Raw genomic sequence first — 216,752 nt, forward strand, 5'->3', positions numbered from 1 at the left:
TCAAAACGTGTCTTAAATAGTTTGCGAATTCAAGGGCCATACTTTACAGCTTTATTTTTATATTGTTATATTATTATACTTCTATGTAGAATTGATATTATTTTATTACTGTAGGCTAGTGGTTGTAGCTAGCTGTTGTAGTAGTATTTTACTAGATTTGTAAAATAATAATGGGTGCAAACAAAACAAAGTAAACGTTATAGCGAATTGGGTCCTGTGTATTTATAACCCTATTGGCATTCAAGTTTAGGTTTGTGAAAGTTAGTATGAAACGATGCAGTCCTACAGACATATGTTGTGTTGTTGTCATACAACAGAAAGATCCAAGTCTTGTTTGTTTGTTGCTTTAATTAAATGCGTTCCGTTTTAAGGGTTTGCACCAGGTATCAGTGTAACCCCCTGAGGAAAAACGAGAACCCTTTCAATTGGGTAGGCCTACAACTTGCTAAACATCATGGATCCCGATTTCTTCTCTATCTTTTTTTTTTTTTTTTTCAAAGTTTGCAGTAACAGTGGTTTCATTTTTTGATTGTGTACATTGATTCGTTTATTTTCATTTGCGTTTATCTAACCACTCTATTTTAGTCCCTTTCGTTAGGCTACAATTAACGTGAAAAAAACCTTTTCTGTTCCTTTAATCAATGAATACCAAACTCGGTGGATGGCACCAGTGCATCTTCCAAGCGACGTTCCAGCAGCCAGCAACTATCACGAGGAACATCTGAATAAACATTCTAATTTGCTCAGAAATGAGAGCTCTTTTTTTTTTTTACTCGATCTGTTTTACATTATTTGACGCCAGTTTTTTTTTTTTTAAATACATAATTACAGTAATTTACCAAATAACACGTGAAGTGGCGAAGCAGTCAAGTAGCTTCTGCCAAAGCATGAGAGAGGAGATAAAAACACAGTATTGCGCTTTCTTATTATTTTTTATTGTTATATAATTAATTTTGTATTACCTTTATTTATATATATATATATATATATATATATATATATATATATATATATATATATATATATATATTTGATAAAGATATCGTGCTTTTAGCGATTTTGTCAGACACAAATAATGCCCTTGAAAATATGTAATCTTCAATTTGGAAATAATGACAGATTTGTAAAAAATATTTATATACTTGTAGTGTTACAATGCGGGGCGCAACATGCAAGCCCTGCAAGGCATTTCAAACTAAATAGCTGGTAGCAAAAGATGGCGCGGATAATTAAAATGCGTGATGTCTTTAGCGCACGAAAACAACAACAAAAAAACATCTCTGTCTTTGATTTGTAGCTATTAATTCAGCCTCCTCAGAAGATTCTTCACCTCACAAAACCGAAACACTTATCCATAATAACAAAGGGGTTTAAATATGGCTCCACCGGTTTACTTGGCTGATGTACAGTAGCTTCTGATTACAAGGGTGGGACATAAGAATGCCCTTACAAGAAAGTACTGGAGTATGAATAATGTAGTATTTTGGACGCAGCAACTTTGCATGCACTGTGAAATTCACTAAATGCTGCTGTTGCATGCTACAGTAAATGCTCCTGTGTCAAAACAGGCTTCTGCAATTTATTGTACAAATATCTTTACATAGTACATTTTGCTTGTAAGACCTGTTAGACCCGGCAGAGTTCTCGTGTTATTTCTGTATTGCTGCAGTGGCTTTGTTGTTACATTTCTTACCATCAACATTGCTGAACGCTGTTTTAAATGTATTCTTAAAACTATATAATGCTTTAATTGCAATAATGTGTTAATTTGATTGCAATACAATGTACTAATTGCAAGCATGTTATAGTACTTTGCAGTAACATTCTGCGCCCAAAACACCGTATTTTTAAATGCAATAATCTGCGTATGGAGCCTATTTACTCAACATAATGGTTAATGAAATAGTCACGTATTCCTGCTACACTGTAATCGAATACCACGATGAGCTAATGTGTGTGTGTGAGCGCGCGCGCGCGCGCGGCTGTGTAGTATTTCATCAGCATCACATATTTTTCGTTGGTCAAATAAAAAACAAACAAAAAAAATCCTTTCGACTATATAAGCAACAAGTTTCACAAACACCCTCTGTGTAACTCTTCTCTGCACACTGAAAGTTGATCAGTTAATGGCCGCCGCCTTTCCGCTGGTTTAGAAGGTTGCAAAGCATTGGACTGAACAAAGCCATTTCCGACCAGTAGCGACTCACGCGTAACAACTTCCAGCTCAGATACCAAGAGTTCTGAGTTTTTAATTATTGTGCAAAAATAACGCGGATACGTAGTGATTTTTTATTGGGTGACATGTCTTACATAAAATGTAGCCTATTTAAAACACAGGCTATGGAGAACAAGTGTGAAATGTATAGAAATTCATATTTTATGTATGGTTGTTTATATTCAAGCTCCAGCGTTTGGCCTAGAGGGTTTTAATGCCTTTTGTACTGGACCAAATAATTAGACGGCTTTGGCACATAACAGCCGGTGTCTGAAGTAGAACTCAATTTCCTACCAACACCAGTCACAAGAAAAACCACAGCTAAGCCACTTCCATCTCATTAGCAGAACTATGTTGTCACTGTTGCGTGGTTAGCAAAGTCACTGCAACAACTACTAGAAAGCACTACCTAACTCTTGCAGAAAAAAACATTATATTCCAGTATGCTCACAATAACATTATTGTCCAACTGTGTGGTTGATACATATTGTGTCTCAGTATGAGTATATTATTTGCGGAGCGGAACTCACATCTCTTCTAACATCGCAGAGGATACAACCCGAGGTTCCAACCAGACCAGTGAGAGAAAAACACCCCATTCAGAAACTATTCAGCAGTCTTGCGTGTGGTTTATATAATTTGAAACAGTGATTTACCTAACGTGCACTCGTAAAACAATACAGTTCAGATAGACACTGTGATTAAAATAAAAGTTAATATATACATACATATATATAAACTACTTGCGAACGTTTCCTTGAAAATGTCACGAGACGGAAATATTTTTCTTTCTACATAATAAGCCAGTGGTGACGTACAAGGCGCAAGAACCACATAAACAAAACACATACATAAATAAATAAATAAATAACACCGTTAATACAAATGCGGTCCAGTAATATTAAAATAAAACACTAAGCAAGTAGCCTATTTTATGGCGCTTTGTTAAGGTTTAGATAGTTTTAATAGTAATGACAACTAAATATTACAATTATGTATGTTCTAGTTCATCATGTTTACCCTAGTTTACAAAAATGTTCCGCTTTACAACACACACACACACATTTAATTAGTACATGGTAACAAATAGACGGAATACATAAGGATTAGCCACAATTCTTACAAAGTATATTGCACTGGATGCTTACTGTCAATAAGTCACACCAAAAAAAAAAAAAAGTGAAGCTGGCTTCAGTGCTAGTTTGTATAGGAGGCACAATCGCGAAAAAAAATGCATTAATACAGTTGTTTTAAAATGACAATATTACCTGTTTTTTAAAAAAGGTTTTTTATAAACTTACAAACAACACGCCAGTTTAATTCCTTCACGCATGTATGCATCTCTTCTATTGAATTTGGTTCAAAAGAACAACTAATAAACGAAAGGTACCATACAGCTCGAAATACATTCGCTTACATTTAATAGAAGGCTAGATGCGAAGTGCCTAAGAGTTATATCTCTGTGTTAATTAGTTTAAAAGCTTTATCTGCAATACCCTTTAATAATTAAGCTTTATGCGCATATATGTCCCTACTGTCCAGACCATGTGTCTCCCTGTGCTTCACATTTCACATGTTTTCATTGTGCTCTGTGTATCGTTTACCTTAATAAATTCAAAATCGTTGACATCTTTTCCCCAAGCCTGTGTTTAAATATTAAACAGTCTCACTATTGCACTGTATATAATATTCAAATCTGTAAAAAATAATAATAATAATTTAAATAAATAAATAATAATATGATTGGAAATCTAACTGACCACGCGGCTTCTTATATATATAAGAAGCCGCGTGGTCAGTTATATATATATATAGCTTCTTATGTGTGTGTGTGTGTGTGTGTGTGTGTTATGTGACTTAAATTAGTATAACAATTGGCCTTTAGATGTTTAAATGAAGGCACACTGTAATTTAACTGTACATTGAGAAAGTGTGGTGGCACTTACTGTGTCTTCAAATGTATTTAGTTCATCATAGTGCATGTTTTGGTGAACAGTGTAACCAACCTTTTGAGTTAGCTATGTGATATATATATATATATATATATAAATGGCATTGTATTTTGTTTGCCAAAAAATACAGTGAACGACCCACACAATTATGTAACAGTTATGCACAACTAGATAAGAATAATAATGAATAAACAATAATAATAATAATCTTCACCATTATATGTGCGAATGGGCTATTGTAAAAGCTTTCCTTATATGTTGATTATCAATGCACCAATGTTTATTTCCTATATTCTCTTATAAATAGTGACACTTTCACTACAAAAAAAAAAAACAAAAAACACTATTCCAATACAGAAGAAATTATAATGTGCCAGTATAACAATAGAATGCACAAGTAGCCCCTGGTCTAGAATCTCCCTATCTCATTTGACATTTGGGTGCTTTTCAAAAAGGACGCCCTTCGTAAATAATATACAAAGCTAGAAACTGGATCCAGGAGAGCGCAATGTTTAATTCATCATTATGCGAGCTAATTGGAGAGTGATTATATGGTAATTGCTCATTAGCGGTGTATATTTATCGCTGTACCTTATGTCAAGGCCATGGGAATTGTGTAGGGTCTAGTCTCTCCTTTCAGAGATCAGTTTCAGAGGCAGTTGGTGAAACGGGCTTGATCCAGTTCTTGATGTCAGGTTCCGCGTGCAGGACCGGAGATCTGAGCTATAAATATTAGCCCCAGAGCTGCAGACGTTGGAGTTCAGGGCTGCATTGCATGGGGGCTGATGTCCGAGACTGCAGCGCAGTGTGTGATTCAGAGAGAGGAGTTAATGGAGAGGGCACGCTGTATGATCAAAGCAATGGCAAAAGGTAGTGAGCGCAGAGCACAGAAGGGAGAAGACAGTCAGTGGTCGGTTTGGTATCATGCGTATGTGTTCTGTAGTGTGCAGTACATGCAAGCGGGGCTTTTATTCTATAGTGAGGGTATACGTATATGTGATGTATCATTAACGGAGGGTATTTTATTAAACTCCTGGTTTAATATATGATTAATAAAACTAATAAACACAATTGTTAGATCGTTATTGAGCTGCCAGCTTTATTCTTTGCGAGAGCAGCGTTTGAAAAGTTCGGAAGTGTATTGCAAAGCGATATTAATATTGCGAGATGCTAGTCGTGCACCGGTTAAAAAGGGTTTATGTTGTCTTTTTTGGGAGGGGGGTCAAATTATCAAAAAGCCAAAAAAATAATGAGTGTGGGTGCGCAGCAGGTGATGGTCATTTAGGCTTGTGAAATATGTCTGTGTATACGGTAAGAGCATTGTGAAGAGAAAGGGGGATCGTGAATGGAAAGGAATGTCCTTATATGGAATCAAATATCTGAATACGAGCTGCTGCACAAAGTCTAATAATAATAATAATAATAATAATAATAATAATAATAATAATAATAATAATAATAATAATATAGTCTAGCACTTACATTTTTTAGTGCCATTTCTCGTAGTGAAAGCAACCTGTCAAAAAAATGGTCGTATTCAAATCTAATGATTACATAAGCACATTTTATAATATTGTAAATGGGTGGATCAAAAATAAAAATCACCCAGTATGAGGATGTCATTTTTAGAATGCGCTTGCTCTTGTTCGTAAATCGAGTGGCTGTCTTGTTTTAAACAACCCCCTCACAAATAGGTGTAGTTCAGAATGTGTACCTGCAACCTGAAGGCAGTCCTGCAAAACGCTAGCGTATCGATGTCAGTGTACTGCACTACACTACTTTTTTTTGTAATAGGTGGATTCTTATATTTGTATGAAGTGTTTGATTTGAAAGACATCAACACATGCAGAGGCCTTCTGATTAATAGGTTCCCAGTCTGTAAACTCGACACGGTTAAACCGTTTTAACTATAGGAGTGTCCCACCAGCACAGGCTATCTCAGAGAGCAGGGTTAGCGCGCGGGTCACTAGGTTCTCAAAACTCCCACTTCCATCTCGCAGCGGGATTGTTTTGAGAGGTAAATCAATTGATATATGAGGTATAAGTAGTTACTAAAAGACTGATAAAGTGATCAGAGGGTACATGAGAGGACAGGGCACTGCTGTTTTCTTCAAGTAAAACTCTTAAATCAGTTAAATTGATCTATAATGAGCTGTCATTCAACTTACCAAAAAAGACTTTCTTTTTCATTGTGTTAAAATAGTTATATGAATATAATAATTTAAACTCCCGAAACTGCAGCGGTTACTCAATGACACCATGTCACATGTATGTATGATGTTGTAAATGTATCTTAAATAAATGTTTATGTATTTCCCATAACTCTCATTATCTATCTATCTAGGTAGCATCTTTATTATATTGACCCGTACCCTAACAATCTGCTTTGATAACGTTCTCACAATTTGAGTGTTTACCCAAATCAAACATATTTACTGTCATTTTAACTTGATCTTTAATACCACATGCTGTAAAAGGGGAGGTGCATTAAAACTAACAGTCTGGTCGATTGAATTTGAATTTAACACAAACTGACGTATACTTTTCCACAAGTTTTTGTATTTAACCTGAAGCACATACAGTTTAATCCCTATTTTAAACACTTTACTATTTCCCCCCTTTTCAAGTTTATTATTATTATTATTATTATTATTATTATTATTATTATTATTATTATTATTATTATTATTATCAATTGCAAGGCTTGCATTTATTTCAACGCTGTGAGGAGGCACACTTTAACTGGTGGTGAACCCTGTGCAGTTGTGCGTGGTGTGGATGTCACATTTTCACTTCCACAACCTGTCTTGCAGCTGAACTCTCAAACCAAGCCGGGCAGAACTCTTAACTTTTCTCGAATGTATTGGCGCACAATCAAGGCAGGCCTTGATTATGAAATGTGTGTGTGTGTGTGTGTGTGTGTGTGTGTGTGTGTGTGTGTGTGTGCGCGCTTAGTTTTGGCTGTGGGAAGCTGAGTACGACTAGGCTAGGGTCTGAAAAAAAACACGCTTTACGCCAACAATGTAAATTCTTCAAAATTTCTAAAGGGTCCATCCATGCCCATTCTTTCATTTTTTTTTTCTTTAGATCGGACGATTTGTCTTTTAAAACATACTTTATTAGTAAGGCTAATTATCTACATTTAAGATGTAAAACTGGATACAGACGCCTTTAAATGAGGAAAAACGAATAAGGCGAAACGAGACACTAATGAGCGGGTTCTGTCCTGCCCATTGAGGCAGGGAGAGGGGAGAAAGTGCGCCAAATTTGTTTGCAGTGGATCAAGGCTCGCCGCCTTTCCTGCACTCTCTTTATCTTAATTCCAACTTGAAAAGATATAATTATCTAGTTTGAACAGAGCTGCTATCAAATCCTTCTTTAGGCAGGGAAGGGGAAGCTGGAGTGGATTGCAGCGCTCTGAGCTGCTTGGTGCAGCCTGAGATAGCGAGTAATGAAGTTGTGCAGTTCTGAGATACAAAGGGCATTAACCTCATTAGCATGAAACCTTTTCTTCTAACTATTGTGGGACCCTTTCAGCCTCCTAATCCCCTTATTTCAAAGCTGGGTTTGTAATAAAGCTTTTAGGGGTTTTTCAAAGCTAATGGTATTCTCTGAAGATTTTTATTGCTGTTATAGCGCACAGGACGCTTTGCGTTTCCCCCCTGGTTGTATATGCTTTAAAAAACTAAGCTTATTTAACAAGTTGTGAAACAATTAAGGAAAATTATTTTACTATTAAACACAAATCTGTTTAACTTTGGTTTGGAATTGTTGCCATTTTGAAAAGTGTTTTATTGTGGGGAAATGAAAGGCAACCCCCGCAGGAATTTATATTGAAGTTTAATATTGACAGAGGTCGATACAGAAGACTGCGACCCACCCAGTACAATGACCGGTTATAAGCAATAGCCTGCATGCAAATATCATCGCACACACGTCACAGATAACGGTGTATATTACTGTCTAAATCCTGTTAAAACATGTGTGTCAATCTCAGTATAAGACACGTTAAATTAGAATGTTAAAAAAATAGATATATGCTGGTTGAAAATAACAGTAGGGATAGGGGTAAACCCTTTTCTCAGAAATAGACAGGTTGTAGTAAAAATGCTGTCTAGCAAATATATCAAAGCGGCATAAATAGTGAAACAACAATTCTGACAAAAAAAGAGTTTTTATATGGAAAACCATGGAGCACGTGCATGTATATTCTAACCATGCCAGTCCGGGACACGATTTCAAACAAAGCTGCTATTTTCGCGGCAGATTGTAACCTTCCCTTATCACAGTGTAAGGGGTAGTCGGATTGTCCTAAATTATGTCCAACCAGCCCCCCTGGATATGTGGATTAAGAGATTAAAGCGAAGCACTGGGCGCTGCACCCCCTTTCCCCCCCTCATATTACTCGTATGATAATTGCCTAAACTGATTTGCACTTTCACAAAAGCTCGCAGGACTCTTTGTAGCGGGAACAGAGCAGACGCGGTTCCTCTGTCAATGGAAATAAAACTGATTAATGCAGTCTATCAGGATCAGAAGCAAATGAAGCATGAAAAAACAACCACTTGCCCCAAAAAACAGGCATTTATATACCTCAAAATTGGTAGCAACATTCTTTTAATGTTACAGTTTGTACGACTTGTTTAAAATGTCCTCTGCAATTGTATAGTACACGCTGTGTAGCTTTTTATACAGTAGGCCTATACATTAAAATACATTAAAATAAATACATGAACAACAAAATGATGCACACACATGCTTAAAAGTGTATGTCAATTTGCCTACCTGCAGCAGCAATATAGATTTTTTTGTTTGTTTTTTTTAATGATTCAGCTATGCGAACAGGTACAACAAGCACGCGTGACTGGACACATTTGAACTCGAAAGAGGAAGTGAAACGACGGCCACAGTAGTTTATCTCTAGAAGAAATGTTTTGCTGTACTGTCGCTTTGTCGTAAACCATACCGCCAGATTCATATATAATAATAAAATAAAAACAATAGGGCCTACTTCCGTTGTTCATTCATAAATATTCCATAAGGCTTGGGTTAATAATTCTGTATAAAAATTAAGTAGTGTTTGAAAATACATTATACTTCTTCACAATAATATATATATCAACAACAAATAAACATGAATAACTAAACCTTGCCGAAAAAGTCTCATGAGTTACTCTGAGCAGATAATTGATAAACCTTTATTGACAAAATATTGACAATGGCATACTTCTTGGAAGTATATTTTGTGTTAGAATTGTAGCAAACAACACAAATACAAACAATATTTACATTCTGATAAGAGGACGCTACAGAAACATCATTCACTTTGAGTACCTCTATAAACATGGAATAACCCTCAGTGCTTGAAAACTCATTGCCTTCATGGCCATCGACAATTATGATAGTCCTTTGCGGCAGCTCAGGGCAGGGGCGGATACTGCCAACTTGATATTCACACCAAGGATCACGGTAACTTTGTAAAGCTTCAGGTGACGAACATAAGGAATGTCCTAAATACTTTTTTTCCTTTAAAAGTATTTGATCTGTGGTATACATCTTTTCAGTTTTTTTTTTATTTTATTTTTTATATAACACTATAACGCAAGAACTGCTACTTCATATGGCATTCACAAACACTTTGACACCAGAAGTAAAAACAGCACGTTGTTGTAAAAAAAGAAGAAAAAAATAGAAGCACACAGAAACCTCTCCTAAAGCAAACAAAAAAAAAAAACCAACAACAACAACAACAACATCCAAAAAAAAAACCTAAGGTTTTTTTTTTGTGTAAATATCTGTTTGGGAAAACAGGTAACATGCCATTCAAATTTTCTAAAAAGAAAAAAAAAAGAATTTTGGTTTCGTGTATGGAACGTTAATTATTAAATTTGGGGTCTCTCTGAAGTGCAAATGTCCAATATGAATTGGAATTGTTTTTGTTTTGTTTTTTCTGTTTTGATTTTGAAGTGGACTGCATACAATGTAATACCTGTCAATCGTGGTCTCGGTGCTTGGAGTTTGATTAACAGATCCATGCCATGGTTCTGCCAGTAGCAGTGCCACATTTTGGACCCCTCACCCTCTCAGCGCTTTCCAAAGGTTTTGATGAAGTATTTTGTTTACCCTTTCATTCGGCAACACCTCGCTATTGGTTGTGTGATCCTGAAAGCTGCACGCTGCTCGAGTTTCTGATCACTCGTTCTTAATCGTCCGAAGTGACGTCTATTTCTTCCGGACTCGGCTGCTTGGTGGCGAGTCTCCATCGGTTGATGTGATGAGTGCCCTTTTTCTTCTGCTGTGAATCGGAGCCTTCCTCTTCCAATTTCTGTCGCTTAAATTTTGTCCTTCGGTTCTGAAACCACACTTTTACCTACAAACAAATTGGGTTTTGTTTTAATATCAGCATAAGCTTAAATTATATATGTTGTATACGTTTATGATGTCACAAAAGACTATTGAGTTCACAGCGATATTAATTCTGCACCATATATAACCAAGTGGTTGTCCAATTGCAGTTTTTAGATATTGTCTATCAACACACACACACACACACACACACACACACACACACACACACACACACACACACATATATATATATATATATATATATATATATATATATATATATATATATATATATATATATATATATATATATTAATGAAATTCACGGAAGCCATTTGTAATATCAAACACAACTTTCACAAACGTCAAATTTAAAATATACATCTAGGCCTACACATATAATAATACGTATACAAAATTACATTAAATTAAAAACGTAGTATTTTAAATTGGATATTGTAGCACTTATTTAAATCGCATAAATTACTACAAACACTGTATATACTTTAGTTGTATGTGTAGGGCCTACATGGTGTAGTTAATGATGAGCTATTTTCTGATTTACATTTTTATTTGAAAATAGAAATGTGTGCCTTTGTTACGTGTGTGTGTGTGTGTGTGTGTGTGTGTGTGTGTGTTTATTTTTTGCGACATGTAACATTGACTTTATAATTATTTAGTTAAGCGTGCTTTAAAAGCAAGTGATTGCGATTTGGTCATTATCGGTGTCTATATAATGGGGCGATCATAGAGAAAGATGAATATTTTTAATAGCAGGGATACAAAACTTCCCTCGATTTCACCGAGCTAATTTTTTAAAACATTATTCATAATATACAAAAGTCTCTGATCTGAGAGGCTGAGCTGGAATAAAGGTGCATTTCATTTCCTTTCAGACTGCTAATTGAGGGGGAGGCCGGTTCATTTCTCAAGACAGATCTCCAAAAGGAACTCGTTTGTCAAAGAGCTAGGGGTTGACACCGGGACAAAAGATCCCAACCAGCTCCGAATCCATCCAGCACAAAGACCACCTTAAATACCGCTTGCCGGGGGGGAAATTAATTCTGACCGCTCCCTTGTTAAAATAGCTAATAAAATGCTGACAACCCCTTGTTGTTTTGTTGGAGAGACGTTTTAAAAAACAATAGCATCAAAACCCCGTTTGCCCTTAAAAGGGTTACAACATAATCCGCATACAAATCAATAACGTTTGGAAGGAGCTTTGAACCCAGACAGTAGATATTCAGGGGTCACTCATATTTTACTAACACTGGCGAGTTTCACTTGTGTAAAATTCAGCACGATTTGAGACAGCTGACCCCAATCCTCCATTCTGTAACGCACAACAGCACGGGAAAGTGCAGTTTACATTCATTTAGAGAAACACAAACGTAAGACGAAAAATAGCCTTACAGCGCCAATTATTGAAGAGATTGTTTGTTGTTATAAAAAGCTATATGGATATAACTGTTGGGACTGCATATGTATTTAAGCATGTGTCGTACTGCATGGATACGCGTATTAATATCAGCATCCTGTTTATGCTGTATGAGTTCCACATAAAGAAAAATAAAGCTTTGGTTCTCACAGCGAAAACAGCGTTTTCTTCCCGGTGCCATGCACAAATGTTTTTCGATTCAGCTAATCTGTGAAATGATCCCAAAGACCAATAAAACATCATCTGGACGACTTTGTCAGAAGGAATGATTGTAAATTGTAATGACATTCATGGATAAGCATAGGTTTGTATGCAGCAAGGGACTAGGTACAGGCGCTAGGGTTCGTTAACATATTTACACGACCCCTTTCTCAATATTTTCTTTTTTGGTAGGCTGTAAGCACTGAGCAGGTGATCAGATGTAAATGAACAAATCCACCAACAGTATTATCCGATAACATCAATGCATTCATCCATGCCTAATTTTCACAGGTTATAATTTTCAATTGTTCACTTTCCATATAATAAATACAAAATATTATTTTAAAAATATATATGCGCAAAGACAGCAAGAAACCCGTATTTAATAATACATAATGCTAATTCGCAGTTGATCAGTTAATGGCACTCTCAATATGGCTCTTAACATATCCATTCTTTTAAAAAATAAAAATCTTACCTGTGTTTCAGTGAGACTTAGACTGTGTGCGAGTTGTTTTCTCTCGGCCCCGACCACGTAGTGGTTCTTTTCGAACGCGTGTTCCAGCCGCAGCAGCTGAGACGGGGAGAACGCTGTCCTGATTCTTTTGGGTTTTCTGGCCAGTGCATTGTGTAAAAGGAAGCTCTCCGGACTCGTTTCGTGCCCTACACAGTAAAGCACAACGACAGAGATTAGATTCCCCTTTCAGCTTCACGACAATCTCATTCAGTTTCGGAATGATCTATGTTATTAGACTAATGCTGGGTTTATCTCACCTTGTTTGCCTCGACAAGTCAACAAACACCAATAACTCTAAATGTATATGTGAGCAACAGACGTTTGGACATTTGCTTGAACTGGTTTTAAACACCACGCAAAAAGCACTAGCAACATTAATTACATGTCATTTTTCCAAATCCAAGAAAAAAATCTTTGTTTTTAAATATCTAACAGAATTGTAGCAATTTATATAACAAACATTACAATAAAACAACCGTATCTTCAACTTTGCAACATGATTTTTTTTTTTTTTTTTGCATGAACATAAAAAAACAGCATGGAATTCAACAGTACTAAGCCATTAACAACTTCAAAATGCATTTAGTAAGCATTTGTAATATTTGATTGAAAGCCCACATATCTGTGGAAAAATACCGCATTTACAAATATAATTTGAATGAACACCAAAATAGTATTCAAAACAACGGTACTCTGTTTACATTTCCGTCATACAACTGAAAGGCGCATAACGAAATTGGGAAAATATATTTTTGAATTTCAGTTTTTTTTTTTGTCAGATTTTTTTTGACAGTATTTTTGTATTTGAAATGTCCATACAGCTTTTTTTTAAAGTCAATGATTAAAAGCGCTCCCACAGACAATAATATAAACGAAGTTTTAAACATATTGTTGTTTCAAACTTTACACAAAATACATTTCTAACTATTTAACGTTATACACGAACAATTGGGAAATAGAGACTGAACATCAATTATATTTTTGTATTGCATTAATTTTCAGGAGCTATCTTTATGAACAGGTTAAAGAAACTACAATATTGCAAACCACCATGTAAAACAGGTTAGGTAGGCTTTGTTATTTTTCAAACGAAAAGGATTCTCTCAACAAACTTTCCTTATTGAATAACAACAAACGTGTAAAACAGCTGCTAACCTAATTATATTCAAATTAAATATTGCGCAAGTTTTCTAAATAATTATTTTCTTTTAAAAAAAATTAAAAATCCCAAAGACTAATAAAACAGATATAGTAAATGCAGGCTACAGGCTATTTCATGTAATGTGTTTCAATATTTAAAATGCGATGCCATGTTCTAGTTAATAAAATTAAATAAAAAGGGTATTGCTATTGTAAAATAACTTTTCTTTAAATGCATATTATTAAACCCTAATATAGTGTGTTTTAGGAATATTGCGTCTATAATTATATTACTAAACGGGAAGCACAGCCTCGACAGATAAGAACTGCTTGCGCAGACAGCAAAGGTCAGAATGTAAGGACAAATTCATTAGCACTTGCGAGCAGATGAATTCGGCTTCTCGTCTGGATACAAATGATGGTCAAATTCTTAAGGCCTCTCTAGAATAGACGCTATTTTTTGTAACGTCCAAATTAACATAGGATTTGCATCTTATTGTAAACGTTACATTTTGTTCTAATTTAAATTTTTATTACTTATAAAATGCATTCCTCAGATCTCGATTTAAATAAAATAAAATAAAAATACATTAAAACATTTGAGTCCTGGTATTCTTCAATTTGGTGCGCATAACTTTTTGTTTTTGTTTTTGTTAATAAACGATTCAAATGTTTATATGTAAACTAATACTAATAAAAGTTAAATAATAATAATAATAATAATAATAATAATAATAATAATAATAATAATAATAATAATAATAATAATTGCTTATCGTATGGAAACGCGTTTGAGTGAAAAAAAAGACCTAAAATGAATCGAAACGTTCTACATTTGAACATATATTTATATTCGTTCGGTAGTTTTAACTATTGGTTTGTTTTCTTTGTACATACCAATTGGCAATTTACAGTAACAAATGAAAACCCAGGCATGCTCTTTTGAAATGTAAAAAATCTTCAATCCTATATATACAGCCTTGTTAAAACGAACTGCTTGATTATTATTCTCGTCTTTTTAACGTTATAAAGACACTTTCGCATAGCAAAGGTTAGAGAATGAAGCGCAAAAGCGAAACCTACCTTGAAATCTGTGTCCCAGATACCTATATCTGTGTATTAGCCATGGGTAGAAAGTTGACGGGTCTCTTTGCTGGCTGGCAAAGAGGGGGTGAGGATTGTGAGACGAGGAAAGAGGATGGGCTGCCAGCGCGTGTGGAGGGGGGACTGGATGAACCGGGACGGCAGAGTTTGGAGGATGAGAAACCGCCTCTGCGAACATCAAGTCTGGGTTAGAATAGACGCCCCTGCCGCTAGAGTGAAAGCCGTTCAAGAAAGGGTTCATCTGGTTTGAGTTTGCATAGCTAAGGGCCGCTGGTCGGATGGGTTCCTCGCCTCTGGAAGCAGGCAGTGGACTATCCTTCGCTACCAAAGATTCAATAGTAAAACACCTCTTTGGTGCTGGCTGAAACATGATTTTTACCAGTCAAAGATCCCCAGCGCAAGCAAAGAAGCAGGCGAGCTCGTTAAAAGAAAATACTCCAGGAAATCGATGAAAGTTTGTCTGCAGGATTAAGTTGGAAAAGCAGCAGAAAGGTTTGTGGTAGGACTGAAAAAAGTCTTCTGTAAGGTGGTCACCTAGTTCTCAGACAATCCATGGATGTGATCAATTCTTCACCAGTTGTGCAAACGATTTGTTAGTTCATGAGCCTAATTAGGGTTGGAATCACACAAACATCTTCCTCTGAAGCCTGTAATGGCTTGATGATTGGTCGCTATTACTCCCCTTAAGGTTGAGGGAACACTCTTTAAGTGCGTCAAAAGGAACTCTGAACACGGAGAGGCGGATTCAACCAAAACGGAACGGATTCGCTCCCAATACCCACCTACAGCAATTTACATACACAGAGGGAGCCAGTAGAAAGCGAGGAGGTATTTGTCAAGTTTCGCTACATACATTCTTTAATAAGTGTATGCTGACGTTCTTTTTTATTGTCCTCTTAATATTATATATTACATAGTGAATGGCACAATTTTCATATGTTTTTAAACATATCGTACGAAATTGAACGTCGATTAAAGAAGCAAGACAGACGAGGTTGATCATTTATATATTTATTCATTTATTTATTTATTTGGCTGTATATGATTTTAAAATGCGCAATATCTGAAAAACGAAAGCGACCAATGAATGGCGTGCTAATGTTATAATGAGTGGATTTTTAAACGCAATGTTTTTCATTTTTCTAAAGGCATGATTCGATTGTTATTGTGGAAACGTAAATGGTTTTTTTGTTGTTGTTTGTTTTGAATGTGTTTATAACCATGTAGTAAGTCTGCAAAGCGCTGCTGATGCTCGTTTCTTTTTTGTTTTCTTTTTTGTATTCCAATTTCACTCCGCGTTTTGTATCCGACCACCCGTTTCGGGATGAATTTGGGGTTGAGGCGGCTCTGCTTCTATTGGCCTTGGAAGAGGGTGAGAGGGTGATTAGATCCTCGCAGAGCTGGCTGCTATTTATTGTTTATTGCTAGTTAAGATTCTATTATCCATTCATCAGTCATCCGTTTTTGCTCAATTACATTCCTCTTAAGTGAAGCCCTTGCAGGGATTTTTCGTGTTTATTCCCCCCCCCCCCCCCCCCCCCCCCCCAAAGTTTGGTTTATCAGCTACACATGAACTGTTTCTGAAATACAAGATACACAAACGCTTATACTGTACCTGCGCAAAGGCGCAATGCTATGTACATTCCATTGTTCATATTTACAGGAATTGTGCAGGCAATGCGCATATTGGTCGATAAATATACCTGACACAAATGACTGGGCCATGTTAATTCTACCAATCTCGTTCTGGAAAGGGGCGCCCGAATGATCCAATGCAGGAAAGGGGACTCTGGCTTGTATGTTTATGCGTGATTATTAAAATCACGCCGCACTTTAAATGTATCCACTAATGTTATATAATGCAAACCCATACTTTAGCCAATATGAATAAATATATTTTATAAGCTTAAAAAAGAAGGAATATTTTTCCATGATAGTTTTCACATAAAAAACATGCTACAGTAATGAGTAAAGCCCGAATTTACCATCACAAATCATACCGCCTATATGGGTTACTGATAACTAATAATGTATTTTTTATGTTTAACATTCACACCGCGTTTTGTTAATACACAAAATATGAATAGTTTTTACAAATTGCAAATGATGGCGTAGGAAGAAAAAAAAAACACTAGCGTTAAGCGCGGTTATTTATTAAGTGCACAAAGCGCTGCTTTGTAATGCTTACACCACTGCAGTCAGTTGATACAAACCGCCACTATGATAAAGAACTCAGCAATGAGAGATATATTTATTCTCCCGGACTACACACTGAACCAAGTTACAACAATATCGGGGGTCTTAATCTAAAACACGGCTTGATTTATAGCTTCATCCGTGGTGCTAATTGGTTTAGTCACAATGCTTCTAGGGTAACCTTTACATCAAACACGGTTGCCATTAAATGATATCACTGCAAATATTACTGCCTGTATAATATGTATTGAAGTATTATTTTAATTAAAACACACGCTATATATATATATATATATATATATATATATATATATATATATATATATATATATATAGTTCTAGATATTCTGCATTATCAATAACGGCATGTATTTTTGACAGATGTCTTTCATAGTCGTTTTATGTTAAATATTGAAAACTGTCGCACAAGTGGTTTCAATACAGTTTCGTGAAACTACAATCCTTTTACATCCTGAGAGATGTGTTTCGTGGATTTAGCATCATGTTATCGTTCGGCTACACATTGTGTAAAAGTTTACTGATGAGAGAGGGTGAACATAAAGGTCTGGTATATGAACGGTGTGGGATTTGTAACATTTAAATACATTACACATCTGCGCCAGTGCTCTCTTATTAACTATGACTGTATTTACAAAGTCGCACAAACAACTATACATTTTTTATGACAATTCTCTGTTTCTATAATTCACTGGACCTTTTCCTGATATAATACTAGAACAGTATTCTGATACAGAGTAAAATAATAAAACCAGCAAGGGCTTTCCAATGGACGCAAATTACTAGTTATTGAAGGACGATTAGTTCCTTAAATACACAATGTAATGCACTATATTAGCCTTAAATAATGATAAATAGTTTTAAGCGTGCCGGGGAAATCTTTAACGGGCAGTTGTAACTCGGTAATATATGGTAATGCATGCGACCAATCTCTAACCTCTGGAAAAGTGCAAAACCTGTCACACTTTACTGAGCTCGAGCGTGCCTGAATAATGGAAGCGAGTTAGCTATTAGGAAAGAAAATAATTTAAGTGAAAAAGTTTAATCTTAATAATAAGCATGTTCAGTATAGGGTCGCATTAGTATCGCCCCCAGAATAAGTCATCCAAAACAAATGAACGGTTTCTTTTTTGTCGTGCTAAGTTCTGATTTGTTGGTTAACTCTGCGATGCTTAAACAGTTTGTTGAAATTCTGTAATTACTGAAAGTGTTTAAATACAAAACGTTACCCTTAATATTTTTTTAAAAACAAAGTATATTCAGAAAGGAACATGCTTACTGTCTACTTTGTCTATGCATGTTTTTTTTAAGGAACTTCGAGGATCTTTGGAAACTGTAAAAACATTGACCCGCTGAGTTGATGTGCTTAAATCCGCTATGCAAACAAGTGCAGGAGCTCGTGATGCCTGCTGTATGATAACCCCCACCTGTTTGTTATTCTAATGACCGAAGCCAAGAATCTAGTAAATAAATAGACAGTGAAACACAGAGACAGATATGGGTCTACATCTAAGTAGATTCCTAATAAGCATATTCATTCATATTATTTTCTTAATTGTTAAAATAAAGGTTGATTGGAACTCTTTTTTTAAAAACACTTGAATATCATATTTTTTACACTGTAGACGATTAATTAAGCAGGAACTCTTATGTTATTTTATTTTACATATAGTTAAATATAAAAAAGGCCGTATTCAAAAGTTCCTCAAATCACAGAAAATTAAGTTAAGCTGAACTTCATGGATACAAATTTTATAGAAAAAAGGTTGAGAATATTCTTACCCCTCTATGAATTAACACTCGGTGAGTTCGTAATGACACGTTTTTGTGTGTTAAATCTCCGGCACAGTTCCTGTTACATGAACACAAATTGTACCACTGCCATACAACACCAACCGTGGTTATCATACTCATCTTATATCTTGTAAACGGGCCCTAATAATGTATAACGTATGTGCATATACACATAATAAAATATAGGCTATACTGCTTTCCATGTACCGAAATGTTATTCTTGATTCACGATTTGTGGCTTGGAATCTATAAAAGAGTGAACATAAATCGCACTTCTTGCTTAGAAAAAAATTACAAATATTTTAAATAACGTATGATGGAAAAAAAGGTTGCATTCATATTTTAAAGATAACACCACACAGCTATGGTAATCAAGTGTGACAAAAATATAAGTGTACTTCCAAACAGAATCTTCATGCATAGACAGACGAGCACAACGCGACCAGTTTAAACGGTACAATCTGAGAGATTCATCATATGTGTGTAAGTGTAATTTATATATATTCACATTAGTAGTAGTCGTAGTAGTAGTATGTATTATAATAATAATAATAATAATAATAATAATAATAATAATAATAATGTATACATTTTATTATAATTAGGGAATTCAACATTACAGCAAGATTTAGGCAGTTTGGTTAAAATTTGATTTGATTGATAGTGCCCTGATTTTGATAAATGTATTTCTTTTTATTTGAAACCAAACTCTGTAAGTCATGGAATGGGCTTCTTTTTAATACTTGTAGTTACTCACTGCAGGGGCAAGAAACCATCATAAATGTGTGTGTTGTGCCATCTAGTGGCTAGGATTCAAAACGCACTCAAAAATACCTAATTAATGAACAATAAACGCATACACAATACATTCAGCACTCACATATCCGATCAACACGTTTTCAGTGACGGTTAAGGGAGTGTGACGCATCTCTGATTATTTCATTTTTGCCCGTTCCAACTCTTGTCCTTTTTTCAGGGAACACAAAAAAGATACAATGTGAAAAATACATAGTTGAAATGTCTGTGTTTTAAAATAAGTCGGCTTCCATTTAGATGTAATGTAGTTGGTTTTGTTGGAACAGTACTATATGTTCAACAGAAGTATTTTAATTCAGAACGATATGATTCTGAAAATATCACTTGCCAGAAGAGACGTCTGGACACGTGGACTGTGTGTAAAATTCCTCACCAACGACCCAACAGCAAAATTAAATCAAAATGTTACCCATGCACAGAACTGCGTACAACGTAAAAGGCAATGCAATTTAGTAAAAAAAAAAAACAAAACAACGTATCCAGAATTAAAACAGTATCCAAAGTCAGTATTCAAAATTGTAGAATATAGTGCTCGATAAGGCCCAAATGTCACAGTTCACTTGCAAATGAAAATGCACAAAAGCAACTAAAGGTCACAGATTTACAAAAAAATACAAATGCAAATAAATACATCACAGTATCTAAAACTGTTTACGTGAAATGGAGGAAGCTCTGTGTAACTGCACAATGCGCATGCCAGAAAGAAGAAAAAAAAACGCGGGCTGTGACAGATAATCTAATAAATTGTAATGTTGAAGAGAGATGGGCTTTGTAAACTGGTGACGGAGAATTCATGGGAATTAATTTGTTTCTTAATACAAGTAAGGTAAAACACGACTGACTTGTATTTGAGTGGCGTATATCTGAGTGCTGACTGTATAAATAAGAAGCCTATATCAAGTAACAAATAAAACTCAAAACGGAAAATAAATAAAGCATACATGGGGCACCGTCAAAGTGAATGATTTATTGTTATATACTAAAATGTAACTAAAATGTTTTCAATGTTTTTTTTTATATATAATCCTGGAAATTGTGTGCAGCAACGTCCTCTTGTGGTAATAATTGGTATAAATTATAAGGGTTGTTGCAGTGACATTATCAGTATTATTCGGGTCCTATTCCCACTTGGGTTACGGGCTATTTACGCGCTGGAAGAAGGGTTTTCAAAGGGTGCATAAGCTGTTCTTCCAATGCCAGAGAGAGAGAGAGAGAGAGAGAGAGAGAGAGAGAGAGAGAGAGAGAGAGAGAGAGAGAGAGAGAGAGAGAGAGAGAGACAGTAAACAATTGAAAGTTTACATGTGGTTTAGTAATCTGTGTATTAAGTTCCTGATAGATGACTAATAAAAAAAAATAGTTTATTAAAATAAATGAAACCATATTTGTGTGACAGTGAAAAACATTGGGATATGAAGATAATATTCTTAAAAACATAATTCCTTTTTGTAGGAAGTGTACGGCATTAAAAGGCTTCCAAACACACACGTTTAACTTCATTCAATATACCATTTTGTGAATCGGGCTTGTCCCATAAACCAGGAGATCCCTTTTCTCTCTTTCTAATAAAAATCATTGGTAATCTATCGTTACACATCATTTTCAACAACTAATTAATAACCTTAGGCCTACAGTGCACTTGCAAATGTAATCTGTAACTAATAATACAAGCATGTTTATGGTAATGCAATAACCACATATTTACCCAGGAGGATATGCGCAATGATGCCCATTATAACATCGCGCCATTAGAGCAGCCAGAACCGTCCAGCTTCGCTTAAGAGACACCTTAGAAAATGCACCATTTAGAAATATGATGCCTTGAAGTTTTGATTTGTTTAATGTTCTGAAAATATGTGATTTATAACCTTACACTGCTGCAACTACTAGCAGGGTCATGTCTTTTACATTACTGGCAAGCAGGTTTAAACATACTGGTCAATAAAGTGATCTTTCTTGTGGAGGAATTCAATAAGTAGACACAGGGGGATTTTGTGTAAAACTGAAAATGATTGTTGGGCACAATTCTTATCGTGTTCTGCGTGCATTTTCATAAGGCTTGCAACACGAGGGCAGCTCCGTGTAACTGGAACCGATTTATAAAAGTGGATTTACAATAATTAGACCAGTGCGCTTTTTATAATAATAGCAAAATGCTGTAGCGTACAAGTATCTTCAGAGCGGCTGTGCTTTCAAGTGAAACAACCAGGGGAACAGACGAGGCACCACCAGCAGGCTTGTGACCCGCGAAGATTTAATACTGGGGAATTTAAGGCTCCGATGTAATTCACAATCTGTTACTGAAATTATTACATAGTGAACTTTTTATTTAAAAAGACTAATCTGTCAGTTCGTGAACCGTGAAAACTCCGAAGTTACAGTGATTTCCATTCTCCATGACGGTAATAAATTCCTGGTTAACCTGAGTTTGCTTTGAAAGAAATGAGTAATACACGAAAGGTCAATGAAAAGGTAACACATGCTTACCATAACACGTTGGCTATTAAAGCCATATGTTTTTTGAGGGTGTGTGTGTGCAAACATCCATATGTGTGTTAAAATATATTATTACATAGCCATGCTTTTTAATATCATCAGTGATATCGTCAGGTGGACAACAACATAGTAACAATAAGTAAAAAGGTTTGTGTGTGTGTGTGTATTTGTCTGTTTGTGTGTGTGTGTGTATGTCTGTATTTGTCGATTTGTGTGTGGGCAGGTATTACTGTCAATGTGCGGACACAATTTAAGAAAATGTCCCCACAAAGATAGTAACTCCTGAAAAAACGACGTTGTGGGGACGTCCCCAACTTTGTTAAACAGGTTTTTAAGAACTAAATATGCATTTAAAAAAAGGAAGTGACAAAATATTTTGTTTGTTGTCGACTTTCATCCTGTGTGGAGTTTTGTCTGAATGGAGTTAGTAATAGTAAATTAAAATATAGTGAGCGTCAATGAGAAGTCCTCACAAATATAGGAATGCAAACACGTGTGTGTGTGTGTGTGTGTGTGTGTGTGTGTGTGTGTGTGTGTGTGTGTGTGTGTGTTTGTCTGTGTGTGTAGTTCACATATATAATTAATTTAATGACCGCAGTCGTGCCACCAAAAACACTGAACTGTCTTTCTAAACAAAACCATCTCTACAACTCGTACCATGAGGCATATAGGAATTCGCTAAAACAAGAAAAGTGAAAGTAACAAAGTACTTTTCAACGGGTTTTATTTAATACTGCATTTGAACGGTATACACATAAATGTTTTTATTGAGCAGTCTTTATAAGCGAGGTAAAACAAGTTTAAACCTAACTCTTGGTAAACCTGCAACTTTCTGCTTTGTATGTGTTTCTTTTTCTGTTATTTGTTACTATATTTAATAATTGTAATTGCATTACTCACATGGCATTATTTCTACAAATACAAATACTATTACTACTACTACTACTACTACTGAGATGTCACACTTTTCAGGTGCTCCTCAGTCAGCATTTAAAAACTATTAAAAACAGTTGTTTAAACTTTTTATTTTTCAAATCTTTTTATATAGTTATTTTTCTAAAGTATTATGGCACCTTTTTTGTTAACAATTATTTGATTTAGGTGTTTTTTTATTTCTTTCTCTCCCTGCACGTGTGCTTGTTTGCAAGTGTAGTTTTATTTAAATCATTTTATTTATTTAATTGTGTTTTCTTTTTTAACACTTCTTTTATTTATTTATAATTGTACCTTACAGGTCGTTTTTTAGTTTTTATATATTATTTTATACACAAAACCTGTTTTTAGTTTTTATTTAAAATCTATTTGTTTTTCACCCTTTTGTCCCTTGTTTGTCTTGTGTTTTTGTGTGCAGTGATTGCAGTGCAGCTCCCTTCACTCGTTCCCTAAGGGACTGGGACAACCCTTAAGATGGCGAACATAGTACTTCTGCCCCTCAAGGGAAGGTAACGAGTGAGCAAGGGTGCGGTTTGGGACACAGCCTTTGACTGCAGAGCCATGTTCAGGGCCCTTTTCCACTTCGGGTTTCTTAGAGGACGCCAACACGGAGCACGGTGTTAAGTAGAATTTTGTCACCAGCTGTCTGTCACTGGACAGCTGATGAAGGACCCCGCACCTGCACTTAAATAGACTACGGTAAACTTGCAATTTGCAAGCCGGGTTGTTTTAGAGCACACTAGCACGCGACATAATGGCTTTGTCGACCAGTGGGCTCTAAGTGGCGTGCTCTGCGCGGTTACTTTTGGTTCATTTTTTATTTTATACATTGAATTTACAGTATTTAAACCCATTTTTTTTCGTTAAAATTAGTAGATGGCCAGGTTTTGTTCGCACCCTCTTTTGTTTAGGGGGTGCTAACTAGAATGTTTTTTTTTTGTTTGTTTTCTAGTTACAACATCGACTGTACCACCTTGAGTAAGCCTGATTTAGTCTGATCTCAGAAGCTAAGCAAGGGTGGGTTTGGTTAGTACTTGGATGGGAGACCACCTGTAAAACCAGGTGCTGTTTGACAGCTGATGTAGTCCCCCTACTGGTGACTAAATAGGGCTACTGCTAATAATAATAATAATTACCCCAAGTGAGCTTTTAACATTTTAAATGTGATGTGTTGTGACTTAAAATTGTGTTTTCTATTTTTGTTACAAAAAAAGTTAAAAATGTTGTTTTCCTTTTACTTTTTTCATTTTTTGAGTTATTTGTTAAGTATATGGAAAAGTACAAAGCGGTATGTAATTCAATATGTTAACGTAACATTGTTTAGCAGGTTTCATTCGACTTTATGAAGCAAACTGCAAAACTGTTGGCCACAGCCATATATGTGTCTGAGGGACATTTGACTGGATCCTATTAAAAGAAAAAAAAAGAGTGAGCTTATTAGTTTATTTTTCAAAGTACTGTTTAACCCAAGGGAATGTTTATAAAAACGGCCGATAAAATAGCTCTTGAAAAAAGTTTTGTAAATAGGGACCATTAAGTAAAAACTGTGCACTTATAAAGGCTATACACAATGTCGTAACAAACACGTTTGTAAACAATTCTAATTATGCAATGTCAATTTACTATAATTGTAATTTAAATAAATATTGTCTTGTGGTACCATGGTTTCATGCATGATCTACATCGACTGCATTATGATGTCATTTCACCATCCCAGTTGCGTTACAGGATACAATCACGACCTTGTTCAGAAAGCTGAGGGTCGCTTCGGAGCAGTAGAATTTAGCCACCTGGTACTTCTGCTTTAAATTAAATTAACCGGGGGGGGGGGGGGGGCGTTCTAAAAAAACTATAGCTATAGGACTATGAAATAATTAAATTAAACATTTTAAAATACAAATAATTAAAACTATAGCACACACATATTACACGAATTCATTTCAATGTCCAGGCAATCAAAACCACACAATTATCTACTCGAATCTTAATGCTACTTTGCATCCTATTAAAAAAAAAAATCAAATGGGTTCATGGAATATTTTCTTTGAAATTGTGCATTTTTAATTCAAATAAGAACAAAAAAGTAAGCATAATCATAATGTGGCAAATTTTGTATTAAACATGTATGTACACTGATTCATTTTATTATGAATTAAACAGAATAATACATTATCATTACGTGTTGTATATTATTAATTTGGAATAACGAGCTGAAAAAGAAACACAAACTTGTTGCTCGCATCATAACATAAAGTCCAAGATATAACTCGATTTTGTGGCTTTAATAATAATAATAATAATAATAATAATAATAATAATAATAATAATAATAATAACTTGTTTTCGTGCGTAAATTTGGATAACTTAAAATGACATCACTTTCAGACCCCCAGCACTTGAGTATGAATGCTGACAAAACAAAACAAACAGAACAGTTATTTTTGGTTTAAATGCTTTAGTCGACCACCGTTAATGAAAGTCCCACAAAATATTTAAGTTATTAAATGGACACGTTTTGAAAATAAAAATCTCCACTTGAAACTCGACCGACCCCAATTTTCGAATAATAATAATAATAATAATAATAATAATAATAATAATCATAATAATAATAATAATAATAATAATAATAATAATAACAACAACAACACTGCATATTACATGAATGACAATGGATATTTAGAAGAAATATCCCTGCCCCCCTCCACTTCTAGCAAAAGTTTCTAGCAAATCATTATTAACAAGCTTTTAATTTAGATTCTGAAATTTGACCAATTGCATAATTATGTTGCCAGAGCAACAAAAAATATATAGCCATGTACAAATACCGGCGATATGTACTAACACAGCGTGATAGGCTACTCAGAATGCCCCATTCATTCTATATGTTGTTGCTATATTTGAGTACATCTGAATTATTTTTTGCTGCTCTGTATAAAATGTAATCTATGTTTTTATAACGCGACGTCGTGTTTTATCACCAAATTATACCTACATTTCAAACATAATTATCATAGAGAATGTTCGCTGACACGATGTTAAAATGTATAAACCTAGCCTATTGTAAGACCAGTTTTGAATTGCGTCTGTATTAAAATATATGCCATATTCATATATATATATATATATATATATATATATATATATATATATATATAATAAATTCAATCTTTATCTGACTTAATTTGGGATTCAGGCCGAGCTGAGCCTGTTGAATCCAACACCTATTTGGTCACTGCCTGCCATGGTCCGTCAAGAGCCACGAGTTAGCCCAAGCTTCAAACAAGCAGACTCTGACGTGATGTGTTCATTCTGCATGCCCAGCTTTTAATCAAACGCAGATTAGCGAGTTGATAACACACACACACACACACACACACACACACACACACATCTATACGGCCCTCAAGCTACATTTGTCCAGATTTGAGTTTGGACTGTGTGAACAATGCGCTGGGAGCCCCTACCAGGGTAGTATTGGATCAGTCACGTGCTCTTAGGATACCTGCACATTAACGGAAAGATCTATAATAAACTGTTCCTATTGTATTATATAATTCTACAAAAACAAAGACAAACTGCTCTCAAAATCTTATAATCTGACCAGGTCAAAATGCTAATGAACGAGTCGAAGGCTTGTATTCATTAAGTGTTTTCTGCAAGAACGATTTTCTCATACACAGCATCTATAAAATAACGCTTGATGAATATAGGTCAATATCTCATATATCCATTTAGCTTATTTTGTACAGCAAAGTTTATCCAACACAAATGTTAACACAAACTAACCCATATATATATATATATATATATATATATATATATATATATATATATATATATATATATATATATATATATATATAGGTTATATCATGGATTTGAATATAAACAATAACAAGTAGTTGTCATGCCGTCAAACACCTATAAATACCTCCAAATTTTTTATTCAAACACAGGCTCCCTTGAGAAAGATATGTACAACATCGAAACGTTTGGCAGCTGGCTCTTTGAGCTAATATATATATATATATATATATATATATATATATATATATATATATATATATATATATATATACATAGGTTAGGTTAGTTTGTGTTAACATTCCTGTTTATCATTCCAGCTGATTCCAGCTGAAGAAAGAAGGACTTGATAATTGATTTTGTAATCAATTATTCACAGTGTTGTGTAGCTACATTAACTTTTTCTTTTTGATTTTGCATCTTAAGGTACACAGCAGTTTTACTTTTTAAAATTGTGGAGAGAGAGAGAGAGAGAGAGAGAGAGAGAGAGAGAGAGAGAGAGAGACATGCCGCTTATTAACAACCTCTCGGTTCCCAGCAAAAAGTTGTCATTAACCGAAAGTTGCCAATAAGCGAAAAGCCCCCGTTTTCAAGTGTATTTATATGGAACGATATATACTGTAGTTGTACAAATATAGCACTGAAATACATGTGTTTTAAACGTTACAGTATTAAATAATAATAATAATAATAATAATAATAATAATAATAATAATAATAATAATAATAATAATAATATGAGAAACACGAAATACCCAAACAGAACTGTTTACTTCACGCGTGTGTAAAACAAAAAAGGGAGTAGGCTTAAATAGTACTACACAACGGTGTACTACAATCGTCCTTACAATAAGTAAAGCAAACATAAACAATATGTGTTGTACTTACAATCAATTCCAAAGAACACAATATTAAAATAAGAAATTGTCCAACGTTGTCTGCTTTTTACAATGTACCACCTCCCGCTGTAAATCCATCTAAATTTTGCATGCAGCTTCGTAGCCAGTTTCAAAGCCACGATTCTGCCTCAGTCTGCCAGAAATACGGAGTTGCGAAATCAGTGTTATAAAATCTGCATGAAGTATGCGCCTACATCAAGTGTGCTCTGTAGCACTGACAACTAGTAATAAAGTTGTCAATAAGCGGCGTGCAGTTGCTAATATCAGAATTGCATTAACCTTAAAGTCTATGGGGCGGGATTGGTTCCTGGGAAAATGTTGTTAATAACCGAAAGTTGTCTTTATCAGGGTTGCTGATAACCGACATGTACTCTGCTTCCTAACCAGACTGACATTCTACAGAGGTCAAAGTTAAGTTTCAAGCTATAGCTATAGTATTTATATGACTATTTGGTATTTACTATTCAACCTCCGAATCTACGTTACATGGTAAACCAACAGAGAAAATGAAGGAGTCTTTTGTACTTTACCAGAATTTCTACATGAGCATCGGCATTGAAGCAAAAAAACAACCGAGGATACGACCAGGGTGTCCTCATAGCTAGTTACGGCCATCCAATATATACCGTTTTGCCACAGGCTTTATAGTTGGTAAGAGCTATTTATAGTTTAATTCCGTTCATATTGTACAATTGCCTATCTCCCTTAAAAGGAAACGAGTAGGCTTTTCATAGTTCCTATGTCTCCGTTCAGATATGGACTTCATATTTGAAATGTTGGGAGAATCTGAGGGTGTCCTTCACTTTGACCCGTGACCTAAAATGGCTGCCACATTGGGGTCATGTACCTGTTAAATGTGGTTCCCGGATGGTAAAAGCAGCTCTGAGATCAGTTGCATGCTGCATTGGACACACTACTGTTTTTATGATTTTCTAGCGCAAGTTCGATCATATAACTACCATTTTGTAGCATTAAAAACAAATGGTATTTTATTATTCTTTCAGTTACATTACTAGTTTCACTGTCTGATTGTTTAACCCTCTGGCAATATTAATGACAGCCCCCAAGTTATAGTAATGTTTCGCTATGGGACAATGACATCATTCTCTTACATCGCGTCCCCCGGGATGCTTTGTTTTTATTCGCCCATTATAGTTTGTTATACAATTAATAATCAATCGGATTTGTACTAAACACACGAAACCAGTCATATAGCACATTGACTTCGTATAGTAGCCTAATATAGTATTGTTTCGTCTAGTTAGATTTAGTTAAAGGTGGCGAAGGACAGGGGCAGGTTGTATAACCCATTTCACGGCGTGACGATTACCTTGCGTTATTGTTTTTATTGTTTTTCTTCTTAGCAGATTTCTCACGGGCAATACATATTTTTACAGTGATTGTGTTACAAAGCTGTGTGTGGCGATAGGTAATGAAGTTATATACAATTCTATAAAGCATTGTCAAATATAACGTTGGTAGCGTACATTACTCCATTAATTACATTTTCTTTTGTCTCTACCTGTAACTTTCACACACGCAACGAAACTCACCTGCCAGTTGCCATTTAATTCCCGAGGGTTACGGGTTCAGCTCAAGATCGTTTTTCTTCACATATGCCCTTAGTGTTTCAGACACAGCACTTTGTCAATTGCCATACGCCATACACATGATTCAAATTTATAAGCCTATAGAAATGCTGCAAAGTTTATAGTGTCTTTATCTCGTCCAAAATGGACCAGGGGCTACAAGCTAGTAAGACCTTAGCGGATAATTTCAAACAACTTGATGTCATTAGTTTAAAAATACAAGGTGGTCAAAAATGTGTGTAAATTGGTTGCGCAGCGACAGTGAACTAGTCTTACTGCTGCGCGCTAACTCCATGTGCTATTTATTTCTGTAGGAATAGGTGCACGATTGAATTTCCCCCATTCTCCTTACTTATTTGGGGTTAAATGATAATCAGAGGCCTAAGGGAAATATAGTTTATTTGAATATGTTGTCATTTTGTATTTCCAATCAATTAAGAAGTAGTTATACATTTCTGAAGTGCGCAAAATGAACGCGTTATTTAAAAATGAAATTGTGCATCGATTCACTCTGAGGTGCCCATGCCTACGTTTTGAAATCTCCTTATTTGTGTTTCATACACACACAGTCGTAAATCTAGCTGTTCCAATTTCATCTTCGTCACTTGCCTAACCCTCTGTACTTCTTTTCATGCAGTAATTATTAACATCTGGTTTGTGTTCCCTTTGCGCTGCGTATTTTGCGAGAGACCCGATCTGTAAGCCCTATGTAGCACAATGGGACCAGCTGTTTCATTTCGCCCCGGGCACGCACTTCCTGTTCAGGATATTTCATCTGCTCTCCTGGGTCCAATTTGGGGCTGTTTGGATCTTGCCATACGTTTGAGATAAAGTTTCCAACTAAACACTTCTTTAGATATTGCAGGCACATTTGCATGTTAATTATGACTAATCATTTATGCAATATTGTGATTTCCATAAATTACGTCTGTCTGCTCATTCCTGGGTCCTGGGAGTTAAATGTAGTAGAACCATATGTCTGTTTCTCGTTCTTTTCGCTGTACTTCTGTAACTCAGCAAGGTCCACTATTTCAGGTGAGATATTAGGGTTGTAAATAGAATCGATAGTATTTTTCAAAAACTCAGTATTTGGAAAACTTGGTTCTATGTACCGCTATTGATCCACATAAATTTCACAGGAACTGTGGTCCACCGGAACCCAGAGAAAGACTTGTATTAGGGTCTATTCTTGTACAATACAGTTTGATTTAATTCCCAAAATACCGGCTCCAGGACCTCGCTGGCATCCCAGTCCAGCAAAACGCGTTCCTATAATAATAATAATAATAATAATAATAATAATAATAATAATAATAATAATAATAATAATAATAATATATGTTTAATATGTGTAAAATTAAACAGACGTTTCAGTAAGTTCTTTTCAATGTAAGACATCAACGCGTTTGTCTACCAGACGAGAAGTTTATTTCTTTTACAAACATTGTATTGCCGAGTGAAGTACTGGATATGCTCTGAAATCAAAAGGAAAGACTCCCAGCGTGATCTATGCTGTGCTGTAGCCGATTTAATGTACATGCAAGTTAACACATGTGCTTAATACATACACGCTCGATAAAATACACAGAATGTGACAACGAGATAACCCAATATTCACAGGAAAAGAAATGTGAATCAGTTACGCGTTGTATATGAAGTACGACAAACCGAAACTGATTGCATGAAACAGTGTTTAAGTTCATACCTTTTATTGAAAATGTAAGTAGCTATAGCTTGATCATTTTCAATACTATACCATATGATTGTGTGTTAACCGTTCTGTTTACTGGTAAGTTAATCTAGCCATTTATATAGATCATAGGTTTGCCGTTTACTAGAATTATTTTCCTTAAAAACCTCATAACACATTTGATATGATGCTAGCTACACAAGTTTGTGTGTGTGTGCGTGTGTGTGTGTGTGTGTGTGTGTGTGTGTGTGTGCGTGCGTGAGTGCGTGCATCTTGGCTTTGGTCTAAAGCTTGTCACCTTAAGCCAACTCTTAAAACACCGTCATCGCCAGTAGCCTATCTCAGGCTACTGTGTTTCTTAATTGTTTACCCACAGTGACACTGCCTGTTTAGGAATAATCGTTTGTTATTGGCACTGGATTTCTCTCTTTATTTTTGTGTCAAAGTGTTATCTGACTAACTCTTTACTTTTGTATTCGACTCCTCGCTCGCTGACAATATCGTGGGAGGTACTGAACCTTGCGCGCTACTTGAAACGCTTTTTTAACATTGGACATGAGGGATAAACCCGCTTCTTTTCAGGACTGAGATCTCAATGATGTTGTCTAACCTTGTCAGCTACAAATTACACTTGTCATTATCCAACGACTTCACCTTCTTGGACATAAAACAACACAAAGGGTACTGGTTGTATTTCCAAGGCAGTCGAGGTATGCATTACTGTTTTGTTTACGATACTTTTATTATTATATTTGTGTTATTTATTTAATTCGTTGCTATTTATGGTATAACATATTCGTATTAAAAACAATGAGAAACATGATATGTTGTTATTGTTTTCATTAATATTTGACTAGCAATAACCAGGTGTCTTATAAACATGTCATTTTCTGTACCCTCATAAAGATTTCTATATTATAGGCATGTGTATCTTGGCCTGACTTCATTAATAAAACTCACAACCAATTGTAATAGGAATGTAGGAGATGTATACACACACACACACACACACACACACACACACACACACACACACACACACACACACACAGTCACAGACAAAAATATTTGGGCAGTTAAAAAATTTAGAAAAAAACACAAAGTGATTTCTATCATTTCTAATTGTTCGATTGAAAGATATAAGCTTTATTATTAAATATTTTGCATAAAATGAAAAATATCATGCAAAACTAATTTCAAACTTTGACAAAAGTATTTGGGCACATTAGTATTTTGTGTGTCCACCCTTTGCTTTCTTTACAGCTTGCAGTCTTTTTTGTATTTTGAAACAAGTTCCTGAGATATTTTTGACCATTCTTCAACACATACAGCTTCTGCAATCGACCTTGGTTTCCTTTTTGCAACAGCAGCCTTTAAGTCAGTCCACAACATCTCAATGGGACAAGTCTGGGGACTGAGATGGCCAATCCATAACTGTAATCTTGTTTTTTTTTTTTTTTTTAAGAAATTCCTGCTGGAATACAAACTTCCGTCCAATAAGCCTTCTAGCACTGGGTAACAAATGAGAGTGCAAAATTTCTAGATATTTTGCAACATTCATTGATCCTTCTACAATACAAAGGTCGCCAGTGCCTGAGGAAGAAAAACAAGCCCATACGATCACACAACCTCCACCATTTTTAACACTGGACATGATGAACTTTTCTTTAAATTCTTCTCCTCTCTTCCTCCAAACATATTGTTGCTTTCTTGTTGAAAAAAGTTATATTTTGGATTCGTCTGACCATAAAATTTGGTTGAATAAATCATCAGGCTTCTTCAAGTATTCAATGGAAAACTCCAATCACTTTCTTTTGTGTATTGTTTTTAACAAAGGTTTGCATCTTGGTCTTTGCCCATGGACATTCGTCTTGTTAAGGTATCGTTGAATTGTTCGCTTGTGAATTTCTTGACCTTTTTCTCTCAGTTCTTGTGTCAAATCTTTTGCGGTAATCTGAGGATTTTGATGGTCTGCTAGAACGATTCTTCTTGTAGATTTGCAGAAATCTTTCTTGGTCTTCCACACCTGGAGCTAGTTGCAGTAGTTCCTGTTCTCCTGTGTTTGTCAATAATAGCCCACACAGTGCTTTTCGGTAAACTGAGTCTTTCTACTATTTCTCTGGTAGTTTCTCCTTTTTCATTTAGTTGTATCACTGCCATTTTGAGATCGTTGCTGTACTCTTTAGTTTTAACCATTTTTGTTGCTTTTTAATCACACATTTCCAATTCATTTTTGAAGAGCAATTGAAGATGATGTATTTCTTTATTCTATAATTGTCAATCAATCAATCTTTATTTTATATAGAGCCTTTCATAGTGGAACACCACCACAAATCACTTTACAAGAAAGTGAGAAGAAATGCGTAATACATTAAGTACACTGAAATACAGGGCATAGTACATTAAATACAAACAATCAATAAAATAAATTCATTTTGTATAGACATCCCCAATAATTAGCAACGAATGGGTTTCATACGAAGTATGTTGATTACCCAAATACTTTTGTCAAAGTATGAAATTTGTTTTTGCATGTCATTTTTCATTTTATGCATGTAATCATTTGTTTTATTATAACACTGAATCTCTACTTTAATTAAATTTATATATTTCAATAGAACAATTAGAAATGATAAAAATCACTTTCTTTGTGGTTGTTCTCAGTTTTTTAACTGCCCAAATACTAATATATATATATATATATATATATATATATATATATATATATATATATATATATATATATTATATAAATATATTAGCTCAAAGAGCCAGCTGCCCAACATTTTTTTCTCAAGGGAGTGTTTCAATCCAAACATTGGAGGTATTTATAGGTTTTTGATGGCATGACAACAACTTGTTGTTTGTATTCAAATCCATGATTTATTCTTACATGATGCAATGGTGTTCTATATATTGTGACATCATTTGTACTTCTATCTTTAAATCTGTATTAATTCTAATTAACATTAGTTTATATAAACTTATATTTATATTATCATGCAATGCTGGCTCTGAGGATCAACCTTGATTTGGCCTCCCCAGCGCATCAGCATGTACAACCTTTGAATGAATTTTGTTTGTTTATTTATTTAAATGTTATATATTTATTGAAGTTAATTAGTTCATTCTTTTCTGTTGAGTCCCACTGGCATAATCATGTTCAGTCTATTTATCCATTTACTTTCTTTTATTCTTCTATATGTTGCATTGTCTAATTTTAGCTGCTCTAATACTACAAACTTTACATCATGTATGTCATGTCCTTGACTGGTGAAGTGCTGTATTATTGGTTCACTAATTTTCTTATTTCTAATTAATGAAAGGTGGTTCTGAATTCTTTTATATAAAGCTGTTCCAGTCTCTCCAACATATTTTATTTCATCACATTTTTGACAGGCTATTCCATAAACAACATTGCTATTTATACAGTGGGTATTAGTTTTTAGTGGATATGTGGTGTTCTTATGTTTAATTATATTTTTTACTTTTGTCCATGTATTTACACACTTTACATGTACTAGTGCAAGTATTTGTAGAACCTATTCTGTCAATTATTCTTTTATGTTTACTGTGAACTAAAATATCACCTAAATTAGCTTCTCTTTTGAATGCTACAACTGGGGCCTTAAGAAATACTTTTTTCAATTTTTCAGAATTATGTAGAATCCGCAAGTGTTTCCAAACTATCTTAGAAATATTTGGCAAAAGTTTAGAGTAAGTCATTACTAATGGGACTCTTGACCTTTTTATCTCTATTTTTATAATCTAGTCATCTCTTTTTAGTTTATCCACTTTTCTTAACTCCATCTCTATAATTCTTTCTTTGTATCCTCTTTTTTTAATACATTTCTTTGTTTTACATAGTCACTTTCTTTTGAGCATATTATTCGTATTCTTATTCCTAGACCTTTTGGAATTGCCCTTTTAGTGTGTATTGGATGTGCAGAGGACATGTGTAAATACTGGTGCATGTCAGTAGGTTTACAGAAGAGGTCAGTCTCAATTGAACCTTCTTCAAGTTTTACCATGGTATGTAAAAATTCTATTTCTTTTCTTGTCCATCGAAGGTCCACCTTAATATTACTGTGTATTTCATTTGCCATTTTATGAAACTGGAAAAGAGATTCTTCTCCATGTGTCCAAACCCCAAAAATATCATCTACAAACCGAATGTATTCTAAAGGTTCTCTTTCCGATTTTCTAAGTAATTGTTCTTCCCATTTCCCCATATATGTACTGGCAAAATGCATTCCTAATTTAGATCCTATTGATGTACCATCGTTTTGTTTGTAATTCTTATCAACAAATGTAAAATAACTGTTTTCTAAAACTACGTTGATCATGTTCAGCACCTCTGCTGTTTGTGTTGATTTATCGAGTCTATTTTCTAGTTCTTTTTGACAAGCTTCTAAAGTTTCTTTACGAGGGGCACTTGGGTACAAGGATTTTACATCCATGCAAAATAAAACTGTATTCTCTGGAAGGTTGTGCCAATTTAGTGATTCAAGTCTTTTTAAAAATGGTGTTGTATCCTTAACATAGCTTGGTGATTTCTCAACGTGTGACCTAAGTTGTTTTTCCATTATTTCAACTATTATGTGTGCTGGATTAGCAATCGTGCTGACTATCAATCGCATAGGATGATTTTCTTTGTGCATTTTAGGATTTCCACTTGCTAGGCCTGTTCTTGCATTATGTGGCTGCATGTATTTTTAAAATTATTTTCATATAATTCCTTTATTGTACAGTCTCTCCGCAATTTCCTTAACCTCTTTACCGATTTATTGATCTTATTGCTTTTAACTTCTTCATATGTATCCGTATTATTTAATTCACATTCTACAGATTTCACATAGTCATCTGTGTTCATTATCACTATTTCCGAACTTTTATCTGCTGGTCTTACACTTCATCATCATCATTTAACAACTCAGTCATAGCTTGTTCGTCAATATTGGTTAAATTAAGTTTACATTCTTTCTTTAGTCCTACTGTAATTTCTTGTTTAACTACTTCAATATACATATCTAACCATTTATCTCTTCCATCCGGAGGAGTCCAAGTGCTTGTATTAACCTTAATCACATGCTCATAATTACCCTCTGAATCTGAGATATTTTCATTGAAAAAATATTCTGCTAATCTCATGCGTCTCTCCCACTCCTTTAATTCGGTGGCCAGTTTATCTTTATCGATGTATTTCTTAGTTGGTATAAACTTGTCCTTTACTCAATACTACTTTTTGGAATGAGGTTAAAGTTTTACTTGCTAAATCAAATACTCTGTCTTCTGTCTTTTCTTTAGTGTACTTGGTGCCATTTCCATTTTTGGGTCTTCTATCTTTCTGTTTTGAATTCTCTGTCCTGGAGAACCACCCGTACCCGTACCGTACCGTACCGAGCCAGTGGAGAAGGGGTATTACACTGGCAATATACCCGACCCGAAACGACCCGTACCGTGAACCTCCGGCCCGATAACATATCTTAATCTGGCTCAGGGCCGAAGCAGGCCGTGGGCTGGGTTGTTGGTTATCTTGACTGTTGCATCTGTAACCTTATTGCTTTTGCCACTATTTTATATGTTTCGGTTTCTTTTTTCAGTGTATCCTGTTGTTGAAGTTGTCTTCTCACAGATTAACAACGCTAAAACTAAAGTATTGCGGATTTGTACTGTATTATTTTTTTTGTTGCTGTTGCGTTCAATAAATGTGAATCTCCATATATTACCAGTTTGTAATTATTTAAAGAGCGAGTCAATGTTTTGATTTAACTTGGGCCCTTCTGTTAGGTATTAAACAGAAATAATGAAACTCCTTTAACTTATATTATATAAGACATATGGCTTTAATGTTGCTTTATAAATCAGTTAATCGCAAATAAAATAAAACCGAAAACTAAGGACCATCTTTGTCTAGAGCTACAAGAATCAACATATTCAAGCATGACTTCATGGTTATTTTTTATTATCATTATTATTAATTTTAGGCTAGAAGGTTCATACTGCATGCAAATGTTTGAACGACAAAGCATGAGGAAAAATAACACATTACTTTTTTTGCCATACGCCTCCTCTCGGCACGTTCATTACACATGACGTCATTCGGTCAGCTCGGGTCTTCACTGTAAAACCAACTCTAGGTACCTGCCAGAGCAGGAGTGTATGGTTTTTGTATTGAAATTGCATATCAGTGATTTCTGTCAAAAGACAAAACCATAGAGAGTCTCTGAAATCCACAACTATTTGCATATTAGTCAATCATGTGCTTATGGCAACTCGCACTTTCTTTGGGGTGAGACACTTCATTTGCATATGGAGAGGCTCACTTTTTCAGATGCTGAGCTCCACAGAAATAATAAAGAAGTAAACCTGGTGCTGACCTGCACTTACCCCATTCTCCCAGCACCTGTGTGTGCATTAGCTGGGGTTTAAATTCAAACTTCGGCTTTTACTTCAGTGTACCACAATGGCTTGAATCTAACTAAGTACTGATTATTAAGTTGGCATGATATAAGCCAAAAGCAATTTTCACTGGTAAAAATGTAATGGGCTGTTCAAAATGTCATTTATATTAGATTTTAAAGTGCTCACTGAAATTATTTTTGGTTGTTAAGAAGGGATATATATATTTATATTAAAAACACATTGTAGCCTTTTAATTTGTAAGCAGGTGAGTTTCGTGTGGCTGATGCAGATCCACATTATAAACACATAAGCATAGATACTGATAGATACTTCACCATATTCAATTTGTATATACAGTAGCATAGCCTGATACATGATCACAAATAAAATGGATCAATATTATTGCCATACCTATGTGGTTCAGGAAGAGGAAATCATACTGGCATACATTAGATAGGCTACTGTAAGGTGACATGATTTCAGTATATTTTCATTTCGTACATTTAAATACTTACATTAACTTGCATTATCTCTATTTATTTACTGAAGATGAGGCTATTGAGAGGTGCAGGGGCTGATTCCTAGACAGACATTTTTAAAAGCTGCTGCAAAGCCTATTGGCCAATGTGTGTTGGATGCCAGTTAATATTTTCCTCTGACTTAGGTGTACATGATTTACCACTTCCCTCCTGCACACTGAAGTTCATTTAAATCTAATATTGGACCAAAACAACCGAACCACGCCATAAGATAACATTTTTCAAACCAAGCTTCTGCCTCTTTCAGTGCACAAAGCTTCCTAAATAATAGTTTTTGTCAACCAGCATTGAGGAAGCTCATGTTATTTAGTACACAAGTAACCAAAAGAACACGCTTGTAAATCTTAAGCATGCAACTCCTCAAGAGCAGGACGCTAGACGTCTTGAAAAAGAATGTTACTGATCTTCATTGTGTAGCGCACAGTTAATGAGATACAGAACACCCGGACCTTTGGTGCTGTACACAAATCATCATGAGATCATGTATTCACAACCTGGTGCAATAGGAGGCCCTTTGCAACAGAAACAAGTGCGGACAGAATCTCTTTTTTTGTCGTCTGAAAAGGTCAAAGAAAAGTTTGCCTACGACGACCTAAGATGTAAGAGATCAGACTTTACAAAGCTCAGCCTATTCAGATTGAGAGGACTAATCTACTTTAAGGTTCCTAACCTCCAGCGTGGGAATTGAATGAGTAGGACCTAACCCACCCTCCCTGAGGCTATTCAGAGACCCTTTAAGCAACTAACTAAGCGGATTTTCCCCTTAAAAAATGTTATCAGCGATAGCGTCGACATTCCAAAAGGCTCAATGGAATTAGAATTTAGGAAGCTGTTTTAAGGAAGAAAAAAAAAAACTATATTGTTAATTCAGAACAGATTTTGGTCATTTGCGTTTGCAGTATGCTCTAGTCCGTGTATAGTCTCACTACAGACCAGTTCATATGTTTGCTTTACTGGCTGTAGGAATGAGGCACACATACTGTACACAGCTTCAGTACTCAGAGACGAACAGTGATTACATTCTACCTCATCTCATATTCATACATTAATAGAGAATGCTGTTGTAAAATGTTTAGTTTGATACTGTTAAAACATTTTACAGCCACAATAAACCATTTTACCAATAGACTTTGCAAAGTATTGCAAACGGCTGGACTTCTATCAAGGCTGCCTAAAGGTTATTTATAGAAGGCAAATTCCTATATTATTTATCACCTTGGAAAGTTTGAACCCTTTTTGTATAATAAAAAGCAAACTGCTAATGTTACAGAACTTTGTTTTATTTTTATCAAAAAAATTGTGTGAACTTAGCAGGGTGGTAAATTATTTATGAATACCGCCCTGATCCTTAGAAGAAGCTTATAAAGAGTGAAGCACAAGGAAAGCAAAACATTCAAAAGCTAAACAGAGATTTTAAAGATGTCAAATACCAGTACAGGTATTGTTCACCAGTTTCTAATCGCTATAACACCCTTATTATGGAACACTATCTTGGTAATTGTCCCGAGACGGTCAAAGACCTGCAGTAATGCCATTGAATCAGCCTTCTATTGCTTAGTGTCAAGGTGACTGCAAATAAAAAAATAAAATCAACTGCCACTGAAAATAAAGTGAATAGGCCTACTCAATATAGATGTTGAGTACTACGCCACCAATGGAGGTTAATCTGAGTTACAACATTTTAAACTTCTTCAAAGTGATTCGTATCTTTGATTTCGTTTTACCTGATCATTTGTTTTTTCATTATGCAATTTAAATATTGAATTTTTTGTCGAATGAGATTAACTTCTTTTTCAACAATATATTACCTTTTAGTTTTCTATCCTTCCTGGTTGTGGCTCCCTGGATGGATGAACTGTTTCTTATATTAAATATCCCTAGAAAGACGTATCAAGTAAGTGTCATAGCTTAAGTTAACCAGTTTAATGACACTGTTTGTTTTAGTGTAGTTAAAAGCTTTCGAATGGGTTTTATTTTTTATTTGGAGATATTATATTACTGGAGAAGTTAAGTGAGCAGAATTGGGTGGTCATTTATTTTTTATTTTTGACTATTTTTAAGAACTGAGAAAAAACTTCCAGCAATTAAAACACAAATGCCATTCAGCCCATCTTGCTCGTTTGGTTGTTAGTAGCTTATTGATCCCAGAATCTCATCAAGCAGCTTCTTGAAGGATCCCAGGGTGTCAGCTTCAACAACATTACTGGGGAATTGGTTCCAGACCCTCACAATTCTTTGTCTAAAAAAGTGCCTCCTATTTTCTGTTCTGAATGCCCCTTTATCTAATCTCCATTTGTGACCCCTGGTCCTTGTTTCTTTTTTCAGGTCAAAGAAGTCCCCCGGGTTGACATTGTCTATACCTTTTAGGATTTTGAATGTTTGAATCAGATCACCGCGTAGTCTTCAATATCCTTTTTGTAACAAGGTGACCAGAACTGAACACAATATTCTAGGTGAGGTCTTACTAATGCACTGTAAAGTTTTAATATTACTTCCTTTGATTTAAATTCAACACTTTTCACAATATATCTGAGTATCTTGTTGGCCTTTTTATAGCTTCCCCACATTGTCTAGATGAAGACACTTCTGAGTCAACATAAACTCCTAGGTCTTTTTCATAGTTCCCTTCTTCAATTTCAGTATCTCCCATATGATATTTATAATGCACATTTTTATTGCCTGCATGCAATACTTTACACTTTTCTCTATTAAATTTAATTTGCCATGTGTCTGCCCAGTTCTGAATGCTGTCTAGATCATTTTGAATGACCTTTGCTGCTGCAACAGTGTTTGCCACTCCTCCTATTTTTGTGTCGTCTCCCATCCCACTCCCATCCAAACGGTTGTAAACATCCAACAGGAAGACTCAACACTTTATATAGGGCTGGTCTGGAAAGTCCAGGGCTCTATTTTGAAGCAAGTGCAATAATGGCAAATAATTTTCATACAGGAATAAAATAAATATGATACCATTTTAAAAACAAAATGCGCTATGGGTATTCTTGAAGTGTGCGCAGAACCTAGTAACACCTGATAAACGATAAACTGCCCACGTTTGAGAACCTGAACCCGAGCTGTATTCAAAGGAAAGTAGCATTTTAATCAGTTACACCGATGAAGGCACTGAAACATGTCTTATCATTTTCAATTTATAATTTGCAAAACATAATTTTAAACCCCTGCCTAGGCACTTTACGTAATTATAGCCTACCTATAAATCGTGGAATGGAACCGCACTCCACGCGGGACAATCAGATGATTAAGAATTAAACACAATATTAATACAATATTTACCAAAAAGGAAATACTTACTTTAAAATCTGTTCTGTAAATGTATATTTAATTCTTAAAAGCTTTGGTTTTACATCGAGCAGTTGTGTTTCAAAACCCGAACACAACCTGTATTCAAAATATGAGTAGAAACGATAGGTTGCGGATGCAACCCCGGTTCCCTGAAAGAGAAAATAACCATCAAGGTATGGGATATTGCCGTCAGGCAGTAGCGATTGGCTGACCTTTTATAGCAAAGCTGCCGATAGGCCTCTGCGCGAGCTGCCACGTAAGCCCGCCCCCTTGGGAGCTTACTATACGCAGCGCGCAGAGACTCACTTCCTCTTTTGCTCTTCAGGCCGTGAAGGCTTCTGAAGCGACCACGCGGCTTGATGGTTATTTTCTCTTTCAGGGAACCGGGGTTGCATCCGCAACCTATCGTTCCCTTTCAAGTCGAAAATAACCATCAAGGTATGGGAACAGTGTACCCAAGCCGTCGTGAGGGAGGATTCTCGGCAGTAGGACAGACTTACGTCATAACGCAACTGCGTAGGCATATGCGGAGCTGCGCCTCAGCGTCTATGCTCGTAATGACACCTGTCTTAAAGGTGGAACAGTCAACACCATGCTATCAACCACTCTATACGTCCGCATCCTGAGGCGTCATAGAGTGTAAAACAGATGCTCCAAACAGTGGAGCAGAGGAATCCAGTACATTTAACCTGTAAAACCTCATGAAAGTATGCGGCGTAGCCCAACTGGCTGCCGCGCAAATATCAGACACCGGCACCCCTCGAAAGAGGGCCCAGGATGTCGCCATACCCCTGGTAGAATGCGCCTTCAACTGCCCTGGTGGTGGAAGGCCTGCAGATTCATACGCTAATCTAATAGCATCCACTATCCAGTGGGAAAGGCGCTGTTTAGACAGCGGCTGACCCAAAGATCTAGAACCATGGCATATGAACAACTGTTCTGTCTGCCTCACAGTCCTTGTACGGTCAATATAACACCTCAATGCCCTCACGGGGCAGAGCATGTGCAACCACTCTTCCTCTGGGGAAGAAAAAGGAGGAGGATGGAACGCCATCAACTCGACTGACTGGTTCATGTGGAACGGGGATATAACCTTTGGTAAAAAGGCCGGATTAGGGCGCATGGAGACCTTAGAAACGTCTCCTGCAAAACGAGTACAAGAAGGATGCACTGAAAGTGCATGTAACTCGCTCACGCGTTTTGCTAATACCACAGCCAGCAAAAATGCAGTCTTAATAGATATGAGCTTCATATCCACGCTGTGGAGAGGCTCAAACGGTGCCTTGGTAAGGGCTTCTAGCACCACATCAAGGCTCCACGACGGTAAACTGGTCGTTCTTGGAGGCCGCAAGCATCTTGCGCCTTTCAGAAACTGAGATGCCAAAAAATGGCAACCAGGTGATAAACCGTCAATGCGTACATGACAAGCCGAAATGGCGGCTAAATACACTTTAAGTGTAGAAGGAGATTTCCCTTCATCCAGCAGTTTCTGCAGAAACTGCAATATTACTGCCATAGGACAGGAGACTGGGTCATGGCTCTCAGCCAGACACCAACTCTGAAACAACTGCCACTTATACGCATACTGCGACCTAGTAGAGGGCGCTCTCGCACTCTGGATGGTCGATATAACTGCAGTCGAAAGCCCTAAGGCTGACAGGCGCTCCCGCTCAGGGGCCAAGCCCACAACTGCATGAGTTTGGGGTTCGGATGCCAAAGCTCTCCTTGAGCTTGGGACAACAAGCCCGCTCGCAGAGGGAGTTCCCTCGGGCGACCGTGCAGTAATTGCACTAGACTCGGGAACCATATTCTCCGAGGCCACCGAGGAGCGATCAGAATCACTGTCGCTCGCTCTACCCTGACCTTCTCCAAGAAGGCGGGGAGCATCGGAATCGGTGGAAAGGCATACAGGAGCCCTGGCGGCCATTCGTGAGCCAGTGCATCCACCCCCAGGGGGCTGTCGAGGTCCTTCACCGAGAACCATAGGGGACAGTGCGTGGTCTCTCGCGAAGCGAAGAGATCGATCTGCGCTGTGCCGAACCATTCCCAGATGCGCTCTACCACTTGAGGGTGGAGACGCCATTCGCCCGCAAGAGGACCTCCTCTGGACAGGAGATCCGCTGCGTAATTGACTCTGCCCGGCAGATGAACTGCACGCAGAGAGGCTAAACGCGGTTGAACCCAGAGCAACAGCCGCGTTACCATCCGGTGAAGACCGGGGGACCGCAATCCGCCCTGGCGATTGATATACGCCACTACTGTGGTGTTGTCTGACCGCACTAACACGTGCTTGTCTAGAAGCACTGGCAAGAAGTGCCGGAGGGCGAGGTCCACCGCTCTGAGCTCCAGAGCGTTGATGTGGGCTGACCTCCAGGGTCCTGACCACACTCCACGGGTCCCTGTCCCGTTCCAGACTGCTCCCCAACCGTGGTTGGAAGCGTCGGTCGTGATGACCTGCCTTCTGAAAATGGGACCCAAGCGTACGCCTTGGCGGAGGTTTGACGGAACTTTCCACCAGCGTAGCGCTTCCCAGCAGGCTTGGGATACCCTTAGCCTGCGGTGTTTGTCTCTCCGCGGATGCAACGCGAAGGCATTGAACCAGGCCTGCAGAGGTCTCTGGTGTAGTAAGCCCAAAGGAAGGGCTTGTGAGGCGGCAGCCATCAACCCCAGCATGCGCTGACACAGCTCCATGCTGACTGTTTGTCTCAACCTGAATAGGGAAAGACACCGCTCTATTGAGGCAACTCTTTGTGTCGACAGGGTCGCTTCCATGGACACTGAGTCCAGATGCAGACCCAAGAATTCGGTCTGTTGGCTCGGCACTAGGCGGCTCTTTTCTGAATTGATCTTCAGACCTAGCCGCCGAAGATGGTCTGTAACCATCACTGTGTGCTGTGCCACCTGCTCCTTCGACTGCGCGCAGACGAGCCAGTCGTCCAGATAATTCAGCAGTCGGACACCTTGAGCCCGCAAGGGAGCTAGAATGGCATCCATACATTTCGAAAAGGTTCGAGGAGCTAGTGACAGACCGAATGGAAGGACACAAAACTCGTATACCCTGCTCTGGAATGCGAAACGCAGATACTTCCTGTGACCCGGGCAGATGGGAACGTGAAAGTACGCATCTGTCAGGTCCACGGTGGTGAACCAGTCGCCGTGTCGGACTGACTGGATGATGTGCCTGTGCGTAAGCATCCTGAACGATAACACCCGCAGGTATTTGTTCAGTACTCGCAGATCTAAAATAGGACGGAGCCCGCCGTCCTTCTTGGGCACCAGGAAGTATTTGGAATAGAACCCCTGGTCGATCAGAGCAGGGTCTACTTGTTGAATGGCACGCTTGCTGAGCAATGCCTGTATTTCCACATTCAGAGCTGAGGACTGAACCGAGTCCTTCACTGCAGTTATGACCACTCCCCGAAAGGGGGGAGGTTTTAACTGGAACTGAAGGGTGTACGCGGTGGATATAGTTTTGTGCACCCAGATGTCGTTGGTGCATTGTTGCCAGAACTGGAGCTGGGAGACAGTGTAGGGGAGGGTTAACAGCTGCCTGGTGTTCTCAGGGCTGTTTGGGCTGGGCTCGTTCGCGAGGGGCCTGGCCAGAGCCCCGAGGGCGTGGCTTGGCACCACCTCTAGGGCGCCACCCTCCGCGCTGCGGTCTTGAAAAAGGAGGTTGACTGCGCGCTGCTGTGCTTGAGGGAGAGGTCTTAGTACCCCCTGGCCGTGGCTGGTGCTGCGGTGGTGTCCTGCGCCACTGATGTTCCTGAGGCCGCTTCGGCTGGAACGACGGTTTTGGCCACATTTTCGCCATTTGCTGTGACGCCTCCCGCGCCTTGGCGGAGCGTTGCAGCATCTCCTCCACCGCTGGACCAAATGTGTGTCCCGGTGTAATTGGGGCATCCAGCAACGGGGCCTTATCAGGTTCCTGCACTCTCGCCTGTGAGAGCCAGAGCTGCCTTCTGGCCACCACCAGAGACGCGATGCTCCTGCCCTGAGCCCGCGCGTTGAGCTGGGCCAGCTTCACCAGCAGTTGACTGACGGTCCCCAACTCGCTTCTGAGGGCCGCCGAAGGGCACTCAGGCAGGTCTTTGATTAGTGCCGCTTGGTAGACCGTCAGCAAGCTGGCCACATTAGAGAGCTTGACCGCCTCTGTGGCCGCAGCGTACCCCTTCTTGAGGTGTACCTCAGTGGTCCTGCACTGCTTATTGGGGCATGCAGGATCTTTCGTCAGCCCCGATAATGTTGGCGTCTTCACCAATGCGGCGAACGCAGCGTCCACAGGTGGGAAGGACGCCAACCCAGCCTCACTTGCCCCCTGCATGTTAAAGGCCGAGGCCTTGCGAGAAGTCGCAGGGGCAGAGGCCGGAGCCCCCCAGGTGGACTGTACCTCCTTAATAAAGTCTGGGAATGCCGGAAGCATCCTGGACTGACTGGACTGGGCTGAAGGCGACTCAAACAAGGAGCGCCGAGGTGGTTCCGCCATTGGCCACTCGACGCCCAAGTGGCGGGTTGCTCTGCCCACCACAGACCACGTAGGGTCATTGGTGTCTAGCACGTGGAGCTCGTCCTCAGAGTGCTGGGAGGCTACCTCAGCCTCTGTACTGTCCCCCTCTAGGATGTCAGATGCGTCTCTAGACAGCGCATCGATATCCCACTCCCCTTGAGACTGCACTGGAAGAGCGACGACCGGTGCAGGTTGTGGAGGGGCCACTGGCTGACTAGCAATGGGCCCAGTCGGTTGTCCTGGGACTGGAGGCACCACATTTGCTAGGGACATGAGGATGGACTGCTGCCCCATCATAACCTCCATGAATTGAGACATTTTGGAGGTTAGCTCTGCCACCCCCGACCTGTCACTGTATCGCCTGTCCCGACGAGGGGAACGAGAGCGTGCTCTCCATCGAGGCGATCTGGAGTGCGACCTAGACTCCCGACGGGGGCGTACCCTACGAGGGGAGGGGCTGCGCTCCCGAGCGCGTCCGGTGGGGGACCTCTGACCAGCCGTTAGCTGGGAGGACGGGCTCCTGGAGAGCTGCAGCCGCCCTGGCGGCGTCGCCGCAGATGACGGCGGGGCAGAAATGGTGTGGGACGATCCAGAGGAAGGAGAGTGCCCACCCACTGCTTTCTTCGCCCTTTGGCGGAGGGTGCGTGTCTGGAAACCAGCACAAAGATGGCAAAAAGCCCTATCCGCCAACGCGGATGCGACGTGCTCTGGCCCCAGACACGCCACACAGTCCTCATGGGGATCGCTCGCTGGCAATTTAGCCTGGCAGGTGACGCAACGGTGGAACCCGGACATGGTTGCCGAAGCGTGGACGTGCACTGATCGTTAAGGCGTTGATGCGCCGAGCGTCGAGCGCCGAAGCGTCGAGCGTCGAGGTGCGTGCACCGAGCGTCAAGGCGTCGAAGCGCCGAGCGTCGAGGTGCGTGCACCGAGCGTTGCGCGTCGAGCGTCGAGGTCCGTGCACCGAGCGTCGACGCGTCGAAGCGCTGAGCGTCGAGGTGCGTGCACCGAGCGTCAAGGCGTCGATGCGCCGAGCGTCGAGCGCCGAAGCGTCGAGCGTCGAGGTGCGTGCACCGAGCTTCGAGGTGCGTGGACCGAGCGTCGACGCGTCGACGCGCCGAGCGTCGAGCGCCGAAGCGTCGAGCGTCGAGGTGCGTGCACCGAGCGTCGAGCGCCGAAGCGTCGAGCGTCGAGGTGCGTGCACCGAGCGTCGAGCGTCGAGGTGCGTGCACCGAGCGTCGAGCGTCGAGCGTCGAGGTCCGTGCACCGAGCGTCGACGCGTCGAAGCGCTGAGCGTCGAGGTGCGTGCACCGAGCGTCAAGGCGTCGATGCGCCGAGCGTCGAGCGCCGAAGCGTCGAGCGTCGAGGTGCGTGCACCGAGCTTCGAGGTGCGTGGACCGAGCGTCGACGCGTCGACGCGCCGAGCGTCGAGCGCCGAAGCGTCGAGCGTCGAGGTGCGTGCACCGAGCGTCGAGCGCCGAAGCGTCGAGCGTCGAGGTGCGTGCACCGAGTGTCGAGGCATCGACGCGCCGAGCGTCGAGCGCCGAAGCGTCGAGCGTCGAGGTGCATGCACCGAGCGTCGATGCGCCGAAGTCCCCAAGCGCAGACGCGCTAGCACCAAGCGCTGATGCGCTGCACAAAGCGCCGAAGCGCTGCACCAAGTGGCAAAGCGCCGACACCAAGCGCCTAAGCGCAGCACGCCGGAGCGTGAGTACCGAGCGTAGAACGCTAGCACAGACGCCTAAGCGTCAGCTGACCCGCAGAGCGGAGACGCTAAGTGCTGGTACAGTGTCCTGGGTGCTGTGCACTACTTACCTGTTGGTGCTGGGGATTGAGGCTTAGCGGTCGTCTTCCTCTTTGTAGTGAATGGGATTTTTTTTTTTTTTTTGCTGCAGCAGTACTGCTGGTGGTGATTATGTGACTGGGACACAATATATGTGGGCACAGTACAACTACCACGCGGTTTTTTTTTTTTTTTTTTTTTACACCGCAGGCAGTGCGTGGGAGACAGCAGAGCAGGCTCCACACACGCGGTCTAGCCAAGGCAAGACCGGGGCTGCAGACACGCGCGCGGCCAAGGCCAACGCAACGTGCGACACAAAATATACAAATACACACAGAAATATATATTTTTAATACAACCCAAAACACAACACTAATAATCAAAATTAATATTAAAGGAAAGACGGGAGACCATGAGACAACGCGATGCAAAGCAAAGCGTGAAGGAAATATATAAAAATATATAAAAATATACACAATTATATAAAATCCTTAAATAATAATAATAACGACTCCGAAGAGTGTAACTGAAATCAACTCCGAGAAGGGGCAATAACCAGCTTCTCAAGCTTTAAGCTTATTGAGTACAATCAGCTACGGGCTCTAATACCTACCGCTACCAATGCTGAAGACAAAAGAGGAAGTGAGTCTCTGCGCGCTGCGTATAGTAAGCTCCCAAGGGGGCGGGCTTACGTGGCAGCTCGCGCAGAGGCCTATCGGCAGCTTTGCTATAAAAGCTCAGCCAATCGCTACTGCCTGACGGCAATATCCCATACCTTGATGGTTATTTTCGACTTGAAAGGGAACTTTAATTGATTATGTTAACTTAGTAACCATGATGCTAAAACTCGGATTCATAAAATGAATGTACCGACTGCCTCGATCTGCTTTTCTGCAGACTATGTTAGATGTAATAATTGTCATAGTAATAATGGCATTAGCAAAACATTTGTCTGTATTACGTCAGTATATCAGTGGGCGCTATTCACAAAGCTTTAATGCTATTATAGGAACACAAGTGTTAGAAACAGTAGTTACTGTTCTCTAGCAACGTTTCATTAATGTCAGACTTTGTAAGGCTATTCACGTTTTTAAACTTTTGAATCATGGGTGAAGTGAGCAAAATAATTAATGATTTACATCAATTTCCTCTAAAATAATTATCGCATGTTTCCCACCTTTTTCCTTTTTGATATTTGGCGTTTCTTATGCATTCTGGCATTTGTTCTGGCAGATAAGGGCTTTTTTAATCATGAAAAAATGTGTTTTAAAAGAAGGAGTACATTTGGTACATTTCACCAGTACCAGTAGCCTACATTTTTGTTGATTTTCCTTAGAAACAAAAATATATGTCCAAGGAGTTTATGATGTATTACAAACTGGAATGTGCTGCCTATGCCCACACACCCTGCAGTGCAATGTTTACTCTAAATATTGAATCTTAACCACGGATATAGAGCATCAAATGTAGTGCATCGTTTACTATGTGATAATAACTAATCACAGGACAGTCTTTTAATGGGGTTCCAGCTGATGAACCATTTCTCTATACCTGACCTGTCCTGTACTTCAATTCCATATGTAGATCTCACATATCATCTTCTGAATGGTGTATTTTCATTTAACAAACGGATACAGTAGGTACTATAATAGACAGCTCTGCCTTACTTAAAGCTAGTCTGTTATTCATGTCCTTGAGGATGGGGGAGATTCTCCCCACCCCTTTAACGTCTTTTTCCAATCATTACCCAACCAGTTGCTCCCCCCAATTCAGTCACAAACTCATGCAATAAATTATTTATTAAAATATAGACAAAAATGCACATGGTTTATGCTACATTATTTGGCCTTTGGCCTTGCCTTTCGAGGTACCCCTGCCCATAAACTATCCTGCAGATCAGTGGCAGAATAGCGGCCCTCCCTCATAAGATGAAACCACAAAAAGCAAGTGGAGGCTGGGGAGGAGGAGGCGAACTCTGGCCCACCCAGGGACGTAGTGGATTGAGGTAAGATATACATTCTATCCATGCCGGTCATTGGACGTATTGTTTATCGGGGGACAAATAAAATACCAGTTACTCGATTGACGATTTAGTCTGGTATTGGAAGTTCCTAACACATGATTGATATTTCCGTGATTTGAACTAAGGTTAAAGTGAGTTCTCTGCCAGAACCATCGCTTTGCTTAATTTACTGACATGCTTTGACCCTGAAGACATTGCTGAGATCGAATGACCTAGGGAGTGCACATGTAACAGACTAAGTAAGGCATGCAAACTGAGAGCCCAGCCTTCTCAGCTGACTTATTTTATGCCATGTCCGCTGTGACATGTGCTCAGAGTAGATGTCACAAGTGTAAGTGTCTTCAAGCACCTCAGAACAGGGCTGTGTCAGTACAGCTCATGCCTTCATATGTGCTTCTCTGTATTAAACAATGCAGGACGGTTTCACAAAGAAGTACATTTTCTTTCAAACTGCCTCTGTCAAGCTTTGCTACTGTACCTGCCTGTTTAAATCATTTAATTGTAGTTAATGCCCAAAATCCCTAAATGTACTGGCAGACAAATCTAGTTTATGTTCACTGTACTAACGTTTGTAGACTTTCTGTCCAGAAGAACTTTAATAAAGAAAAATATATAGATTGTGGGTAAAAGATATATAGCTTACAATTCTTATGTTTGTTTTTCTAACCTGTCACTTCTAAATTACAGCAAGAATATAAAAAAGCCATTGTCAGCAAAATCTGTGTCCATTTTTATATTGTGGAGTACAGTGCCACCTGCTGGTTATTTGTTTAATTACACTTACTTAAAAACAATTTAAACAATTACAGTTTTTCACTGTCATACTTATGAAATAGATAACTAATGCTTGCACAAAAGGTCAATTAAATACATTATTTAGTGATTCCTCATTTGGATAACTTAAAGGTCAAATTAATTTGCCTAGTACATAGCAGAATCGGGGAAATGTTTTATTAGGTTATGTAGTCCATATTTGGTACAGCAACAATTGCGCTAATTACATTTACAAAGCAAAACTAACAGCAATACTGTACTGTGAAAATGAGTGGTGTTTACAAATGTCTACTTTAAAAAAAAAAAAAAGAGCAATGCCACTGTCTTTTATGAAAACATTTTTTTATTATTATTATTGAAATAAAACACTTAAAATCTACCTATCTATCAATCTAGCATGTGGCTACATTTCCATGAATTATTTGTATGTTATTTAATGAAAAGTTAGTGGCAAGATCTTCTTTTTTTTCCCATTGTAACATACTGCAACAAAAATACATTCTATTGCAAAGCACATTGTGTATCTTTTTACCCAACACTGTTTACAAACCCAAAGGCTTGTTTGTTATTGCAGCATCCACAAATGACATTCATTTCCTATGACAATTCCTCTATGTGTGTGAAAAATGTATTTGCTACTGGAATTTAAGAATTCAGGCAACTGACAGGCCAAGAAATTGGAGCGAAAATGTGAACATCCTCAAACCTTCAATGAATTGATGTGATCAGGTGAAGAACATCACTCGCAAACGGGTAATAACTGATACCAAGTAAGAACACGTATTTTTAAAGTCTTGGCTATTTAATAAAAGAGATGTTGTGAGGAGTAGCATTGGATAAATACATTCAGGGTGTATTTAAAACTGATTGTAAAAAAAATAAAAATAAATATAGAACACCAGGTATCACCAAGTACTAATACTGGGTAACAGTTGTTGGAACAAACAAACATGCCAAACAGCATATTCTATAAAACCATAATGTTGAATAAGTAGGAAGTAATGTTCTGGGCTCTACTCCAGCCTTGTCAAGGGCTCTGGGAGTCATACAGCTAATTCTGTCAAGAGCATTTGAAAGTCCAAAAATAACATTCCTATACATTTCACAACATCTCCCTCTGTACATTAGTATCACTAATTTTTAGAATTAAAAAGTCTGCTGTTTTTTTAAGAAACATATAACTTCTGAATCGGTTCATTTAGCTGTTGCTTATGTATTTGATAATTTGATTTCCTTTGCAACCACTGGAATAAAGATGTTATGTAAATATAAAATGATTGCCAAGAATAATCCGAGATACATTTTCTAAAATAAAAGGTGCAGTAGTTTTTTCATGAAACTCGCTCATGACATATTTCGGGCATTTTCTTTGAACCTTTGGCCAGATTTACTAAGCTTTAACTCCAGTGCAAAGTTGGCACTGTAGTTTGTATTTAAAACTAGAAACAAGCATCCATTTTTTTACATATGCACATTTTTGTCCTGATTACAAAATAATGACCACATGTGAGTCTCTATCTGTTCTTTCTAATGAATTACATAAGTAAATGCATTAACCCTGACTGTTCCCTCTTGGCCTCTCACCCCCAGTATTACCACTAAACACACAAGCATTACATTATATTAACTTGTTAATGAGCCAAAATAAAAATAATCATTTCATGAAGAAGGAGAAGACTGACAAAAACCGAACGCTTGTGCTTTTACAGGCTGGAGACAGTTGTCAAGAAATGTACATCTGCATCTTCTGGTTCTACTAGATTTTAAAGCTTATGGGGACATGTTATACTCATGAGATCTCAAAGCCTGGATTGAGATCCGGGGGGCTGAAGTCTCAGTCATGCTCCTCACTGGCACACAATTCTGGCATGGTTGATACTCCTGAAAGAGGCCATCATGGTATAAGTGTGGCATTGCTGTGTGGGCTTGAACTGCAGTGATGCTTTAGTAAACTACGCCATTTGTTTAGTATTCTGGAGTAATCAAGAGACCCAGGGTGTGCCAGGAGAACATGCCCAACATCAGAGAGGGTAGAGTGGCCAGGCAGTGTATATGACATGTCCTATTCCATATGTCCCTAATATAAGTTTCCCCGTATGATATATATGATTCATATGTTCACCAGTGGCCAGAATCAAATTCAATGTCTGACTTGATGTTTTAAATGGGAAGGCTGTGTGAGGTATGAGACATGCTGTCTGGCTTGTTTGACATACATTTCAGAGTGAACAAGCTATCAACTGTGTTGGAAATGAAATCAAGCCTATTGAGTCCAGGCGCTTTGGTTAATTGCACTTTCCATAAACAGATCATTTTTATTTGGATACATTTTCTGTTGGAAATATCTTGATTTTTTTATGACAGGGCTGACTCGGTTAGATTACTCATTGATGCTTGGCTGGATTTGTTGTTGATCAGATAATGCATTGGGCAGGTCTACAATACACAAAGAAGAACATACAGAGGGGCATTCAAGCCCTAAAACACTGGTATGTCCTGTCCTTCTAGGAAGGGGAAGTTAAAGGCAAGTGAGGTGGGGAAGATTATAATTGTTGCACTGAACAGGTCAAGCGCATTGAAGCCTGTGCAACACTGATATGCTTCCACCTTACTTCCCCACAATCAGCGTTGAGGAGTCTTTAGAAGCACATTTTTCTGGAATAGTTATTAAGCATTTTAGATAATGATCTAAACAGAAACAGCCTAACAGCATACTGAACCAGTTAGAAATGAAATATTAGGATAAAGTAGATGGTATGAAATCCCCCTTTATTATTTATATTGTACTGAAAGTTCAAGTTTAATGCTGATTATGAAGTTTTGATAATGTTTTCATTTAACAATCTGTTTCCTCACCTTGTTATGAACACAAGCAGTGTTATCATAGCAACCCCTGTTCTTGTTCTTGATCATTTGCTTGTTCACTTTAATGGATTGCTGATACTCACAGTGGATTACAAGTTGCTGTTTGCTTCTTGGTACTAAATCTCTTCCTTCAGATTTCTATCCTATGTACATTGTATTTGATTAATCCTTCACCTTTGCTTTATCTGTGATGTTTTCAGTTCTGTTGCTCTCATATTGAACTTCAATCACGTTGCTCTGTATCAGAACCCGTGTAGTGTCTGTGCTTGTAGAAAGCAGTTCTCCTTTTAGAATGTTCCACAGAAATTGCATGATGTGATGACCTTTCAACTCAGCTGCCCCTTTGAATTAATCCAGGAAGTCACACAACAGTATCTGTGCCGTTGCACAGTTTTATGTGAATTACCATGTGCCAGGCCAAAGGCATATCTCAATTATTATTTTGTTACATATAGTGCACCCTGTTTGTCTATTTGAAACTAAGATGTTTGTAGCATCTTAAATCTCTAGGCACAAAATATGCATTCCGGACACAAGGGCTTCTTTTAAGATAACCTAACGTCAAATTATTTCTTCTTAGCTGCATAGCCAAGAAGTTTAATTTAGTATTCCTCTTGTTAACTATATTATAATGCACTAGAATCTCTTTATTTTGACCACCAAAAAGGAACTAGATAGTGTGACCTGTCCTAACAGAGGGAGATCTCCAAATTAAAAGGGAATGACCAAAATAAACATCAATGGTGAGCTGGTGTGAATGTCAAACTGGTCAGATTGAGAGTGCTGTACAGCTAGTAAGTGATCATGCGCCATCTTGTGGTAATGTACAGGTATTGTAAGAGACATTTGTTCAAAGAACAAAGCAGTTCTTGTACTGCTGTAGTCATTCAATAATGTATGTTTCTAAGAGTCTTCGGTGGCTTCCTCTAATCATGTTGAGGGTGTATTTCTTGCATACTCTTTGTTATGTCGGGTCTGACATACAAAGAATGTAAAATAAATCCACTCTCAACGTGATTAGAGGTAGCCATGAACGCTTAGAGACATGTTAGAAATATAATAATACAAATAAAGAATATGTTGTGGTTTAAACATTCATAGTGTGACATCTACAAAAAGATACTACTAGCATGTTCTAATGGGGACATGACAATAGAGAATAGAGGTCTCTGAAGGGCAAGGCTTTCAAATGAAATTGCTTACTCGCACTAGCACCAGCAACATTATCGGCTTTAATTCTGTGGAAGACTTGTTTATTTTTTTTTGAATGACTTCAATTTGTAATATACAGAAAGCTTATAGACATTAATTCATAAGAATCTGGATGCAGACATGTGCGCTCTATTAATGTGAAGTACACAGATGCATGGCTTTATGAAAAGAGTTTCATTGCATTTGCTCCTGTCTTTTATTAACTTCTGTAATTCTGTCGCTTGGTGTGATTCATCAATGTCTGTTTTCAATGCAGTCTTGGGTGTACTTTCTTAGAAAGCTGACTAGCTTGTTTACATTCTTCTCCCCTCTGAAGAACCTGCTTTCTTCTACAGAACATCGCCCTACTTGCCTGAACAGACATGCTCCAGCTGCTACCTGAAGCAGGTTATTTCTCTTTTTGTTATATTGTGGTTTTGCTTCCTTTGTTACAGTAGCAAAATGCATAACCCTCGCTGCTGCAGGTAAGAGCAGGAGTATTCTGGTTTCGATCACATAGTAAAAATATACCAGACAAGACAGTATTGTTAATTTCCTGCTTTGCAGTCATTTTTTAATGTGACTGTATATTGCTATACTGCAGTTACCATTTAGTAATATTTACTACATGCACTAAGCACACAATTCTGTGATTGTGAGACTGGAAATCCATATAATAACAACATGCATTTAAGTTATTCATATAATTCTGTTTTAAGCACACAGTTTAAATAATGTAACTTAACTACCTGTATTTTAAAGTGTATCCAGACATTCAATTGTATTTACATACTAACATTAAGTATTACTTGGTAATGGAGTATAAAAAGATAATAATTTATATATGAAACAATTTGTAGTAATTCAGTTCAGGCTTATTCCATCTAGTGCTGCAACGGAATTAATCTAATTAATTGAGTAATCGCACTTTTACACTATTCAATTAATATTTTCATAATCGTGTAATCAACAACTAGTCTACAGCAGAAACATTTACAGAAACTGCATAAGCATTTTGGGAACACAGTTGAATTCAGTGCCCAGATAAGGAAATTAAGGCTTACAGAGTAAGTATCTTCAGATGGCTTTGAACTTGTTCTGAGCCTGTCTGGGAATCCTAAGTGCTGGCACTGAAAAGACTACATTTATTTAGACAGAGAGTAAGTGGGGCTGGTTGAAAGGTCACATTGTCACATGATTTGAATGGAATGAGGAGATCCCAGCTCTTAGGCTTCTCCAGACAAGCTCAAAGCATGTTCAAAGCCTAATAAAGGCAGATACAGAGGAACATGATTAGAACTCAACACTGGAGTAACAGAATCCAAAACCACTCTCAATGACAGCAAACATCATAAAACAGTAAATAACTAGTAACAGTACAGCTATGGTCAACGGTTTAGCATCACCCAATTTGCTTCATGAAGTCGAATGAAACCTACTGAATAATGTTACCTTAGCATATTGAAATTACATACCACTTTGTAGTTTTTCATATACTTAATAAAAAACGGAAACACATTAAAAAATGTTACATTTTGAAATCTAACATGAAATACTGTGCTACTGTTATGGCTTCCGGTAGACTTTTGTGATATCATTTTGTAGTTTTTTTTTTTTTCTTTCTTTTTTTTAATTATGTCTCAGTCTTAAATTCTAGGGTGATACAAAAATATTGGCCATAGCTGTACATTTTAATGAGAATAGATATATTTTAATGACAGCTTCATTTAAATGTGTCTGTGCTTTTGGTTTTGAGGTTTTAATTTATACTAAAGACACAAGATGTGCAGCATACACTGCTGGCCCATTGTTTTGATTTGCTTCTCAACTGCAGAGTTGTCTTTTAAAAAGTTTGACACCATGCGCTAGACCTACCTACATTCCTGCTAAAGTTTCAAATACTGCTTCATCATTGCTGGTATAAACATCCTGGGCCTGCTTTGAAAAACACATACCTAAAAACTGGGCAGCAGCAGCTGGCATTGTTTGTAGAGCAAGCTGCAGTGAGAGAGCCATTGAACGGGTGCCAGGGCATTGCAGCATAGCGCACATGGCTCACATGGCTCACTACTGTCTGCAGCTTTGGATGAAGCGTTTTGTTTTCACATCACCTATTTAAAAGTGCTGTACTGTCATTCAACACGACAGCTTTGAGGCCTGTTAAAAGAGTGCAAAACAAGGCTCATATTTGCTTAGAACCTCCTGCTAATGCTTCTCCTTCAGCCCACATTAACACATAGATACATGTCTTATTTATTCAATTCTTTGATCTCTGCATGCTGCTAATTATGTTTGAACCACAAATGTCTTTTTATTGTGTTGTTTGTGCTGTGCTTTCCAGGACCCCCTTGTAGACGAGGCCTCAGTCTCAATGAGTAAATCACCTAGTAAATAAATAAATAACCCAGAAAAAATGAATCCAATGGTTTTACCTCTTTTTAGCACTAGAAAAGTTTCCATTGACAAACCTTGAATTTTGTGTTTAGTTATAAAGTCTTTATATTAGTAAACTCCAGCACCATCTTGTGGACAGCAGTGTATGGCCAGCAAAACAAAAGGAAACTTGATCCAAAGTAGCTGATCACTAGATGGCGCTGGCCTTTACTTCTGTAAAGACTCCTTGGCTGATTTAGCCTGTGTTACATGGGTTAGAAGATATTAACTAGAACTGAAGAGCATCTCCTGAACTCAGGTTAAAGCACCTTAACACTGACTTATAAAAAATAAATAATAATAACAATATTTGAGTTATATTTGAGAATTAATGCAAACATCATAACAAGTAAAAGGGGGCAGTAGAAATAAACCACGACAACTTGTAATAGGAAATCCAACCAAAACCCCAGGTACTGAAATTGAGAGACCCTATAAATTATCTCAAGTATCTTTGAGGCAAGGTGCCAGGTGATTGTGCATATCTCCATCAAGTTTCAGTATCTGCCAGGTTGTATTTTCACAACCTAAATGGGGTATACTATGTTCTGTAGGAGTTTGGCATTGGGTGTGCTGATTATAATACTAAGATATGGATACAAAAGGGGCCCTGAGTGGCTCACCTGGTAAAGCACGGGTGTGTGGTGTGCAGGGTGAGTCATACAGTCAGGGGATCGCAGGTTAGTGTCCTGGCTGTGCGAAGTCATCAGTCTTCGCTGAGGATTCCGTAGGGAGCATTGCAATGGCTCTGGCATTTCTGCGGTTTCGGGAAGCCAAATCGGAAGGGAGTGTTTCTCCTAATCACGTTACAGCGAACCCTACCGGCCAGTCGCCTAGTGAGCTCGGGTGGACACCTGCAGGGCTGGCCTTTGTCCTCCAGAGGCCGGTAGCTCACTGACATCCAGTCTCGAGTTCCTGCGTGTAGAAGAGGAAACTGGCTTGGATTAGAGGACATCCAATGAACCTTCAGTTCTCCTGAGCTGTGGGGAATTGTTGCTTTGGGGAGGGGGATAATTGGACATTCTAAAATGGGGAGACATAGGTGCTATGGAAATGACACAGCAGGCAATGTTCAGGTCAGATTGAGATCTTCAGCACTGTGAGGGGAAACTCTATGACTGCAGCCAGTGCCATTGCCTATCAACTTTCATGAGCACTGAAGTCACCAATAAATTAATAAACCTCAAAATAGCACACAGCTTATTATAGTTAAGCACTACTAGACTGTGCAAGATCTAAACCGTCTTTATCATTTTGTAAACAGAGCTAGATATTGTTTCATAGTCCCCACCCCAAGCTTGTGATCTACATGGTGTTTTATTCCATAACTGTGATTTCATAATGATAGAATAATTGTCCTAAATATGTGCCTGGGAATTTACCCTGATGTTTGGAGTTAACCACCAGCTTGCAATGCAGAACCAAACGTTAAGAAGACAAACCCCAAGTACTTCACACAGAAACCCTTGCACTCTGTCTCTGAGGTTTCCATCTTCTTACCCTTTCTAATCAGCAGCATCTTTTTTATATCTTATTGTGCAGATGAACTTTTCATTTTTCTTGTGGCATGTACCCTTTTGGAATTATCAATAGTTTATTTTCCTTTATATCCAAATCCAGGCAGCTTGAATTGTCTTTCATACAAGAAATATTGAAACAGAACATTGAAGAAAGCTGCCTGCTTTGAGGGTCCAACACTCATTGATTTTGATGCCCCCACACCCACAAGAATTAACAGCCAACATTAAAATAATGTGACTGCTTTCTAATTCATTACAACCCAGAATCTATCAATATCAAAGGGAAGCGGAAAGCTGACGAGGATTGCAAAATTCATGTCTTATATCCAGCAAACCCATTGTCTAATGGTTTGTAGGGGGTGATGAGAGGGAAACAAAAATGACAATTTTTCTGGAAACTGGCCATGTGTCATGAGCTGTCATGGTTAATTTATCTTCCCTATATTATTGGTTTTAATCAGTGAAAATAAAATGGACAGAAAAACCTTTGCTGTTGATGGAAACTGTCTAGGCTATCAATCAAACAAGTCACTGAGAAATCCAGGCAAGCTGTATTAAGTAAAGAAATATTAAATACACATTTTTAAGTACAAAGGAATGGGAGAGGGATGGGGGGTCCAGAGATTTTTTACTACAATACAAGATGGAGTTGGACAGATTTGTGATCATTCCATGGTTACACGGGGGATACATTTGCAGCTAAATAAAATGTTTTTACTTTTTGAGTTGTTTTTTTTTGCAGTGCTCACTGTCAGTCTTTATGGCCGACTCAGTATAAGTGCCAGTAAAATAACACTTACTGACATTTTATAGATTAATAAAAATGCATCATTACTATATAACAGGTATTGGTGTCTGCTGTATTTTTTTCATGATCTCTGGCTCAGGGACCATGAGTAAAATGGTCTACTCACTTCCATACACCCTAACCATCCATCTGCTGCATATATTCGCCAGAATTATTCAATCACTGCTAAAATGTAGACACATGCTGTCGTTTGCAATTGCAGTTTGGGCCAATTAAGGTTTATAGATTTGTATGAGCTAATAACTTTAACAACTCCACTCCAACAAATCTCAGCAATCTGAAGCAATTAAGTTGTAAGTGAAACACAGTGACATCCCTCTAGTAAAGTGGTCTTAAGGGGATACGATTGTATATTACTAATTAATTTCCTACCTGTTCAATATCCTTTCATGGGTGTTCTGCATTATATTCTATATTACTGTTTCTATATTATTCCCCATGCTTACTAACTATTCCAGTGAAAATTGCTTCTGAAAAGACTCATTTTGTGGGGCACTGAGGTGGGGAAGCTTATTAATGTTGCACAGGCTCAAAATATTTCAACTTTAGTGTGCACAGTACACTGCTAAAATGCTTCCCCTCTTCTCTTCTCCACAATCTGCCTTGAGGAATCTTTTCAGACGCAGTTGTTGCTGGAATAGTTAGTAAGCAAGGCAAATTCCAATCCAAATGCAGTACAATAGAATATCATAAAAAACATATAGAAGGTAATTAAAGTGGTAAGAAATTTAATATCAGGAAAATGTAGATGATATAAAATGTCACTTCAACCTTCAAGCAATGCTCATCAATTACTTTAGAAGGTAACATCATGAGCACATAGTAACACAGAATTGTACAAGAAACTGGTTTTAACTTGACCCATGTTTATCCTTATATAAGTTTCCCAATGTAAAAGCATAACAAAGTGTAATCAAGCACAGAGAAGTATGGTAAAGCATATTACAATCCAAACAATGGTAAACTATTGTAAATGTATAATATAACCATGGGGAAAGCATTTAAAAAACTGCAGCATTTCTGTGCAAATTTAACATGGTTAAGGGTTCATCTGCATGCTTCTTGATTGACTGTAGAAATCACATTAAACTGTACATGCTAAAATATTTTGAAAATATTTCCCTCACAACAGATTAATAGAGGTTTTCAGTATTTCAGTTTTCAGTATTGACACACTGTGGTCCACATACTCAATCATAATTGGTACGAACTTAATTTACTTTTAATTATGTAATAAAGACAGCACATATTTGTTTTCACCGTTAGTCCAAAATAAGGAGTAACAGTATATTATTAAAGCCTTGATCACAAGTACCATGTATCTTTATTATAATTTGGGACAGCCTTTGGATTTATCATGGTTCATACATGGCTTGCAATAGCACACACATGCTTTTTGCACACGTGTGTGGGGAGGGTATTTTTTTGCCACTCTTCTCAACGAATCAGTTTATCTTCTTTTCAACAAGCTGATCAACTCAATGCAGCTATGGGCTATGGGCTATGGGCAGCAGTGTGGAGTAGTGGTTAGGGCTCTGGACTCTTGACCGGAGGGTCGTGGGTTTAATCCCAGCTGGGGGACACTGCTGCTGTACCCTTGAGCAAGGTACTTTACCTAGATTGCTCCAGTAAAAACCCAACTGTATAAATGGGTAATTGTATGTAAAAATAATGTGATATCTTGTAACAATTGTAAGTCGCCCTGGATAAGTGTATCTGCTAAGAAATAAATAATATATAAATAAACTGAAGCTCAAAATCAGCATTTATTTCATTGCATAACACTGAAATGAATAGTGTGTCAAAATGTATGGCTATGTAGATCTGTCTAGAAATGACAAAGTAACATAATATGAAATAATATAATTGATCAGTACAAACTATTGGTCAAATAATAATAATACTAAAGTGTGTTTGGGCAGAATAGGAGCATATAAAAGAGGATTGGTATAGACTGATTTGAAATATTTAGTTTTGTCAAAAAAAAGTGTATGCTCTTGTATAAAGTCTTGTACAATAATGATATTGGATCAAATCTCACCGCAGTATAAACGCAACTAGAAAACCCTTGTCTGTCTGTATCTTGTGGTAGCTCAAAGCTGTCACCATTAGCGCAAAAATAACTTGCATCTTCAACACTTGGTGATTTTAAGGTATCATATAAATGTGCAGGTAGTGTGGTTCTCAGTGCGTGCTAACATTTGACAGCACCAAATCGATCTAAATATGATTTTGGATGATATTGATACATAACCTGAAGCTCGAACTGCTGGGTTTGCGAGTTCAGGTCCCGGATTCACAGTTGTCTAGAATCTGTACAGCGCGAGTTCTGTATAAGAGTTTAAACACACTCTAACAAGCCTCGTCACCACGCACAGGCAACACTACAGAGGCTACGTAAGGTTTTAGCGTGACGCACGATGCGTACGTCCAATCAGCAGCGTCGCCTGCATTCCCAGGAAAGGCGCAGATGATATGGCAGCTTTGTGAGCGACCAGGTGGAACTTGCTTTTGTTAACACGGCAACTGGGAAAAAAACATGGCATCGTTTTAACGCAAAAACAGCGACGGGGAAGCGGTGTCTACGATGATCTATTTAATATTGATTTCGGCACTTACAGGGGCACTCATAACGCTTCTGTTACAGTTCCTTTTACTGTACAGGAGGAGCCCTGAGCCAGTGGCCAGGACAGTGCAATATGTCAAAGCAGAGCGGGAGCCAGCACTGAAGGATTATTTTAATAACAAACCTGCCGAATCAGGGCACCATCAACATGATAATACGGTAACCGCGAAACAGCAAGACAGCACCTCTTCCAGACAACAAGACGGTGCTTCTAGTACAATCAGCAGTAGCAGTAGTCCCAAACCGCAGCAGCAGCAGCCGTCACAGCCACAAACCGATTTTCTGCACTCCTCTTCCAAATCAGAGACCTGCAATTTCCTTAATGCAATCTTTTTGTTTTTGTTCCGAGAGCTGCGGGACACCCATTTGGTCAGACACTGGGTGACAAAAAAGATCAAGGTGGAATTTGAAGAGCTGCTGCAGACCAAGACAGCGGGGAGACTGCTGGAGGGGCTCAGTCTACGGGACTTCTCTTTAGGCAATTCTCTGCCCGTGTTCAAGACTGCAAAACTTATCCGACCCGTGTCGTGCGACGAGGATGGCATGCCCGAGGAGCTCAATTTTGAGGTGGACCTGGAGTATAACGGGGGGTTCCACCTGGCTATTGACGTGGAAATGGTGTTCGGTAAATCAGCGTATTTGTTCGTCAAGATGACCCGTGTAGTCGGGCGGCTGAGACTGCAGTTCACGCGCCTGCCCTTTTCTCACTGGTCCTTTTCCTTCCTGGAGGACCCCCTCATCGACTTCGAGGTGAGGTCGCAGTTCGAAGGCAGACCTCTGCCCCAACTTACCTCCATCATCGTAAACCAGCTGAAAAGAGTTATCAAGAGGAAACACACATTGCCAAATTACAAAATCAGGTAATATTAACGAATAACTTATTTATTTAACGTCCCTGGCTGCCCCTATTCTGGCCATGCATTAATCTAACCTGTCATAATTTTAAGGCGACCCTCACTGTTTTACATATAAAAAAACAGCCGACTACAAAATAGTATCATATAAATTCCACAAAGCCTGTTGTATAGAGCAGTATGTTATTCATACTCCTAAATAAGTGGTGGTAGGCATAGTTCTGCTAGGCCTCGGCAGTGCTAGCTGCAGTATCAGCTCAGTATATTTACAGCTTTAAGATTTTTCTACAGTAAGTGGTTACTTCATGTTGAAGCCAGGAGGTGAGTTAGTGCGGTTATACTGTAGTACCTGGCTACTTGTAGCAACTGTCACTGATTAGTGCCCCTGCATGTAAGAGCAGTTCTGTTTATTTTTGTTTTATGAATAATAATGTGCACAGTATATGTATGCTAGAAGATCGAGGAAAGCAATAAGATATCACGAATTTAACGCATTTAATGCAAAAAACAACCCGTCTTTCCCCCAGTGACGCGCACCATCGGGTGTTCCCGGTGCCCTCAAGTTTGGTGTTAACTGAAGGTCCCAATAATGACATACTGTATGAAGAGGTACAAACACGTGTTGTTGCTACAGCATCTTAATGCTTTTCACATTGATCTATGAATAGCTGCACACACGCTAAATACAGTGTTTAATAAAACACATGCACCTGTTCATCCCCTTGATAACTGCTCTTGGTAAGTGTATGTGCCTATTCAGCAGCTGCTGTATAAAATCATTTAGCAGTGCTACAAAAGTTTAAAACGTTATCCTTGAATTAGGGTCTCCTTGAAACGAGATGGCTTTATCTAAGGATGACTACTAAATATGATATAAATTACATTATTTTGAGCAATAACACAATTCTAATGTAATGCATATTGTGACCTGTGTGTTATTCTGACACCCATACAAATGTATTGAACTTGACATGGCTGTTCTAACAGGTGTGGATGTGGCTGCACCATCATTGGACAAAGCAATGTGTGAGACACCTTGGTTTACATGAGTCCTAACACTGAGCAATGGTCAGAATGGGTAATAAAGAAAAAAACAACAAAAAAAATGTAATTATTGTCCCAGCCGTAATACAATCCTTATTAGTGTTGAAGTAAACTTGTCGCTGGTCCTGTTTTCTTTGAGATGAACATCTTTTAGTTTTTGTTTGTTGGGTGTTATTTCAGGATGTACATATTCTACAGATCAATAAATTATACTGTTGTTTCCAAGCACATTTCCTGTGCTGTGGGTCACATTGCAGCGAGACCATTGGACAGGAATTGCCGATTGGGTTCCAGGAAGCAACATAAACATTTAATTCTGTAGAACTGTCTTTGTTGAATGCCTTATCATGCTGCAGTTACTGATGTCCTGGACTTTCACATTTAGTATGTGGTGGTGCTTCTGACATCAGCCACTTTCTCAGGGTCTTCAGTGTTCAAGACATTTAGAAAGACTTCTAGGTGAAATGTTTGTCATTGAATTTATTGTCATTGGGTTTCTTTTAGTATTTGTAAATGCTACAGAATTTGTTTTTTTTTTTTTTCTTCTTTGATCTGTGTGTCGATATAATGGGGCCCTCAAAAAGCATATCTATGTAGGACCCTTACACCAGTGAAAGGGCGTGAGTATATCTGCATAATCATCATTTAAGTGTGAAAAGCCAAGAACCAGAACAAAAGTGGATCAGTGATAATGTTGTTATTGCAAACAAGAGGTATCACAGATTTTAATACTTGCTTAGCACAGCGGCTTTGTAGTACAAAGAATTGTTTCGTGAATGAATGGTGCAGGTTGTCTGCATAAACTCCTAAACTGGTGACCAAAGTACACTCAATGTTCTGTATACATATCAGATTCTGCGTGGCCACGTGCTACATTTTTTGATGTTGAATCATAAAAAATGCAAAGCAATATTGAACTAATGATAAAAAAATGGCCATCGATCAGGAATTTAAGTTTACATTTCAAAATGTTCTACTAGTGCTGTTAAAATGTTAGAGTTTAAACTTTAAACTATAGTCAAGTGTTAAGCAAGAATTTTGCCTAAACGTTTCGATGTTGTCAGAAGTATGCATATCAGATATCTGCGATGGCCTTAGTGTTTCCATTGTAGTAAGTGTTCAGTGTAGGACAGTATTTCATTTTCAATATTTCTTCACGTTTCCATGTACAGTTGAAAGCTGTACACATGCAGTCTTGCACACAAATCTATGTTGCAGTAATTTATAAAGTGATGGTTTGTCTGACTGGTTACAAACATTCCTAGTATGTTCAAGTTTACAGGTTTAAATGTGTGTAATACTGCATTTTTAAACCTTTCAGGAAATAAACAGAAACTAACATCCCTAGTTTTGATGCTATCTATAAACTACAGTGAAACCTGTCGGATTGTTCTTATTTAATCCTGGGGTGTTCTTTCTTTATAGTTACTGTACAGTACATTGTGAATTTTCAAAACAGGCAAAATATAAAACATTTTACAAACCCTATGTTGATCACCTGAATATCTTTGTGTGTATTTTAAATGTGGTAACCAACAACATGAGTTGTTCTTGTGTTTTATACTTCAGAAGTTAACTCTTCTTTAGCCCATTTTGAAAACCACATCAAATCCTATTAGCTAGCTCTTCATTTTAAAAGTCAAATGTACCAAGTCAGCTAGTTAAGTATTTGTCAGCATTCCAAGACCTCTTATTCAATGTACTGGTGTCATCCTGTTCATTGAGCTCTGTTGCACAACTGCAAGAAGTAAAAAAAAAAAAAAAAAAACCCTTAGTTATAATAAAAAATTATAAGATTTGCTTAAGCAGTTCACTTTCTCAAAATACATGAGGTGACATCTCATATACAACTGGAGACACCCTTTACAAACCTATTTACATTCTATTAAAAACACCAGCACTTTAGCTGTTCTGAATTGAGGGCCAGAACACAAGCACTGGACTAGCATTGTAGGGTTACCATGGTATACTGTATTTGCACAAGACGTTTGCAGTTTCTCAAGCTTTTCCCCCTAGTATGGCTACAAGGTTCAATATGACCCTCTTCTGATACCATGTGTGTTAGAATTTAGGAGTTCCACTGATGGTCCACTGCAGTGTTACTGTTGTGATTTAGCCATTTGTGTCAGATGGAAATCCTGGCACTGAGATTTCAGGACATTAAGATTATCTATACAGTATGTATGTAGTCGTTGTAGTTGTAGTAGTCGTAGTAGTAGTCGTCATAGGCGTAGTAGTAGTAGTACAGGGTGCTGTACAATACAATCTGATGTCCACCCCTCAAGAGCCCAGTTCAAACATTTGTAGAAATTCAAAAATCCAGGCTGGTAAAAGTTAATTGATAACCTGCTTTTTGGAACATTGCTTTTGCTGACCTCTACAGTACTTGTAGTTCAAGCCTTCAATTAGAACAAAGCATCTGCAGCAATGTAATGTATTAATAATGTGTGATAGATTTCGATTAATAGAGTTACAGGGTGCCAGGATCCTGGATGCTGTGCAGTGTGGCTCGGTGCAGTTCTTCTTATCAGCACAGGCTGCAGAGGAACAAAGACCCTCTTGTCTTTCACAGCGGGCTACAGGCTACGCATTATCTGTAGATTGGAGGAAAATGTGAAGAATTTGTGCTGGTCATTAGTGTAGAGTTCGTTTCCAGCCTCTCTCCTTGATGTGTTCATGCCAGCAGGTGCCAATTATATACAGCAACAGATGCATGAGGCGTTAGCCCTGGTATTTTAATATATCATACTGCAGCATAAGATGCACACCATACTTTTTTCCCCATTCCTTTTACCGTATAGTCACGCAAATAGCTTATACTCAAGCAGTTGTGGTTTCCTGTTGATTTCCTATATTGGCCCATATACTTGTCAGAAGAGCGCCCCTGGCTGAAGATAAGCGCAAATGCAAGATGTAGGGGTTTGAGATGTTTATACAGCTCCACTGCTATACTAAGCTGTGATAGTAAAATTGCTAACAAACTGTATTAAATTGTTAAAGAATGCCCTGCAGTGTTTACAGGATACATATTACTGTGCCTTTGCTGCATCCCATATTGTTGTGTCACATATTTTTAAACCTAGTCCCAATTGTTTTGATATTTTTTATTCACACAGTCACCTGGAAAATGTATTTCTCGTCTGCTAGCGAGCACTAGGAGAAAAGGAATTTATTGAAATTGCAGGGTATCCAGATCAAACTCTGTGCTGCAGCAGTGCTAGTTTTCTTGTTTCCATCACAGAACCAGCATTTCAGCAGGACGGTTCAAGATCTGTCATTTTTCTAAGCGGAATTCTCTTTGTCCTGGTGAATGCTCCTGAGAAAAAGTTGAGAATTGTATTCCCCAGTTGATTTATGATGTCGTGTTAATAAAGAAAAGATATTAGGCAAAGATAAACTAATGTGTTTTTTGTAAAGCCTTGTAGGGGGATTTAGTTTAGTTCATGTAAGGAATAATGACTTTTAACTTTTAAGGGTTACCAAACATGCTGTTACAGAAATCAGCTGGCAAAGGAAAAGTGACAAACTTCTGCAGATATTTTTGCTGAACATTGGGTAACTGGAATTGCTGAGACATTGCACAGAATCCGACATTTGTAAAAGGAAGTAAGAACACTGGTTTTAAAAGCATTAGCACTTTTTTTTCACAATGCTTGGCTGCAGTGTTTGACTGCATTGCTGGTATACAGTCGTACAGCTCTGATCTTGCCATCGCTTCTCATTTGTAAAGGAGTTGGTGGTGGGAGGGCTAAGTACAGTTGACTTGTAGGCTGTATTTAACATGAGTAAACTCATTAGACCCTGTGATCCAGACCATGCAATCATGAGACCTTTTTCCCCCCCTGTTTAGCCCTAAAGGCTGCAAACCACATAATGAGTAAAATAAGCTTGTTAATATAAACATGACACTTAAGCTCATTTCACACTGGCACTCCTACCGGGGTCCCAACCCAGGTTCTGGCTACCCACCTCAGGATGTGGGTCGACACGCTTTGACCCGGGTTGAGTGAGTCAAAATTCATGATTGCTGTTCATAAACTGACGAAATAACAAGCAGCCATGCCTGCGTGAAGGTTTCACTTCTGCAAGGAACGTTTCTGTTTAGCCATATTTTTGTTGCCTGAGACACACCATGAGCCAGATTGCAACAGGGATGAAGAAACATTTGCTCTAATCAACATTTGGGCCGACGGTTCTGTACAGAGAAGCTTGGATGGAAGCGTCCATAACAAGCTGCTTGCGTGTATCAATGCCCCGTATTGTGTACTTGCGTCTGTCACGCAGGTCAACCCTGCTTTATCAAAAGCAGTGTGAAATCGCGTACCCGACCCGCAAGACACCGGGTCCGACCTGGGTAGGTTCTGACCCGAGTAGAGCATGCCAGTGTGAAAGGGGCTTTAGCTGTATAACCATGGTGCAGTATACAGTATATCACAAGACAAGCCTCTATTGTACCATACGATTCTTATCAAGATAAGCTTGCATGAACTTGGGTATACAGCTAGGAGCATGGTGCTCTTGTGATAATTACAGCTGTGGCAACCACAACACATAGTACCGTACTGTCAACAGTGAAGAGTTGGTTCCTGGAATGGAAACACTTGCAGATGACCACCTCAATAAAGCACATATATGGTTGCAAGCAGGTCATGATGGATTAAGACAGCAGAAATGTGAAACATATTGTGATAAGCCTCCAGCCTACTACAGTGGCTCAAATCTCAGTGCTTTCAGTTGCATTTAAATTTCTGCTGTGTCACGTGCTGTACATTTTACTGGGCCTATTTACTTTAACCACAAAGTAGAGAAGGTAACCACGATGAATTGTTGCAACGTGATGACTATTATTTCCACAACTACAACCGGTATAATGGCCAAAAGGCAGTTTTATTTACTGGTCTGAAAACCCATTGTGTCTGCAGTATGACAGGACACCTTCATCATATGCAAGAGTAAATAAGTATCTTCAAATTACATTTTGTTTACTGTTCTCTTACATGTTTATGATGTTAATGGTTCTTATTGCCATTGCTCAAATATTATGTTTTTTAAGGTGTTTTGACTATGAGTTCAGGAGCTGCTCTTCAGTTTTTGTTGTCATAGCTATTAGATTAGATCAGCCAAAGTGTCTTTATATTAGTGCTGCGAATATTTGAACAAATGCTGTCTAAAGCAGCAGCAAAGTGTTCATGGATTTACTAATATATATTAGTGCTCGGACAAATATATCCAAACGAATATTTTTTAACATGTATTCGGATACAAAAATCAGATGTTCGTATTTGCTACAAATGACAAAAAACCTTACATTTATTTAGTGTTTCACCAGAATTTGCGCGACAGTTTCAAAGTGATTTCTGGTTAACAAAATTATTATATTTAATGGCTTGCCAAGAGCATCTAGCCAGATTATGTGTTTACGCGTTCTAAAATAGGTTTTAATCCCTGGCTGGTTTTTGGCTTGCAAGTCTTTGCAGACAACGTAAATGAATACATACATAGTTATACAGATGTTGTTTTTGTAATACCCTTGACATAAATGTTTTATTCCTACATAACATTTATACATTGAAATAAGCTTTATCCGCAAGGACAAAAGTCTTGGGTGGTGAAAACGCTTTCATTGTATGTGTCTGGTATTGTGCCTGCTTTCTTCAAAGTGCATTGCCAGTGGAAATACTATTTTGGATTTGTGTAGATTTCTATCCTTGTTTAACAGTACGTTTTCTCAGCATTAATTAAAGCCTGTCTGACCTAATGGTTTTGAAAGTGATGTTAGTTTGTGTGCCTGTACAGTATCTGGAGTGTAATTATAAGGCACGTAATGTGAGTTGTAGGTCAAGCTATGAGTCGGTTGTACTTGATGTATTTTTAATGGAGCCTGGGTAATAAAGCAAATGAGGATTGCTGAGTGTGGCAGGCTGTGTTTTATGATTCTTCCCTGTTAAGTGGAAACTTGTAATTTTCTTGGGTGGCTCTTCTTTCTAAACATGTTGTGTAGGACCATACTATACACACGTACCCTGTTTACAGTCAGGAAACAACTACTTTAATGACAGGTCCTGGATTATAGAGCACTTCTGTGTAGTGTTAGTGCTGGGACGATTGTGGCTCTCGCATGTTTCAAATTATTTTTTTTAATTATTTTTATTTCTTTTATTAAAACAGATATTCGAATCTTCTTTAATTTACGATCAGGATTGGTCATTTTGTCACCTGATTGCATTTCAAGCAGTTTTTGTTTGAGTGTTTGTCCCAGCACTGTGTAGAGCAGCACATCTGTGCATTACACAATCTTTGGTCCTGATTTTGGTAAAATTGTATTCACTTTCATGAGTTCCAAAAAGCATAAACATGTGTTTCATGCTTTTTCATATTAGAGCTACAAGTCACTTATGATTGTTTTTTATCTGCTCTTTCAGCTGTTTTTAGTCCAATCAGTTTTCGGTAAAACCGTAATGTTTAACCACTTCAACACCATGACGTACGCACGTACTTCAAATGAAAACCCACTTACAGTACCGTACGTGCGTAAGTCAAGTTTCCCATTCTATTCTATGATCGGTTTCTCAGTCTAGCATTTCAGGTTCATTCTCTAAGGCAGTGCTAGTACTATGGAATGTGCAATGAAAGTCGGGGGAGGGTCAGGTGACATTTGTATCCAATTGCGTGTCGTGTAGAAATTCCAGTCTACCTGTAGGTGTTTAGAAGACTGAGATATTGAAGGAAGACATTTAGCTTTGACATGTATATATGTAGTGTTTTATATTATTGTTTTTTATTTTATTATTAGTTTTACTTATTTAGTTGTAGTTTTATATAATTTTTAGCGAAAGCTAAACATGGCAACATACGTGGAGAGCGACCAACAGGAGTGATGAAGATTTTGAAGATGGTTCGGAGTTATCACTCAGCGATGATGATGAAGAGGATGTGAAGCCAAGAACAGCAGGGGACTGGGTGTTTATTACTGATCACTACCATGATGCCAGTCCTCCATCATTTGATTTTGCACCTGTTTACACAGATGTGCACCTCGCCATGGAACTTGAGAGTTTACGTTCTCCACCTGAGTGCTTTTTGGCTTTTGTTCCCGAAAAGCTAATCACTTACCTTTGTGACTGTACAAACAAAAGAGCATGCAGCTACTTTACAGGTAAGCCAGCTGCAAATGGGAAGGTATTTGGTTTGACATGGCAGTGCTGTGACAAAATACTTTATTGCCTTGTACTGGGTACAAGGCAATAAAGCAGGCATCTGCGGCAGCCAGATCTATCACAATGCCTGCACAAAGTAGCCCTGTACACGCATTTCTGACTATCGCTCCAACACAAGGGAAGCAGAGACCGCAAAAAAGGTGCAGGGTCTGCTACGAAAATGAAAACAAAAGAAAGGACACAAGGAAAATATGCAGTGGTTGCGAAGGCAACCCCGGATTCTGTTGTATTGAACATTTCAATAAATGACACAGAGCAATTCGATAATTGCAGACGTTTTGATGTTGTTTGATTTTTATTTGATAATTACCATTTACTGATTGTTATTGTTATTAGCAGCATTTGTGTTTTCATTGATTAAACAAAAAATAAAAAATAAAAGAAAAAAAACTTGTTTTTATGGGTATGTAGTACACAGGAGCATAAAGGGTTAATGAAAAACAGTTTAGGTCATTTTATTTGTGTTTTATTCATCATATGTTAACATTTTATAGCAATTACAGGTTTGAAAACTATTATTATTATTATTTTCAAAATCTGGTACCTGGGAAGGGGTTTCATTTTTACATCTGGAGTTGAAGTGGTTAAAACCAAACTGCATTTGTGCAGCAGAGGGAACAGGACATACCATTATTTCACACATGTGATAAATAAGCTCAGTACAGTGTTATTGCATCACTCATATCAATGTATTATACAATTAGACACAATGTAGAAAGAGTACAAAACTGTGTTAAGAGACATTGAACTTTGTTAGGTATTGTTTTCCCGGTACCCCCATTATCGCTGCGATCGCTTGTGGCAAATGATGTCTGAGTAGAACGGCAGCTCATGGTTTTTGAAATTGCAATTATTACTCAACTTGTTTCCTCAAACTGCCTGAGCAGTTTGGCAGCATTTTAAAATAGTTTCTCATGAGAAAACACTTTTTAAAATGTCACCTTGATATCAGCTAAAAACTAAAACCAGAACTCTGGCTCTGTATCAGGGCTAGTTCTTATACTCTAGTAGTGGTGAATTTCTCTCTATAGCTTTACATGTATGTTAATAATAAAACCTGGTAATTCTACTCTCAGAGTACCAATAGATATTAAGAAAAGAGTAGGCCTTGTTTTCTTTCAGATCAAACTATAAAAATGAGTCTAACATTGATTTTGAAGGATTGAACAGAATTGTAGTTCCTAATACTCACATATGTAGTTCAATATAATGTATAAATATATATGTAGGAATGCTTGGCTAATAAAGCAGCATCTAGAAACCTGTCCTTTCTTCAACAGGATATTGTTTCTCAGGGCTGTGGTTCATGAAAACAGATTAGATTAGCCTACTATTGCAGGATAATCTGCAGAATAAGCGCTTTAACTGAGTCATAACTGACCACCCCACACACTGGCTTAACCCACCCACCAGGAGGGAGCTATCACAAGACATCTCCCTGTGCTGGACTGCAGACTCAATCGGCAGTGTGGGCTGACGGCAGTGGAGGCAGCATTTTAATTTCATTCTGGGGGCGGGAATTGCTGCAGTGTCACAGACTGCAGTGTTGTCTTTTTCCTGTTTCAATATTACTAGTTTGATAAACATTGAACAGGGTTAGAAACTTTCAATAGCGGTGTACGGTTTTTGATAATATATATATATATATATATGTGTGTGTATATATATATATATATATATATATATTTATATATATATATAATTTGTATATAGCTTGTCTTCTTGCAAATGTACTACAGTATATAGCCACCAGAGATGTCGTCATTGTCATAGTTCATGATGTTTTAAACTTGGTTGAGAAATAGGGTCCTCTTACGTTAGCAAACGTTTCCTTTCCAGCACATGAGAGAGAACAGAAGGCAATGAAGCATCAACAAACTCCGGTTATTTTTCTCAGTGTATGTTTAAAACTGTTCTCGGGCCTATTGAGTTCCTTTCTGGTGAGGTGTGTTTACCAGGAACGGTGTGTATTATGGACGATAACTTGAATGACAAACGGTAAAGAAAGAAAGCACCACTTACGATGAAATGAAAATACAGTTCATTGTGACATGGTGGAAATTGGTTTTATTTGTTACTGTATTCCCTCTTTCCCTTGGCTGCATAAATACAGTTCAGTTTTTCGGTTTGAAACAATAATTTCGGTCCGATTTGGACACCAAAAAACAGATGAAGGAGTTGATTTAAAAAAAAAAACCAAACCAATCAAAACCAACTTGCATCCCTAGGTATATTATTGAAGCCAGGAATGTGAGCAGTCAGACCCCTGCTAAATGTGCTCTGAACTGATCACACTAATCACAGAATGGATTAAGCCTCATTGGAGTTGTTAATGCTGCTGTAAGTTAGAAACCATTTATTTAACAAGGGTCTGATTGCTCCTGGTACCTGATTGTTAAAGTACTATAAACTGAGGTTCTGCACCCCAGGTCTGGGTGTTGGACTATTGTATGTTTCTGGCCCTGATTCAAACACAGTATACTCGCCTATTTAATCTATTTAGATCATGAAAACTGCAGCAGGGCATCTTGAGTGTAAAATGCTGTAGTAAAATCAGTTACAGTGGTCATAAAAGTTAGTGATTTCTGGTTAACAGTTGACATTTCCAACACCCTGTTGTAAAAGTAACCTAATACTGAACATTGCCTACGTATGTTATGACCGCTTGATTGTACTGTACAGTTTTAGTTTTCAGTTTGTCTGTTTGGGTCTGTTGATTTTGAAATGATCCCTATACAAGTTTCCCATAGTAAAAGCATAGGAAAGTGTAATAAACCACAGTGAAATCATGGTAAAGAACAGGTAAGTATTGTAAAGCACATAGGGGTATGTATGGTATAACCATGGATAAAGCATTATAAAACTGCAAAAATACTGTGGTAAACTTTTATAAGGGGACATTTTTAATTAGCTGTTGAGCAACAAGTCCCTGTGACTAAAGCACTTTCATTATTGTGCGTGCTTTTCCTTCCATGTTTTTAACTTCCTTGTTTTTGTCTACACACACACACACAAAGTGCTTTCATCCATTGTTTTATAGCTTGTTGTAATGTCTAGCAGTGGAAACTGGTGACTGATAAACTCCTCGAGTTTTTCTCCAAGTCATTGCAGTTTGTAAATGCTTTGATACGTTTTGTAGCATTAGGGTTATTCCTTCACAGCAGTAGACTAGTTCACACCAGATGGGAGCGGATGCGGTTCACATGAATGCTTTGTTCAGTGTACTGATCGTAATCTGTAACCTACTAAAAATGACTTTTCCACGTCTTGTTTCTGGGCATTTCTATTAAAGTAAAACTTGTGAATAGAAAATACCAGTTCAGTGACTGTTGTAAATGTTTTACATACTGATCACAGAAATATGGTCAGCTGCTTTTGACATGTATTTCATGATGATAGTGTGTTTCAGGTGAACGGTCAGTTTTGTTTGCCAGAGTTTGTATTAACCCACTGATATTGGCAGTGCATATGAAATAAACAAATCCAAGGTTTCCACTCTTTTGCACCAACGGGTGAGGGGTGAGCTGGGGTCTAGTTAAAGTTGAAGATGTGGATGGACATCAGAGTTTTTTTGTTGCATTCCATCACCCATCTTTTTCCCAATCGACCACTGTGGATTATGCTGGAAGGGAAGTGAAAATTATTCCAGTATTGAGCGCGGAACTATTGAGAAGCATGGTTAAAAGTTGTGCAAAAAAAACTAGTACATTGTGTACATATTTAGAAGCGAATGAGTGTTGCATTTTATTGTTGTCTTACAGTAAATTAGGTATATGAGCAAGCCATCTCATACTGTTGCAGCCCATTTAAGCATTCAATATTGTGTGTGGTTCATTTGTCTGTGGTTGTTTCCTCCATTTGTGATTGTTATTAAATAAGCAGCATGGGATGGAGAAAAGTTGTCACTGCATGAGAAAGTGTATGAAAGTGGTCAAAGAAAATCCTATAATTGATTACGTTTGACCTCATTTTTTTTTCCCATGTGCGGAATGATCTAGACACAAAATGTTAGCATGTCAGAGCAAGTTTGAAGGCAAAGAATAATTGAGACCTGTTGAGTAACCTTCTGGATCCACTTGAGCTGGATGTGTATCATGCTTTAATCAAACATGGCTTCATTTAACACCACTCTATCTGCATGCAGTTATATGAACAGTGAGGAAACACTAGCTGTTTCCTCAGCAGGGGTAACTGATAAGACTTTGAGAAACCACTGAGCTTTAACTGCACAGTGTAGGCTAAATGATGTGCACAAGCACATAAATACAATATGTACTACAAATAATTCCTAATAAACCACTCCATTTTTTACTGTATTTTAATTGCAAAGAAGGTCATAGTTGCAGACAAGCAACTCAGTAACATGGGTGTTGCTTTTCTGCTTTTATAAGCTTATCAGCTGTAAAAACTATATTTAATTCTGTGCCCTTTTAAACCAAGCCACACCTCACTGCCACCCGTTACCAAGCAAAACCTGTGCTGATAATGCCTGAGCTGTGCTTTTTTAAAGCAAAAAAGCAACATAAGTAACTTGATGTGCTGCGTTTTATAACACCAGTTCATGTTCCACGTTTTAAACAGGTTTCTAAAAATAACTGGAAACTGAATCTGTGAAAACCAGTGAAACACAAAATAGTATTGTGTCATTTGTTTAACAAATATCTAAATTCATTACTAAAAGTATATTAGCAGTAGGCTGTCTATGAAGCCACAGATTAACTGGCCTGTAAACTGTAAAACCACACAAATAAAATAAAAAATATTCATTGAAGGAGGTAGTGCGATTGTAACTGTTCAAGAAAGCCATTTCCACCACCAACTTGATTGAATTCTCTCTAGAGTAGGCCTCAAAAGCAACTTGCACATAACTCTGCTAACAGTAGCAGCAAGGAACAGAATATACACTTTCTTCTCCTAATGGGGTTTTCAGATTTGTTCAAGCTGAAGAATTAAACATGTTTAATTCTCAAGTTGAAATAAGTGCTTGCTTCAAACAGAAGTCTTTATGAAAGCAATAACACTAAACAGGGTGTACAAATGTGGTCCAAATTCTGCACGTTTTATGGGCGTTCTTTTGGAATGAGGCTAAGCCAGGTGCCATTAAACCGCCTAAGCCTGTGGATTTTGGACCATATTTGGAGTGTGTTACTGTGCTTATAAAATGTATTCTGATTATTTCTATTTTGAAATTATATAGACAACGATCCTGAAATGGTAGGTCTGTATCAGCTTTCACAGACCGGCTCTTTTGAAAGTAAAGGTTGTGTCAGTTTTTTTTTTCAGTGGAGGCTGGAGATTTAAAAAGTAAAGCATTTAAGACATTAGGTTCATCATGGGATATACTGACTAAGTATCCTTATGGATGTAAGTGGGACAATGGTGCTGTCAATTCCAATGTTTTCCGGTTCTAGAAAAAATGTCAAACCAGCGCTCATGTTCTGTAACTGCAGAATGGCAAACAGTGAATGTTTGGAAAATGATGGCAAGACTAACTGCAGTGAAAGGCTGACTTGACAGCAGTGTCACGCTACTGTTTGTAAAGGTTGTAGAAATGGGAAGAACAGCTGCTTCTGAGCCAGCAGGAGGGATAAATCCTGAGGAGCAGCCAGGAAGGATGCTGTGCAGCTCTGCTGTCATCCTGGGAGAGGTATGTTTAGAAACTACGATAATCTACTTTCACAGGATTTAAAGGCCAGGTCTGGGTCTGTCTGCCACATTCAAACACAGAGGAGAAGACACTGAAAGCCTGACACATTCACTATTGTATCTCACTATTGTATTGTATTGTATTGTATCTCACTATTGTATTTCATTAACCTTTGGACCCACAGTCACACTGTGCAAACTGGACTGCCTCCAACTGACCTCGTAACCTCTATGAATACTGACTGCTTATTAAAGGTATATTTTATATCATCTCCATTTTTCGAGTATTTCATTTTTTACTGTACCTATTTATTATCCCTTTACTGTGTGTGTGTTCTGTATAATTCTCTATTTTGTGTTTCTGCTTAGATCATTATTTGCCATGCTTCCTAACTATTCCAGTAAAAAATGCTTCTGGGCTCATTGTGGTGAGCAAGTGAGGTGGGGAAGCATATTATATTGTGTTGTATATGGAAGCCCAGAGGAAGCATTGTGCACCAAAGTGTGTGCAACACTGATATGCTTCCCCACCTTGTCCCCACAATTGTAATTGAGGAATCTTTTCAGAAATGTGTGCGTCTAGAGAGAGAGATTGATAGAATGAATATAGAGATATATATGTTACCCTGTACACAGACTTGGTTTGGAAGGTAAATACTGTAGCAGATTGATTAAAAACTGGTTCTGTTTTGTCTTGAATACTGGACAGGAAACTACACCTAGCTGTTGCACTATACCGTAGGTTAAAGGGTATACCGTATTACTTTGACTTACCCCCGCCCTTGAATAAGCGCCGCACTTAGATATGAGATTTGTAAAAGACACCGCCCTAGAGTAATGAAACATGCACATGTTGTTGTTTTGTTTTTCCCTACCCTTTGGACCCTCAATCTGGGAAACACTGTGCAAACTGGACTGCCTCCAACTGACCTCATAAACCTCTGTGAATACTGACTGCATCCTTATTAAAGGGATATTTTATATCATCCCCAGTATTTCAATAAATGCAGCACTTAAATACAGAAACACATACAAACCACAGTATGGCAAAACATTACAAATAGAAACAAAATGAATTGAATAAACTTGAATAAAAAACAATACAATAACACACTGGAGCATACCGGTATTTTACTGTACAGTTTGTTGACCCCAAACTAAGAATACTGTAGGCAGCGCTATGTGCTGATACTGGTGCAGGATTAAATACAGCAGCGGTAAAATAAATATATATATTCAGGAATTCGCAAGAAAAGTAATAAAAGTAATTTGTTGTAATGCAGGAGCTGTATGATTATTATTTAAGTTCTATTTCTGTTTTGGTTAAGGCTTTATTTATTTATTTTTTTAAATAATTACATTTGACCTCAATTTAAATAAATTGTACCTGCATAGGTGCGGAAACAGAAACACTCTCAATACATAGCATACACTTTTGTGTAAACAGGGAGGCCATCTCCCTGTTGTGAATCTGTTTCAGTCACGAAGGGCAAGACAGTAGGCTTTGAGAGAGGGCAGACAGTTTGCAGGGGCTGAAAGAATGGTCAAGCATCCCTCTAGCAGTCTGTAGCAGAGGGACGCCACCTTCACATCCACCTGATAATCTTTCCAGGGCTTCAAGTGGATGTGACTTGAGTTTTTATTACCAGTAAAGTCCCCATGGGCACTGCTATTGTCTGCATCTTTGTATCCTGTCTGTGTTTACAGTGACATCAGCACAATGTGATTGGCTGGAGCTGGGTGTACTGAAAGATGCTGGAGGTTGAAAGGAATTCTCAATGCACATTGTGTGCTCTGATTTGCATGCAATATTGCCCTCTGTCTATTACAGGGGTGGCCAAATGTCCTGACCCTATGGCAGAGAGCCACAAGACACATACTGTGAGCAAGACATTTTAAATACTGGCATTGTTATACTTTTTTTTTTTTTATTCTCTTGAGCATTACAACTGAATCTTGCACTTTATTATTTGTTAATTTGTAGACGCCTTTATCTTGCTTGAGTCGTTAAATCAGCTTCTTTACTGAATGGCGAAACTGCTGACTGCTGAGGCGTACTTTTAAAAAGACTAGCTTGTTTCTCCTCACGTCTGATCCAGGAGGCTATTCAGATGAAAATGTGTTGATTTGTTTCATAGTGACTTTGAGTTTGCTTGCCTTGTACCCACTACAGTGTGTAAGCGATTTGTTGTAGATGAGACACAGAGGTTTACCAGTGTTTTCAGTGAAAGCAAACTTCCTCCCATTCTGGCTTAAAGCTTCATACTTTTGTTTATTACTTGTAGAGGGTTTGCTCAATGCCATTGTCTCCACGAAACAAACTAGCATGCGGTGTCAAAGGTCATCAAGGGATGAAATGTCCTTGCAGTGAACCACATGTGGCCCGCGAGCCGTGGTTTGGTCACCTCTGGTCTATTTCAGTAACTTGCACGCTTATTCCATCTAATAAAGGCTCTCCATGGGGGCACGGCACCCTTTTTTTGACAGTGTCAGGTGTACCATCTAAAATTGCAAATTTATTTTTGTAAATTAACATTTTATTTCATTTAAATATACTGCATTAATTTGTATTCAATGCAAAATGGCTTTCTCAACATAGATTTCAAGAGAGAAAAAGATGATGATGATCATACTAATAAAATAATTACACCTGTTTTTAGGTCGCAAAAACAAAGTCTGTTGCTTTAATACATAATTAAAAATCAAACCAATGTTTTGTTTGTGTTTAAGTTGATCACTGTACAAAAAGGCATTATTCATTTTACTGCCCTCTTCTGCTTTCCAGATACAAGCCGTTTTTTCCATTTCAAGTTCAGCCGACGTCGTTGGAGGCAGTGGATGTGGACCTGTCCATACAAGACACAGGGCTTGTGGAGGGACGGCTGAAAGTCAGTGTGGTTGAATGTAGCAGGTACGTCTCCTAACAGGCAGCTGTCATTAAACACATACTGCCTCCTCAGCTGCTGCTGGAATAGGCACTTTTTAATACTTGGCATGATTCCTCTGACTAATGACTTGGCATATTCTGAATCTGACAACTGTTCTTTCTGACATTATTAAATTGTTTTCCTTATTTGTAGTTTAAGTAACAAGTAATAGCTGAAGCTAGGATAATGCTCTTTTTATTCACTGGGGAAAGTAGTCATATTAATATTAAAGTTAATTATGCCAGATAATACAACTGTACACCATTATTAGGGCTATGTTTTTTTTCACAGTAAATGACTTCAAGATATTTCACAATTTTAAACATAATATTTTAAAGCAGAAAAAATAGCAGTGTCACGTTAAAAACTGACAATTTTCTCAAGTTATTTTACAGCAAATGTTACTAAATATTTTAATGCTTACTTGAAAAACAGTAAATGCTAAATTGTAGCGTATTTCATTTTTTATGTCCACCTTTTAAAGATACTGTATTTTGTGGAGTAAAAGTCGACCTTGTGTAGAAGTCGAACCCCCCCATTGTGAGGCGAGATTTGGGTAGAATTTATTTTTCCTAAATATATGTATTCGATATCCTGACTGCGTCTGAACGGCAGATTTGCAAAAATAACAATTTTATAAGCACTTCTACCTATAACCTCCAGACAAGCCCCCACTTCCTTCCTAGCCCACACGGAAGTGGGGTGGGGAGGTCTGTCTGTAATTCAATGAAACTGCGTCTGTGTTTTACATGACAGCTCCTGGAAGTAAAAAAAAAAAAAGAAAAAAAAAAAGATTTATTTTTTTTTAATAGACAATGTCACTGAATCGTTTTTACCAAATCTTGAGAGATGTGCGTTTTGATTTGAGAGAAATTAAAAGCATATGCTCTGGCAACGAGGGAAACAAGGATTTGCCCACAACAATGGATGTTATGCTGCAGGATTACACAATAGAAAAGGTATTATTATTATTATTATTATTATGCGTTCATACTGCTACTGATCATCGCAATCAGTAAATATAGGCTTTTACTATAAATTACAGATCGGTTCCTCCCCCCCCACCCCCCCCAACTTGTGATTTGGGTTTAAATTTCTCAACTTATACTTGAGCAAATACGGTATTCTTTTTTCACCATCAGTGAATTATCAAACAAAATAAAAACATAAATCAATGTAAAAATAACAACAGATATCAAATGTCCCCTTCTTGTACTGGACAGAGTGATCTTTAGCAGAAATATTTCCGGTCTTTTAATGCAGCTGGTGTCTTTTTGGTTGAAGACATTTTAAAGAAATGATGCAGCTCTATGCAATCATTTACCAGAAGAAAACTGAACTAGCTACCAGGTTCCTAAATGCAGTGCAATAGATAGTACGTCAATAAGGCAAATGTTTGCTTTATTTATTTAAGTGATAAAAGTATGTGTATTTACACTATTCCTTCAGAAATGGGAAGTACATATTACAGGGCAATGTGTATGTTTCACGAAAATCTTTGTCCGTTCATCAACGTTTTCCTCGCACTGATAGCTCTAATTTTGAATTTACAGCCGTGGCTGGGGATGCATGGTTCTGATAGACGTGTTTTTCATATTGTTTTACTTCTGGCTTGTGTCTCCCCTTTGGCCATGGTTCACTTCTTTACCCAGCCCAACAGCCCTACAAAAAGAATCCTAGTTGCACTAATTAACAGCATTGTCATTTCATCTTTAAGACGTGAAAAGTACTGGGCAAAACCATTTGCTAGGTGCTGTTTAGAATAAAAGGGAGAGAAGCCACAATGACACAGGCCGTAATAGAAAGTTAACTACTGTAGCACAGCCCGTAATTGAATTATGAGCAATCTCCCTATGTTCTGCTCCAGTGCTACAAGAACCATAGGCTGCAATTTAGCCAGTTAATGCTATCAAAACAAGTAACCTAATCTAATTTAGTACAGTGTAGACTGCATCACAAAAGGGGACGTTGAAAAGAGGCATTGTGTCCTTTGAAGAAACGGGGTATCCTTTTACACCCCGTATCGTTTTTTTTTTTTTTTTTTTATCTCAACCAAAAAATGATTAAATTTTAAAAACCTCGCCTCTTTGGTGACTTAGAAAGACCTGCTGGTTTTAATTGGCAGGGCCATAGAAAAGAAAGTGCTATGCTTTAAAAAATTTAGTATTGGCCATTTATTAGTAATGCAGTTTAGCTGGCTAATTATTACATAGTACAGTGGTGTGCAAGTAGATACTCTGTTTCATTAGTGCTATGAAAGAGAGAAAGGATTGATTGCCTGAAAGATACAGTATTTTATGTGGCTGGGTGGAGCAGCGGGCAAATGCCTCTTCAGCCTTTCAGTGACTGCAGTGGACAAAATAAACAGGGTGCACAGAATTTAAGCCTTTTCTCACCTACGCAACATTCTTGTATTTTGGTTTCCAAAAGATCATTATTTGCCATGCTTCCTAACTATTCCAGTAAAATGCTTTTGGGCTCATTGCAGTGAGAAAGTGAGGTGAGGAAGCATATTATATTGTATTGTGCATGGAAGCCCAGAGGTGAAGCATTCTGTTTTCATTTACATTTTTTATCATATTTTTAAAAATATTTGAGCTCAGCATGGTTCATAGCAATATTTTCTATATTGAAATCCATTACACGATGCTTAAACCAGTATATAAAGTAGACCCTATGAACAAAGTGACCAAAAGACACATTTTGATACAGTAATTGCATTACTAAGTTACCAATACATACCTCTCTGCAATAAACAATGGCTGTCCAGCAAAGCATAGCGCTCTGACAAACCGGGATAATATTGAATAATAGACATAAATCAGTAAAAACCGACGTCCAGTTAAAAAAAATAAATAAATCCTGTAATCTTTCAGTAAAATTCAGAATAAATTGCAAATGTGGAATAGTATGTATACAGTACTTTTATATAGTTATACCGAATGTACTTTAAATAGCCAATAGAGACATGCGTCTATACATTTTACTATCGGTATAAAATAGGCTTTTTAAATTGTTCATGTAACAGAAAAGTGTAAAAGGCTAACTTTGAGTTAAAGTGAGGTAACCGACTTGAAGCCTGTTTTTGAAATGGGTGAAAGCCAAAAGGGAAATGGTACATTTTTCAGTTTAATCAAATATTTTGCTTTGTAAACCTTTTCTTTTGAATACAGTGTTTTTTTGTATCAATGCAACTTCTAGTATCATTATACGTGTCTGTGGCAGGATGACGTCACTGGCAAGCTTTTCTAACCAGGAAGAGACTCATACACGAGAGCTGCAGGTTTAATCGCACTGTTGCGCTTTTTAATAATAAATAAATAAATAAACAAAACAAACCGGCACAAGGACCAAACAAACAGTTTAAGCGGTTTTAGACCGAGCCTCCGGTTTCACACACTCAATACACAGCTTCACAAAAACTCCCCTAGACTAAGATGACCATATGGCTCCGTGTTCAGTGGGACAGTTTGGGATAGTTCAGGCTTTTCAACTCACAACCCAATGCATTCTGGTAAGCCTAGTCCTGCTTCTCTAAAGGTAAGAATGTTACCGGAGACAGGTAAAATGTACCAGAATGTATTGGGTTGCGAGTTGAAAAGCCTGAACTATCCCAAACTGTCCCGCTGAACACAGAGCCATATGGTCACCCTAAACCCCAACAATATTTCTTGTATATATTTAAACCCCACAGCACACAAAACCCTCACCTTCACCAACATTAATTCTCACCATCATTTAATGGTCTAATAATACACAAAATGCACCAAAACATAACAATAACACCAACAATACAAATAAACACAGGGGCGGGGTGTACCCTGTCACAGTGTCACAGACTGTTCAACCTGCGAAGAATGCAAGCAAAAACAAGTGTCCAAAGTCACTGTTTGTGACTTCCTGTTTGCAGACGATAGTGCACTAGCTGTTGGCTCACATGCTGACCTGCAGCTTAGCATGGACCACTTCATCAGCCTGTGACAACTTTGGCCTTACTATCAGCACAAAAAAGACTGAAGTTATGTACCAACCTGCTCCTGGAAAGCCGTATGTGAAACCAACCATCCTTGTGAAGGATCAGAAGCTGTCTGTGGTGAACAATTTCACCTATCTTGGCAGCACCCTGTCTAGTGCTGTTCACATTGATAATGAAATCAACAACAGGATTGCCAAGGCAAGTGCAACCTTTGGCCGTCTATGTGATACAGTGTGGGATAGGAGAAGCATCAAATTGGAAACCAAACTCAAGGTTTACCAGGCAATCATTCTACCAACCCTCACCCATGGCTGTGAAACCTGGACCACTACCACCTGAACTGTCTGAGAAAGCTTCTGAGGATCCTGTAGCAGGACAAAATCCCTAACACAGTAGTCCTTAAATGTGCTGATATGCTGAGCATTCACTCATTACTTATGAAAGCACAACTCAGATGGGCTGGCCATGTGACCAGGAAGCTTGACTTTCGCCTCCCAAAGCAAATCTTCTTCGGTGAACTGAAGGATGGGAAGCGATCGCAAGGTGGGCAAAAGAAACGCTTCAAGGACACCCTGAAGACGTCCCTCAAGAGGTTCAAGATAGAGCTGAAGTCTTGGGAAAGTCTTGCTGTAGAGCGTCTCACCTGGTGTAACCTCATAAGGGATGGTGTAACCATCTCAGAAGCCAAAAGGGTCAGCAATGCCATGTTGAAGAGACAGCAGTGCAAGGCAAAAACCAACAACACTTCCTCTGGGAGCCCTCCTACCAACATATCCTGTCCAGTGTACCACAGAGTGTTTCGGGCTCAGATAGGCCTCATCAGCCATCTGCGCACTCACCGTACTCCTGAGACATCTTAATGTAAATGGTCTTCATCGACTTATGATGGACGAACAAGTGTCACAGACCTACCTTTTATCATTAAGAGTTCTGTGTCTTTGCATCCTTCAGAGGCCTTAAATAGAAAACAGCTCTGCGACGAGGATCTGTGACACATTATCACTGCAGCACCACTCAATGCAATATTTAGACTTGCTTTCTGCCATTTCGACATCCACAGGGTTTTTAGCAGTCCTTTAGCAAGTAAAATGAAATCTGATAATAACTGGAGATAGGGAACCCAAACTGTTTTCATAACTAGCCTATCCATCACTAGTACTGACATCTGAAAGGAAATAGAAAATCTGTAATGAGTTAGAATTTGAGCTTATATAAGGATAAGGGGTTATCACTGAGAATTTAGTATTTTTATTCTACTGTATCTATAGTGGAAAGAGCTTTCTGGACCAGTGCTGTATGTAGTGAGAGATACCACTAAACAACCACTAGAGGGTACACCAGCACAAGCTCTGAAAAGGCTGTGGTTAAGCAATGCTTACTTAACAGATGCTACACAGAAGACACGCCTCTGCCTTGACATTCACTGCCGTGGTATATCGGGGCTGCCCTGGATTTAAGTGCTGAGGTTACAGTGGTGATAAGTATTGATGCGTTCTGTTAATGTCAATGTTATTCCTGTGAGTAGCAATGCAATAAATAGGTATTTTGATTAAATGTGAAAACGTCACGATCCAGTTCTGAATCCAATTGCATAATGATAGATCAAAATGACAGTTAATTTTTATTGGGCTTATGGTAGAAAATATGTATTGTCATGGAAAGTATTAAATGTACATTGTGATTGATTTAAGTATCAAAAAACACTGTCAGTTCTAGGGTATGTGTTAGACCCACACAGCAGTCCCACACCCAGTCGTGGCTCTCAGTATATTATTGAGAAATTCGCAAGTGCAGAAATTTGAGCAATCTGCTCTGAACGGATCACAGCATGAGTAAGTCTTCCCTGAGTCTGTTGGTTTACTATTGGTGTTGTTCATGCAGCTTTAGGGGAGGAAGACATTATTTTACTCTGACCACAAATAAACAAACAAACAAAAAAAAGTGTTCTAATCAAAAATACATTCAATGCCAGAAATCTAAACTTGAATATACTTTTATAAAGATAACTATGTGAACCACACTGTTCCAAATGACACTCCATTGCTAAGCAGATGTGGAGCTTGAACTAAGGAAAGTAATTCTCTGATTTCAGCTGTTGAATTTAGCTTTAAGGACATTTTATTTTCCATACGTGGTACATGTAATACAGTATAAACAGAAGCTTTCCTGATTGTCATGGAGTGCTTATGATGTTCGTACCTGAGTATCCTCTACACCAGGGGTGCCCAATCTTGGTCCTGGAGGGCTGGTGTCCCTCCTGGTTTTTGTTCCAACTGTACACTAAATTGCTTAATTGGACCAATTAAGCTTCTAATAAGTGCTTGATTGGTCCAATTAGGTAATTTAGGGGGCAGTTGGAACAAAAGCCAGGAGGACACCGGCCCTCCAGGACCAGGATTGGGCACCCCTGCTCTACACATTAACCACTCAAGGTGACAAGGATAAATAGTGAGGTCTGTCGTTCCCCCCCCCCCCCATTCTATAATAGGGATGGAAATAAGACTCCTGTTCTATAGCAGTTTGATCCATTCCTGATTTTACTATGAGTGTTTAATAAGACACACCTGAGCTTGTTACCTATACACTGGCTAGTCAAGCCCATAGTAAAACCTGGAATGAGCGAAACTGCTCTGCAATAGGAGTCATGGTGATTTATTATACTGATACAGTAGTCAATCCTGAACACTGAAGACCAACACCAGAGGCCTAGAAATAATAATAGTTTTCCTGAATACCTTGTTGTTGCTTTTCTCCACAAGAGGGCATGGGTTGAGCATGTGATTTACTCAACAGTACAAGTCGAGGTGACAGAACAATAGAAATAAGAACTGAACTATCCTAAAACATTGGTTGACCCTGTCTCTTATGGCAGGGTCTTGCCCCATCCATCTATGTTTGGTTTTATTTCTATGCTTTTCCGAAAGGCCATACATCTGAAAGGTCAACTGCTACCATCTTTTTTTCTTGATTTCCTCCATGTCTCTTCCTCCAATTTCACAGCCACAAAATAAAATGTTTTGCTTCGATTTCTTTTTTTAAGTTATGCAATCTTTTATTAAAGGTTCTTTGTAATGATATTTGATAGGTTTACAGTTTTCCTTGTGTGTATCAAAGTGCCATCCACACTCCTCTGAGAAAAGTGTTGTAATCTGTAAGATTTTAAGTTGCTCTGTGGGGAACATAACTCCGTGGTTTGCCCTGTAATTCCTTCATTGAAGTGCGCTCTCCAGGAGGGCACACATCCTCCCTGACACGGACACATTAGTAATTTATATTGGATGCAGTTGGCATCTAGCACCCACCTACTGAACACCAACTGTCAGCCCTTCAGGGTTTGACAATAATTACATTTGTAATTATCAGTTTATTGGATAAAAATTATATAATTGGTTATCTTAAATCCTGCTTCAATTCCCATTAATTGTGACTTTCTCACATTTTTTTTTTCTTATTTGTCCGCATTTTGCTTCTGGGCTTCTACTTTCCATTGTTGTTTTGTCTCACAATGATTGAAAGGAATTTTCAGATTCCCAGTTTTTGTGGAACTTCACGTGTAACAGGGAGATGCAACTTTTATATATCCCAGAATACATTTCAGGGATGCTATTTGCATAACAAATGAAGCAGTCTTGTACTACCGATGGCAGACGTTTCTGTTTTTGTTTGTGAACTCTATTGTTAAGATACAAGTTTATGATGTATGTATCCATAGAACTACAGTTACATTGCCTAATGATAATTTAGATTTTTCCCTCCCAAAGGTTGTTTATCCTGGGATCCTACGATCGGGAGACCTATGTGCATTGCACCGTGGAGCTGAGCAGCAGCGTGTGGAAAGAAAAACCCAGAAGTTCAATCAAGACGGTGAGTCACATTTTCTACTAAAGCATTCCATTATTCAGCTGCTATTCACAAAGACTCAATGTACCAACATTGTACTCGTGCTAGACGTGTGAAGATAGTCTTTAAATGTATTTTTGTATATGATTTCATGTATATAAAATAACTTCCACTACATCATGTGTCACAGGGAACATTGTATTTTTTTTTTTTTAATGCTGATTTAGGATGTTCTCTGTTAAATTGTCCAGCCTCTCCCTGTTCACGGTCTGCACAACAAATCAGAATTTTATTATTATTATTATTTGTTTATTTAGCAGACGCCTTTATCCAAGGCGACTTAGAGACTAGGGTGTGTGAACTATGCATCAGCTGCAAAGTCACTTACAATTACGTCTCACCTGAAAGACGAAGCACAATGAGGTTAATTGACTTGCTCAGGGTCACACAATGAGTCAGTGGCTGAGGTGGGATTTGAACCGGGGACCTCTTGGTTACAAGCCCTTTTCTTTAACCATTGGAGCACACAGCCTCCTGAATTTGTTCCTCTTTGCTTAAAGGAATTTCACACTGGAAATAGAGAGACAATCGATATAAACTTTAACCAAAGGACCACACAGCCTCCTGAATTTGTTCCTCTTTGCCATAAACAATTATGCCTATGGTGTCTGACTTATGGGGCACCCTGTATATTATCAATATTCTACATTTTAGCATTTGCTTTGTTCCTGAAATAATGACTGAGCCATTACATGTAGCTGTTGAAATGTCAGCTGTAATGACTGTCTGCATACCAACAAGTTACAGCATTACAGGAGCTATTTGTTTGTTTGTCCATGTACGTAAATGTCACTCAACTGGTTTAAACATGTTTAAGATGTAATTATATCTTAATTGCTGTAACTCTAATTCAATATCCTGAAGGCCACATGCCACAAGAACACCCCAGCCCCACCTATTATAGAAGACATGCTATACCAGTTCACCCCACCAGGTGGCAGCTCACTTACACAAATTCTGCTAATGTTGCTTTACATGTTTTATACAATATATGAGAGAGACAACCTCTAAATAAAAGGTTGTAACTATACAGTGCCACAGGATGCTATATTGAACTTTATAGTCAGTACACATCAATACTGTACACATAATGCTTTATTTCCACAACTGATATTAATTGGGGTGGGAATCAGTTGTATGGTTGGTTAAATGTGATATTACCTGGAGAGTTAGCTTGTCTGCATTTGACTTCCATTATATTCTGGCCAGAACATTTCAATGTGGTGATTAAAAAGCATTGACCTTGAAAGCCGTAGTTTTCAGAGGGTTTGGCTGTGCTGTGGATGTCAGGTCATTGTAATCTATGTTTTTTTGATACTGATATTTTTGTATTTACAGTACAGCTATGACAGGGGATGTACGTCAATGTCCCTATCATCGCATGCTTTAGACTCGCAGTTTTATTGTGCTGTGAAGCACACTGGCTGCTTATTTCCATAATCGTCCTTTGGCCATTGGTGTTGAACTGTCTCTCTCTAAAGCTTGAACCTCACACCCTCTACATTTCCACTGAAAGTGTAGTACAGTTGCTGTTCACATTGTTATACTTGGCAGTGCAAGATCTACCAGTCATCCTACAGCTCTGGCCAAAAGTTTTGCATCACCCTATAGAATTAACAAATTTTGCTTTATACAGTCAAATGAAACCTGCTGAATAATTTTACGTCAACAACATATTGAATTACATATCTATGTAGTTTTCCATATTCCTAACAAAAAACTGACTAATTGAAAATTGTGACCTTTTGAAATCTAACATGATATACTGTATTACTATTATGACTTCTGGTAGACTTTTGCAAAATCATTTTGTAGTTTATTTGATTACGTGAAGTTAAATAATCTAAATTCTGTTCATATATATATATATATATATATATATATATACAGTACTGTGCAAAAGTTTTAGGCAGGTGTGAAAAAATGTAAAGTAAGAATGCTTTCAGAAATAGACATTTTAATAGATTATATTTATCAATTAACTAAATGCAAAGTGAGTGAACAGAAGAAAAATCTAAATCAAATCCATATTTTGTGTGACCACCCTTTGCCTTCAAAACAGCATCAATTCTTCTAGGTACACTTGCACAAAGTCAAGGATTTTGTAGGCATATAGTCAGGTGTATGTTTAAACAATTATTCCAAACAGATGCTAATGATCATCAATTCAATATGTAGGTTGAAACACAATCATTAACTGAAACAGAAACAGCTGTGTAGGAGGAATAAAACTGGGTGAGGAACAACCAAACTCAGCTAACAAGGTGAGGTTGCTGAAGACAGTTTACTGTCAAAAGTCATACACCATGGCAAGACTGAGCACAGCAACAAGACACAAGGTAGTTATACTGCATCAGCAAGGTCTCTCCCAGGCAGAAATTTCAAGGCAGACAGGGGTTTCCAGATGTGCTGTCCAAGCTCTTTTGAAGAAGCACAAAGAAACGGGCAACGTTGAGGACCGTAGACGCAGTGGTCGGCCAAGGAAACTTACTGCAGCAGATGAAAGACACATCATGCTTACTTCCCTTCGCAATCGGAAGATGTCCAGCAGTGCCATCAGCTCAGAATTGGCAGAAAACAGTGGGACCCTGGTACACCCATCTACTGTCCGGAGAAGTCTGGTCAGAAGTGGCCTTCATGGAAGACTTGCAGCCAAAAAGCCATACCTCCGATGTGGAAACAAGGCCAAGCGACTCAACTATGCACGAAAACACAGGAACTGGGGTGCAGAAAAATGGCAGCAGGTGCTCTGGACTGATGAGTCAAAATTTGAAATATTTGGCTGTAGCAGAAGGCAGTTTGTTCGCCGAAGGGCTGGAGAGCGGTACACGAATGAGTCTGCAGGCAACAGTGAAGCATGGTGGAGGTTCCTTGCAAGTCTGGGGCTGCATTTCTGCAAATGGAGTTGGGGATTTGGTCAGAATTAATGGTCTCCTCAATGCTGAGAAGTACAGGCAGATACTTATCCATCATGCAATACCATCAGGGAGGCATCTGATTGGCCCCAAATTTATTCTGCAGCATGACAACGACCCCAAACATACAGTGAAAGTCATTAAGAACTATCTTCAGCGTAAAGAAGAACAAGGAGTCCTGGAAGTGATGGTATGGCCCCCACAGAGCCCTGATCTCAACATCATCAAGTCTGTCTGGGATTACATGAAGAGAGAGAAGCAACTGTGTGCAAGTGTACCTAGAAGAATTGATGCTGTTTTGAAGGCAAAGGATGGTCACACCAAATATTGATTTGATGTAGATTTTTCTTCTGTTCACTCACTTTGCATTTTGTTAATTGATAAATATAAACTATTAACATGTCTATTTTTGAAAGCATTCTTACTTTACAGCATTTTTTCACACCTGCCTAAAACTTTTGCACAGTACTGTGTATGTGTATATATATGTGTGTATATATATATATATATATATGTGTGTGTGTATATATATATATATGTGTGTGTGTGTGTGTATATATATATATATATATATATATATATATATATATATATATTATATAAATAATATCTCTAATGCAAAACTTTTGGCAATAGCTGTACACATGTGTATGCCCTTGATCATTATTCAGGGTTTATTTCCACACACAATACAGTGAGCAGATAGGCTTTGTGTTTCAAGCAGTCTTGTATAAAGAGCCTGCAGCTCTGTAGTGCTGGATCCACTGGGGCAGCGGGAACAGGGGAGTTTAGTCCCCTGATTGACAGGCGGATAATTGCCTGTTGCCTTTCTGATTTATCTGCCTTTTCCTGCCTCCTGGCATCTGCGAGTAGCTAGTCCCAGAGATTGCGCACTCTCCCATATTAAATGGGATCTGAAATCATAATGCAATGATAAGAACAGCCATAAAAGGGATGCTCTCGAAAACTGCTTATCTACTTTGTAGACTGCCCTTTTACTGACAATAATGGTCTTATTTCATTAAAATGCAGTCTTGTGTGCTGTGGTAATATGTTAGTTGTCTCTTAAAACACACTGGTATTGTTATCTTGCTTTTAAATAGCATTACAAAAAACAAGCCTGGTCTAGTCTTTTAAGAAAGATTGGATAAATCACTTCTTTGTTCTTATAGCAATGATATTCTAAAGGAGTATATTGAAGAATCCTCTTCTTACTGTCTAGACCCAATATGGTTTATATATGTGATGCACACAAATGAAATATTTACTATGGAAGTTTTTTAATGGAACTGCCATAGGGTACAGTCTGTTTGCTGAAATTCATTTCTCTAATACCAGTGTAACTGATATTTCCCTATAAAACCCTATTCTTAAGTCTATGATTGCAGGTTACTACTGACGACAGTACTGTACTATCCTCTAATCCCTATTATGACGACAGGTCACGCTGATAATTCTGATTACAGGCACGATCTGATGTAAATGGAATTAATTTTTTTGAAACTTTTTTTTAAATGATCTGACTATTTCAAAGTGCTTTGAAAGTTCAAGTAGACAGTTTTCAAATAGAAAGCTTATTTGTTAGAAAAAAAATGTCCTCTCGATTTACCGTTGTGTCAGAGGCTGAAAGGCAGAACTTTGTAGCACAGCAGCAAAATACCAACACTATAAGGAAAACCATCCCGCCATCCTCAGATCATACTTGGCAGAAAATACTTGATCATACACATGAAACTCTAAGTTACAGCCTCCAGAGCATTTTTGGGCATAACTACATTTTTAACAAAATTCAGCATGAAATTTCCACGCCACTTGTATTTTCACGCCGTCACTTGTAAGCAAAATTCCTTTATAGTATAGACCCTTGTGCCAGTGCTACAGTACATTAAACAGACAACTAATTCATTATACATACATTTATCTACCAAATGTATTTGTTTATTTTGGTATAGTATTTTATTTTTTTATTGACAATTTTCTGGTAAAAAGCTGTAAAAATCAACTTTTTGTTAAGCCTGGCAATTTGTCCATAAAATCTGTGTGCTCCACTTGTAATACACACAATAATGTAACATGTTTGTGAACTATATTTAATTATTTACAAAAAAAAGATCTGCGCATAAATCCGAGACATTCTATTTGCATGACTGAAGTGAAGCTTCACTTTTGTGTGTTACAGTCTCTGCAGGTCAAAAGTCCACCTTCCCCTCTAAAGCCGGCGTTACAAGCTGAAATCCCATCTGAAATAATGACAGATTAAAGCCCCTGTGATGCCAAGGATATTAGTATTCAACTATTGCATTTTGCAAAATGCATCTCAGCTGGTATTTGGTATCTGTTTTACTTTTTAAAGAGCTAATCCTAGCAGGATGGAAAGATGAGGATTTTCAAAAGGTCACTCTCCCGTTTTAATCCTCGCATCTCTGAAAAGCGACCAAGACGCAGATTGACGATGACATTCAAAAGTCTTTATTAATAACTTGCTTAAAGCAATTAATGGCAATTATTTGTACATTTTACGTGGCTGCTCTTAATTAGTATTTAGACAAGTTGCCAGCATCACAAGAGTTTTCTCTCGCTGCTCAGCCAACACGAGAGAGCTCTTCTCAATCCTGCGATTGTAGCCAGCACAATAATTCTGTAAATCTTAAGCTGCACTTTCAGTCGCTGTATAGGTCGCAAATATGCATGTTTTAAAGATGTATGTGTTCTGGTAAGTCTGTATTATTATTTTTAAACATATTTGGTACTACGCTAGGTTAAAGAAATCTCTGTTTGCAGTCCAAGCTTTCAGGTAGTGTTGCACTTCCTTGGTCATTTTCCCCACCCCTTAAACAGCTTCTTTCATATCATTAACCAATCAGCTGCTTCTCCTATTGACTGAAATGTTTTCATCCAATAACACGCCTTGACCCTGTAGACACTGCTGAGGTTAAATTACCCAGGAAGTGTAAGGGTAACATATTTCCAGAGAGAAAGGCACGGAAACCGAGAACTCTTTCTTTCACATATGTTGCTTTCAGAACTGTACATTCAAGACCTGTGTAGCTAATTTGAAGTGGAGAACAAGAAGGGAATTATTTTGTTAGCTGCAATCACTCAAACACCCACTGCCATTCAGTCCTGGGCCTTGCAAGTAACGAATTGTGACCAACAGTGTGGAGATTTGTTTATTTTGTGTCCTTCGTGGAGTTCTGACAAGTCTGGTTAACAGTGACTCATTTAAATGTGATGAATATTTCCACAGACAAGAACTAACATTTGTGCCACAGTACTGACACCTGCTTTGTTTTTTAAAAAGACGTATCGGGTAAAAGCTGGGTTTACCTTGTTGTTCTTTTGATTTGTTGAGCACCTTTCCGCTAATTTAAAAAAAAAAAATTAAAAAACAAGAATAAAATGAATATTTTTCGAGAAACGAATGTTCTTTTTTTTTTTTTAATTATTATTTTTTTTACTTGTGATGCTTGCTTTTAGTTCCACTGGATATCGTCAGTGAATTGAAACGGTTCCAGCGACTGCAAAGTGAGCAGGCTGTGTAGTCTGAACTGCTAGTTGTTGATATAGTAATAACACATGTATATTTTTTGGTGCATTTGAAGGCTTTTGGTGAAGTCTACATATTTGCTTAGTCTTGCTTTTTTAATATTTTCTTAATGCATGTATTATATCGCTATGTATCCTAATATGCACTTACATTTTTATTAGATTCTTGCTTCTGAATAATGAATTCTCCTCTATGCATCGTTACTGCAGATTTGTATATTTGATTATGAAATTGCTTGCTGATTGCACCTCTAATCTCTTGTGAAGTAAACCCAGCTGTCACATGACCGGGTCCGCTCTCGGCTATGAGATGCCCTTCTGTGTGTGTCAAACACTGTTAGCACTCGCTGCTCACTTTCTGGGTTAAACACAAAGGAATAATTGTAACCTTTTGCACAGATTATTTATCCTCCAAAGTTCATTTCTGTATTAGTTGGGTTTCAGAGACAGGCACGCAGTGTGCGTCATTCACAGTGCTGTTTGAAGCAGAAAACACAGTGAAATGCTGTGTTTTCACCAGGTAGGACCTACAGTATTGAGAACAGGTTCTCGTTTGGAGACCTGAGGCACAGTGCAGTGGTGCGCAAAGTGGGGAGTGCGGTGAGTCAGTAAGGGGGTGTGCAACTAAAGGGGCAGTTCTATTAAAAAAGGATAGAATATTTTAAAAAATTACATAAAGCACAGCTAAATTAGTCCAAGTTCTTACCTTTCAAATGAGCTGTTGATGATCACTCTAGGACTTGTACAACCGAAATGATTATTATTATTATTATTTTTTGGGTTTTTTTTGTGAAAACCCAGATTTATTTTTTCAGATAATAGATTTAATTGCTGAACGATAATGTTTTTCTGTTTAGGTAAATGTTGAATCACTAAAAAAAAAAAAAGATTCAGAGATGTATTTGTTATAAATGTTAGCTAAATGTTGACTTGCCAAGTGTTAAATATACTATATATATATATATATATATATATATATATATATATATATATATATATAGACTGATTTTAAATGTTTAATTTGTTATACCCTTATGTATTTAGCTAAATCTGGACTTTTTGGGGTTTAAATCTAGGAAACAATATGCGACTTACAAAAAATTGGGGAATAAAACACCTGTTAAAATATAAAGGTAAGTTCTAACATTTTAACATGTGTGTCAGCAGGGTGGGTGGCGCGCGTTATATGTTAAAGGGGACCGGCATAAAAAAATGTGCACCACTACTCCACTGCAGTGGTTCTCAAACTTTTTGGACTGCGCCCCACTTCCTCTTGCGCACACACATACACCTGCAACACACATACACACACACACACCCACACACACCCCCGCAACACACACACATATATGTACATATACTGGTAAAAAAAAAAATCTAACATACCTGCGGCTTCTCTGTATGTCAATGCTGTTTTTTTTTTTTTTTATGCAGAAACCAGCCATTGTAAACCTGTAAATTACAGATTACCGATTGTGACCAACTCTCACTACATAGTAAACTGATCAACAACATACATTACCAGATGGCAGCAGACTTCCAAAAATATGCAAGCTAAAAGGCACCAGTCAGATGTACAACACCATCTACAAACGTTGACATGCCTAGAGGTGTCAGCATAAAGATTTGTTTTAAGTTAATATATACCGTATAACAGGAAATTTTGGCTGGTATTAAATTCGACGGATTTATATGTTCTACAGATTTTTTTCACAGCACGTTAACAAAAAAAGTCAGTTTTGCATTTATACTTTTAATTCCAAAAACATTTAAATAAATGTTTACTTAATTAAATATGTCTGCTAAAACCAGTATCATTTACAGTAACTCGTTATAGTATCTACAATGTAACTGCAGCAACTTGGAGAACAACAAAGAAGGCCTTCAGTTACAGTATTTATCGTTCTTATATGGCCCTTAATTCTAAGAACCAGTCAACTTTTATGATAAGCATTTGCTGTCTGTCAGTTTTCAAATGTAAGCTATGGTTCACAACACAACACAGTGGAACGATCACAGTACTACCATGCAGTAATTGTATGGCAGTATTGCCACGTGTGAAACTTTTAACAATAAAGCTGAAGCGAAAATGCTTTTATTTACTTCAAAATCATTTCAAACTGGTTAATAGAGTAGCAAAATCAACTCCGGTTTATACAGTGCAAAGCGTTTTAACGTTTTGTGTTGTTTCTGGACTTTGCCATACCTGCACGATGCCTGCATTAATAGTCGTATCTACAATGTATCGACAATACAGACTTTCAACTGTTTTGGCTGTTACTTAAACCTTTCTGAAAAAAGAACACAAAAATGCTTAACATAAAAAAGAACAGTCCTACTACAGTAGCAGACAGTTTACACTGCCTCTGGGTTTCTGATCGCATCATCAATTCCACATTTTTTAAATCTATTGATGGAAATGTCCGGTCTACTTTTAATGTTTTCAAGCAAATTGGGTTCATCACTGCCATTCTCATATCCACTTTGATATCTGACAAATTATTTCTCTTTATTCTGTTCTGTATACCAGTCTGAGGGCGGGACGCTACGAGTACTGTATGCAACCCTCCGATTGGTGGAAGTATTATTGGTGATCCAATCAAAATAGCCAATAAAGCCCAAAAAAAGTATCCGCCCGTTATACGGTATTGGCTGGGTTAAGATGTGCACTGCTCTAGTGGATCAGTATGATTCTACCACATAGAAAATACATGTATATCTTGTGTCCAGTAGGGGCAGAGTGTTGCAGGAGTGTCTTGTGTACCAGATGCATTGCCGGGATAGACACAAGTCTGAGAGCTCTGTTGAGGACACAGGGGGTGATGGTGACTGAAACAGAAAATTATACAAAGTGAATCAGAAGAATAGATGAGTTCAAATCATTCTTCATGCTTCACAGCCATACCAGGTTGCACTTTGACACCCCTGCTCTCCCTTGTAGGTGTGTTCATTGGGGTCTTTTACTGTGCAGACAGAGCCAGTTGGTTTGATGAGAAGATGATTGTGGTACAGCACAGTCTTATTATCTTACAGGGGTTGTGCAATAGCAAAACCTCTAAATAAGGCTGTACATTCCTGGAGTTTAAACAGAAGTAAGTGTTTGCTGATAACAGTCATAATAACAATAACCATCTGTATGTCAAGGGTTTCAGTAAATAACATTGGAATCAGAATTTAATTTGGTGCAAAGCGAACTGAACTGAGAAATGTATGTTGTTATTTTTGTTAACCCTCCAAGTACAAAGCATTGTGTGTTCACTAAATGAAGATGTAAGAGCTAAGTGTAAAAGCTCTGCTTGGGTCAAAATGAAAAGAAGTACTGTACTGAAAATAAATGCTGTAAATGTAAAACAAAGTCAAAATCTTAAGACAAATGTTACGACAAAAAAGGCTTGGCTGTGATCAAATAGCTTGAAATGAAATTCACCTTCAGCATAATGTGTGCACTTCTCATATAGGAACATGTAAGACCTGCTGTAGGCAATTATAGCAATACATATTAGGTAAGATTTACTGGAATCCATTTGTTAGCTCTGTGTGCTTTTAATGTCTTACCACACTTCCAGAGCCAGTGCATTCTGTAAAGCGCTTTGGTTTATATTTTCAAAGCATTTCCTCCATTTTATGTCCTATTTTTGAAAGGAGCAAAAGCCATGTTAATATTACAAAATTAGTTATTTGGTTTTAGTTCTAGTTTTGTAAAATGAACAGGTGATTTACCTCTTTAAAAAAATTGGTGTTAAGACTGGAGTAAACGCTTTGAAAATATGGCCCTCTGTTATATTGTGGTGGGGGAAAAATCAACTAAAGTTCAACTACTGTACAGCTTTACTGATCACTGCCCACTGTATAATAGCTTACGAATTAGCTTGATATCCTGTTAAGATTGTTTCCTGTGTCAATTTCTTTCTTCCTTCAATAAAAAGGCCAATCCTGTCATTTTATACTTTTTGTGTATTGGTGACAGTGTCATTCTAAATATACTTGCAGCTGTGATCTATTCATTTTTCTCAGTGGAAATACCGGTGTGGACAGTAGCCTCAATGACTTAATTTCCATACCTCGTGTTTGTGCTTGCAGCCCTTTGTGATGTTCTCTTTGTAATTCTCTTGTTCTTGTTGCAAATATAAATATGAAGGCAGGGACTGGGGCTGAGTGCCTTTAATGAAAATCTGATCTCGTCGTTTTCAAAGGGATTGGTTGATCGTGGTTTTTACTGTGTAAACAGAAAGACATATATATGAGATAACACTGTTTCATTAGCTTGTGCTGAAACGCCTTCCTGCCAAAAACTCAACACTTGCTTTTCTTTTTTGTTTTGTTCTTTTTTTTTTAAGCATAATTCTTTATTTTTTTAAATTGGGAGTTATACTACAGTAGTTACTCTGGCCAACTTGGAATAAACCATGACAGGACTGAACTTTGAGAAAGCTAGGGTATTAATTACCACAGATACCGTATCCCTGGTGTTTCAGTGTCATTTAGTTATTTTTTGGACAGTTGTAACACCACATACAAAAGGGTATTTTAATATCTGTGGATATATTAGGAGAGATAGGCAGTCAAAAACATCCTGGTGTCTTCTTGTTCCCTTTTGTTAAACGGGCAAACATATACTATACAGTACACTGTTCCGTCGCCATGCCTCCAACCATGGGCAGGTACCAAACTGTTCAGTAATCAACATGGAAGAAGACATGTCCAAGATGAATGTGTTTAAATTGGTTATGAATATCCTTATGGTGATAAAGTTACGGAGGATGCAATGCATTTCCTTGGTCTGCAGCATTGGCGGATACCAGACAGTGAGCGTGGCTGTATAACAGCGGAAGCTAGCATTGGTTAATATTGGTGCACATGGGTTGAGGAGGATGCTGTACGGTGGAATGCAAGGGTGGCATTATAACAGTGGGGGGTGGATGGTACTGCAGTCAATCTCCATGAAACTGGGCAGACTTGTAGGGATTGGAATGAACAAGGGAATGCGGTTTGTTTTAACATGTCTGAATGATTATTTTGCAAAAATGTTGAGTTAAGAAAGCTTTTTAAAATACTGTTTTCGACCAAAATATTTGGCAAGTCACACTCATTAAACCTATTTTGCGCCTGAAATGTTGGCGACCTGTTGCAATATATGAAGTATGTATTGTTAGTGTAATGTGATTCGTGGCAAAAATTGTTTTTTTTTTGGTTTTTTTGCGAAAAATACATAATAGAAGGCTCACAAATATTTATGGATTTACAGTATTTGTTGTACGTTTTGGTTTCCTTCTGCTTTGGTTTCCTTCTGCGATTTCTCCTGTGGGTTTATTCTTGTAATACAGAACTTAGACACATCAATTTAATTAGTGTTATAATGCCAGGTTATCTAAATGACTGTCCAGTCTGCATTGTATTTTTTGGTTTACATACAGGAGCAGAAACTGACAGATTCTGACAGTGACTCAGTGAAGGGACTGGTTGTCATGGAAATGGTATTACTTGACTGAGGGAGTGTAAGACAATGAGAAGTTCCAGCAAATTAAATAACGAGCTGGGCTTTTCAATACATTTCAAAACACTAGGTCTTAAGACTTGTCTTTTATTTAATTTAAAATGTAATTTAATAGTTGCCTGTTTTGTTAAATTATGCATTAATGGTAAAAAATAGGCGTCATCCTATCCTCATGAAATAGGAATACTGAACTGTACCGTCAGTGCTGGTGAATGAGATACTGGATTACTGTACAGTTTTAATAGCTCAATGTTCTCATTTAGGACAATCAAATAATATAGCTGTATAATTATGTAGTCTGGTTAGGAGCAGCTGCAGAAATTACAGCTTGTTGTGCAACGCACATTGACCATGGCACAGCATCATTTTAATAACATTGATATTAGCTTGCCAATGCAAATGACCCGAAACATCCTGACATTCCCAACAGCCACAACAGCATGGGTTAACACTTCCATTTTAAAGCTGTATTGCCCATACATTTAAATATTGTTAGAGCTGTATGAGCCAAATGACCCATAGAGTCATGCCTTTTAGAGAGTGAAGCATTAGAAATGTGTTTGGATGCACTTAGCACCTACAGTAGCACCCACTACGCAACGCCAACTACCAACCCTCTATCAAAGTGTGTCAAGGCTGCTTGCCCATCATGACTGAAACTGACTCAACAGGGAGATGCAGTTTTTATGTGTCACAGAATACATGTTAATGTGCTACTTTAATCAGTCTGGTGAGGGACAGCCCGTTGACAAAAAGGTGTGTACAGTACTACAGATGGCAGATGTTTGTTTTGTATGTGAATGATGGTGTTAAAATGGTAGTTTATGATATGTTCATCCTAAAATAACAGAAGCAGCTATTTCTTGAGTTGTTTTTAATTAGAATGTCAACAGCATTGACCACTCATCTGGGTGTCATCCGCTGCTTGTTGTACAGAAAATAATCTCTGCTTATCCAGTTGAGATGGGACTTGGTAAGGACATTCTTTAGCACACCTAGGGGTCTATTCATAAAGGGTTAACGCCTGTCGAAATGAGAAAACAGGAGTACATGAGTGGATTTCGTCCATAGCCGCCTATTTAACGGCAGTTGCTATTCATAAGAGATAACTGAAATGCGTCATTAAGCCCCAACGATTTTTGTCTAATGAAGGCCTGTTTTAAACAAATTGAGGTAAATCTCAATTCAAGTATATCAATCACATATCATACAGGCACACTGTTAATGACACGATGGGTGCTGCTGTCGGTAGATTCCATTTGTTTATGTTCCCAACAGCTAACGACGGAACTGAGCGAATGTTTATAGAGCTGATGATGTCATCAAAAGGGGACGGATTTCGGTCGTGAGCGAATATATACCCATTCATAAATTGCGTAGCGACAGTCGTCGGTCTGCACAGATCATTTTATGAATATCTATATGGATGACTTTAGTTAGTTTTAAATGAAATTCAAGTACCTGGGACAGTCGGCAAGTACTTTTATGAATAGACCCTGTAGTCTGTTATTATTACTATTATTTATTTAGCAGACGCCTTTATCAAAAGGCGACTTACAGAGGCTAGGGTGTGTGAACTACGCATCAGCTGCAGAGTCACTTACAACAATGTCTCACCCGAAAGACGGAGCACAAGGAAGTTAAGTGCTTGCTTAGGGTCACACAATGAGTCAGTGGCTGGGGTAGGATTTGAACCGGGGACCTCCTGGTTACAAGCCCTTTTCTTTAACCACTGGACCACACAGCCTCCTGTTCTACGTAGATATGCTATATTTTGACATACTGTACAGAACTGTTTACAGTATATACTCTACTTTCTTGGTTGGGATGCGTATGGTTTTATACTGTCTTGAATTTATTGTAGAAGACTAAAACAGTCTGTTTTTATGACCTTTTAAAGTCTAATGATGTTAGACATAAAGAACTGTTCTGCAGGAGGCTTAACCTAATTCAAATGAAGGCTGGCAGTAATCTCTTTCTCCCTTACTCTAATGGCAGGAATCGCCTTAATAGGGAATATAAAAAAAAAAAAACACAGCAATTCACCAAGAAGCGATTTACAATGGCCTTTTTTTAACTATTATTAGCTAATTAAGGAAATCGGGAACAATGTAAATTTATGAGGCATTCAGGTTGCGAGTTCTGTTTGATGTTGTGAATGGGTTTGGCCAGGTGTTTGTGTATCTGTCCCTGCTTAATTAAATCTGCATTGTGTAGTGGGCTGGCACAGAAAGGTCACTGTTATGAATATTGCTCACCCACTCTTCCTGTCTGCCTGCTCCTTTCACCCTAGTTCCTCGTTCATTGTTCTCTTAGCACTGACCCTATTAAGTCAGCGGTGTCTCTTTTTTTAGTTTGATATTGAGACGAGATTGAGGATATATGTCTGGAACAAGTAGTTGGTCATGAACAGTAATTCACTGGTTGAACTAGTTAGGTACATTTTTGTATACACTACATTTTTGAAAACCTGCTTCCCTTATGAAAGTTTACCAGTTTTTCCATGGATTAGCACTGCTATGCATTTACCAGTTTACTATAGTTTGCTGTTTTTTTTTATATGCCTTACCCTATCTCTCTGGGCTTTTAAATGCTTGCTTATGCTATGCTTTATTATAGTTTTCTGGATTTTTACCGCAGGTGTGAAAGGTAGAACATCCCAATTGGCTATTGAATGGTCACATGACCAGTAATAGTTCCAAAAAACATGCTCCTGTAGTCGAGCTTTAAATGGTGCCTCCTGCCCCCAAAATAGATTAAATGGCGGACCAGCCAAGCAGCGCAGATTTCTCTTTATGAATATTCTATAATAAGAGTTTAATGAAAGATCTTGACTGCAATTTTTACCTTGTGGCAGGAAGTCTGCAGTTCCAAGCATTATTGCAACAGTTTTCCACTATACTGCACTGTGCTGTAAGCCTCAAGTCCAGCCAATTGCACAGTATACAGTATTAAAACTTTGCAAGCAACATATATTCAACTCATAAGTTACTAACAGGTGCAAATGCTTTTATTGTAGATTTTTAACGCACATTTTTGGTGTATGTAAAATGGGATCCAAATAAAAGCTTGCGCCACGCACAATCCAGGCTCGTGATTTCTGAGCCCTGCTGCACACACTCATTGTCTTATCAGTTTTAGAAACAGCGCAGTCAAATTCCAATCATTTACAGATAAGTGCATAACAAATTATATTGCAGTTTCCTTGTGTTTTTTTGTATATTGAACTCACTCCATTCAACTTGATTTGCTGTGACATCTCACAAGATTGCAACTTAGAAGATTTTAGTTGCTAGGCATGTCGGAGCACTACTGCAGTTAAAATACATAGAGCTAACAAAATAATTCCAGAAAATCGTACCTATCTTGCCATCTCTTCATAAATCTCATTATAAAAGAGGCACACATTCTAGTAAGCGTGTAGATTTTGGAATGGTATTTTTTTAAAAGCTAGTGTTAAAGAACAAAGCTTACTGCTCTCTCCTTGCAGACAACTCATTGCTACTTTAAAGAAGTCACAGGAAGAATGCATGGGCATTGAAAACATATCATTGGAAAAACAGAGATTACAGCGAACTTGCTTCAAAGAGATTTAAAAACTCCTAGAAGCCTCACAATCTACTTCTCAGTACTGTAGCCCATCGCTGCTTTTTCAGTGGCCCACATGTTTTCTCTGCATTCCTTATGCAACCTCTTGAAGTGCGATGTAAGATGATCCCAATACTGTGCCGACCCATAAACAATAACAGCGAGGCTAGAAAAACTTAAAGAAAATCGTGCTGCAGCTGGTCATACAAAACTTTCAAAGGTAGAAAAAAGTTGAAATTACCACAGACTCGTGGACCCTATTCCTCAATCTTCCCATAGGTGGAAGGCTTTTTTCACTTGAAATTGTTCTGTAAGCTTTTGGACCGAACAGCCATTTATGCTTAGTACAGTTTTTTTTTGTATGTTGGAACTACTGCACTAAAGTAAAGGACCCCTGAGACACACTTCAAAAAGGTAGGCCAGGTATCTCTTTTTAGAATTTAATGTAAAGTTGTGTGGATACATGAATTTGAATACTTTACATTATTTAGTAATACCTGGTTTATGTAAACATTTAAACGCTGACTTTGAAAAGAATTTAAACGTTCATAAAAATTTACCAAAAGTACATCCCTAGTTTGTTGTATCTTAATATAAAATAAACTTGATTTATACTGCGTTTGTATTTTTAGCAGTATTAACAATAAAAAGTATGTCTCTCCGAGCCTATCTGAAATGTCATCAAACAATATTGATATCTTATCAAAATATCGATATTGGTGCCCACCCATAGTTTATTTTTTGGATGATGATGATGATGATGATGATGATGATGATGATGATGATATAAGCATGAGTAGTAAAACAAACTTCAATGAGATGGATACAGTAATTGTATCAATTAAGTATGAGATGTAAAACCAAGATCAACCGAGATTAGCCTAATTGAATTAATTAATTTTATATATATATATATGTGTGTGTGTGTAATGTGCAGTATATATTGGGCTCCTACTGTAAACAAAAGCAATGTAATATCGTAGCATTAATTTAGATGTATTTTGTTAGTGTGTGTGTGTGTGACTGAGGGTGTGTGAATTTATTTATATAGTTTTGGTTTGAGGTTTAGCGGTTCACAGTGTTTTTCTAGCAACATAACAGAAAAATAAATTCTACTTGTCCAACGGGTAGAGTATAATGGTGAAACCTGTCCCTCAGACAGATGATGATGTCCCGGGCGTGGGCTGTATGAATTCCACACCCCTGCTTCACATGTGTGCTTTAAGGACGTAAAAGCATGCAAATACAAATATTAATAGTAACATTATTTGGTTTATTTCAAAATACTAACATAAATCTAGTGAACTCAGTGAAGAGGATTGGTGTGTCTTTAATGTAATATGCAGTGGGGCAGGTGAGTCTCAAGACTGTCGAGAAGACTATAGACAAGTTCACTTTCCACGGCAGAACTGAATTGAGCTGAAAGTCAGTTATAGCAGCTTCATCGGGGGGAAACAATTAGGAGGAACAGAACTTATTTTAAACATCATTAAAAAAAGGTTTGAAATTACATTTGAAGTGATTTTGATTATTTTCTAAACTATTTACAACATTCAGAAATATGTACCTTAAAGTTTTTGGCTGTGTTCTGATGGCCAGTGCATTTATATATATTTTTCCTTTAACAAATTCCTTACAAGTGATTCCTTTTAGTTTTAAGACATTAAGCTGCTGCAGTTTTTGCTTCTAGATAATGGGTAATTTAGATACAATTTCTTGTTGGCGTGAAATGGACAGTTAAAGAATGAACACCACCACTTCAGATTGACATCTTGGTATAATCTCTCTAATCTGGAATCAATACTTGTGAACAGAAATGTACGGATGTCTCATTGATCAACATCACTGTACATGACTTTACCTATCACAGCTATATTACAGACTTCCTTCCATTTATTTTGCCGAGACGACCTGTAAACAGAACCACTCGATTTGTCATTCAAACAGCTTTTTCAGGTATCATTTCTCCACTCCTGCTAAGAATGGTAATGCTACACTGAGTGGACTAAATATTACAGGGACGAAATAACAAGTAATGAGGAAATGTGCCTTTTCCAGCCTGCAGTAAAGGGCATGTCAAGCGTTTTAGCAAGCGTCATCATCCACAGCAGAGCTGTATCAAAGACCAGTGAGCGTCTCTTTAGGCCTCCGTCTCTGGGGGCTGGAACAGATGATGCTGGTGTAGCTTGGACACCCTGTTCAAGTGAGGTTGAGTGTGGTGCATCATATACAGGGGTTTGTTTGTGCCGGATGCCAGATCTGGGTACCTGTTTGTCTGATAGGCAAGAATTATACAGTTTGCTAATGATGAACCAAATAAAAAAATAAAATAACATGCACAATAAAAAAAAAAAAAAAAAAACAGTTTCCTGTTCTAGAATTGAATGACAACAGTGTTCTGTAACGATATATATGTTACACTGCGACTATCTAGGGTAAAATAATTGGGCACGAAAAATAAATCAAAATTAACAACAATAACTAAAAAAAAATATGAAACTGATGTTAGTAAGAAATTGTTCAGAAACTAAAAATATAAAATCTAACATTTCTTAGGTAGCCACATAAAAAAAAAATCAACGAATCAACACTTGAGGAAAATGTTTCCTGTGATACAGTAATGGAGGAGGTGGTGGCAGCAACTTGAAGAGTGATTTGTTTTTGTATTGTAGCCTTTCTAAATGAACATCCTGTGCTATTCAACTGCAACTATTGTAGCACACAGACAGCTGGTTCATCACTTCGTGTTATAAAACACCCTGAAGTGTTTAGAAGAAACACATCACGATATCTGTGCTGTGTTCCTTGCTGTCCATACGAGGCAGCTGTAACGCTTTAAATATTCAACTTAAAAATGTCATTGTGATGCCACATATACAGCAAAGTACAGAAGCAAAGAAGTATTTTCTGTGATGTATAAAACCAGCAAGAAACATCTTAATTTTGAAGTAGGTTTTATAATTTTAAGATTTAAAAAAGGGGATTGACTTTATTCCAAAGGGTATTTATTTTACAGGTGCATTCCACTTATAACAAACTCCAAAGAAAGATGCAAATCTGTAATCTCTAAACAAAAACAGCACAAACATTTGATTATATTGTTCTGATTATTATTCTTTTATAGCAGGGGTGGCCAACCCTGGTCTGCAAGAGCCGCAGGGTCATCTGGTTTTCGTACCAATTTTATTCTTTGTTGGTCAACACCAGAGAGTGTGAGCGGAGCGGGGAATGGAGCAAGCCAATTTTATATGGAGCAGGGGAGCAGAGTCGGGTAGTTGCTGGAGCGGAGCACAGAGCGGACATTTCTGGCCCGCTCTTTCACAGCACTGAGAAAAACCAAGTGCGGTTTTATTTTTCTTAAATACATGTTCAGCCATGGAGTTTGCACAGAAGTTTTTTTTTTAGTTTTTTTTTTTAGTTTTTTTTTTAAAGAAGGTGACAAATACAGATGCAGTCACCATTTTCCAGATTCAAACCAAAATTAGGCACTTTTTATGTTTTGAGAATTGCATTTTCAAAAATGTTATATTTGGTGTGATTGACATTGCACTTTATAATTCATTATGGAGAGAAACATATATATTCTCCCAATTCTGGAGCTGCATTTGTGCCATACAAAATTGTGAGAAACGTCATCTGTTTGCAGTTATTACATAGCTTGTATTTTTCTTATACAGTTCTACAGCCCCGTTGTTAGACTTGCTCATATTTGTTCATGGGTTGCTTTGAGTGCCTTATGAGATATTAACATACAAGCAAGCCCCATGTAAAGCTAATTTGATATGAATCATATGTAAAGTTCGAAATAGGTGAGTACACCGTACACAACATTGTAGAACCTTTTAAAAATTTAAAGATTTAAAGATATACAGAAAACGTGCAGGATTTTTGCCTCTGAATACATTTCAAGCGGTGCTTGTTCAAATATTTGACCCAGTAGAACACGTGCATCTTTGAAGAGAGATTTACAGGATTTGTTAGCTCTTTGTATTCTTTTACATTCTGCTGTGTTTTATATTGTATCCCAGAGCAGATAGTTGATGTGGTGTGCTTTTAAGGTCAGGTGTAATTACTGTACTTTCCCTCCACAACGTACGCACCCACACCAAAGCCTACGGACCATTTGCCGCTTCATTAGCGCTGAATTCTCGTTCTCTATTTTCCCTGTCCTTTACATCTCGCTTGAATGGAGCCACCTAAATTAGAAATCACTTAATCCCATCAGCTGTGGTAATCATTATTTGGGCAGCATTGACAAAACTGATAACCCTTTTTACTCACTTATACAGTTCTTAAAGATGAAAAACAAGTCCCTGAAAAAAATCCAAGGAATTGTTTTGTTAGGCTGAGTTACCAAGACTAAACTCAAGGTTTCTGTGGCAATGGGTCCAATCCAATAACAGCGTTTGAAAGTAACACACACTGTGCTTGCCTGGATATTATTGTTCTGTTCAGACAGAATTGGCACAGTCGGAAGTGTAAAGGAAGATCCAGTTAGAAACCGCTCTATAAATGTTCCACAATCTACCAGACTTAACAACAAAACAGAATATGCAAAAACTGTATGTTGGGGAAATAATGATTAAGGTCAAGAGTAAGGATGATAATGCCCACCCCACCCCCTCACCCCTGGTGTTGAATATTTAGAATTGTTCCTAATTGTTTAACCACTGTCAGATATAGATGCCAGAGCTAGTGTTTATACAGTGGGATAATAATCAAAGCCCTAATTAATACAGGGCCTATAGAAAGTCAACACCCACCTTGAACTTTTTTCACATTTTGTTGTGTCAGTGAGTTTCATTTAAATGAGGATTTTTTCCATTTATCTACACACCATACTCCACACTGTTATATATTAAAAATAACAAAACTGAAAGATCATAATTGGATAAGTCTCCACCCCCCTGAGTTAATACTTGGTGGAGGCACCTTTGGCAGCAATTATAGCTGTGAGTCTATTGAGATAGGTCTCTATCAACTTTGCACACCTAGATTTAGCAATATTTGACCATTCTTCTTTACAAAACTGTTTAAGTTCCTTAGGGAGCGTTGATGGACAGCAATCTTCAAGTCATGCCACAAATTTTCAATTGGATTTATGGTGGGGCTCTGACTGGGCCACTCAAGGACATTTACCTTTTTGTTCCTTAGCCACTCCAGTGTAGCTTTGGCTGTGTGCTTTGGGTCGTTGTCATGCTGAAAGGTGAACTTCCATCCCAGTTTCAGCTTTCTTGCAGAGGGCAGCAGGTTTTCCTCAAGGACTTCTCTGTACTTTGCTCCATTCATTTTCCCTTCTATCCTGACAAGTGCCCCAGTCCCTGCCGATGAGAAACATCCCCATAACATGATGTTGCCACCACCATGCTTCACAGTAGGGATGGTGTTCTTTGGGTGATGCGCTGTGTTGGGTTTGTGCCTAACATAACGCTTTGTATTTAGGCCAAAAAGTTCAATTTTAATTTCGTCAGACCACAAAACTTTTTGCCACATGGCTACAGAATCTCCCGATTTCATACTTTTTGCATACCTCAAACGAGATTCATGGTGGGCTTTCTTGAGTAATGGCTTCCTTCTTGCCACCTTACCATACAGGCCAGATTTGTGGAGTGCTTTGGATATTGTTGTCACATGAACACTTTGACCAGTCTTGGCCATAAAAGCCTGTTGCCATTGGCCTCTTGGTAGCCTCTCTGATCAGTCTCCTTCTTGCTTGGTGATCCAGTTTGGAGTGACGGACTGATCTGGGCAGGGTCTTGGTGGTGCCATACACCTTCCACTTTTTAATAATCGTCTTGACCGTGCTCCAAGGGATATTCAAGGCCTTTGATATTTTTTTATACCCATCCCCTAATCTGTGCCTTTCAACAACTTTGTCCCGGAGTTCTTTTGAAAGCACCTTGGTCTCATGGTCTTTGCTTTGAAATGCACTACCCAGCAGAGGGAACCTACAGGAACTGCTGAATTTATTCTGAAATCATATGAATCACTACAATTTAACACAGGTGGAGGCCACTTAACTTCCTTGGTGTGTGATTTTGAAGGCGATTGGTTACACCTGAGCTCATTTTTAGGATTGCTATTACAAGGGGGGTGGACACTTATCCAACCAAGCTATTTCAGTTTTTATTTTTAATTAATTTTCTACAAATTTCTAAAATATTTTTTTCACTTGGAAGTTGTGGGGTAGGATGTGTAGATAAATGAAAAAAAAAGAATGTTAATGCATTTTAGTTCCAGGCTATAAGGCAACAAAAGGTGAACACTTTGAAAGGGGCTGTAGACTTTCCATAGGCACTGTATGTATTTTCACTATATCATGACAGGGGGTGTGTCATTGTGGGATATCGCCACTACTCAGGTGCATTGTAAGGCACGAGGCGAAGCAATGCTAGAGGCCGTCATTCCTAAGCAACTGTCCAACTCGGTCATAATGCTGGACCATTTTAATGCTTAACATTACGATAACCAAAGAAATATAACACAGAGAAGAAAAGGCTTTTGAACAGTCAATCCTACTAATGGGTTTTAAATACCAACATGATAAGAAAAAGATTGAAGTTGTTTTGCATCCCAAAGTATTCAAAATATACGCTTCTAATACGAGTAAAAATATACATTGGAATCATCTCTACTTTCTTCCTGACATTTGAAGCCTGTGCAAAGCCGTCTTTAAATATAAAGCAAGATTAATTCTTAAAGCAGAGTGCCAATAAAAAAAGCATTCAGTGTTACTGATGTGGTACAAAGAATCCCAAATAATGTGTGTATAGAATTAGAAAGCACAAGAGAGCCCCTCTTCATCCCAGTGTCTCCATAACAACCCCCTCAGCATTCTACCTTCCCTTATCATAAGCAGTTGCTCACATACAATTCAAATTACTGTAGCAGGATGCTGAAAGCCCAAATGTGGACTTCAATAGGTTTTTAAAACCAAAACAAAGATGAAAAACAAGCAGATTGTAATTCCAATGGTAATCAGGTCATTTCACTTCACTTTCACTTCAAAAAACAACTCTATAATGTACCTACATAAAAGCACATGATTATAGTTTTTAGTATCACCAACTACTCCACCCAGCTCCCTTCCCTAAAACTTCTCGCGTAGCTTAGAATGTCTTCAGTCTCTCTCCACAGTCATTATTTATGTGATGTAGCACGCACATTCCACACCTGAAAGGAAGTGCACATTTCAAAGGCGTACAATTGATCATTGCATGGAAACATGTCTGGAAGTCGTACATCATGCTTATGAGACTTGAAAATCCCGTTTGTGACGTAACCTCACGCAACGTTCTACTATAACTGAAGGCCGTGCCAAGCAATCCTATTGGCAAGCTTCTTTGAAAAAAAATAAGCATACAGTACGAGGGGTTTGAGACCTTGATTGTGTTTTGTTTTTTTTTCTTTTTTATGGTACACCATTTATTCAACACTTCAAATGATTGCCATTTGACTCATGAAAAGTGCTTTATACAGTAGTTAAGTTGTTTTATAAGCAAGGTTATAAAAAATACTGAAGCTACTACAAATTAAAAAACATACACTTTGCAATAAATAAATAACTAACCAATATTATTATTATTAGTGTGGAGTAGTGGTTAGGGCTCTGGACTCTTGACTGGAGGGTTGTGGGTTCAGTCCCCAGGGGACACTGCTGTTGTACCCTTGAGCAAGGTACTTTACCTAGATTGCTCCAGTAAAAACCCAACTGTATAAATGGGTAATTGTATGTAAAAATAATGTGATATCTGTATAATGTGAAATAATGTATACTGTGATATCTTGTAACAATTGTAAGTCGCCCTGGATAAGGGCGTCTGCTAAGAAATAAATAATAATAATATTATTATTATTATTATTATTATTATTATTATTATTATTATTATAAGACTGTCTATGTAGTGGGGCATGTGGACGAGTAGGGTAGCCTATTGTAGATGTACTACCAATATTTTAAAAATGTACTGTACTAAACATTTTGACTGTATAATTTTTATACCATTAACCTAAGTGCTAGATTTTAGCTCCATTCAATGAGAATAGCTGAATTTTTGCTTTTGTTTTGTTTCCTGTAGTTTTTTTATTAAGTTGTTTTGATGGCCAAATGAGACAGGCTGCACTTGCGGTGCTTCAGCACAAACTTACAACTTCATGAAACCCGGTTTAAGAAAGCTGTAGTCACTCAAGGCCAAATTGGAACTTGGACATAAACATTTAAATATACCCTCCTGTATTTTAATATTAATTAGGTTATTTGCATTTGGAACAATAATTTCTCTGGCTAAAAGACTACATGGAAACACACACACAACCCGGAAGTACTACTAAAATAGAGTGAGAAAAAGGTGAGACTTATTTTTTCCATTGAAAGTGCCCCAGTGCCTCATGATATAAATGAAATGAAAAAAGCTGTCAAGTTCCAGCACATAGGATTCTTCAGACAAGCTCAAAGCCATTTGAAGAAAAAAGACAGAATCCAGAACCACTGAGAGAATATTGCAAACATCCTAAAATATTTTGGGAAAAGCAAGTAATATTTAGTAGTCCAGCAGTTCCCGTTAGAGGGAGTTTGACGCTGTTCTTTCAATGGAGGCATTTGGTGCAAGTACTTTTTATAAGTCCCACTTTTTGAAACCAAGAAAAATGTGTTTGCGGTTAATGATGGATTATTATTATTTGTTTATTTAGCAGACGCCTTTATCCAAGGCGACTTACAGAGACTAGGGTGTGTGAACTATGCATCAGCTGCAGAGTCACTTACAATTACGTCTCACCTGAAAGACGGAGCACAAGGAGGTTAAGTGACTTGCTCAGGGTCACAAAATGAGTCAGTGGTTGAGGTGGGATTTGAACCAGGGACCTCCTGGTTACAAGCCCTTTTCTTTAACCACTGGACCACACAGCCTCACGGATTGTGATTGTAATAGGTTATTTTCTAGGTACCATACACACTGCTGGGAAGAATAATATGCCTACTATTAAAACCACTTAAGTACAACACATAATAATTTAACATGCATGCACTGAATTTTTTGTAGTGTTTGTAACTCTCTGCTTTGTAAAACTAAGGAAGTCTGTGCTGTTAGAAATCTGCATGCCTTTCTGTGAGCTGTTTACTGTACTTTAGAGTTATCATTATAACAGTTCTGCGATAAGACCACCAGTCACACTGCTTCTCGTATTGCTGTGAAACCGGCAATATGTGTATTTTACTTAGGATTTCAGATAAGGATGGAGACCAACAGAACTTCCCTTTTACACTGTGTTCTTTCAATAATTAAAGGTATTTCACTTTCTTTTAAAAAGACCACTCTAAGGTCTCTAATAGCAGCTAAAACCCAGTCGACCAACAGGCTTGCTGTCAACACATGATAGTTACCTACTTTTATACTAAATGCTTTGGCTGTTATGTGTTGAATAGTTTTATTCAGTTTTGAAATTAGGTGTACAATCTCATTAACACTGATGACAACTTGTGTAAATGTTTCAGTAGCCTAGAGTTTGAGCATATATATTGTTCCTTCCTTTATACTGTTTCTACATCAATAACACTTAATAGTCAACCTACAGACACAGGTGAGACTAATATAAGTGTGATCAGTTCAGAACAGATTTAGCAGGGGCCTGATTGTTCAAACTATTAGCACCTGTTGATTTCAATAACCTAAACAAGAGAAGTTCTGAAACCCAGGACTGGGTGCAAGACTAGTGGATGTTTTTCATGATACGGATAGCTCGAATTTTGTGAATGCACAGTATGTTACAGCATACTTGTTAAGATGGTAATAATAACTCCTTACATCTTGAGGTTTTCTATGAAGTGAATGTTTACTCCTTAATCCTTAAGGATTGTTCTGTGACTCTTTAATTTGCTTTCAATACCTCTAGTTCATACAGTGTTTATTTGGCATAACCCTGATCACTGAATGTAGCAAGTTAACCAGGGTTGGCAGGAAGTCAGCAAAATGCTCCACTTTGACCATCCAGATTGCTGGCACATACTGTAGTATGGCAGGCAAGTGCCGAACAATCAGGATACATGAAAAGCACTGAATATCTTTAAAAAGACAAGGAAACTTCTAGAACTGTTATAGTATCACACAATTGTCAAGTGACGTACAAAAGTTGTTTCTATTTTGTTTAAATCTGAATTTGTCTGTAATATAATAGCCCGTGGGGTCTCAGTTTAAAAAAAAAAAAAAAAAAAAAAAAAAAAAGTGTTTCTTTACTATAAATGTAAGTTTAAAAAGAAGAAACAAATGAAGGTTATGTTAAGAATATTGAACTAAACTTCTCAAATCTCTCCCAGTCCTAGACCTATTATACCAGAACACCTGTTGCTTTTGTTTAGACAAACAATCTCATCATCTTTTCTAACATGGCGATCCACTTGTCATATCTTATTTTGGGCTAGTTTTTAGATTTTGATTTGATCTAAATTAAATGAAATGACATTCAGGGCTTGTGATTTTCTTTTTTTAAACACATTTGCATTATTAAGGGATAGAAGGTGTCTGATATTTCCAGAGAAGGATATCTTAGTACTTGTTAACGTGTACGTTAAATGCAATCGCAATCTGTCATGTTTCCAAGGGTGTACAATATTACAAGGAGGCCTATGTACATGCGCTCAGTGGGGAGTTCATTTGCACACATCTGAGCGGCATACATTTCTCACACTTGGTTGCGGTCAGTGTAGACACTACAATGTGAAAGCAATCCTGTAAAATATCATTTTTGACAGGACATTCCCCCCCTTCTGTCAGCACTCAAAAATATATATATTTTTTAACAAGGGATAGTTTGATTGAATCAGTATTTTAACCACTGTATATTGGCAGGGAATAGTAAGTTGAAATCCGGTATACTGCTAGGGTTGCCATCTGGCTGGTTTATTTCCTGTTTTTCCGGTTCCCGGTGAAAAGATTTAATGTGCCGGTTTTATAAGCATAGTGATCGTACTGGGATGAATAGGCCTACACATTTTTTTTGTAATTCTTGCCTGTGTATCTTATGAAGGTTTTAAGCTTTTAAAGCAGTAATCAACTGTCATGAATGCTATTGCATTCCCTATGTAGTGTAGTCATGTATATCAATAGCTGAAGGAGTTCATGGAAGGAGACGAATCGTTCCAGAACCACATTTTAATTAACACAATATAATGGCATTAAAAAAAGGGAAAAAAGCAGATAAAGTGACACGTACTTGAGAAGAATATTTTAGGGGTGACACACAGTTAATAATTAATCGGTTCTCATTCAAGTGTGTGTAACTTTCTCCGCTGTTTTTAAATGCAATATAATTAATTATAATGCCATTCCGGCTTTCACCCAAGGCTTGAAAGTCTTTTTCATGCGCATCATCATCAAAGGCACATTGCAGCTACAAAGTAAAAACAATTTAGCTTGACTACAGTTAATCACTTTCCCAAGTTTAATAAAAAAAAAAAAGGTAGCCCAATGAACTGTAGTGTCCTTTGGTGTCTCTGTTACCATAGAGACCTACAGCGATTACCAAAAGTTTTGCATCACCTAGAATGTTAGGGTTGAAACACAATTTAAGAAAAAAAAACTAATTTTGATCTTTTATTTAACGTCCTGTAATCAAAGAAACTACAAAAGGATACTGCAAAAGTCTACCAGAAGCCATAATAGTAGTACAGTATTTCATGTTAGATTTCGAAATGTCACGTTTTTCGATTTTTGTATATGGAAAACTATAAAACGATATGCAATTGAATATTTTAACATAACATTATTCAGCAGGTTTCATTTGACTTTATAAAGCAACATTAGTTAATTCTGTAATTAGCCCTGAGCTGCATGGGGAATTGCTGCAGTGTGCGAATGTAATTGGACATTCGAAGTTGGGGGGGGGGGGGGGGGGGGGTAAAATAATTGGGCACCTGCGAAAATGTGTTAACCAGACCTGCAGAATTGTATGTTATATATTAAAGGTAAAGGTTCTCCTTCATTATTAAGTGAATTTAGAGTGTTATGGCTTGACAAATTGTCTTCACCTCAGTGTCAATCAATCAATCAATCTTTATTTGATATAGCGCCCTTCACAATGAATTGTCGCAAGGCGCTTCACAGGTACAACATAACATTAATTATTGATACTATACAAGCAATAGCAAACATTTAATACAAAAATCTATCAATGCAGTACAATACAAGGTAAAAACATTACTTAATATTAAGATGTGAACGATACATTATAGAAGTGTGTCTTCAGTCGTGTTTTAAAAACTGCAACAGTTGGTGCCTCCCTTTTGGAAATAGGCAGCTGATTCCATAATTTGGGGGCCCTAAAGCCAAATGCTCTACCACCTGTGTTCCTTTTTGATACCTTAGGGACAGTAAGCAATTCTGCGTCCTGGGATCACCGTGGTCATCTAGGTATATGTGGGATTAAAATATCATTTAAATATGAAGGGGCCAAACACCATTTATTAATTTCAAACTATTGCCATTTGCAGGTAACTCCTAAAATGGTTTATAATTTAGTTGTTTTAAATACTGACGCTAAAGAAGATGCAGCCCTTTGCAACAACAAAAAAACAAACAGAAAAAACAACGAAAACATACTTTTTATCCTTTACATGTTTGATGATCAGATAGCGGATTGCTTTAAACTTACACTTTTGAGTCCCATAACAGTAAGATAAGATGCCATTTATGTTAAACTAGTCTTAAGTAGCATCTGTCATGGGTACCTACCAAGAACAAACAAAGTCACATTTGTACCCAAAATATATTAAATTAGCACAGCTGGGAATTGGTTCCTGTGGTCTCCTAATGTATATTGCTGCTGGCTACCCACCTCAGCACCAGGCTTGAGCGACTGTATAGAGTCGAAATAAAATCTCTTCACCCTAATTCATAGTGCAAGATTTGTTTCACAAGCAAGAAAACATGAAAAAGAAAAAAAAAAAAACTGAGGTTTCCAAAAATGTGTTCAAAAAGACAAATACAAGACTTAGTATCAACTTGCTGCAAAACATATATAACGAAAGTTACAAAAAATGCCTGTGTGGATTAGCATCTACTGAGAGATTTGCTGAACTCGTATAGGCTACCAGTATACTGGATCCCCAATAACAAAAAATATAAAATTTTACTGGCGAAAGCCTTGCACTGCCCCTGTGGAATTCGGATTATTATTATGTAGTGGGAAATGTGGGTGAGTAGGGTAGCCTATTCTCGATTTAATACTAGTATTTGGACAATGTACTCTACTAAACATTTTGACTGGATAATATCATTAACCTAAAGTCTTGGATTTTAGCTCCATTCGTAGACTACCATAAGGATCAGAATTGCTGATGCTACCCTTCTGCGGCATGTAAACCAAGCCATGGAATCTTCTGTACCATTGAGCTGTTAGGGCTGACTGATAAAAGCATTCCCTTTTTGTAAACCAGCTGTACAGACACTTCTCATTACTCAGCGACCCCTTCTAAATTGTACCAATTACTGTAAAGGTCTCAAATTTCAATCAGACTCCTCTTTCAAGTGACTTTATCAACCTGGACAGTAACAATATGAACCCTTTGCCTTGAGCAGGTCATCTCCATGCTGCTGGTAATTGGAAGTGGCAGCACACTCCTGTTTGGTTGCCTTCTAGCGACTTGTACCCTATAACCATACACAAATTGATCTGACATGTGGTATTAGATGGAATTACCAAGCAACCAGTGAGGAGAAAATTCTTCATTGTTAAAGGAACCTTTGTTTGAAATTAAATAAGACTTTCCCTCTCAAGCTGGGAGCACTTTACCAATATACTGAGTACTGTGGCACCAACAATGTTACACAGTAAAACCAGCTTACAGAACTAGATGACACAATAAAGAACCTTTCTTAACTGGTCGCCCTAGTCCCGATGATTTCTCTGTTAGTTTTTTATGTGATCCGTTGCCTAAATAAAACAGTGTAATGATGCTTTTAGCAAACTTTTTATTCTTAAAGAAAATACACATTTAACCGGAAGCTGGTAAAGCTGTAAATGATCCTGACAGTTAACATAGCATACCTTAACCCAGTGTTAAAGGGCATGTTGGGGGAATTACATTAATTGGTGTCAGTTAAATTACAGTATCTGTCTCAATGTTTAAGGCAATTTTCAGGTTTGTCAGCAGTTTTACAATAAACCTAAAGCTAATCCTTTAGATAATTGAGGACATTATAAAATCAATAGAATTTTACACCCACTTGAATCAGGTTCTGATTGATTGATTAAAAAGCCACAATTAAACTACTTTTTTTGCAAAAATGATTTGTGGTTAAGATAAAAATCATTCTTGTTTAATATCTAAAATAAACAATGGGAGGGTTGCAAGCAGATCCCACCAAGGTCAGAGTGGAGTAGGTATTGGCTGTATATTTAAAGTCTGCTTCATTCATGTTTCTTTAACCCTTCCCCAGTGCAATTACCCCTATTTCATTGGGTTACTTGGTCTCCATGGTTAACCTAGTAGATAACACATGGTTGTCAGTATCATGGTGTTGCTATGTTGTGCCCTCAGGGGAGCAGACCGGACCTTTGACCAGTAAGATGCTCTTTTGGTGGAATACATGGGAATCACAGTGGAGACTGGGGTGGGAGGATACCGACTGCACAGAGGATGTAACGCAACCCCAATTAAAGTTCACAAGAGCTAAGAACGTCATCATGTAGGTGTTCGTTATCCTTCAGCAGCAACACTCTTTTTTTCTCAACAATCCTGAGTACACAGTAGTAGCTCAAACATTTAAAGGATCACATTGAGGGAACAATTTTGAGGACTGCTTCAGACGAACACTGGTGTATAAGGTTGCAGAGATACATCAGTTGTAAGAAGAAAAACCATACAAAAAGCTATATCGTGATATCATACAAGTATTTTAAATAACCAGAGGGAAAACAGCAGTTGTCCAATTATAAGCCCTTTTATAAATGTTTACCACAGTATATTTGCACTGCATTTTAGCAGTTTTCCCATGTTTATACTATGCATATTCTATAGCTTACCATGGTTTGCCGTAGTTTTTAATATGCTTGACCATACCTCTTTGGGCTTTACAGTGCTTACCTATACCATTATAGATTTGTCAACATTACAGTGTATATGTAATGGTAGCATATTAGGGTCATTCCAGCTCAAGTGGACCATCAGTTTTATTATTATTTTTTTTTTTTTTTTTGAAGTCGCTTGAAACATACTTTAGCGCAAATGGATGGAGATACATATGGATCACATTAGTTTACTGTAAAGCTACGTCTTAGTTGGTGCTTATCTTGGCGAGAGCCGAGTTCAAATCAGCATGAAGTTTTAACATCTACCCTCGTGTAATGGAAATCATAAAGTGATAAGAACATTCTTTGTCTGTAAGCAGTACCAGTCAACTCGTCCCAAAATCAGGTCGGCCCAAGCATTGTCAGACCTAAGTCAACCCGGATGTAAATTGACTCTGAAGACATATATTGATTGAAATAGTATTTTAAATATAGGAACTGTATCCATCACGTTTCAAATCATGGTATAACAGGTGAATTGTAGGCTACTACATACTATTACTACTGACAAGTGATTTCTTGCATAGCCTTTTATCATTCCTCTGTGGTAACACTAGGAATGAAATCAAGGGCGTAGGTTTGGTTTGAACATTGGTGGGGACACAATTTTGTAGGGGGGCGGAGTCACGGTCGCTAGTGGGGTTCGGGGGCATGCCCCCCCGGGAAGAAATTTTTTAGGAGACAGCTGTTAAATGGTAACTTCTGGTGGCTTGAAATGAATGCTGGACATGAATCGAGGACAATTTGATTGACATGAAGTTGGCTGGTATACACTTAAAACACTATGATAAAGTGTCTCTCCTGGAAGCTGGTTTGACATCCCTGCTGTAGAATTACTAATAACCTGAATTATAACCTATCCCAGCCTTACTGTAAGCTACCAATACCCCTGGCGCTACAAGCATGAGCACATGCATGCTCACGTGCTCTGCCTGCCTCTCCTGTGTCTGTGCTGCTGCTCTTACCTGGGTGCATTGCTTCTTTCAGCTGCTAAAATAATAAATTGATGCATGCCATATAGAGAGAAAATATATGGCTATGCTAACTTTATTTGCTGAGTATTACTATACAGCATTAGCCTACTATTATATCACAATGTGCCTCAAACAATAATATATCTCAAAACTGAGTCTAACACTTTCACTGTTATAATCACTAAGCCATTACAGACCTCACCTGCGACCCTGTTGCTTCACCTGCCTCTGTACTGCTTTTACCAGGTTGCACTGCTTCACTCACCTGATAAAATGATAAATTGATGCATGCTGTTTAGAGAGAAAGTATGACTCTGCTAACTTCATTAGTAAATTATTTTTACATTTGCTATGAGAATCATTATCAACTGTGTTTATTACTTTAATAACATCTTTCTACTTACACTTTGACTTTTTGTAAAAAAAAAACTTTCTTATGTCCATCTTTCTTTTTTTGGTTGCTATTATGCTTTAGTCACCTAAAGCCAAATTGAAGTGATTAGCTAACGTTAGTTGGATGACGATATCAAAACATGCTCACACACACTCTCTCTCTCTCACACACACACATAATGATTTAGCTGTGAAACAAGCTAGCTAGCCACCAAGGACGTTGGGTTAGCAGCTAGTAATGGGTCGCTAACGTAATAGGTAGGTAGGTCGGTAGGTTTATTCTCTCAAAGTATGTTGCTGACGAGCTGACAATACCTTCAGCCCCGGCACCTGGCTTTCATTCAGTCAGTGGGTCACACTCATATCAGACTGACCGGCAAGCGGCAACTTCAGATGAGCGTCTTTCCAGAGTCCAGCCTAAGCCAGCGGGCCTCAACCTTTTTTTACTCACGCCACACTGAAATTTATTTGTATATCTGTCGTCGTCGTCCCCCGCCCCCTTTAATTTGACTTTTTAATATATATATTTTATTACTGCCTATATAATATAGAGCGTTTATTTAGCCGCCTGGATAGTCACACTGTCCATTCAATCAAATACATATGTTCGTGTTCGCTTTTTACACACATGATACAAAAATATCAAGCAAGTAGTAAGTTAGTTACAAAGGGAGGAAGGAGGAGGATTGAAATAATATGACAACGCATTAACCAACAAACACAAACATCGAATTAAACTGATTATATTTATTCTTATTTTTTAAAATAAATGTGAAAATTGTGCCACAATATACACCGTTTAAGAATGACTAGAATTTTGAGAGAGTTAACCCTTTGTGGAGCAGATAAAATTACTTGACAAAAGACGTTTCAGATTTATCAAAATTATTGGTAGGGACAATTCAACGGTCCCTTCACATTGGTAGGGACATGTCCCTACCGTCCCTAGCTAAATCTACGCCGGTGAATGAAATTGCAATTCACTGCGTTTTACAGTATTTTGACATTCAAAAGCCTATGGGTTTATTTTATACAAAACACAACATATATTATTGTTACTGTTATTGTTATTATTATCAGCAGCAGCAGTAGTAGTGTGCAGTAGCCTATAATCCACCTGTTATACAAGTATTTGAAACGCGATGGATACAGCTCCTATATTTAAAAAAGTATCCAAGCGTACCGAAATCGAGATATGTCCTTTAAAATTTTTTAAAAAGACTCATTATGGATGCATATTAATAATGTCCTGGTTTTGGGACGACTTGACTGTGAACCTTATCTAAGTCATCCCACCATGTGGAAGAAAATGTTCAGACACTGACTCATCATGTGGGGGCAGGAGTTACATAGCTCTTCTGTATACACACCTACCTTGGTTCCATTATAGATCTGGAGCATAGCAGTAGGAGGATATTACAAGAGGCAGTTCACATGGGGAAAGCAGGTACCAATGTATGATATCTACAGTAATATGAGGAGATTACAAGGGTAATCCAGGGGTAAATGCAGTATATTATTGCTGTATTATTTTCATTTATATATGTACAGTCCTGTAAAAAAAAAAAAAAAAAAAAAAAAAAAAGCGTTTTGGTGATGATAATGACCTGGGTGACACTATTGAAGCTTCCTGTCTCTCATTGTGAAACAGACCTGCAGGGGCGAGTTTCAGTACAATAACCTATTTCCACTTCTGAAATATGCCATTGTTAATGCCCACGGTATGCTAATTGCCCAGAATACAATCGAATAGCCACATGTTACTTTAGCAACAGGTATATAATATTAGCTGCCATGCTATGCACACAAGAGGCCTGGAGACGCTGTGAACACAGCAGCTCCAGAGCAGTGGATTCACAGCTCAATCAGTTACAACCTTTCATGTCACTTGGCTTGTTTACTTATTCTTTCAGCATCTGCAGTATGAGCAATTTATTTCCCACAGAACTGGCCTTGTCAGCCAGCAGTCTGTTTAGTTACACAACACAATTTGATGTCTTTGTGGATCCAGTTCAAAGGCAATGTTAGCTTAGGAACAGAACATACAGCCACTTTGGAAAAAGAGAGTCATAGTAACACAGTGGTTGGATATTAAAGCAGGACTCGCAGCAGTTTTCTGATGAAACACACACGCCTGCTGCACGCGATATCCGAACCAGATCACTAATCATGTCAGACTTACAGTAGCAGAGAAGTATGGCCTTGTGATTTTTTTTTTGTTGTTTTTTTTTTTACCAAATGTGAAATAATGATCCCATAAAGGTGCAATAACAGTATATTCCCTACATCGCATTAACATAACCTGTACCTAATATCAGGTTAGGCTACTGTTTTCTCCTGACGCGATGTGGCATAGCCTCTACAAGGTGCTAAAAGGTGTCTCAATGACTGAATTAATCCATTCAGTCATTAATATTTGACACTGTTGGTGCCGAGAGGTAGGCAGAGGGCTGTGATGAATACGTTCAAGTTCATCCCAAGCATGCTCAGTGGGATTGAGATCTGGAGAATCGTAATCAAAGCCATTATATGTAACACTTAACGTAGAAAAACATGCCAGTTAATTAAGAACACCTTGTTAAGGCCTTGCATTAACCCACCGAATTATCTACAAAACAAAGGATACAGCCGTTTTTCCATAAAACATAAAGCAGGTGCCTTTTTTTATTTTTATATTCTTTATATTGATTTGTCATTTTTAAAACTAATTGAACAAGCAAGTCAACTAATATGAGTTTGAAAAAAAAAAAAAGATTTTAAAGCTTAGATTATTAGTCCGTTACCATTTCTGGTTAACATTGTCCCACTGAATTAAGCTTCAATATACTGTATGTTCACAATGGGGTTTAGGCGGATCTAAATACTGCCGTCCTTTACTCCTATATTAATCCAGCTTGGGTTTTCCTTGTGTAATAATGTTAATATATACAGTGCAATGAGGTCTGCAAACAATCAGGTTTACACATTTAAGATCTGCTACCATTACGAACATTAAAATAAACCCCACTATGTCCCGTTCCTTCTTGTATGTGTGGCCGACCGCCTGGTATCTAACTTAGTATTTATATGGATTGTACTTTACAGGCTTAACCTCCATCGCTGTCGAAAGCAGTAAATGGCAGGAAGGAAGATGTTGGAAAAACACATTGAAAAGGAAAATAATCCAATCAATATGTTGAATATTCAAGGCAGAGCCGCAGTGGAGTGTCACAGTGGGGTCTAATGGAGAGTGAAAGGCTGTTTGTGTTCGAGATGTATTGAAGGAACATAACATCAATGCTTTGGGTAAATTGTTGTCCTGGGAAGAGTCACACGTAACTGCAAAGATCTGCTGTTTACCTGCTCCTGACATTATTGGTGCAGATAAATGCAAGCTGCCTGCTGCCCTGAACGCCTCCGCTGCCGCCCTGTGATTGCTGTTTAGTCACTAGGTCTCAGCAATCCCTGATAATTGCAGCACAATTTGGCTTTTTGCACATGTCACAGATAAATCATCTTCCATCACATTTCCAAGACAAAAGGCTACACGTGTCGCGTCATTAAAGTTTTCTGGCAAATTGAGATTACTGTAGCAATTTTCTTTTACTTCGCATTGCTTGTAAATGAGGCTGGCAGCGAAGACGGTGTCTGTGTACTCGCCAGATTGGTCCTGTTTGTTTTTTTCTGAGTAAAAGGGACAGGAGTAGAAAGCTCATAAGAAACAAGGCTAGCGTTGGTAATGGTTTGGGACAAGAAATGGGGTGCATTATTTAACGCGTGAATGGCTACACCTGACATCATGCAGTCATTGGTTTTGAATACTGTATATTTCAGTAATAGAAAATAATCAAATAGTTTTAAATGGTTCCCTAGACCTAACCCAGACAAACTGACTTACAGGATAAAACGTTTCTGAACAGCTTTGAACAATATACTGTAATACCACATGCAACAGCATTTTAATATCTTCTATAGGAAGACAAACTAACATTAAGCAGCATACAGTTCTGTATCACTTGTCCATGATATATTTGGGTTTATGTTGCAATCGCAACTGACTCGAAGATAATCCGGTTTAATATTAAACAACATAGCTATTTTTCTCATTAAGACTGGCTGTAGATGTATTGTATCTAGATACTTGAAACTAGAGTCAACAATGCACTTGCCCGGACTTCCTGCCAGGTGAATACTCAGAGGCAGACGTGATGCAGCCAGTGTCACCATTTTAAAATAATTATTTTTTCATTTCCTATTTGGAAAAGGATACCATATAGAAAAAGATATGTGAAGTTCAATTAAGAGTTGTTGTTTCAAATAATGATATATAACCAACCTCCAAGACGATCGTTCATTGCAAATCTAAAGTAGTTTTATTGCCAAAATAATTGTATTTGTATTCTTAGTTTGCTTGTGTAAGTTAGCGGCAGAGGCCAAAGCAGCAGCCGAAGCCAGGCAACTTGACACAACCAGGATTCAAACCAGAGAGCTCCTGATCGTATGATTAACCCTGCACTCCAGCATTGTACTGTTACATTTTTAAGTAACTGTAGCTAATGAAATAGCAATTTTTAAATTTCATTAGCTGCAAGTGTCTTATGCATCAAAGCTTAAAAGCATGTCAGTCAATGAGGAAAGCAGCTGGTTGGTTTTTCACAGGAAAGATTGTACTTGTACTGTGTTGTACTTCACAGTTTAATGTCAGTACAGTATAAACCCAAAAGCGAGACTACCTAACTGGTCTGTTTTAAAATCTTTTGTTTGTTTATGTTTGCTGATTGGACAGCCTGATTTGGCTTCAGTGTTTTGAATTGCAGTCCTCATATTGTCTGCCAGTGTTTCTGTTTGTACACATGCTATGATGAACTGTGATTAGTATAATACAGGTTGTTTTCTTCCTATACTGATTTCAGGTGAACAGTGAAGATTGCACTGTACAGTAGATGCAATATCCACAATAAATCGAGGCATATACTGCACGATGGGATTGGATGAAAGAAGTAATAACATGCTACCTACATCTCCAATCCCAATAACACAATCAACACAATAATACGCTTGGCTTGCCTTGAACCTGTAGGTATTCTACTCGTGCGTTGCCTAAAAATGACTTATTCGTGGTATCAGCATTGTGCAGTGAAGGAAATGGAGGTTTCTGCTGGGAAAGAAATATCAGAATTCCCACCCAGGCCTGCTGTGTGATCAAGAGCCCACTCGAGGAGCTATATCCAGAAGTGCTTGTTAGAGCCTCATTCTGAGATGAAAGCTATGATTAGATTATGGTGTGTCTGCTTGTCAGCCTTGCAAAAGGTTATTGCTTCCCATAATTGTGGCCGTTTTCATGCCACCCTGTGTTCACCAACTCAGCTAATAATTGCAGTTTAATTGCCTTGTTATGTCCCCATATGCTTCGACTGCTCCTCGGCTGACACTGTTGTCCCCTGTGTTTGATAAGGCCAGGGAGCTGAGCTTATGTCTGTATGGAGATTGGTAGCTCTGCGGCATAAACAGATTATCATATTTGTCAAATAGTGTTATCAGTTACTGCATCAATTTAAATCATCCAAAAAAAAAGACCAATGTGGACATACAAAATAAGGGCCATAATCTGAATGCAGAATAGGCTTCTTGTAAAACATTATCACACACCCTGTGAACGTTTTTTAATACTTCAGCATCAGTATTCACAGTAGATTTGATAACTTTTAAAGATAACTGGCTTTGCTCATATGCTGTTTATTTTTGTTTGTTGCTTCTTGACATTTAACCCTCTGTCATGCTGAGATGAGTAAAATACACCTGGTACAGTCACTTCTGTACAGTAGAATCTGTTGCCTAATTCATACGTCACTGATTCACTTCCTTTATCTTGTGTCTTTTTGTCACATTCAATTCTATTCTAATAGTCATCTCAGTGCCGGTATACTGCATATACATCAGATTCTATTGTGCAAGGCTGTAGATCTGTGTTTAAATGATTAAATATTTAAATAATGCCCGTTGTCTTACTTGAATAGCCTTGATGGCAGGTACGACACCAGTGGACAATTTAGCCACATTAAGTTTCGACCAGCAGATAGCTAGTGTTTTGTGGAGTTTGACTATTTTCTGACATACAGGATGTTTACACTGGGGATGGCACAAGTTCAGAGTTTAAACATTTTAAATTTTATCAAAAACATGCAGGCCAAATATACTGTAGGTGTTAGCCTTAGAGTTTACATACAGTAGTATTAAGTGTACAGTTTAGGCCAATTTAGTTTATATTCAATATTTGTGCACGTTACTTTCCATATTAAAATAAATGCTGTACTGTCTTATACACAAATACGTGTTGTAGTAATTTTTATTTTTTAAAAGTGATACAAGTGCTTTTTTTTTATTTGGTATAAACATTCACAATATGTTCAATTGTAAATGTTTAAGTACCGTATTCCTTTGAATTTAAGATGCCCTTGAATGTAAGATGCAGTCAACATTTCCCACCCTCAATTTGAGGAAAAAATAAAACCTCAAATCAATCTGCATTTACAAAGATACAACCTCAATTACACCTATGGAGACAGTTTGCGGCCGTCTGCAATCACACAGAGCGTTACTGCGCTGCTTCTCATTTCCAGTCGTGATTACTCACACCTGTTTTTCTCCAGGTTTGTGAAAGGTGGTATTGCATGGCATGTCAAAGTACTGGGGTCTGATCAGCATTTTCAATCTGTCCAAGCTGGTACTGTTTGTTAGAACGGAGCCTAATAACGAAATGCTGAAATTGTAAAAGCTCTTCGAATTCCTCAGGAAGCTAATGATGCTTTTTTGAAAATGGCTGCCTGTATGTTTTTGGATGATTCGAGATCGGGCAGTAACATTTTTGGTCATTTTTTCTCGGCAGTAAGTCACATTGCTGTTTGCGTACTGGGGCAGTGACGTCTTTGTTCGTCTTTTCTCGGCAGCCAGTCACGTTGCTGTTTGTGTAAAAAATGGTTTAAAAAGTGTGTCTTAAATTTAAAGGAATACTGTATATTTCATTTTAGTATACTAGAGAGGGTTACTAAAATAAATTGAAAAACAATCTTGCGTGTCGCACTTTATAGCACATTGACAAGCTTTAGTAGTGTTGCGCAACTCAGAGCAGCTAACGAAGCGAGATTCTGTGCAATTCAGCAGCCTGTTCTCACTGTCTGAAAATCCAATTTATTTAAGAAGATAACATTGTGCTCATACACTGTGCCTGTCAGCTCACTGCAATCCAGAACTCTGCTTGAGACCCATACTGTACCTGGCTGGCAAGAGACATATTGATACAAATAAAGGATGTACTACTGTGTCATCAACTAAGAATGAGCTGTCATTTTCTGATGCATATTGCTGAAAACTCATTCTGTGATTGCAGTTCCCCTTGTACATCTGTATTTATATTAGAACTTCCCAACAAGATCAAAACAGAACACACTTTTTTGGGGAGGTTAACACTTGGCAATGTATTCATGGCACCGCAGGAGTCAGCAAATGGACTGGACAAGCACTGAAAAGGTTAAACAAGAATGAATACAAGCAATTTGTCTTGTTGCTCGCTAGGGGGCCTGGTGTTCATTTAAAGTAGCAGGGAACAGAGAACAAGGTTAAGCAGAGCAAGACGAATCAAGCCCAACTGCTTGCCACTTTGTATAGTGTTGCTAGTTTTTCATCTGCTGATTTAATAGACGTCCAGCTCTAAAAGAGTTTTAGATACAAATGAAATGAGTTGCTTTATTACAGTTATTCGTCTTTTTGGTGCTTTTGCGTTCTCCCCTTTACCCCAGGCTACTTCTGTACTGTACCCAGCTCACTGGCACCGCTGGCTTTGTGCTTGTCCACTTCAGCAGTTGAAGTGGAGTAACATGCTTGTTTTGAAGAACACTAAAGAAAAAAAATGGAAGAGATCACAGTTTGAACACAAGGCTGGTATTCAGGGCACAATGAGTGTTCATCTTGTTAGATTGCACACAATGCAAATGGATTTCACAGGCTGTGGAGCAGAAATGAAATAAGAGCAGGGGGCCAAATAATCTTCTCAATGCACCTGTGTATGACTCAGGAGTGACAATGTATTGCCAGGGTAGTCTTGTTTAGATTCACTTTGTATATTGTTTTCTCCTGGTGACTTTTTAAAGCATCGCTGTGGACTCAACAGACTTCCAAGTACAACTGGTACACCAGAGTTCAACAATTAATTTTCCCCGTGCAACATGTGTTCTGTGTGTGTGTGTTTCTACAACGTAATTATGTAATTATAATGCTGATCACTAATTCTATGTAATGCTATACCTATAATTAGGGCTGTGGTCGAATCTTGATTTATCTAGTGCATATTACTTAAACAAAAGTTGTGTTAATATCCACTACCAAATCGTTATACTTAGCAGCTCAATGTGGTTCAGCTGCCGTGTATGGAGCAGTGTATAGTATGCCAAAGCACTGGTGGGGTACCTATAACGGTTGTAGTGCTTCAGTAAAATATGTACTGAATACCTAATGTACAAGACAGTGTAAAAGAAGTGCTATGGTAGAATATGTTTGAAACATACAAAATATACGCTAACACTAATCATTTTAATTTCGAAAACTGAGCACCGTCCGCCCCTCCCCCTCCAGCTCGTGTTATCCAGAGGCAAACCTTAAATTTCTTCATTTGCCATCTCGACAGCAAAGTGTTGTATAGCATAAGCTGTATTGAAAGAAATGTGTCGAAACTAGGGCTGTCAGTTAAGCCTCGAAATAACAATCGATTTAATTGGACACACAATTGAATCGTTTGAATAAATATCGATGATTGTACCGCCCACATACATTTTCACTCCACCCCAATTGTCTGGCAGGAAATACTGTAAATAGCAAGGCAGGGCGTTCGGTGCATTTTCATTGATAAACTTAAATAATGTTATTAATTATACACATTACAAAAATGTAATCATTGAATAGATTATCCAGTATTTATATTGATGTATATAATGAGGAATGGAATCGATCGAAAAATCGATTTTTGATTTAATCGTGGGAGCCCTACTCGAAATCCCTCTGGTGTTTGGGATTTTTTTGTTAAATGCCTAGACAGCCAAAAAAAAAGTTGAATGCAAACTGTGCAAGCGACTGTTGATGTATCATGGAGGCACAACCAATCTCCGGGGTTACTAGACAAGCGTAAGTTCGTCGTAGTAGTAGTAGTAGTAGTAGTAGTAGTAGTAGTAGTAGTAGTAGTAGTAGTAAAATGTGACTGACTGATAACCTGCTTGGAACGGTGACTGTTAAATAAAGTTTTGTTTTGCCTCAGTCCACTGGTGTTGGTGCTGCTGCAATGCAAGCTTACTGTATCTCAAGCGGCATCAATTAAGTGTACATAAACAACATGTATTTTTATTTAAATTTATAAAAACATGATTACTGCTCTATATAACATTTTTAAACTACATGAACCTTTGAAGGTCAAAATGTACCCTTGGTTGCAGCCCTCATTCTGACAGGTCAGTTACCCATGCACCTAGTAATACACACTCTATCAAAACTGGGGCTGTGTTTTATATTACTGCTCTATAAAAACAGTCTAGTGTTTACTGTAGTTGATGCAGCAAACCTGTTTTTCTCTAGGCTGATTTTTCTACTCCAAGCAAACATTTGTTTTCCATTGTAGTGCTTGTGACTGTAGTGCCTGTTTCTAGAAGCAAGCAACAGTCAGTCACAGTGTTGGTAGAAGCAGGCTACAGTCAGACACGGTGTTGGTAGAAGCAGGCTACAGTCAGTCACGGTGTTGGTAGAAGCAGGCTACAGTCAGACACGGTGTTGGTAGAAGCAGGCTACAGTCAGACACGGTGTTGGTAGAAGTAGGCTACAGTCAGACACGTGTTGGTAGAAGCAGGCTACAGTCAGACACAGTGTTGGTAGAAGCAGGCTACAGTTAGACACGGTGTTGTTAGAAGCAGGCTATAGTCAGACACGGTGTTGGTAGAAGCCATCAGAGGTTCCTTTTACAGATCTTTGTGCAAGTGCCAGTTTAATTAAATAATTTAGAACAATATAATAGTGATCGATAGTTCCAACCCTGCCTTCCTGCTGTTGGATGGCACACTGTTAAGGAGGATAATTACAGTAATGCAGTTGACGTAAGGCAGGGGGTTTAAGTCCATGTGTGTGTGGTATCTGTACATGTAAGAAAGATAATCTGAGATTAATGCTTTAAAAAACAGTGTTCCAACACTGACTGTGACCAATACCGGCGAGTGATGCTGTAATTTATGGGCAAATTGTTGTTGCCATGAAAACGATCTGTTGACTGACAGGTTTGAAAGTTGTACTTACATGATCCCTTTGGCTGTGTTAAAGGGTTATGATGGTATTATACCGGCATATGTTGCGCAATTTTGTGCTGTGTGAGTGGGTATTTTAAATAATTTTTTTAACATCTCTGAGACGGCTCAGTAGCAGCATTTGTGTGTGAAAGGGGCTCAAGACAGCTGGCTTTATTGTGACAGCCACTAGGGTATAATTAGCTCGAATTGCAGAAATCCCCTCAATTTGCAGTTTACATGGGCTGCTTTGTCATCAAAGATTGGATAAGGTGCTCATTTCTTTTCTGAAGAGTTCTCCAAACCACCTTCCTGCCTTATTTACAGCCAGGATCCCAGTGATGTACTGTAATGTACACAATACGTGTGCATATAAACCATGTTATTTCTGATGGTGACGTCCAAAATATATTATTTGAGATGTGGGGATGTCCAATATATTATCTGAGACGTTCAGTTCAGAGCAGATTTAACAGAGGCTAGACCGCTCAAATCCCTGTCACTTGGTCATTTCAGTAATATACCTAAAGGGGACTGGGTGCAGGACTAGAGATTCTAGCCCTGGTCTCAGAGTAGAGACAGAGCTTGTATAGCTGTTTATAAACAGAAACATCACTGTTGCCAGTAACCTTGAGTGTAAAGATGTACCTTGTAAAGACCTAAAAGCTGTTTTTTGAAGGCTTCTAAAGTTATTACTTTACTTTTAATAGTAAATGGTACTGTTGTAGGTAAACAACAACTGTTAAATAACCCAAAACTATAAATATACTGTTGTAGGAATGATTCTGTATTTGTCAGTTGTCACGATTGTTTTCTGTAGAAATGAAGCTTTTAGATCCTGAAGAGGACAACCTAAAGCAGGGTAAGTGGCATCAAGATGAACCAGACTAAATGCATCATGAAAAAATGCAATAACATCAGCCTTCTCGTGATCAAAGTAGGAGAAAAACAAAGGGCATTACTATTAAGAAATGATGCACATGTATATAAAGACATGGCAAACTGCTGTACCCTCATCTGAGCAATGCAGACTGTGCACAGGATGATAATGATGCTTTTCTCAAATGAGTAACACAGTGCTGTTCTTTGGGAGTGGAGAAGAATTACAGACAGGTTTTAAATCCAAACTTTATTTTGCTAAATACATAAATAAATCAAAACAAATGTAATCATTACAGAATAACTTGTCAATAGAATCAATCCAATCAATATTTCTTACTCAGACTAGACCCAGTCCTGGGTTTAGACCCAACTTCAATTAAGTATTGTATTTAAATATACTGGAATTTGAGCAATCTGGGCTGTTACATAAATTGTCCCTTGCATAAAGCTGATTGAACAACTGGTAATGGTAAACATACATACAAAGGTAGTACTGCACAAACCAATTATTTGATTATTTCAAATTGAGCTCTCCACAGAAATCAGCTGCTGACTATAAGGTGAGGATCATTGGTGTTGATCGGGCTAATTGTAACTTTCCAGGTGAAACAAGTGGAGAAACAGCTGCTTGGATGTGTGATGATTGCTGCTTGGCTTAGACTTTGTGGAGTCCGCACAAATCCAACTGTTTCTTTCACTTGGCATGGTAAGTTAGCCCAATCAGCACCAGTGACTCTTACCTGTGGAGAGCTCACTCCAAATAATGGGTTTGTGCAGCTCAAATTCCTGTCACCTGGTCATTTTAATAATATAACTATAAAAGGGGAGTTCTGAAACCAGGGCTGGGTTATAACCCTAGCCCAAGACATACAGTACATTTGCTTCGAAGTGGAACCTTCATTAAGGTTACTGTGGCACATTGGTGATTTAGAGGCATAAGTGTAAAGATTAGCTAGTCTTTGGAGCCTTCTTGGGCTATTAGAACACTTTATTGGCATTTATTCAGACCTAAAACTACTGTTTAATGACCCAAATTATAAATATACTGTTAAGAAATGATGTGCATTTATATAAAGACATGGCAAACTGCTGTACCCTCTGAACAATGCAGACTGTGCACAGGATGATAATGATGTTTTTCTCTCGGGGTGAAGAGCACTCAAGTGAGGACCAGATCTTGGCTATAAAAAGAAAAGTGCTAATTAGAGGATAGTATCCCTTATACCTTTTATGGTGTCAGGCTTGTATTCCAGATTCCAGATGCAAACATTTAAACATGCCCCCTAAACATTAACTGTGGAAAGATTACATTAGCTACATGAGTGCAGTTTCAAAAGACACACTTTATAGCAAAAAAATGTATTTGAATTTTAAAGGCTTAACCACTTCAACACCATGACGTACGTCAAATGAAAACCCACTTACAGCACCATGCCATACCTGCGTACGTCAAGTTTCCATTCTATTCTATGATCGGTTTCTCAGTCTAGCGTTTCAGGTTTCATTCTCTAAGGCAGTGCTAGTACTGTGGCAGCAGTGTGGAGTAGTGGTTAGGGCTCTAGACTCTTGCCTGGAGGGTTGTGGGTTCAATCCCCAGTGGGGACACTGCTGCTGTACCCTTGAGCAAGGTACTTTTACCTAGATTGCTCCAGTAAAAACCCAACTGTATAAATGGGTAATTGTATGTAAAAATAATGTGATATCTTGTAACAATTGTAAGTCGCCCTGGATAAGGGCGTCAGCTAAGAAATAAATAATAATAATAGTAATGTGCAATGAAAGTCGGGGGAGGGTCAGGTGACATTTCTATCCAATTGCATGTCATGTAGCGATTCCAATCTACCTGTGTAGCAGTGTTTTATTCACAATATATATATATATATATGTGAATAAAACGCTGCTACACGGGTTCGTGCCCCTTTAAAAATACGACCCAACACACAGGAATGGATTTTTTTTTTTTTAAGCCCTGATGCACAATTTTTAATTAACAAAACCCAAAACAAACAAAACAAAAACCTAACTCTGTTTTGGAGCGCTGACTATACAGGTAAGTCTCTGCCTAACTTGCAGGACGGCTAAGCCATTTACCTGTCACCACAACACAAACACACAGGTTCACACAGCTTACGTTTTTCCAGACTGCTCAGAAGCAGAGCACCTCTTCTGCCTCCTTCTACACAGCAGCCCCCAAGCAGATTAACTGTTCTTCTCTTATACCCTGCACCTGGTCCTAATTTACAATTGCTGCCCAGGTGCAGGGGATAATTAAACAATAAATCAATTAACAATTGCCCAGGGACTGCATTTTCACATGTTTTTCTGCAGGGAGGCGATTAACCCCCTCCCTGCTGTCTTACAATATATATATATATATATATATATATATATATATATATATATATATATATATATATATATATATATATATATATATATATATATATAATGTTTTTAATTATTATTTTTTGTTTTATTATTAGTTTTACTTGTTTAGTTGTAGTTCATATAGTTTTATGTGAAAGCTAAACATGACAACGTACGTGGTCTTTCTATAATGAGCAACGGGAGTGAAGTTGGTTCGGAGGATTTCAGTACCAGCGACAGTGATGCTGACTTCTCACTCTGCGATGATAAGAGGATGTGAAGCCAAGAACAGTACAAACTGTACAAACAGAAGAGCATGCAGCTACTTTACAGGTAACCCAGCTGCAAACGGGAAGCTGTTTGGTTTGAAATGGCAGTGCTGTGACGAAGTACTATCAAAACACAGCACTGGGTACAGGCAATGCGGCAGCCAGATCCATCACAATGCCTGTAGCAAAGTAGCTGTGTACATGCATTTGTGACTATCCCTCCAACACAAGGGAAGCAGAGACTGCAACAAAGGTGCAGGGTCTGCTACGAAAATTAAAACAAAAGACACAAGAAAAATGTTTAGTGTTCTGTTGTATTGAACATTTCAATAAATGGCAGCGAGCAAGTCGATAATGGCACACGTTTTGATGTTTGATTTTTATTTGATAATTACTGTTTACTGATTATTATTGTTATTAGCGTTATTAGCAGCGTTTTTGTTTTCATTGTTAAAAAAAAAAGTGTGTTTATCTGTATTTAACATGGGTATGTAGTACACAGGAGCATAAAGGGTTAATGAAAAACACAGTTTAGGCCATTTATTTGTGTTTTATTCATCATATGTTAACATTTTATAGCAATTAGAGGTTTGAAAACAATATTATTATTATTATTATTATTTTCAAAATCTGGTACCTGGGAAGGGGTTTCATTTTTACATCTGGAGTTGAAGTGGTTAAGGCATTTTTATTATCACTATCCATCAAGATCTTATCTGATTTATTTATTGATCCACAGTTGAGGAACATGGAAAGGTCATCAGGGTTCCTTTCATCATTTAGCTTCAGGATTCTTGCTTTGAAATACATTTCATTGGTAAAGCAGGTGTCGCCACAGACTTCATTGCAGTTAAGCCGCATAATCCCTGTCAAATGGTATGCCTACAACCAAACAAACAGTTACATCTCCCACTCCTTTACCTTTACTTGCCAGCTGGTAACAAGACATTGACTTCCTTTCAAGTGTAACAACATTCTATGTAGGCAGCACTGCATGTGCTGAAATTGTATTATACAGTCGCGCCGCCTAGTCGGGATCCTGATAATCGGGATTGCTGCTTAAATGGGATATAACTCCGGGTGACAGTTCTTCTCAATGCAATATGTCGTTTAATTGGGATACAGTATTTTCAAATGATGAACGGAGATCGCTTTTTCAGAGCAAGACAGGTCGCGTAGCACAGTGCAGTGAGTATGTGATTATCCTGTGACTTGCATAAATTGTGTAAACCACGTTGCACTCTTGAAAGAGCTGGAGTCTCCTGTGGTTTCTCAGGCTGCTGTTGCAAAGAAAGTTGGTGTGTCAACATCGCAGGTGCGATTTAATTTTGTTTAGGAATAAAAAAAAAAAAACATGGACTCCTTTTAAATGATGTATTTAACATTTAATAAAATGTGATGTGATTTCATTCTTTTTTTTTTCATTAAGAACTCGGGTCATCTCAACTAACTTATTTGGGACAGCCGCTTATTCAGGATATTTTTCTTTCTCCCGTGGTTCCAGGATAAAGCGGTGCCGACTGTACTACTGGAACGCTTACCTCATGACATCTAGGTTAAATTCCACTTATCCAATTCTCATTAAACTATTCATTGCCAGTTCTTAATCTATACTGTTCTGTACTGTTGATGTATTTCATGGTCATCAATGTTTTCGTCATACTGATGGCTCTAATTTTGAATTTACAGCTGTGTTTTATTTTTTTTATGTATTTTTTTTTTAATATGTGGAGTGATCCTATGTCCTACTAAGTTTCCCAAAAACATCTTGCATCTCTAGTTTTAGTAGCAGAATTGGTATTTTTCTTGTGCCAAATACCCTTTGTGATAAAATGGGTAGATATGTCAATCGAAAACCACAATGGCAGGAATGCCAGTACAGTATTTATTGTGTCTAACAGGTTTCAAAGCCGTCTGTATAGAGCAATTGAACAGACCCCAGTGATTGTAGTATGTTGTGGGTCTTTTTCATTGCAATACAGCTCTAAACAGCCGGTGTCCTTTTAATCTGTGTGGTGGCAGCAGTGAGTAGTCTGAATGCTTTCAAAGTCAAGTGGTGTTCACTAATAATTTTTGAAAGGCATGAACTTTGTCATGTGAAAACTGATGGATGTTATTGCAATACAGCAATGTCCTGTTTTCACCACAGGATATGTACTGTATATGCTTTTTATCGCAGTTCCACTTAAATACTACATTTTAATAAAGGGAAGGGGGTAAAATTCTTCTGTAAAACAAAGAATGGAACAGAATTGGATGATGGTCCTTTGATCGCCTTAGTAATGATATTTCTGTTTTGTTTCTGCTTTTGTTCAGGCTGAAATCATCAAAGGAAACTCCCAAAGTGTTGGCTTGACGTTCAGGCAGGCACCAACCATTGAAGGGGATGCTGTGCATGTCAGCATTGAGACTGTAGTCCCCAACTCCCCTGCTGCCCTGGCCGACCTTCAGAAAGGAGATAGACTCATTGCCATTGGAGGTGAGAGGTCATGTACTTTTAATACTGCAGATTTAATAATCTTTTGAATTATTTGTCATTCTTAGCATAATTAAGACAAATCCCATATTTGATCTGTTTTGATACATTAACTGAAGATTGTACTGGTGGTTTTGCTATCTGTGCAGGGATGGGAAATAAGATTCCTATTGCATAGCAGTTTCCCCCATTCCAGGTTTTAACACAAGCTTGATTAGACACATTGTATAGTTAACAAGCTCAGGTGTGTGTGCTTAAACTTGTACTGAAACCAGGAATGGATTAAACTGCTGTGTAACGTGAGTCTTCTTTCCATCCCTGCTGTGTAAAATCATTGAAAAAAACACCACCTAAAACATAGGTATTATGTATGTTATGAGTTCATAAGCAATAGACAGATGAGGCTGTCACAACATTATTATTATTATTATTATTATTATTATTATTATTATTATTATTATTATTATTATTATTATTATTTATTTCTTAGCAGACGCCCTTATCCAGGGTGACTTACAATTGTTACAAGGTATCACATTATACATTATTTCACATTATACAGATATCACATTATTTTTACATACAATTACCCATTTATACAGTTGGGTTTTTACTGGAGCAATCTAGGTAAAGTACCTTGCTCAAGGGTACAGCAGCAGTGTCCCCCACTGGGGATTGAACCCACGACCCTCCGGTCAAGAGTCCAGCGCCCTAACCACTACTCCACACTGCTGCCCATGACTACATAGGAGATTTTGCATTAAAGAACTATACTATACAACAGGGCTACTCAACCCAGGTCCTGGAGGGCCGCTGTCCCTCCTGGTTTTTGTTCCAACTGTACCCTAAATTACTTAATTGGACCAATTAAGTGCTTAGTAGAAGCTTAATTGGTCCAATTAATAAATTTAGTGTCCTCAGTTTTTTGGAAATTTAAAAGCACATTAAAATACATATTTATAATATGGAAATAAGAGATTGAAAGCACAGTATTTCAATATCCCAGATTGTCAGATGCCACTCACGGGCACAGCCTCAGGGTCCACCAACATACAAGTCCTGTATGACGTGGAATTGTAGTGTACCCATAAAACATTCAATAGAAACAACTTTTAAGTGAGGCTTTACAATACTATGTACTGTAACTTGTCTCTTATAACGGTAGAAGCACTTTTCTACAATTGTTCTCACTGATTTTCTAGGAGTAAAGGTGACCTCTTCAGTTCAAGTCCCGAAGCTCATTAAGCAGGCTGGGGATAAGGTGTTGGTGTATTACGAGAGGCCAGTGCGTCATCAGCTCCAGCCAGTGGGGGTGCTGCAGGAAGGGTTCACTCAGCTGGAAGAGCCAGCCTACCTGACGCAGCCCGTGTACGAGGAGGACTCTGCCAGCATCAACACCTTAGACAGCAGCGACGGCAAAGATTTGGACCCCGAGTTGGAAGAGCAGGTGTGTGAGGCGAAGCCACCAAACAGTGATATCAAGGAAGAGTCTATGCTGACCATAAACCAAAGCCCCAAAAGGACAGTGTCCAACCTTGCTTCTAAACCCCTAGGAACCATATCCCCCATCCTTAACCGCAAAGTGAACCTGGGAGGTCTTCAGGCACCACTGAAGCCACAGCCAAAGGATGGGACTAAACCTCCCCTCCCAAAAAACACAGAGCCCCCAGAATCAACTCAACAGCAAGGCAAGCCTTCGAATGCCCCTCCGAACAGACCCCCTGTGCCCCCAAGACCTCACATTAAGCTGACCCTGGCTTCCTCAGAAACACAGTGCCTACTGGATTCGGGAGACGCCCCCATTGAAAAGCCGGAAAGACCGCCTCCACCTTCGAACAACGGGGAGAAAGCAGCTGAGAAGTCACCTGTGAAACCCATGGAACAAAACGAAGAGCTGGAACCCTCAAATTCAAGCAAAGCGGACTCTAAAGACAAGATTTCTGAAAGTTCCTGCAGCACTAAGGATAGTGTGGAGGAACAAGCGTGGGAGTCCACGGAAGCCGTTTACCGCAACCGCATTGCCAGATGGAAAAAAGCCTCATTCGTGTTTGAGACAGAGAGTCACCACAAGTACCTTAATATAGCACTTTGGTGTAAGGACCCTTTTAAACTTGGTAGTCTCATCTGCCTCGGATATGTAAGTTTGAAACTTGAACACATCGCCTTGGAATGTCTGTCCACATCCTCTATGGAATATCAAACCACTTTCAGGTTAAACACACCAGAACCAAAAGCTAGTGTCAGCAGAACTGCTCTGAGAAATCTAAGCACTCATAAGGGATTTAATGAAAAACTGTGTTACGGGGATGTTGCTGTAAACTTCACCTATTTGAAAGAGGGGGAATCTGAGCACTCTAGCAGTTTGATAGAAAGGGAAAGAGAATGCAGCGTACAGGAAGATGTGTCGCTGTTTCCCAAAGAAGAAGCAAACCTCCCACCAATGCTGATTACAGAAGTCAAGCATAATTTCCAAGACACACAGTTTCAAAACCCAACTTGGTGTGAGTACTGCAAGAAGAAAGTTTGGACCAAAGCAGCATCACAATGCATGATCTGTGCCTATGTGTGCCATAAGAAATGCCAGGAAAAATGCCTAGCGGAGCACCCTTACTGCATGGCAGGTGACAAGAGGGTGGACTTGGAAGCAAAGTCAACCCTGAACAAGGCCACCACTGGGTTAACCAGACATATCATCAACACTAGCTCCCGCTTGTTAAACCTAAGACAGATACCCAAGTCTCGCCTTGCAGAGCAGGGACCTGAGACAGTTGAACCCTCTCCGAAACACACACCCAACACATCTGATAATGAAAGCAGCGACACGGAGACGTATGTTGCTGGCAGTCCATCCAAACGTCCAGCTCCTGCAAGTACAAAACTAGTCAGGAAAGAAGGAGGCTTGGATGACAGTGTGTTCATTGCTGTGAAAGAAATCGGCCGAGATCTTTACCGGGGGTTGCCGACAGATGAGAGATCCCAGAAGCTGGAACTGATGTTGGACAAGTTGCAACAAGAGATCGACCAGGAGCTGGAACACAACAATTCCCTTGTCCGAGAAGAAAAGGAGACCACTGACGCCAGGAAGAAGTCTTTGATTGCTGCAGCCCTGTCCAAATCCGGAGAAAGACTACAAGCCCTAACCCTTCTCATGATCCATTACCGAGCGGGCATCGAAGATCTGGAGTCGATTGAAAGCACATCCCCTTCGGAGCAGCACGGCAGGAAAGCCAGGGGCACGGAAGATTCCGTCTCAAACCCGGAAGCATTTGACAATGAGATTGCCAATCCGATGGAAGCTCAGATACTAGATGAGATATCGGAAGAGCAGATCTGTGTCGAAGCGCTGCCATGAAGCTGGAGTTGAAGGCCTGTAACTTACAAAACTCTTTTTGTCATGTTTTGTTTTTGTTTAAGCTACATATACAGGTGTACATTTTTCAAAAAGCAGTAAGACTGCAGAATGCTTCCCTTTTGATGGTTTGCTAAGTATTTAGCTTTCTAAAGAAAGGGCTTGCATGAATGGTAATGGCATGTACTGTACTGGAATTGCTTTGTAAGTTACACGGCCCCAAAAAGTTTATCACTTCAAATGTACCGTTTGTTCTATTTGTTTAAGCAGTGTATTTTTAATTCTTTGTAACCTCTGTAAATCTGTGTCTGTGAGCTTTTTTATTGCAGAGCTTTTGATCGTTATTCTGTCCTGTAAAAGGGATTATATAAATGACATTTTAGTTTGTTACTGGTAGGGTTGATATTCACTAAAGCTTGAGGCCATTGCATGTGCAACATTAGTGGACTAAAACAACAGTCATTTTGGGACCAGGGTTGAAAATGTCAAAGTAGTTTCTTTGTTTTAACTTAGTTTTATTTCCTTTTTTGTTGATGTTGTTTCCTTTTGCCACAAAGTGTATCACAAAGGCAAAAACACTGGCTTAAACTGTGTCCGTTACAATTATTGAGTAAACCTATATGTATATCTTGTTGCTTCTTGCTTTAGTAACTTTATTTGTACGTACAAGAGGATTTTTGTAAAATACTGGGGTAGAATGTAGTACAAAAATGCCAGACAATGTTCATTTTCATTACCAAAACAAATTGGGCAAAGGGTTAGGGTTATGCTTGGGTATAAAAAAAAATCTAATTGGTGCCGTTTACAAACGTGCCTAATTCTATAGCTGAGCAAATTAATATCTGCTTCCCAATAGTCTAATGCACTTGGTGTTAATAGCTAAATGTAGTTTTCTGTTACATTCTGCAGTCCAGACTTGCATCATCGATAATCAAATACCAGTCTTGAGTACAACGCCTGTGTGTGCTACAAATGTGTATGCACTGTTAATGTCTGCTTCTATATTGCTGCTGTAATTCTAGCATTTGGCAAAGCAATTTGGTAGCATTTAGGATTCATCGCTAAAAGTATAAATGTGGTAAAACGATTAAAGTGAAAGTGCAATTGTACTACCAATTACCTTGAAAGGGACACAATTATTTAAAGGGAATGATTCTTATTCTTGCCTACCAAGAGAAACACATTGTATTTGTGCTGTAGGAATGTCTGCAGCTGTATTTTACCACCACAATACAAAAATGAGCCCCACTCCACAAAAAAAAATGAGTACACCCCATTGAAGTAAACACGAGCACAGACGAAACGCAAGTAAGAACAAGGGGATCATAGGTGTAGATTTTTTCATGTCGGTCTCCAAGGATTAAGAGAGAATCTGTCACCAGTTGGTCTGAATACTTAGACCAACCCGGCAAGCATTAACGGAGTGGAATCCAAGTTTTGTGCAATACATTAGGTGCGATAACCTGTAGATATATGGCTGCTAATTTACTATTACTAACTGTTATATATTCGAATTGTGTGCAATATTTTTGTATGTAAGAGGTTAAAGCAGCTTGAAAGAAAGAATGTCTGTTCTTATCAAGTAATATTACTGGTAATTAGTTTGCTTAACTGGGTGTATTGGAGCTGTATTGAAAGTGTGTAAGAAAGGATACAATGCAGGGATAGGGTCAGTTCTTTTTTTCAGTTCCAATTCCATTTGAAAATCAATTTCCAATTCCATTTCTCTTTTAATCAATTTCAATTTCGCGGAATTGGAATTGATTCTAAATGAGAATTGAAAAAAGGGAATTGACCCAACTGTAAAACAATAGAAGGGATTCTGCTGCAAATATTTCAGTGATCCTTGAACCTAACAGATGTACCCTGCACTGTTTCTATTGATTTATAAATGGATATGTTACTTTGCCTGGCATTGCTACCTTCAGTTTAGCATTTTACAAGATGTTATACAAATTAATACAAATCATGTAATCATGCTTTACTGTAAATAGCTGAAATAAACATTACTCACCTGAAATTGACTCATTGAATTAATGTGAAGCGTTTTTTTTTTCCTTTAGATCAATTCAAAGTCCTGATAGCACAAACCTGACTACTTCAAGCATGTCTTAGGCATCTTCGTGTCAGTACAAAAGTGTCAATTCAATGAGCGAGGCGACAGCATGATTGAGAGAGTGATGGGATAGGTGTGGCCCTGGATCTCTCCTGTCGGCCCTCCAGTGAAGTGAGAAACTACACAACTGAAGGATGGCAGTAAGGCCAAGCTTTTAAACGACTGGGGTAAACTAGTAAAGGAAGAAAAGGGGCTGTCCTGTCGCCTCCAGAACAGTACCAAGCCTTTAATGAAAAAACATTTGCTATATCATGGTCCTAAAACTCCAGTTACTTCTAAAAGTGGTCAAAAAAATAGCTTGACGACCTTCTCTAGAGCCAGTAGTAAACAATCAATGGTGTTTCGATCAGTCGGATCCCAATGTAAATGGTGAAAAAAGCATGATTTAATACACATTTCAACAAGTTGGATCAAAAGTAGTAGCAGTATAGGAATCTTGCTGTAGAAATGTAATTGTACTGTAAGGTTCACAGGAAACCAATTTCCTGAAGTTGTCTGGCCAGGTTAAAAACAGTCAAGCCAGATCTTATAAAGCAGCCATAGCTGGGACTCGCTTTCAGATACGCTTTCAATAAAACTTGATGAGGCATTTTACTGCTAAGTATTAAAAGCCTTTGTGTATTGAACAGCAGTTAATCATTGTCCAATCATTTTGGCTATAACAGCCATTATGATGACCAGATTTCCTGGAGCCACAAAACAACACATTTTTAAAATGAAGAATATCAAAGCACTGTACCATCTGTACAGCATACTGGCTTGTCTTGCTGATGCTGCCATCTCTTTTGACTGGTCACTGGTTTGGAAGATCAGAACATGCTCTCATTAGCCTTCCTCCTAGGGGGATTTGTGTATGTTGGAAGTGTATTTACTGCAGTGATAATACCCGCTGGCCTTATCACTGACTATCTTTAGAGTTACCGCAGGTCTTTTGTTACAATTGCTAACAGAAATGACTTGCAGTTTGCAAGTGAGTTTGCCCCATTCTGCAAGCACTACAAGCAAAATGTGGCACCAGAGTAAACGTGGATTCCACTGCATGGATAGCCCCAATACAAAAATATATATATTGAAAAGTCATACTGTTTCACGAAGGCCTCAAGAAACAAAAGGTTTTACAGTAACAGCAGTGTCTTTGTAAATAGAACATGCTCTTGCAGAGTATCTCTTGTGGTTGTTTGTAACAGTTTTTTTGTTTGTTTTTAAACAGTAGTGTAATTTTATATTTTCAGAATTACATTGCAATTATTCCACCACTATCCATATGCGCAGCTGGTTTAAAAAACAAACTATAAAATGTTAAATTATTTAATGCTAACACTGCTTATAAATTATTTTTGTTTTGTTATTTGGTACTTTTTAAAAGCAGCTAAAATAACCCATAATGAATTAATGCATTTGGGCCCTAGACCTCACATTCAAGACTCTTGCTCTAGTCTCCTTTTGAAGTTTAAACATGAGACACTGATCCTTTTATACATTATTTATGAACTCCTAATATATAAAGTACACTCTTTTAAAATGCTGCATTGAGATTACACATGTGCACCAAAATCTAGACAAAAAAGGCAATGTCATTAATATTCTATAGTAGTAACAAGAGTAATCAAAAGACACTGCTAGCTGAAAACTGGTTAATGCCATCAAGTACACATGTCTATTATCCCAGCATCTGGCAACTAATTATTACCCAGAACTGAGACGGACACAATGATTAGTATGTGGCAGTCCTTTCATGCAGACATCTTTAGTCTCAGTGTTTTTTTGTTTTTTTTTATTCCCCATTTTGTTCCATCACCATCTAGTTTACATTGTATGTCAGGTTCTTCCAATGTGTTTAAAGAAAACGACTCAATTAAAAAGAAGCCCAGATTCACAATTATGTTAAATTCATTAAGGCATTTCAAGATAGAAAGGGTGAAATAAAGCCATTGTGTAATGCCTGTTTTATCGTTGCAATATATTTATATTTACTGAAGCTATAGCCAGCACACTTATATATATATTTTTTGCTACCGTGGATTTATTTAACACAATCGAGTTAAATTATTATACCTGAACAAGTGAAAACTGTAGAATGTGGTGTTCCCATGTGGTCCCCAAGTGGCTCACCTGGTAAAGGCATGGCCCCGTGGTGTGCAGGGTAAGTCAGTCAGGGGAGCGCAGGTTCTTGGCCTGGCTGTGAAGTTGCTGATCTTTGCTGGGGATTTCACAGAGAGACACAATTCTCATGCAACAGTGGACCCCACTGGCCAGGTGCCCAGTGAGCTTCATGCGGACACTGGCAGGGCTGGTCTTTGTCCTCCAGGGAACACTCTAAATTAGGGAGAAAAGCAGGGGTGAAATAATTAAGCATGGTAAATGATGATAATTAAAAAATATATATGTATATACAGTAACTACTGAAATAATTCTATAAATCTTACCTGCTGTGGACTCCCATTCACTATAAAGATGCAGTTTACAGCAGGCAAGTATTAAATTATATCTGGCTGCCGTTTCAGGCCATTTCACCTCAGCAGGGTCTAAGCATTCCACTGGCTGTAAAGCTTAGGCTGTTTGGGAGAATTTAATTCCCTGGGGGAAATGACCAATGAGGTGTATAGCCGAGGGGACACGAAGCCACTGTGGCTTTTAACTTGGTTTCAGAGACCTAGGTTATTCAGTCCACTGCATGGCACACCAGGGGAGATGGGTTTGGTTTCATAGAACCAGGTTTCAAGCCACTGTTCCTGAAAAGGTGTCTTTGGGTTCCCTGAGCTTCAATGTAAACAGAGCATTTTTTTTTTTTTCTTTTTTTAAATTGTCGTTGCCAATTATTTTTTATTATTTTCTCCCAATTTTTGGAATGGCCAATTATTTTATTACGGTCGGCTCACCGCTACCACCCCTGCGCTGACTCGGGAGGGCGAAGATGAACACACGCTGTCCTCCGAAGCGTGTGCCGCCAAGCCGACCGCTTTTTTTCACACTGCAGACTCACCATGCAGCCACCCAAGAGCTACAGCGTCGGAGGACAACGCAGCTCTCGGGCAGCTTACAGCCAAGACCGCAGGCGCCCGGCCAGACTACAGAGGTCGCTGGTGCGCGGTGAGCCGAGAACACCCTGACCGACCTTACCCTCCCTCCCCCCGGGCGACGCTCGGCCAATTGTGCGCCGCCCCTTGGAAGCTCCCGTCCTCGATCGGCAAAGGAATAGCCTGGATTCGAACTCGCGACTTGCAGGCTATAGAGGGCATCCTGCACTCACGCGGAGCGCCTTTACTGGATGCGCCACTCGGGAGCCCCGAAACAGAGCATATTTTAACCTATTTCATCTTCCTTTGCTATTTCTTTTAAGATATTTCTTAAAGGACATGAAACGTTAATCCTGGGGTTTCCGAGTGGCTTATCTGGAGCTCTGGTGCTCCAGTAAGTTAGTGAGGCAAAATGAACAAGGACTGAGTCTCCTCATTGTGCTACAGTGGACCACCACTCAGTAAGCTTAAACTGGACCACTGCAGTGCTGGCCTTTGTCCTCCAAGTGCCAGTAGTTCGCTAACATCCCCTCAAGAACACCCACTGCCTTCCGTTCTCCTGAGCTGTTGTGGGGAATTGCTGGAGCCAGGGACCATAATTGGACATTTCTCAATTTGGGAGAAAAATGGAAGTAAAATAATTGAGTGGTCACTTAAATAAATCCTCTGATAACATCTTTGTACTGTATGTGTAAAACCTAAAGGCAGACATTAATGGTTAACTGTGTTTTTATTAAAATTGAAATCTGAAACCCCTAACAGAGGATATGAGGTGAATTTAGAGAGACTTAAAACACATAACACAGGTGAAGCACTCAGAAAACATTTATTACTGGGTTGCTCTTGCCTAAAGAGCAGCATGTAATACAGTACACAAGCACACCCTCACCCCTCCACTGTTCAGGGACAGCTTTTTTGTCTAGTTCATTTCTCAGCTACATAGAGAACATCTGCTGACAGTTGAAAGAAGGCACATATATATTTTTATATACAAAAGAAAAGTTTTGTTAACACTTTTTACAAGACATTATTTTCTCTCCAAGTCGTAGCGTTATTTGTGTCCATTGTCTTCAGTGCAAATAAGAACTTCTACAATAGATATCATTTCTAAGCTAGTTTTTATCGCTCTGAATGCTTGCTTGTGTGGCTAAATGCAATGTATTATTTTATTTAGTAAAGTATTCGCATCATACTAATGTGTTTTTGTATAGTTTCAATCTCCATTGGATGCTTACTCATTCATCTTGTTTACAATAGGAAATAGGAAACAGTAGTTTTTAAAAGAGGACGCTTGTATTCCCCCAGATAAACATATGCATGTAAACTAGGTGGACTGTGAACAAGTTCTGTTTCTGATAAAGTTGTGTGCTATATAAGAACAAAAATAAAAACAGAAAGTGGTTTGTCATGGAAAATGTCAAATATTGAAATGGAGAACAACTTTCCTTACTATTGTCATCTGTAGCTTGCTTTAAAACGAGTGGCATGTTTATGATCTCAAGTCTAATCTACACTGAAGTAAAATAAACAAGCTTCCTGGTACACAGTCACCTACAGCACAGGAAGTGATTGGGTACCATCTTAAGTTTTAAACCCTTGCTTATCATTCCTTTTCAGTTCAACAGTACTATAAATTGTTCTATCTACAAGTCTTGAACTAAATGAACACTACTAAATGTTTAAAATAGTACTGTGGTGGGTCTAAAAATATTCAAAAAAACTATTTGGCTTGTAAAGCTATAAAAGTTGTAATGTAAAACTAACTTCAGTGTTCAATATTTAAAAATATATGTTATTACAGTATTATACTCTGGCAGTGTGTGGGTTTTAGTTTAAAGTGTACATAAGGACCTTTTTATTATGTTACATGTTCCCATGTGTTGCTACAACTGTTTACGTATGGTGTGTGTATTGTTTAAATTAATTTTTTTACATTTTGACCACTTTTTTAACTTTTAAATTGCATTCCCTGCCTCAAGATGGCGTCACATGTACCTGCATGGACCTCTCAGAACTACATTTCCCATAATCCTCCTGCTCACTGGTAAATCCATCTCAGTTACATATGTGAGCAGAAGAATGATCGGAAATCAGGGTACATGTGAAGCCATCTTGAGGCAGGAAATGCAATTTAGAAATTTAAAAAGTGATCAAAATGCAACACATGGGAACATGTAACACAATAAAATAAAAGGTCCTTATGTACCCTTTAAATTGTAATAGCCATGGATATGAAACACATTTTCTTAATCATTTTATCAGTAATTTAGCTGCATTTGTTTTCCAGAATGTATTCTCATATTGATTTTGAAGTGTTCACTACACAACTAAAACAATTTAAAAAAAAACAGTTTTGCAGTAAATATGACCCCACCAGCACCCATTGTTTCCTATGTACAGCATATAATGGGAGGGTAAGACTCTTCTTTTAAATGTAACACAAGAAGTGAAAATCATGTATTGACAGTGGACCACACTAAGCTGAAGTTAAACCCATCACAGACAATTAAAACCGTTTTTAAAATGTATGGACTTTTCACTTACATTGCCACTAAATTAGATTTACATTACTTATACCCGCAAATATATAATTCAAAATATAGGCTATATTTAAAGAAAACCAAAGACTAGATTGAATTTGTTTTTCTTCCCCCAGCAGTAAATTATTTCCATAAATACATTAACATCAGTTTTATAAGGCTGCCGGCTACTTCTTTTATATGGAATAACAAAAACAGCTGTAACACTGGCAATAAAAACAGCTTTGGTATGCTTCAATGCTACACTATATTGACACCGTACATTTAGGAAACAGACATTTAAAATGGGACATTCACATAAACACACTGCTATTTTTTGTACAACAAAATAGATATTCTGAGGGTAACATACACATATGGCTCCTGTTACTCGTCACTTTCAGACTCTTCTTCTTCTAGAGGGTATGGTTGCATGCTGTTCTGAGTGTACATTCTGGTCTTGACTGGATGCTTGTGATCCATTAATATCGCCTGAAGAGAGAGAAGAGGTTCCAGTCTGTGGGCTCTGTTTAAGAGTGCTAACCGAAGCTTTCAAATCCAACTCAAAAGACAATGCCTGGAGCGTTTAAGAAATATAGTTTGTGTGGACTCTCTAGAGTTCAAGAAGTTGCCCTGCCAAAACTTTGAAAAATATATTATGCATTATAAAATAGATACATAGATAGGGAACTTAATGAGGTACCATGGCCGTCGCTAGCTATGAGGACACCGAGGGCATGTCCTCGGGTGTTCTTTTGCATCATCAGTGATGCTCATGTAAAAATTCTGGTAAAGTACAAAAGATGCCTTAATTTTTTCTGTTGGTTTGCCGTGTAACATAGATTTGGAGGTTGATTAGTAAATACCAAGCAGTCATATAAATACTGCCAGCTATAGCTTGAAACCTAAGTTTGACGTCAATAGAATGTCAGTTCTGGTTATGGCCCTGCAAGACCCCATTATACACGCAGCGATGAAGAGGATATAAGCCTATTTAATTTGGGAGCCAAGTATTTTATTACTAAGCAAGTCTGTGTGTTCTGGGGGTAGGTTCACTTTGGAAATGTTGAACATTGTAAATAGGGAAGCACTATCAGTGCTGATTACTAAAGAAAATGCCATGATTTGTAATGGATATTTCTCTATATTAAAGAGCAGTTTCAAATATAATTTGAATTGTCTTAACACATTTCTCTTAATATCATAAAGTGTTCCAATATTGAGTTATCACATTTTTCTCTAAAAGCAGCCTCTCTGTGTTGTACTCAACATAATGTAACCCTTAATGCCTACACTACAGATTATGGATATGGCATATCCTGTAAATCACAAGTCTCCAGAAAATCAGTTGTCCTAATTGTAATGTACTGGACTTTGTGTTGGGTTCTGTGGGTAGAAGGCTCACTATTAGGTCACTCTTACCATTTTCTCTTCCTTGGCTGGTGGGCTTCTGAGGAAGTAGCAGAGTGGCGCAAAGAGTATGTCAATGATCCCAATGATCGTCATCAACCAGGGAAACCCAATGCTTCGAGCAATCGCACCACCAGTGGAAGGGCCTGAGGATTGACGTTTCAAGAGGTAACAATGAAAACAGTATTCAAAAGCACCTGGCACTGCACTGCACATATATGGTAAATCAGTATGAGTTAGCCCAGACACAATATAGACAACAAAGCACTGCGTTTGAGTCATAATTCACAAAGGGTGGATGTATTGATACACTTCTTTACACTGGAAGCACTTATATTGGACGTGATTATGATTATGTACATGTAAATTCACAAAAAAGATGATGCCAGCATTAGTCTGTTCACAAACAGTTAGTGTTTAGTGCAAAGTATTTTTTTTTTTTTTTTTTTTTTTTTATTATAAAACACTTTCACATCAAGCATTGGTAAAACTTGACTGAACAAGCAGTCTTCAGTGTAACGTTGTAGCAACACATTTAATGAAAAAATGTTTAGGAATATATATTAGTTTGCTTGCTTCCATCTGCCACTGGGACCGACCTGAAAGTGATTTGAAATTAGGCTTGCTCGTTTCCATCAGAAGCAGACCGAGATCAAATCGATTTCAATTGGGACTCTCAGCCTCATTTAGGATTGCGGACTGGCAGAAGTTTAATAGTTTCACCTTACAATTTTGATTGAAATTAAAGATGACTTTTTCATGGTGTCTACCTTTAGCCTCTGCTATTATCCATCAAGTTCAAGGTAAGGTAATAATTAATTTGAATGTACATGTTGACAGAATTAGTTAGAAAAACAAGTGGAAAATTGCTGTTCAAATTTAAGTAGTTACATACAAAAGTGCATATTTCTCACTTATGGAAACCATTTGAAACAACACAATGCTGAACCACTGAAGCATGCTTACCCAATGCAAACCCCATGCAGAAGGCCACATCTGCGATGGCGTACACACTTCCATAGACAGAAACATGGCGCAGGTCAACAAGGTAACCCATTATAGGCATCATCGAAGAATCCACCATGCCTGTCACAAACCAGGCACAAATGTCCGTTAGTATCATTTTACTGCTACAAAAGACGATTTCTTTGCTAGAAAAGTTAAAATGCATTAGAGCATGCACAGAGTATGTTTTTGTTTGCAGAGTTAATGTTTTTAGTAACATTTTCAAGCACAATGCAGAACATACTATTGGGACTTCAGTGCTGTGGCCGATCATAGCAACATCTACGACTTGGATAAAACCAGAGAATCGCAGGTCTTTTTTTTTTTCATCCCCAGTTCCATTCTAAACAGGAGACTGTCTTGAGGGACACGTTTGTCAATGCATTGTGGGACAGGCCAATTGTGATGTCAGCAAGATCCTTCTCCTTCTTATGATTATTACTGAATATCTGCACACAACTCTCACACAGCTTATATAGGTCTTACATATGCATACTTTTTACTAATAATTTTTTGTCTCCAGTCAGCGTCAGTTCTAGGAATACTTTTACAAAAAACATGCTGGTTTTATTTTATCCTGTGTAAAATATACACCATGTAACTTCTGAAATTTTACGAAAGTTTAAAGAGATCACTGAAGTAGAGATGTCAAATTTGGGTGCCACTTTAGTTCTGGACAGTAAATCATCCTATAAATATAAAAAGAAAACAAGTACAAAATATGTTAGGATTCATCGATGTAGTGAGGTAACAGACAGATAACAAGCTCACTCACCAATGGCAAAACCAACTCCAAAATTTGGTAAAATGAGCCCATATATGTTTTTGGCAAAAGGCACCTGCATGAAGAAATGAAAAAACAAAATTGACTTCTTAATGTTGAATAATGTCAAGTTCTCACTAAACTCCCTTAAGAATGTTTACTACGGTAATTTTACAATTTTCCTATGGTTATATTATTAATTTGCCATAGTCTGCTGTGCTTTACTATACCTCTCTGGGCTTTGCAATGCTTGCCTTTGCTTTACCATGCTCTCTCTTTGCTTTATTACACTTTGCTCTGCTTCTGCTATGGGAAATGTGTATAAGGGCCAGTGTTAACCTGTTATTTGAGGTTCATTGAGCAGCAATATTTTTACCTGTCATATCTCAAGACATGTTCAAATATACTAATATTTATGAAACCAGTGTCTGGTTATACAAAACACCTTACCTATAACATTTTTGTAAAACACTTATTAATGGGTGTCCTAGAAACTTGATAAACCACAATTTCATATACAAATTATTTTGCTTAATATTACAATTGAAAACTAGCTTCTGGAAAAAAAAAATAATAATGTGGTGGAAAAACTTGAAAACCCTGAAACATTTGTGTTTTCAGAAAGTTGAATTTAATAAGCAGCAAAATATATATTTTCCAGGACCCCCCCCCCCCCCCAAATTGTTCTCCTTTCCTAAGGAAATAACTTCAGTACGGTATGTTAAGTTTTAAGCTTCTGAAACTTCCTTAAACTTAAAGAATGTTTATAGGAAGAACTACAGAGATTCAGATTGAAGTATTTTTTCTAGTAAAGGCAAATACCTGAAAATAGATTCTGCTCAAGAATTCCAACACATTGACAGTTAATAGGTCATTCAAGCTTAAAAATATTTTAAGAAACAAACACAATATTGGATTTGCAGGCAGATTCAATTAAGTATTTTTTGTATTATTACTTTTACTATAACAGTTCTTGAAAGGGTTCAATTACTTTGATCTAAACAGTGGCAGATCTACATTGAAACAAGACCCTTTGGTATACAAGACCCTTTGTGTGTTCCCAAGTTAGAAAATCATCTCTAAATATTAAACACTCAATAGTGCTTGATTTAGAAATACCAAAAGAAACTTTAATAATTCAATGGCAAATGTTTTGAATAGGTCTTTCTCAATGTTAACTGTTTTAATGATTTAAACAAGGGCGATATTTTGATCTGCTGCTGTTACGATCAATGGTATAGACTCCAAGGTGTCTTATACATCTGCCCAAAGGTTTCTTAATTCATCTGTTTCCACAACTCAAGATACTAAAAGCTGAGATCAACTAAGACTATATATTTCAGTTTTTTGATCACAATGAGAGAGTTAAAGCAATAATGTCTACATCACTCACACATAAGATGCTTACTCCTACAAGTACCATTCCGATCAGGGCACAAAGCCACCTGTGAATAACAAATAAAGAGGACAGAAACACAGACAAATTAGAAACGCATTCGAAACTTATTAAGATACTATACATGTACTTGGGTTATAATACAATACTCTGTAAAACAGAAATGAATGGTTCGTTTACTGGATAAAATAAACACATCAAATACAAAGTCTTTGCCCATTTTGTTTTACCGATTCCTAATAACCTCATTTAGAAGAAAATGTTCTTAGAAATGTTTTATAAAAAATACTTTAACATCTTACTTATATTTAAACCTTCTAAGCGTGTTTTCCAAAGTGTTAAGTGGGGTAGAAATCAGTTGTAGGACTGATAAATGTGAGTGATATTATATATGAACCATTATATTCTGACCCGGAGATTTCAACGTAGTGGGTAACAGGACTGAAATTAAGCAGGTTTGACTGTACACACGGAAGGCACAGAAGACTATTTTTGCTTTGTATTTTAAATAATGTAGTAACTTTTTTTTTTTTTACTTCAAAGTGTCATCTGATTGCTCAAATAAATCTCCAATCTCTAGAATATTTTAATCCAAACATTCAAATGCAATGCAGTATCAACACTGACAGAGCAAGCCTTCTTTTAGTAACCTGTCACAAACAGAAAAGAGATTGAGATTGTTTGATTGAAAAATACAATTTCCTGTACCTTCCCATTTTGTGAGCAAGAACGCCAAAGATGTTGGTTCCAATAAGGTAGGAGATGCTGGCGGGGACAAAAGCAACGCCTGAAAAAAAAGAAAAACAACACACAATCTTATCAGAGGTTTCATCACCAAAATATAATAATAAAAAAGTTCTGAATCCAAGAGCTACAATAATGAAACAGGCAGCTAAAAAAGCTGTCTGAATAAGTCTTTCATTTCCTGTTCTTTCAAGATCCACAATCTTTTTAATGAGCTGCACAGACGCTCCACATTTATCACAAGACAATAGAACATTTTCCATACAGGGATAATATAAAGTCTGCTGGCCAGAGGAATGAAACTAAGCAGGAGGAGATACCAAATGATGGAAAGCAAGATTTTGGAATTCATTAATTATGATGTTCTCAGTTTGTATGCCATACTTCTAGGTAGTCTGTTGTACTTGCACTTCCTAGTTCACCAAACATGAGACCCGAGGTCTCCATCCGTTCTTTCCTGACATAAACCAACCAACTGCTTCCCTTAATGACTGACAAGCTTTGACCAAAAAGACGTTGCTAAGGTGATACATTGTAAGTATTGCAGAGTACATGAAAGTAAGGCATGCAAACCAATAACTTTCTTTAACCTAGCACGGTATCAGATAGCTGCTTTCAAAATGTGAGACCTAACCTAGTGAAAGTGCCGGACCAGTAAGATGTATGGAATTACTACATTAGCCATAACTCTTCAAAGTTATTTTAAAGTCTGTTTTGATTAATTAAATAAAGTGTGACATCCATGAATTTTAGATTAATGTCGGGTTCTTTCATTAAAGAAATGGAAAATAATCGCCCCAGTGGTTTTCTCAACATCTCGATCATTCCAGATAAAAGGGAATCTCATTGAAAATGTTCTACTCTACTGCTCAAAGAAAGGCTTGAGAATCTCATTTTCTTTTGTGGATATGAGCAAATATATTTCAGTACAACAGACCCTTGATTCAATAAAGCAGGAACACTTTCGGGATTTTGATTGTCTTGTTTGTTTTATATGTGCTGCTCAAATGCATCTCTCTTTAATGGCTCCAGTTTCTGAAATATGCCTCATTTGTTTGTCCAGCAGTGGTTTTATAAGAAACATTTGAGGCATATCGTATTGAAATGAGAAGGAAACAGAGATTCTCACGCATTAAACAGAGCAGCGATGAGCAGATCTTTGCCTTCTGGGTCTGAGGCGACACAAATACAAGACCAGCAATTTCCCATCATTAACTGTAAAAACGAGCCCTATCTTGTATAACACAAAAGTCATTTTCTACAAAAGGAGTTAGATGACGTACTTTTGTTATTTTCTTGATTAGCATCATACAAGTATGTTCATGTAGAACTTTTTCATACATCCTAGTATTCCAGACACACACACACAGAGTGGTCAGTGTGAATATTTTCTGTAATGATTCAACATGTACGATTAGTGGTGATTCTCTTTTCTATGAGTGTATCTCAGGGCGCTGCCTTTTACCAGCATGGAATTCACAAGCGCAAATATTAAAAAATAAGCAATTGTTCATCTCCATGAAAGACACTACATAAATAAAATGTTAAGGGGAGGATTACAGTAGTACTAAAGCTGCTGTATCCCATGCTAAATTGGACTCTGTGATTCTGGTTCAATGTTTACTCCGCTTCCCTGGAAAACAGGAGTTGTTGGCTTACCAGTTTGTTTGCATTACCTGAGGTACTTTGCCTCCCTCTTTGAAGCTCTCTGGTCACAATCTAAACAGCCACCCCCCTGCTACTAGCTGCAGCAGCAGAGGGCGTATGAACAACATGTATAAGCTCTGGGTTAGATCAAGGAAGCAAAATAGAAATGCAAAACAGCAACTAAAATATCTCCCAATCCCCTTGTTCATATTTCTGTTTTTTGTTCTGTATACTACAGTAGTAATAACATTTTGCTCCCATAAATCAAATATTTGAATACTTTAAAAACATATAGGACACTACATTTTAAATAAACAAATACCAAGTTGCCATTTTCTTGAACACATGGTCTCCATCATCCATATTGGCAGTGCTGGCTCTAGCATTGCGATGGCCATGTTAGCAAAGCATATGGATCCTGAAATGTACAAAAAATATACAAATAATAAAGCAGTATAGCCTTGTATGCTACTACTAGCACTTTACAAACACACCATATTGTCTCAAAATGCATGACCTTTTCTGATATGATACATTCTATTGGTTCAGCCTCACCAAACAAGTGGCTGGTAATTGGAGGAGTGGGTGGAAACACAAGCTGGAGATGTATTTCAGCACTTTAATATCTCCCACTTCTGAAAAGAGTGCGCCTTTCATTAAGTACAACAAAAACACAACACTTGTACACAGTGTTTAAAACAAATGCATTTATTGAGCTGTGGTCGGTGCATAGTCATTTAAAACATTGATTATTTCATTTCAATTGTTGTGTAATAGTGATAATGGCATTGCTGTGGTGTGTTAGTTGGTAAGAATGGAACTCCCTTTATTGGCTCAAGAGTTCCATTATTACCTTGTAACATTCCACAGCAATGCTATTAAATCCCTTAAATATATAACAAACCTACCTGCGGCAATGAGGATATAAGGGTCCCGCAAAAGTGCAAAAAGTGATGTTCCCTCCTGGCTCTGTCAAACAGCATTAGATAAAGTTAACAGAAAGGACACAGAATCACAACACGATGCTCTAAAACTGAATCAGTAGTGAAAGTTCAGTCTGCTAGACACAGACAAGCGCCTATATTAGCTCATGGCTGTATCTGAAGATGTGCTCAAGATAAACAGAACACTGACAAATGAGCAATAACACAATGCCCAATATCCGGGCTAATGGAAAGTCATTGTGAATTATACAGTTACTGGTTCTGTGCACGACAGCATGTGTTTGGGGGAGAGGGCTCCTCCTATTTTTCCATGTAAGATGTTCTGATCAGATACAGTTAGTCTAAAAAGTGTCATTTCAGCCTGATGGCAAGTACACATCCTTATGGACCTAGCTGTCAGTCTGTATAGATCTTGTGGTGTTCCCTGTTTTTAATACCCCACACATGCTGGCCTCCCTGCTTATGCACAGCAGATAAAGGTAGTTTTATAGATCCTAACAGGTTGAGTCTAAAAAGGTGCCACTGGATTTCATTAGAGCATTTTACAGTACTGGGGAATCACCCTGGATTGCATCAACTACTGATTTGCGTTTACCCTGGGATACCCCTAAAACTACATGTCAAAAGAAATCCAGAGCTTGAAAATTCTCTGATCTATTCTGGCAGGGGTTTACAGTAGGTGTTGATCAGATTGACCTCTGATATTTACACCTCATTAAATCATTAGGCACAATACTAGAGTAATAACCTGTTCAAGTGACTATGAAATAAAACTGTTTTCATTATATGTTTAACTAGCCCCAAAATGGTTTAATTCTTTTTTTATTTATGTACTTACTTCAGGTGCTGATTTTGATGGCTGCAGAATAAAAAGCTGCAGAGCTGTGGGATAACAACACAAAGATTATTAAATAAAAGGTCATTAAATCAGTCTTACCTGTTGTGCATTTCATTTGTTACATAGATCTTAAACTTTGTTGAGCAAATACTTTGGGTCAAATCCACAAAATACCAGTGAAACTGGTACCAATCTGCTTGTTCCAAAACTGCATATATGAGATCTCCATGAATGGAGCTGTAGGCAGGCCAGATATAAATACACCGTTTGGTAGCTGTAACTGTAATAATGCAGTTTCTTTAATTAAATAAATACGCTACACTCACTGACCTCCATCGAGCAGTGCCAATACTGCTAAAATCAGAAAAGGTGCCGTTTTCCCCACAAACTCGTACATCACGCTGCCGAAGGGGGGGCCAACTGAAAGGGAAAGCAAAAACAAAACCGTGATGCTCAGAACCTAAACACATAAAAGCTCTTATAAAAAAAAATGGTCTGATTTCCAAACAGAAGAATTGAAACTACACACAGTTGTGTAGTTTCAAACATGGCACAGAGAATGCTGTTTTGTGTACTCTTCATTCTCTGCTTGTTTTGCACCTCAGCCTATGTGTCCATGTATTGTAGTAATATAGTAATAACCCTACTTTAGCACTTTCTCTGGTTCCCTAAAAATCAAAAGGCATAGCAGCTGATATTTTTAACAGTGGTTTATATAATATATTGTAATAATAACAACCTAAATGTGTAAACAAGAAAAGTGAACCATCCCATCGGGGGCAGTACACGTTTGAAAGCTAAACACCTTTGTAAGGATGAGAAATGATCCTGAAAGGACTGATTAGTCCTGTAAAGGGTTGTGCTGGGATAATTACATTGTTGCTACTGCTGTAATTGTTTAGGGTTAGCGTGCTCAGGTTTAAATGCTAATACGTGTTATAAGATTTAGGTATCATATGGTAATAAGGTATCATGTACTGGTAATTGTTATTGTACATACTTCCTCTTTCTTGTTGCAGGGCAAACGGCCCATATAAGGGCGGACTACTAGCTAGAAAGAGGAAGTTCTCTTTATTTTGTAATCGCAAGCTGCATCCGTGACACTTCTCAGAAATGTAACCGACTTAGTTAGAATAGGTATAACAGACAGGATGCTTGCAAATAAGACAAGTTGTTATTGTTGTATATGATTGGTCTCATCTTAATCTTCCAAGCTGTTGCTATCCAACGTATACTGAGTTAAGCTTCTGTGATTGGCTCGCAATAACTGTAGGTTGCAAGGTATATATTATGCTTACTGACTCTGCGTAGTCAGGACTCTACTCGATGTTTTCCTAACACCACGTGTGTTGAAAGTGTTCTCGAGTTTGCAAACCATTAAACTTGTTTTACTCCACTTTGTCTGTAAGGCCTGAATCTCTGTTCAAGGGTCTGGGAACGAAACTTCCACCACAGGGTATTCTCTTGACTCTAAAAGGAGATGTCATTTAGATATCAGGCCGAAGCCCTTTCAGAAAACAAGTTTGTATTTTGAACCTTTTGTGAAAGAAAATGTAACGTAAAAAATGTGAAAAAAAATAAAAATAAATAAAAAACGAACTGCTGAATGTGCTGTTTTGAATATTAATTCTGCAACTAGTTAGAGCACAGACTGACTTATCATTTTACTCAAGAACTACCCAGCAAGACTGGTTTGATGTTTTAAGACTAAAATGTTTTACTTAGATGTTTTTTTCCTACAAAATTCCTTAATGAGCAACACTTGACATGTCTGCAATAGTGACGGCCAAAAATGAAATATTTACTATGGAAATGGTTTGACCTTTAAAATCGAACTACCATAGGATATACAGTATTTGCGGAAATGTTTGTATCTATTCTTATTTTTCCATGAGTATCAAATATTATGTAGTCTTCCCGCCCCCCACCTCCCCCGGTCCCCTTCCCTGTCCCTGTACAATTTTGCACTTATTAATTTGTCTGTGCTGCATATCATTTTATACTTAGAATGTCCATTACAAATCTATTTTTTCATTAACAGTCCCTAAAAAAAAGGCACGGTCTTCAACAGCACCCATTTGAAGGGAGTTCAGTAAAACCGCATAGCAACAAAGCCTGAATGCAAATCCTGAATTACAGACAGAAAGGCTGGTCTACTATTGATCCCTGTATCATTTATATTCATACGTGTGACATATTGAGGATTCACTTCATTTTCCAAGTAGAATAGATCTGTGGGTCTATACAGCGTTAGATCTAACTAGAGCCACTACTTAGATCATTAAACAGGGCTGTGTAAATGCACAGGAGTCTCTTCAGTGTAATTCTGTCCTATTTTAGTTAATCAAACCACGGTGGTATTTAGATCTGCCTTCATGTAGTGAATAAACCAAGTGCTCTATGCATCAACATACTAACCCAGCACTCCCATAGCCAGGCCTCCTAATGCAATCCCCATGGCATTCCCTCGTTCCTCGTCATTCGTGTAGACACTAGCCAGCATCCCCATACCTGAAAACAAACAGTATCACTTAGAAAACCCCTTTCTGTAATGGGGAGCCGTGGTCTGGCGTCGGTCGTTATAGGTAACTGGTTAATGTACACAAATCTGTATTTGCATTGCATATGTGCATCTCCGGACATTTGTATTAAATTACTACAATTCAATTCAATTATTTACCATACTCATTTGTATATAGTGTATGGATACATGGCATATATACAGCACATTGTCCAATGTACCAGCTTTGAAACAAAATTACTGGGGGTGGGACTTCTATTCCACTCAGACCCCTTTACAGTACTTACTCAATATCCTCCCTAAATATATGTTAAACATTTTAAAACATGTCCCACAAGCACAGTGTGGTACCCCAAATATTACCCACATACTGTGTGTGTATATATATATATATATATACATACTGTGTATATATATACATAGTGCTCCCTCGCTATAAGACTCTCGATTATAACGCGCCTCGGATATAACGCTCCTACAGCATGTCCCCCAATTCCCTATACTAGTGATTCATGCAATATTTCTACAGTACATACAGTATCGGTGTTGTTCAAACTGTAAACAACTTCTCAGTCTAACTTCCACTTCTGTCTCTCCCTGTTGATACAGTGTCTGAACTGAAGAAAAGCTGTGCTGGCACTTTATAACAGACATCTTATTCAGCATTTGTTTTGTAACTACATAAATATTAGACCTATTATGTGTTATCTTTCCTAGTGTATTTGCTGTTTTGCTGCGAGAGGAGCTGCAGCTTTCTCGGGGAGACGAGACGTTTCAGCTTTGCTTCAGCCCCGCTCAGGCAGCCGAACCTGGAGCGAGCCCATTCCCTCTTCCCCTCGCCCAACCCGCTCTCCTACTCGCACTTGGTTTGCTTGTCTGTCACTTCAAACTGAACTCCCGCCCACCATTTAGCCAGGCTATTTATAGTTTAAAAACTGCTAATTAAAATGGAATGTTACCTTTTTTTTTTTTTTTTTTTTTTTGTAAAAAATATAGCGCTGATTACATGGTGCTTTATGCATGGTTCATTAACGGAAAGTAACATTTTTGCTTCACTACATGTGCATTATTGAGAGGAAATGGTTTTATTTTGTATTTTAGTCAGATGTGTGTTATGTGACCCGTGGCACCCCCAACCCCCTTCCCCGTTTATAACGCTCTTTGGTTATAACACTCATATTCAGAGACCCGCGTTATAGTGAGGGAACACTGTGTGTGTGTGTGTGTGTCTATATATATATATATATACACACACACAAATGCACACTGTACTCAAATGCTGAATTATTTCATACAGCATTTGATCCTGCTTAGCTAGCATACTTTTTCTAAACCCTTTGGTGACAATATTAACGTTTTATTTTAGTATTTTAGTGTTTTTCATTCAGGGGCTTTTTTTTTTACTCTTCCTTTTATGTTTTGGATTTAGGGCTGACATTTTTCAAATAAATAGAGCATTAGAAATGCCGTGTGTTCTTACCTGCCACTGACGAACAGGAGGACCCGATTCCCTGCAGAGACCTCGCCAGGAAAAGTAAAGTATAGCTTTCAGAAAAAGCAAACACTGCAAGACAGATAAAACATGGCATTAGCTTTTTATATCAGAAATCTGAGCTACTGTACTGTAATAGTTTAAACATGAGGAATACTTACTGACAGTGGACAGAAACATGATGCAAAAGCCAGCAAACATAGGAATCTGGTATCCTATTCTGAAAAAAACAAACATACAAAAGAGCCATCATAATGCATTTACCTAACAGAGAGGGGCTTCTTAAATACTACCAGCCTTTAACCGTTTATTCATGAGTTCTCTGAAGACCTGATGCTGCTTTTATCAGTGGTTCATACAATGTTAGGCCTATGCAATGCAACTGAATCTACAGTTCTAAACCATTACTCTCATGCTGCCCTTTGAAAGTTAATTGGCATTTCGCACAGAAGAAATACCAGTATAAGTATAAATAAATATATTTTTGGTCTGTGGAAAAATCCTTTGAGTTGGGAACCAGACCTTTACGTTTTACTTCACGGAACTTAAAATAACTTAGGGTAAATGTTTGAAGGTTTTTCTGGTTTGGTGATATGATTTATACCGAAGGTCTCTTTCACCCTCAGAGATGCTCAGAGCCACACCTGTTTAAAATCTAGATGTCATTTCATAAAACTGACCAAACCTGTTCAGAAATGTTAAAAATGCTGTTCCAACTGTCACAGACCCCACTGCTTCAGTTATCTGAGCAGTTCAGGAGGACAGGTGGCAGCACACGTCTGGGGGTTTCTTGAAGATACATTTAAGATCATGTTTGTGCATGTGTGAGTGACAGCTCTAGTTTCACATATTTCACAGAAGACAACTTTGCTTATTAAAATCACCACATTGAAATGTCCCAGCCAGAATATAATGCAATAATTTCTTAGCTACTTCAGATGTGTCTGTATGTTTAGCAGCATAACTTGTATTTACTGTGAGTGAAGCATCATTGCTATTCATATTGAAACATCAGCTTTATTATGATTTTATTATAGTGCTGCTTAATAAAAGTTACAGTAATAAAACATTGTATCGTCTTACTCACAGTTCGGCTAAATGTAATATAGTTGGTTTATTTTTTTCTAGAGCAATCTAATTATTGTATTTTGATAATGGTTTTGGAGGAAACTGTCAGTGACACACAAAAGTTTAAATGCTTTAATTTATTAGCAGAGACAAGCGACTGCACGGGATAGCCTACTAATTCTCAGTGGTTTTGTTTCAACAAGTTATTTACAGTTTTCAAAGCATTTTACGTAAATGAAGAAATCCTTTTTTTGTTCAAACTCTAGATGTGTAATAATTATTTGTAACAACATTAGAAGCTTACTTGTACAATGTCATGTGAACTGTAGACATAAATCCAATATGTCTTTTAATGGTTTTGCTGTATGTATGTGGGCCCTGTGCTAAAAATGAATCTCAATAAAGATAGCAGACTTGCAAACGACTTTCACCAAATACACTGTGTGGGTCTCTTACTGTTATAAAAGATGTTCTGTGCATCGGAGGACACATCTGTACACCGGATGTGCTGGATTCCAATTTGAATTGAGGATTCACCATTCTAAAACTTTTCAATACAACTTCAAGGAACCTACCTGTTGGTCAGAGGTCCGATGAAGGGATTAGTTATCAACTGCACGGTAGCTTTTGAAGCAAACAGTAAACCCACTTTCACATTTTCATTTAAAAGGCGCTTGTCCTTTTTGGGACAGTCTGCTGGGGCTTCAGTGGCATTGGTGACGGGGCTGGTGGTGGTGGTGGTGTAGGAGAAACGGGCTGCTCTTTGGGATGTCTCCTCAGTGGTGTTGCCAGGCAGCCTGGTGGAGTTGTCATAGTAGGAGAAGATGTTTTGAAAAGTGTTTGAGGAGGGCACAGTGTCCGGCCCAGGACTGGCCGTCTGGTTTTTCACTGGAGAGGCTTTGTGATCTGCTGTGTACAAGTAGCTGGGGATAATGGGCACTGGAAAGACAAGAAAGAGGCGTTGTCAGTGATGTGCTCTTACTGTCCAGCATTACCAGCTCTGTTATTAACAATATTATGGACACACATTTCAGTTAGTGCCTTCAGTGTACTGAATGTATTTTGTAGGTCTACCTTTTCACAACCTTTCACAAATATATGGTGACAAACAAATCAGAAACTTACCCTTAAAGTAATTGAAACTAACAAAATAATTCCATAAATCTTAGCCATTTTGCACTTCCATTAGCTACATAGGTCTCAGATGTGCACTTTTAAAATAAACATACATTATAGCACACGTGTATTTGTTTTAAAACATGATATCTGGTACTACATTAGGTTTCTATGCCTTATTCTTTGGTTATCTGTTTGACCTTGCACTTCCTGGGTCATTTCACCTCAGCAGTGTCTTTTGGGTCAAAGCATGTTACTGGCTAAAAGCATGTTAGTCAATAGGGGAAGCAGCTGATTGGTTATTGACAGGAAAGAAGCCAGTGAAAGGGTGGGGATAATGTCACTCTTTTTGTGTGAAATGACCCAGGAAGTACAAGACCAACTAAAAATACAGTCTTAACCTAGTGTAATGCCAGATGTCATGTTTTAAAATGAAAGTACATGTTTGCCATATGTCATGTGTTTTTCAAAACTACTCTTTTGAGACCTATATAGTGAATGGATGTGCATGGCAGGGAAATTCTATGGTACTATTTTGTTAGCTACAAGTACTTTAATATATAAAGCTGGTAAGCCTCTGGATGTGGGAATTATAGACCCATATCCATACTGCCAGCACTTTCAAAGATCTTGTAAAAAATACTTTGCCTCCGTTAACTGCTTCTGTTAATTGTAATAATCTTTATACTGCTAAACAACCTGGCCTTTAGGCAAACCATTCTACTATTGATTTTACTGGGAGCATGGATAAGGGACAACTAGTCAGTGCTGTTTTTACAGATCTTAGTGAAGCATTTGATTTAGTAGACCACAGGCTACTTTGCTAGCAAAGCTCAGTGGTTTTAGCTTTGGTCCATCAGCCTTGACCTGGTTCTCTGATTGAAACAAGGCTGCCCATCTCACTGGAAACCTCTTACGATGGGAGTACCCAGGGCTCTCTCTTGGGATCTCTACTGTTTTTGATTTTGTCAATGACTTGCCCCAGGTCTGTAAAGACAGCTGCAAGGTAAGTAATTGTGGGAGGATGTTTGCCAACTCAGCTAACTCGGGACACAGAGGAACAAGGAATTGATAAAGTGGGGTGCATTTGACCATGTGTAGAAATGATATTGGAATCAATAAATGGACCCTTACTAACATAGCAATTGGTATTGCGCACAGACATCAAATTAGTTTCCTTGCAATACTAACACTCATCTGCTTACCTAATAACATCTAGGTCTTAAAGACCACTTATCCCATTTCCATGAAACCATTCACTGCCATTTCGTATTCAATACTACTCTGTGACGATATAGGTCACAGGCATCAGCTTTGTCCCTCAAACTAATAGCTGTAATTTTGAATTTACAGCTATGGCTGGGGATGCATGTAAGCATCATACCTGTTATAATTTGATAGCAGTAACCTCCACAACACTCACTACAAGAGGTGACCTTTCTGTTTTTTTTCTGAACAGGTAACCAATCATTTTTTATATAGGTTAAACATGAAAGTTCAAACTCTAGATATGAGCTCTGTACCAGACAAGCAGCAAGGATCAAACTGCAAAACACACTGTTCTATTTATTTTAGCTTCACTCATTTCACATAAAAGGTTTTTGTCTGCCCCACAATGTGCGACTGAGGTTTAAATTAATTAGGCGACCTTCTGGGTTAAGGGTAGAACCATAAAGAGGGTTAATTGTTAATAAAATACAGATCATGGTTTTGTTGAGTCAATACTTGCCCTCCTCCAGCCAGCCCTAACCTTGTTAGCTGCACACCAATTGCTGTTTCAAATAGCTGCTGAGTTGCCTGGAGCTACAGCCCACACTGCTGCTGTGACTTGCATTGTGAACTATTTAGCCACCCCCAACGTTAGCTTTCCATGCTGTTCATTCCCTGTGCTTATTGTTTGCAGATGACAATCTTTGAATATCCTTGTTAGGATTCACACTGGAACCCTACGTGCAAGCGTGTGCAGCTGTAAGGTAAAAACTCAAAACGTTGCTGCTGGTGCCTTCTTCAGTAACAAATTTTTAAAGTTATGGAAAATGCCTGTATGTAAGTATGCCACACTACACAAACAGCTTAATATTATGTTAATGTCACTCTCCGCTTATTATCACCACTTTGAAATCAACTGATCAGAATACTACAGAAATCAACAGGGACAAGCTCCTGATAATATCACTTTGGGCAAGTGCCTCTGTGATTTTTTGTGGCTGGTTACGGCCCTGGCATGTGAAGACTTGCCATGGTGATTAAATATTATTGTTTTAGGATAGAGGGGCTCCTTAGAGGGCACCCTGGGGTGCTTGTACAGGAAACACACTAAAGAAATTAAATAGGTGTGATGTGGTATAGTATGGAGACTGCCCAGTAACCCAAAGAGAGGATGAGCTCTGGGATATTTGGAATATGTGCTTTCACATAAAAGCATTAAACACAATTTTTTACCAACAGCAGCATTTTTTTTTACCCATCACAAGCTATAAGGTACTACCACATTTTAATCAAATACAGTAAAAAGTGAACATGTTTGGGCACTTATCCAAAGATGTATCCCCTGAAACTTTCAAGTGCTTTCAATTCAATCATTTTAAAAAATCTGTTGGGGGTTTATTGGATGGTAGGTGCTAGTGACTGTAAAAATGTGTTTAAATGAAAAAAATCTGTTTCACACTACTGCAAATACATTATGTATTTTTTTATTTTTTTTTGTTTGAGGTTTACTATGGCTTACCATTTTGTTTGGGAATAAAAACAATTTTTTAAAATATCATGTTACCATTTAAAATAATGATTCAGATTTAACAAGCTTGTAAGTTACATAAAAATCTATTATATAGGCCTACTTAAAACTGCTAAATGGCCATGAACCCAAGTGTTCTGCATTTCTTTCTTTCTCAGACTGCACAGAATGACAGCATGCAGATCTCATTTTTTCTTCGGCAACAAAACAGAAAAGCCATCGTCTTGTGTGCTGGCCCTTTTCAATCCAGGTCAACATTGATGCCATTTTGGACAGGAATACAAGTGTGGACCACATCTAGTGCTGTATATGGCATGTGTGATAGCAAGTGTGGAACACAGCTAGTGCTGTATATGGCATGTGTGTTACACGAGCGTGGAACACAGCTAGTGCTGTGTATGGCATGTGTGTTAAACGAGCGTGGAACACAGCTAGTGCTGTATATGGCATGTGTGTTACACGAGCGTGGAACACAGCTAGTGCTGTGTATGGCATGTGTGTTAAACGAGCGTGGAACACAGCTAGTGCTGTATATGGCATGTGTGTTACATGAGCGTGGAACACAGCTAGTGCTGTGTATGGCATGTGTGTTACACGAGCGTGGAACACAGCTAGTGCTGTGTATGGCATGTGTGTTACACGAGCGTGGAACACAGCTAGTGCTGTATATGGCATGTGTGTTACACGAGCGTGGAACACAGCTAGTGCTGTGTATGGCATGTGTGTTACACGAGCGTGGAACACAGCTAGTGCTGTATATGGCATGTTACCCGAGCGTGGAACACAGCTAGTGCTGTATATGGCATGTGCGTTTGCGTTGCGTCCCGTGTTTGGAATTAGGTCCAAATCACAAAACATGAATTGTAAGACAGCAGCGCTGCATGACTCAAACCTAGTCCTATTAACCATGCAATGAGAAAGAACCACAGAATAAAACTGGGAAACTGAAATACGGAATTCGACGATCAGATAAGTCACTTAAAGGAAATGATGTTAGTATGCCAAGTGTGCTGCCCGGACATTTTTCTTTTAATTAATATGTTCAAAGATCTAGTTATTAACATTTTTATCATTACACAACTATACATAACCTTTTCCATCCTACACACCACATACAGTGAAAGCTGAACCACCCAGTCACTGGTTTTCACCATAACAAACTTGTTTAAACAACCATTTAATTATACTTTTGCACAAATCTAGAAACTAACACCACATGCTATATATTCCTAGATCAAAGGATATAGGCAGTCATACAAGAGGAGAACATCTTGCTGAAGAAGTTAAACAAAGTCAACGAACACGGCTCTTAATGAAACTCAGCACTGTTGTAGAGACTGAGAAGAACTAGGGAATGGTATTTAAACTCTGTAGCACTCATTGTTCAATGTTTTATTCCCAGCACGGCCATGAAGTGATTATGGAGTGTCAAGACAAGTCTGAATAAAATCAAAATCAAATCTGAATCTGCGACTTACAATTGTTACAAGATATCACATTATATTTTACATACAGTTACCCATTTATACAGTTGGGTTTTTACTGGAGCAATCTAGGTAAAGTACCTTGCTCAAGGGTACAGCAGCAGTATCGCCCACCTGGGATTGAACCCACAACCTTCCAGTCAAGAGTCCAGAGCCCTAACCACTACTCCACACTGCTGCCCCATTATCTCTGAATAGATAATCATCTCTTTAAAAATGCTAACTATTTTAAGGAGCAAGACATCTCACAAGTAGAATGGTACCCTGAAATGTTCTCCTTTTTCTAGGACAGCAGCACAACTGGGGATGGGGAGTTTGTTGCCGGCTAACTTCATTCAGACAACTTTCTCACTAAATATCTTGGTATCTCTGAATAGATAATTATCTCCTCTTTAAAAATATGCTATGGATTTTTTAATGGGCAATCCATCTCCCAAGTTCAGTGGCACACCTAAATATGATTCATTTACTAACCATGCTGAATGACAGGGTGAAGCATTTATTCTCTATTTTACCCCAAAAATGATTGTCCTGGGTGGTGAGTGCCTAGACTGGTATACTATTCAATGCAGTGCTGTCCTTGGCAGTCCTTTAGTCATTAACCTATTTCTGAGGATAAAATTAAGAGAAAAAGTCATTCTGCATTGGTAGTAAGGATCATATTTGAGGACCACAGCACTTGTGGGAGAGACTGTTCATTAAAATCTCTTGAATATTTTTAAAGAGAAGATGATTTTCTATTCAGGGATACCAAGATATTTAGTGAAAAAATAGTCTGAGTGAAGTTAGCCGGCAACAAACTCAATCCCCAGTTGTACTGCCTTCCGAGAAAAAGAAGAATATTGCAGCGTACCATTCTACTTGTGAGAGGTCTTACTCATTAAAACACTTAGCATATTTTTAAAGAGGGTACTATTATCTATTCAGCGATACCAAGATATTTAGTAATCAAGTGGTCTGAGTGAAGAAATATGGGCAGTACAATTCCCACCCCTAGTCTTGCTGTAAATCATTTGGTGTTTCTATACTTTGTACCAGTACTGTATATTTTATTTTATTCGTGATATTAGGGTGCTTAGAGCAGAAATAACGAAGGTCAGGTGCACCTCAGCATCCAAAATCACGCGTGAACAGCAATACCAGCAGCAAGAAAGTGTACCTTTACAGCATTCACCACAGCTCATTATTTATATTATATACATATGAGTTGATGCTTTCATAATTATAAGGCAGCTGTTTGTATGCTGTAGTCCAATATATAAAACCAGATGAAGCAGCTGTAAGCCGTGTACACCTCTTTTGCATTCTCATTTTAATAACAGCACCATTATTATTATATAGTCACTACAGAGCAATGTACAATTAACATAAATGTTTATCATTTGCAATTACTGTACTAATAATTATAATTGCATATGTATAACAGCACCACAATATCTCGGTAAGAACTCTGTTTCATGTTGCAATATGTAATGATGTTTTAAATGTAACACTCTGCAATATAAATCATGATATGCCAGTTTCATTTGGTGCTTCACCCCCTCACGGTGTCCTTCCACAGATCTCTAAATGGTATCAATTTCACAACACAATGGTATTACTGTGCATAATCGAATTCTGAAGCAGGAATACAGACGGTCAGCAAATCCCACCTGAAAAAAGCCAGAGCCTGTATACCTAAGCATAACGAGATGCACTTGCTCCAAACTATTCCCAACACACACTTCATTCAGAAGAAGTCAAATATTTATGTCTGTGTCCAATATTAAATCAATAAGGCCAGCTGCAAGAAGCTTTTCTACAGAACCGTGTGGTTTTGTATACAGTGTCAGGGATCCCAATCAACATGCCCTAGATCACGATATGCCTTCCTGTGTTATAATTCATTAGTGCATGCTATTGATGTACGGCATTCTTCCAAAGTATAGCCTTCCATGCACTCCACTTTATCAGAAACACCTTAATGGCAGTCCAGTTTGTTTATGTTCTCCAAACCTGTGGTTTTCCCTGATTGAAATTCACTCCAGGCAAAATAGGTAGGTGCTTTTGATGTTAAATGACTTTATAAAACAGCAGGAAGAAGAACACTCTTGAAAATGCCTCCCGTCCCCATCCCCAGATATGTTAAACTATCAAGTTAAATTTTAATATAAATGACATTTTAAGACATTATTTGTATGATAGATATACCTGCAGACACCTCCTCCCTAATGATTACATTATTGTAATCTTCAAAACAAAAGTGTAAAAATGTTCCAGAACCACGATGATGTAAACATATCCAGCTGCGACAGGGATGGTGATAATACACAGAAATAAAAGCTATATATATATATATATATATATATATAGATTATTCATATTCAACAGCTGTTTGTGCTTTACCCTACCCTGGATACTTCAATGCTAATATCATGAATCCTTTGAAATCCTATCAAGATAAATATTAAATAAACCATGGCTTGTTATCGCCTATATAACATTTAACAGTATATATATATATATATATATATATATATATATATATATATATATATATATATGCGCATTAAGTTGGTTTCTTGAATCACCTTAGTACTAGCTATAAAGGTATACTTTACCAGTGGAACCATTTTGGCATGAAGGCAGCTTTTTAAGATAAACAAAACAAAAGCTTAATACAACATTTCCCTTAAATAAAATACAAATATCTCTCTATCTTTATCCCTGATGTGACTCTCCTGCCAGCTGTCTATTTGGTGTTGTTTTACCGGCTGTAGAAATGTGTAATGCTAATAAGAAATGCATAAAGGCTGCTGCCAGTAGATTTTCTACTGGTTCTAGTCACGAATTTTAAAATAGTTTAATTGCATACATACCGACTACAGTGAGGAGCATGTTGTCCAGAAGAAGTGCAACGAACACGATCAGAAGAATAAGCCTCCTCGACTGCCTGCCTTCTCTTAGCCATCCCAGAACACTGAACTCTCTGAAGGTTTGCAGTGCACCCATTTTCCACAGGAATCCACGGAGGAACGCTTTCACTCTGCAACGCTTTCACTCTGCAAGAGAGAAACAGGTCACTTCGTGCGTCCATCCCAGCAGCACACCACAACGCAGCAAGCGAGCGCTCACATCTGCCTGCATGATAATGTACTCCGCTAATCTGTGTGTCAACGTCGCATTTCTGCCATTACCTATAAACACTGAAGACTGACAGAATTCAGATCAAAATATGTGCAGGCAAAAAAGTAGACAAATTACATATCGTTTAAAATATTATTTAAAATTATATCGGTTTTTTTTATCATAAAAAAAGTTTTTTTTTTTAATTTGCTGTGCTTTTAAAATACTTTTTTATGCATCAGACAAGTCCCGCATGACACATTCAATGCGTTGCTTCTCAAAATATCTGACATTATGTTTTCTAGTACATGGCAGAACTTTTGACAGGCAAATGAATAAATAGCGATCATATATCAATGTGAATAATTCTTACTGTTTTTATTTATGTATTTATTTATTTTAAAAAATTGGTTTGCATGCATATATATATATATATATATATATATATGGCTAAATAACCAAAAGCAAATTATAAAGTCGCAGAATAAAAACAGATCTACTGAAGAAAAGAAAAGATAAATCTTACTCTGAATACAATCCACGTTCATTTAAAGTACCTCTTGATTCCTAATACTCCAGGAGACACAGGGCAGTATAGCTGTGGGCAGGTTCCCTAACTTGTCTTGCATCTGACGTCACAGAAGCCTTATCAATCATGTTTAAAAGGTGGAATTTAATGACACACACAGACTGGGACACGACCAGTTCGATGTGTACATAAACACGTGTTTTGCTGCATAACATCTAGTAAATCAAGCAAATAAACAGCAAAGTTAACGCTGTACTGTTACTGTACGCCCATGAAAAAAAATGTGGCCCTACAGCTGCGTTTCAGACTCACTCCTCACAGCTGCTTTTGTAGAAAACCTTACCTCTATTTGTTAAAAAGATTGCTATTTAATGAGACACTTGTTGCTGAACTGGTCACACTGGTAATGGTTAATACTATCGCCCTGACAGTCAGATTACATCAGCATCTCAACACGGGACTGTAGGCTAGGAGGATACATGCAGACACATGGACAGCTACTTATTAACGACACAGCTTCACATTTTAATGCATTTCATAAATATAAGTGTACATTCGAATCTGGTATATTAAATATTTCAAGGGATACTACTGCCTTATTGAAACGATATGCTGCGCCACTTTTTTTATGGACGTGTGGAAACACAGCAACGTGTCTTGCGTTGCAGTTATTTTGTAAAATAAATAAATAAAATACACAACACATATTCAATTGAATACAGGGCAAGGTAAACTTATCTTAACACAACGCCATTATTGAATTGTGCAACAGGTTTATGCAACTTATTTGAAACAAAAATGCATATTCAAAAGGAATGTGTTTATGACCAATACACATTATTTAATTGTGTAACACGCATAATTGATTCTGTTATATTTTTGAAGTAACCACTGCGCTTTTCATGTCTGTAATCTACACATTTTTCTACGAGTTGGGTAGCCGAAAAACAACCATTCTAGAATATTCAATCTTTATCTTTAGTCTCTATTATTTTGATCTACATTTCGAACGAAATTTAAAAGGATGAATATACCAACATCCATTTCTGTGCTTCGGTTAATTTAGAGCTTTTTTCAACTCCTCCTCCATTGTGAAGCTTTATACACTTTTAAATTCACCGTGACATTTAATTTATTGAATTAATTGTAATTATCTTCTAGTGTTAATGGCCATGCATTCCTGGACCTGTTCTATTTGAATTACCTCATAGTCAGCCGAGTCTTTCAGTTGTAGGCTACCTTACGTTAATACCTGGGATAGCTACATACATTCATAAATAAATAAACAATTGAACCAATTACCTCGACCAACACGCAGAACCGTAACTGGGGGTTTTTTTGCGCTCGAGGCGGGGAAGAATATTTGCGCCCCCTACAGTTTTTTTTTTATTTTATTATTATTTTTTTTTATTTTTACGTTATATGAGTTAGGATATGTAGCCTATACGTATAATTATATATAATATGTAGTGTATGTTGATATCAATACTGCCTAGGCCTATTTGTTTTTGTAAATGTGTATTGTTAATAAAAAAAACATTTTAAAAAATAATAAATAATAAAAATAATGACGAAACCAATCAGCACACACTCGAACTGTCGGACGCTGAGTAATTGTTTTGCTGCAGTCGTATTTAACTCTTTAGCCTACGCAGAATGAACATAATTAGGCATGAATATGACAACTTTCTGTTTTAGCGCTTGTAGTTTGATAACTGTAAATCAGAAATTAAAACCCAATACAGGCCTATCAACAGAAAGGCATTAAGTAGATAGGAGCTGTACAATTTTACAAGGATTTCAAAACCGAAATCAGAATTGAAATAGCTTGTTCAGTTGTACAGAGCTACACAAGGTTTTGGGATGCGTGTATTTTACAACATTACGAAAGTATTTTTTTTTTAAAAAACGGATATAACGGTTTTAAAAAAAAAACTAATTAAAAAAAACAAAGACGACTAGTTTTTCCCAGTTTTAGCTTTCATATGAGTTGTAGATCAGCAGTTTTGGACATGTGGAACGGGAGACGTTTGAAATAGTTAAGTGCCAATACCATTCCCCATTGAACGGGGCTGTAATGGAGGCCTGTTCCACCCGCCGCAGGCCTAAACCAATTACATAACAAGAACAAAGAAAGTTTACAAACGAGAGGAGGCCATTCGGCCCATCTTGCTCGTTTGGTTGTTAGTAGCTTATTGATCCCGGAATCTCATCAAGCAGCTTCTTGAAGGACCCCAGGGTGTCAGCTTCAACAACATTACTGGGGAGTTGGTTCAGGAACCTCACAATTCTCTGTGTAAAAAAAGTGCCTCCTATTTTCTGTTCTGAATGCCCCTTTATCTAATCTCCATTTGTGACCCCTGGTTTTTGTTTCATTTTTCAGGTCGAAAAAGTCCCCTGGGTCAACATTGTCAATACCTTTTAGAATTTTGAATGCTTGAATCAGATCACCGCGTAGTCTTCTTTGTTCAAGACTGAATAGATTCAGTTATTTTATCCTGTCTGCATATGACATGCCTTTTAAATGGGATAATTCTGGTCGCTCTTCTTTGCACTCTTTCTAGAGCAGCAATATCCTTCTTGTACATGGGGACATTCACAGCAGTCATGGCAGCAGTGTGGAGTAGTGGTTAGGGCTCTGGACTCTTGACCGGAGGGTTGTGGGTTCAATCCTCAGTGGGGGACACTGCTGTTGTACCCTTGAGCAAGGTACTGTACCTAGATTGCTCCAGTAAAAACCCAACTGTATAAATGGGGAATTGTATGTAAAATAATGTGATATGTGATATAATGTATAATGTGCTATCTTGTAACAATTGTAAGTTGCCCTGGATAAGGGCGTCTGCTAAGAAATAAATAATAATAATAATGGTTGTGACCCAAAGAAAAAAACAAGATTTATGATTGGACAGCTAAGATATGACAAGCGAGTCGGCAGCACAGGGTTAATAAATCTCTTTTTTTTAAACGAAGACAAAAATACATATTATGTAAAAACTGACGTTTTCGCTTTGTTACGTTTATTGTTATTATTAATAAATCGTTTGATGGGGGTATTATGAAGTTTCCATCGGCTGTATTACCATAAGGTACGATGTGATCATGTGATTTGGGGTGTTCATGTGAATGAGCTTGCCTTCGGCAGTATAATGATTGCGTCTATTAAAAGCTGGGCACGCATGACTGCACGGCTGGTTGATCGAGGCTGCAGAGATACACTGGGTGCGTTCACGGAGATCATTCTGCGCAGATTCTGTTCAGAGTCTGACCAATTTAGCCAATGATCTTCTATGAACTGGTCAGATTCTGCACAGAATCTGCGCATAATGATCTCCGTGAACGCACCCAGTGTTCCTCCCCACAGCTTGTGCCCTGTGCGGCTGCCCCGCTCGCCCCGCCCTAGTTACGGCCCTGCCAACAGGACTCGAAGCAACCTGCTTTATACACACATATTATACGGTGCTAGTTCGGGAAGAGAGAGACGTATATTTTCCCAATAGGCCTATTCCATTCACCAAAAACACAGCGCACGTTCCAGCATCTAAATTGGCAACAATGAAGCAGAAACCCAAACATCTAAGTCATCGTTTTAATACTTATTTGCTGACGGGTAGTACAACACATGTTTCTGTTCTGTCTACCTGCAAGCTTCTGGAAAAGCTTAGTGGAGCGAACAAAGCCAAGAACTGTAATTCCATTTATAGAGCTCCGCTACCCTCAGCCCAGCAACTAACCTTCCACTAACCTATTACTGAAATGGTCGTAAGACGTATCAGATGGTCAGTCGTTTACCTGTACTGCTATCATTAAAACATGTTCCTTGTTTTAGCTATTAGCCGACTATAAACAGCTTGTTTATGGTATAAATAACTAACATCATTGCTAGGTCTTTCAAATCAATACTGAATGTGTATTGCCAATATTGGAATGGCTTCCAAATTCCTTTCTCAAAGTTGTTAGCGTCACCTCGGCGATTTTTTTTTTGTGTTAACCATCTGGGTATGTCCATTTGTAAAATCACCATCCGGCATTATTTGATTACTTTGCGACTTTTCAGTAGAATTGGTTGCACAGGGCATTCAGTTTTTTACCAATTCTTCCAATATTTAAAATAAACGGTGGGCAGGGGACGTTTCTTATTCATCAGTCTATATTTCTGGAAATTAGATGAGGTGTGGCCGAGCTATATGCAGTGGTAGGGTAATTGCCCATTTAATATATATATATATATATATATATATATATATATATATATATATATATATATATATATATATATATATATAGTCCCCAGCTGCGGCTTCTCCAGCAGCTGCTGTGTGTCATTTCATAATGCTGTCTTTTTTCATTGCTGTGTAATTACATTACAGTCCCGTTACACTAGTATAAACACAAGCCAATACAATATGTGTCACGAAAACAATGTCAGATAGATCTGTGCTTCTTGTGACACACAATGCAGAGCGTCAATTAATGTCAAATCGTCCACTCTTGGGACAATTGAGAAATTCACAGTTAGGGTAGACATCTGCCGGTTTCGTCTGAATGTATCTACAAAAAGTGTGTTTTTTCCACTTTTATACGATGTTAACAATCTGTCAGAGTGGTTCTGAGGTGTGGTTCTCCATTACGGAATTTCAATTGACTTTCTCAATATTAGAATCCACCTGGCATTATCTGTGCATGCAGAAATGACCTGCTGCATTGACCTTTCAACTATGCTGGTCCCACCTTTTTCATACCGTTTCAAAGGGACCTATTTATTATTATTATTATTTATTTCTTAGCAGACGCCCTTATCCAGGGCGAGTTACAATTGTTACAAAATATCACATTATTTTTACATACATTTACATTATTTATTTTTTTACATTCAACTATCCATTTATACAGTTAGTTTTTTATTGGAGCAATCTATGTAAAGTACCTTGCTCAAGGGTACAGCAGCAGTGTCCCCCACCTGGGACTGAACCCACGAGCCGCCGGTCAAGAGTCCAGAGCCCTAACCACTACTCCACACTGCTGCCTATTTAAGTTGGAATATGCGAGCAACAGAACTCAGACGTATTACATCATAGAAGTGTAAGGGAATGTGAAAATTAATAAAAAGCATTTTAATATGCATACTATGCAATGTATGCATGCATACGTTACATAAGGTATATAAAGTGCAAAACCTATGCAAAAAGTATAGATTTAATTTCTTGTCAAACATAATGTTCACGTGTTCCTCATAATAAGTACACCTGTTTCTGTTTCAACCATACCTTTAATTTGATAGAGAAAACACGAATTTCTCTTCTAGAAATTGATCCGATGGTTCTCTGATTGACTGATTTTCTTTTTACAAAAATTGCAAATTGCATTTTGCTGTAAATACTTTAAAATGTGGCAAAAATAAACAAATACTTAAATTATCACTCACACATGGCTTTCTTCTCAATCAGCATTAAGTAGCGTTTAAACACATAGCTTATTAGTGGGTTAATTAAAAAACCTCAGATAGTTCTTACAAAACTAGTACATTCAACTCTGCACAGGATTATATGCTGATAATCTCATTAATCGATGTCATAAGTGCAAATACTTTATAAATTCCACTTTTTTGAAACAGACAACGCATTCAAAGTGCCTTTTACATTTGTTTACATTTTTTTTGTTTGACTGTGATTGTTATAGAAGGTTTTTTATTTATTTATTTATTTTTAAAAATGTGGCGTGATTGTATAAAACACTGCTGAAATGGTTTGATCTCTACTAGTCAGCGTTGTGCTTTGTGTTGATGGCTTCAATGTTCAAGCGTTGGTACAATGTGCGTGTGAAATGGTTAATAATAGAGATATACAGGAATTTTGATTATCCTGCCCTCTAGTGAAACATCAGTGTCAGTGAATGGTTTCCAAATATTCAATAAGCAGGGGTCAGCAACTTGTGAATGTCACCCCATATTGACAAATGCTATTTTACTGTAATATGACTACAGAACAATAGAATGCATTATAGTTATCAACTGTAGATGACAAGATATTGGCCACAAGAGATTAAACATTGTTTTCATTATTATTTGACCCTAAATGGTTTGACCATCATAATATTCAATCCTAGAGAATAATATTCAATCCTAGAGAGAGAAAAAAAAAAAACAATCAGGATTTTTATTTTATTTGATATTAATATTAAACAATGACATTCACCCTTAAGTCAGTATATTACAGATCATTTAAATAACCTTTTAACTTTCTACTTTACCCCTGACTACAAATAGATTAGGGGTTTCACTGGCGGTCCTGTTTATAGTTTGTACACAGTAAGGGAAATTATTTCCTTGTAAGTTCTATATCATAAATACTCACAGATTCAAAAACAAATATCAAACTTGATATTTGATGGAAGCAAAATATAGAATGCCCTTAATTCAAGTCATTTCGACCCTTCATATCCTGCAGTGAAGCGTATCTTCATGAAACTGCTGTCCCAAATTATATTTTAAATCTGTGCTACCCAAGATCAAGAGGAGATATTTGCTGTGTTATAAAAAAATACTCGTTTTGGGGTTAAAATAGTAATATAGTCAAATGTTATGCATCTAGCTACATTTTTACTAGCTCAAGTAAAGCTTCAATCTAACAAGTCCAAGATGGATTTGGGCTCCTAATATAGTTACTTTGTTTCAATAACTTCACATGACATCTCCTTTCCTTTTTAAGAGGTTTGCACTCACTCTGTGTTTTCTTATTTGTTTAAGTCTATGTAAAGGTGATTTCACTGAGTTCAGGAGCTGCTCTTCAGTTCTGTTTGCCTGCCATGGAAATATGCAACACAGGCTTGATCAGACATTGTGCCATTATACAAATGAGGCAATGCTATAAGCAAAGAACAACTACATTTCAATACTAGACATTGTCCCCATTAGTGTGACCAAACCCATACGTTTTATGAATGAACTCTTAATCTGGTAGCAGGCAACGTAGGACTGTGCACTTTTTAAATACATTAGCTATTTTTTTTTTTCATTTTTTTTCATTTTCATAATTTTTATTTCTGTAAAAAAATGTATTTCGTTTTTTTAAATACAATATTATAACTGTGCTGCTCAATAACGTGGAAACTGTTTCCTGTCTGCAGTATTTGAGGAGCCCTGTAATGTAAAAGCTTCTTAGTGGTATGAGAGCACTGCATTCTGTATAAAATCCAGACATCATTGTCAGAGGGTAATGCCTTGAAATGCTGCAATAGAAAGGGACATTTCTTTATAGGCTGACAGTAGTGCCATCTAGTGGTCACCCATATGGTTGTTTTCTATATTTCTCTATCTGCGCAGAATTTTGAAAAGTGCATTCTGACAATGCAGTAGATATAGAATATTGTACAGGGAGCTGTACAATACAAGCTAATATCAACACCACGAGAGAGTGGGTTTACTGGCCACTCTGACTTTGAGTGGGTGAAAACCAACGTGTATCTTACACAGACAATCTGTATTTTTTATAATATATAGTTAAATAAGATTAATTAAATAGTATAGCTAATTTTAATGTGACATCATTTACATCTGATACAAACTGTCTAATACAAAGAAATGGGCTATACTACATCAATATCAAGGTCTGCTATATATTATATACACCGAGGGGTCAGTGATGGAGAGAAGACACTTATTGCATAGCAATTTGATTCATTCAAGGTTTTACTATGCGCTTGATTAGCCACAGTGTACAGGTAACACAACAACAAATTATAGTAAAACATGGAATTGCTCATATGCACCCAGGGTCTCATACACTTTATGCCTGCTCACTGTATCACTTAGTGACAAGAGGGTGCTTAACACTTGCTGATTAGACAGTATCTCCTTTTAGTATCGTTATGTTGGAAAGGATGCTTGTTCGGCATAGTTCAGGAGGAGACAGCCCCAGGGCTACGTCACTTCTCAGCACTACAGCATTTATAAATTCCCAGGATTCCAGTCAGCCAACAGCGCTCGTGCTAGCATCAGCATCCCTCCATCTCCCTCTTCTCCGCCTCTACAGTTCCCAGGCTTATATAGTGGTCAATGATCACATCACAGACCAGTGGGCAAGAAGTCAAATAGTATATGAATACACTGTTGTATTTTCTATGTCCTCCATTGTCCAATTTTAAAAGTATAGTCTAAAACAATAAAACATTAAAATGTGTTAACAAATGGTTCAGTAATATTTATGATTTCTTCTTAAACATGTGGTTCTGCAGTGCAGTGCTCAACCCAAATCAAGTGATCGCCCAAGGGACTGGGCAACTGGTTAAGTATCAAGTGATTCTCTCATTCACTTGTATTAAAAACATTCTGGGGTGTAAAGGCTAGTGCAGTAAGGACAGGTAAATACTTGTTTTCACAGTACCAGTATGCAAGTGTGTTACTGTTCCAATTTATAATTACATATTTAATAATGCAGCGCATTAAATAAACACCAGATTTTGTTTCATTCCTAATAGCCGTATAAAGACTCAGTTCTAGAAAATGTTTAATATAAAAATGCTTCCTGTTGCGTACAGTACATTAGTATAATGAAAGCAATGGCCTTGTGCTTTCATAGAGCAGTTTAATAGCTGTTGTGGCTCCAATCCATGAATTGATTATTATTATTTATTTCTTAGCTGACGCCCTTATCCAGGGCGACTTACAATTGTTATAAGATATCACATTATTTTTACATACAATTACCCATTTATACAATTGGGTTTTTACTGGAGCAATCTAGGTAAAGTACCTTGCTCAAGGGTACAGCAGCAGTGTCCCCACCGGGGACTGAACCCACGACTCTCCGGTCAAGAGTCCAGAGCCCTAACCACTACTCCACACTGCTGCCCCCACTGAATTGATGAACTGTTAAGTGTAATATCCTTAGCATTAAAAACATACTGTCTTACAACACAATCTCACAAGACTGCTGTTCTACTAAAAACTATTTATTACTCCAAATCTTCCTTAGTTCCATTTTCTCCTCAAAGTGGTTTACAAGCCCCTAGATTCAATGGCTGGGTTTTTTTTATTTCTAGTTGGGTAGCTTTATTGGAAATGATTGGTTCAAATGGTTTACAAGCCCCTAGATTCAATGGCTGGGATTTTTATTTCTAGTTGGGTAGCTTTATTGGAAATAATTGTCCTTTGACCTATGACGATTTGGAATAAAGATCTTTGAGTATCTAGCCCTTATTGGTTTGTTGCTTGTATATGTTTGTTTTCCAGACTTTGTTTTTACTCAGGTGAAATTCATTTTCTTGTCTATAAAACTATCCATTCATTTCCTTCCTGTGTTACTGGAAATAGGGTCCCACATGAGCCTTACACTCACCTTCTATACAGCAGAGGAAACTAGAAGGGGTCTTGTTACCTGAAACACAGGAAGTGATTTTTAACCAATGTTCAGATTTTCCACAATTCTGTTGATATTAATAACCAAATCTAGCACTGTGATGGGTGGAGACTGGAGACTGGCTAACTGAACGCATCAAGAACAATTGCAGGAAAATAGGCCAGGTGATCCGCTTGGACCGATTAAACCCAGAGCACCTGGTCTTTGAAAGGAAGGATCTTGTCTTTATATTCAGTTCCAGTTTGGGAGCCAAGATAGCTTGACCTTCAGCTCTGCATGTAAAAAAAAGCATAAAACAATTACTGAACAACACTGCAATGTGTTCATCAGTCTCTTTATTAACAACTGCAGGTGATAGTGGAGGTAGGTTTAAAGATAATGCTGCAGATTAGGTTTGTGAGAGTTTTAAGATATAGGACATATAGAGAACTACTTATTCTCAAGGTTTGGGTTGTGATTTGAAGGGCAATTGAAGGTTATACAGTATCATGAAAGACCAAGTAGGTTAAAATGTGTTTATGATTGATTCATACATTCCCCTTACCTTTATATGGAGTTTGCAATCATTCCAAGCGGTTCTGGGATTTTCTCAAACGCTGCCTTTAATTTGAATTCATTCCAGCACTGGCACTTAGGGTTCGCTAGATAAGCTCAGCAGCTCAAAACCAGCTAAAGGCAAATTAAAAGGAAAATTATGGCACCCAGTGAGCTCAACCAGGGTACAGTAGCTTGCCTATATTTGCTGTCAAGCTCCTGTGTTAAGTGACAATAAAAAGGCAATACAAGTCTTTTCAAACTGTTTCAGCACCCGTTTGTGTAAATTGGGGCAGCAGAGCTTGTGTAAATTGGGGCAGCAGTGTGGAGTGGTGGTTTTATTAACAATAATATGATAGCCAATCAGAGTGCAGTGTCCTGACAGGAGAATTTCATGTTACATAAGAACATAACTCGCCTTGCGCCCTGTGTATGCCGGGTTAGGCTCCGGCTCACCGCGACCCTGTAAAGGAGTAAGCGGTTAATGATAATGGATGGATGGATGGATAAGAACATAAGAAAGTTTACAAACCAGAGTTGGCCATTCGGCCCATCTTGCTCGTTTGGTTGTTAGTAACTTATTGATCCCAGAATCTCATCAAGCAGCTTCTTGAAGGATCCCAGGGTGTCAGCTTCAACAACATTACTGGGGAGTTGGTTCCAGAACCTCACAATTCTCTGTGTAAAAAAAGTGCCTCCTATTTTCTGCTCTGAATGCCCCTGGTCCTTGTTTCTTTTTTCAGGTCGAAAAAGTCCTCTGGGTTGACATTGTCAATACCTTTTAGAATTCGGAATGCTTAAATCAGATCACCACGTAGTCTTCTTTGTGAATAGATTCAATTATTTTAGCCTCTCTGCATACAACATGCCTTTTAAACCCGGGATAATTCTGGTCACTCTTCTTTGCACTCTTTCTAGAGCAGCAATATCCTTTTTGTAACGAGGTGACCAGAACTGAACACAATATTCTAGATGAGGTCTTACTAATGCATTGTAAAGTTTTAACATTACTTCCGTTGATTTAAATTCAACACTTTTCACAATATATCCGAGCATCTTGTTGGCCTTTTTTTTTTTTATAGCTTTCCCATATTGTCTAGATGAAGACATTTCTGAGTCACCATAAACTCCTAGGTCTTTTTCATAGATTCCTTCTTCAATTTCAGTATCTCCCATATGGTATTTATAATGCACATTTTTATTGCCTGCGTGCAGTACCTTACACCTTTCTCTATTAAATGTCATTTGCCATGTGTCTGCCCAATTCTGAATGCTGTCTAGATCGTTTTGAATGACCTCTGATGCTGCAACAGTGTTTGCCACTCCTCCTATTTTTGTGTCGTCTGCAAATTTAACAAGTTTGCTTACTATACCAGAATCTAAATCATTAATGTAGATTAGGAATAGCAGAGGACCTAATACTGATCCCTGTGGTACACTACTGGTAACCTTGCTGCATTTTGAGGTTTCTCCTCTAATCAGTACTTTCTGTTTTCTACATGTTAACCACTCCCTAATCCATGTGCATGCATTTCCTTGAATCCCTACTGCGTTCAGTTTGAGAATTAATCTTTTATGCAGGACTTTGTCAAAAGCTTTCTGGAAATCTAAAGAAACCATGTCATATGCTTTGCAATTATCCATTGTTGATGTTGCATCCTCAAAAAAATCAAGCAGGTTAGTTAGACATGATCTCCCTTTCCTAAAACCATGCTGACTGTCTCCCAGGATACTGTTACCATATAGGAAATTTTCCATTTTGGATCTTACTATAGTTTCCATAAGTTTACATATAATAGAAGTCAGGCTTATTGGTCTGTAGTTACCTGTTCGGTTTTGTCTCCTTTTTTGTAGATCGGTATTACGTTTGCAATTCTCCAGTCTGTCGGTACAACTCCTGTGTCAAGAGACTGTTGTGTGATCTTGGTTAGCGGTTTGTAAATAACTTCTTTCGTTTCTTTGAGTACTATTGGGAGGATCTCGTCCGGCCACAGGCCATTTGTTTATTTTAAGAGCTCCTAGTCCCTTTAACACTTCTGCCTCTGTTATGCTAAAGTTATTTAAAACTGGATAGGAACAGGTCGACATGTGGGGCATGTTGTCCGTATCCTCCTTTGTAAAAACTTGTGAAAAGTAATCATTTAATATATTTGCTATTTTCTTTTCTTTGCCTATGACTTTGCCATTTGTATCTCTTTGTAAGGACAGCGGTCATTTCACCTGGAGAGAGAAATTGTCTCCACCCCTTCATGGCTGCCTTTCCTGTTAGTAATCAACCAGCTGCTGACCCTAATGATTGACAAGCTTTGCAGCCAGTAAAATGCTCGACCCCGAAGAAACTGCTGAGGTAAAATAACCTAGGAAATACTAGTGTAACATATTTCCTGGTCAAAGCAAGCAAACTGAAAACGTTATTTGACCTAGTGTGGTCCCATATCGTTTTAAAATGAAAATATGTTTGCAATGTCATATTTTCACTTTTCAAAAGTGTACAAGTGAGACCTGTACTATGAACCCATGTGTGTATGCATGTGGGGGAGGGGGGGGGGGGGGGGGGGGGGTTGGTGTTATGGAACTATTTTGTTTAGAATTCCTTTAATAGAACCTGCAGTCAGGTGGCACAGCAGTAACCCTCCATGTCACAAGTTTTGTGATCCCAGTGTAGCCCCTAATACCCCTTTTCCACCTGCACACCCGAGCCAAGCCGGTGCCGAGTCAAGCTAGCCTGGTACGGCTCGGGTAGCTTGAGTTGCTTTTACACTAGAGAAAGGCCAGCTGAGCTGAGAGACATCACACATAATGAACGTGCTGTCGATTCAATTAAATCGCACAGACTGCTAAAATAGAACTAAGCATTAATTTAATAATAATAATAAAAACTACCATGGATTTTTTGTATTTATTTTTATTGCAGAGAAATATGCACTCGTGTGTGGTGGGGGGGGGGGGGGGGGGCGTTGAAATACAATTCCCTATACAAGTGCAATATTTCTACTGTAAATACAGTACCGGTGTTCAAACTGTAAACAACTTATCAGTGTAACTTTCGTTTCTGTCTCTCCCTTTTGATACAGTATCTGAACTGAAGAAATGCTGCGCTGGCACTTTATAACACAGACGTCTTATTCAGCATTCGTTTTATAACTAAATAAATATTTTTTTGCTGCGAGAGGAGCTGCAGCTTTCTCCGGGAGACAAGACGCTTCAGCCCCGCTCTGGCAGTCGAACCTGGGGCGATCCCATTCCCTCTTCCCTTCTCACTACCCGCTCTCCTTCTGGCACTTTGTTGGTTTGGTTGTCTGCCGCTTCAAACTGAACTCCCGACCACTGTTTAGCCAGGCTATTTATAGTTTACAAACTGCAATCAAACTGCGATCCACGAGTGGGAATGTTACCTTTTTTTTTTTTTTTTTTGGTAAAAAATATAGCGTTGATTACATTGTGCTTTATGCATGGTTAATTCACGGAAAGTAACATTTTTGATTCACTATATGCGTATTATAGAGAGGGGGTTATTTTATTTAGTATTTTAGTCAGATGTGTGTTGTGTCCCGCGGCGTAAAGGTAAGGAGTTATGAAAACATTTACCGGTTGTGGTCCTGGGCTTTGCCACTTTTCCTTGTAATGACGCTTGAGCGTGATGACGAAATGCAGTAACTCCGCCCACAGCCTGCTTCGGCCCCGAGCCAGATTCAGATATGTTGCAGGGCTGGAGTTTCACGGCTTGGTTCCGGCTCGGCTCGGTTATTTGCTAGTGTAAACACACCCGTACCGTGAGGGCGTGGAGCCCTCACGGTACGGGTGTGCTAGTGTAAACGGGGTATTGGGTCACAAACTCACCATATAACTCAGCACAATCTGTGCTTGAAACAGGCTCAGGATTGAATGGCTTGTGGCGATGGTAATTGAAGAGGCATAATGTAATACTTCAACATCCACTTCAGGTATTCTCTTCTGACATTCTTTTACGAAGCACAGTTCCTTCAAGTTATACTAGGATTTTCTTAACACTGAACAGATTTTGCCTTTTAATTAACTAGCTAAAGCCTGAGTTTAAGCCCAACATTCAAGTTAAAACAAGTAAATAACACTTTACTAAAAATACTGTCCATCATAAAACATGTACAGTGTATATGACCTTACAGAATGTACTATACAGAGAGCAATGCCAGATATAATGATATTGTTTTAACAGATATGTATTGGCTAGACAGGGTTAAGTTTGCAAGCAATCTCAGACTGTTCATGCATTTGAAGACTACATTTGTTCAGTACTCTTTCACCATACCACCACTAATGCATTGAATAAGCTTCCTATAGCAACTGACTATCCTGGACTGTCCCAGTTTAAACGCCATTGACATAATGGTCATCCCAACGATGATAAACAAAGAGGTCAGCATAAAGAAGTTGGGATGGCTCGGCACTAGATCTCCAAAGCCGATTGTAGTCAAGGTGATGAAACAAAAGTAAAAGGCATCAAATGGTTTCCACTCTGTCTCCCAATTCGGCAGGACGCATGCTCCGAAGAGGATATAGGCAAACACAACCACTACAATCAGTGTCATTGGCACGTTCAGCTTGTCAAGTTCTTCACCTATTCCTGTAAAAGCTGGGATGCTTTTGGACGGGGGAAGCTGGTCCAACTGTGGACAAGACATGCTCCTTTTCAGCTGGACGAGCGGAAGGTTCTCCATGGCGATGATCTTGTTGAAGATTTCGGCGTTGCGGAGCTGCAGGGACTTGCGTTTGACAGAGGACTGGGCCTTCAGCACCTGTGTGATTTCTAAAGGTCCCTTTATCTCCAGCTCCCCGTTCAAGGTGTACCTGGATGGGGGGGCATCATCAGGGGTTTTCGGATCCACCCAGAAAGGTTTGAAGCACAGGTGTTTTCTGCTCAGCCTGCGCAGTCTCTTGTAGGAATTGGACAGGAGCAGCGCAAGCAGGTCTCCCACATCCGTAAGGACCAGAAGCATGAGAGGAATGCCAACCATGGCATACAGCATGCACACAACTTTCCCTGGAGTAGTCAGGGGGTAGATATGACCGTAACCTTAAAAACAAAGAGACACGTGATCAGTGTATCAACATCCATAGAGAAAGGTCACATGGGTTGTGCGGGGGATTTGCACCATGTTTCCATGGATAAAGGTTTTGAAGAACTGTTTTAGAGAGGGTTAATGAGGGCGCGAGTAGTTCAGTTGATTTTATATACAACTTTATAATACAGTTATTACTCGTTTAAAACATCTTAAAACAAATCAATTCTGTTGAATATTTTTTTGGTTCTGGATCTTTTGTTTACTCCAAATGCAGAGTTAAAAGTTGGTAATTACTCCCTGTGTGTCCATTTTTGTCAAATGGTCTAGCAGCAATACTATTTTACAGACTAATGGAAATTGTTAGATACCAGGAAGCAACAATATTACCTTTTCAAAAAAATCTGTAGCGATTTAACTTCTGTAAAAAATAAAAAATAAATAAATACTAATCAAATGTATTCAAATTTGTTTTAAAGTGCTTAGATATGTAACGAGAAGTACAATATTTTATGCTAATATTGCGAGTGCATTTTGGGGAGGTGAATTATATCATATCAAATCATATATTTCTATATAGATTTCTTTACTTGATTATTTGTGTTATAGGGGCGGCAAGGTGGCGTAGTGCTGCTGCCTCACAGCGCCAGGGTCCTGGGTTCAAATCCGGCATAGGGTACTGTCTGTGTGGAGTTTGCATGTTCTCCCCTTGTTCACATGGGTTTTCTCCGGGTACTCCGGTTTCCTCCCACAGTCCAAAGACATGCTGTACAGGTTGATTGTTCACTCTAAATTGCCCTCTGTGTGAGTGAGTGTGTGTGTGTGTGTGTGTGTGTGGTGCCCTGCGATGGACTGGCGTCCCGTCCAGGGTGAAGTCTCGCCTTGCGCCCTGTGTATGCCTTGTTAGGCTCTGGCTCACCGCGACCCTGCAAAGGAGTAAGCGGTTAATGATAATGGATGGATGGATGGATTATTTGTGTTATGCATGCAACCTAAAGGTAAGACACATGTTTGAAAGCTTGACATACAGACATGTAGCCTTCCTATACCTTCAGACAGTGATGCTTTCTAGATCTATGTAAAAACATATGCATGGGCAGAAAGACAGACAGGGTGCCTGCAAATACCCAATTTAGTTTCATCACAATTAGATATATTGTTATCCAGATAATGGCAGGAAAAATGTAAATGTCACAAACAGACAAGCAATTGGACAGACAGCCTCTACACAAGATTAATCAGTCATTTCGGCTCCAAAAAACAATTGCAGGTAATTAACCAAATCATCAATTTTATAACTGAAATAAAACACTAAAGGAGAAGTTAATTACACTCTTATGTAAAGTCTCACAAGTGCTGTGATAAACCAAATTGTATCCATTAACTACCTAAGCTGAACGACTGGGTAGGACTTACCCCACAAAATGAGTCTTTATTTTAGGAACACCAGTGCCCACTGGAATGCATCAATAAGTTCTTAGTGCAAATCAAAGTAATTTTGTACAATAAAAGTAAGGAGTCTTAAGAATGAAAGCAGACATGATAGATCGACCAGGCAAAACAGCAGGAGACGCAAATTTGACGAATATATTGTGTCTGCTTGTCTGAAAGCACTCAATAGGGGAGTTTTCGTGTGTGTTCTAATTTTTCTCGAGACATTGTGCTCGAGCCAAATGAAAAATGACCCTATACATTATGAGTTTCCATTGGCCCAGTTTGTTTTATTCGAAGACCCTCGTTTCAGCTGACGTCATGCAAATGAAGGGGAAAGGAGGAGATCGATATGCAAATTAGCCATGAGTAGAGTTCTCGTGCTGTTTTCGCAGACAGCTTGGAAAAATGTGGTTTCCATGCACAGAGAACAGGTGCGGGGCGCAAGAAGCATCCCAAAAAAGGAAAACATTATTTTCTTTTTATTTAAAATGTATATGTGATGTTCTGTAGATGGCACTGGTTGATTCTATGGTAGTATTAAAATTAGCCACAAATATGCTGTTAAAAAAACAAGCTGGAATACAGTTGATAATCTGTGTAAATTAAAATAACACTTTTAAAATCTACACTAAAGTGGTTCTATTCTATTTTCCAGTTTCAGACTAAACCCTATAATTAGCACACTGATGGCTATCATGTATCACCCTTCAGCACACTTCCTATTTTTTTACTTCTTAAAGCCATTATAGCAAATAAAATGCCACGTGGCGGCGCACAATTGGCCGAGCGTGTGCCTGGGGGGGTGGGGTGCTTAGGTCAGCCAGAGTGTCCTCAGCTCACTGCACACCAGCGTGGTCTGGCCGGGTTCTTACAAGCTTGCCTGTAAGATGCCCAGAGCTGCGTTGTCCTCCAACGCTGTAGCTCTGAGGTGGCTGAATGGTGGGCCTGAAGTGTGTAGAAGAAGTGGTCGGCTGACAGGAAACACTCTGGAGGACAGCGTGTGCTCGTCTTCACCCCTCCCAAGTCAGCAGGGGGGCAGTAGCGGTGAGCAGAGCCTAAAATTAATTGGCTAGTCCAAATTCGGGAGAAAATGATAAAAACAATTGGCGACTACTAAATTTAATTGAAAAAAAGAAAATATATATATATATTTTTTTTAATTGGTATATAAACAGCATCTCTCAGTTGCAAGTGAATTTCATTCTGCAAGGAAGCAGCTCTGACAGACGGTGATAGATTTTCCATAACAGACATTCAGTTGGCAAATGCTTTAGTACCCACAACCAGCTGATGCTTAAATACTCTCTTTATCTGCAATCAGATTGCTCCCATTTCTTCCCTCTGTTCCTGGTACACAAATAAAGTTTCACTTTTAACCCTGGCACCCTCTCAGCTACTCCTGAGCTTTCACTTCCTGCAGTTTCTCTGCTGCTCAAGCAAGCAAGCTAAGTCAATGTTTTCCATGGTGTCGTGAGTAACTCGTTTTACACAGGCCATGCTGTACAACCGCCCCTGACATGACAGTGTATGTTAAACTCTTGTGATTGAAACAAACCAGAAATGTATAATTAAATCACTCCAAAGGGTCAGTCAAAAGGAAACACTGAGTGAATGCAGTTACCATTGTTCAAACATCAGGCAGGTTATATTTCCATTAATGTAAGGCTTGTAACTGTAGGGTAGTTTTCTGCACATTAAGAGAAATGTAATCCAGGGTGATCCAACATGCTGTAAAATAAAATACAGCTATCGGTTATCCCATTGGGCTAAGTGTTGATCACATTGACCCCTAAATCAAGTAGATAGCCAATGCTTCAATTGTTTGTTCATTGACATCAGCAGCTGATAGAGATCAAATCGTTTTCCTTTAGAAAGGGATTGTGGGCTGGCAGTACTCAATCTTTCCAACTCATGCTGATGGTGGAAGTTACCTATTGAGGGTCCAATGAGAAGGAGAATCTTAACACAAATATTACACTGGCAGGGTCATTTTAATGGCTGGTGAATGAAGAGTACAGGCTGCAGCCCCAGTTTGATATTGAACAAGATGAGATGTATGTTACAGGTTTTATGGTGAAGATGGAAATGTGTCGTTAGATTCGATACTGTTTAGATCAATCAAATTGATCTTGTGAAGTCTAACACATAAATAACACTAAATTTGGGAGATATACTGGCCAAGATTGCGTACATATCAAGGTGCCAAATTTTACATTCAAGTCAGTTGCATAGTTCCCCTTCTTAGCTACTGCCTTTCTAATGAGCGTCATCAAAGCTGAACTAACTTAATATATTCATGCTGGGGTACAAACATGAGGCTATTTTTTTGCTCCTGGTGCATAGCCACTGGTAAGATGCTAGAGACTACTTAAGTGTTGTAATAGGCATTAACTACATCTGATCTTAATGTTACGGGACTGAAGTCTTAAGCTTTCTATTCTTTGCAAGGTGCTAGGTTTTGAAGTTTCCCTTTAAAGTATGCAGTAATTTATTTTGTATTAACTTGCTTATAATGCAACTGAAATCTAACACCTTCATCAGGAATCACCTGCAAGTTGCATTCATTTGAATCATATGAAGAATTAATCAGAGGTTAAATCCTACAATCTCACAATTTAATGGGGAGACTGACATACTATCGAAACGAGCAAAGTGAGAATCAGAAAGGGATAAACGTTATTTTATATCAAACGGATAAAAGAAAGGACAAATAATCACAGATTAAAACGGAATGATTTTAGTTGGTTTGAACCAGTGACCACCTGGTTACAAGCCCTGGACTTTAACCACTGGACCACACTGTCTCCTTATCAATCACATAGTCAGATTGGTAATCAATACTTGTGTAGGCGAGAGAAAGCTTTGTTTTGTGTTTGAGGTTTTATTTGATTGTAATTAATATTTAACAACTTAAAACATGTTAAAGGGAAGTACTTGGAAAACCCAAGTACATGCACCGCCCTAGTAGACAGCAAAAAGCCCTCCCGTATCAATTTGCCATTGAATATTGCAGTAAACATTTAGAGGGATACTAACCTGTAAAAGTTAGCAATGTCGCGTCATTGAAGAGACCAGATCATGAATCACCTGTACTTTTCTGCTTTATGCATGTTCACAATGAGCACATATTAGAGAGAGGCTTTTGATTGTTCAGGGAAAATTAGTTCATTACAAATGAATATCCCTCTAGGGACCAAGCTTTAAAAATCACTGCAATGTTAAAGTGCATTATAAAGACGGCCACAAATGCATCAAAGATATTCTAAAAACAGACAGACATGGAGCTACACTACAGAACAATTTTCCAACTCGCTTTTCTATCTTTTATCACTGGAGTAGGATTTCCTAATTTGGCATTACAGAAGCACAAATAATCCTGTGTTTAACCCTATCCTACATAAAGACCAAACCAAGCCTTAATACAAGGGGCCAAGGCTCAAAATGAAGGCTTTGGAGAGTCAATACACAATCTGTTTACTAGCCTATAATGACGGCTTGCTGTGAGTAGCACTGTTATCACATTTGAAAATACAAATTAAATCAGAGTTGTAAATGTATTAGTTTTGTGTTTACATATATCAATTATAATACATTCTATAAATACACAATCCAACATACTTAAGATTTTGTAGTTATTTACATCCATGAAAATGTGTATTACAATATATTTAAAAAGCTGTACCAAGACAATACTACAGAACACCTAAAGGGACATGGTGTGAATTAGTATCCTTCTTTTTTAATTCACACCATGTCCCTTTAGAGGTTCTGTACAATACAGCCATTGACAAAAGATTTTGATTGTATCCTCCAGTATCAATGATTGGCTCAAACAACCAGGTTTTTCATTGGCGCAGTTAGTTGCCAATCCTAGTAAGTGTCCAGTTTCTAAGGCGATTGGGATGCACAGTTTAGACATTACAATAGAGCACCATAAAGCAGAGATTCGTGGTTCACCATTCGGTTTTCTAGTACAACACATTTAAAGAGATAGTATCATATTGAATAACAATGTTGATTCATGCACATGTAACCAAATTCCCCCTCTGTTCAGATTTTTATGATTTTCATAAAAGATTCCACAGCAAAGTGTTAGAAAACAGTACATTCACAAATAGAGCAGACAATATCAAATACATGTTTTAATTATTATTATTTTTTTTTTTACTACTGTTAGTGGAATGTTCCAGGACACATACATGACATTTACAAGTTAGGTTAAATGTGCATCAAAAAATGATGTGATGTATAAAGTGTCACATACAAAAAAAACACTGCTATGAGATGTTAAGGCACTGTGTTGCCTTTTCTAGTGAAGCACATTAATAAGATTTATTTTCCAAAATGTTTAGCATCAGGTGGGTCTCTTCATCGTCCCACAGTCTCCGTCCTTGTCACCTCTCGCTCCCCTCCTTAGTTAATTACGGGTCTCTGATATTATTTACCGCTTAGACAAGATACTGTGAAGTAAACGTTTACACCACCTGCTTTTAATAAAGAACTACCTTCACTGCTATTGACTTTGACAGACATTGAAGCTTTCTGTTTGAATGGACTTGATAACAACGTACATTTACGATGACGCATATTTTTAAGTCATGTAAATGCAGCGACCCATTCCTGAAGTCTCGTCTCCATTTATTTCATTATTTATTTATTCATTCATTCATTCATTCATTCACGAAGAAAAAACCCAGAGACCGAGGCCTCTTTCACAAGTGTGTCCTGGCAAGATGACCAAAAACTGATATTTTCACATCCCTAAAAATAACATCACTCTAAAAGACAATCACATCATCAGACATTCAATCTGGGATCAGATTTACACTTCGATAATTCTTTGAACCTACTTGTTACAATCAATGTAATCTTAGTCATTACATGTGGGGTATTTATCTGATGCTTGATCATATCCCGGATACTGATGTCCAGACTATTCCATGCCATAGGGGGCGCTGTAGCTAAATGCTGATCGGCCAACCCAGGACCTTTTCCAAGGCACTTGATAAATAAGTGCAAGACTAGATCATAAACTATACTTGGGTATATTTACTGCCTATTACAGTTTTACACACAAAAAGCACCCAGTGTAACTGCCTACAATTAAGTGACATCCAGTTTAAAGAAGCTAGTAACTGGCAGTGGCGGGTTTAAGGGTGGCATTCTAATACAAATCTGGCTGCTTTGTTCACAAGTCTAATTTTTTTAATTGCTTAGCAGAGGCATGTAAAAATGAATTATAACCATAATCAAACAAAGGAAAAATACAGCTCTTTAGAACACAATTTCTACTTTGAAGAGTAAAGGTTTTTTTCTAACACAGTCTGGTATATGTTATCACTGCATCTCAGAGACAGTGAGACACTTTTTTCTCTCATTTGAGTTTTATGCATTCTATACTACACTGGAAATGTTTTTGTGAGCAAGATTTGTGGACTGTGACTATTAACAATAACGCTAACTTTCTTGGATACTGATGAAATACTGAGAATTATTTTACATGATCGTCTTGGCCTTTGTTTATACACACTGTGTACCAGCATTCTACACACAGCCCTTGCAAACCAACGTGGCAGGTGGGCTAGTTTACTACTGGGAATCAGACTGAGTTTTAATAGCTTCTTCCTTGTCACCTCTCATTTCTTCCTGATGCATTAATCGTCTTCTACTGTTGTACTGTCTCTGCTGCTCCTATTTATCATGCATTCCTTCCATCTTCTGGTGAGTTTTGAAGTGGCCGCCTTTAAATACATTATAACTTAGGGCTACGCTTTTTTGTCAGCTAGTCAACAATGTGGCATTACTGGATAAGAGTGGTCCTTAATTGATTGTGAAGTATTTTCACATTACTCCAGCAAATTTGATGTTTCTAAAAGCTTTGTGTTTTTACAGCAGACATTAAATACTCAGAGGCTTTTATACCAGCCTGTGTTTGTTGTTTTCTGTTTCAAAAGGTTAAAAATGTAAAAAGGATGCTCCAGTGGGTGAATCTGAGAAAAGAACACATCAACAATTCCGCCACTCTTATGATTCTTGGTGATAAATCTCCGTCCTGACCTGTGAGGGCACTGTGTAAAGAGAACAGAGTGCCCTGGACTGGATGTCCAGACAATTCATTCCCTGGGTTAGACAGAACTCGCCCATCTAAAAAGGGTGCGGAGCTAAGGTACACTAAATCATCGACCTGGAAGGGAAACGATGTGGCAGTCGCGGATTGGAGGAGCGGTTGCACTCGTTAACCAAGGGGTCATGAGTGATGGTACAAAAGGGGACGTAGAAAAGTGATTTGTTCCTTTGTTTGGTTAATGCTGAACCGGAAGGAAAACCCGTATTGTTATCATGAGTATTTTGTTTGTTTTTGTTGTGTATAAGAAATTACTTGTTTGTTGTTATTAGATGGCTAACACGATCCGGAGCTGTCGCCATATGCCAGCACTTACCCGGACAACACTGCACCATTGTTCTCAATTAACTGTATTTGCACCACAAGCACTATAGCACTCACTGTGGACTTGTGATAGTGTTTGTGTTACGTGTGGGTGTTTAAAGATCAGGACTATTATTGGCCTGTGATTGTTGGCCAGGACAGAATTAACCCCATCCCTGCCAACCTTACATTCACACAGACACTCTTTACACAAGCAGGGCTTTTGCCCTGCCACAACAGCCTTGAAGCATGGATCATTGGCAAAGCCATATTGCGGTTTCCAGTGCACCCTTGAGGTGAAAGACACGGTACAGAAAATTATGAAGGAAACAGGAAGGTCCAACCCTTTTGCACACAACCGGCCAAGTAGAAAATGGATGGAGGTGTTTTTCGATGAGACAGCATGAACTTGCAAACGAGAAATATTGAAGAGAAAAAATGCACAGACATAACTAAAACCCCAGAAACAAACCTAGCTGCCCCTTAAATGCAAGCAGAGCAACAATGTGAACCAAGCAACAAAAGTAACAACGGTAATAAAATTGGAGAAATAAATGCTGTCCTACAAACTGGCCAAACTAAACTTGATACGCCATAGAGGTGGGCATTTCTGTATATTTTAATCATCACGTATGTAATTTACTAAATGATTAATAGATTATACTTTACATCAGCTGTACTATTTGGGATTGCATCAACAAGTAGCTCTTTTTATTAATAGGAAGCATTCAGTATGCATACAGCCCAACTTACTTTTCTAAACAGCAACTCAAGGCAACATAATAAAGCACAGATTACTGTGAATCAATAAATTGTTTTCATTATAAAATATAATAGATTTATAATATATAAATAAATGTAACATATCATATTACAGTACTTACCTCCTGGTGCTGGTATACGTTCTGCTGCATGAAGGCTTATAATGTACCGCAGTAGAGAGTAGATGTTAAATCACTGAATGTCATCAACTAAAAGTCATCATTGTAATAGAAGTTAAAGTCCGCTATTACGTTCATTATTCGCTCCTTTGTGGAGGGTATTTGGTGGAGCAAGCTGTAATGGTTCAGTGTAATTTACCAGTACTTCTGCAAGGCATACTCTCAGTTAACAGAGCCCTAGGCTTGTGACCTGGCTTCTCTGAAGGTAGGTGGATACGTGCCTGTAAGTGGTTTAACATTGTGCCTATGCTGTTCATATAGCTCAGTCTTTTATTGCAAAGTGTGAATTCTACTGTTTTAGTGTGTTGTGGTAAAATGTTCCCAAACAAAACTCTTTTTTCAAATCAGAATGGAATTTTTGAAAAGTGACGTGGCTATAATCTCATTCATGTTCCGTTTGGTATCAACTAATTTAAGTATAACTAATTAAATCATGACCCCTAACAATATTGTGTGTTATCTCTTTTTTGTAAAATATCTCTTGTATAAATGAAATATAGTTTTAATACATGCATTGATGCATTTCAACCACCTCTGTTACCAATAGCTACAGTATTGGTATCACCTGCACTTGAGAACACCTGTTCTTTTATCTCAGCAGCTTGAGTAATTTAGATCCATAGAAAGAAATCATGATGTATTTAATATTTATTTATTATGACATTGAAGCCTAATTTTTAGTAATACATTGTGCTGCTGTGGCAGGCTTAGCATGGTTAATGGGTATATTCAGACCATGTATATTTGCAAGATAGATTAAAAGACAAGATGAAAGAAGAGCACAAATAAATGCATCAAAGAAACAAAGAAAAAGAAAAACGTCTTCTTCGGACAGTGAAACATCTGTTGATTCTGACATTGCATCTTTTGGATTGGACTTTGAAGAAAACACTTGAGAACTTTCCAACAAGGAAAGAGTCCTTTGTCACACAATATAACTAACTATGTAATTGTCTTAGTCTGAGTTAAGCATTTAGACCTAGTTGTTTTAAGCACTTAATTGGTCCAATTAAGTAATTTAGGGTACAGTTGGAACAAAAACCAGGAGTGACAATGGCTCTCCAGGACCAAGGTTGGAGATCCCTGCCCTACATTCTGAAATGGTGCCTCAATTTTGTTATTGTAGTTATGAGATGTAAGTTGAAAACAACCTCAAGGTTGAAAACATAAAAAGAGAAAGAGAGAGAGCGTGAGAGAGAGAGCAAGAGAGAGAGAGAGAGAGAGTGAGAGAGAGGAGAAAAAGACAGCAACACCACCAAAACCACCAGCTCCAGCAAATTCAGTTAAAACCTCTAATAATTCAATTAACTTGATAGGAAACCTGGACATTGTTTAAATGGGAAGGGAATTACATTAGCCTGGATCGCCATTGAAGAAAGGAAAAGTTAATAATTAATGGACTGTATTGGTGTACTGGAACGGTCAGTTGTGTGCGAAGAAGATTTTCTCTTATTGAATAAAGCCTGAACAATGAGACCACACCCTCGCTTTGCTACTGCAGATAAATAAAGTATTCTCCATCAAATTAAAGAGGAGAAAAGAATTACAGAAACTATACTTGGGGAATGCAATACATCTATTTTTGCAGAAAGGTTGATGTCTGTGAAATGTAAAAAGGGGTGCGGTCATAAGTTGTTTTATAACAAAAGGATTGGTTTTGACATTTCATGAAAGCAAATTATGAGCTAAACAGAGCTAGAATAATCAAAGCAATGTAAGAAACTGATTAAGAGGTACTGGAGTTTTTTTAAGACTATACGAATGGGTATAAATAATTCATTGTGATTTCATAATATCCTATTAATTAGAATTCACTGTGATTTTATTTCAAATATTTACCAACTCATATTTACTCACAGTTTTCCTGCTTGTATATTCATGTTATTTGTTTACTGACGTAAGAGTGTTATTAGTTCTTATAGAAAAGACAAATTTAGACCATTAATTACATGCTTTGTAATTTATATTTATACTGAAGCAGAGATGTTATTTTAATATTATTGCTTGCTCAGATTAATGTACTGACTTGTGCTATATGATACTAATCTTTCCTGTTTTTGTACCATATTATATATTTCACTAATTTGTTGATGAAATTCTTTAAAAAAAATAATGGTATTGCATCTTTTTACTGTCTATTGTCTATGGCATGTGGTCTTGAACTCGAGAGAAATGAATAACTTAAATGGTCAATTAAAGCAAAGACCTTACACTTATTAAAGAATTATCTTCATGTGGTTATTTATGCACCAATTGTCCATACAAGTTACTGGTTTGTGTTTAGTCATTTATTGGAGCCGCCTGGTCATTATAGTTTTAGCTGAGAAATTGTCTTCGCAAAAGTTTGTTGACAATAATGAGTTGCCATAAACAATAACTGTCCCTAATACCTGTAGTACACAATTTAAATGATGTTAAGCTTTTCACGTAATATTTTTTTTTACTCCCTATTGTTGAATTATACACTTTGAAATCAAATAAAAAAATCAATGAACCCTGCTAATATGACATTTCAAAGAGAACTGTTCCAGTGATACGCAACACCCTAAAATGTCTGATCACTTAACTCAACAGTCACGTTCTGCTCATCAGCTCTGTTTTCATGTACGGTACCAGCTGTGAAATTCCATCCTATTCCGAGATGAGAAACAGCTGCACAGACTATTGGCTGCTCATCATGCTACGGATTTAGCTTCTAATTAAAAAGAGGGTGTGTCTTGCTCATAGAATTGCTAGATCCCCGTACACTACCATCAAACACGCATTGAGAGAGATGAATCACAATACCTTTATAAACATATCAAGCCAGGAGGTTTACCGCATTTTCGGCTGCTAAACATGTAGCTGGGTGGTTTAGCTGCCCCGTTCCCCATATTCAGACACTAGTTCTCCAGCTGGTTTCTGTAATATTATGGGCCCCTGCTGAATCCAATCCTATGTGGTTTGCTTTAGTATTGGGTTTGTTTTGGGTCATTCACTGGGGAATATATCAGTGTAAGTTGTGCCTCTGAGGAGGGGTCTCCTCATTTTACAGTCTCTCCTAATGTGTCAATGACAAGACGTTATTTAGATAGAAAATGGTGTGACTGTGCTAACATTCTCTTATTATAACTGAGGCAGACACACACTTGCAGACTAGACCAATTTATATTACTATATAATTTATAATACTGTAGCTGCTCAAAACGTTGTTTATTATTATTTTTGATCAAACCTGTGTTTTTATAGCTTTTGTTCTTACTCTCGTTACATTAAGAGGTTAAATCTTCTTCGTTACACCCGTAATTAACAGTAAAAGCTTTTTCCCTCTTTTTTTAATTAAAACAATTAATAAATATGTTACACAAGTTTCTTGTTAGTTTTTCTTCTCTGTTTCTACCTCACACAAGTGTCAAAGTTTTGATAAGAACTGCTTGAAGGTGGTTAGTTTAAAACGCAAATGCAAACCTATCCGTTGTATTCAGATTCACTTAGGTAAACATGTCCTGTAATGGGGCCACACCCCAAACTACTGTCTGACACCTGGCGGTAGCACAGCCACAACAGCATGGTAAAGTCTGATTGCAGCTGTTCATACCCACATATCAGCTCCTAATGAACCCTAATGACCTTTGCGTTAGAGCCTTATAATAATAAACAATAAGTATAATCCTTATGTAGTGTGTGTGAATGCAAATACAGTACAGCACAGACAGTAACAGTAATGTGTGACCCATATCGTTGAGATGAGAAGTGCTATAATCATATAATCATGAATGCAGATGAGCCCAGCTCTTTTGCAGAGTGATAAAGACTAGCAGTGTGCATGGCCGCTGGATCAGCCCAGCCTCCACCCTGTATAGTGTTCAGTTCTTTGGTTTTGCATTTGTAATAAAAACGGAGTCCACATTTTTCATTAACGCCACACCTCAAATTCAATAGACTGGTTAACATAAAACTGAATGGTGTGTTACTATCTGCTTTACAATGCATTTGCTATCACACAGTGAACATTTAAAAATGGGGTGGAATGATGTCATGAAGCTAAGACACTTACCTATTGTAGTAAACACTGTGCAGCAGAAGAAAAGGGAACCAGTAAATGTCCATTGGTCAGGGTTTTGAAGCCATTCCAATCTAAAACCATTTGCAATCTTTTCTTTCAACTGACCTCTAAACTCCGTTGCATTTACTGAAAGGCAATATGAAAACGCGGTTCAAATACTTGGCGTCCCAGTTCATTCATTAGACATGCACGCTAGCTGGTAACAACAGCTCACGACTGTAAGAATTGCCGTAAGACAATACATTATATACTGTTAAATATACATTAGGTGACAGATTTGCCAAACCCAAGTTTTTATGTTAAACTTTTTTTTTAAAAAAACTTTTTTTTGTTCTCCTCAAAAGCCTTAACATTTAGGTTAACGTTAGGAATTAAGCAGCGAGGTAAACACACTCAAATCACGGGCTCGTTGAAAAGCCTAAAATCAATATTTTTAAAAAAATATATCAAAAACTATTAACTATTTATTAAACAATAACAAGAACACATTCGCTCCTTTCAAAAAACAAAACGTTGTTAATAGTAAAATGACACTGCAAACAAACAAATAGTTGCATGAATAAAAATAAATATCATTACATTTCGTGTTATTAAATAAATCCCAGAGTTCGTCCAGATATCTGTCGTAGTCACCGTCTGGAACTCGTTTGCCCTCCAAGTGTCGGAACAACAAAGCCCCGAGCGCTGCGTAGCACACCAGAGAGAGGATTAAACTAACGTGCGGAAATACTGTCCAGAAAATGTTTGAGCATCTGAGTTTCCCTAGGTTATTTTTCCCTTCTTCCACAGACATCGTGATGCAGAGGATTTAATCTACCACTGTGAAAATATGCACACGGGTACAAGTTTGCATTGCACTGGATTTTTTCAGACTGAAAAGAGGAATTACACTGTTTGAGACTATAAAGTAGTGGGGCGAGGATGAAACCACGCCATGCTCTCACTTAAAATAAGCCACTGACTTCTGCTCCCCAGGGCATCGGCAACCGACTGAGGCTGCTCGGGTCTTTACAAACTCGGTGATTAGCTAATAGGCGCAGCAGCAGCAATGCTAATGGTAAGAGATGCATTGTAAAATCGATATTGATTGTGTAGATGTAAAAGCAATGAGTGTCTAAGAGTAATGTTGTTTTCATAATTGTGCATAACTGTGTTCCTCTGTCAATTTTTATTTTACGACACGGGATTCCAATGATTTTTTATTTTATTTTTTTTTTATTAAGATGAAAAGTAGTATTTATCTATCTGATGAACTACATATACCTCAATGTCTTAACGCACAATTATGTACCTGTAAGGTTTATAGCCTATTATCATATATATTTTTTACACACACAAAACATGAACTAGGCCATAAAGGGTACAATCGGTTTAACAGTTTTAAAAAATGAGCAATATGGTACAAGTGAAATGTGGTAATAGACAACTTAATTTCATTCATACTATAAGGGGCGGCGGTGGGGGTTGGGTGTGCTGAAGCCATCCCAAAGTTTACCTTTGCTCCCCCGTATCCCCACCACCGAAAAATTAAAAAGGTATATCTCAAATTTCTGAATTATCGACGTGACTTAAAGTTGTGTAAGGCTTTTCAGAGACTTCGTGTGGCTTTCAACAATCGAAAACCATACAAGGCACAGTCTTCAAGGCGACTTTAATCAGGGACCAATAGTATAGTACTGACATTCAACGAGAACCCACGGACTGGGCGCTTGGTGTGTGAGCAGGACCATACCAAGGGTGGCGAGAGCAGTGAGGCCGCACAGGGCGCTGACCTGAAGGGGCGCCGATTGGCTGACGAGTAATAAGTAAAACAAAATGTGTGCAATAACGATTCAAAACAAAAATAACATGACGAAAGAAATGACAGTGCTTTATTATTCGTCAGCCAACCTCAAGTCAGCAGACTTTTTATACTTTTTATTGCTTTTTATACTGCACTGTATGTTTCGATATGTATCGATAATGGCGAATAACAATGAAGTTTGGGGATTTTTAAAAAAAATTATGTCTATGTCATTTGTGTAAGGTTTTCAACATTGTGTCAATGGTCGACATAAGTGGGCTGTAAAAGTGATAAGACAGAGACAGTTAAAAAGGCGACGAGCTTTTCAAAACAGGAGAACACAAGATGCTCAATCAATGTAGGCTATTTGTCTTACAACAACGTTTCCCCTGCGCAGTGAAATGTCAAGGTTTGTAAACTATCTGCAACCACATCTTTAACAAAACGTTCTTCAGATGTATTCTCCCCTAACTAACACATTTAATCAAATATAGACCGGAAACTAGTGTTTCTGCTAGTTCTCTATCAGAGAAATTGGCCGGTTTTGTTACGTTACATTGTCTGTAGGATTTTTCTTCTTTGAATCGCATTTGTATAATTGCAACACGCAGAAATACAATGTAGCAATTATGCAAAAATATAATAGTTGAAAATTACAACTTTAACCACTGGTCTCGTATCATTTGCTCTAAGGCCCCTTTCACATGACAGCGATTGGATGTTCGCTTGAGGTGTGTGGCGTCGCCGGTTCGCGCCCAGCCTCGGCCCTGTTACAACAGAACGTACTGCACTGCAACACTTGTAAAATGTGTTGGATAAAGGCGTCTGTTTATTATTATTATTATTATTATTATTATTATTATTATTATTATTATTATTATTATTATTATTATTATTATTAAAGGCATTTTATCTGCGTCAAATTCCACCATCCTAATACTGAAGTGTTGCGAGACATATGGAAAAATTGACACTAATTTGCCCACACACTGCTTAAAGGTGGAACAACTTCCATAGTAAATATTTCATTTGTGGCTGGCACTGCCACCATTTTGTGAGTTTTTCTGGGTGTATGGCGTAAAAGCAAGGTGCCAGCAGTCAGTGGTGCTGGAACCATTTTTATAGTAGGGGTGCTGAAAGCCACTGAACACAACTGTAAGCCCTGTATATGATAGAAGCAGGTGCACAGCACTTCAATCTGGGGTGGCTGCCGCACCCGAGCACCCCAAGTTCCAGCGCCCCTGACATCCCCCGAGCAGCAGCAGAGCATGAAGAAGAAGTTTTTAGAAACAAAGGGTTCAGGTCTGGAGATTGGGCTGGCCATGACAGGGTCTTGATCTGGTGGTCCTCCAGCCACACCTTGATTGACCTGGCTGTGTGGCATGGAGCATTGTCCTGCTGGAAAAACCAGTCCTCAGAGTTGGGGAACATTGTCAGAGCAGAAGGAAGCAAGTTTTCTTCCAGGACAACCTTGTACTTGGCTTGATTCATGCGTCCTTCACAAAGACAAATCTGCCCGATTCCAGCCTTGCTGAAGCACCCCCAGATGAGTCCAATTTTCAGCTTTGCCCAATACCTGGTCGTCTAATGGTTAGACGGAGACCTGGAGAGGCCTACAAGCCACAGTGTCTCGCACCCACTGTGAAATGTGGTGGAGGATCGGTGATGATCTGGGGGTGCTTCAGCAAGGCTGGAATCGGGCAGCTTTGGCATGAATCAAGCCAAGTACAAGGTTGTCCTGGAAGAAAACTTGCTTCCTTCTGCTCTGACAATGTTCCCCAACTCTGAGGATTGGTTTTTCCAGCAGGACAATGCTCCATGCCACACAGCCAGGTCAATCAAGGTGTGGATGGAGGACCACCAGATCAAGACCCTGTCATGGCCAGCCCAATCTCCAGACCTGAACCCCATTGAAAACCTCTGGAATGTGATCAAGAGGAAGATGGATGGTCACAAGCCATCAAACAAAGCCGAGCTGCTTGAATTTTTGTGCCAGGAGTGGCATAAAGTCACCCAACATCAATGTGAAAGACTGGTGGAGAGCATGCCAAGACGCATGAAAGCTGTGCTTGAAAATCAGGGTTATTCCACCAAATATTGATTTCTGAACTCTTCCTAAGTTAAAACATTAGTATTGTGTTGTTTAAAAATGAATATGAACTTATTTTCTTTGCATTATTCGAGGTCTGACAACACTGCATCTTTTTTGTTATTTTGACCAGTTGTCATTTTCTGCAAATAAATGCTCTAAATGACAATATTTTTATTTGGAATTTGGGAGAAATGTTGTCAGTAGTTTATAGAATAAAACAAAAATGTTCATTTTACTCAAACACATACCTATAAATAGTAAAACCAGAGAAACTGATAATTTTGCAGTGGTCTCTTAATTTTTTCCAGAGCTATATATATATATATATATATATATATATATATATATATATATAATTAATGCATTAGCAGACACATATTTAAAGAGCCAACCAGTGATTCACTTTCTCGGAAGAATCATACAGTAGAAAATTGGATTCTGTGGTTGACTTTCTGAAAGGGCGTTGCCTCCTGGTTAGTGGCTAATTACCCATAATACATCACTTGGCATTCTCTCTGCTCCTCATGGAAAAGGGGTTACAAGGGTTTCCCAGCTAAAGGCATGACCGCATGGTGTGCAGGGAGAGTCATACAGCCAAGGGAGCACGTGTTTGTGTCCTGGCTGTGCGAAGTCGCTGGTGATTCCAAAGGGAGAATTGCATTGGCTCTGGCACTGCCAAGGGTTAGGGAGGCAAAATCAGCAGCGACTGTTTCTGCTCTTTCCTCCAGGGTGTGCCATACCTCACTGACACACACGCAAGTGGGATTCGAATCCAGCATGTGACAAGTTGCCAATCTTGGCTGGAGAGTAAACATGTCTGTGGATAGCCCATCATGATTCAGACTCATTTATGAATGAAACCTACATATTGTGCAATAGATAATCATATTTGGTATTTAAAGATTTGTGTCTTTCGTGTCGAAAGTATAGTCTAAAACAATTAAAATAAACACTAAAACGTGTTTAGAATCTGTGCCATAATGTTTATGTTTAATACATCTTTTTTACAGTATAAGAAAAAATACAATAAGAGAACCAGTGATATTTTTTGTTAATGCTAACAGAAGTAATACAATTGATTTTATGGTCATCCCTAAAGAATATACTTTTCCAGCAGCTAACTTGGCAGTCTGTTCAATATGTAACTGTACTTTAAAATAATATACAGGGCTGGTAATTTTTCCAAAAGTCTCTGAACCCAATTGTTCAAATAATAATCTAATTTATTGCTTGATTGCTCTTTGAGAAATCGAGAAACTCCGCCACCTGGTGGAAGATGCTTGTTTTGAAAGAAATGTGAAACAGAGACTGCTCAAAACAAAACAAAACAAAAAACAAAAAAAACACACATTGACCTGCAATTTGCAGAGCATTCAACCACAGGCTGCCACGGGAAAGCTCCTTTTTAACAAATGGCAGTGCTGTGCTTTTCTTTTCAAATGGCCCGCTGCCTTTTTGCAGTAAATCTTAAAAAAAAAACGTTTCAAGAGGAATCTTCTGAATTGGTTTGCTGCATCGTAAATCACCCTGGTCAGCTGTTATCCCGAAACAGCTGGTTAAATAGCAAAGGTTTACTCTGAAAAGGCAATTACAAGCAGATTACTATATGAATGCAAACTACTGAAACATATGCAAAATCGTTTTTTGTTTTAATAAGAAATTCTGTAGAAGTTCAAAACAAACGTTATCAAATGAGCTTGTCTGTACCGGTAACTATTAAACTAAATATATAAATGCGAAAAGAAACGTATTACATTCAAAATCAAATTTAGACTTTAGAAATACTAAAATAAACGTAAGAAATGAAATGACAAACGCTTTGAGTAGGTTACCAGATGTTCTGGGAAAACTGGGATTGCTACAGTTTTTTATTTGCTTCAATCAGAAACAGTAACATTTAATCGTCCCTGTTTTGCTATTTTGTATTCACATTTCTTTAAATACACAATTGTAGCATTGTGCTCAGCAAGTTGACAGCACAGAAAAGTATTATACACAAATAAAATAAAGAAATGTATGGATTACTTGTTTAATAATTCTGATTATGTGTTTAATCATTAATATTCTCTTTAACTTCCTGAACCATGGCTAGTTTTTATTTGCCACCAGCCATTAAACATATCAGCTGAATATGTATTTAAAATATACTAGCTGTCAAGACCACTAGCTGTTAAGGTGAGAACTGGAAACTGAGGTAAAGTTAGTTGCTCTTAAAGGTCAGTTAAAAATCAGTTTTTACAGAAATAGAGAATTGAATTAATTCTATAAAATACCAATACTGTTTTAAAGACACTATCCTCCCCTCCCTAATCAAAATCAGATTTTTTATATATTCATAGACAAAGATTTGAAACCTCAAAAAATGATAATAAAAGCAAATGTTAAGTAAATCTTAGTTTCATTTTAATATTTTATAGTATGTCTTACAATTAAAGTTAAAGATGGCAAAATTATATATGCTTTGGAAATTAATGTTGGCTACGATGACATTTACAATAATACAAAAACATTATCATTATTATTATGATATCAAGGAGCCTTATCTTTTAAGCACTCTAGGGCAAAGGTAAATTCTCTTACAGCAATAAAGCAAATGTACTAGCATATACAACTAGCATGACACACAGTTGCACAAATGTCCAATTCAATTATTGTTTTGAGAGTACTAATTTAACATATTGTATTAATATCCACACAAAAACTATTCATTAAAATGTAAATTACGGTATATTATAAATGTATTGTATTTTTTAAATTAGCAAACTGATTTTGCTAAGGATTGTCCAGCCAAATTGTGTTCATTTTAAAATATGATATCTGATCCCACATTAGGTTAAAGAAAATTCAGATTTTTCTGTGCTTTACTCACAGGAAACATGTTACACTTTCACTTCCTAGGTCATTTCACCTCAGCAGTGTCTGGGTCAACGCATGTTACTTGCTGAAAACATGTCAGTCAATAGGGGAAGCTGCTGGTTGGTTAATGACAGGAAAGTAGCTATGGAAGGCTGGGGCAACTTCACCCTCAAGTTGAAATGAGCAAGCAAGTGCAACACTACTTTCATTGACCTAGTGCAGTACCGGATATTGTAACATCCGCCACACACAAGGGGGCAGTGTATCCATTCTTGATGTCTTTTTGTAATTCTAGCTCACAGCCCCACACCCGGACACTTGACTTCCTGTGTAGCAGGATATAGGAAGTAAGCAGCCCATGTGCAGATTCAGTGGAAAGTAATATCCACTAGAAACTGTCCTCAGGGCAACAGATGATTCTAGGGCATTTGTCAAGCACTCCCACCTTTCACTTCCCAATCTTGGCACCTCTCCGACATCAGGCCACCCTGACCCTAACCCAACCCCAACCCTAACCTTAAGCAACCCCAGCCCTAAAACCTAACCGTAACCCAATATCTAACCCTAAACCTAACCCTTAAGAATCATCTGATGCCCTAAAGACAGTTTCTAGTGGATATTCCTTTGTGCTGCTGTGCAGATGAACTGAAAGAAAGGAAAGCTAGAGGCGCTGGTTTTTGTTTGTGTTGTCAGCCATTTTGTATTGACCTTAACCCTTTGCGGTCCGTTTATTCAGTGTGTCTCAGGCGTGTCAGGTCCAATTTATTTTTACACGCGCAGTTTATTTTAGACGCACTGTTTAAAAGTAGTTTTTTTCACAGTAAAACAGGTTTAAAAGGCACTGCATATCAACAGGACACTCAGTACTATCTCTCTAGCCCCGCCCCACCCCTTGTTCGCTGTATTTTTCACATACCTCTTCGTAGTCGTGCATACTGATAAATCATCTCCTGATCACTCGTTTTATCACCAAACTCCTCAATAATGCGATCCAAGTCATTATTTTATTACTATAACATCTCGAAAAACTCTGCAAATGTCCGTGATATTCTTTGAGCGCTGGATGCAGAAACATTTTGGATGAAGTCAAGGATCAGAACTGATGTAAGGCAGTTATTGGAGAATTTAGAGCAAGATTTTAGAGATTCTGTCTCTGGCCAGCTCAATCTAGAAGCTATTTTAGGCAAGCCATAGATCAGACATTTATTGCAATGGGAAACTATATAAAGTCTTGTATCTGTAATTTTGATCAGGCATTAGTTGATTGCCTTGATAGAAGAGATAAGTCGTGGGCTGACGAATTACAGAAAGTTGTTCGCTACACTAGCACCCCCAAATCTCATTCCACAACATCCATTAGTTGTCAGACACCAATACTAGTTCCACTTCAATCCACTTTGGATAGTCCCGGATTAAAATTAGCTTCCTCTAAGGAGGTCCGGGGGAGGGGTGTTTATAACAAACCTCCTGTTAATATAGCCTTTCCATAGTATGGGTTGGGAGAAGACATAACGGATCCCTTGAACTACATAGAGAGATGTGGGGAGTTTTTAGCATTACGGCCGCTGGATCAAAAATAATTTATGGTTACTTTTTCTACTGTTTTAAAAGGATCAGCCAAGAGTTGGTGGACTGCGGAACGCTGTTACATCTCATCTTGGGAACAGTTCAAGACCACTTTCTTAGAAGCCTTCCTGCCCTCTGATTTTCAAACTGAGGTGGAACAGCATCTTAGATCTAAGATGCAGGCAGCAGTAGAGTCTTTAAGAGACTTTGTTTATAATTACAGAGCCCTCTGTGTCCGATGGAAACATGGAGGAAAAAGAAATGGTAAGGAGGATTCTGGATCACCTTAATCCTCGACTAACTGGGTGTTTGAGAGGAACAATAAAAAACAGTTGCTCAACTGGTGGAGATAGGAACCCAGGTGGAGAAGGATCAGATCGGACAAAAGGAGTACTGGAATAAAATTAAACAGACTAAATCTGATACTAAGCTCAGGTGCCATTTTTTAGCATTGAGAGGAATTACATATTCACATAACAATGAAGATTTGTTACTTTTTTATTTTTATACTTGTGTTGTAGTGTTCCTCCTGGGTGAAAGCCCTGTGTTTGTTAGTTTTACACAGTTTTCTCCATATCCGGCTTATATACTGAAAATGGCTTCATTCCTGTTTCATCAACAACTGGACCACTTCATTTTCCATTCAGATTACAAATACATTCAAACAGTTCCAGGAAGGATTACCGGACCCATCCACCTCACCTGCGCTATCGTCATTCTTACCCGGGTGAGATCAAACTGGTTTATATGCCTTTATGTGACAGACTTGTGCGGGACTTTGTGACCAGCTTGATAAAATAAATGCTATTTTAAATGCATATTATTGTAAACATACTTATTGCATATTTCTCTTGGTCTTTTCTTTTTGTACAGCTACATTGTTTTGAATTATAAATACATTTTGAACTGCTCAGGGAGTTGAGTTCCCCTTTATATTCACGTTGTGTTTTACTAATGCATGAGAACCTACTCTTTTAGGAGAGTATTAGGATTGGTTTTAGTACTTTGAGGTGGATCATTACAATATCATGTTACAGGTTTCAAACGACCAAGCAAGTGCGAGACTACTTTCATGGACCTAGTGCAGTACCAGACATCATGTTACAGGTTTACTTTAACTGTTTCTATCAAAACTGGACATTGGAGACCTAGATAAAGTGCACAACAGGTAAGATTTATGGAATAGATTTTGTTAGCTACAATTGCTTATAGTTAAACTACAATTGTCCTTCAATACATGTGTTCAGGCTACACAATGTGAACATTCTGAAGCCTAGATGGTTTTCAATGGACAGCCCTTCAGAATTCTTAGATTTCTTAATCATTTCAAATGACATTTTCTTAGTTTTGTTTTTGTGCCACCAATCTTTTGTATGATGTTTGCAAGTACTCTGCGTAATTCATACTGCAATTGCACAAAATTGTGCTTGATTTTAGGAGCTGCTTTTCTGTTCCAGTTGCCTGCTGTAGATATATGTACAGTAACATAAATCAAAGGCTAGACCAAAGTGTCTTTGCAGAAGTAATAGCAGCACCATCTAGTGAAGAGCCAACTCCTAGTCAATGTACCTTAACACAGACTTGCATATATATAAAAAACAAACCAAAAAAAAAGTATTAGATAAACACTGGTTTCAGGGGTGTTTTATTGTGTAAAAAACCTAGAATATATCCAAAACGAATGAAGCTTGACCAATATTTATCTGCTTTTTAAGGTGTCAAAAAATGATCATTTCATACTTACCTGATCCAAAAAGCTCAGCAATTTGTTGATTGGTTAATGCACATATTGTGTTGAAGAAAGTGCTATTAACACTGATTCAAAATGGAAGAATTGCACAGCTCATAGAATAGGAAGAACAGCCACTTAGGTTTAGACTCTTTAAAACTCTCAGTCCATTATTGCTAATACAAGCAGTACTGTATGCATGTTTTGACCACAAATCTTCTTAGACATTGCTAATCTACTTTACTAAGCGCCTGCTTTTGTGTTTGAAAAGAAAATACAAGTTCAGTTATAAACAAATCCTACTGTACATAAACGTCTTCAGTAATGATGTCAATATTTGAAGCTGATGCATTTCTTATTTGAGTACGCATCCAGTGTTTGCCGTGGGTGTGCTGTTGACAGAAGGATCTGGTGTACATTCACAAATAATCATGTTGATTTCTGTAGCAAACGTAATCAAACCTGGTTCTTAAATGTTTTTGTTTATGTGAGGATGTAAATTGGCTCCCAGTATATAGGTTGTGATGCCAGCTCACTCGTTACAATGCACTGCAGTCTAGGACCGGTGACAACAGCATTACACTTCCATTATACAATTAAGACTGGCGCCTAGTCTACCATATCTACTGCCTCATATACAATACTGTTGAGAATACTGTCAACTCACTTAAATAAATTGCACCTAGACATGTAACCGGCTGTGCACAAAACTTTATAGAGGTCTCAAATTTCTGGTTTTGAAAGAAACACATAATAAACTTATTTATCACATAATAAACTTATTTATCTTTATTTTAAAACATGATATCTGGTTCACACTTGGTAAAATAAATCTCTGTTTGTAAGCCATGCTTTCAGTTAGTGTTGTACTTGCTTGGTCATTTTGTCCCAAACTCTTCAATGGCTTCTTTCCTACCATTAACTCACCAGCTGCTTCTCCCATTGACTGACGGACAGTAACATGCTTTGACCCAGAAGGCACTGCTGAGGTGAAATGACCCAGGAATTGCAGGTATAAAGGATTTCCAATTAAGGCACAGACACTGAAAACCTTCTTTAACCCAAAGCAGCATCAGATATCACTTTTTGAAATGAAAATACAGGTATCTCTCAAAACTGCACATTTGAGACCTATGTAGAAAGTGCAAAACAGTTGCTTCATAGGATTATTTTGTTACTTTAAAAAGGGAATTACACTTGTAGTAGTAACTGCTAGGTCACCTGAGGTGGTAGTGCTAGAATTTTTTTTTTACCCCTCATTAAGTTTCAATGCTGTACCAGAATGTATTTTCCCCAGCAGCAAAGTTCAAATTGACTTCATGAACAGCTGTACAAATGCTCCCAAAGATCTGACACTCCTGCATCATTCTTCAGTTCTTTCTGTAGTCCATTTGAGACATATTGTCTGGCATCACCCTGTGCATTTTAAACTGTTCATCGGCATTAACCATAACATTCATCATAGCAAGTACTCTGGACAGTGTCTTTAGATTAGAGATGCTCCTTCCGGAATATTGTTCATAATACACTCATCAAGAAAAACAAGTGAATCATCACTTTCAGCACAGTCTGTGAGCCAGATGTGCCATTAAGTGCTCCAGTCCAAGTGCTCCAGTTGCATCAAGAAAAACAAACTCTTAATGTTACAAAACTTGTAACCAAGAAGAAAGTAATAGAGCTTTATACTTGTGTTCTGCTGCACACTTAAATCTAACTGGTGTTAGGTGGGGTCCTATTCCCTGTGACACAGGGAAGTGAATATGAAGAGAAAATATTACTAAACCCTCAATCTATTGTGCTTCACTGAAATTAAAATTCTGGAAAACATTCAAATCTATTACAATATTCTCTGTGATGCACAAGATTCATTAAGCATACACAACAATAGATAATCATGCAGAACACACATAATAGGATATTGAACTAGTATAGTAAGCGATAACATACTGGGAAAGAAAGTAGTCCTTGGGTTCAACATCCTGAGCTTTCCTGGTCATTTCACCTGGGGAGAGTGAAATTGTTCCCAACCCCTTCCCGGGTCTTGATTCCTGTCACTAAACCAACCAGCTGCTTCCCCTAATGATTGATATTTTTTGCAGCCAGTAATGCTTTGACATTGAAGGCACTGCAGAGGTGAAATGACTAGGAAGGCCAAGTGTAAGATTCCTTTGAAGGCAAGGCATGCACATTGAGCTGTCTTGTTTTAAAATGAAATCTCAGTGAAACTGATTTTAAATGGTTTAATATTGCTATATCGCTAATGCTGGAATATTGGACTCTGCAGCTTTTAAAATAAATGTTTGATCAGTCAATACTACTAATAATAATCACTTAAAATACATTTCAGTAGTTTTCAATTTTCCAAGTATCTTGTGAGAGATTGAACAGTTCAAAATGAAAATGTTTGCTTCAGTTTCTAGCTTCAAAATGTGGAGCCTTGTCTGTGGAGATTTCAAGTTTTCGCGTCACTGTTTATTGTTTGTTAAAGGTTATTTAATGTAAAGTAACCTACTGTATTTGCCAACTAATAAAAAGTGCAACTAAAACAGTACAGTAAACATTAGACCCATACTTAAGGATTATGAACTGCAAGTCACCATGGGACTTACTGTATTTAAAGTGATTCTAGCTAACAAAATCTTTCCATATTTGGGATTTTCCATATAGGTCTCAAATATCAAGTTTTGAAAGAAACACGTTACATTAACTGGTATTTTTATTTTCAAACATGATATCTGGTGAGGCACAAGATTAAGGAAATCTCTGTTTGCAGTTACTGTTGGACGTGCTACAGTAGGTCAGATGTTTTAAAATGAATATTTGCAGTATCCCATCGACGCTGCACATGTGAGACCTGTATAGTGAATGGAAGGGTATGGCAGGTGTGGTTTTATTCTGTAAGCTGCAGACTCTTCAGGTCAATGCGTTTTAGAACCATTATGCAGATAATGTGATGTTTCTCAGATGTACTTGGTTGCCAGAGATAATGGCATTATCTTGGCTTAGATGTGGCCACGCTGCACCACCACAATCTTGATATAAGCGTTCATGATTGTCAAGGGGAGGGAGGTTGATCCATCATCCTGCCTGTGGTCTCCTCTCCTACTCAGTAGAGGGAGGCAGGAAGTGTGGTAAAGAGTAAAAAGTGTCAAATTAAATTCTTCATTTTTTCTTTTCCCCTTCTTTTGTATGATGTTTGAAATGGTTCTTATTGGAAAAGCTGAAACATATATGGTCCAAATTCTGGAAACAACAAATGATTTACAGAATGAGTGAGGGTGGGGGTTTTACGGCCTTGTTTTTCCTCACTCAGACCCCTTACTTACTAAATATCTTGGTATCTCAGAATAGATAATTGGCTCCTAATTAATTGGCTTTTAATGTTCTGCTTTTTTTTAGGAAAGCAGTACAACTGGGGATGGGGAGTTTGTTGCCAGATAACCTCACTCAGGCCCCTTGCTCAGTAAATATTAATTATCTCCGAATAGATAATTGTCTCCTCTTTTAAATATATGACAAGGAGTCCAGTGGTTAAAGAAAAGGGCTTGCAACCAGGAGGTCCCCGGTTCAAATCCCACCTCAGCCACTGACTCATTGTGTGACCCTGAGCAAGTCACTTAACCTCCTTGTGCTCCGTCTTTCGGGTGAGACGTAATTGTAAGTGACTCTGCAGCTGATGCATAGTTCACACACCCGAGTCTCTGTAAGTCGCTTTGGATAAAGGCATCTGCTAAATAAACAAACAATAAGCAATCCGTCTCACAAGTTCAGTGGTACCATGAATATGATCCATATACTGCCAGTGCTGAATGACTGGGTGGAGCATTTGTTCTCTATTTACAGATTTCCAGAGTGGTGAGTGCCAGGACTAGTACAATATTCAAGCAGTGTTGTCCTTGGCAGTCCTTAGCTAGAAACATATTTTTGGAGGGTAAAATGAAGAGAAAATGTCATACCCACTCATTCTGCATTGGTAGTAAGTGGATCACTGCGCTTGTGGGACAGACTACTCATTAAAATGTTCTGCATAATCTTTGCAGATGGATTATCTCTTCAGGGATACCAAGCTATTTAGTGAGCAAGTAGTCAGAGTGAGTTTATCCGGCAACAAATTGCCCATCTCCAGTTTTACTGCTTTCCTGGAAAAAGGAGAGCATTTTGGGGCACCATTATACATGTGGGATTAATTGGTTTTTAAGTATTTTGTAAGTATGGGATCTAAGTGAGGAAACATGGGCAATAGAATTCCCACCCTTAGTCTTTCTGTAAATCATTTGTTGTATATTTTGTTGAGGTTTTTGAGTTCAGGAGCTGCTTTTCAGTTCAAGTTGCCTGCCATAGACATCTGTGTGTAATGTAAGGTAGATTATCTAAAGTATGTAAAGACCAGCAGCATCTAGAGCATTGCTGTACATTGCCAGCAAAACAAAAGAAATTGCAAATCACTACATAGTGCTGGATCTTACACTGAATCTAGGCTTTGTTACATGTACTGTATCTCTGGCAATTAGAACAGAAGAGCCGGTCCTGAACTCTGATGAAAGCACTTTTATGCAGACTATGCAGACACAAATAAAACATGTCTGAGACCATTCAGTTCATTCATCCCAGATGACTGCTGCACATGAAGCCAGGTGGACCGCATCCTAGCAACCTGAGCACCGACTGTAAAAGTTAGCTTGGGGAACTCTCGAGTGAGAATAACAGGTGGATCCAAAAATGTAAAGCTACCCCCAAGCTTTGGGATAGATCGGAGCTGCCCGAAGCCGTTCATAATACCGAAAACGTACTGAAAGTTATTTCAAGTGATCCTGGAAGATAGGAACCAGCACAGCAAGGTCCAATACATCTTACAGGTATTGTTATAAATTATATGGATGTGATATTTTTAAAATATAAAATATATAAATAAATATTCTAAACGGCCTTGTAATGTACCGTACAAGCTTTCCAGTTTGGCCCTGACAGTTGCATCAGCCCTGGTGAGTGAAATATTCTCAGTTTCCGTATGGTATTGGATAGATGTATAGTATGGTAAAGTTACAAGCAGGAGGCTGTATGAGGAAATGCTTTTGGAAAACAGCAAAAAGAAATCACTAAACAATGTGGCCACACAGGACCAAGCACTGAGATGGGTAGGCTATGTATTCTTGCTAACAGTAAAACTCACTTAAATCTTCATTCAAGAACCATTTGGCGAACTACAATTCACCAACTGCTGTGTTGTGGTTTGTTCTTGTATCACGATACAAGCAATACATATCTCTATTACGATACAACATGTAAAGAAAGTATCATGATTCCCTGATACACGATGCACCATTACACCTCTTCATTTCACTCTCCTGCTCATTATTCACATGCTTAAACAGACACTCTTGCATTAGTCTGTAAACTTGTATCCGCATATCTGCATGTACATTTTGAACACAAATGTGCTAGTTTCCACTTGCAGAGCAAATGCTCTGTGTCTCTGCAGATGATCCACCCCTTACACAATGCATGACACACAGCTATCCCGTCACTGCACTGTCTTCCCCACCAGCGTTTAGCCTGGAGGAGCAGAAGAGCAGAGATATTCAATCCATTATATCGGTAGTCATGCCACGAGCTACAAACTGACCTGTCTCCCAGCTCTGACCCGTATCTTCACTCTTCTGAGCATTCCTTTGAGCGAGCCTCTGCTAGAAGCGGTAGAGATTCTCTAATAATTCGACTCTAGATTGCCTAACAAGTTGATCCATAAGTGGTTCAACTGATATGAATACTCTTTCCTCTATCTGGTTGATTTACCACAAGGAAGATCGATAATCCACAAAACACTGTGCTGAACTGGAAGAACACAACCAAAGAGGCTGCTGACCTGTCACCTGATCGGGGTTAAGTGCTATGAACAGCACTCTGTTTTATGAAAACAAGTATTACTGGACCACATTCAGCCACTTCGATTTAATTTCTTAATAAGAGGCTCCAGGCTGTCGAGCTCTGGCATAAATGATACCTGTCTGCCTGGTGCCTGCTGTGATGCAAAAAAGCAATTTGCTGTTAAACTGCAGAGAAAATATATATATATATATACAGTGCCTTGCGAAAGTATTCGGCCCCCTTGAACTTTGCGACCTTTTGCCACATTTCAGGCTTCAAACATAAAGATATGAAACTGTAATTTTTTGTGAAGAATCAACAAAAAGTGGGACACAATCATGAAGTGGAACGAAATTTATTGGATATTTCAAACTTTTTTAACAAATAAAAAACTGAAAAATTGGGCGTGCAAAATTATTCAGCCCCTTTACTTTGATGACTTAAATGACTAATGATGATAAATAGAATCCACCTGTGTGTAATCAAGTCTCCGTATAAATGCACCTGCACTGTGATAGTCTCAGAGGTCCGTTTAAAGCGCAGAGAGCATCATGAAGAACAAGGAACACACCAGGCAGGTCCGAGATACTGTTGTGGAGAAGTTTAAAGCCGGATTTGGATACAAAAAGATTTCCCAAGCTTTAAACATCCCAAGGAGCACTGTGCAAGCGATAATATTGAAATGGAAGGAGTATCAGACCACTGCAAATCTACCAAGACCTGGCCGTCCCTCTAAACTTTCAGCTCATACAAGGAGAAGACTGATCAGAGATGCAGCCAAGAGGCCCATGATCACTCTGGATGAACTGCAGAGATCTACAGCTGAGGTGGGAGACTCTGTCCATAGGACAACAATCAGTTGTATACTGCACAAATCTGGCCTTTATGGAAGAGTGGCAAGAAGAAAGCCATTTCTTAAAGATATCCATAAAAAGTGTCGTTTACAGTTTGCCACAAGCCACCTGGGAGACACACCAAACATGTGGAAGAAGGTGCTCTGGTCAGATGAAACCAAAATCGAACTTTTTGGCAACAATGCAAAATGTTATGTTTGGCGTAAAAGCAACACAGCTCATCACCCTGAACACACCATCCCCACTGTCAAACATGGTGGTGGCAGCATCATGGTTTGGGCCTGCTTTTCTTCAGCAGGGACAGGGAAGATGGTTAAAATTGATGGGAAGATGGATGGAGCCAAATACAGGACCATTCTGGAAGAAAACCTGATGGAGTCTGCAAAAGACCTGAGACTGGGACGGAGATTTGTCTTCCAACAAGACAATGATCCAAAACATAAAGCAAAATCTACAATGGAATGGTTCACAAATAAACATATCCAGGTGTTAGAATGGCCAAGTCAAAGTCCAGACCTGAATCCAATCGAGAATCTGTGGAAAGAACTGAAAACTGCTGTTCACAAATGCTCTCCATCCAACCTCACTGAGCTCGAGTTGTTTTGCAAGGAGGAATGGGCAAAAATTTCAGTCTCTCGATGTGCAAAACTGATAGAGACATACCCCAAACGACTTACAGCTGTAATCGCAGCAAAAGGTGGCGCTACAAAGTATTAACTTAAGGGGGCTGAATAATTTTGCACGCCCAATTTTTCAGTTTTTTATTTGTTAAAAAAGTTTGAAATATCCAATAAATTTCGTTCCACTTCATGATTGTGTCCCACTTGTTGTTGATTCTTCACAAAAAATTACAGTTTCATATCTTTATGTTTGAAGCCTGAAATGTGGCAAAAGGTCGCAAAGTTCAAGGGGGCCGAATACTTTCGCAAGGCACTGTATATATATATATATATATTTATTATTATTATTATTATTATTATTTATTTCTTAGCAGACGCCCTTATCCAGGGCGACTTACAATCGTAAGCAAATACATTTCAAGTGTTACAATACAAGTAATACAATAAGAGCAAGAAATACAATAACTTTTGTTCAAGCAAAGTACAAGTGTGACAAACCACAATTCAATAATACAGCAGATAATAGTGCTAGTTACATCAGGATGTGATTAAATACAAAGTACTACAGGTTAAACACTTGGCAGATTACAGTATTCTGAAGTACAGGATTAAATGCAGTAAAATAGGGGGCAGATAAGAGCAAAATAAAGCACATTTACATGAAGGGTGATAGTGTCCCAGGATACAAACAGAGGAGTTCTACAGGTGCTCTTTGAAGAGGTGAGTCTTAAGGAGGCGCCGGAATGTGGTCAGGGACTGGGCAGTCCTGACATCTGTTGGAAGGTCATTCCACCACTGCGGAGCAAGGGTGGAGAAGGAGCGGGCTTTGGAGGCAGGGGAGCGTAGCGGAGGTAGAGCTAGTCTTCTAGTGCAGGCGGAGCGGAGAGGTCGAGTGGGGGTGTAGGGAGAGATGAGGGTCTGGAGGTAGCTGGGTGCAGTCTGGTCAAGGCATCTGTAGGCTAGTACAAGAGTCTTGAACTGGATGCGAGCGGTGATCGGGAGCCAGTGGAGCGAGCGGAGTAGTGGAGTAGCGTGGGCGAAGCAAGGCAGAGAGAACACCAGGCGGGCAGCAGAGTTCTGGATGAGCTGGAGCGGACGGGTGGCGGACGCAGGGAGGCCAGCCAGGAGGGAGTTGCAGTAGTTTAGGCGGGAGAGTACCAGGGCCTGGACCAGGAGCTGGGTAGCATAGTTGGTGAGGAAGGGTCGGATTCTTCGGATGTTGCTCAGGAAGAATCGGCAAGTGCGTGCCAGAGTGGAGATGTGCTGGGAATAAGAGAGGCAGGGGTCCAGGGTGACTCCAAGGTTCTTAGCTGAGGAAGAGGGAGAGAGTGTGGTAGATTCCAGAGGAACAGAGATAGAGAGATCAGAGGAGGGGGAGGAGGAGGGAAAGAAAAGGAGGTCAGATTTAGAGAGGTTGAGTTTGAGGTGATGCGAGTGCATCCAGGAGGAAATAGCAGACAGACAGGTAGAGATATGGGAGGAGATGGTGGAGTCAGAGGTAGGGAAGGAGAGGAAAATCTGAGCATCATCAGCATAGAAATGGTATGAGAAACCATAGGATGCGATGAGGGGGCCCAGGGAGCGGGTGTAGAGAGAGAACAGGAGAGGACCCAAGACTGACCCTTGGGGGACTCCAGTTAAGAGAGGGTGAGGAGTGGAGGTTGCTCCACGCCAGGTTACCTGGTAAGTGCGGTTGGAGAGGTAGGAGGAGAACCAGGCGAGAGCAGTGCCAGAGATCCCCAGGTCAGCAAGAGATGATAGTAGAATAGAGTGATCAACAGTGTCAAAGGCAGCAGAGAGGTCGAGGAGAATTAGGACAGAGGAGAGAGAGGCAGCTCGGGCACACTTAAGTGAGTTGGTGACAGACAGGAGGGCGGTTTCAGTGGAGTGAGCAGAGCGGAAGCCAGATTGGAGAGGGTCAAGCAGAGAGTGGTTGGACAGGAAAGCAGAGAGCTGGCGGTGTACAGTCCGCTCGAGGGTTTTGGAGAGGAAGGGTAGGAGGGAGACAGGACGGTAGCTCTGGAGGGAGGTGGGGTCGAGGGTAGGTTTTTTGAGGAGGGGAGT

The 216,752-nt window shown here is 38.2% G+C and overlaps 4 protein-coding genes and 1 long non-coding RNA gene across 5 annotated transcripts; 1 reads left to right on the plus strand and 4 right to left on the minus strand.

The window, feature by feature from the left end:
- Positions 1–9,349: 9,349 nt before the first annotated feature.
- Positions 9,350–15,645, minus strand: emx2 (empty spiracles homeobox 2). The gene is made up of 3 exons (XM_034031801.3): positions 14,895–15,645; positions 12,633–12,817; positions 9,350–10,537 (listed from the first exon to the last, which is right to left on the minus strand). The coding sequence occupies exons 1-3, from the start codon at positions 15,283–15,285 to the stop codon at positions 10,370–10,372; spliced, it is 744 nt and encodes a 247-aa protein (XP_033887692.1). The 5' UTR covers positions 15,286–15,645; the 3' UTR covers positions 9,350–10,369.
- A 45,937-nt stretch (positions 15,646–61,582) lies between these two features.
- pdzd8 (PDZ domain containing 8) lies at positions 61,583–141,129 on the plus strand. The gene is made up of 5 exons (XM_034031387.3): positions 61,583–62,784; positions 79,471–79,596; positions 87,350–87,452; positions 135,588–135,750; positions 136,950–141,129. The coding sequence occupies exons 1-5, from the start codon at positions 61,886–61,888 to the stop codon at positions 139,097–139,099; spliced, it is 3,441 nt and encodes a 1,146-aa protein (XP_033887278.2). The 5' UTR covers positions 61,583–61,885; the 3' UTR covers positions 139,100–141,129.
- On the minus strand, positions 130,967–144,590 carry LOC131740211 (uncharacterized). The gene is made up of 3 exons (XR_009330839.1): positions 143,639–144,590; positions 143,325–143,528; positions 130,967–131,816 (listed from the first exon to the last, which is right to left on the minus strand). It is a non-coding gene; the product is annotated as an uncharacterized LOC131740211 (long non-coding RNA).
- Positions 144,591–145,036: 446 nt separating this feature from the next.
- Positions 145,037–169,671, minus strand: LOC117417927 (synaptic vesicular amine transporter-like). Its single transcript, XM_034030341.3, has 16 exons — positions 169,545–169,671; positions 168,772–168,954; positions 161,152–161,515; positions 159,670–159,728; positions 159,497–159,580; positions 157,914–158,006; positions 155,826–155,915; positions 155,496–155,539; positions 154,622–154,682; positions 154,036–154,131; positions 152,031–152,109; positions 151,320–151,371; positions 149,939–150,002; positions 149,125–149,244; positions 148,171–148,304; positions 145,037–147,240 (listed from the first exon to the last, which is right to left on the minus strand). The coding sequence occupies exons 2-16, from the start codon at positions 168,902–168,904 to the stop codon at positions 147,136–147,138; spliced, it is 1,578 nt and encodes a 525-aa protein (XP_033886232.3). The 5' UTR covers positions 168,905–168,954; positions 169,545–169,671; the 3' UTR covers positions 145,037–147,135.
- A 12,723-nt stretch (positions 169,672–182,394) lies between these two features.
- On the minus strand, positions 182,395–198,527 carry kcnk18 (potassium channel, subfamily K, member 18). Its single transcript, XM_034030062.2, has 3 exons — positions 197,903–198,527; positions 197,315–197,449; positions 182,395–184,490 (listed from the first exon to the last, which is right to left on the minus strand). The coding sequence occupies exons 1-3, from the start codon at positions 198,114–198,116 to the stop codon at positions 183,706–183,708; spliced, it is 1,134 nt and encodes a 377-aa protein (XP_033885953.2). The 5' UTR covers positions 198,117–198,527; the 3' UTR covers positions 182,395–183,705.
- Between the last annotated feature and the right edge of the window lie 18,225 nt (positions 198,528–216,752).

Source organism: Acipenser ruthenus, chromosome 13, assembly GCF_902713425.1.
Source record: "Acipenser ruthenus chromosome 13, fAciRut3.2 maternal haplotype, whole genome shotgun sequence".
Classification (NCBI taxonomy): Eukaryota; Metazoa; Chordata; class Actinopteri; order Acipenseriformes; family Acipenseridae; genus Acipenser; species Acipenser ruthenus.

What these genes read in the sequence shown, in the direction of transcription:
- LOC117417927 (XM_034030341.3), bottom strand. Translation starts at nt 168,904, where the DNA reads ATGGGTGCACTGCAAACCTTCAGAGAGTTCAGTGTTCTGGGATGGCTA. An exon ending in CTCCTGTTCGTCAGTGGCAG is followed by an intron (nt 158,007 to 159,496) that starts GTAAGAACACAC and finishes GTTTGTTTTCAG; the next exon opens with GTATGGGGATGCTGGCTAGT. An exon ending in ATTGGCACTGCTCGATGGAG is followed by an intron (nt 155,540 to 155,825) that starts GTCAGTGAGTGT and finishes GTTATCCCACAG; the next exon opens with CTCTGCAGCTTTTTATTCTG.
- pdzd8 (XM_034031387.3), top strand. Translation starts at nt 61,886, where the DNA reads ATGATCTATTTAATATTGATTTCGGCACTTACAGGGGCACTCATAACG. An exon ending in TTGCCAAATTACAAAATCAG is followed by an intron (nt 62,785 to 79,470) that starts GTAATATTAACG and finishes TCTGCTTTCCAG; the next exon opens with ATACAAGCCGTTTTTTCCAT. An exon ending in AGTGTGGTTGAATGTAGCAG is followed by an intron (nt 79,597 to 87,349) that starts GTACGTCTCCTA and finishes TCCCTCCCAAAG; the next exon opens with GTTGTTTATCCTGGGATCCT.
- emx2 (XM_034031801.3), bottom strand. Translation starts at nt 15,285, where the DNA reads ATGTTTCAGCCAGCACCAAAGAGGTGTTTTACTATTGAATCTTTGGTA. An exon ending in TCTGGGACACAGATTTCAAG is followed by an intron (nt 12,818 to 14,894) that starts GTAGGTTTCGCT and finishes TTTACTGTGTAG; the next exon opens with GGCACGAAACGAGTCCGGAG. An exon ending in TAAGTCTCACTGAAACACAG is followed by an intron (nt 10,538 to 12,632) that starts GTAAGATTTTTA and finishes ATTTGTTTGTAG; the next exon opens with GTAAAAGTGTGGTTTCAGAA.
- kcnk18 (XM_034030062.2), bottom strand. Translation starts at nt 198,116, where the DNA reads ATGTCTGTGGAAGAAGGGAAAAATAACCTAGGGAAACTCAGATGCTCA. An exon ending in TTTATTTAATAACACGAAAT is followed by an intron (nt 197,450 to 197,902) that starts GTAATGATATTT and finishes ATTGCCTTTCAG; the next exon opens with TAAATGCAACGGAGTTTAGA. An exon ending in CACAGTGTTTACTACAATAG is followed by an intron (nt 184,491 to 197,314) that starts GTAAGTGTCTTA and finishes TTTGTTTTTAAG; the next exon opens with GTTACGGTCATATCTACCCC.